Genomic DNA, 288358 nt, shown 5'->3' with positions numbered 1-288358 from the left:
CCGTAGGTTTGCACGAGAAACAAATTACTTGGATAATTTATGCTTTAATTTTTTAATAGATTTTTAATTACATTTGCTTCTTTCGTTGACAATCCTAGCGAGAGACATTGAATTCAAAGCTGATAATTCAAGTGTCCGAAATTAACTGTTGCTCTTGCCCACGCTTCTAAAGTGCGGCGCCGTTTAACTTCCGAGTGCGGCTTCACCAAACTGGCAGAGATCACCACTGAAGCCAAAGCGGCAGATGCAGATGTTGTAGCCTTGGCACATTCCCCAATTCTGACACGGGACGTTACACGCGGTGCCGGAAAGAAGACGCGATGCTCTCGACTCTGCTTCGCAAACCTCCGGCTGCAGAATGACCAGACCCGTCAAGAGGATCCAAAGCACAGCGTGCCTTGCCGAGCCGTGCAATTCCATTATGTGTTGGAGTACAAGACACCGACTGTGCGATTTTAAAGCCCAACAAGTGCCTCGGGCTTCTTTCGTGAGCGCCCTCGCTCCACCCCCCGCCAATTGCCAACACACTCCACTTGGTTGTGGAGCAGTTGGCCAGAAACAAACAAAAACTGTCCAGGAGGCAAGAGCTGGAAGAATACTGTATCAGCACATCAAACAACTGGTGTTCAAACGTTTCCTCAGTTCTTTTTTTTTTTTTTTTTTGAAAAGCATATGTACAAATCGAAATAAAATAAAAAAACACATTTGTTACAAAGTTCTTACATAGCTTCAATTTTTAAATTTTTGAAGAGAGAAAGTAAAAATAAAAATATAAAACTATAAACTTGGGAAGAGAGAGTAAGAGGGTTAAAAAAAAAAAGGATCTAACAATAAAAATTAACGGGAGTAGATCCGGGAGACAAAAACCACAGCTGTACATCCAACCCCCAACTCGAGTTTCAACTTTTTATTTAAATTTTTTATTTTTTTAAATTTTTATTTTAGTCCTGTGCCAAACCCATTTACTTTTCTAAAAATTCAATAAATGGAGACCATATTTTTAAAAACAACTCAGGTTTGTCGATTAAGGCAAACCTTATTTTTTCCAAATGCAGGGTCTCTGTCATTTCCATAGTCCACATTTTAATTGTGGGGGTTATTGGTTTTTTCCAAAATTTAAGTATTAGTTTTTTCGCAGTTATTAGACTGTAATCAATAAAATGTACCTGACTTACTGTAAAATTTGTAGTATGTTCTGATAATCCTAATATAATTAATTTTGGGTCCATATCTAATTTTTTATTAATAACTTTAGAAACTATTTAAAAAATCTCCAACCAGAAGTTTTGCATTTTTATACAAGTTACGAAAATATGAGTTAAATTAGCTTCTTGAAATTGACATTTATCACACATAGGAGAGATACTAGGAAAAATCCTATTTAATTTCGTCTTCGAATAATGTAATCTATGTATTATTTTAAATTGTATTAAGGAATGTCTAGTATTCAATGAACATTGATGTATATGTTGTAAACTTTCATCCCATATATCTTGCATTATAAATTGATTCAATTCGTCCTCCCATGCTCGTCTATAAGATTCTGATGACGGAATGTCAATGTCAAGGAGAATATTGTAAATAAAAGATATTAATTTATTTGAGTTATAATGTCGATTCAGGCATACATCAAGTGTTTCTGGACCTCTAAATTTATATTCTTGCATGTGTGATTTTACATAATCTCTAAGTTGTAAATATCTAAAATAATTATTAACATGTAATCCGTACTTCTGCTGTAACTCCTGAAACGAAAGAAAAGTTCCCTTATGATAAAGATCTCCCACCCTTTTGATTCCATAACTTTTCCATTGAGCAAAGCCTCTATCTAAGACAGACGGTTTAAAAGAAGGATTATTCGCAATAGGAAGGAAAACAGATAATTTACTCAATTTTAACGTAAGCTTTAATTGTTTCCAGGTACGGATAACACTATGTATAATGGGATTACCTCCATATGTTTTTTTATTTAAATTTATTGGAGCTAAGAGGATCGCACCAATATCGAATGGTAAACAATCCTCTTTCTCCATCTTTAACCAATCCGATTGTTGATCAGAATCATCCAACCAGCAGGTTATATTTTTAATATTAACCGCCCAATAATATAATAAAAAGTTAGGTAAAGCAATTCCTCCATTAATTTTAGACTTACATAAGTGTCTTTTATTTATTCTATGAGTCTTGTAGTCCCAAATAAAATTAGTAACAATTGAATCAATTTTTTTTAAAAACTTTTTTGGAAGGTAGATCGGAATTGCTTGAAATAAGTATAATAGCTGTGGAAGAAAGATCATCTTTATAGCATTACTACGACCAACTAATGATATAGGAAGTGTTTTCCAAAATTGGATATTTCTGTGTAATTTAGCAAGTAAAGGAGGAAAATTTGATTTAAATAAAGAAGTATATTTCCTAGTCACGTAAATTCCAAGATATTTAAACTTTTCATAGGCAATTTTAAAAGGAAATTGTTGAAGTATGGCCGGATTATGCTCCATTATTGGCATAATTTCACTTTTATACCAGTTAATTCTATAACCTGAAAATGAACCAAATTGAGTTATGAGATTTAATAAATTCGGAATGCTAATTTCTGGCTTTGTAATATATATTAATACATCATCCGCATATAAAGAAATTTTATTGGTTGTATGTTTAGTGTTGTAGCCATAAATATCTGAATTTGATCTAATACTCTCAGCAAGTGGTTCTATAATAAGGGCAAATAAAAGTGGTGATAGTGGACATCCTTGTCTACAACCCCTAGCTAAATCCATCCCCCACGAGGAAGGCCCTCAGTTTCTTCCTCGACCGCAGCTTGAGAAGCTGTGAGCATGTAGGTTTTCTCTGGGTGCTCTGGTTTCCTCCCACACTCCAAGGACATACAGGGTTGTAAGTTAATTAGTTTTGGTAAAATTATAAATTGCCGCTCGTGTGTAGGATAACGCTCGTTGGCGTGGAGTCGGTGGTCCAAAGGGCCTGTTTCCGCACTGTATCTCTAAAGTCTAATGAAAATCCAGTCTAAATGTGCCATAACTAAAAGAATGTACTAAAGTAAAATTACTTAATAAATATTCAACAAAATTGAATTTTATGAAACAGAAGGAGAAAGTGGAACAAGATCTTTCAGCAAAGAAAACTTGGGACATAAATCTACTTCAAATTATATTGGTTGGAGCCAATAATTCTGACGGGAACAATGGGTTTCATCTGATCTTAGGTAACTATGCACAGGCAAAAGTTGATCTGCTGTAAGTCTAGACCGTGCGTTGTCACATCGAAGGATGAGGGATGATGCTCAATGAAACTTACCGAATAGTGAAAGACCTGGATAGAGTGATTGTGGAGACGATGTTTCCACTAATGGGAGAGTCCAGAACAAGAGGCCGTAGCCTCAGAATAAAAGGATGTACCAATAGGAAGATGAGGTGAGAAGATTTAATAGTTAAAATACTGAAGCAGTCAAAATCCCCATAACATGGATTAATACACAAAAAAACTCTTTACAATGTGGTGTGGCGATCCTTACGTACGTTAAGCAAAACACAAAGTGCTAGTGGAACTCAGCGGATCAGGCAGCATCTGTTAAAAAAATGTGGCCTAGTCAGTGAAGCCCACATCCCCTCAATAAATACAAGTCCATTGTGTAGCTTAAAGTCAAGATCACCGAAAGCAAAGTAGAACTAATCTAAACCCTGGAACAGGACAAATCAAAAGAAAAATATCAAGGCAGACAAAGCTTAACAGCAGAACGGGACGGAATCCCCAGCGTTCACACCCTCCTATGGAAAGCCCAAGCCAGATGGGCAGGCCATGTCGTCAGAATGCCCGAGAGTCGACTGCCAAAACATCTTCTGTATGGAGAACTGTGTCAGGGCAAGCGCTCAGTAGGAGGACAGAGGAAACGGGTTAAGGACTGCCTCAAAGTGTCCCTCAAAGATTTGGAGATCAACCTCAGCACTTGGGAGTCTCTTGTTCTGGACCGTCCAACCTGGCGTAGCAAGCTCACCACAGGAGCCCGTACAGCAGAAAGCAGACGCACTGCAGAGCCTCAGAGGAAACGCACCGCTCGCAAGGCCTGGGCTACCTCCACTTCCATTGCAGCAGCCATCCACTTGTGTCCTACGTGTGGGCGTGCCTTCCGGGCCCGGATTGGCCTCACCAGTCACTTCAAGACCAACAGTCACCAATCCTCCAACTGAAAGTGAAGTCATGGTCATCTTCGAACCGGAAGGACCAACAACAACAACAACTACAACAACAACAACAAACTGGACTGGACTGATAATAGTAATGCACTGCATAAAAAGGCCAGAGCAGACTGTACCTGCTGAGAAGACTCTGGTCCTATGGAGTGCAGGGGGCACTCGTGAGCACCTTCTTCGACACTGTGGTGGCATCAGCTTTTTTCTATGGAGTGATCTGCTGGAGCAGCAGCATCTCAACTGCTGACAGGAAGAGACTTGATAAACTGATGGAGAAGGCCAGATCTATCCTGGGATGCCCCCTCGACTTTGTGCAGGCGGTGGGAGAGAGGAGGATGATGGCAAAGCTATCATCACTGCTGGACGACTCCTCCCACCCCAAACAGGACACTGTCACTGCACTGAGCAGCTCCTTCAGTGACAGACTTCTTCACCCCAAGTGTGAAGGAGAGACATCAAAGGTCCTTCCTTCCAGCTGCCGTCAGACTGCACAATTAGCACTACTCCCAGTAGACCAGTAAATAAAGATAATTATCGCTATTTTAATTTTTTAATGAATGCGTATCCATTTTTGCTATCCACTTTGGTGCTGCAACCCTGCAAATTTCACCGTTGTGGGACTTATTAAGTAATTCTTATTAAGTATGCGATGGGGTGGAAGGTAAGAACTAGGGGGACTGTCTCTGTTGCGACTAGGGGGAGGGGGAGCAAGGTCAGAGCTGCGGGGTACCAAGGATACATGAGTGAGGGCCTCATTTATGATGGGAGAGGGGGACCCCGGTTCCCTAAGGAATGAGGACATCTTGGATGTTCTAGTGTGGAACACCTCATCTTGGATGCAGATGCGGCGTAGACGAAGGAATTGGGAGTAGGGGATAGAATCTTTGACGGAAGCAGGTAGAGCTTGGGGATAGGGCCAGTGTGCATCTGGAACAGGGGTTGATCATCGTAGTCTACAAAGAGGCAGGCATAGCTGGGGCCCACGCGGGTGTCCATAGCTATGCCTTGGACTTGGAGTAAGTGGGAGGATTCAAAGAAGTTGTTGAGGGTGAGGACCAGCTCCGCTAGGCGGAGTAGTGTTAGTAGAGGGAAATTGGATGGTTCTGCGGTCGAGGAAGAAACTGAGGGGTTTAAGTCCTTCCCGGTGGGGGATGGATGTGTAGAGTGACTGAACGTCCATAGTAAAGATGAAGGAGTGGGGGCTCATAAAGCGGAAGTCATTAAAGAGAGGAAGGCATGAGAGGTGACTTGGACATAGGTCGGGAGAGATTGGACCAGGGACGTTAGGATGGAGTGGAGGTACATGGAAATCATTTCCGTGTGGTAGGAGCAGGCAGAAACAATGGGTCTGCCAGGGCAGTTGTGTTTGTGGATTTTGGGGCGAAGGTAAAAACGGGCTGGGTGAAAAAAGTAAAAACGGGCTGTGCGGGGCTGGGAGATCTACATACAAAATGCACGATGTATCGACCAAGTTTCTCGACAATGAAGGTTCAACTCCTTTTGAACCATGAAGGCGTTGTAATGGGGGCGGGATACAAAGCCGTTTGCAGTATCTTTAGATTGGCGCTTTTAGACAACCAATGACTTCTCGTTACAATCTTCACATTTTGTCGTTTTAATAGTCATTTGGACTAAACAACCGACAGTAAAATGTTGATCTGCGCTATGGTACCCTGTCCTGTATTATTAAGTCAAAAGTGCAAGACACAATAAACAATAGCAAGTGAATAATTCTCTTCCCAAAGTTTAAGTGATTAAAGTGGAAAATAAATCACTTGCATCTGGGTGATTGGTAAACATCACGGACACAATCTCTAGCTTTATACGGTCGAGATGGTATCGACTCTGAGAAGGCAGAGTTGATTTTGCTGAAAAATACAACTCCAGACATGAACAGGTGGGACGGTGGCGAGAGATGGTCTTTGCCCAATTTGAACTCCCAACAGCGCGAACACACATTGAAACCCACAAGGGGCGTCGGACCGACCACTGTACCGAATACGATAAGATACGATAGAACTTTATTTATCCCAGGAGGAAAATTGGTCTGCCAACAGCTATAAAACATAACAAGATACATGAAATTAAAGTGACGAGTGGAAAGTCCAGGATTGGGGATGTGCAAAGGTTGGGTCGGGGGAGAGGGGGAAGGGGAGTCAGTCTACCCCACGGTAGAAGGGGGAGGAGTTGTATAGTTTGATACCCACAGGGAAAAAGGGAATGAAAGGGGAAAAAGGCCTCAGTGCAATGTTAAAGCTGTTGCCGCTGCAAACAGGAATATAAACTGTTCAGTTGGGAACAAGGAGGTTCCCCGAGCTCCTCTACATGAACCAGCAGCAGGCAATGGATCAATAATTCACACTTATACCTCCAGGTTTCACCCCAATCAAGTCAATATTTTGCAACTGTTAAAGACATAGAGATGCATATTCCAGTCTAACCACCAACCAGGCCGAGTTGGCCTCCGATGTGATCAAAAATTGTCGCAGGGACATTAAATTGGCCGAGAAGAAATCCTTCAGTTTCAAAGGACATGAATCTTCAGGTCCCAAGTTTAGTGAAGGGTCATCAACCTGAAATGTTAACCGGTTCCCTTTCCACAGATGCTGCCTGACCGTCTGAGGACGCACTTCCTCAGCGCCAATTATTACTGAACATTGACCAGCACAGGAACAGGCCCTTCGGCCCACATTGTCTGTGCAGAAGTTGGACACAAAATGCTGGAGTAACTCAGCGGGTCTGGAGAAAAAGGATGGGTGACGTTTCGGGTCGGGATCTTTCTTCAGACAGAAAGTAGAGGGGCGGGAACTGGGGGTAAGAAGATGCCGGAACAAAGCAGGAGCGGTAACGGATGGCCATGCAAGGGTGGAGCCCATAGTGGCCTTTTGTTGGCTGGGGAGGAGGTGGTAACGAAGGGCTTACAAGGTGCAACCAGTGGAACTAGGAGGAGGAAATGTCTTCCTCCTTCATTCACACAATGAAGAGGAGTCCCGACCCCAATCATCGCCTGTCCATTCCCTCCCCAGCGCTGCCCGACCCGCTGAGTCCCTCCAGCACTTTGTGTTTTGCACTCAATGAAATTGCCCGGCTGGCCACAACATCTCATGCAACCACTCGGTCAAACAACTCGCACCGTTAAATCAGACACATCGATTTTACAATTAACCTCAACCCGTAGGTTTGCACGAGAAACAAATTACTTGGATAATTTATGCTTTAATTTTTTAATAGATTTTTAATTACATGAGTTGCTTCTTGCGTTGACAATCCTAGCGAGAGACATTGAATTCAAAGCTAATAATTCAAGTGTCCGAAATTAACTGGTGCTCTTGCCCACGCTTCTAAAGTGCGGCACCGTTTAACTTCCGAGTGGGGTTTTACCAAACTGGCAGAGATCACCACGGAAGCCAAAGCGGCAGACGCAGATGTTGATGCCGTAGCAAATTCCCCAATTCTGACACGGGACGTCACACGAGGGGCCGAAAAGAACACGCGATGCTCTGGACTCTGCTTCGCAAACCTCCGGCATCAAAATGACCAGACCCGTCAACAGGAGCCAAAGCACAGCGTGCCTTGCCGAGCCGTGCAATTCCATTATGTGTTGGGAGTACAAGACACCGACTGTGCGATTTTATAGCTCAACAAGTGCCTCAGGCTTCTTTCGTGAGCGCCCTCGCTCCACCCCCCGCCAATTGCCCACACACTCCACTTGGTTGTGGAGCAGTTGGCCAGAAACAAACAAAAACTGTCCAGGAAGCAAGACCTGGAAGAATACTGCATCAGCACATCAAACAACTGGTGTTCAAACGTTTCCTCAGTTCTGGGTTGACTTTCAGTAAAGTACCCAGTGTCTCCAAATAGAGCCGCTGAACTAACAGCGGAAAAATTTGCGAAAACTAAAAATGTAACTCAGCGGGTCTCCTTAGAGTTGAATGTTTACGGAACTCCGTAGCGTTGGAAGAAACCCCCACTGCTTGCGGTTTGTCCGCGACACGATGGTAGTAACTTAGTAACTTTTCAAATAAAATGACACACTTGTGTAAGGTTTTGTTCCGCATCTATGTCCAAAGTAGCTTCTTGAATGTTTTTGTTTGCTTGCGCTCAGATCCACAGCCCAGCCTAATCTTCATTAATTCATGAATTCATATGTTCTAGGAGTAGAATTAAGCAAATCGTCCTGTGGAGTCTACCCCGCCATTCAATCATGGCTGATCTATCTTTGCCTCTCAACCCCCATTCTAATGCCTTCGCCCCGTAATCCTTAACACCCGTACTAGTCAATAATCTGTCAATCTCTACCTATATCTCTACCTCTACCAAGTTAGATAGAGTTGCTGGGGCTAGTGGAATCAAGGGATATGGGGAGAAGGCAGGCACGGGTTATTGATTGGGGATGATCAGCCATGATCACAATGAATGGCGGTGCTGGCTCGAAGGGCCGAATGGCCTCCTCCTGCACCTATTTTCTATGTTTCTAAATATCCATTGACTTGGCCTTCACAGCCATCTGTGGCAACGAATTCCAGATTCACCACGTCTGACTAACGAAATTCCTCCTCGTCTCCTTCCTAAAAGTACAACCTTTAATTGTGAGGCTGTGGCCTCTGATCCTGGACTCCCTCACTAGTGGAAACATCCTCTCCACATTCACTCAATCCAGGCCTTTCACTATTGGGTAAGTTTCAATGAGTTATTTTGCTATCTAAACTTGGAACCAGCATATAAAGTGTGTAATAGCATTGTGTGACAGCCAGGGTTGGAAGAGTACAATGTATATCCAAAATGGCCAATTATATCAGACTCATAAAATGGTGGAGGTTGCAGAAGAAACAGTGCAAATCGGAGATATAAAAACGTCAGGTGCTGGAATCTGGCGCAAAATAAACACTTGTATTGGAAGGAACTGCAGATGCTGGGTTCATTCAGCATGATCCAAATCTTAATCACATCTTAAATTGTAATTCTTACATGGAACATTTCCTTCCATTCTCCTATTTTAACTTTGTTCAAAATGAGGTGATCACCATTTTGTGTCTATCTAATGTTTTAGTACATTTCCCTTTCACATTGATGTCGTGTCACTATATGAACGACGTGAAACAATGTAAATAACAAGCAATGAGTGGATTACTTTGAAGGAGTTGCATTTTCTCAGCTGGAAACTGGAACAACCTGTTCCCATATCAGGCACATGCTGTTTCATGGATGGTGATCAGAGTGGGCATCCAGACGAGTAACCCTCCCTAACGCTGGGTTTATTAAAAGTCCCTAGGGCAGTGAAGATTTATTTCTTCTTGTGAATTTAATCTATTCTTTCTACCTTGCTTCCATATTTAGTTGATTGTTCGTGATGACATCTGAGTTGCATTGGAATCACCATTAACAAAACATGTGCCCTTTTCGTCTGTTTGCTCTAAATATAATAAATCCCCAGACACCGCTGAATTACTTGCTGGGGAGCTTGTTGGTGAATTCTTTTGTTAAATCGCACTCATGGTATTTCATCGTAGAACTTCCAACAATGAATCTGGTTGAGAACTCCTCTCATTGCACCAGGCTTGATAACTTCCGGTTATCTGTTAAAACTAACTGTTTTACCAAGTCAAGTCAAGTCAAGTCAAGTCAAGTCAAATTTATTTGTCACATACACATACTCGATGTGCAGTGAAATGAAAGTGGCAATGCCTGCGGGTTGTGCACAAAAAGAATTACAGTTACAGCATATAAATAAAGTTAATAAGTTACTAAACATAGCACAAAAAGTGTCGACAAAAATTTAGTCTCTGGGGTTATAAAAGTTGACAGTCCTGATGGCCTGTGGGAAGAAGCTCCGTCTCATCCTCTCCGTTTTCACAGCGTGACAGCGGAGGCGTTTGCCTGATCGTAGCATCTGGAACAGTCCGTTACTGGGGTGGCAGGGGTCCCTCATGATCTTGCTTGCTCTGGATCTGCACCTCCTGATGTATAGATCCTGCAGGGGGACGAGTGTAGTTCCCATGGTGCGTTCTGCCGAACGCACTACTCTCTGCAGGGCCATCCTGTCCTGGGCAGAGCTGTTCCCAAACCAGACTGTAATGTTGCCGGACAGGATGCTCTCTACAGCCCCAGAGTAGAAGCAATGAAGGATCCTCAGCGACACTCTGAATTTCCTCAGTTGTCTAAGGTGGTAAAGGCGCTGCTTAGCCTTACCCACCAGTGCGGCAATGTGCGTTGCCCACGTCAGATCCTCTGCGATGCGGACTCCCAAGTATTTGAAACTGCTCACCCTATCCACAATAGACCCAAGCTCTTTCTGTCAATGAGATGACACTTCATGGCCAAAACGAAGCAATATTTTACTGCTTCTGCCTAAACTGCACCCATTATGCCTCACGTGCTGCCAATGTGTTGGCATCACTGTGTATAAAAAAAACTGCTGGAGAAACTCAGTAGGTTTCTGTGGAGGTGAATTGGTGAAACATCATCTGTTCATTTTCCTCCACAGAGGTATCAAATCAAGTCAAGTCAAGTTTATTTGTCACATACACATACAAGATGTGCAGTGAAATGAAAGGTCACCCACAGTCCAGCAATAAGAGCAATAAAAATAAGCAATTCACGTACAACACAAACCAAGGACTTGGTGGGCCGAAAAGGCCTGTTTCCGGCTGTATATATATGATATGATATGATGAACACAAAACAAAAAAAAGAAACATCCATCACAGTGAGTCTCCTCCAGTCACCTCCTCACTGTGATGGAAGGCCAGAATGTATTTTCTCTTCCCCTGCCGTCTTCTCCTGCGGTCAGGCTGTTGAAGTTGCCACGTTCCAGGCCGCACCGGACGGTGAAAGGTCCGCAGCGGGCCGACCCAAGCCCTGCGATCCGGGGCGGGCGAAGACGCCGCCGCTGCACGTCGGGGCGGTCGTGGCTCCCGACATTGAAGCCCCCGCCCGGTCCTTTGAGTTACTCCAGCAGTCTGAAGAACGGTCTCGACCCGAAACTTCACCTATTCCTTTTCTCCAGAGATGCTGCCTGACCTACTGTTACTCCAGCATTTTGTCTCTATCTTCGGTGTAAACCAGCATCTGCAGTTCCTTCCTACACAGTTTGTTTTTTTTGCGCCAGATTCCAGCTTCTGACGTTTTTACATCTCCTATTTGCAGTTTCTACTGCAATCTATACCATTTTATTAGTCTGATACAAATGGTGTATGAAAATAACTGCAGATGCTGGTACAAATCGAAGGTATTTATTCACAAAATGCTGGAGTAACTCAGCAGGTCAGGCAGCATCTCAGGAGAGAAGGAATGGGTGACGTTTCGGGTCGAGACCCTTCTTCAGACTGATGTCAGGGGGGGGGGACAAAGGAAGGATATAGGTGGAGACAGGAAAACAGTGGGAGATCTGGGAAGGGGAGGGGAAGAGAGGGACAGAGGAACTATCCAAAGTTGGAGAAGTCAATGTTCATACCACTGGGCTGCAAACTGCCCAGGCGAAATATGAGGTGCTGTTCCTCCAATTTCCGGTGGACCAAACGCAGGCTCGGCGATCGATTCGCTCAACACCTTCGCTCAGTCCGCCTTAATCAATCTGATCTCCCGGTGGCTGAGCACTTCAACTCACCCTCCCATTCCCAGTCTGACCTTTCTATCATGGGAATCCTCCAGTGCCATAGTGAGGCCCACTATGTGGTGTACGAAGGGTTTACACGCTTCCTTGGCCATCGTTACCGCTCCTGCTTTGTTCCACCATCTTCTTACCCCCAGTTCCCTCCCCTCTACTTTCAGTCTGAAGAAAGATCCCGATCATAAACGATACCCATCCTTTTTCTCCAGACCCGCTGAGTTACTCCAGCATTTTGTGTCTAAATTCTGCACAGACAATGTGGGCCGAAGGGCCTGTTCCTGTGCTGGTCAATGTTCTGAAGTGCGTCCTCAGAAGGTCAGGCAGCATCTGTGGAAAGGGAACCGGTTAACATTTCAGGTTGAAGACCCTTCACTAAACTTGGGACCTGAAGATTCATGTCCTCTGAAACTGAAGGATTTCTTCTCGGCCAATTTAATGTCCCTGCGACAATTTTTGATCACATCGGAGGCCAACTCGGCCTGGTTGGTGGTTAGACTGGAATATGCATCTCTATGTCTTTAACAGTTGCAAAGTATTGACTTGATTGGGGTGAAACCTGGAGGTATAAGTGTGAATTATTGATCCATTGCCTGCTGCTGGTTCATGTAGAGGAGCTCGGGGAACCTCCTTGTTCCCAACTGAACAGTTTATATTCCTGTTTGCAGCGGCAACAGCTTTAACATTGCACAGAGGCCTTTTTCCCCTTTCATTCCCTTTTTCCCTGTGGGTATCAAACTGTACAACTCCTCCCCCTTCTACCGTGGGGTAGACTGACTCCCCTTCCCCCTCTCCCCCGACCCAACCTTTGCAAATCCCCAATCCTGGACTTTCCACTCGTCACTTTAATTTCATGTATCTTGTTGTGTTTTATAACTGTTGGCAGACCAATTTTCCTCCTGGGATAAATAAAGTTCTATCGTATCGTATTCAGTACAGTGGTCGGCCCGACGCCCCCTTGTGGGTTTCAATGTGTGATCGCGCTGTCGGGAGTTTAAATTGGGCAAAGACCATCTCTCGCCACCGTCCCACCTGTTCATGTCTGGAGTTGTATTTTTCAGCAAAATCAATTCTGCCTTTTCAGAGTCGATACCATCTCGACCGTATCAAGCTAGAGATTTTGTCCGTGATGTTTACCAATCACCCAGATGCAAGTGATTTATTTTCTTCTTCAATCACTTAAACTTTGGGAAGAGAATTATTCACTTGCTATTGTTTATTGTGTCTTGCACTTTTCACTTAATAATACAGGACAGGGTACCATAGCGCAGATCAACATTTTACTGACGATTGTTTAGTCCAAATGACTATTAAAACGACAAAAAGTGAAGATTATAACGAGGTCATTGGTTGTCTAAAAGCGCCAATCTAAAGAGACTGTAGGCGGCTCTGTATCCCGCCCCCATTACAACCCCCTCGTGGTTTAAAAGGAGTTGCACCTCCATTGTCTAGAAGCTTGGTCGATACATCATGCATTTTGTATGTAGATCTCCCAGCCCCGCACAACCCGTTTTTATCTTCTCCCCAAAATCCACAAACACACCTGCCCTGGCAGACCCATTGTTTCTGCCTGCTCCTATCCCACGTACCTCCACTCCATCCTATCCCCCCTGGTCGAATCTCCCCCGACCTATGTCCAAGTCACCTCTCATGCCTTCATCTCTTTAATGACTTCCGCTTTCTGAGCCCCCACTCCCTCATTTTTACTATGGACGTTCAGTCACTCTACACATCCATCCCCCACGAGGAAGGCCCTCAGTTTCTTCCTCGACCGCATGACCGTCCAATTTCCCTCTTCTAACACTACTCCACCTAGCGGAGCTGGTCCTCACCCTCAACAACGTCTCTGAAGACTCCTCCCACTTCCTCCAAGTCCAAGGCAGAGCTAGGACACCCGCATGGTCCCCAGCTATGCCTACCTCTTTATAGATCAATCCCTGTAGCAGGCTTCCACTGGCTCTGTCCCCGAGCTCTATCTTCGTTACATTGATGACTGCATCGGTGCAACCTGCACCCATGCAGAACTCATGGACTTCATCAAATTCATCACCAATTTTCAACCTGCACTCAAATTTACTTGGACCATCTCAGACACCTCCATCTCCTTTCTTGATCTCACATTTCCATCACAAGAAATAGACTATTGACTGAAGTCTATTACAAACCCAGTGACTCCCACAACTATCTTGACTACACTTCTTCCCACACTGCTTCCTGCAAAGACTCTATCCCCTACTCCCAATTCCTTTGTCTACGCCGCATCTGCACCAAAGATGAGGTGTTCCATACTAGAACATCTGAGATGTCCTCATTCCTTAGGGAATGGGGGTTCCCCTCTCCCATCATAGATGAGGCCCTCACTCATGTCTCCTTGGTACCCTGCAGCTCCGCCCTTGCTCCGCCTCACGAGAGTCGCAACAGAGACAGAGTCCCCCTAGTGCTTACCTTCCACACCATCAGCGGTAGCATACAACACATCATTTCCAAAATTTCCGCCACCTCCAATGGGATCCCACCACTAGCCACCTTTTCGCATCTCCACCACTTTCCGCCTTCTGCAAAGACTGTTCCCTCCGCAACTCCCTGGTTAACTTATCCCTTTGCACCCAAACCATCCCCTCCCTAGGTACCTTCTCCTGCAACCGCAGAAGATGCAATACCTGTTGCTATATTTCCTCCCTCGACTCTGTCCAGGGACCCTGACTGTCTTTTCCGGTTAGGCAGAGGTTCACTTGTACCTCCTCCAACCTCATCTACTGTATCCGTTTTTCAAGATGTGGACTCTTATTCATCGGTGAGACCAAACACAGACTGAGCAATCGTTTTGCGGAACACCTTCGCTCCGCCTGCGTGCACAAACCTGATCTCCCGGTTGCTGGACACTTTAATTCTCCTACCCATTTCCAGACAGTCCTTACTGTCCTCAGTCTCCATTGTCAGTGAGGCAACGCAAATTGGAGGAACAGCATCTCATATTTCGCTTGGGCAGCTTACAGTCCAGTGGTATGAATATTGATTTCTCTCACTTCAGGTAATCCCGGCATCCCCAATCTCTTTCCCTTCCCCACCCAATTCGCACTAGCTTCTCATTTTCACCCTACAAACAGCTTACAATGGCCTGTTTCCTTTAGCATCATTACTTTTATGCATAATTTTCTTTCATTGTTCTTTATCTCTCCACATCACCGTCGATCTCTCTCGTTTCCCTTAACCCTAACCCGTCTGAAGAAGGGTCTCGAACCGAAACGTCACCACTGTACTGAAACTGCGCTCCTCAAAATCACAAACGACATTCTCCTCTCCTCCGACGCTGGCAACCTCAACATCCTCATCCTACTTGACCTCAGCGCCGCCTTTGACACCATAAATCACTCCATTCTCCTCACCCGACTTGAAACCTCCCTTAACATCACCGGCACAGCCCTATCCTGGTTTAAATCTTACCTCTCTGACAGACACCAGTTCATCTCCATTAACAACTGTAAATCCCCCACCGCTCCCCTCCCCCAAGGTGTCCCCCAAGGCTCAGTCCTTGGCCCCCTCCTCTTCATCCTCTACCTGTTCCCCCTTGGTCAATTAATCCGCCGTCATGGTCTCAACTTCCACTGCTTCGCCGATGATATCCAGCTCCTCATCTCCACCAAGTCAATCTCCTCCACCACACACTCTACACTGACAAACTGCATTACTGAAATAAAATCTTGGCTTCAATCAAACTTCCTCAAACTCAATTGCAACAAATCTGAAATCATCATCATTGGTCCAAAAATGCTCACCAAATCCACCCAAAACTTCATCCTCAACATTGATGGTCTCCCAGTATCCACCTCACCTCACATCCGGAATCTTGGAATCATCCTTGATCAAACCCTCTCCTTCGACAAACACATCAAACACATCACAAAGACAGCCTTCTTCCACCTCAAAAACATTGCCCGTCTCCGTCCATCCCTCTCCTCCACAGCTGCAGAAACCCTCATCCACGCCTTCATCACCTCCCGTCTGGACTACTGCAACAGCCTCCTCTATGGCGCACCCTCAAAAATCATCAATAAACTTCAATACATTCAAAACTCCGCTGCCCGTCTACTCACACACACCTCGATCCGTGACCATATCACCCCCGTCCTTTATAAACTCCACTGGCTCCCCATCCCCCAGAGAATCCAGTACAAAATCCTCCTCATAACCTACAAAGCCCTCCATAACCTGGCCCCATCCTACCTGACCGACCTCCTCCACAGGCACACTCCCACCTGCACTCTCCGCTCTGCCGCTGCCAATCTCCTATCCCCCCACATCCGGACTAAACTCAGATCCTGGGGGGACAGGGCTTTCTCCATCGCTGCTCCCACCCTATGGAACTCACTACCCCAAACCGTTAGAGACTCCCCCACACTCACCACATTCAAAACATCGCTGAAGTCTCACCTGTTCAGTACTGCCTTCAACCACTGAAGGTCACCTCACCTACTGTCTCCTTTCTCTGTTCATTTATTTATTTACTTATTTATCTATTTATTAATTTCCCTATGTTCTCAAAATCTCTGTAAAGCGTCTTTGAGTATATGAAAAGCGCTATATAAATAAAATGTATTATTATTATTATTATTAATTCCTTCTCCAGAAGTGTTGCTTGCCTTGCTGAGTCACTCCAGCTTTTTGTGTCTACCACCAGTACTAAATAGTTATTTTCCTAATTTGAACCTGAATGTATGTGCAGTTGCATTGCCCCTTTAAAAAATAATGTCTGACTTTCTGGTGCCACCGGTAATGCCTCGCAACATTGAGAAGCTGTGAGCATGTAGGTTTTCTCTGGGTGCTCTGGTTTCCTCCCACACTCGAAGGACGTACAGGGTTGTAAGTTAATTGGTTTTGGTAAAATTATAAATTGCCGCTCGTGTGTAGGATAATGCTCGTTGGCGTGGAGTCGGTGGTCCAAAGGGCCTGTTTCCGCACTGTATCTCTAAAGTCTAAAGAAAATCCAAAGTCTAAATGTGCCATAACTAAAAGAATGTACTAAAGTAAAATGACTTTAGTAAAATATTCAACAAAATTGATTTTTATGAAACAGAAGGAGAAAGTGGAACAAGATCTTTCACCAAAGAAAACTTGGGACATAAATCTACTTCAAATTATATTAGTTGGAGCCAATAATTCTGACGGGAACAATGGGTTTCATCTGATCTTAGGTAACTATGCACAGGCAAAAGTTGATCTTGTAGTGGCCTGGCGGAGGCCAGAGAAAAGGCAAGACGCCAGGCAGTTTTCAGTAAGGTTCTTTATTAGGCTGTGAGCTCCTGCCCACAGCGTAGTCCACCTAGGGATGAGCCACGCCTCCCCATGGGCTGGCTTTTAACCCCTTACGCCTGTCCGTCACGTAACGAGGCGGCTGACCCAAGGAGTGGCCTGATCCGCCACAATCTGCTGTAAGTCTAGACTGTGCATTGTCACATCGAAGGATGAGGGATGATGCTCAATGAAACTTACCGAATAGTGAAAGACCTGGATAGAGTGATTGTGGAGACGATGTTTCCACTAATGGGAGAGTCCAGAACAAGAGGCCGTAGCCTCAGAATAAAAGGATGTACCAATAGGAAGATGAGGTGAGAAGATTTAACAGTTAAAATACTGAAGCAGTCAAAATCCCCATAACATGGATTAATACACAAAAAAACTCTTTACAATGTGGTGTGGCGATCCTTACGTACGTTAAGCAAAACACAAAGTGCTGGTGGAACTCAGCGGATCAGGCAGCATCTGTTAAAAAAATGTGGCCTAGTCAGTGAAGCCCACATCCCCTCAATAAATACAAGTCCATTGTGTAGCTTAAAGTCAAGATCACTGAAAGCAAAGTAGAACTAATCTAAACCCTGGAACAGGACAAATCAAAAGAAAAATATCAAGGCAGACAAAGCTTAACAGCAGAACGGGCCGGAATCCCCAGCGCCCACCTGAAAGCCCAAGCCAGATGGGCGGGCCATGTCATCAGAATGCCCGAGAGTTGACTGCCAAAACATCTTCTGTATGGAGAACTGTGTCAGGGCAAGCGCTCAGTAGGAGGACAGAAGAAACGGTTTAAGGACTGCCTCAAAGTGTCCCTCAAAGATTTGGAGATCAACCTCAGCACTTGGGAGTCTCTTGCTCTGGACCGTCCAACCTGGCGTAGCAAGCTCACCACAGGAGCCCGTACAGCAGAGAACAGACGCACTGCAGAGCCTCAGAGGAAACGCACCGCTCGCAAGGCCTGGGCTACCTCCACTTCCATTGCAGCAGCCATCCACTTGTGTCCTACGTGTGGGCGTGCCTTCCAGGCCCGGATTGGCCTCACCAGCCCATTCAGGAGCCACAGTCACCAATCCTCCAACTGAAAGTGAAGTCATGGTCATCTTCGAACCGGAAGGACGAACAACAACAACAACAACAAACTGGACTGGACTGATAATAGTAATGCACTGCATAAAAAGGCCAGAGCAGACTGTACCTGCTGAGAAGACTCAGGTCCTATGGAGTGCAGGAGGCACTCGTGAGGACCTTCTTCGACACTGTGGTGGCATCAGCCATTTTCTATGGAGTGGTCTGCTGGAGCAGCAGCATCTCAACTGCTGACAGGAAGAGACTTGATAAACTGATCGAGAAGGCCAGCTCTGTCCTGGGATGCCCCCTCGACTCTGTGCAGGTGGTGGGAGAGAGGAGGATGATGGCAAAGCTAACATCACTGCTGGACGACACCTCCCACCCCATACAGGACAATGTCACTGCACTGAGCAGCTCCTTCAGTGACAGACTTCTTCACCCCAAGTGTGTGAAGGAGAGATATCCCTAAGGAATGAGGACATCTTGGATGTTCTAGTGTGGAACACCTCATCTTGGGTGCAGATGCGGCGTAGACGAAGGAATTGGGAGTAGGGGATAGAGTCTTTGACGGAAGCAGGTAAAGCTTGGGGGAGGGCCAGTGTGCATCTGGAACAGGGATTGATCATCGTAGCCTACAAAGAGGCAGGCATAGCTGGGGCCCACACGGGTGTCCATAGCTATGCCTTGGACTTGGAGGAAGTGGGAGGAATCAAAGGAAAAGTTGTTGAGGGTGAGGACCAGCTCCGCTAGGCGGAGTAGTGTTAGTAGAGGGAAATTGGATGGGTCTGCGGTCGAGGAAGAAACTGAGGGGTTTAAGACCTTCCCGGTGGGGGATGGAAGTATAGTGACTGAACGTCAATAGTAAAGATGAAGGAATGGGGGCTCATAAAGTGGAAGTCATTAAAGAGAGGAAGGCATGAGAGGTGACTTGGAGGTCGGGAAGTTGGAGAGAGGACGCCCATTGGCTGAAAGTAAGTACCTGTTAATAGTGGTAGAAACGGCAGTTTAAAAAGAGCGCCAATAAGGCACTGTTAATCAGTCTGTAAAGGTCGGGAAGTTGGAGAGAGGAAGACCATTGGCTGAAAGTAAGTACGAATTACAGTGTAATAAGTCAGTCAGAAGAGAATACGTGGATTGGTTGATCATTTAAGTGAGAAGTCTGGTAAATTGGACAATCAGGCAATTTAATTGGTGATATAAGCAAGACTTGCAAAAGGGTGCAGCCCTGTGAGAGAAGTGCCCTGTGAGAAAAGTGCCCTGTGAGTAAAGTGCCCTGTGAGAAAAGTGCCCTGTGAGAAAAGTGCCCTGTGAGTAAAGTGCCCTGTGAGAAAAGTGCCCTGTGAGTAAAGTGCCCTGTGAGAAAAGTGCCCTGTGAGAAAAGTGCCCTGTGAGAAAAGTGCCCTGTGAGAAAAGTGCCCTGTGAGAAAAGTGCCCTGTGAGAAAAGTGCCCTGTGAGAAAAGTGCCCTGTGAGAAAAGTGCCCTGTGAGAAAAGTGCCCTGTGAGAAAAGTGCCCTGTGAGAAAAGTGCCCTGTGAGAAAAGTGCCCTGTGAGAAAAGTGCCCTGTGAGAAAAGTGCCCTGTGAGAAAAGTGCCTTGTGAGAAAAGTGCCCTGTGAGAAAAGTGCCCTGTGAGAAAAGTGCCCTGTGAGAAAAGTGCCCTGTGAGAAGTGCCCTGTGAGAAAAGTGCCCTGTGAGAAAAGTGCCCTGTGAGAAAAGTGCCCTGTGAGAAAAGTGCCCTGTGAGAAAAGTGCCCAGTGAGAAAAGTGCCCATTGAGAAAAGTGCCCAGTGAGAAAAGTGCCCAGTGAGAAAAGTGGCCAGTGAAAAAAGTGCCCAGTGAGAAAAGTGCCCAGTAAGAAAAGTGCCCAGTGAGAAAAGTGCCCTGTGAGAAAAGTGCGAGTCTTTGGCTGCGAGTCTTCGGCGAGGAGGCTGAGGTCAGGAGGTTACAATTGTTTTAAGCCAGACACAAGGTAATGGCGGAAAAGTTGGTGCAGTGTGTTTCCTGCAGGATGTGGGAAGACAGGGACGTCGCTGGAGCTTCTGGGAGCTACACCTGCAAGAACTGTGTCCAGTTGCAGCTCCTGAAGGGACGTGTGGTGGAGTTGGAGAGGCAGTTGGATGACCTCAGGGCCATCCGGGAATGCGAGAGTTTCCTCGACAGGACCTATTGTGAGGCTGTCACGCCAAGGGTCCAGGTCGAGCGAAGGTGGGAGACTGTTTCAGGGGGGAGTGGACGAGAACTACAGGAGACCCCAGTGGCTGTGCCTATTGCAAATAGGTATACCCTCTTGGGAACTGTCGGGGCAGAAGACGTTTCCAGTCCGAGTGGCGGACCTGTTGGCAAGGATACTCGACAGGGGAGACCGAAGTCAGGAAGAGCCGTAGTGGTCGGTGACTCCATTGTCCGAGGGACGGACAGAAGATTCTGTGGCAGCAAGAGGGACTTGAGGATGGTCTGTTGCCTCCCTGGTGCCAGGGTTCAACACATCACGGACCGGCTTCAGAAAATCCTAGTGAGGGAAGGCGATCAACCTGAAGTCGTTGTGCATGTGGGCACGAATGACGTCGGGCGGAAGAGGAAGGAGGTGCTACAGCGGGAGTTTAGAGAGTTGGGAAAAACACTGAGAAGTAGGACGTCGAAGGTGGTTATCTCTGGACTGCTACCGGTACCTCGTGCTGGTGAGGCCAGGAACAGAGAGATAGAGGGTATGAATTTATGGCTGAGGGGCTGGTGCAGAGAGCAGGGATTTAGATTTCTGGACCACTGGGATCTCTTCTGGGCTAGGGGTGACTTGTACAAAAGGGACGGGTTACATCTTAACAGCAGGGGGACAAACATTCTGGCAGGCAGGTTTGCTAGTGTGACACCTGTGGCTTTAAACTAAGTAGTGGGGGGGAGGGGTTGACAAATTGTGAATATGAAGATGAGGTAAAAAAAAGGGAATACAGGAGATATTGCAAAAGACTCTCGGAAGAATGGGAACAGAAGTTCTAGAGGGGAAAAGAAATTAAGGGCAGGGCCAATTGTGACCGATGTGAGAGGGGAGGTGAATACAGAAGTTAAAGTGTTGTACTTAAATGCGCGTAGTATAAAAATTAAAGTGGATGAGCTTGAGGCTCAGTTAGTCATGGGCAAGTATGATGTTGTAGGGATCACTGAGACATGGCTACAAGAGGACCAGGGCTGGGAACTGAATATTCAGGGGTACACAACGTATAGAAAAGACAGACAGGTGGGCAGAGGGGGTGGGGTTGCTCTGATGGTAAGGAATGATATTCATTCCCTTGCAAGGGGTGACATAGAATCAGGAGATGTTGAATCAGTATGGATAGAAATGAGAAATTGTAAGGGTAAAAAGACCCTAATGGGAGTTATCTATAGGCCCCCAAACAGTAGCCTCGACATAGGGTGCAAGTTGAATCAGGAGATAAAATTGGCGTGTCAAAAATGTAATGCTACGGTGGTTGTGGGAGATTTCAACATGCAGGTAGACTGGGAAAATCAGGTTGGAAATGGACCCCAGGAAAGAGAGTTTGTAGAGTGCCTTCGAGATGGATTCTTAGAACAGCTTGTACTGGAGCCTACCAGGGAGAAGGCAATTCTGGATTTAGTGTTGTGTAATGATCCTGATCTGATAAGGGGACTAGAGGTAAAAGAGCCATTAGGAGGCAGTGATCACAACATGATAAGTTTTACTCTGCAAATGGAAAGGCAGAAGGGAAAATCGGAAGTGTCGGTATTACAGTATAGCAAAGGGGATTACAGAGGCATGAGGCAGGAGCTGGCCAAAATTGACTGGAAGGAGGCCCTAGCAGGGAAGACGGTAGAACAGCAATAGCAGGTATTCCTGGGAATAATGCAGAGGTTGCAGGATCAATTTATTCCAAAGAGGCGGAAAGACTCTAAGGGGAGTAAGAGACACCTGTGGCTGACAAGGGAAGTCAGGGACAGCATAAAAATTAAGGAGAGGAAGTATAACATAGCAAAGAAGAGTGGGAAGACAGAGGATTGGGACTCTTTTAAAGAGCAACAAAAGTTAAATAAAAAGGCAATACGAGGAGAAAAGATGAGGTACGAGGGTAAACTAGCCGATAATATAAAGGAGGATAGCAAAAGTTTTTTTAGGTACGTGAAGAGGAAAAAAATAGTCAAGGCAAATGTGGGTCCCTTGAAGACAGAAACAGGGGAATTTATTATGGGGAACAAAGAAATGGCAGACGAGTTAAACCGTTACTTTGGATCTGTCTTCACTGAGGAAGATACACACAATCTCCCAAATGTTCTAGGGGCCGGAGAACCTAGGGTGATGGAGGAACTGAAGGAAATCCACATTAGGTAGGAAATGGTTTTGGGTAGACTGATGGGACTGAAGGCTGATAAATCCCCAGGGCCTGATGGTCTGCATCCTAGGGTACTTAAGGAGGTGGCTCTAGAAATAGTGGAAGCATTGGAGATCATTTTTCAATGTTCTATAGATTCAGGATCAGTTCCTGTGGATTGGAGGATAGCAAATGTTATCCCACTTTTTAAGAAAGGAGGGAGAGAGAAAATGGGTAATTATAGACCAGTTAGTCTGACATCAGTGGTGGGGAAGATGCTGGAGTCAATTATAAAAGACGAAATTGCTGAGCATTTGGATAGCAGTAACGGGATCATTCCGAGTCAGCATGGATTTACGAAGGGGAAATCATGCTTGACAAATCTACTGGAATTTTTTGAGGATGTAACTAATAAAATTGTCAGGGGAGAGTCAGTGGATGTGGTGTACCTCGACTTTCAGAAAGCCTTCGACAAGGTCCCACATAGGAGATTAGTGGGCAAAATTAGGGCACATGGTATTGGGGGTAGGGTACTGACATGGATAGAAAATTGGTTGACAGACAGAAAGCACAGAGTGGGGATAAATGGGGCCCTTTCGGAATGGCAGGCAGTGACCAGTGGGGTACCGCAAGGTTCGGTGCTGGGACCCCAGCTATTTACAATATACATTAATGACTTAGACAAAGGGATTAAAAGTACCATTAGCAAATTTGCAGATGATATTAAGCTGGGGGGTAGTGTGAATTGTGAGGAAGATGCAATAAGGCTGCAGGGTGACTTGGACAGGTTGTGTGAGTGGGCGGATACATGGCAGATGCAGTTTAATGTAGATAAGTGTGAGGTTATTCACTTTGGAAGTAAGAATAGAAAGGCAGATTATTATCTGAATGGTGTCAAGTTAGGAGGAGGGGGAGTTCAACGAGATCTGGGTGTCCTAGTGCATCAGTCAATGAAAGGAAGCATGCAGGTACAGCAGGCAGTGAAGAAAGCCAATGGAATGTTGGCCTTCGTAACAAGAGGAGTTGAGTATAGGAGCAAAGAGGTCCTTCTACAGTTGTACCGGGCCCTGGTGAGACCGCACCTGGAGTACTGTGTGCAGTTTTGGTCTCCAAATTTGAGGAAGGATATTCTTGCTATGGAGGGCGTGCAGCGTAGGTTCACTAGGTTAATTCCCGGAATGGCGGGACTGTCGTATGTTGAAAGGCTGGAGCGATTGGGCTTGTATACACTGGAATTTAGAAGGATGAGGGGGGATCTTATTGAAACATATAAGATAATTAGGGGATTGGACACATTAGAGGCAGAAAACATGTTCCCAATGTTGGGGGAGTCCAGAACAAGGGGCCACAGTTTAAGAATAAGGGGTAGGCCATTTAGAACGGAGATGAGGAAGAACTTTTTCAGTCAGAGAGTGGTGAAGGTGTGGAATTCTCTGCCTCAGAAGGCAGTGGACGCCAGTTCGTTGGATGCTTTCAAGAGAGAGCTGGATAGAGCTCTTAAGGATAGCGGAGTGAGGGGGTATGGGGAGAAGGCAGGAATGGGGTACTGATTGAGAGTGATCAGCCATGATCGCATTGAATGGCGGTGCTGGCTCGAAGGGCTGAATGGCCTACTCCTGCACCTATTGTCTATTGTCTATTGTCTATTGTCTATTGACATAGGTCGGGAGAAATTGGACCAGGGGTGTTAGGATGGAGTGGAGGTATATGGAAATCATTTCCGTGGGAGAGGAGGAGGCAGAAACAATGGGTCTGCCAGGGCAGTTGTGTTTGTGGATTTTGGGGAGAAGGTAAAAACGGGCTGGGAGAAGAAAGTAAAAACAGGCTGTGCGGGGCTGGGAGATCTACATACAAAATGCACGATGTATCGACCAAGTTTCTCGACAATGAAGGTTCAACTCCTTTTGAACCATGAAGGCGTTGTAATGGGGGCGGGATACAAAGCCGTTTGCAGTATCTTTAGATTGGCGCTTTTAGACAACCAATGACTTCTCGTTACAATCTTCACATTTTGTCGTTTTAATAGTCATTTGGACTAAACAACCGACAGTAAAATGTTGATCTGCGCTATGGTACCCTGTCCTGTATTATTAAGTCAAAAGTGCAAGACACAATAAACAATAGCAAGTGAATAATTCTCTTCCCAAAGTTTAAGTGATTAAAGAGGAAAATAAATCACTTGCATCTGGGTGATTGGTAAACATCACGGACACAATCTCTAGCTTTATACGGTCGAGATGGTATCGACTCTGAGAAGGCAGAGTTGATTTTGCTGAAAAATACAACTCCAGACATAAACAGGTGGGACGGTGGCGAGAGATGGTCTTTGCCCAATTTAAACTCCCAACAGCCCGAACACACATTGAAACCCACAAGGGGCGTCGGACCGACCACTGTACCGAATACGATAAGATACGATAGAACTTTATTTATCCCAGGAGGAAAATTGGTCTGCCAACAGCTATAAAACATAACAAGATACATGAAATTAAAGTGACGAGTGGAAAGTCCAGGATTGGGGATGTGCAAAGGTTGGGTCGGGGGAGAGGGGGAAGGGGAGTCAGTCTACCCCACGGTAGAAGGGGGAGGAGTTGTATAGTTTGATACCCACAGGGAAAAAGGGAATGAAAGGGGAAAAAGGCCTCAGTGCAATGTTAAAGCTGTTGCCGCTGCAAACAGGAATATAAACTGTTCAGTTGGGAACAAGTAGGTTCCCCGAGCTCCTCTACATGAACCAGCAGCAGGCAATGGATCAATAATTCACACTTATACCTCCAGGTTTCACCCCAATCAAGTCAATATTTTGCAACTGTTAAAGACATAGAGATGCATATTCCAGTCTAACCACCAACCAGGCCGAGTTGGACTCCGATGTGATCAAAAATTGTCGCAGGGACATTAAATTGGCCGAGAAGAAATCCTTCAGTTTCAAAGGACATGAATCTTCAGGTCCCAAGTTTAGTGAAGGGTCTTCAACCTGAAATGTTAACCGGTTCCCTTTCCACAGATGCTGCCTGACCGTCTGAGGACGCACTTCGTCAGCGCCAATTATTACTGAACATTGACCAGCACAGGAACAGGCCCTTCGGCCCACATTGTCTGTGCAGAAGTTAGACACAAAATGTTGGAGTAACTCAGCGGGTCTGGAGAAAAAGGATGGGTGACGTTTCGGGTCGGGATCTTTCATCAGACAGAAAGTAGAGGGGAGGGAACTGGGGGTAAGAAGATGCCGGAACAAAGCAGGAGCGGTAACGATGGCCATGCAAGGGTGGAGCCCATAGTGGCATTTTGTTGGCTGGGGAGGAGGTGGGAACGAAGGGCTTACAAGGTGCAACCAGTGGAACTAGGAGGAGGAAATGTCTTCCTCCTTCATTCACACAATGAAGAGGAGTCCCGACCCCAATCATCGCCTGTCCATTCCCGACCCAGCGCTGCCCGACCCGCTGAGTCCCTCCAGCACTTTGTGTTTTGCACTCAATGAAATTGCCCGACTGGCCACAGCATCTCATGCAACCACTCGGTCAAACAACTCGCACCGTTAAATCAGACACATCGATTTTACAATTAACCTCAACCCGTAGGTTTGCACGAGAAACAAATTACTTGGATAATTTATGCTTTAATTTTATAATAGATTTTTAATTACATGAGTTGCTTCTTGCGTTGACAATCCTAGCGAGAGACATTGAATTCAAAGCTGATAATTCAAGTGTCCGAAATTAACTGGTGCTCTTGCCCACGCTTCTAAAGTGCGGCGCCGTTTAACTTCCGAGTGGGGCTTTACCAAACTGGCAGAGATCACCACTAAAGCCAATGCGGCAGACGCAGATGTTGATGCTGTGGCAAATTCCCCCATTCTGACACGGGGCGTCACACGAGGGGCTGAAAAGACGACGCGATGCTCCGGACTCTGCTTCGCAAACCTCCGGCATCAAAATGACCAGACCCGTCAACAGGAGCCAAAGCACAGCGTGCCTTGCCGAGCCGTGCAATTCCATTATGTGTTGGAGTACAAGACACCGACTGTGCGATTTTATAGCTCAACAAGTGCCTCAGGCTTCTTTCGTGAGCGCCCTCGCTCCACCCCCCGCCAATTGCCCACACACTCCACTTGGTTGTGGAGCAGTTGGCCAGAAACAAACAAAAACTGTCCAGGAAGCAAGACCTGGAAGAATACTGCATCAGCACATCAAACAACTGGTGTTCAAACGTTTCCTCAGTTCTGGGTTGACTTTCAGTAAAGTACCCACAGTCTCCAAATAGAGCCGCTGAACTAACAGCGGAAAAATTTGCGAAAACTAAAAATGTAACTCAGCGGGTCTCCTTAGAGTTGAATGTTTACGGAACTCCGTAGCGTTGGAAGAAACCCCCACTGCTTGCGGTTTGTCCGCGACACGATGGTAGTAACTTAGTAACTTTTCAAATAAAATGACACACTTGTGTAAGGTTTTGTTCCGCATCTATGTCCAAAGTAGCTTCTTGAATGTTTTTTTTTTGCTTGCGCTCAGATCCACAGCCCAGCCTAATCATATCATATCATATCATATACATACAGCCGGAAACAGGCCTTTTCGGCCCACCAAGTCCGTGCCGCCCAGCGATCCCTGTACATTAACACTATCCTACACCCACTAGGGACAATTTTTACATTTACCCAGCCAATTAACCTACATACCTAATCTTCATTAATTCATGAATTCATATGTTCTAGGAGTAGAATTAAGCAAATCGTCCTGTGGAGTCTACCCCGCCATTCAATCATGGCTGATCTATCTTTGCCTCTCAACCCCCATTCTAATGCCTTCGCCCCGTAATCCTTAACACCAGTACTAGTCAATAATCTGTCAATCTCTACCTATATCTCTACCTCTACCAAGTTAGATAGAGTTCCTGGGGCTAGTGGAATCAAGGGATATGGGGAGAAGGCAGGCACGGGTTATTGATTGGGGATGATCATCCATGATCACAATGAATGGCGGTGCTGGCTCGAAGGGCCGAATGGCCTCCTCCTGCACCTATTTTCTATGTTTCTAAATATCCATTGACTTGGCCTTCACAGCCATCTGTGGCAACGAATTCCAGATTCACCACTTCTGACTAACGAAATTCCTCCTCGTCTCCTTCCTAAAAGAACAACCTTTAATTGTGAGGCTGTGGCCTCTGATCCTGGACTCCCTCACTAGTGGAAACATCCTCTCCACATTCACTCAATCCAGGCCTTTCACTATTGGGTAAGTTTCAATGAGTTATTTTGCTATCTAAACTTGGAACCAGCATATAAAGTGTGTAATAGCATTGTGTGACACAGCCAGTGTTGGAAGAGTACAATGTATATCCAAAATGGCCAATTATATCAGACTCATAAAATGGTGGAGGTTGCAGAAGAAACAGTGCAAATCGGAGATGTAAAAACGTCAGGTGCTGGAATCTGGCGCAAAAAACCCACTTGTATTGGAAGGAACTGCAGATGCTGGGTTCATTCAGCATCCCAGCATGATCCAAATGTTAATTACATCTTAAATTTTAATTCTTACATGTAACATTTCCTTCCCTTCTCCTATTTTAACTTTGTTCAAAATGAGGTAATCAGCATTTTGTGTCTATCTAATGTTTTAGTACATGACCCTTTCACATTGATGTCCTGTCACTACATGAACGACGTGAAACAATGTAAATAGCCAGCAATGAGTGGATTACTTTGAAGGAGTTGCATTTTCTCAGCTGGAAACTGGAACAACCTGTTCCCATATCAGGCACATGCTGTTTCATGGATGGTGATCAGAGTGGGCATCCAGACTAATGGTACCCTCCCTAATGCTGGGTTTATTAAAAAGCACCTGGGGCAGTGAAGATTTATTTCTTCTTGTGGATTTAATCTATTCTTTCTACCTTGCTTCCATATTTAGTTGATTGTTAGTGGTAACAATGTGTTGGCATCATTGCCGGAGAAACTCAGTAGGTTTCTGTGGAGGTGAATGGGTGAAACATCATCTATTCATTTCCCTCCACAGAGGTATCAAGTCAAGTCAAGTCAAGTTTATTTGTCACATACACATACAAGATGTGCAGTGAAATTAAAGGTCACCCACAGTCCAGCAATAAGAGCAATAAAAATAAGCAATTCACATACAACACAAACCAACACAAAACAAAAAAAAGAAACATCCATCACAGTGAGTCTCCTCCAGTCACCTCGTCACTGTTATGGAAGGCCAGAATGTATTTTCTCTTCCCCTGCCGTCTTCTCCTGCGGTCAGGCTGTTGAAGTTGCCACGTTCCAGGCCGCACCGGACGGTGAAAGGTCCGCAGCGGGCCGACCCAAGCCCTGCGATCCTGGGCGGGCGAAGACGCCGCCGCTGCACGTCGGGGCGGTGGTGGCTCCCGACATTGAAGCCCCCGCCCGGTCCTTTGAGTTAATCCAGCAGTCTGAAGAACGGTCTCGACCCGAAACCTCACCTTTAGTGCATGCAGTGGGCTTGTAGTAAATATCCGTCACTAGTCTGTCTCCTGTGATGGAGATGGTGAGGTCCAGAAATGGGAGGGAGATGTCAGAGATAGTCCAGGTATATTTTAGGGCAGGATGGAAATTGGAGGTGAAGTGTATGAAGTCAGTGAGTTCTGCATGGGTGCAAGAGGTAGCACCAATGCAGTCGTCGATGTAGCGGAGGTAGAGTTCGGGGATGTGGCCTGTCCAGTCACTCTACACCTCCATCCCCCACAAAGATGGTCTCGAAGCCCTCCGTTTCTTCCTCGACCGTAGAACCAGCCAATCCCCATCAACCAACACTCTCCTCCACCTAGCAGAGCTGGTTCTTACCCTCGACAACTTCTCCTTTGACTCCTCCCACTTCCTCCAAACCAGAGGCGTAGCTATGGGCACTCGCATGGGCCCTAGCTACGCCTGCCTCTTTGTCGGGTACGTCGAACAATCCCTGTTCCAGACGTACACTGGCCCCATCCCCGAACTCTACCTCCGCTACATCGACGACTGCATTGGTGCTACCTCTTGCACCCATGCAGAACTCACTGACTTCATACACTTCACCTCCAATTTCCATCCTGCCTTTATATATACCTGGACTATCTCTGACATCTCCCTCCCGTTTCTGGACCTCACCATCTCATTTACCTCCCCCCTCAACTCCATCAAAGGACCCAAGCAGTCTTTCCAGATGAGACAGAGGTTCACCTGCACCTCCTCGAACCTCATCTATTGCATCCGCTGCTCTAGATGTCAACTTATTTATATCGGCGAAACCAAGCGCAGGCTCGACGATCGCTTCGCTGAACACCTGTGCTCGGTCCGCATTAACGCAACTGATCTCCCGGTGGCCCAGCACTTTAACTCCCCCTCCCATTCCCAGTCTGACCTCTCTGTCATGGGCCTCCTCCAGTGCCATAGTGAGGCCCGCCGGAAATTGGAGGAGCAGCACCTCATATTTCGTCTGGGCAGTTTGCAGCCCAGTGGTATGAACGTCGACTTCTCCAACTTCAGATAGCTCCTCTGTCCCTCTCTTCCCCTCCTCCTTCCCAGATCTCCCTCTATCTTCCTGTCTCCACCTATATCCTTCCTTTGTCCCACCCCCGACATCAGTCTGAAGAAGGGTCTCGACCCGAAAGGTCACCCATTCCTTCTCTGCCGAGATGCTGCCTGACCTGCTGAGTTACTCCAGCATTTTGTGAATAAATCGATTTGTACCAGCATCTGCAGTTATTTTCTTATATCTGTGGAAAGGGAACCGGTTAACATTTCAGGTTGAAGACCCTTCACTAAACTTGGGACCTGAAGATTCGTGTAGCTCTACCCATATCGATTCCACTTCCTCCAAGCTAATGTCCTTCCTTTCCACTGCTTTAATCTCCTCTCTAACCAGTAACGCTACCCCACCTCCTTTTCCTTTCTGTCTATCCCGCCTGAATATAGAATATTCCTCGATGTTGAGCTCCCAGCCTTGGTCACCCTGGAGCCATGTCTCCGTAATCCCAACTATATCATAATCATTAATAACTATCTCCACATTTAATTCATCATGGCTGATCACTCTCAATCAGTACCCCGTTCCTGCCTTCTCCCCATACCCCCTCACTCCGCTATCCTTAAGAGCTCTATCCAGCTCTCTCTTGAAAGCATCCAATGAACTGGCCTCCACTACCTTCTGAGGCAGAGAATTCCACACTTTCACACTTTCCACAATTCCAAAGCCCAGGCCTTGCGAGCGGTGCGTTTTCTCTGGGCCTCTGCAGTGCGTCTGTTCTCTGCTGTACGGGCCCCTGTGGTGAGCTTGCTACGCCAGGTTGGACGGTCCAGAGCAAGACACTCCCAAGTGCTGAGGTTGATCTCCATGTCTTTGAGGGACACTTTGAGGCAGTCGTTAAACCGTTTCTTCTGTCCTCCTACTGAGCGCTTGCCCTGACACAGTTCTCCATACAGAAGCTGTTTTGGCAATCGACTCTCGGGCATTCTGACGACATGGCCTGCCCATCTGGCTTGGGCTTTCCATAGGAGGGTGTGGACGCTGGGGATTCCGTCCCGTTCTGCTGTTAAGCTTTGTCTGCCTTGATATTTTTCTTTTGATTTGTCCTGTTCCAGGGTTTAGATTAGTTCTACTTTGCTTTCGGTGATCTTGACTTTAAGCTACACAACGGACTTGTATTTATTGAGGGGATGTGGGCTTCACTGACTAGGCCACATTTTTTTAACAGATGCTGCCTGATCCGCTGAGTTCCACCAGCACTTTGTGTTTTGCTTAACGTACGTAAGGATCGCCACACCACATTGTAAAGAGTTTTTTTGTGTATTAATCCATGTTATGGGGATTTTGACTGCTTCAGTATTTTAACTATTAAATCTTCTCACCTCATCTTCCTATTGGTACATCCTTTTATTCTGAGGCTACGGCCTCTTGTTCTGGACTCTCCCATTAGTGGAAACATCGTCTCCACAATCACTCTATCCAGGTCTTTCACTATTCGGTAAGTTTCATTGAGCATCACCCCTCATCCTTCGATGTGACAACGCACAGTCTAGACTTACAGCAGGTCAACTTTTGCCTGTGCATAGTTACCTAAGATCAGATGAAACCCAATGTTCCCGTCAGAATTATTGGCTCCAACCAAGAAAATTTGAAGTAGATTTATGTCCCAAGTTTTCTTTGGTGAAAGATCTTGTTCCACTTTCTCCTTCTGTTTCATAAAAATTAACTTTGTTGAATATTTATTAAAGTCATTTTACTTTAGTACATTCTTTTAGTTATGGCACATTTAGACTTTGGATTTTCTTTAGACTTTAGAGATACAGTGCGGAAACAGGCCCTTTGGACCACCGACTCCACGCCAACGAGCGTTATCCTACACACGAGCGGCAATTTATAATTTTACTAAAATCAATTAATTTACAACCCTGTACGTCCTTGGAGTGTGGGAGGAAACCAGAGCACCCAGAGAAAACCTACATGCTCACAGCTTCTCAATGTTGCGAGGCATTACCGATGGCACCAGAAAGTCAGACATTATTTTTAAAAGGTGCAATGCAACTGCACGTAGAATCAGGGTAAAATTAGGAAAATAACTATCTAGTACTGGTGGTAGACACAAAAAGCTGGACCAGTCCGTCTGTCTTTTGTGTTTTTTGTTGTTTTTGTCTCAATTGTAGTGTTAATATGATGTAGTGTTGTATGTTATGTTTTGGGGGGGGGGGGGTGGGAGGGAACGGGAACTGTAACTGTAACATTCTCTCTCCAGAACGGAGACGTGACCTTTGTTTCTGTGCCGTGTCCCCGTTCCCGTTGCGGCCCACCACCGGCCATGCACCTGGGACCGGCGGGCTCCACCTACCACCGGCCATGCACCTGGGACCGGCGGGCTCCACCTACCACCGGCCATGCACCTGGGACCGGCGGGCTCCACCTACCACCGGCCATGCACCTGGGACCGGCGGGCTCCACCTACCACCGGCCATGCACCTGGGACCGGCGGGCTCCACCTACCACCGGCCATGCACCTGGGACCGGCGGGCTCCACCTACCACCGGCCATGCACCTGGGACCACCTGGGTCTCTGGTTCGCAGAGCCCGCGGCGCGGACTCACCACCTGCAACGCTGGCTGCCTGCGGATGCTGCGGGAGCGGCTGCGACTTGTCTCCGGAGGCTCCGGCGCGGGCCGCGTGGACGTCGGAAGCCCGCAGACCCCCGGGTGGGGGCCGACATCGGGAGCTCCGGCAACGGCAGAGGCAGCGTGTTCGCCCGCCCCGAATCGCGGGGCTTGGGTCGGCCCGTCGCGGACCTTTCACCGTCCGGCGCGGCCTGGAATAGGCCGTGGACCTTTCACCGCCCAGCGGGGGCTTCAATGTCGGGAGCCCCGACCGCCCCGACGTGGCAACTCCAACAGCCTGACCGCGGGACAAGACGGCAGGGAAGAGAAAAAGACATTGTGGCCTTCCATCACAGTGAGGAGGGACTGGAGGAGACTCACTGTGATGGATGTTTCTTTTTGTTTGGTGTTAGTTGTGATTGTATGTGTTATTGCATTTTTATTGATTAATCTTATTGGTCTTATTGTTCAACTGCGGGTAATGTTTCATTTTACTACACATTTATGTGTATGTGACAAATAAACGACTATTGACTATTGACTATTGACTCAGGAAGACACACGACTTTTCTGGAGAAGGAATTGGTGACGTTTCGGGTCGAGACCCTTCTTCAGACTGGTTAGGGATAAGGGAAACGAGAGAGATCGACGGTGATGTGGAGAGATAAAGAACAATGAAAGAAAATTATGCAAAAAAGTAACAATGCTAAAGGAAACAGCTGTTTGTAGGGTGAAAATGAGAAGCTAGTGTGAATTGGGTGGGGAAGGGAAAGAGAGTGGGAATGCCGGGATTACCTGAAGTGAGATAAATCAATATTCATACCACTGGATTGTAAACTGCCCAAGCGAAATATGAGATGCTGTTCCTCCAATTTGCGTTTGCCTCACTGACAATGGAGACTGACGACAGTAAGGACTGTCTGGAAATGGGACGGAGAATTAAAGTGTCCAGCAACCGGGAGATCAGGTTTGTGCATGCAGGCGGAGCGAAGGTGTTCCGCAAAACGATTGCTCAGTCTGTGTTTGGTCTCACCGATGAATAAGAGTCCACATCTTGAACAACGGATACAGTAGATGAGGTTGGAGGAGGTGCAAGTGAACCTCTGCCTAACCGGAAAAGACAGTCAGGGTCCCTGGACAGAGTCGAGGGAGGAAATATAGCAACAGGTATTGCATCTTCTGCGGTTGCAGGAGAAGGTACCTAGGGAGGGGGTGGTTTGAGTGCAAAGGGATAAGTTAACCAGGGAGTTGCGGAGGGAACAGTCTTTGCAGAAGGCGGAAAGTGGTGGAGATGTGAAAAGGTGGGTAGTGGTGGGATCCCATTGGAGGTGGCGGAAATTTTGGAAATGATGTGTTGTATGCTACCGCTGATGGTGTGGAAGGTAAGCACTAGGGGGACTCTGTCTCTGTTGCGACTCTCGTGAGGCGGAGCAAGGGCGGAGCTGCAGGGTACCAAGGAGACATGAGTGAGGGCCTCATCTATGATGGGAGAGGGGAACCCCCATTCCCTAAGGAATTAGGACATCTCAGATGTTCTAGTATGGAACACCTTATCTTGGGTGCAGATGCGGCGTAGACAAAGGAATTGGGAGTAGGGGATAGAGTCTGCAGGAAGCAGTGTGGGAAGAAGTGTAGTCAAGATAGTTGTGGGAGTCACTGGGTTTGTAATAGTCATCAGTCAATAGTCTATTTCTTGTGATGGAAATGTGAGATCAAGAAAGGAGATGGAGGTGTCTGAGATGGTCCAAGTAAATTTAAGTGCAGGATGAAATTTGGTGATGAATTTGATGAAGTCCATAAGTTCTGCATGGGTGCAGGTCGCACCGATGCAGTCATCAATGTAACGAAGATAGAGCTCGGGGACAGAGCCAGTGGGAGCCTGCGACAGGGATTGATCTATAAAGAGGTAGGCATAGCTGGGGACCATGCGGGTGTCCTAGCTCTGCCTTGGACTTGGAGGAAGTGGGAGGAGTCTTCAGAGACGTTGTTGAGGTTGAGGACCAGCTCCGCTAGGTGGAGTAGTGTTAATAGAGGGAAATTGGATGGTCATGTGGTGGAGGAAGAAACTGAGGGCCTTCCTGGTGGGGGATGGATGTGTAGAGTGACTGAACATCCATAGTAAAAATGAGGGAGTGGGGGCTCAGAAAGCGGAAGTCATTAAAGAGATGAAGGCATGAGAGGTGACTTGGACATAGGTCGGGGGAGATTCGACCAGGGGGGATAGGATGGAGTGGAGGTACGTGGAAATCATTTCCGTGGGATAGGAGCAGGCAGAAACAATGGGTCTGCCAGGGCAGTTGTGTTTGTGGATTTTGGGGAGAAGATAAAAACGTGTTGTGCGGGGCTGGGAGATCTACATACAAAATGCACGATGTATCGACCAAGCTTCTAGACAATGGAGGTGCAACTCCTTTTAAACCACGAGGGGGTTGTAATGGGTGCGGGATACAGAGCCGCCTACAGTCTCTTTAGATTGGCGCTTTTAGACAACCAATGACCTCGTTATAATCTTCACATTTTGTCTTTTTAATAGTCATTTGGACTAAACAATCGTCAGTAAAATGTTGATCTGCGCTATGGTACCCTGTTCTGTATTATTAAGTCAAAAGTGCAAGACACAATAAACAATAGCAAGTGAATAATTCGATGTAGCGGAGGTAGAGTTCGGGGATAGGGCCTGTCCAGTCACTCTACACCTCCATCCCCCACAAGGATGGTCTCGAAGCCCTCCGTTTCTTCCTCGACCGTAGAACCAGCCAATCCCCATCGACCAACACTCTCCTCCGCCTAGCAGAGCTGGTTCTTACCCTCAACAACTTCTCCTTTGACTCCTCCCACTTCCTCCAAACCAGAGGCGTAGCTATGGGCACTCGCATGTGCCCTAGCTATGCCTGCCTCTTTGTCGGGTACGTCGAACAATCCCTGTTCCAGACGTACACTGGCCCCATCCCCGAACTCTACCTCCGCTACATCGACGACTGCATTGGTGCTACCTCTTGCACCCATGCAGAACTCACTGACTTCATACACTTCCCCTCCAATTTCCATCCTGCCCTTAAATATACCTGGACTATCTCTGACATCTCCCTCCCGTTTCTGGACCTCACCATCTCCATCACAGGAGACAGACTAGTGACGGACATTTACTACAAGCCCACCGACTCGCACAGCTATCTGGACTACACTTCTTCCCACCCGGTACCCTGCAAAAAGTCTATCCCCTACACCCAATTCCTCCGTCTACGCCGCATCTGAGCCCGGGATGAGGTGTTTCAGACTAGGGCTTCCGAGATGTCCTCGTTCTTCAGAAAACGGGGCTTCCCCTCCTCCATTATAGATGAGGCTCTCACTAGGGTCTCTTCTACATCCCGCAGCTCCGCTCTTGCTCCCCCTCCCCCCACTCGCAACAAGGACAGGACCCCCCTCGTTCTCACCTTCCACCCCACCAGCCAGCGGATCCAACATATCATCCACCAACATTTCCGTCACCTACAACGGGACCCCACCACTGGCCATATCTTCCCATCCCCTCCCCTCTCTGCGTTCCGCAGAGACTGTTCCCTCCGTAACTCCCTGGTCCACTCGTCCCTTCCTACCCAAACCACCCCAACCCCGGGCACTTTCCCTTGCAACCGCACGAGATGCAACACCTGTCCCTTTACCTCCCCCCTCAACTTCATCAAAGGACCCAAACAGTCTTTCCAGGTGAGACAGAGGTTCACCTGCACCTCCTCCAACCTCATCTATTGCATCCGCTGCTCTAGATGTCAACTTATTTATATCGGCGAAACCAAGCGCAGGCTCGGCGATCGCTTCGCTGAACACCTGCGCTCGGTCCGCATTAACGCAACTGATCTCCCGGTGGCCCAGCACTTTAACTCCCCCTCCCATTCCCAGTCTGACCTCTCTGTCATGGGCCTCCTCCAGTGCCATAGTGAGGCCCGCCGGAAATTGGAGGACCAGCACCTCATATTTCGCCTGGGCAGTTTGCAGCCCAGTGGTATGAACGTCGACTTCTCCAACTTCAGATAGCTCCTCTGTCCCTCCCTTCCCCTCCTCCTTCCCAGATCTCCCTCTATCTTCCTGTCTCCACCTATATCCTTCCTTTGTCCCACCCCCGACATCAGTCTGAAGAAGGGTCTCGACCCGAAACGTCACCCATTCCTTCTCTCCCGAGATGCTGCCTGACCTGCTGAGTTACTCCAGCATTTTGTGAATAAATCTCTTTCCACAGATGCTGCCTGACCTTCTGAGGACGCACTTCGTCAGCGCCAATTATTACTGAACATTGACCAGCACAGGAACAGGCCCTTCGGCCCACATTGTCTGTGCAGAAGTTGGACACAAAATGCTGGAGTAACTCAGCGGGTCTGGAGAAAAAGGATGGGTGACGTTTCGGGTCGGGATCTTTCTTCAGACTGAAAGTAGAGGGGAGGGAACTGGGGGTAAGAAGATGCCGGAACAAAGCAGGAGCGGTAACGGATGGCCATGCAAGGGTGGAGCCCATAGTGGCCTTTTGTTGGCTGGGGAGGAGTTGGTAACGAAGGGCTTACAAGGTGCAACCAGTGGAACTAGGAGGAGGAAATGTCTTCCTCCTTCATTCACACAATGAAGAGGAGTCCCGACCCCAATCATCGCCTGTCCATTCCCTCCCCAGCGCTGCCCGACCCGCTGAGTCCCTCCAGCACTTTGTGTTTTGCACTCAATGAAATTGCCCGGCTGGCCACAACATCTCATGCAACCACTCGGTCAAACAACTCGCACCGTTAAATCACACATCCAATTTACAATTAATCTCAACCCGTAGGTTTGCACGAGAAACAAATTACTTGGATAATTTATGCTTTAATTTTTTTAATAGATTTTTAATTACATGAGTTGCTGCTTGCGTTGACAATCCTAGCGAGAGACATTGAATTCAAAGATAATAATTCAAGTGTCCGAAATTAACTGGTGCTCTTGCCCACGCTTCTAAAGTGCGGCACCGTTTAACATCGGAGTGAGGCTTAACCAAACTGGCAGAGATCACCACTGAAGCCAGAGCGGCAGACGCATGTGTTGATGGCGTCGCAAAATCCCCCATTCTGACACGGGGTGTCACACGCGGGTTCGGGCGCGAAAATATTAGGACGGTACAGTCGACGCGATGCTCTCGACTCTGCTTCGCAAACCTCCGGCAGCAGAATGACCAGACCCGTCAAGGGGAGCCAAAGCACAGCGTGCCTTGCCGAGCCGTGCAATTCCATTATGTGTTGGAGTACAAGACACCGACTGTGCGATTTTAAAGCTCAACAAGTGCCTCCGGCATCTTCCGTGAGCGCCCTCGCTCCACCCCCCGCCAATTGCCAACACACTCCACTTGGTTGTGGAGCAGTTGGCCAGAAGAGTCAAGAGCTGGAAGAATACTGCATCAGCACATCAAACAACTGGTGTTCAAACAGTTCTGGGTTGACTTTCAGTAAAGTACCCAGTGTCTCCAAACAGCCGCTGAACTAACAGCGGAAATATTTGCGAAAACAAGCAACTGCAGTTGTTGGTTTACACAAAAAAATGTAACTCAGCTGGTCTCCTTAGAGTTGAATGCTTACGGAACTCTGTAGCGTTGGAAGAAACCCCCACTGCTTGCGGTTTGTCCGCCACACGATGTAACTTAGTAACTATTCAAATAAAATGACACACTTGTGTAAGGTTTTGTTCCGCATCTATGTCCAAAATAGCTTCTTGAATGTTTTGTTTTGCTTGGGCATAGATCCACAGCCCAGCCTAATCGTTAATTCATGAATTCATAAGTTCTAGGGGCTGAATTAAGCCATTCGGCCCGTGGAGTCTACCGGCCATTTAATCATGGCTGATCTATCTTTCCCTCTCAACCCCATTCTCCTGCCTTCACCCCATAACCCTTAACACCCGTACTAGTCAAGAATCTGTCAATCTCCACCTCAAAAATATCCATTGATTTGGCCTTCACAGCCATCTGTGGCAACGAATTCCAGATTCAACACTAAAGAAATTATCCTCATCTCCTTCTTAAAAGAACAGCCTTTAATTCTGAGGTTATGGCCTCTGATCCTGGACTCACCCACTAGTGGAAACATCTGCTCCACATTCACTCAATCCAGGCCTTTCACTATTCGGTAAGTTTCAATGAGGTATTTTGCTATCTAAACTTTGAACCAGCAGAGAAAGTGTATAATAGCACTGTGTGACACAGCCAGATTTGGAATAGTACAATGTATATCCAAAATGACCATTTGTATCAGACTATTTATTCACAAAATGCTGGAGTAACTCAGCAGGTCAGGCAGCATCTCAGGAGAGAAGGAATGGGTGACGAGACACTTCTTCAGACTGATGTCAGACAAAGGAAGGATATAGGTGGAGACAGGAAGACAGTGGCAGACAGAAAGGTCAGACTGGGAATGGGAGGGGGAGTTGAAGTGCTCAGCCACCGGGAGATCAGATTGGTTAAGGCGGACTGAGCGAAGGTGTTGAGCGAATCGATCGCCGAGCCTGCGTTTGGTCCACCGGAAATTGGAGGAACAGCACCTCATATTTCGCCTGGGCAGTTTGCAGCCCAGTGGTATGAACATTGACTTCTCCAACTTTGGATAGTTCCTCAGTTCCTCTCTTCCCCTCCCCTTCCCAGATCTCCCACTGTTTTCCTGTCTCCACCTATATCCTTCCTTTGTCCCCCACTGACATCAGTCTGAAGAAGGGTCTCGACCCGAAAAGTCACCCATTCCTTCTCTCCTGAGATGCTGCCTGACCTCCTGAGTTACTCCAGCATTTTGTGAATAAATACCTTCGATTTGTACCAGCATCTGCAGTTATTTCCTTACAACATTTGTATCGGACTAATAAAATGGTATAGATTGCAGAAGAAACTGCAAATAGAAGATGTAGGTTAATTGGCTGGGTAAATGTAAAAATTGTCCCTAGTGGGTGTAGGATAGTGTTAATGTACGGGGATCGCTGGGCGGCACGGACTTGGAGGGCCGAAAAGGCCTGTTTCCGGCTGTGTATTGATGATGATATGATGATGATATGATGATGTAAAAACGTCAGAAGCTGGAATCTGGCGCAAAAAAAACCAAACTGTGTAGGAAGGAACTGCAGGTGCTGGTTTACACCGAAGATAGAGACAAAATGCTGGAGTAACAGTTGGTCAGGCAGCATCTCTGGAGAAAAGGAATAGGTGAGGTTTCGGGTCGAGACCGTTCTTCAGACTGCTGGAGTAACTCAAAGGACCGGGCGGGGGCTTCAATGTCGGGAGCCACGACCGCCCCGACGTGCAGCGGCGGCGTCTTCGCCCGCCCAGGATCGCAGGGCTTGGGTCGGCCCGCTGCGGACCTTTCACCGTCCGGTGCGGCCTGGAACGTGGCAACTTCAACAGCCTGACCGCAGGAGAAAACGGCAGGGGAAGAGAAAAGACATTCTGGCCTTCCATCACAGTGAGGAGGAGACTCACTGTGATGGGTGTTTCTTTTTTTTGTTTTTGTGTTCGATTGTGTTGTATGTGAATTGCTTATTTTTATTGCTCTTATTGCTGGACTGTGGGTGACCATTCATTTCACTGCACATCTTGTATGTGTATGTGACAAATAAACTTGACTTGACTTGACAGCCTCTGGGGAGGGAAATGAACAGATGATGTTTCACCCATTCACCTCCACTGATACTGTCTGACCTACTGAGTTTCTCCAGCAGTTTTTTTAATACACAGTGATGCCAACACATTGGCAGCACGTGAGGCATAATGGGTGCAGCTTAGGCAGAAGCCGTAAAATATTGCTTCGTTTTGGCCATGAAGTGTCATCTCATTGACAGAAAGAGCTTGGGTAAAACAGTTAGTTTTAACAGATAACCGGAAGTTATCAAGCCTGGTGCAATGAGAGGAGTTCTCAACCAGATTCATTGTTGGAAGTTCTACGATGAAATACCATGAGTGCGATTTAACAATAGAATTCACCAACAAGCTCCGCAGCAAGTAATTCAGCGGTGTCTGGGGATTTATTATAATTAGTGCAGACAACAGACGAAAAGGGCACATGTTTTGTTAATGGTGATTCCAATGCAACTCAGATGTCACCACTAACAATCAACTAAATATGGAAGCAAGGTAGAAAGAATAGATTAAATTCACAAGAAGAAATAAATCTTCACTGCCCCAGGTGCTTTTAATAAACCCAGCGTTAGGGAGGGTGCCATTAGTCTGGATGCCCACTCTGATCACCATCCATGAAACAGCATGTGCCTGATATGGGAACAGGTTGTTCCAGTTTCCAGCTGAGAAAATGCAACTCCTTCAAAGTAATCCACTCATTGCTGGCTATTTACATTGTTTCACGTCGTTCATATAGTGACACGACATCAATGTGAAAGGGAAATGTACTAAAACATTAGATAGACACAAAATGCTGATTACCTAATTTTGAACAAAGTTAAAATAGGAGAATGGAAGGAAATGTTCCATGTAAGAATTAAAATTTAAGATGTGATTAACATTTGGATCATGCTGAATGAACCCAGCATCTGCAGTTCCTTCCAATACAAGTTGGGTTTTTTTTGCGCCAGATTCCAGCACCTGGCGTTTTTTATATCTCCGATTTGCACTGTTTCTTCTGCAACCTCCACCATTTTATGAGTCTGATATAATTGGCCATTTTGGATATACATTGTACTCTTCCAACCCTGGCTGTGTCACACAGTGCTATTACACACTTTATATGCTGGTTCCAGGTTTAGATAGCAAAATAACTCATTGAAACTTACCCAATAGTGAAAGGCCTGGATTGAGTGAATGTGGAGAGGATGTTTCCACTAGTGAGGGAGTCCAGGATCAGAGGCCACAGCCTCAGAATTAAAGGTTGTTCTTTTAGGAAGGAGATGAGGAGGAATTTCTTTAGTCAGAGGTGGTGAATCTGGAATTCGTTGCCACAGATGGCTGTGAAGGCCAAGTCAATGGATATTTAGAAACATAGAAAATAGGTGCAGGAGGAGGCCATTCGGCCCTTCGAGCCAGCACCGCCATTCATTGTGATCATGGCTGATCATCCCCAATCAATACCCCGTGCCTGCCTTCTCCCCATATCCCTTGATTCCACTAGCCCCTAGATCTCTATCTAACTCGGTAGAGGTAGAGATGAAGGTAGAGATTGACAGATTCTTGACTAGTACGGGTGTTAAGGATTACGGGGCGAAGGCAGGAAAATGGGGATTGAGAGGGAAAGATAGATCAGCCGTGATTGAATGGCGGGGTAGACTCCACAGGACGAATGGCTTAATTCTGCTCCAAGAACATATGAATTCATGAATTAATGAAGATTAGGCTGGGCTGTGGATCTGAGCGCAAGCAAAAAAATACTTTCAAGAAGCTACTTTGGACATAGATGCGGAACAAAACCTTACACACGTGTGTCATTTTATTTGAAAAGTTACTAAGTTACTACCATCGTGTCGCGGACAAACCGCAAGCAGTGGGGGTTTCTTCCAACGCTACGGAGTTCCGTAAACATTCAACTCTAAGGAGACCCGCTGAGTTAGATTTTTTGTTTTCGCAAATATTTCCGCTGTTAGTTCAGCGGCTCTGTTTGGAGACTGTGGGTACTTTACTGAAAGTCAACCCAGAACTGAGGAAACGTTTGAACACCAGTTGTTTGATGTGCTGATGCAGTATTCTTCCAGGTCTTGCTTCCTGGACAGTTTTTGTTTGTTTCTGGCCAACTGCTCCACAACCAAGTGGAGTGTGTGGGCAATTGGCGGGGGGTGGAGCGAGGGCGCTCACGAAAGAAGCCTGAGGCACTTGTTGGGCTTTAAAATCGCACAGTCGGTGTCTTGTACTCCAACACATAATGGAATTGCACGGCTCGGCAAGGCACGCTGTGCTTTGGCTCCTGTTGACGGGTCTGGTCATTCTGCTGCCGGAGGTTTGCGAAGCAGAGTCGAGAGCATCGCGTCGTCTTGACGGCCCCTCGTGTGACGTCCCGTGTCAGAATGGGGGAATTTGCCACGGCTTCAACACATGCGTCTGCCGCTTTGGCTTCAGTGGTGATCTCTGCCAGTTTGGTTAAGCCGCACTCGGAAGTTAAACGGCGCCGCACTTTAGAAGCGTGGGCAAGAGCACCAGTTAATTTCGGACACTTGAATTATTAGCTTTGAATTCAATGTCTCTCGCTAGGATTGTCAACGCAAGAAGCAACTCATGTAATTAAAAATCTATTAAAAAATTAAAGCATAAATTATCCAAGTAATTTGTTTCTCGTGCAAACCTACGGGTTGAGATTAATTGTAAAATGGATGTGTCTGATTTAACGGTGCGAGTTGTTTGACCGAGTGGTTGCATGAGATGTTGTGGCCATTCGGGCAATTTCATTGAGTGCAAAACACAAAGTGCTGGAGGGACTCAGCGGGTCGGGCAGCGCTGGGGAGGGAATGGACAGGCGATGATTGGGGTCGGGACTCCTCTTCATTGTGTGAATGAAGGAGGAAGACATTTCCTCATCCTAGTTCCACTGGTTGCACCTTGTAAGCCCTTCGTTACCACCTCCTCCCCATCCAACAAAAGGCCACTATGGGCTCCACCCTTGCTTGGCCATCCGTTACCGCTCCTGCTTTGTTCCGGCATCTTCTTACCCCCAGTTCCCTCCCCTCTACTTTCAGTCTGAAGAAAGATCCCGACCCGAAACGTCACCCATCCTTTTTCTCCAGAGATGCCGCCATACCCGCTGAGTTACTCCAGCATTTTGTGTCTAACTTCTGCACAGACAATGTGGGCCGAAGGGTCTGTTCCTGTGCTGGTCAATGTTTTATAATAATTGGCGCTGGTTTGTATTTTAACCAGTGTATCTTTCCAGGTTACACCCACTGCTGCCGGCACACACTCACCGCTCACCGAGGAATTGAAATAAAATCAGAAAATGCAAGAAATGCGTCCTCAGAAGGTCAGGCAGCATCTGTGGAAAGGGAACCGGTTAACATTTCAGGTCGAAGACCCTTCACTAAACTGGGGACCTGGAGGTCCATGTCCTCTGAAACTGAAAGATTTCTTCTCGGACAATTTAATGTTCCCGCGACAATTTTTGATCACATCGGACTGGTTGGTGGTTAGACTGGAATATACATCTCTATTTTTGTTGCAAAATATTGACTTGATTGGGGTGAAACCTCGAGGTATAAATGGGAATTACTGATAAATTGCCTCCTGCTGGTTCATGCAGAGGGAGCTCGGGGAAACGCTTTGTTCCCAACTGACCAATTTGTATTCCTGATGCTGTTTGCAGCGGCAACAGCTTTAATATTGCACTTGGTTCCTACACTGGTCGGCCCGACTCTCCCTTGTGGGTTTCAATGTGTGTTCGCGCTGCAGGTAGTTTAAATTGGGCAAAGACCATCTCTTGCCACCGTCCCACCTGTTCATGTCTGGAGTTGTATTTTTCAGCAAAATCAACTGCCTTCTCAGAGTCGATACCATCTCGACCGTATAAAGCTAAAGATTTTGTCCGTGATGTTTACCAATCACCCAGATGCAAGTGATTTATTTTCCTCTTTAATCACTTAAACTTCGGGAAGAGAATTATTCACTTGCTATTGTTTATTGTGTCTTGCATTTTTGATTTAATAATACAGGACAGGGTACCATAGCGCAGATCAACATTTTCCTGTCGGTTGTTTAGTCCAAATGACTATTAAAACGACAAAATGTGATTATAACGAGAAGTCATTGGTTGTCTAAAAGCGCCAATCTAAAGATACTGCTCTGTATCCCGCCCCCATTACAAGCCCTTCAGGGTTCAAAAGGAGTTTCACCTCCATTGTCCAGAAGCTTGGTCGATACATCGTGCATTTGGTATGTGGAACTCACCAGTACTAAATTGTTATTTTCCTAATTTGAACCTGAATCCACATGCAGTTGCATTGCAACTTTAAAAAAATAATGTCTGGCTTTCTGATGTCACTGATAATGCCCAGCAACATTGAGAAGCTGGTGACGAGCAAACCTCTGGAATCTCTGCACAGGACGCCCTTTGGTTGTGGATTTAAACCAAGCAACCAACCTTGGAGGGGCATTGATGTATTTGCAAGCCAGGATGTTGTTCAGCTTGGAGGGAGCATAGGCCGTGAGTCTGCTGTTAAGTGTTGTCTGCCGTGTTTTTTTCCTTTTGATGTGTCCAGTTCCAGGGCTTTGATTAGTTTATGGGAGATAATACGATATTATTTTATACATTAGACATTGTTGTTTAAGGTTTGTAACTACTTAGGCATTAGGCGCCTCTCTGTAACTAATTAAGGCGCTCTAGACATTCCTTACCCTTGACACGTGTCTGTAACTGCTGTTCAAGAGGAGGAGAAACATTGATGGATGAACCAGGATAGAAGACAAGGGTGGCAGAATGGGAAGAGATACAGACATTAATCAATGAGTGGTGGGGTGATTACTTGAAAGTTTAATGGTGGCAGGGTGAAAGGTGACATGTGAAGAAATACAGACATTCATCAATGAGTGGGGTTTAATGGTGGCAGGGTAAACAGGGTGACTGCAAAGAGATGAATGACTGTAAAGAGGAGTATGAGGGCGAGATAAGGAAAAGAAGATAAGGCTGGAAGAATCCTATAAAAATAGGCTGCCCGGTGTACTAAGTGGGCAGTCAGATGGTTGACATCCTGATTGTTCCAGCCGTTGTTTGCAAATAAAGGCTTTTAACTTCTTGAAGAATTCTCCGTGTCATCTGCTTCATTTTGAACACCGGTAACCACGACAAGTTCTACTTTGCTTTTGCTGATCTTGCCGACACAATGGACTCGTATTTATTGAGTGAGTGTCACTGACCAGTGACTAGCCCACATTTTTTAACCATTCCACGTACCCAAGGAGGCAGGGCTGCCCTTGTGAAGCTTGAGCTAAGGCTTGTGAGCTTGGACCGGAGTGCTGAGCAAAATAATTCAGGACATTAACCCTGAATCAAGTTATAATGGTTTTGTATTTCAGAGATGTCACTGCACTTCTCTTCCCTGTGCAAGCAACGATGAGGCTGTAATGTATTTGGGCCTCCTCCAGTGCCATAGTGAGGCCCGGTGGCCGAGCACTTCAACTCCCCCTCCCATTCCCAGTCTGACCTTTCTGTCATGGGCCTCCTCCAGTGCCATAGTGAGGCCCACTGGAAATTGGAGGAACAGCCCTCATATTTCGCCTGGACAGCTTGCAGCCCAGTGGTATGAACATCGACTTCTCCCACTTTAGATAGTTCCTCTGTCCCTTTCTTCCCCTCCCCCTTTCTTCCCCTCCCCCTTCCCAGATCTCTCACTGTCTTCCTGTCTCCACCTTTATCCTTCCTTTGTCCTGCCCCCCTGACATCAGTCTGAAGAAGGGTCTCGACCCAAAACGTCACCCATTCCTTCTCTCCTGAGATGCTGCCTGACCTGCTGAGTTACTCCAGCATTTTGTGAATAAATACCTTCGATTTGTACCAGCATCTGCAGTTATTTTCTTATACAGGCTACAATGTATTATTAAAGTCAACAATTTCTCATTTGTGTAAGAAGGAACTGCAGATGATGGTTTACACCAAAGATAGACACAAAATGCTGGAGTAACTCAGCGGGACAGGCAACATCTCTGGAGAAAAGGAATGGGTGACGTTTCAGGTCAAGACGCCTAAAGAAGGGTCTTGACCCGATATGTCGCCCATGATCTCACATTTGTCAAGATAATGGCTGATGTAATATGCTAATACTGGAGGGTGTGGAGTGTGAAATGTACACCTCCAGATTCAGGGACAGTTTCTTCCCAACTGAATCATCCTACCACAACCAGAAAGCAGTACTGAACTACCATCTACCTCATTGGTGATCCTCAGACTTTCCTTGACCGGACTTTACCTTGCACTAAATGTTATTCCCTCATCATGTATCTACACACTGTAAATGGCTTGATTATGATCATATATTGTCTTTCCGCTGACTGCATAGCACACAACAAAAAAAATTCACTGTACCTCGGTACATGTGACAATAAACTAAACTGTAACAGGATGCTGTGCTCAGTAGAAAGGCCTGTCAACTAAATTGGTTTATTTTGAATGGTGTTGAGCATCCCGAGGTTTCTAACTATAATTATATGATCATTCTTCAATCAACAGATAGTGAAGATGGTTGTGAAAGATTGCAGCAGGATCTGGATCAATTGGCCAGGCGGGCTGAGGAATGGTTGATGGAATTTAATACCGAGAAGTGTGACGTGTTGGATTTTGGACATCTAACAAGGGCAGGACCTACGCAGTAAATGGTAGGCCTCTGAGGAGTGTTGTAGAGCAGAGGGATTTAGGAGTGCAGGTGCATGGTTCCTTGAAGGTCGAGTCGCAGGTAGATAAGGTGATCAAAAAGGCTTTAGGCACATTGGCCTTCATCAGTCAGAGTATTGAGTAGAGAAGTTTGAAGGTCATGTTACAGTTGTATAAGACGTTGGTGAGACCGCATTTAGAATATTGTGTTCAGTTCTGGGCACCATGTTATAGGAAAGATATTGTCAAACTTGAAAGGGTTCAGAAAAGATTTACGAGGATGTTGCCAGGATTAGAGGGTGTGAGCTATGAGAAGAGTTTGAGTAGGGTCTATTTCTTGGAGCACAGGAGGATGAGGGGTGATCTTATAGAGGTGTATAAAATCATGAGGGGAATAGATCAGGTAGATGCACAATGTCTTGCCCAGAGTAGGGGAATCGAGGACCAGTAGGTTCAAGGCGAAGGGGTAAAGATTTGATAGGAATCTGAGGGGTAATTTTTTTCACACAGAGGGTGGTGGGTAGTTAGTTGAGGCTGGGACTATCCCATCGTTTAAGAAACAGTTAGATAGATACATGGATAGGACAGGATTGGAGGGATATGGACCAAGCAGGTGGGACTAGTGCAGCTGGGACACGTTAGCCGGTGTGGTTGGGCCGAAGGGCCTGTTTCTACACTGTATCACTCTATGACTCTGTTTGAAATATGATGGTACATTGAATTAAATTTTATTGATTTTCTGATTTCTGTGCAATATATATGACTACATTTTGCAAGTCTCAATAACACTGTTTTAGCGCCCCCCCCCCCCCGGTTTGTGGTTTATATCGACAATTTAGATAAGAATGTAGAAGGTATGATTATTATGTTTGCAGATGACATTAAAGTTGGTGATATCGTAGACGGTGAAGATGGTTATCAAAAATTACAGTAGGTTCCTGATGGTGTGGGCAGAGGAATGGCTGATGGAGTTTAATGCATATAAGTACGAGGTGTTGCTAATTGTTAAATCACTTTGGGACAGGGCGCGGTCCAGTCCAGTCGCCGTCGTGGTAGCTCTGCGGGAACTGTGCGTTTTAAACTGGTATGTTTACTTTAAAATTATCCCTAAGTGCTCTAGCGTGTGCTAGCACTTAGCATTAACCAATGTACGACCGGGAAACGCTCGTAAAATTAAACTCGAGCGCTACAGGAGCACTATTAAACAGAAATCTACTCACCGATATACCGATAGAGATCATCAAAGGAGCGCACCGCGGCAGCAGCAGTGGGAGCGCAGGTCAGTGGGAAAGTCGGAAAAAACACCGAGGGAAGCGAGGGGGGGTTCGGAACAGGCTGAGAACCCAAGCCTTACGTCCACCTCTGCCCAGCATACTTCTGGCCAACGTCCAGTCCCTGGAGAACAAGCTGGATGACCTGAGGGCAAGGATCAGATTCCAGAGGGACATAAAGAACTGTAACATCCTTTGTCTGACTGAAACATGGCTGACCCCGCTGGTGCCTGACCAGGTGATCTGCCCATCCGAGTCCTTCACTGTTTTCCGGGCGGACAGAACGAAAGAATCTGGGAAATCCAAGGGCGGAGGAGTCTGCTTCTTGACCAATAATAACTGGTGTAATCCTGGGAATATTAAGACGCTTTCTCGTTCCTGCTCGCCGGACCTGGAACATCTAACTATCCTATGCCGACCATTCTACCTACCCCGGGAGTTCAGCTCGGTGATCATCACAGCCGTCTATATCCCACCGCATGCGGACACCGACGTGGCACTGTCCACCCTACACGATGTGGTGTGTCAGCACCAAAACAAGAACCCTGATGCGGCTGTGCTGGTGGCTGGAGACTTCAATAGGGGAAATCTCAAAAAGGTCATGCCCAACTTCTACCAACACATCACGTGTGTCACCAGGGGGGAAAGAACTTTGGACCACTGCTACACGCCGTTCAGGAAAGGCTACAAGGCCGTTTCTCTCCCTCCTTTTGGGAAATCTGACCACGCTGCCATTTTCCTGCTGCCGGAGTACAAACAACGGATAGTACGGGAAGCGACAGTGACGAGGGACGTAAAGCGGTGGGCTGACCATTCAGAGGCCATGCTGCAAGATGCACTGAGCGAAGTCGACTGGAACATGTTCCAAGCAAGTTCCAGAGACGTAAATGAGTTTGCGGAAGCGGTTACGGACTTCATTGCCACAATAGCCGATACCATCATCCCCACGGTAAGGGTCAGTATCTTCCCGAACCAAAAACCCTGGGTGGACAGGTCTATTCGCGTGGCCTTGAATGCTCGCACCGCTGCTTACAACTCCGGCCTGGCATCCGGCAACATGGACGACTACAAGGGAGAGTCCTACCGACTGAGAAGGGCAGTGAAGGATGCAAAAAAGAGGTACCGGGACAAGATGGAGTCACAGATGGAGCAGCAGGACACCAGGCGCCTTTGGCAGGGGCTACGGACTATAACTAGCTACAGGTCCAGCACCCCCTCAACCGGAAGTGCCGGCTCCTCCTTAGCTGATGACCTGAACTCTTTTTACGCACGGTTTGAGACGGGTAACACCACCAGCTCGCCGTCTAAAAACAGCACCGAAGGGGCGCTGGCTAGCGAGGCTGGAGGGGGATCCACCGCCGGGGATGTGCACACATTCTCGGTGTCCGAGCATGAGGTGAGGTGGGCTCTGACGCGTGTGAACACGAGGAAAGCTGGAGGCCCAGATGGTATATCTGGGCGAGTACTAAAGTCTTGTGCTACTCAGCTTGCTCCAGTGCTCACCACAATATTCAACCTCTCCTTGGCAAAGTCCGTGGTCCCTGCATGCTTCAAAAGATCCATCATTGTACCGGTGCCAAAGAATGCCTCTCCAGCGTGTTTAAATGACTACCGACCGGTGGCCCTCACCTCGGTTGTCATGAAATGCTTGGAGAGGCTAGTCAAGAAGCACATCTGCGCCCTCCTTCCTCGCAACATGGACCCACTACAGTTCGCATACCGTCCGAACAGGTCCACGGATGATGCGGTCTCCCAGGTTCTACACACCGCTCTCTCTCATCTGGACAGCCAGGGGGGCTATGTGAGGATGCTGTTCATTGACTTTAGTTCAGCATTCAACACAATAGTCCCCAGCAGACTGGTTGAGAAGCTGCTGGAACTGGGGCTTAGCACCCCTCTGTGTGCCTGGGTCCTGGACTTTCTCACTGCCAGGCCCCAAGTGGTCAGGATGGGGGAACACACATCTAGCTCCCTCACCCTGAACATAGGATCCCCCCAGGGCTGCGTCCTTAGCCCCCTACTGTACTCCCTGTACACACATGACTGTAGGGCCAGGTTCAGCTCAAACTCCATCATCAAGTTTGCTGATGACACTGTGGTGGTGGGCCGGATCTCCAACAACGAGGAGAAGGCCTACCGGGAGGAGGTGGCTGATCTGGCACTCTGGTGTCAGGACAATAGCCTCCTCTTGAATGTCACTAAAACAAAGGAGCTGATTGTGGACTTCAGAAGGGCTAAACATCCAAGGACGTACACGCCACTGGAGATAAATGGGTCTATTGTGGATAGGGTGAGCAGTTTCAAATACTTGGGAGTCCGCATCGCAGAGGATCTGACGTGGGCAACGCACATTGCCGCACTGGTGGGTAAGGCTAAGCAGCGCCTTTACCACCTTAGACAACTGAGGAAATTCAGAGTGTCGCTGAGGATCCTTCATTGCTTCTACTCTGGGGCTGTAGAGAGCATCCTGTCCGGCAACATTACAGTCTGGTTTGGGAACAGCTCTGCCCAGGACAGGATGGCCCTGCAGAGAGTAGTGCGTTCGGCAGAACGCACCATGGGAACTACACTCGTCCCCCTGCAGGACCTATACATCAGGAGGTGCAGATCCAGAGCAAGCAAGATCATGAGGGACCCCTGCCACCCCAGTAACGGACTGTTCCAGATGCTACGGTCAGGCAAACGCCTCCGCTGTCACGCTGTGAAAACGGAGAGGATGAGACGGAGCTTCTTCCCACAGGCCATCAGGACTGTCAACTTTGATAACCCCAGAGACTAAATTTTTGTCGACACTTTTGGTGCTATGTTTAGTAACTTATTAACTTTATTTATTGTAACTGTAATTATTTTTGTGCACAACCCGCAGGCATTGCCACTTTCATTTCACTGCACATCGAGTATGTGTATGTGACAAATAAATTTGACTTGACTTGACTTGACTTGATAGTGAATGGAAGTGCCCTGGGGAGTGTCATAGAGCAGAGGGATTTAGGAGTACGGGTACATAGATCCTTGAAAGTGGCATCACACCTAGATAGGGTGGTAAAAAAGGCTTTTGGTGCATTGGCCTTCATCAGTCAGCATATTGATATAGAAGTTGGGATATTATGTTACAGTTGTACAAGATATTGGTGTGGCCACATATGGAGTACTATGTTCAGTTTTGGTCATCCTGCTAAAGGAAGGATATCATTAAGGTGGAATGACTGTAGAGAAGATTTGAGGATTTTGCCAGGATTCAAGGGACGTTGGGCAAGTCAGGACCTTATTGCATGGAGAGCAGGAGGCAGAGGGATGATCTTAGAGGTACATAAAATCATGAGGGGGATAGATTGGGTGAATGCAGAAAGTCTTTTACCCAGGATACTGGAATCAAAAACCAGAGAACTTAAGGTTAAGGCGAGAGGGGCAAGATTAATTAGGAACCTGAGGGGCAACTTTTTCACTGGGAACGTGGTGGGTATATGAAACGAGTTGCTGGAGGAGGTAGTTGAGTCGGGTACTGTAACAGCATTTAAGGCACTTTGACAGTGTGGACCCTTATTAATATAAATGGAACAAAAATATAGCAAGTTTTAGTAGATGACCACTCAACCTACAGGCCATGAGAACTTAAGATACAGGACTTTAGACAAACTGTGCAGAAACAGGCCCGATGGGACAGAGTCCACGCCGACCAGCGATTACCCCAAGCACTATAACATTATCCTTCACACTCGTGACAATTTACAATTTTTTACCAAAGCCAATTAACCTATAAACCTGCACACCTTTGGAATGTGGGAGGAAACCAGAGCACCTGGAGAAACCCCATGCAGTCACAAGGAGAACAAACTCCTTAGACAGCACCTGTAGTCAGGATCGATCCCAGATCTCTGGCACTGTAAGACAGTAACTCTACCGCTGCACCACTGTGCCACCCCTCGCAGAGTAAGCTATGCAATCCTTTTGTGCTTGTTTCATCATCCAATAAGCCACAGCTCAATTCTATTCTGTCTTCTCTGTATCGTTCGGTTATCAGTGTTTAAATGGTTTGAGCTTGGAATGTTGCCTTCCAAAAATTCTTGTTCTTGTGCTTCTCTCTTTTTAACATTGTCACATACGAATCAAATTTTAAATCAATACTGCATCTATTCTCTGAAATATGTACTGAGATAACTGAATATAGTTTGAATTTAATGTCACTTTAGAATCTCAGTCAAAAAGTGATCTTTTGTTCTGCTTGTCCCAGAATAGAACATTTGCTTGTTAACTGGCACCAGTCACCAACACTGATCTCATTTGTTTGCAGTGAAGTGTGACTCCTCTTGTCTGCATGGAGGAAAATGCATTCACCCAATGTAGATGTGGATTCGACAGTGGCCCTCAATGCAGAGAAAAATGGAATGAAATTTTTTATTCCTGAAAGGAGACTTCTTTATCATTTTTCATTTGACTAAACAATGTATTAGGTTTTTCAGTAATTACTTTCAAAAGTAAAGTGTGTGAGACAAATTCCATATAATTCTTACCTTTTTTGAGGATCAAAGAAGGCTGAAGCAGGGTGGATTATTTTGGTCACTTTGCATGTTTGATTACCTAATTGGTGTTGGGGGTTTATTACTGCCACGTATATCAAGATTGTGAAACACGTTTTAAGACTAATTATCTCTTGGTGGGAATGTGTCTACATTTAAATATAATGGTTGGTGGTGCTTTTTAGTTTAGTTTGGAGATACAATGTGGAAATTTGGCCAACCAAATCCACATAAACCAGCAATCCCCAGACATGAACACTATCCTACACACTAGGGACAATTTACATTTATACCAAGCTAATTAACCTACAAACCTGTACGGCTTTGGAGTATGGGAGGAAACCGAACCAAAGGTCTCAGAGAAAACCCACATGATCACGGGGAGAATGTACAAACTCCCTACAAACAGCACCTGTAGTCGGGATGGAAGCCGGATCTCTGGCGCTGTAAGGTAGAAACTCTACGGCTGTGCCACCGTGCTGTGGTCATTATAAACAGTGATCATTGGTTAATCATATTTGCTATGCTCAGTTTTACAATTCCAGATCTAATGTCTCTCATTGACAATAAAAGACTGACTACAAAATCTCAATTTTGAAGATGCAGCTGGTTCATTGGCTCATGCGCCAGCGCTGCCCTCGCAGCTGCGGCTTGCCTGCAGTCCGTTTGTCTTTTGTGTTTTTTGTCTTAATTGCAGTGTTTAGATGTGATGTAGTGTTTTTTGTGGTTGTGTACTATGTGGAGGGGGGGGGGGGGAACTGTAAAATTGTCTCTTCCAAACAAAGACACAACCTTTTTTTTGGGTCGTGTCTCCGTTCCCGCTGCGGCCTACCATCGGCCAAACACCTGGAGCTGGCGGCCTCCACCTGGGACTACCTGGGCTCTGGTTCGCAGAGCCCGTGGACTGTACTCATCACCTGCGGAGCTGGCTGCCTTCGGAGGCTGTGGTGGCGTTGTGGGAGCTTTGGAGGCTTCTTCGGCCGTGGGCCGCGTGGATATCGGAAGCCCGCAGGCCCCTGGGTGGGGGCCGACATCGGGAGCTCCGGCAGCGGCAGTGTCTTCGACCGCTCCAAATTGCGGGGCTTGGGTCAGCCCGCCACGGACCTTTCACCTGAAATAGGCAGCGGAATTTTCTTTGCCCGGTGTGGGCTTCAATGTCGGGAGCCCCGACCGCTCCGACGTGCAGCGGCAGCGTCTTCGCCCGCCCCGGATCGTGGGGCTTGGGTCGGCCCGCTGCGGACCTTTCACCGTCCGGCGCGGCCTGGAACGTGGCAACCTCAACAGCCTGAACGCGGGAGAAGATGGCAGGGGAAGAGAAAAGACATTCTGGCCTTCCATCACAGTGAGGAGGTGACTGGAGGAGACTCGCTGTGATGGATGTTTCTTTTTGTTTGGTGTTGGTTTATGATTGTGTGTGTTATTGCTTATTTTTATTGCTCTTATTGTTGGACTGTGGGTAATCTTTCATTTCACTGCACATTTATGTGTATGTGACAAATAAAATTAACCAGGGGTCACAGCTTAAGGATAAGGGGTAAGTCTTTTAGGACCGAGATGAGAAAACATTTCTTCACACAGAGAGTGGTGAGTCTGTGGAATTCTCTGCCACAGAAGGTAGTTGAGGCCAGTTCATTTGCTATATTTAAGAGGGAGTTAGATGGGGCCCTTTTTGCTAAAGGGATCAGGGGGTATGGAGAGAAGGCAGGTACAGGTTACTGAGCTGGATGATCAGCCATGATCATATTGAATGGCGGTGCAGGCTCGAAGGGCCGAATGGCCTACTCCTGCACCTATTTTCTATGTTTCTAACTATTGACTATTGACTTATATTCTACTTGACTTTATACATAATAGGAGATATTTTGTTCTGAACTGTTATCTCCAGATATTATCGTTCTATTTTTTGGATGCTTAGATTGCAAGAACTAATCTTGGCCCAGAAAAGTGTGCATTTAGGAGTGTGCAATTGTTTCCAGAATGTTAAAATGCTTCCCAAAGTGGATTATTTAGCAGTGTTGCAGGGGATGGGGGATGGATGAGGGAGGAGGAGGAATCACATCTTGGTCGTTGTGAACCTATTGTTCTGCATATTATATATGCCAGCTTTGGAGTTCATAGCCTTCCCAACTTTATATAATACACAAGGTTGCAGGTAATGTTCTCAATTTAAAATGTGTAGCATCCATTTTGGCTCTAATAAGTAGATAAGACAAATGTATAAATTTAAATTCTCAACCAAGGGGGGGCAGGTCAGATTCCCATGTCTGGTCGCTGCAACTATAAACTAGTGCTTGGGTAATCTTTTCAATATTTTATGGAATATCCAATATTCTTTCCAATTTCTTTTTCCAACTTATTTCCGATCTCCTGAGTTCATTGCATTCCTTACCTAAAGCTATGCAATCCTCCTTAACTAAGGCATAATTTGGTCTTTTCCTACTTGTCTCTTGCTCATTCCTTTGTTCCCCTCTTTATATTTAATATCATTCCCCAAAAGATTTTCATAAACCTGGGTAACAATTATATATACTGCATGATAATGAGACTTCCTCTTGCATCACTAAAGTAGGACTGTTACGTAATAATCACTGAAACAAAATTGATTACTTAAAAAAAAGCCTTGGATTTTCACATGTTTATTTGGAATGTACAGCATTTACAACTCAGTAATTAAAAAATAAATTTAATACTTTTACATAAACCTTAATGTTCACACATCATTTATATATACAGTGTTAATTAAACAAGAAATAAACTTGAATACATTTTGGTATATACATGTATTATGCAATAATTTTTAGCATCATGTCTGTAGAAATAGTGTAAAACAATAATTTGATCTGGATATTAGTTTGTAGATTTATTTAAACTTTATAAACACTTTTTAACTTGAGATGAATATTGTATGGGGAAAATATTAATAACATGCAACTGCAGCTGAAGGAAAAGTAGCAAAATATTGTGCATGAATTCCATGGATTTGTGAACACAGTTTTTACATCAAAGCTAATCCTATTTAGTGATCAAAGCATGACTTTTAATAATTTCCTACAAATGTACTATAGATAAAATAAAACATAACCACCTAGATAACGTCTGAACGTATGGCATGCCATAGGCAAATGCATTTATTGATTGGGCCAAATTCTGGAAAATATGCACCAGTGCATTGTGCATGTTTTAGAATTCCACTTATAATGTTTTAGGTAAACATTATTTTACATAAGTGGTTACAGTTTAATTAATGTTTTCTGGGTAGTATATGCAGATAAAGTTAAGACAATACTGGATTACAGTGTTAATTTGCACCCAGGATATAAACTGTGATAAATGCCATTTTTAACCGGTTTTGGTTCAATAGTTCAATTTACCCACAATATAATTTTTCTCCCCACAATAATAATCACACCTTAAAGTATGCATAATTTGATTCCATAATGGGTAACGACTATTGTGTTTCAAGAATTTGGTGAATGAACTTCTAGTTTGCTCCAGATGTAAGAGGCATTTATTACGAGTGGGGTACTGCCTCTTAAAATGCTCTAAAGATTTAAATGTTCAACCACTCATGCTAGTGTTGGCAATTCTGAGTCTAAATTTACTGACAACTTTCTGGTCTATTACCCAATGGATAATTTTCCAAAATACAATTTTTTCCATTTAGATGGAATCAGGTTGGATGAGGTTCTCCCTCTTTTGGGTATTGATCCTTCATTTCAGAGTTAAGTTGAAATTCACATGAATGGTTTACATTACAAGACTTTCCAAACTTGGGAGGAAAAACATTAGGAGAACAAATTATTGGGTTAAACATAACTTTTAACATGGGTTGCAGATATCATCATTACTAATTACAGCCTGAGACACAATGCATGAAAATAACTCTTTGAAACAATTTACTGACCTGCTGGAGTTTGGTAAATAAATCAGAATAAATGTACCACAGCAGGTGGAGATTATGTAAATTTAAATGTTTCACAAAAACAGATGATTTTTCCAAGTGTCCTGGAACGAACCCTTGACTTTCCATTGAGGTAGTAAAGCTACAGAAAGTGGTATGAGAGTCATTAAATTTGCTTTACAGTACCTCATTATTTAGCTGTAAACACCACTTTACTCAAACACTCGAGCACCACGATTAATACAGAGTTGCAAGTATTGGTGCATGGTTTGATTTAATTTAATGCATCCTTGTTTGTAATAATAATAATTGAGCAAAGTCATTTCCAGTTTTCGGTCAATGTTCTGTCCAATATTGCTTGAAAGAATGTTAGCTACCGTGGCCAAGTTAACCCAGTCTTATTGGTACCTGGAAAAAAGGAACAATTAATTGTAGAAATGTGATACTGGGAATGATCAGATTTTGCTCAGTAACAATCGTAACAGATTTCTTTGCCCTGGTATGAACTTGAAAGCTTGTTTCAACTTGTGCATTCATCTTTAATCTATATAATCTGAAATATCAAACTTCAGATTGTGAAAAGCTTACAATACCCAAAAAATAATTTCCTATCTTGATTCTGAATGTATACTGAATAAAACATCCGAAATAGAAATTCTAGACATTTAACAATGCTTTCATATACCTCTTATCAGAATGTGGCCTGGTATTATATACCTAGGGGGTATTGGCTACAAGGAGAGGTTGGATAAACTTGGTTTGTTTTCTCTAGAATGCTGAAAGTTGAAGGGCAAACTGGTAGAAGTAAATAACATTATGAGAGGAATAGACAGGGTAAACAGTCAGAACTTTTTCACCAAGTCAGTCGTTTTTTTTAAACATGGATGTTGAGGACCTGTGTTCAAGGGAGAGAGAGGTTGGGCAGGGTAGGACTTTATTCCTCGGGGTGCAGAAGGCAAAGGGATGATCTTATGGAGGTGTATAAAATCATGAGGTGAATTGATAGGACAGAATCTTTTCGCCAGGATAGGCAAATCAAGAACAAGAGGTCATAGGTTTAAAGTGAGAGGTGCAAGATTTAATAAACCTTTGAACATGAAGGGGAACCGTATCTGGATAGAATAGGTTTAGAGAGATATAGCCAAATGCAGGCAAATTGGACTGGTGTGGGTAAGTTGGGCTAAAGAGCCTTTTTCTATGCTGCAATGACTATAATGCATAGCTTTAAGGTGAGAAGTTCAAGTTGAGTGCCTGGAATGTGCTGCCAGAGGTGGTGGTGGTGGATATGATAGTGGCATTTAAAAGGCTTCTAGATAGACATGGATATGCAGGAAATGGAGGAGGATGGATCATGTGTAGCCATGTAAGGTTACTTTATCTTGATAGTATGTTAGGCACAGGTATCGTGAGTATAAAGGCCTGTTTCTGTGCTATACTTTTTCTATGTTCTATATTGGGCATAAAGAGAGGGGAGTTGAATGAACACGGGGCACATAGTGGTTTAAGGGCTAGAATTGGAATTGAGGAATTGAGGCCCTGCGTGGTGTTAGCAAAGTAGGATCAACTTTTTAATCAAATGCTAAAGATCTGTAAACATAGATAATGAAAGAAAATGGAACATGGTGGGAGATAGAATGAAGACAAAAGCATTAGCTGATTTTTACAGCAGAGAGTCAATGGAATTCCAGCTCGGAGTTTAGTTTAAAGATACAGTGCTGAAACAGGCCCACCGAGTCCACACTGACCAGCAATTACCGCATACACTAGCAGGATCCTACACGCATTGCACAATTTACAATTTTTACTGAAGCCAATTAACCTACTAAACTGTACATCTTTGGAAGGTGGGAGGAAACCGGAGCACCCGGAGAAAACCCACACATGTCACGGGGAGAAGGTATACTTCTGTACTGACAGCACCCATAGTCAGGATCGAACCTAGGTCTCTGGCGCTTTAAAGCAGTAACTCTACCGCTGCACCACCATGACGTTGACTAATGGTATGGATCAAATTTTAATGTCAGATGGATTATAGACAGTGGAAATGCTTAATATAATGGTGGAAGTAAGCTGTCTTGAATGGGAGTTTACTTTGTGAAAGATAAGGAAAAGACATTTAACTTGAGAGATTAGCATACAAAGTTCATGACTGGTATATTTTGCCAACAAAAAAGGTGATTTTGCAGTTGGAGATAGAACCAAAGTTGTGATCATTGCAAAATTAATTTACAAAACATGTGTATTTGTCTGAAACGCGCTTGACTGGATAGGTTGTCAACCTCTGGATGAACTATTAATTACTGGAGTTAGCAAAGCACCAAATAAGCAATTTTGTTTCTCAGTGACAAAATTAGCCAGGAAGAGTTAAGCTCACCTTTTTGCCACAGATGATTCCAGTATATCCCGGACGACAGGAACACACATTCGGAAGAATACATTTGCCTCCATACAAGCATTTTTGTTGACACACAGCTTTGAAAAAATAAGAGTTCATATATTTTGCATCATGTAAATATTGATGAAGAGTAAACGTTTTAAACAGTTCCCCATTAAATCAATGGTTTCAGAATGATTGGGTGATAATTAATTTGTCCTTTTTGTGCATTGAACATGTCTGGATAATTTTCTGACCATGTTGTAAGAAATTAAATATTAATAGTAATAAATGTTTTACTACTAACTTTATGATATTGTTGCCTGCCAAAGAGAAAACGGACTTTAACATTGGCGAGTTCGGCAGGATCTCGCTGGAACCATCTCCGACGACTGAGTAAGAGGCTGCGGTCTAACCGGGACCTCGAAGGAGGTAAAGTGCACTATCAGATCCATTGCGTCTGAACTCCTGAGCAAGTTCCCGGGAACACCATGGTCCCTCATCGGAGGTCGATCTGGTTCCCTGCCGAGATTCTTTAGACAAACAATGTAAGGTAAGACGGAAATTTGTGACTTTTGATTGAACAGGTCAGGCTAGGGCAGTCTGGAAATTTGTAACTTTGTGACTTTTGATTGAACAGATCTGTGACTTTGTTACTTTTGATTGGATAGCTCTGGCTAATGTCAGGAAATTAAGATTGAACAGCTCTGACTAAAGTCAGGAAATTTTGTGATTGGACAGCTCAGATAAACAAATATCTGGAAATTAGCAATAATGGGACAGGCTCTAGATAAGAGTGATGGGGGAGCTCCGGTACTACTCGTGTTATTTGGATCCTGAAAAACGTAAAGATCACCGACAATTATCTGCTTCAATAACATAAAGATTGGGAACTGAAGTAGGGGGAACATGGAATGTGGAAACTATTAAAAAAGCCGAACAGTTGATATGGGAACGAGAGGCAGGGAAAAGGTGGAAAAAGAGAATTGAAGAATGGATAAAGACCAGAGAAAGAAAAATTAAGCGCTGAAAAAGGTTGTAAACTATTGGTAGTTAAAAAACAACCGGTTAAGAAAAATACCTTCGGAGACCCCTTGTCTGGCATAGCGACCCTGTTTATAGAAGAGTATGACGAACAAGGGTGGTGTAAACCTCTGCCCTTTGCGCCCCCACTCCAGGGAGCCCAGGGTCTCTACCCTGCCTCACACCAGGCTACAGCCCCTCCCCCAGTTAGACACAGAGAAGTCGAGTCAGAAGACAAAGGGCCGAGAAATGTATGGAGGAAGGAGAAGTAATCAAGACAAGTGTTGCAGAGGGAGTTAAAATACATCCACGAAAGACAGCAAAGAGAGTAATGCCAATGAGAGCTATGGTAAACCCCCGAGCCGGGGAAAACGGACAGCCAGACACCGTAAGGATATACATGGCTTGGAAACCACAAGACATAGTAAAGGTGGACAGTTATCTAGACATAGTTGCGATGTTAAATAAGTAATTACATAGAGCTTTGATTCCCTTTATCCAATATATTACAATTAGCAGCTAATTTAACAACTTTCTTACGATATTAGTAGTAAGCACAGAGTGGTGATTGTGGGTGATTTCAATTTTCTGTATATAGACTGGGAATCACATTCTGTTAAAGGGCTGGATGGTTTGGAGTTTGTAAAATGTGTGCAGGATAGGTTTTTGCAGCAATACGTAGAGGTGCCTACCAGAGAAGGGGCAGTGTTGGACCTCCTGTTAGGAAATGAGATGGGTCAGGTGACGGAGGTATGTGTTGAGGAGCACTTTGGGTCTAGTGATCATAATGCCATTAGTTTCAATATCATTATGGAGAAGGTCAAATCTGGACCAAGGGTTGAGATTTTGGATTGGAGAAAGGCTAATTTTGAGGAGATGAGAAAGGATTTAAAAGGAGTGAAATGGAAATTGTTGTTTTATGAAAAGGATATAATAGAGAAATGGAGGATATTTAAAGGTGAAATTTTGAGAGTACAGAGTCTTTATGTCCCTGTTCGGTGGAAAGGAAAGAATAATAATTTGAAAGAGCTGTGGTTTTCCAGGGAAATTGGACACTTGGTTCGGAAAAAGAGGGAGATATACAATAAATATAAGCGGCAGGGAGTAAATGAGGTTCTTGAGGAATATAAAGAATGTAAAAGGAATCTTAAAAAGGAAATTAGAAAAGCGAAAAAAAGATATGAGGCTGCTTTGGCAAGTAATGTAAAAGTAAACCCCAAGGGGTTCTACAGATATGTCAATAGCAAAAGGATAGTGAGGGGTAAAATTGGTCCATTAGAGAGTCAGAGTGGACAGCTATGTGCTGAGCCGGAAGAAATGGGGGAGATATTAAACAATTTCTTTTCTTCGGTATTTACCGAGGAGAAGGATATTGAATTATGTGAGGTAAGCGAAACAAGTAGAGTAGTTATGGAAATTAGGAGGATTAAAGAAGAGGAGGTACGGACACTTTTGAAGAATATAAAAGTGGATAAGTCTCCAGGTCCTGATAGGATATTCCCTAGGACATTGAGGGAAGTTAGTGCAGAAATAGCAGGGGCTATGACGGAAATATTTCAAACGTCATTAGAAACAGGGATGGTGCCGGAAGATTGGCGCATTGCGCATGTTGTGCCTTTGTTTAAAAAAGGTTCTAAAAGTAAACCTAGCAATTATAGACCTATTAGTTTGACGTCTGTGGTGGGAAAATTAATGGAAAAGATACTTAGGGACAATATATATAATTATTTGGATAATCAAGGCCTGATTAGAAACAGTCAACATGGATTTGTGCCTGGAAGGTCATGTTTGACTAATCTTCTTGAATTTTTTGAAGAGGTTACCAGGGAAATTGATAAGGGCAAGGCTGTGGATGTTGTCTATATGGACTTCAGTAAGGCATTTGACAAGGTTCCACATGGAAGGTTGATTAAGAAGGTTAAATCGTTGGGTATTAATAGTGAGGTTGCAAGATGGATTCAACAATGGCTGAATGGGAGATACCAGAGGGTAACGGTTGACAATTGTATGTCAGGTTGGAGGCCAGTGTCTAGTGGAGTGCCCCAAGGATCTGTGTTGGGTCCACTGTTGTTTGTCATTTACATTAATGATCTGGATGATGGTGTGGCAAATTGGATTAGTAAATATGCAGATGATACTAAGATAGGTGGAGTAGTTGATAGTGAGGTAGATTTTCAAAGTCTACAGAGAGACTTGGGCCTTTTGGAAGGGTGGGCTGAAAGATGGCAGATGGAGTTTAATGCTGATAAGTGTGAGGTGCTGCATTTTGGTAGGACAAATCAAAATAGGACGTACAGGGTAAATGGTAGGGAATTGAGGAATGCAGTGGAACAGAGGGATCTGGGAATAACTGTGCATTGTTCCCTGAAGGTGGAATCTCATGTGGATAGGGTGGTGAAGAAGGCGTTTGGTATGCTTGCCTTTATAAATCAGAGCATCGAGTATAGAAGTTGGGATGTAATGTTGAAATTGTACAGGGCATTGGTGAGGCCGAATCTGGAGTATGGTGTGCAGTTCTGGTCGCCAAATTATAGGAAGGATGTCGACAAAATGGAGAGGGTACAGAGGAGATTTACTAGAATGTTGCCTGGGTTTCAGCACTTAGGCTACAGAGAGAGGTTGAACAGGTTGGGTCTTTATTCTTTGGAGCGTAGAAGGTTGAGGGGGGACTTGATAGAGGTTTTTAAAATTTTGAGAGGGACGGACAGAGTTGACGTGGGTAGGCTTTTCCCTTTGAGAGTGGGGAAGATTCCAACAAGGGGACATAGCTTCAGAATTGAGGGACAAAGGTTTAGGGGTAACATGAGGGGGAACTTCTTTACTCAGAGGGTTGTGGCTGTATGGAATGGGCTTCCGGTGGAAGTGGTGGAGGCCGGCTCGATTTTATTATTTAAGAGTAAATTGGATAGGTATATGGATAGGAGGGGATTGGAGGGTTATGGTCTGAGTGCAGGTAGATGAGACTAGGTCAGGGAGAATGGTCGGCGTGGACTGGTAGGGCCGGACAGGCCTGTTTCCATGCTGTAGTTGTTATATGTTATAAGGAATGAGCAGCATTATCACATTTCCATACCTTCACCTTGAAAGCATTGTCATAATATACAAACCAAGATGAAAGAGGCAATTCTAATGAAAGTGGACTTACGTATTTGACAATGTAGACCTTCCCATTGAGGCAGACAATGACAAGTACCGGGTCCAATGCATTCTCCTCCATTCTTGCACTTCAGTACACAGACAGCTAAATTGTCACAAGAAGATAAAAGATGGATTCTTACATACTTCAAAGAATGTGAATTTAAATATATGGTAAGCAAAGTGATACAAATTTAAAGATAATCTGGTGTTTGCAGTTGAAAACAAGGTTTAAAGTGGCATGCTGAGAGATTCATTTCGGGTGACTTCCACATTGCAGTGGGGGGTTATGTTCGTAGGTTGTGCCCATTATCACAATTGTCTGTGACACAAAGCCCTGTTGTATTTGTATGTGTCTGAGTCATATAGCTCAAAACCAGGCCTTTTGGACCAACCTGGCAATACTAATAAAGATGCCAACCTTGGATGTTTCCATTTGCTTACTCATCCCTCCAAACTTTTCCTGTTAGGGTTAGGGTTCTGCCCAAATGTCTTTTTAAATGCATTTCTTGTACCTGCCTCAATCACTTCTTCTGGCAGGTTATTACATACAAGTACCACCCTCTATGTGAAAACGTTTCTCTTCTGGTTCTTATTACATCTTTCCCCTCTCACCATAAAGTCCAACCCTATGCCGTAAAGTCCAATCCTCAATATCCCTTGACATGCGGGCTTCTCTATAATTGTTACCCCATCTTTTGCCCTTGAGGAATATGTTGGCTTTGAATACTTGTTATTACTCCTTTGAATGCTTCCCACTGCAAATGTAGACTTGCCTGCTAGCAGATGCTCCTAGTCTACTTTTGCCAGATGTTAATAACGTTGCTGTGCCCCCAATTTAAGACCTTTATTATTGTTCCATCCCTATTCTCTCCCACAACCACTTCAAAATATACAGAGAATCAAACAGTGCAGCATAGGAACAAGCTTTTCAGCTCTTCGAGGGTGGCACAGTATGGAGTTTGTATGGAGTTTGTACATTCTCCCTGTGACTGTGGGTTTTCTCTGGGTACTCTGGTTTCCTCCCACATTCCAAAGACGTACAGGTTTGAAGGTTAATTGGCTTCTGTAAAAGTAGTAGATTGTTCCTGATGTGTAGGGTAGTGCTGGTGTATGGAGTGACCAGTGATTGGTGGGCCGAAGGGCTTGTTTTCTTGCTGTAGGGATAAAGCTCACAATGACCATACTGAACATTATGCCGTTAATCTCCTCTACCTTTGCACGTTCCATAGCCCTCCATTCCCTGCACATCCATGTGCTATCAAAAGTGGCCGAATGGCCTATTCCTGCACCTATTGTCTACTATCCTACCTGCTTCCACCACCACACCTGGCTGCACCTTTCAGGCACCCACTGCTCAGTGTGTTTTTTAAAAACTTGCCCACACTTCATCTTTAAACTTTTCCCACTTTGACCTTAAAGCTCTGCTTTTAGACCTCGACATTTCCACTTTGATGAAAAAGATTCTTGCTCCCTTCCCTATCTTTCTTTTTCATATTTTTTTACATCCTTCTATTAAGTCTTGGCCTCACCTCTGGCATTCCAGAGAAAATAATCCGTTTTTACAACCTCACCGAATAGCTAAAACCTTCTAATCGAGGCAGCATTCTGTTAAATTTCTTCTAAGGCCTCTCCAAAACCTCAATCCTTCCTGTAAAGGGGTGATCAGAACTTCTCACAATACTCAATTCATTGACTGATGAAGGTCTTCTTTACCACTCTATCTACTTGTGTTACCACTTTTACCATTCCCGGTTGATGTTCGGGAAAATGAAATCCCCACCCCCTACAATAACCATTTACTTTTGAAGAAGGAACCTGATTTGAAATATCACCCGTTTATTCTTTTCCCAGATGCTGGCGGACCCCACTAAATTTCTCCAACACTCTGTGTTTGCTCAAGTTTCCAGCATTTGCAATCTTCTGTTCCTCCAACCCCTACTTTTATGGCATCTCCTGGCTATTTTCCCTCACACCCATTTCTCTATGTCGTGATGACTACTGAGAGATCTGTAATACACTCCTAACAAAAAGACAACACTCATTTCATATCTGACCTCGACCCATATGGCCAAATTTGGGCAGCCTTCTCTGATATCCTTTCTCTGTTCCGAAGTATTATAATTATTGTCTAACTATGCAAAACCTCCTCCCCTTTTACTCCTCTCATTTCACCCTGAAAATTTCATACCCATGTATATTGAATGCCAAGTCCTGCCCATCCTTCAACCATGTGCCACTGATGTCTACTATAACATAGAACTCTTGTTAATTCAAGCTTTGAGTTCATCTATATTTGTACTTGTAATCCTTGCATTAAAATAGATGCAATTTAGCTTTTAATTCCCTTGATGTTTATATGCTTGCTCTACCTACTAGACTTGGCTATCCCTCCTCACGTTAATTGTACTTGTCTACATGAAAAACCTATGTGAGCCTCCATCTCCTGCCAACTTAGGTGAAATCTTCACCGACAACATTAGCAAACCTCCAAGCAATGTTGTTGGTCCCACTTTGGTTAAGGTGCAACACATCACACTGATTCTACCGTATTTTTGTGTTTAGTGTTACCAAATAGATTATTTTTTAGGTTGCAAAATTTTAACTAAAGCACTTGATCTCTCAGTAATGGAAGCTTGAATGGGCACAGAAATGTAATTAAAATTCTGACTTACGTATATTGCATCCTTTTCCCCTCCAGCCGGACATACAAGAGCAGACATTGGGATGCACACACCTTCCTCCATTCATGCACATTGGCTCACAGACACCTACATGAAAAAGAATGCATCATTTAGAAGAACATTAGACTACCTATTATTATTCGATTAGTAAAGGCAGAGTAATGAGGGAGGGGGACCAGCAGCCACTGCAGAATTGAAATTAACTGCAGCATAGTTTCACCCTTCCTCAGTATAGATTCCAGACTTCCTGATCAATTGAATGGAAAGGGAATGATGAAGCTGCTCAAGATTCTATTCATAGGGTTATTTACTGGGTTAGAATATGATGGATTCTGGAGTTAGCTGCACGATACAAAACAAAAAATTACTGAAGATTTACTAAAGCTGTTCCAAGATTTAAATCTTCAGAGATATCAAGTAACGTTGGTGAGGCGAGAGATGGAGAAGGAAACAGCTGTTTGGACCCTTCTGCTTGGGTTCAGTACTACAAGCGTCTGAGACACATCAGATTGGGAAATGTAAGGACAGTGACATATTCAGCCAAATCCGCAATCTCGCAACTTGAGATGATTCAAAATATGCTTCATCCATCATTCCTAATATCATATCATAAGAGATAGTAGTAGAATTAGGTCATTCGATCCATCTGCCCTTCAATCATGGCTGATCTATCTCTCCCTCCTAACCCCATTCTCCTGCCTTTTCCCCATAACCACTGACACATTTTCCTCTTTTTGAGTACGTGGTGAGCCAGGGAAAGGCCCGGTTATCACACCGCCTTCGTGCTGCTCGCTCTCTCACATCGGGAAGCATGCCACGAGGCACCAGCTCATTGGGTAACCTGGTGGAAATGGGGGGGGGGGGGGGGGGGGTGCAAGGGTGCAACAGGATGCACGTGCTATTACCGGGTGACCAAGGCATGCATTACCACGGCGATACATGTGCAATGACGCTTGCTGCGCCTGCATCCAACACCTGGGAACTCGCTTTGTGGCAGGCACTGATAAACCATGCCCAATGCAACACTCTTCAAGGGTGTTTTTCCGCTCGCTCACTCCCTGCTGGCACTTTTCCTCGTCCCAACCCTGTGCTATGCAATGCCCGCCAACTGCCACCACGAATTGGATGCCTTGGTCCGCCATAACTGAAATCAGTTATATAGAGGTTTGTAATTGTGAGGGTTTACTGTATATCTGAAACGGGTCCCAGCACAGATCCCTGCAGAACTCCACTGGTCACAGACCTCCACCATGGATATTGCCCTTCCACCACAACCCCGTGTCTCCTACTAGTAACCCAGTTCTGAATAGTCACTGTTAATTCCTTGCACAGAACTAAGTGTAATCTAGATTGGAATGTTGCAATAATACAATTATGTTTAATCTACACTGCAAGATGCATTTAGAAATGGCCAGCTTTAAAGTACCAACGGAACTTTTAAAATGTAGTACAGGCTCTTCAATCTGCAGAGATTAAAGCGTAAAGTGCAATAAACATCTTGCAGTGGCGTGTCCAATTTCATACTGGCTTGGATTTTCATCACAAAGGGACCTTATCTCACAGCCATGTGCAAAATTACGTTTATATAAGATTTGCAGATAAAGTAAGAGAGCTAAGCGCCCTAATTTCAAGGCATTGGAGGGTAAAACACATGTCTTATATGATGAATGATATAATTTCAAATAATGAACAAAAATACATAAACTTTCAGCCAGCAGCTTTCTGCATAAGATTAAAATGTATGATGACAATGACATATTCACCTCCTGACTCATTTCTATGGCTATGAAACATAAAATTGAAAGAACAAAGCTCACTTGGCTACAGTTTTCATTGACAAATTAACAATTTCAGGTTCTCTAGTCTACCTCATTTTTCAGCATCTTGTATCTCTACAGGCTGTGACACATTCCACTTTAAAATTTTATCCTATTAAGCTCGAGCTCATTCATCTTTACCCACACGAGGGAGTTGTACAAAAACGCCACATCGGTACAATGTTTCCAATTGCACTGATCATTGTGTTTAATCAAAAATCTTAATATTGAGAAATTAGCCCATTATTATAGCCATTTCAGTGGTACATAACTATCGCAGTAAATGCTGTTACACTGTAGGTGACTGCCTCATTACATGCAAATAAGAACATTGTGCTGGCATGGTAGTCAATGCAAGAAAACACGACTTTAAAAAATCCTTACAAATCTCTGGATGTGGCAATACAGTTTCATTCAGAGCAGTTCGATTAGTCTCGAGTATTAACTGCTGGATTCTGCTTCTCCCAACAGAGGGCAGAACTCTCATGAGTATAATATAGGCATCAGGGGAATTTGATATCCCGTCTTCTATACTATGTATATGTAAATATTGCAATTTAACAAGGGACGGCAAACTAAAAATGAAAAATGAAGAAATAAATACCCGGGCAAAATATATTCTTTTAATCGATCGAAAAAAAGTTGCTGAATTGCTAAAAATAATTCTGACTAATTTGATATGATTATTTAGAAACTATGGCTCTTATTTTTCAAGTCACTTGATCCCTCTCCTCATGCGAGATGTTCTCATTCCCGAATTTGCAAACAGACCCAGCTTTTCGAGTTACCCCAAGCTGGAGTAACGCAGTGGGTCAGACAGCATTTCTGGAGAGAAGGATTACAGGTATTCCAGACCTCCCATATTGGATATAATTAAAGGCCCCAACGTATTTATGCCATTGATTAAATAAATGGGGTCAGATACTATATCATACTATTAGAAAGGGATAATACTTAACGCATCTCTTACTTTTCTGACATCTTTTTCCCGTGTAGCCATCAGGACACGAGCAGACATTATTTCTCATACAATGACCACCATTCTTGCAAGGCGGCGTACAAATTGCTAAAAAAAAAGTTTAAACATGGTTAAATCTTGCATATTGAACAATAAGAAAAGTGGTTTTAATAGTGTTTGTCTAACAAATGTACAGCATTTATAAAGTTTTCCTTGGTTGCAGTGTAAAGAATGACTTCATTATTTCAGACTATGTAAATACAGAGGTTTTATATTTTAGATTTATGAAATTAATATGAACTATTTGAAACACTAGGTTAAAGTTGATTATAATTATTTCTTCTATGTTGGATTAAAATTGTAGAATTTAAATCAACAACATAGTGGGAATATCTTCACGAGAAGGCTCAAGAATTTGGCTTCCCAGCACTCTTGAGAATATGGTGGGATGAGCAATAAATGCTGATGTGCCAACAATGTCCTCATCCTAAAATACACATTTACAGAAATAGCTGGTTTTGCTTACCAATACATAGCCTTTGGTGATATAATCTGGGAGAATTTAGTTCAACATTAGACGATCCGTGGACCCGTTGGATCCAAACCTCTCCTGTGGGCTCGGTAACCCTCCCACAACTGACGACCCTTGGACCCGTTGCCAGTCGGGGAGTCTCTCCCGGGGCTGGGGGCGGCAAGGGGGGAGAGGAAAGGGGAGAGGGAGCCACTCGCCCCGGCCCCGGGCAGCCAGCAGCAGGAGAGCGGCCACAAGGCGCTGCCGCGTGCTCGTCCTGCCGGCGGCCATCTTCTTTGACCCTCTGCCACCGCGCTGCACCACGGGAGGAAGGTCAGGCGCGGGGCACGCCGGGACGGGCGGTCCTCCCCAGCAACCCTCCCACAACTGCGCACGCATGGATCCGGCGGCCGCCTTACCGTTGTGACGCAAGATGAAGATGTAAGTATTAGCTCAACGGACCCCAACTGCGCAGGCGCGGCTGTCAGGCCCATTCACAGTATTAAGTTTATAAAGTGAATAACTTTTAAAATAGCACAACAATTTGAACGAAACTTGCTACTGCCAATGATGAATAAGGTGTCCCTAAAATTGTTGCGCTATCGTGTACCGTTTTGGTTGTATTTCGGGGACAACATGCATACATACAAGATGAGAGTTTTGGTAATTTCTAGATAAATATCGAAATACTGAAACATTGGTAACGAAAGAATGGTCTTGTGATGGCAGTTGCTTATTCAACCTTAGCAATAAAGATTGCAGCAGAGGAAATAATTTCATCCAACCTATTCCTGCAAACAGACTGGGTTTAAAATGAGGTTCTTCACGAGTTAGAGACTTTTAAGATTAGGTAAAACATTTGAATGACAATATACAAAGATTAATGGGACTACAATTTCCAAGTTTTTGTTCTTTAATAAAATAAGTGATTAACACATGACAATTCCTTGCTTCAATTCCAATTTACAAAGACCGTTGAAAATTACAGCAGTCTTTTCTATCTATTTACAGGATCTAGGTGTCACTGACAAGGCCAGCATTTATTCCCTTCCCTTGTCCTTGAGCACGTGGTGAACTACTGTCAAATAAGCAAGGTACTGCTTCATTTCATAAGGAATGCCTTGACTTTCCCCCAGTAACAAAAATTAAATCTAGAAATTTCCAAGTCAGAATGCTGTGCAATTTGGATGGGAAATTAGATGAGGTGCCTTTCCCATAAGCCTGCTGTCTTTGTCTTTGCAGATGATCAAAGTCAGGGATTTGACAGTACCTCAGTTGTCTCCCTTTCCTATTCTGGAATAAATTGCTACCAGCATAATTGCTTTTGATCTTTTTTCATTCAATATTTTGCTCCATTAGTAATGCCTCCACCTGCTCTTTTAGCCTTGTTTTTACCACCCTCAGTTTAAAAACTGGACCAACATATCAATTAAACACCTCTGCTCTTTCCTCATTTTCAAGGAAAATATCGCCAGCATTTGTTTCTTTGTATTACAGTACATGGAACAAATCAAATGAACTAAATAGTAGCTTCTCTTACTGTCAATATCTCAGAAGTAAGCCAAGATGAATCATTCATTAAGCACTTCTGGCTGAAGGGGGCCTCAAATGCCAAGGACTTACCTTTTCCATTTATACATCAGCAAATTATGGTAATCTGCTAAAGTCAGCACAATTACAAAAAACAGTCTTCAAGCCAACTCAATTCACCGGAAGATGTCCAGAAACAGCACTCTGATCACTGTGCCAAGGAATTGTACTCTAGAATGTACAGCAGCCATAGATTTATACAGCCAGGAAACAGGCCCTTCGGCCTTGCGAGGGCCTTGCCCATGCAGACCAAGATGCGCCATCTACACTAGTCCCATCTGCCTGTGTTCGGCCCATATCCCTCTGAACCTTTCGTGTTCATGTACCTCCCTCAACTATCTGATTTGGCAGCTCGTTCTATGTGCTCAGCAATCCCTGTGAAAAAGTTTCCCCTTGAGTTCCTATTAAATCTTTCCTCTCAAATTAAACCCATATCCTTGGATTCCCCAACTCTGAGCCAGAACAAATAGTTTCAGGAACATAGTTACAGCACTGGCATCTACCCCAAAGTGTGGACAACTTTCTAGATGTGGACTGCCACAAAATGCAGAACAATTCTGCCACTACCACTGTATCACACAAGCTCTTAATCATCAACAAAATAATGCAGGTTGCCACCAAGAGTGATATCACCTGCCATGAACTCACCAATAATCACTTCACCTATGTTCTCTGAGTTATGGCAAAGTCTTTAGCTCTGGATTTCATTACAGTCTTGACCCAGAAATGGACAAAAGTGTTACGTTCCATAGATCAGCCAATTGTGGATCGAGAACAAAATAGCAATGACAATTCCCAGTAAAAGTGAAGTTAATGGGCAATAGTGCAAAATCTTTGAGTGCTGGAGTCAATTTTAGGACGAAGGAACATGGTTAGAGACAATTAAGTAAACATAACGGGTCTGTCAGAACCCATACTGAAGATAAGTGAGGTGGTCGTTGTGAATTATTACAGGTAATATCACTCTTGGCAACCACTTCCAATTTTTATGCAAGCATAAAAACATATTTTAGAGTTTTTCAGGTCCAATTACCTCAAGCTGTTAAGGAGTGGCACAGTGGCACAGCGGTAGAGTTGCTGCTTTACAGTGCCAAGGACCTGGGTTCGATCCTGACCGTGGGTGCTGTCTGTACGGAATTTGTACGTTCTCCCCGTGAGCTCTGTGGGTTTTCTCCAGGTTCTCCGGTTTTCTCCCATACTCCAAAGATGTACAGGTTCGTAGGGTTAATCGCCTTGGTTTCATTGTAATTTGTCCCTAGTGTGTGTAGGATAGTGTTAAGTATGTCGGGGTCACTGGTTGTCATGGATTCGGTAGACCAAATGGCCTGTTTTCACACTGTATCTCTAAACTAAAAACTGAACATCAATAGTATCTCCCAGAGGTGGAGATGTTTGCAGATGAATATAGGATTCAGTTCCATAATTCCTCAGCTAATGAAGCTGTACCCACATACAGCAAAACATTCAGGCTAAAGCTGATAAGTGGTAAGCACCAATCAAACAACATAGGTTCTCGGTAAGAAACATCTTCAAATATAAAATCTGGCCATATTGACATTGTATGGCATCATCATCTGGGGAGATGGGGTATGGGGAGAAGGCAGGAACGGGGTACTGATTGTGAATGATCAGCCATGATCACATTGAATGGCGGTGCTGGCTCAAAGGGCCGAATGGCCAACTCCTGCACCTATTGTCTATTGACCACTGTTGACCAGCCATCTCAGTTTCATAGACCTAGGTTTAATTGTGATCTCGGTCTTGCAGAGTGTGTGTACATTCTTCTTGTCACTGTGTGGATTTCTGTCAAGGGTTCTAGTCTCTTCCTACGTCCCAAAGATATATCGGTAGACTAATTGAATGGATCAGTGGCAAAACAACCAACTGGGGCTCATGAGAGCAAATAAGTTGCAGTGATCCAGATTAATGAGGTAGCGGGGATGAGACTGATGGGGCTGCTCTGTTGAATGACCTTCTGTGGTGTAATCAATAAATAATCTATATACAGTAGCTCCGAGCAAACCAGAAGGTGAATATTCTGAGGCATGCCCTCTGCCACTTCCAAAGCACAAGTCAAGCTACTATGGAAAACTTGCCATTCATATGAATTAGTACAGATCCAATGTTGTGCAATAGGTTTGACATTATCCAGGAAAAAGCAGCCAATCCATCCACTCTGAATACCACTGCACATTGGAAAGTCAATTGCTCATGCTGCTTAATAACATCTGCAACATCTTCAGGCTCTACATCTAAAGGCAACTGGCATAGAAGAACACCAGGCTCTCTGTACATCTTCACGTGGAAATATATCACTATTTCTTTGGCACTGCCAGGCCCAAATATGGAACTTCATACCCAACTATACTGTGAAAGAACCTTTGGGAAAACAAATCAGCAAAAATGAACAACAGAAGTTTTGAAAACATCTGTCCTTCATAAGGTGTGTACATCTAAAGCACCATATTGCTTCTTCCTTGGTGTCTGTGGCACTTCCAACCATGCTCCCAAGTATAATCAGGGATGGACAATAAATGCTGGTTTTCCCCCTGGTAGCCACACTTTGTAAACAAATTAGCAAACATAAAGGAGGCTATTCTCAGCATGAAGACGGGGTTATTCTGCACTCGATGGTCACATCCGGGAGGGTTGACTGGCATAGCAAATGTATTTTTGCAAGCTCCTTTATGATAGGAGCATACCATTTAGACAAAATAGTATTGCAACAGTTGTTTACAACGACAGAGGCAATTAATAGTCAACCACAAGAATGCTTAGCCAGAGTCACAAATATGTCCAGACTTTGTGAGCATGAAATGCATACTTCCGTTAAAGGACAATATGAAACCAGGGAAATGCAATTCTGTGGATTTGTGGTCACAGTTATTGATTCTACTACTTTATTCCAGATTCATATGAGAATTTGATTATTTCAGTTTGTATTTAAATAGTTGTTGGTCTATTATTTAAGTTAGCCTGAGGATCTGGTGAGACTTGACACTAATTGCTTTGATTTCCATGTACTGCCATGCTTAGCTTTGGAAATTCATCTCTGATTATTTCAGTTTGTATTTAAATAGTTGTTGGTCTATTATTTAAGTTACCAAGTTTCTATGTAATTGCTTTGTATGTACACTCATTCCATCCTCCCTTTACACCGACCAAAAAAAACATTCAAGTTGTACATTGTGGATTTGTATAGTTTACGTAAATTATGCTTTAATCCTTATAGAGAGAGCGAGTAATGAGTTTCTAAACTGTTACCATTTTGGCACTGCAATCCAAAAAATCCATTCGGACACATGCAGATGTTGGGTTTCATACATGTCCCACCATTTAGGCAAACAGGACTGCAAACAGCTGTTGAAATTCAGAGAGGGAGAGAAAGAGAGAGGGGGAGGATAAGAGAATTGCTGATGACAGTATCAAAATATGTATATTCATCAATGATACAATTAAAGGATTTAATCAGTAAAGAGGACGTTGTACTCCTGGGTTTCATAATAACTTGATGATTGTATGGATTTTCTGAAACTTTGAATGAAGTAATACACGAGATTCTTTCTTATCAACATTTGTACATTTTTATTGTTTACAACTATTTTATGTGTCGTATATTTTACTGTCTGTATGGTAAATTATAGTGACAAATGTAATGTTCGTTTAAAAATGCCAATCAAGAATCTGCTCAATATTTTTCTCAATAAAGGAAAGAATTCGAATAAAAGTACTCCTTATGGAATTTCATGGCCTTTGAAGGCTAAATTTCCAAGCTGGATGATTAGATGAAAATTTAATGCATGCAACAGCAGCAGAAAATCATTCCATGTTACTCTACATTGTAGTGATTATGCTGAAGGTATACCAACAATTATTTTTTAGAGGATGAAGTTGCAAGCTAACCTTGCTGTCAAATATTTTAATGGAGCCCTTTATTAGAATCAAGTTTGTAATTGTACCAGTAGGAAAGAACTGCAGATGCTGGTTTACACTGGAGATAAGACACAAAATGCTGGAGTAACTCAGCGGGAATGTATGGTTAGTTTTATTTATTTTTGTATAAATTAGTGTGAATATAAAATACAACTGTATTTGTTAAATCTCATGTGTAAATCACTGTAAAAATGTGACCATTTGGAAGATTTAAAAAGCTGGACCAGGAAGCAAAATGGAGCAGCAAATTAGGAAATATTACAGGAACAGGTCTTACCTGTGTTACATGTTGGACCATACCAGCCTAATCTGCACTGGCAGACATCTGGAGAGACACACTCACCTCCATTTTCACAATGCCTGTTGCAAATCACTGCAGACATAAGGAATGAATTAGTAAGTGATATCCCAGACACAATTGAGAGCCTTCTTTTAAGGAAATATTTACCTGCATTCCTGGATCCCTTTGGTCTTCAATGCCTCAAGGCCCTGCCATTAGATGTGTAGGTCCTGCACTTGACTTCCAAAATGCAATACCACACATTTATCAGCATTAAACTCCATTAACCATTCCTCACTCACTTCGCCATCTGATCCAACATCTTGCTGTAATTTTTTAATCATAATCTATCTTAAGTAGGCTATCACTTACTTTAATGTCATACGACCAAGACAGGAGTGGAATTAGGCCATTCAGCCCATCGAGTCTACTCTGCCATTCAATCATGGCTGATATATTTTTCCTTCTCAACCCCATTCTCCCCATAACCTGTTACGCCTTTCCAAAGCAAGAACCTATTAATCTGCCTTAAATTACCCAATGTCGGCCTCCACAGCTGTCTGTGGCAATGAATTCCACAGATTCATCACTCTCTGGCTAAATAAGTTCCTCCTCATTTCCATTTTGAAGGTACACCCTTTTATTCTGAGGCTTTTCCCTCTGGTCCTAGACTCTCCCACTACTGGAAACATTCTATCTACGACCACTCTATCAAGGCCTTTTATTATCCGGTAGGTTTTAATGAGATCCCCCTCATCTATCTAAACTCCCGTGAATACAGGCTCAGAGCCTTCAAACGCTCCTCATATGTTAGCCCAGTCATGCCCGGGATCATTCTTGTAAACCTCCTCTGGACCCTCTCCAAAGCCAGTACATCCTTCCTCAGAAATGGGGCCCAAACCTGCTCACAATATTCCAAATATGGCCTTACACCGGCGCCTGATAATACCTTAGCATTATATACTTGCTTTTATATTCTAGTCCTACTGAAATGAATGCTAACATTGCATTTGCCTTCCTTACCACTGACTCAATCTGAACATTAAGTTTTGGGGAATTCTGCACCAGCACTCCCAAGTTTCTTTCCACCTCCGCTTTCTGAATTATCTCCCCATTTCGGAAGTAGTCTATGTCTATTCATTCTACCAAAGTACATGACCATACACTTTGCTACATTGTATCAATTTTCTCATCTTTCTGCAGCTTCTTGCTTCCTCTAGCTACCCTTTTATCTATCTTCATATCATCCGCAAACTTGGCCACAAAAGTATCAATTGCCTCATCCACATCAGTAACATATATTGTGAAAAGTAGTGTCATCTGCAAACTTACTAATCACACCTTCTATATTCTCATCAAAATCATTGATGTAAACCACAAACAGCAATGGGCCCAGCATTGATCCCTGAGGCACACCACTCATCACACGTCTCCGGTCTGAAAACCAACCTTCTACCATCACCAAAGATAGACACAAAATACTGGAGTACCTCAGCGGGACAGGCAGCATCTCTGGAGAGAAGCAATGGGTGACGTTTCGGGTCGAGACCCTTCTTTAGACTGAAGAAACGTCACCCTTTCCTTCTCTTCAGAAATGCTGCCTGTCCCGCTGAGTTACTCCAGCATTTTGTGTCGATCTTCGGTTTAAACCACACATTTCACTTCCGACACATTTCTTCTACCATCACCCTCTGCTTCCTTCCATGAAGCCAATTTTCTATCCAGTCACTAACTCTTCTTGGATCCCATGTGATCTAACTTTCCAGAGCAGCCTACCATTTGGAATGTTATCAATTGCCTTGCGGATGTCCACCTAAATAACATCTATGGCTTTGCACTCTTCAACCACTTGATTACTTTTTCTATGTTGTAGCCCCTGGAGACCACGCTTTCTTCGGGCTGCCACCAACAAAGTGCGCTCAGTCACTGCAGGGCTCTCTCCCCTCTCATCTGCTGCTGCTTTTTGCTGTTGTTGGCGGCTTTTTCCGCTCCCCGCTCTACCGCCGCCACCTGCTTTTCCTGTCACTTTGTCCACTTGGCCTCCTCCATCCGCCACACCACCGACCCCACCCCAGCGCCGCCCCTCCACCCAACACCACCTTCTCCCCCGGAGTCGCTGACATACTCCTCCTTATACTCCTATGGTCCGTTGTGACGAGGGTTACTGTATTTCTATGTAATACATTAACTAAAAATGAACATATACTCTGAAATACATATGGACCAATCCGTTTCAACTCAGTGTCACATTCAGTATTGTATTTTCCATTCAATACACTATGCAGAATTCTAATTGCCGTAACTACTGTCTGTGCAAAACATTTCAATGATCTGTTTGCTGCTGTACCAATATTCTCTCCTCTTACTTTATCCTATAGATCAACATGAGTGTTTTTGTTCCTCTTCTTTGATCACATAATTTGTCATTTGTTGACAATTAATTTCTTATTCCATTTCTCAACCCAGCTTCAGAATCTGAACCCCTCTGGACTCATATATATTTTTAAACCAGTTTTTTAACAAATTTTTACAAATCGATGTGCAAAGCAAAGATACCAGCATTTATTTATTCTCCAAGCATCTACTTATTTTAATGCAAATCCACATGCAACCAACTTCTGTCTCTTTTGTTATAGCCAGTTGGGAGTCTATTTACTTTTTAAAGTTCTGTTCTGTTACATAGAACATAGAAAAGCACAGCGCAGGAACAGGTCCTTCAGCACACTAATGTCTTGCCAAATATGTTAAATGTGTAAAAACTATAAATTATAACAGCAAAAGAAAAACAATTTTCTTAAGTCTCTTACTTGTTTCACATCGTGATCCAACAAAACCATATGGACAGGTGCAGAGGTTTCTAACCAAACATATTCCTCCATGTTGGCATGCTGGTTCACAATAAACTGCAAACAAAGAACATCACATAGTATGTGAACGATGTTCTGCATCTACATTAAGATATTGCTCATCCTTCTCCAATGACAACAAAATCCCCTTGCAGTTTAATCTTATGACAGGTAGGAGTTGCTTTCATAGTTAAGATCCCAGGTGATACGGGTAGACTTCCTCTAGATATACAAGAGATCTGGGATTAGACTGTGAGATGAATTTTCAGCAAAAAGGAAGAAGTCCCCATCACTAGTTTCCAGATGCAAACATCTCTCCTGTACCTTAATTAAAAGCTTCTTCAATTCTGCACTCATACAATGCAAGTTGGCTGATCATTTCTTTCAGGGAGGTCAATACATCAAACTCTGCACCAATATCTTGTGCCACATGGCCGCCAGCACTGATTCCCAGCCTCCCAGTTCGATCCCAATTGGATTTCAAGTAACATTGAATTTTCCAATTTTAGGTAACCAAACCCCATCCCTAACCTCTTCCCCCCACCCCTTTTCTCCCCGGTAGTGCACCTATTTCAACCCTCCCGTTCCACCTACATTCCTTCACAATTTGCAACTCTTCAACCCTTTTGGCTCATACATCCTGTCTTTTCATCTCTGACCTTGGTCTAACCATTTGTCTATCAAAAACACATCTCATGTATATCCACATATTATCTTCCAGGTCTTGTCCTGACCCTTCTCTCTTCCAGCTTCCATTCCTCTCTTCAAACAGTCTGAATAAGGGTCCTGACCCCAAATGTCACCTATCCATGCTCTCCAGAGATGCTACCTGACCCACTGAGTTATTCCAGCACTCTGAATCTCTTTTTTTGTAAACCAGTTTAATGTATTATTTTCACATGCACCGAGATTCATTGATCCAGTCAGCGAAAAGACTATACATGATTACAATCAAGCCATCCACAGTGTATGGATACGGGATAAGGCTATAACATTTAGTGCAAACTAAACCACAATAAAGTCTAATTAAAGATAGTTCAAAAGTCTTCAATGAGGTAGATGGGAGGTCAGGACCACTCTCTCATTGGTGAGAAAACAGTTCAGTTGCCTGATAACAGCTGGAAAGCTTCTGCAGTTCCTTGTTTCTACATTTTGTTCTCATCAAGTTTTGTCCACATTTTACCAACAGCAACTCCCGAGTAACAATCAATAACTCAATGGTTATTTTTTGCCCTCCATATCCCACTAATGGACTACTTCCCAATTGAGATCTGCTCATTAAGGACAAGGAGTCAGACCATGCATCTTGTAGCCATGTCATTTACTGATTTGGGCAACACAAAAGATTATTTGATTTATTTCTCATTACTGGATTGCATTCATGTGTTTTCCAATTAATTCTAGTTACCTTGGTTTTTATTTTATGCAGAAATTATTCACTACATAGTATTGTTCATCAACTCAACTGAAAATGTTTACAATTAAGATGTGTCAGTGCATGCAGCCCCTCAGGATTATTTTTTTTACACATGTTCAGAATAAAAATCATGTTTGATAGATGGCTCTATAATCCCTGCAATACATTATTAATTTATTAAAAAATTTATATTCAATTAAATTAGCGATAAAATAGCAGTTCCCTTTTAACACCAATAAGGAAATGGGAATAATGTTGTAATTTTACAAAACTGGCAGAAAGTTAACATTTACAGAGTGAAATTACTCATTTAAATTAAGACCATATCCATCAAAAGGGATGTAAGAAGTAAAATGGTCAAGGGAGAGCCAGTGGATGTAGTGTACCTGGACTTTCAGAAAGCCTTTGATAAGGTTCCACACAGGAGATTAGTGGGCAAAATTAGAGCACATGGTATTGGGGGTAATGTATTGATATGGATAGAAAATTGGTTGGTAGACAGGAAACAAACAGTAAGGATTACCTTTCAGAATAGCAGGCAGTGACTAGTGGGGTGTCGCAAGGCTCGGTGCTGGGAACGCAGCTATTTACAATATACATTAATGATTTAGATGAAGGAATTAAAAGTAACATTAGCAAATTTGCAGATGACACAAAGCTGGGTTGAAGTGTAAACTGTGAAGAGGATGCTATGAGGATGCAGGGTGATTTGGACAGGTTGGGTGAGTGAGCAGATGCATGGCAAATGCAGTATAATGTGGATAAATGTGAGGTTATCCACTTTGGTGGCAAGAATGGGAAGGCAGATTATTATCTGAATTGTCTCAGGTTAGGAAAAGAGGAAGTACGAGACCTGGGTGTCCTTGCACACCTGGGTATCCTAGTGCATCAGTCACTAATTTAAGAATACATGAATTTTTCACTGATTCGGTAAAACAAATTGTAAACAAAACCCAATTTGGAAAAGTGTTGGCCTGAAGAAGGGTATCGACCCGAAACGTCACCCATTCCTTCTCTCCAGAGATGCTGCCTGCTCCAGCTTTTTGTGTCTATCTTTGGTTTAAATCAGCATCTGCTGTTCCTTCTTACACAGATTCTTTAATTGTCCTCATTTATATTCTACCCTCTGGCACACACTGACGACAGCAGCATTCCTCCACCTTTCCCAAAAGGTCTAGCCTGTCAGAATGCTCGTCTTACTTTTATTCTTGGCAGAAATATAACTTCCTGCAGATAATTGCTGGAAAGACCGAAGGCATTATCCTGAGCCTTTGTGACAAACTGTACCCTCTCTAATGATTCCATCCTTATCTCCAGTAACTGTAGCTGCAAACTGCAATTTGAGCTGAGCACATTTCTTTAAGGTTACATCTGAGGAAGAGAGATCAGGAGAACATAATTGGAGTGCAATGTATTTTAGTCAGGTATATTTCCTTCCTCAGTTCATGCACATTTTATTTAAAAGGACCAAATGGCCAGGAAATGCAATTACTTAAAATTATTGGGAACCTAATTTCCAATTAAGACTGAAGCATCCTCACGTGTAAAATCGAAAAATGTAGTCAACTAATACAAAATTCAAGGCGTGATATATGATTGCCCTTGGAGTACATGCTTCTCTCGGTGTTCCACGTGTACCTCAAATTACCTTCATCACAGGTTGGTCCTCCATATCCAGGCAGACAATCACAGACATTGGGTTTCTGGCATTTCCCATGATTTTTACAGTCAGGTCGGCATATTGCTTTGGAGATATAGAAAAACATGAAAATGGTATATTGGTCAGATTATCAGCAAAGTAATATGTGAAAATAAAATACCAATTACTACAATCTAACAAGATGCTGTGCATTGAACACCAGATAACTTCATCTCTATATTATTTACTTTCAGATGAGATAAGATTGTGGAGAACTTTCCCTTATTTTCTACTATCCTTGAACATAAGGTTTACTACCACAATATGGACATGTAGCTCCAACTATGTACATTCAAGGTTGGCGTAGCGGTAGAGCTGCTGCCTTACAGCGCCAGAGACCAGGGTTCGATCCTGAGTACGGGTGCTTGTCTGTATGGAGTTTGTGCGATCTCCCCATGACCTGTGTGGGTTTACTCCCAAGATCTTCGGTTTCCTTCCACACTCCAAAGACATACAGGTTTGTAGGTTAATTGGCTTGGTGTAAAATGTTAAATTGTTCCTAGTGTGCGTAGGATAGTATTAATGTGCGGGGATCACTGGTCGGCACGGATGTTGGGCCGAAGGGCCTGTTTCCGCACTGCATCTATAAACTAAACTAAATTAAACATTTCAACATTTACTCAATTTTTATATATGTTGTAGGTTTATACTCCTAAACACCAGCAGCTAATTAGTTTATAGTTGCTGTAACTCCAGCAATAGGATTCTGTAGTGAATAGAAACTAGGGGGTTTGATCTAATAGTTAAACTACTCATCAAGTGAGATGTTAAATGAGGCCTCAGCTGCTTTCATAGATCAAGGTTAAAGATCTCATGACCCTAGTTTGAAGAGGAGTGGGATCTTGATCAATAATTATAAATCAACCTTTTCAAAAAGACAGATTATATGATTGTTGGTGTAACTTTTTTCCATTTGCAGAATTTTGAAATCTGATTATTATTTTCAAACAAAGGGTCCCGACCCGATACATCGCCTATCCATATTCTCTAGAGATGCTGCCTGACCTGCTGCATTTTGTGTCTATCTTTGGCATCCTACAGCAATGTTCGGATGAAGGGTCCTCAACGAGAAACACAAAGTGTTTTTCTCTGTAAGACACTGCCTAACCAGTTGAACATTTCCTGCATTTCATGTTTTTATTTCAGATTTCCAGCATCTACAATTTTGAATTTCATCTACTATTTAAAAAGCTTATTAAAAAATGAACTGCCAAATATTTGAAAAACATCACTTCATGTCACCGAGACATTAAGTGATGTAATAAAATCTAAGGGGAAAAATTCTTCCTCATGATTATTCCAGAGTCCATGCTGGAATTCACAACAGCTTTGCATTCACAACTCCATTTTAGATGAGAACAAATACAATCCATACTGACGGGTAGCAAATATGGTTAATTATCTATATATTAGTTTTACATTTACCAGTCTGACAGTTGTATCCAGTATAACCAGGCTTACAGCGGCAGGTATTTGGTGCAGAGCATTCCATATTCCTACCACAAGGATATCTGCATATCGCTATGAAAACGAAAAAGAAACTTAATTCAGTTTGAATTACACAGTGATAATTGTTGAAGAACCAGATTATTGTTCCTTTATTCAAACAAGTTATTGAGATGAGCCAGGGCATCACGGTTGGCACGGAAGATTTGGACGAAGAGCCAATTTCTGTGTTGTATGTGGTAAGGAATGGACATATCCATATTTCAGGCCAATATTTATCCCCAGCCTCTATATTCAATAGGAATGTACGGCGATTTTATTCTAACTTTTCAGCATACTAAAGTAACACTTCCCTCCAGATGCCCTGGTTCATTCTTCCATCTTCACCAATATCCGCTCTGCTCCCATGGAACCTTCCTTTGCATTACAAGAGATGCCACATTTGCCTTTTGGTCCCCATCCTTCTTTCTGTCTGGGCACCCAAAATTATTTGAGATGAATCAATTATAGTACCTTGGGTTAAGTGTACTGCTTTTGCTTGTCACAATGCATTCTATATACTGGAATAAACAAACACAGAGCTGATGACGTCTTTGCAGTGTACCTGTTTTCAGTCCATAAAGATTAATCCTGATCTTCCAGATATATTATTTTGATTCTCCATCTCATCCCTATTCTAAACTCTGTCTTCCAGATCATATCATACCACAAAAGGTAGTGAAAAGAAAAATAAACAAAATGCAGAACATAGTGTTACAGCTACAGAGAAAGTATAGACCAAAAATGGGTCTATACCTTGTAGAGTGCTGCAATAAGGTAGATTTGAAGACCTGTGTACATTTACCTCAATTCCATAGCTTCCACGATCTCTCCACAGTAAAAACGGAGGAGAAATATTAACTAAATATTAACTTAAAAATTTCACCCATCTCCTGAGGCTCCAAACATAGCCTATTCTCATGCTAACCACACTTTTACTTTTAATATAACTAGAATCCCTTGGAATTTTCCTTTATCATGTCTGCCAGATCTATCTCAGGTCTTCTTTTTTCCCCCTTCTGATGTCCCTCATAAACGTGGTTCTTCACTGGTTGAGGAATTTATTTGATCCCGGCTGCCAAAACCTGGTGTATGCCTCATTCATTCTCCTCACCAGAGCCTCATTATCTCTCATCAACCAGGGTTCTCTAAACATGCCAATCACATCCCTGTCCCTAACAGGGCCATGTTGTCCCTGAAGTCATGCCATCACACATTCAGAAGCTTCCACAGGAACCAATGTTTTAAGTTTGCTGGATCTTGTGTTTGTTCTGGCCTGTCTGCATGGTAAAATGCACATAATCTGCACTTCTCCATTTGCCATTGTAAACTCATTATTTCTGAAGAGGGAATAACTCAGAAGTTATTACCACACTATCAAATTCCACTTCCAAAATATATTTTCTTCATTTCTTTTTAGAAACATCTCATTTTCATTGTGTTATTCAGCAATTATAGTGGAATAATGAAAAAATATTCTGCAAAGAAGGCAGATCTCTAACATAATAAAATAATGTTTCTGTACACCATTATGGACTTGCTTTCTTTGGCTGGTTGGGGATTTGTGGCTCTTTAATTTTTCTCTTCAAAACTTAGTAGTTGAGGATTAACTGGAGTGATTACAGATTAACAGGAGTGATTACAGCAATACTAACATGACACCATACCTTTGCAGGTGACTCCATCTCCAAAATAGCCAAAAGGGCACCGTCCACATTTGAAGCTTCCATACTGAGTTGGTTCACAGGGAACCCCTGAAAAACATGGCAAATCTGCACATGTAACCAGCTGTGGCTCAGGCATTAGTTCATCCTCCGTGTAAAGGCTTTCTGAATTTGTAGGCACAAGGGGAGGCTGTGTTTTTATTGATGGCCTTCTCTGAGTCAATGTTGGATCAATGGTTTTTGAAATACTTATCTCTCCTTTCTTGTTATGGGGGACTGCATTATCATTTGTTACTTCTGTTGAGATGCTTTCTCTAAACCCTTCATTATTTTCCAAGAACATGGAAGGCCAATTTTGTTCATCTGGAGGTTTGCCCGCTGTAAATTCCCTAGATGAGATGATGGGATGGTCTGTAAACCCACGATAGACAGTTGTCCAATGATGAAAATGCTGTCTCTTGGCAGTAGACGTTGTCACACTAGGCATAGTAGTTGTAGCCAAGATTCTTGCAGTCGATATGGTACCTCTGGGTTTTTGAAAACCTATAATACAAAATAGTTTCATTTACAATATTTTCAGTAATGTGACTACTATATACAATCTAAAAAAACATGCAAAGCTCTTAACAATCTTGAAGTTTTTCTGAGGTTACATCCTTGGGTGGCCTTTCATCCTGACCCCACTAGTGTCTGTGCGACTGCAAGGCATCTCCTTTCTATGGACTAGAGAATACCAGGAACACATTTCTGGTGCCCTTTCCCCATGAGATGGGAAAAGCAGATGATTCCTTGCTATTGACTGAGGATAGGGATGTCAGAATGTGCGATACACGTGGTCCTCTCCAGCTTAATCCTGATTTAATTCCCTAAGGCTTTGTGTGAGACATCTAACCAAACTTTAATATGCATCGTGCTTTGAATCTGCAAGTTACTCCTCTGGCCTCATCTCATGAAAGTCCATTCTTATTCACAAAAACAGTGGTGGAGGAATTCAATGGGTCAGACAGCGATGACAGAGGAGAATGGACAGAAAGCATTTCAAATCGGGATCCTTCTTCAGACGGGTATTTCAGACTTCAAACATTGTTTGTCCATTTCCCTCCACAAATGTTGGCTGACCTGACGAGTTCCTCCAGCATTTTGTTTTTTTTGCTCAAGATTCCAACATCTGCAGTCTCTTGCATCTCCTTGTGCGGTCTGGTAGAAGACGCTAACCTATCTTTTGAGTAAATTTGGAGGATTTTACTAAAACAGGATTGTCTGTATTTTTCCAGTGGTTTTAAGGTACGGACTGGAGATAGTCCAGGTCGCAGAAACATGCATAAGGTAAGGGTCACTGACATCTAATATGCCATGAATTTTGCACAAGGTCTGAAGTCTTAATCTTCAAATGTCCTTTCCATCAATCAGCTAAAGGCTGTACTGGCACCTTGCAGTTGGTGACAAATTTCTTCATTGTTGTTTGCCTTCACCAGGATGTAGCTCACAAGATTTGGCAAGGTCCACATTTTGCAAGGTCTCTCGGTGAATGCTTCATATTGGAGGGCAGTGTGCAGGGCTAAACACCGACAACATATCAGTCATACAATGAACGGTACGGCATCATATTCTGCTTTCGAGAGAACAAAGTATGTTATGGAGTTTGTTTTCTGTAATTTGGTGCCTGAAATTATCAATACAGCGATTTGACTTTGATTCATTCTTGTGACTTGAGAGGAAATGTTCTTTTTTAAATTTGTTTTTTAACATTTGTATGTGTTAAACTAAATTTGAACTAATTGTTATCATGATAACTCTTGATGCTGGGAGTGTAAAGGTTTTTTTAAAACGGTTTTAGTTTTAAGTAAATGAAAGATTGTAAAAGTTCTCTTTTCTTGTGAATAATCAACCCATATCTAATCAATTCTTATATTCAGTTCAGCCATATGTATTATTTGTTTTACATCCTGAAACGTGTACGTCCTCCCTCGACTCTGTCCAGGGACCCCGACAGTCCTTTCAGGTTAGGCAGAGGTTCACTTGCACCTCCTCCAACTTCATCTACTGCATCTGTTGTTCAAGGTGTGGACTCTTATACATGGGTGAGACCAAATGCCGACTGGGTGATCGTTTCGCTGAGCACCTTTGATCATTCCGCCTGGGCCTACTTGATCTCCCAGTTGCCAAACACTTTAATTCCCCTTCATATTCCCACACTGACCTTTCTATCCTAGGCCTCCTCCATTGTCAGAGTGAGGTCAAATGGAAATTGGAGGAACAGCAGCTGATATTTCGCTTGGGCAGCTTACAACCCCGTGATACGACTATTGATTTCTCTAACTTCAAGTAGCTCTCGCATTCCCTCTCTCTCCATCCCTCCCCACCCTAGTCGTACCAGCTTCAAAATCGTCTTAGTCTCATTGTATTCGTTCTCACCTGGCACACACCTAACAATGACCTGTTCCCTTATCATCGTTACTTTTTTGCATATCTTTCATTCATTTGTTCTGTACCAGTGAATTTCACTGTACCTTAGTTGTACATGTGACAATAAACTGACCATGAAACCTTGAAACCTATATCTCTCTACATCACCGTTTATATCTCTCATTTCCATTTTCTTTGACTCTCAGTCTGAAGAAGGGTCTCGACCCGAAACGTCACCTATTCCTTTTCTCCAGTGATGCTGTCTGATCCACTGATTACTCCAGCTTTTTGTGTCTACCTGTACTTCTTCCGGTGACTTAATTTTCCCTTGGTCAGTTTCTCTGTGCTTTTGAGTAAATATATTGTAACTGCTGTGATTTAGCTCTAAATTTTCCATGGCAAAATCCTAACTCTAGATATATTGCACAACTCAAAATCAATTCCCATCACATTGCCAGTTTCAAAGTGTTACACTGCCTTCACAATGGCAGGTGAATTACTATTTACACACTCGCATAGTCAAAGATCTAAACACTATTGAACCAGGTTGAATTTGACCCCGAGAGTCAAACACAACGTGATCTTGTCAAGGAAAGAACTGCAGATGCAGGTTTAAATCAAAGATAGACACAAAATGCAGGAGTAACTCAGCAGGACAGGCAGCATCTCTGGAGAGAAGGAATGGGTGACGTTTCGAAACCAGAAACGTCACCCATTCCTTCTCTTCCGAGATGCTGCCCATCCCACTGAGTTACTCCAGCATTTTGTCTCTAACAATGTTATCTTGTTTCCCTTACCGCTTGTTTTTAATCTGCATAAGAAGAATTTGAAATAATTTCCAAATCAGGTCACATTGCCTTTATCCAAAGGACAAGTATCTTCTTCATATCTGTATGCAACACTATGTTGACTGTTTCAATTATAACTTCCCAGCCTTCAAGAATATAGCACTTCATATGAGATGTCCATGATTGACATGAGATTTGCTGCATCACACCCCCCCATTACCTCTCTGATAGCAGCATCAGCCAATCATATCTTTCCCCAACTGACTGGATGTGCTTCATTTGTAATATCTTTCCCCAACTGACTGGATGTGCTTCATTTGTATGCAAGATTTTTTCACACAGTTCTGAATAAAGAGTCTTCCTGACTTTAAACAGACAACAGGGATACACTGTTGCTTACATGGCAGGTGTGCTGCAGTATTGCAGACATGATTCAATCATCAGTCAATCAATACAGAAGAACATTTGGCCCATTGGTTTTTCTATTGTTTCTTCGAAAGCACTACCAAAATTTAGGTTAAATAAAATCTTGTGCTAGAACCTGTACACTACAATGGTCAATTGATATAATGTTTAACACTTTTTAAAACTTTATCTGAGGACTTTCTGGATCTCAGCCATCTGAGGATCACGTTTTGTTAGCATCTGAATGATGGGTGAAGACCAGCTTCCATGGACAATTTTTTAATGTGGAGCCAATGCAAAGATCATGTTTAGAACATGAAATGCTGATGTAGTGGCAAGCTTCCATGGGAATCTCCACATACAAATGAATCAGAATGGTTCAGAGAATGAAAAGCAGAGTTCACAGGTCTGCATATTCCACACCAGCGGAAGGGCTTTCTGCATTCCTGTTAGGTGGAGTGTCGGGAAGGAAATCAAAAAAGCTGCCGATACCACAGAGGTGGAATGGGCAGATCAAAAGAGGGTGCAATGCTTTCCTGACTTATCTCAAGTACCACAGAAAATAATAATCGGACTTAAGTGATCAAAGTTAGAATCCTTCCCACCATCATACAAAGCGTAATAAAGCATTACCTGCATTACAATGTCAACATACAATGTCAACCACCTATCTCCACATTGACACAATCTGTCATAATTACTGAATCTCTCACAGCCTCCATCATACCTTATTTAGAAGTTTAGAAGGATGAGGGAGGGCCTCATTGAAACTTACCGAATAGTGAAAAGCCTGGATAGAGTGGATGTGCAGAGGATGTTTCCACTAGTGGGAAAGACTAGGACCAGAGGTCATAACCTCAGAATTAAAGGACATTCCTTTAGGAAGATGAAGAGGAATTTCTTTCGTCAGAGGGTGTTGAATCTGTGGAATTCATTTATGCCACCGGGTGGCGCCGTCAGCGATGACAGCCTCGCCAGCAGTCTGTCTGTCTTTTTGTTATTTTTAGGGTGTCTTAAAAGTTCGTATTAATGTTCTCTGGTTTATTTTATGTGGGGGAAACTTTTTTTCAATCTCTTACTTTGCCAGCGATGCTATTGTTTTCCGGATTATATCTCCGGTCGCTCTGCGGCCTAACATCATGGGGTTGGAGGCCTTGATCAGGACTGACTTTGAGTCCCACCGCGGGGCCGTGGACTTACCATCAGAGCATGCGATTGCTTGCCTGGGATCGACGCTCCAACCGCGGCCTGTGGACTTTAACATCGAGGAGCTCGCAGTCTTGGGTAGAGACTGATGTCGGGAAGCTCCAAAGAACGTGGAAGGTTTAACCAGCCCCAACCCCGGGTCCGATCGGCCAGCGCGGGGGAAGCTGATCGCCCCGATGCGAGGGCCCGACCACCGACTACGGGAGTCAAGGTCGTTCCGCCAATGGAAGGCTCGAGGACAAAGAAGGGAAGAGATTGAGCTTTTTTCCGCCTTCCATCACAGTGAGGAATGTGGAGTCACTGTGGTGGATGTTCGTGTTAAAATGTATTTTGTGTGTTCTGTTGCTTTTTATCGGTATGACTATGGCAAATGAAATTCCTTGTATGTTGCAAAACATACTTGGCTAATAAAGTATGATTATGATTTGATTTGATTTATGAGTAGGCTGTGGAGACTAAGTCAATGAATATTTTTAAGGCAGAGATAGATAGATAAATTCTTGATTAGTATGGGTGTCAGGGGTTATGGGGAGAAGGCAGTTGAATGGGGTTAGGAAGGAGAGATGGATTAGCCATGATTGAATGGCAAAGCAGACTTGGTGCTGAATGGCCTAATTCTGCTCCTATCACTTAAGAACTTATGAACACCCCATATACATTTCAGAGCTATTCAGCCACATGAAGCATCAACTGCACATAAACACATAAACACAACTCACAATTGACTACCCCAAATCAAGACGGGTCCATATTTATAGGCATATCTTGTGCAGCTTAAAACTATCTTTCTATCTCTCCCTGTCAAAGGTTGCACATTGCAGGTTCCACCAAGAAATGCCATGAAGAGAGGCTGGAAATGACCAGGTGCCACATCCTCAGGCAAAGCACTGGACATTGCACCTTGAACTGTGTGGCTAGTCCACCTTCCTTCTTTAGCCCCAGCCAGTCCTGATCCACAATCGCCTCCATTTATTTTCTCATGAGTCCTAGAAGCAAAATGTTGTACTACTATGCACCCACCTCTCAGAAAAACTCACAGTTGAGGAGAGCAAACTAGGACTGGTGCACAAGGTAACAGAACAGGGATGGAAATGGCATGCAAAACAAACAAACAAAAAAAAAACACTGGTGGGAACTCAGGCAGCATCTGTGTGGTGAAATGGACAATTGTTTTGGGTCAAGACCCTTCATCTATACTGAAAGTGGAGGCGATGAAGCCAATATAAATAGGTGGTGGGAAAGAACAGGGGTAAGACATAGCAAGGATAGGTGGATACAGGTGAGGAGGAATTGATTGGCTGAAAAAGTCAAGCGGGGAGGATAGAGTGAAGATAGGAAGATAGCAACAGAAACTAAACGGAGAACAAAAGGCTGCAGATTCTAGAATTTTAGGATGGAACTGAATGAAAGATGATAGCAAATGGGTACAACATACAGAGTGGAGGGGTGTGTGTGAACGAGGTGGAAGAAAAGCGGGGTGTTAGGGGGCTGGAAGGGATAAGGTTTGAAGGAGCGTGTGAGTGTGTGGAGAGAGAAAGTGACACGGAGGTTGTGGGTTACTTGAAATTGGAGAATTCAATGTTCATGTCTTTGGGTTGTGGTCTGTTTAGGCAGAATAAGAGGTGCTGTTCTTCTCATGTGTGTGTGGCCTCTCCCTTGCATAGAGGAGGCCAAGGGCAGGTGGGTTGGTGTGGGGATGGGAAAAGGAATTGTTGGCAAACCGGAAGTTCCAGATGGCCAAAGCAGACAGAACCCAGATGCTTGGCAAAGCGATCCCCTAATCTGCATTTGGTCTCAGCGATGGAGAGGAAGCCCCATTGAGAGCAATTAATGCAGCAGAAATTGAACAAGAAATAGGATGATTTGTGTACTTGGACTAGGAATAAGTGGATAGACCACAGCCAACAGAAAGGATATCACAAATACCATCTATCCAATGGATAAGATAACATGCTGGTTTTATTGCAGTAGAGCTAAATAGGAATCACACAGGATCATTCATCATTAGGTAGCTGGTAGATGCAACTCATCAGAAGCATGGTGTGTGCTTGGAAATTTGGACAAGCTCAATGGCGAAGCTGAGTTCTGGTCTAGCCAAAAAAGTGCTGCAGTAACTCAGCGGATCAGGTAGAATCTCTGGAGATCATGGATAGGTGACATTTCAGGTTGGGGCCCTGCTTCAGGCTGGGTTCACAAAGCCTGAAACCTATCCTTTGTTGATTAAGGGCACCCATAGCACTTTGCAAACAATGCTACACACCACTATGTAATATTCTGTTGTTCGGCAATGGAAGTCCAAACAACATCTTGTGCACTTTCAAGGACCTCAATATTGCTGCTTGACAAGCTATCTCCTTTGTTTTATTCCTATGTTCTTTTAAGTAATTTTCAGGGGGAAAAAAAGTTTCCAAGACATTTTATCGTTGGATGACTGGCAACAAGATTATTGTAAATTATCGGAATAATGTACACCTATGGAATTAGCTATTGAAGTATAGGGTAGTTCAGTGGCTCCATTAGCAGGTTTACTGCCTCATAACACTAGAGACAGGTTCAATACTGATCTCCAATGTTGTCTGTGTGGAGTGTGCAAGTTCTTCCCGAGATTGGGTGGGTCTCCTTTGGGTGCTCTGGTTTGTTTCCACATTCTGAAGACATTTCGCTTCAATAGCAAATGTAAACTACTATTGTGTAGGCATGTGATAGAATCTGAGGCGAATTGACAGCAATGTGGGAACGACAGGCAATATAAGTGGGGAACGAGGTTGCTTTGTAAAATAGTATTGGCTCAATGGCTTCCTTCATATGAAGAGATGTCCTGATGTGTAGTCAAGTCAAGTCAATTTTATTTGTACAACACATTTAAACACAGCCCACGTTGACCAAAGTGCTGTACATCAGTGCAGGTAAGATATATAAAAAAGATAATGTCTGATATTCAAATCAGGTAGTTTTATAAACTGTATTGTTTTTCCCTTTAAAGTATTCCTTAAATGTTTCTCAAAGTGAAAACCTTGCTTAATTTTATTAATAACAGCTATAAACAATAATATTATATTATAAATCATTAAATCTGCAAAAATAAACATTCATTATAAGGCTGTCCATGGCACCATCTTTGAAAATTTATATTTAAAAATCTTTAGGAATGAGATACAAAATTAGCTGGAATGTTTAATTGGTGTGTGCCTGTCAGTTGCTCAGTAAATACTATTGACATATTAAAAAATTCTACCATGTATCCACTAGTGTAAGTACACTGATGAAAATGAAAGTAATTTGAAAGGCATTCCTATTTATATTTAACTGTGTTCGTAGAATAGTATATCTAAGTTGTTATAATTTGATGTCATCTCCAATCAAATTAAAATGAAGATTACGAGCCATTTTGCGCTATTGCTAAAGACCAATTTGACTCTCAAAGTCTTCGATGGGTTATGTAATAATTGTTTAATCAATGAAAGTTTTGGCTTCTATTACATCTGAGATTGCAGTTCTCTATATCAAAAGAAAAATCATTTCTTTCTGCCAATTGATTTGAACCATACAGTGCGAACAAGCCAAACCATATCATTACATCCCCATCCGAGAATGAAACAATTTTCCAAAGAAAGAATAATCCAAAGTTGTGGTTTAATCATAACATCATAAATCATCTGGGATTTTGTTCCCTCCTGATACATTTATATATTTGGAAGAAAATTGTTCTGGTCACAAAGATATGTATAATTCTTTGTGTGTTCATATACCTCTCTTAACAGTTATTTTTTCCAATATGAAAGTATATTAATTATTGAACATCAGCAGTGGTGCTGTTGCTCCACAGCTCCATTGACCTGGTCTCAACCGTGTCCTCAGATGCTGAATATGTTCTTCATGCTAAATTCAATGGATTTCTCCCAGTGCTCTAATTTCCTAACATATCCTAAAGTTGGCTTGTAGATTAATTGCGTGCTGTACCTTATCCCTAATGTAGGAGAGGATAATTTGGAGGAATTGATGGTTGTGGGAGAGAGGGTTGGTTATAGGAAAATAAATGAGGGAATGGTATTGATGGGAATGGTGTAGGAACCAGTAAAGGCAGAATGGGTTGAAGGTAACTTCCTGTGTCAAAATTGGAAAAGGAAATAAAAGAGCAAAGGCCATCTTTGGCACTAGAATTCCTTCAATCTCATCCACAACCTAAATTTCTATAGATTTGCGATATTACAGGAGGTGAATCATGAATATAAACTCTGGTATTTTATTTAATTCTTCACATGTTTAAATTATAATGTTTTATTCTTAATTGCTTACTGTATATCGTGTTGTTACTTGCGAGCAAAGCACCAAGGCCAATTCCTTGTATGTTTACATACGGTATACTTGGCTAATAAAATTTATTCAATTCGATTCAATTCAACTGAACTAAAAGCAACAATTTGAAATAACATTCCCACAATACAACAATAAGCATGGAATGCTCCTGTGACTAAGAGCACAGCAGCTGCAAAATCAATTTAACAATTTAAAATAAAAAATGACTTAGCATGTTCAGGTATTTTGGGTTGCAGAGTAATTGCTGACAATACTGTATTAGCCAGTAATATGGGGGTGGAGTGGTGCAAATGATTTGCAATTACCTATTGAACAATAGAATCAATCTGCTCAAAAAACAAAGCTGACGGAACAGGAGAACTAGAAAGTACAGCATCTTTGAATAAAAGCCAAGGTAATTACCCCAGAGAAATTACAGAGAAAGAACAATAGTAACAGATAATTTATAAAATCAATCTCAGTTATTTGCAGTGTGGTTACCCAGCATGATTACCATGGCAATTATTCAAAAGCATCTCCACTCTGCCTGGCTGCACTGCCTGGCTCAAACACCAATTCATGGACAAAGGATTAAAAAAAAAAATTAGGTTTTATGATATAGGTTTCACTGGAATTAAATGAAAGTCTTTCCAATGTCCATCCACCCAAAATCGACACACCTTGACATTCAAATGTATAAAGAGTTAACTATTGTGGCATGATAAAAAGCTCAGGATAAAGACAGATTATTCAATCACTTGCATTTTAGATGACACACTCCAATGGCATTGTGGTCGCTTTTTCTGCGACAACATATATTAAACAAAATGTTGAGATTAAAAAAATCTCTCAATTCAATTTCACTATCCAGCACAGTGAAATTTAAATTAATTGTTCGGGCCTCTGTGTATTTCAGCAAATAAACATAAGAAGATCACAACGGCTAATAAAATGCAGGGTAGACTAGATAAGCTCAATGGCTTTATTAACTTCCAAAATACTTACATTTGCTACAATTTACTTTAATTTCAATAAGCATGTTATTTATGAGATCAGAGATCCACCATCCAATCGGAATGAATAGTCGGTTCCAGATCCCAGATTAGTCCCGATGACCCACATGTGTAATAGTTCATAAGCTGTAGGAGCAGAATTAAGCTATTCGGCCCATCAAGTCTACTATGCCATTCAATCATAGCTGATCTTTCTTTCCCTCTCAACCCCATTTTCCTGCCTTCCCTCCATAACCCCTGACACCCTAACTAATCAAGAACCTGTCAATTGCAAATATTTGGCCCTTGGATGATATGTGGGTACAATTGCCTGAGTAGCTCAGTAATAACCCTACTTTCACCCACCACTCCAACTCCATAGTGAACCTGACCCATTTAGCAGGGCTGTGGCTTCTGACTTTTTTTTTGCAGCAATTTAGATGAAACTGGAATCTTCCAGTTTATTCTTTAATGCTTCCTTTAAAGATGTAATAACTTTGAACGAAATGTATTGGTCATCTTCATACCTTTGTTATTCATCATAGTCAGCATAATAAAGCTAAAGAATACAATGAAACTGTAAGAAAGAATTATTATTAAACCGTGGCACAGCTAATGTAGTTCGCCTTTAGTCACAACTATTTCATTAGTGTAAAATCTTACCGGAAAAATCAATTCTGGTGCACAAGTGGCCATTGCCACTAAATCCTGGAGGGCAGAGGCCACATGTGTGGCCGACCTCTGGTGGCATGTGGTCATAGCACTGTACCCCAGCAAAGCAAGGCTCACTGGCACATCCTCTACTGAAGTGAGGAATGTGAACTGAAGGAAAAAATATATATATATTACAAATCAGCAACTAAAACACCGAGGGGATAAATATTTAAAATTTAGAAAATGATTGGTGCACTTAGTTAGACTGAATACACATACAGACGGCAAGAAGTGCATACGTTGGTATATTCACATACACTATATTTTATGACCAAATAATTACACTGTCCTGCAGCAAAGTTGTAACTTCTAAAACTCAAAGATTAAGTACTCTAACACAATATGGTCCAAAATATTTGTGCTTACATTCTGCTATTCACCAAATTCCATATTAAATTATGTGGCTCACTTCATCCAAAATCATAATCCAGAAGGAGTTCATCTATTCACATAGTAACAGATGCATGCTCCTCGAGAAGATGTATGTGTTACTATATAGTTACTAATAATGTTTTAAATAGGAAAAGTAGCAAGCAATACCGTGACATTAGCAAACAATGTGGGTATCAATTTGATTAGGGTAAATATGCTCATAATATACCAGACTTGATATTTGATTTTAAATAAAGTGCGACTTATTACTGGCAATGGAAATTTCATATCAACTCACATGCTTTAATGACTACTATCCCACACTGTTATTAAGAACAGAACAGTGCAGCCCAGGAACGGATCGTTTGGCCCACAATGTCCATGCTGAACATGATGCCAAGTTAATCTCATCTGCCTGTAGGTGATCAAAATCCCTCCATTACCTGCATATTGATGTGCCTATCTAAAAGCTCCTCAAATGCCATTATTATATCTGCCTCCACCACCATCCCTGCCAGCACATTCCAGGCACTCACCACCACTCTCTGTGTAAAAGAAACTTGCCACTTACCCTCTTACCTGGGAAAATAAATTCTGACTGTCTACCTTATCGATGCCTTTCATAATTTGAAATAATAGTATCGATTCTCCTCTCAACCTCTGACATTCCAGAGAAAACAATCCAAGTTTGTCCAAACCCTCCTTATAGCCAACACCCTCGAATCCAGTATGTGTACGAAGGAACAGCAGATGCTGGTTTAAACCGCACATCGACACAAAATGCTGGAGTAACTCAGCGGGATAGGCAGTATCTCTGGAGAAAAGGTGACGATTCGGATCGAGACCCTTCTTCAGACTGCTCTAATCCTTAAATCCAGGCAGTATTCTGGTAAACATCTTCTGCTCCCTCTCCAAAACCTCCACATCCTTCCATTAATCGGATGATGGGATGACTTTAACCGCACACATTAATCCAAAGGCAGCTCAACAAAGTCATCCAAAGCCGCCACATGACTTCCTCACTCGTATTCAATGCCCCAATCGATGAAGACAGGCATAATCATACACCTTAAGACACAAAATGCTGGAGTAACTCAGTGGGACAGGCAGCATTTTTGGATAGAAGGAATGGGTGATGTTTCGGGTCAAGACCCTGCATCAGTCTGAGTTACTGCAGCATTTTGTGGCTATCTTCAGTGTAAACCAACATTTGCAGTTCCTTCCTACACATATCATACGCCTTCTTTACCATTCTCTCTACTTGTGTTGACACTTTCAGAGAGATATGGACTTGGGTCTTGCCATTAACTGTATTACTTCCCCTTATATTCGACCTCCCAAAGTACATCACCTCACACTTGCTCAGATAAAATCCATCTGCCATTTTTCACCCCATTTCTGTAGCTGATCTATATCCAGTTTATTTTGACAGCTTTCCTCAGTCTGCAATTCCATCCATTCTGGTGTGATCTCCAAACTTAAACGATACACATTGAATAAAAAATGCTAATTTCATCTGACATGTATGCTCCTCTATTGATTGAGGATGTTGAAAATTACATGAGGATTTGATCTTTGTGTAAATTGAGTGATAATTATATAGATAATTAAAGGGCTGTGTGCATCAAGTCCTGGATGGAGCTTGGTATGACTTAAGCCATTTTACGATTGACAAAACCGCTTGACCATCCTATTGACAGTTCATTGGGGATTTACAGGCCCACACTGACAATTTTACAGGACATAGTAATATTATAAAGGAGGGTGGAATATATTTGAGAATATGACAAAAGATAACTACAAGATGTTCAAATATTGTAAGTCTTGAAGGTTCAAATGCCTATGCTCTGAACGTAAAATGGATGTCGTTTTCTGCCAAATGAAAGCTTTCTCTTCTGATACGATGGGCTGATTCCTGTATGATTCTCTATTTCTCAAATGCTTATTAATTGACTTCTACCATGATTTTTGGTAGGAAAGGATAGCAACTGGGAGAGGTGGCACGGTGGCACAGCAGTAGAGTTGCTGCCTTTCAGCGCTTGTAGCACCAGAGACCCGGGTTCGATCCCAACTACAGGTGCTGTCTGTACGGAGTTTGTACGTTCTCCACGTGACCTCGTGGGTTTTCTCCAAGATCATCAATTTCCTCTCACACTCCAAAGACGTACAGGTTTGTAGGTTAATTGGCTTGGTGTATGTGTAAATTTTCCCTAGTGTATGAAGGATAGTGTTAATGTACGGGGATCGCTGGTCGGCGCAGACTAGGTGGGTCAAAGGGCCTGTTTCCACGCTGTATCTCTAAAACTAAAGCTAGAAGTGGAAAACTATTAAGAGACAAAACATGTGTCACAATTGTGTCAACTAATCTCAATATGTACAAACTCACAAGGCTTTGGCTCTTCTTGGCTGGATCCAAGTCCTTCACATTTATTACAGAAAGAGATTATGTGATAAATTAGCACTTCAATTGCCTGAACTAGCGGCAGATTTGCAACACTGCATGATCTGTAACTTCCATGCACCCATGTGATGGACAAGTGAATGCCAGCAACGACTTGAAAATGGCCCTTCAAGCACGTGGGTTTAGGTATTCTTGGGTTGGAAAGAGAAAGTCCGGGCTCAGAGCCACAGCACGAGATGTCTGAGTAGAGGAAACACAGATCAGGAGCAGGAGAGATGACCTGTACCAGAGGATATGAGGGGACTTCAGGGGCTGATGATACTAAGCTGGGGGGTAGTGTGAATTGTGAGGAAGATGCAATAAGGCTGCAGGGTGACTTGGACAGGTTGTGTGAGTGGGCGGATACATGGCAGATGCAGTTTAATGTAGATAAGTGTGAGGTTATTCACTTTGGAAGTAAGAATAGAAAGGCAGATTATTATCTGAATGGTGTCAAGTTAGGAAGAGGGGATGTTCAACGAGATCTGGGTGTTCTAGTGCATCAGTCACTGAAAGGAAGCATGCAGGTGCAGCAGGCAGTGAAGAAAGCCAATGGAATGTTGGCCTTCATAACAAGAGGAGTTGAGTATAGGAGCAAAGAGGTCCTTCTACAGTTGTACCGGGCCCTGGTGAGACCGCACCTGGAGTACTGTGTGCAGTTTTGGTCTCCAAATTTGAGGAAGGATATTCTTGCTATTGAGGGCGTGCAGCGTAGGTTCACTAGGTTAATTCCCGGAATGGCAGGACTGTCGTATGTTGAAAGGCTGGAGCAATTAGGCTTGTATACACTGGAATTTAGAAGGATGAGGGGGGATCTTATTGAAACATATAAGATAATTAGGGGATTGGACACATTAGAGGCAGGAAACATGTTCCCAATGTTGGGGGAGTCCAGAACAAGGGGCCACAGTTTAAGAATAAGGGGTAGGCCATTTAGAACGGAGATGAGGAAGAACTTTTTCAGTCAGAGAGTGGTGAAGGTGTGGAATTCTCTGCCTCAGAAGGCAGTGGAGGCCAGTTCGTTGGATGCTTTCAAGGGAGAGCTGGATAGAGCTCTTAAGGATAGCGGAGTGAGGGGGTATGGGGAGAAGGCAGGAACGGGGTACTGATTGAGAGTGATCAGCCATGATCGCATTGAATGGCGGTGCTGGCTCGAAGGGCTGAATGGCCTACTCCTGCACCTATTGTCTATTGTCTATTGACTTTACATTATGTTTGCAAAAAGTGACCATTACAGGTATCAGACTGAAGATCCCTCAATCTGGCACCTTTGGTTTAAATGTTTGATATGATTAGTTAAAGTAAGAGCAAAAATACATTATAATAAATATGTCATTTCTAGAATCATACCAGAATGCCTGATTTCTTGAATTACCTTGCTTAATTTCAGCTTTATGATTGCCAATTATCTTTATTATGAAAAAAATTAAGTTGGATTATTACTTGCCAGGGCCAGAGCTGGTGGTGATGGAACTTTGCTCATCCTCATTTGTCCATAATACTGCCTCTGTAATTTCATTCATGTCAGTAACATAATCTTCAACATCCACGTCTTGTAACTCCCTTTCTTTTGCCTCAGCTTCCTCATCTATAAAAGTGTAGTCTTCATCGAAGATCTCAGTTGCTGCTGTAATTGGGGAATCATAAGTATTTCTGCTTTCAGCTGGAACCAAGGATAATAGGAGTAATTGACCCATTGAGCAACATCTGAACATAAAGATTTAGTATTTACTTGTACACAATCAAAAGATTACATACATTTTAATGTGCACACATTTCCATTTCCATCCATTTCTGGTGGACATGAGCCACACCTATAGGAACCAAATGTATTATAGCAAGGCACTGTTGGAAAGCACGAGTTAGCTTCACACTCATCAACATCCACTTGACAATTGGGACCTAGAAGTAGAGGAGGGGAGTGGCAGTGAAACACAAAGCACAAACCTAATTTTTGCAATGATATGGAATTATAATCTTCAAAATACAACAGATTAAATATTTAACTATTCGGATTGATGTTTAATACAAAATTCTATTGTTATTTCTCATCATATTTTGTTCCCTTATCCCCCCCCCTCCCCCTCCTCATAGAACCCAGTAATCTCTCAATAACTCAGTAGTGACCATCACCCAATTGTGGTTAAATGTGATTATTAGCAACTTTTTCAAGGCATCATTTTTTAATTTAATGCAATTCCGACTTAGGGCTCTTTATGATCAGACCTGTCGGACGGGTTGGGATGTGATACTCTGGTCCAATTCAAAAGTCTAATTTCTTGGATGGCACTCTTCAATCAAGGGAAATTCCAAGATAGAAACAATCTTTGGCAGTGTTGCCCATTAAAATGAGAGGATCCTGAGTCATTCTTATTGTAGGTTACAAAAAGATTATGTGATTGTTGAAGTTGAAGTGTACCCTTTGGTTGCAGTGCAAGGCATTATAGTTCACCAAGTTGATTTATGAACATCACAACATGCCGAAAATGCAAATCAGGTTTTATGTCAGAGAACTAAAAAAATATGCAGGAAAAACTCAGCACGTTAGGCAAGAGAAACAATTAACGTTTCAGATCGAAGGCCACCAGAACTGAGAAAGAGAGAAAGCAAGTTGGTATCGATGATAGTGAATGTGGAGAAGGGCAATGAAATGGACAGGAAATGTTTGTCGTGGGTTGACAAGAATGGATAGTTAAGCTCTTTTATCTGTGTAATGCTTTGCTAATGGAGACTGCAGATGCTGGAATTTTGAGCAAAACAACAGTGCAGGAGAAACTCAGCTGGTCAGGCAGCATCTGTGGAGGGAATGAACAGACAATTGAAGTCCAAAGAAGGGTCTTGAACTGAAACATCATCTGTTCATTTCTCCAACAGATGCTGCTTGACCTATGAGTTCCTATATTACTTTGCTTTTTCTAAATGTGAAGTCTAAGTGATGTTGCACAGACTGGCTACCAGGATGTTCTGAGCAGGCCAGAATATACACAAGAACGAGAAAGGGGAGGTGGAGGGAGTTTTGACACTTTCCTTCTGTTTGTATCAGGATTGCCAATTTGTACATGCCATTCCCCTTTCCTTCATTTTTTTTCTTTCTATGAACGATCGATGCATGGATAGTCTATTATTGATTGAAATAGGAACTGGAGCAATGAAAAGTCAGCAAGCTTCATTATTCTCTGTACACTAAACCCCACCATCACCCCGAACCCCATAAAACTGTTTTGAACATTGGAAGTTAAACTGATTTGGGAATATTTGTAAGCTGAGGAAAACAAACACTGAAATATAAACCTTGTATGGTTATAGTAGTGTATATAAACTATTTACCTTGAAAGCCTTCTTGACATTTACATGAATAACCTTCCGCTTCATCTACACAGTTGCCAAACCCACATGGGTTGGATTTGCAGTCATCAATATTCACTTCACAGAAACTTCCTTTAAAACCCATGGAACACATACAGATGTACTCTCCACTTCCAGGAGGAAAGTTTATATTTGTAGCACAGGAACCTCCATTCAAACAGTTGCATGGCTTTATAGTGACCTACTCAGAAATCACAGTATTACATTTCATAAAATAATAATTGAAAGGACATATGTGACATTGTCTGCATCTCAAAGTTCAAATGGTTAGAGTACATGACTGAACTGGGCAATTTTGTCCTATCTTTTAGATTGTATTATAAATTCTTTTGTTCACAGTCACAATGGAAACTTTGTTCAGCTGTTATTATAATTTGTCAAGTTTATAATAATTTCTGTTGTTAAGAAAAGGGCAGGTTCAAAACATAAAATGTTAAACTCTGATTCCAACATGAATGGGCTAACAAGAAGCAAAAGAGGGAAAAGAGGGAGAAATGGAAACCATCATTTACCCTTCATAAAATTAATCCTGGTGATTGAGTCATATAATACGACTGCAGCCTACTTCCCAAATACCATTGACTTTTATTCTTATTTTAACATAACTTTATTATTATTTGAATAACAGTCATTTCAGGAGTCACATAATGAAGAAAATACCAACTGTGCAAATACATACATCGAAAATTAATTTTCCATGAATGATCAGATGTTTTGTTTACTTTATTAATAGTTAAACAAAATGACTGAGCACATGTATATGGAAACAACAAATTGGTACAGAAATTATTCTTCTGAATGTTTTGATCTTATGGTGAGTGGAAAGTGTATCTCCTGACACTTTTAACATGCAATTAGTTTGGAAGAATTGATAGTGACATTAATAGAGGGGAGGGGGTGAAATAGACCAAAAAAATATTTCAAAACCAAATTAAAAATAGCTTCAAACTAGGAATATGTTCAGGAAGATTAATCCTTTTTCCTTTCTGTGACTTAAGTAGAAACTTATTGGTGAGTAATTATAGGTTTTATCCCTGGGGAAACAACAATCTTTTAATTTCCTCAAGGAATTCTTTAATAAATTGTATGGGTAAAAGGGCGGCACGGTAGCGCAGCGGTAGAGTTGCTGCTTTACAGCGAATGCAGCGCCGGAGACTCAGGTTCGATCCTGACTACGGGTGCTGCACTGTAAGGAGTTTGTACGTTCTCCCCGTGACCTGCGTGGGTTTTCTCCGAGATCTTCGGTTTCCTCCCACACTCCAAAGACGTACAGGTATGTAGGTTAATTGGCTGGGTAAAATGTAAAAATTGTCCCTAGTGGGTGTAGGATAGTGTTAATGTACGGGGATCGCTGGGCGGCACGGACTTGGTGGGCCGAAAAGGCCTGTTTCCGGCTGTATATATATGATATGATATGATATAACACGTTTAAAGGAACATAAGATAAGGAAGCAGGAAACTTTATGGCCTCTCCACACTACTCAGCCACCCATTAAGATCATATCCGTGCCTCAAGTCAACTTTCTCACTCAATCTGCAAAATCTCCAGAGCTCTTTCACCTTTGAATACTGTATGTTCAAAGACTAAACAGTCTAGCCCTCCGAGGTAGAGCATTCCAATGATTTACAACTGCCAACAAAAAGTGCTTTGGGCACCTTATTTCCATTTAACCTCTCTGTTCAATGATTGCTTTGCCACTCAAACTGTGACCTATTTCCAAAACATACATTCTATACACACACATTAGCATAAACACTGACTGAATTTACACCATGTGAACAAAGACCTACTAAAATACAGACAGTTTATAAACCATACTGTAAATAATTGACTCGAGGAACATTCAAGAATTTTTGCTGGTGTTTTCCAAAATGTTGATAAAATATTATTACTGACTTACATTTATCACATTAATGATCCGATGGATAAATATTTCTTCAGGATATGATATTAAAACAAATAAACGCAAGTTTAAATGTGTAAACAAACCGTGAATTTGTGGTCACCTTACTTAATCTCAGTGGTATGAACTGGAAAGGAATCAGTCTGCTTCCTAGTCCCCAACCACCTACATTTAGAAGGGTCAGATACATGTGACTGAGATGAGCTGAGCCACCACACTCTGCATGTGCCCGTGAGTTGGAGCAAGACCTATCAGTGAGTGGGCCTTAGATAATGTACCCGTGAGGCCCTGTAACTGAAAAAGCCCAGTAGCATTTGTCAGGATGCCTCACCTATGGTGCAGGGTTTCTAACAGAATGTAGTTATATCTCATCGCTTTTAAAAAAAATGCAAATATGTTACGTAAAAAAATAAAGTTTTAAAAACACATTACGAATAAATAGGTAATGAAGTTAAAAAATTGAATCAACTAAACTTATACTTTTTACCATTTCCAAATATATGTTATTGGAGTTATAGAGGCATATAGCACAGAAACAGGTATTTTGGCCCAACTTGCCCATTGCAACCAAGATGTCCCATCCACATCAGTCCCACCTGACCGGTTTTGGCCCATTTCCCTTCAAACCTTTCCTATCCATTCACCTGTCCAAATATCTTTTAAATAACACCTGCCTCAACTACCTCCTCTGGCAGCTCATTCCATATACTCAGCATCCTCAGTATGAAAAAGTTGCACCTCATGTTTCTATTAACTTTTTCCCCTATCACCTTAAACCTATGTCCTCTGGTTGTTGATTCCCATATTCTGGGTAAAAGACTCTGTGCATTCATCTTTTCTATGCCCCTCAAGACCTTAAAACCCTCTAAAAGATCACCCCTCAGCCTGCTGCGCACCAAGGAATAAAGTCCTAACCTAACTTGGCCAACCTCTCCCTAGAGCTCAGGTTTTCAAGTCCTGGTAACATCCTCATAGTTTTCTCTGCACTCTTTCCAGCTTAGCAACATCCTTCCTATATCTGGATGACCAAAACTCAACACAATAATCCAAATGTGGCTTCATCATTTTCTTATACAACTCTAACATAACATTTTCTTGTACAACTCTAATGTAACATAACAATTAAGGGTCAACATATGGAAAGCCTTCTTGACCACCTTATCTACACGTGACACCACTTTCAATGAACCCTGTACCTTTACTCCTGAATCCTTCTGTTCGACAACACTCCCATGGTCTCTGCCATTCACTGTGAAGGTCCTGCTCTGTTTCGACTTCCCAAAATGCAACACCATTCACTTAGCTGAATTAAAGTCTATTAACCATTCCTCAGCCCACTTGCTCAACTGATCAAGATCTTGCTGTGATTGTGATAACCATCATTGTTACCTACGATACCACCCACTTTTGGGTCATCTGAAAATTTACTAATCACGCCTGTTACATCTCATCCAAATCAATGAAAAAATAACGAACAGCAATGTGCTCAGCACCAATCTCTGAGGCATACCATGAGTCACAGGCCTAAAGTCTGAAAAATAACCTTCTACCATCATCCTCTGCTTCTTAGATTCATAAGACACATATCAGATTCATAAGGCACAATTTCCCATGTGCAAAACCATGCTGACTGTCCCCAATCAGCTCCTCTCTATCCACATGCAGACATATCTTATCCTTCAGATCTGGGAGATTCCATTCAAATGAATGGAGTTTCCACTAAGTTTGCACGAGTCAGAGACTGATATAGGTGCAGTGACTGAACATATAACATATAACATATAACAACTACAGCATGGAAACAGTCCTGTCCGGCCCTACCAGTCCACGCCGACCATTCTCCCTGACCTAGTCTCATCTACCTGCACTCAGACCATAACCCTCCAATCCCCTCCTATCCATATACCTATCCAATTTACTCTTAAATAATAAAATCGAGCCAGCCTCCACCACTTCCACCGGAAGCCCATTCCATACAGCCACAACCCTCTGAGTAAAGAAGTTCCCCCTCATGTTACCCCTAAACCTTTGTCCCTCAATTCTGAAGCTATGTCCCCTTGTTGGAATCTTCCCCACTCTCAAAGGGAAAAGCCTACCCACGTCAACTCTGTCCGTCCCTCTCAAAATTTTAAAAACCTCTATCAAGTCCCCCCTCAACCTTCTACGCTCCAAAGAATAAAGACCCAACCTGTTCAACCTCTCTCTGTAGCCTAAGTGCTGAAACCCAGGCAACATTCTAGTAAATCTCCTCTGTACCCTCTCCATTTTGTCGACATCCTTCCTATAATTTGGCGACCAGAACTGCACACCATACTCCAGATTCGGCCTCACCAATGCCCTGTACAATTTCAACATTCCATCCCAACTTCTATACTCGATGCTCTGATTTATAAAGGCAAGCATACCAAACGCCTTCTTCACCACCCTATCCACATGAGATTCCACCTTCAGGGAACAATGCACAGTTATTCCCAGATCCCTCTGTTCCACTGCATTCCTCAATTCCCTACCATTTACCCTGTACGTCCTATTTTGATTTGTCCTACCAAAATGCAGCACCTCACACTTATCAGCATTAAACTCCATCTGCCATCTTTCAGCCCACCCTTCCAAAAGGCCCAAGTCTCTCTGTAGACTTTGAAAATCTACCTCACTATCAACTACTCCACCTATCTTAGTATCATCTGCATATTTACTAATCCAATTTGCCACACCATCATCCAGATCATTAATGTAAATGACAAACAACAGTGGACCCAACACAGATCCTTGGGGTACTCCACTAGACACTGGCCTCCAACCTGACATACAATTGTCAACCGTTACCCTCTGGTATCTCCCATTCAGCCATTGTTGAATCCATCTTGCAACCTCACTATTAATACCCAACGATTTAACCTTCTTAATCAACCTTCCATGTGGAACCTTGTCAAATGCCTTACTAAAGTCCATATAGACAACATCCACAGCCTTACCCTTATCAATTTCCCTGGTAACCTCTTCAAAAAATTCAAGAAGATTAGTCAAACATGACCTTCCAGGCACAAATCCATGTTGACTGTTTCTAATCAGGCCTTGATTATCCAAATAATTATATATATTGTCCCTAAGTATCTTTTCCATTAATTTTCCCACCACAGACATCAAACTAATAGGTCTATAATTGCTAGGTTTACTTTTAGAACCTTTTTTAAACAAGGGCACAACATGTGCAATGCGCCAATCTTCCGGCACCATCCCCATTTCTAATGACTTTTGAAATATTTCCGTCATAGCCCCTGCTATTTCTGCACTAACTTCCCTCAATGTCCTAGGGAATATCCTATCAGGACCTGGAGACTTATCCACTTTTATATTTTTCAAAAGTGTCCGTACCTCCTCTTCTTTAATCCTGCCTTCAGAAGTACTGACCATGGTTTGTTCTTGCCTCCAAATGAGTAATGTGTCAGAAAAAGGCCCTTCAGATCACAACATCTTTGTCAGCTATCATTTTCCTATCCATACCCATTCAAATACCAGGACCTGGCCCAGCCAATTTTCCTTTTTAATTTATCATCAGGAAATTAACCTTGGAAATGACACAGGGGTCAGATTTTCATGCAAACTCCATTTCTTAACATTGATATTATTCAGGAGTAGGAAGATCTGGCCATCCAATGACGTCCAACCTATCCTTGAGAGAAAGTTGACAATAGATCCATTACAAGACACTATATTAGTGCACAAAACCTTAAGAGGAGCTTCCTTCACCCAGTTGATACTCCTTACCTCCACTGACACTTTAGTTTCGTCATTGCAGTCATCTGTAAGTGAAAACGTGAAGATCTGCAATTCCTGGAAAGAAACTCTCCATACTAGTAGTCCTGCAGGAGACAGGCTAGCATCCTGGGGACCAGAAGCCATGTTGAAAACAACAGCAGAGCCTTCTGGGTCAGAAGCCAAGAATTGATACACAAACTGTTCACCAACAAACGTGTGCAGTTTATCATGTGGAGGTTGAAATTTTGGGGGCTGGTTATCTGCAAAAAAAGTCAGCAATTTACAACAGGCAAAAATAATGCAAAGAACACTCTCTAGCAGTTATAGACAGCTCAGCCAGCAGTTAAGTCTGCACTTGGGAGGGCAGTCCATTCTGAGGTCTGGTCACCTTATTCTCTAACTAGCGGCATCGTCTACATTGGTGCACATAATACAGGGTGGCCTGAAGTATGAATCATTGGCACAAATTTAGATCCTACCGAAGTGTGTGGCGTATGCAATTGGACTGGAGCCGTGACATACATAATATTTTTTTGTGGAAATATTTGGTTTGAGCAATGTTAGTTAGTTTCTCTGTTTTTGCAAGAGAATTTTGCCCCAGATCCTTAACAGTCTTTGCATTATACATAGACATAAATAATTAGGGAGAGATTTCCAGCCACAGCACTTGCTACAGATCATGGATGCATATTTTGAGAAATGATTTACTCGGGCTCATATTCACCTGAAATTTGAGTGATCTGGATTTTGTATTTCATATGTTAGCATTCAGCCAATGAAAAATAAATTCCATGAGTGACATACATGATACAGTAGGCAACGTTCATTTTCTTTACTGAAATGTGTGTGATCTGGATTCTTTTTCTGCATGTATTGGGCTTTGGTCAATGAAAAATTAATTGCATGAATGACATATATGTTACAGTGGTTAACATTAAACTTGATGTTTCCTCATATTCCAATTATAACCAAAGCAAAAATAAAGTCAGATTTCTCCAGAAGCAAATCGAGATCATGGAAAGTAAAGCAGCTTACTTTCAATAATTGTCCACTCGAATTTGGATGTGGCTGGTCTGCACAAAAGGCAGGGGCTACTTGGATTAAGATCCCCTGCACCATAGCAGAGTCCATCAATAATGCATGTGTTCTCCTGGAACAATAAGATTGTAAAAAATTAATTTGATCGGAACCTGTAGTGTAGCTAAATAATATATGCTTTAAATATATGCCCATTGTGCTGCCCATCAACCTCCTTTTATGGTCCCATTCAATTCCCAAGCCTCCATCTTGCAAGTGTAACTAATACTATAAGTACTACTACAAATATATTATACTATTTCCTGAGAGGGTGGAGGAGACACAAATGCTTAAGATTTAAACGACTATTTGAAACACTGGCATAGACGGCTATGGACTGAGTTTTGGAAAATAAAATTTAGCATAAATAGGTACTTGATTAGTCCCGACCCAAAACACCCTCAGCAATACTTCTCCGGCTATGCCCTTTGACTGGATTTTTTTTGGCATTCAGACATTCTCAGAGGGAAGGGCCAGGTTTATGTTGACTCGGTGTTGCTGAAGAACTCATCTTACACCTGGGAAACCAATGTAAAATTAGAGACTTCATTCATTTCAAAGGGGTAAAAAAAAAAACTTGCCCTGCACATCTCCTTTAAACTTTGCCCCTCTCAACTTAAAGCTATGCCCTCTAGTCTTTGACATTTCCAGCCTGGGAAATTGGTTCTGATTGTTTACCCTATCTCTGCCCCTCATAATTTCATATGCTTCTATGAAGTCTCCCCTCAACCTCCGACGTTGGAGAGAAAACAATCCAAGTTTGTCCAACCTCTCCATATAAATAATACCCTCTAATCGAGGCAGCATTCTGGAAGTTAATATTTTAATAATTTACAGATATTTAATGCATAATGAATGAATATTACAAATTTATTTTTATGATAATGTTTTGGTGTCGTTGAATACCAAAGGCATGGTTAAACTATTAAACAACAACACAGCTTTAACAGTAAACAAAGAAGCCTAGTTTTACCTAGTCAAAGCCAGTTGGAGACATTTTTGGACATGGGGTCTAAGGTCTACACTATGCAAGGCATCGTCATTATTTGAATTTTGCTGCTTGACTGCTGGGTGCGGAAAGCCAGCCTCATTAACCCTACGTGTCTGGGACTGGTGCAGTCCTTACAGGCGGGCTGGAAGTGGCAATTTCAGGTGGCAGCCCTGCTCGAGGAAGGTGCAGCTCTATAAATAAAGAATATAACCTTCACTCTTCTGGGTCCCGACCCGAAACGTCACCTGTACGTGTCCTCCAGAGATGCTGCCTGACCCGCTGAGATACTCCAGCACTTTGCGTTCTTCACTTTATTTAAATCCTGAATTACGTCTAAACATTGCCATTCGGGGTGAACACCTACCCAAATATGGTTGATATATTGAAAGATGCATCAATGACGGAAATTACATAAATCAGAAAGGAGGTGGTCTTGTCACAAAACTTTGTCCATCCATGTTTTCCAGAGATGCTGTCTGACTGGCTTACTTCAGCACTTTGTGTCTTTGTTTGTAAACTGGCATTTGCAGTTCTTTGTGCATACATTATGCTTTTATTTCCCACTTTCAGCAACAACTCTGAACTACATCACATAGCTTCAACATGTCCATTTATTTATTTCCTTTTTTTTTCTAATTCCCCTCATAAATCTATTAACCAGACTTCTCTATGAACCTTGGGATCTTCTTGGCAATCTTGACTTCACCTTATCAGAGATATTCCTTTTGCCCTAGTCATTACTTTTCCATTTCTGTACAACTTAAATTTAACCTGCTTTTTTTTTTCTTTCTCCATTCTGAAGAAAGGTCTTTGACCTAAAACGCAATTCCTTCTTCTACAGACACTGTTGTGTGTTTCTGGAATATTCTGTTTTATTTCAGATTTCTAGCAACTGCCATTTGTTGATTTTCAACTACATAACTGAGCTTAAAGGACCAGGCAGCTAATTGGCACAAAGGACTGATCAGTATTCAGTATCAGAGTGCCTGTACTGCAGCAGAGAATGCTGCTGCCTCACAGCTACAGGGACCTGGGTTTGATTCTGACCCTTGATACTGCCTAGGCAGAATTTGGACCTTGTCTCCATGACCGCTGTTTCTTCTCAATGGTCCATTTTTCTCCCATCTTCCAAAGATGTTCTGCTTGGTTTGGCTACTTTAAAATACCCCTGAGTGTGGATTAATAGCAAAAAAAAAGAAACAAAATGGGCGATAATGGGCATGTGTGAGAATAATTTTCTGGGGAATGGGGAAATAAGGAGAGCGAATGGGACTAATGGGATTGCTTCCCTGGGATCTGACATAGATCTAATGGGCCAAATTACCTCCATCTGTGCTTTTACAAGATATTTATTAACCAAAAGTAATTCCTTCAAACTCTTGCTATTGATATACAACCGCATTTTTGATAGTTCAATAATTCAAAGTCTGGTCTTACCTTTAAAGTACAGAGTCCATCCAAGCTTGGCTCACAAATTTGACAAATTCCATCAAATAATGTTAAAAACTGAGAATTGCTGAATGTGTACCCATCATTTGAAACCTGCCAGAGAAAAAAAATAATAATTGAGGCCTTGCACACCACATATTATGTCGTGCTAACCAAACAATGACCAATTTATGCCTATTTTCTCTTTTCTATTAATAAGTCAATCTTCTGTCCAAGACAAAAACGCCATCTACCCCATGAGCATTCATTTATTGCAATGATCTTAAATGCAGCATCTTGTCAAATGTCTTCGGAGATTCTGAATATAGAGTGGGTACAGGTATTCTCTTTCATTTCATCTTACATTTCAAAGAACAATAAGTTGATTAAATGTAATTTCCATTTCACAAAAACAAGTTGACTGTGACTGATTATCTTGAAGCTTTCTAACATCTACTACAATATCCTTATTAACAGCCGTTAAATATTTTCCCATGACAGATGTTGAGCTAAATGTCATTGGCTTCCTTACGTCTCCCTTTTTAAACAAATTACACTTACTAATTTCCAATTTAATGAAACCTTCCCTGAATACAGGGAAGTTTGAAAAAAGTAAATCAAATTCATCAAATGTGTGATCCCACAACCAGTCACATCTTTCCATCTCCATCCCTTTCCACCTTCCACAGAGACCTCTCCCTCTGCAACGTCTTGGTTCATTCATCCCTTCCCAACCAAATCACCCCCTCCCCGGGTATTTTCCCCTGCAAGTGCAGGAGATGTAACACTTATCCCAATGCCTCCTCCCTCACATCCATCCAGGGATCCCAGCAGTCCTTCCAGGCGAGTCAGAGGGTTACGTGCAACTCCTCTAACCTTATCTACTGCATCAGGTGTTCCCGATGTGGCCTCAAGTACACCAAACACTTTCACTCGGTTTCCCAAAACCTACCGGATTTCCCAGCTGCTAACCATTTTAACTTCTCTTCCCAATCCCATACTGATCTTCCTGCCGTGAGCCTCCTCCATTGCCAGAGTATGGCGAAAAGCAAACTGGAGGAACAGCACCTCATATTTTGCTTGGGTAACTTACAAAGGTATGAACATTGAATTCTCTAATTTTAGGGGACCTCCAACAACCTCCCCCCTCCTTTCTCCTCCAAATCATTAGTCATTCTTTGCTGTTTTATTTATATCAATATATTAACATAATGAACTGCACATGCTAAAACTTTGATCAAAGCACAAAGTGCTCGAGTAACTCAGTGGGACAGGCAGCAAATGTGGAGGGAACAGATGTTTGGGGTTAGGCCTTTTCTTCAGACTCATGGGGCCTGAGGTGTAGGGTCTGAAGAAGGGTCATGATCCGAAATGTTGCCTTGTAGGGACATACGGATTAGCGGGGGGGCCTCGAACCCTCGGTTGGGCTAACGAGGCACGAGATGCGGGAACACGGGATATAGTTGTGTCTGGCGACCAGCTGGAAAGATGAGATTAGATTATTATACCTAGTTAAGTAGTGTGTGTCCAAAAGCTGCAGTCTGTTTGCAAATACCTTCGAATAAAGACTTTGAACAAAGACGCTCGTTGTGGACTCACTACAGCCTATCCATTCCCTTTACAGATGCTGCCTGCCTTGCTAAGTTCCTTGCTAAGCGTTTTGTGTTTTGATCATTAAAAAAATGCCAATTTACTTCATATAAGTATTATAAAGTAACTCCCTTTTTGTGGGCAAAAATGTTTTATCTCATTTTCACATCATTGGCTATGTCTATAACAGGAAAACAGATAACGTTAGATTTCATGGGATAAAAACTAAAAGGTAGTAAAAGTAAAGAGGCGGGATATGCAGCATTTACAAATGTTACAAATGATATGGGAGCAGTGCAAATTAGTTAAAAAAGTACAACTGTTGTGAAAATCTATTTAAATGCTGAATATATGAAAGAATGATTGTCACAAATGACATATACAATTATCAGAATTCAGTTCCAACACACTTTTTGAATCCAATTTATTTATACATTTGCCATATCGTACCTTGACTTGCCATCTTGAAATTGGCTTGGCATCGGCGAGGACAATGTTTTCAAATGGTTGACCAACCTCAGAGGGAATCAGGCAGTCCACAGTTTGACTACTCAAGAAAGCTGCCTTTGACAGCTGTGACATATTTGGAATCCACTCATCATCGACAATCTGCACTCAATCAGACAAAAAGAAATTAAAATAAAAAACGTAGTTCTCTTTGAAAAATATTGATAATTCAACTTGGTTCCTTACAGTTCTGATCTATGAAGAGCCCAAGTTTATCTTCGGAGTACAAATGTTATTTATGGTTCTTCCTACTTTGGACTTGGTCTGGATTAACACAGAATGGGGAGCCATCCTAATGCACTTGAGGCAATTGTCTTCCTTTTACATAACAGTTTTATCCAACTGCTGAGGCTTAGACTAAATCATACAACGTGTTCATTGAATATTACCAACCCCCGACAAGCTGGAATATGAGAGTTAAACCATTCCCAATGCATTGAAAAGAAGAATAACAAAGAATCCATTGGAAATGTAAATATGTCAAATCTTCCTCTCTGCTATTTCGAAGACGTATTATCAAATTTAAATGCTTTCAATATCGGAATTGTAATTTTGTCTGCTGCTAAGGCAGATGTCAAAGTTTGACAATAGCCTCTCTTGCAAATTGTTGTAATTAATTTGGCTAAGGTCATTGAATTAAAAGTGAAGTTAATTCAGAGCACTTGAAAATGTCTGAATAATGAAAGACTAACCTGCCTTCATTTGACTAACACAGAATTAATTGTATGTGTTACAGCACCAGAGACCCGGGTTTGATCCTAACTACAGGTGCTGTCTGTATTGAGTTTGTACGCTCACCCTGTGACCATGTGGGTTTTCTCTGGGTGCTCCAGTTTCCTCCTGCATTCCAAAGAGGTGCAGATTTGTAGGTTAATTAGCTTCTGTATAAAATTGTCCCTAGTGTGTTTGATAGAACTAGTGTACGGGTGATTGTGGGTTGGTACAAATTTGTTGGGCCAGAAGTGTGATGTTCCATGCTGTATCTTTACCATTGAACTAAAGTTTAAAAAAACTTAATTGATGTGGTTTGAAAAAGTGCCATTCTGTGCCATCCCTGTTGAGTGCTGCTGTTGTGACCACGCTCAGGGCAAAGAGTTATTAAATTATGTTTGAGTGATTTGGGCAAGGAGCAGAACTCCAAGACTGTTGAATTCCTCCACTCCTCAAAAGCTAATTTATCTGTGTCAGTGCTGATTGCAGCTAGTCTAGAAATATGTACTTTCATAAGTTTTCAGCTTTGAGTTTCAACACTGGGCTCTTAGAGGGATAAAACCTGGGAAAAAAGGCAAGATTTGGATGTTGGGCAGAAATCACCTTGTAGTTAGAAGGGATCTGCTGGTGTCACATTGTTAGCTGGAGTCTGGAAGGACAATGAGACTCTACCTTTGGTCAACTTTATTCTTTACTGTGAGTTTTAAACAGTGCAGAAGAACAACATGCCAAGAAATCCATCGGGGAATTCAGTAGAAACATATGTATTCAAAGAATGTTGATAATGTGTAACTGACTACTTGAGTGAGTGGCTGAATGACTATTCTAGTGTATTTAAAGGGACGAATAAATATGCAAGGGAGACGGGAAAAGAAACCACACAGATAGATTCAGATGAGGAAGGTGGGAGGAAACTGAGTGGACAGAAATGTTGGCATGTATTATTGAACCAATGGCTAACTTCTCTACCTACAGCCTCTGTAAATTAATCAGCTGAAGTCTTCATATTAACATTTTTATTGACTATATGATCTATCATAAACGCAGCTTCAAAGACTTCCAAGATTAAAGTCTGAACAAATCACATATTTCACTTGGATAAAGCTGGGGAATTGTTAATTTTGAACTGTAACAAAATTGTGTTGAACTGAAAATTTACTGCTGTCTTTAGCCAAGTTTCAGTTTTACAGGGGTACCTTAATTTCAACCCAAATATTGTTTGAAATTTTGACAACCCCTCACATTATTTTACAAATGTTTGAAGAACTTACATGTAACTTAATGATTTGACACGTTAAACTTGCAGACTCCATGAACCCACGACCGAAGACTCTCACAGTGGTACAGTCAAACTGTCGAACATCACACAACCCAGAATTCTCCAACTCTGTGATCTCAGGAAGCTGATCTTCGATATTGACATTATAAAACATGGATTAAATTGTACATCTGCAGAATTTTAATCTTGCACAAACCCACATTTGCCTTCTGCCCAGGAGCAAAGAAGACTGCAAAAAGTTGTGAACACTGCCCAGTCCATCACAGGTTCTGACCTCCCCACCATCTAAGGGATTTACAGGATTCGCTGCCTCAAAAAGACAGTCAGCATCATCAGAGACCCACACCACCCTGGCCACACACTAGTGTCAACTCTGCCATCGAGAAGAGGGTACAGGAACCTGAAAACTATAATGTCCAGGTTCAGGAACAGCTTCTTCCCTCCAGCCAGCAGGCTATTAAACACTAAAACCTCCAATAAGCTCTGAAGTACAAAGAATATTATTGTTATTATTGCACTATTATTGTTGTTTGTTTTTATGTGTATGTACATGTGAGTGTGTAGGTATATATATATATATATATATGTATGTATGTGTGAATATATGTATACACACAAACTGAACTTTTTCTTTTTCTCATTTATTATATTGTTTACAGTGTACTATGTTTACATATTCTGTCGTGCTGCTGCAAGTGAGAATTTCATTGTTCTATCTGGGACATATGACAGTATAACACTATTTTACAAACTAACTATTTCCTGCATGATTTTTTCCCGTTAAACACATACATATTTAATTCCTTCATTCCCTACTGAGCTGGGGAATAAGAGCCATGAGAGGACCTAGTGTGTAGAATGAGTGGGACATTACCAGACTCACTCTGGGCATTTGCTGCTAGGCAGCTGAACACCTCTTCGTTCTTTTCAGTTTTATTTCCCAAAGAGCAGAGTGGGGAACAGAACTTGCAAACTCAAATATCCTCACAACCAAATTGCTAATAATTCCAGAGAGTTTCAACAGTTGTGCTAAACACTGCACATACAAATGCAATAAGAATGTTTGCTAAATTTCATTGTTTGATTATTTGTGACGCAATACTTACCAACTAAAACGCTGCAATCATAGGTGCTGAAGCCTGGAAAACAGGCACATCCCCACTCAGCACATTCACCATTGCTACTGCAAAAATTGGGACACCTTAGCGCAGATAAAATGTCTTGAGGTAAATTGGACAAGTCCCCATTGTCACTTTCATAAAAGAACCCAGCTTCCAAAAGTTTCCTTTCACATTCATTTTCTAATAAACTGAGGCCTCTGTTTGCCCAACTGAGATCATCCTTAAGCTGAAGATCCAAGATACAGATATCTATAACATCCGTGTATCGTTGGCCAAGCATCTCTCCACAGGCTCGGCCAATGCTGGAATTGGCAACCATCTGTTGGCATAAATTAAATGCCTTTGATTCTGTCAGCCCAGAAGGTGTGGGCCAGGAAGGTAAGATCTCCTGTTGAAAGTCAGAAGTATGGTCCTCAGGAAAAAAGTAACTAAATCCTTCCAAGTCAGTTTGAGTAAGACTTTGAAAAGGGAAAGTGGGTAAGTTTTCATAGTAATTTTGGCGTTTCCGTCTTCTATGATGGTTGTAGTTACCTTTATGTTTGTTCCTTTTGTGTTCCCTTGATATTCCTCGTTTTCTCAGTATGGTTTCTTTTTTTTGAACATAAGAGACCCTTGCAAAGTGGATCGTTTGATTTTGTTTGCTTCGACTGGTATAATAGATATCTGTTAAAATGGGAGTTGTAATTTTGTTTTCAGCATGGCGCCTGCTAATTCCTCTATTCAACTCGACAGTACTGATATATTCTGCTGTAACATCCAACACTGGTATTAAATTGTAAAATCTGACATTTTCGTTGCCTGGACAGGCCAATGGAATTCCAGATTGAGGAATGGAATCAAGTTTATTAGAAGACTGCTGCAGCATGATTGACTCAGTGCTACAACTACAATAACGGCTTCTTTTGATAGTAATAGGTGAAGCTGCAGTTCTGTCAAATAGACTCTCTCCAGGCATAATTCTGTCAAAGTGTAAAAAAAAAATTACAATGTGTTTACTGATCTGATGCAGACAAGTTTAGGATAAAATGTATATTACACTATATTTTTCAAATGTGCTTTTAAAGAGATTTAAATTTAATTTTATCCCAATATTTATTAATCATCCTTTCCACAAAAATACTAATAATGGACAGACGAGCAGATTATTACAATATATAGGGAGAAAACATATATAATTACATTAGAAAGTTCAGTGAATGGTTAATGTGATACACTTGTGCAAGCCGGTGATAAATTAGCAATTACTTTTTTCCAAAATATAGATTTTGACAAGGATCATATGTGAAATTACTATTATAGAGAGAAGAATGCAGTCAGTTCTTTGTGGATTTATTCCATTAAAATTATTGGAAAGGAAATCATTTAGGCTTGCAGGCAGAGGGTGAATATGCTCTATCAAATTAGCAATCTCTGACGTCAATGAAAACTTATCCCTTATTTTGAGTTACAAATTGAATGTTAAACATACCGCCAACTTTCAATGAAAACATCAAGATTGTCAATCTCTTCTTCAACAAAGGGTCCATTTGAATTTTGAAAATCATTACTCATATCACCATCAAAAGTCCCACAAAGACCTTTGGTACTTTGGAAATCAATGCCGGGTGCTCTGAGTGTTAAACTCATTCCCCATTCACCCACATCAGCCCGGATGAATGTTCCAGTAGAAAATGTGATCTATATGAACAAACAGAATTGTAGAATCAGCCAATGTTTATTCATTTATTTAATATATTTATTAATTATATTTATATTTATTAATTTCCATGCAAATCCAACACAAAAACATATTTTCCAATGATACTGTAAACAAAAGTGATATATTTCGATCCCAATTTCCAAAACATTGTAACATTATAACGTATCAAGGAATTGATCACAACTCGGAGTGCCAATACAGATGTGTTTCTGTTTGGGATTGGTTTGTCACCAAACAATGCTTCATATGGATCATTTATTAAATATGAAAACACTGGGGAAATCATGAGAACAAAACTGATAATAGTGCCTCATTCCAAGATCATGTTAAACCTTAAATTATGTGTGTATATTACATGGAGACGAGATCCACAATTTTACTTTCCCACAAACTAAAATGAACTGAGGCTAATGACCACCATTTGTGATGAGTTGCTTGACCAGGATGGGGACTGGGACACTGAAGTAAAATTTTAGCAGTGAATGCTTGCAACATAGTGCGTACTGGTGCAAGGATCAACCTGGGGAATCCCACAAATATGAAAAAGTACAATTCCATTTATCTTTTGACAACAAGGAAGCAGGGAGGATTTGCCTAATAGATGAATACAGCAAATAGGCTGGTGGTAAATGTAGGCTGCATCACCAAGAAAGGGGCCTTCCTTTTATTGCTATGATGGTTACTGGTAAGACCGCAGCAATCTTTATGGCTGAAATATGGCTTTCAAAAAATTCAGCAATTCAGCATTGTCAATATGGCTTTGTGCGTGGGAGATCATGTCCCACATATTTGATTGAGTTTTTGTTTTAAAGTACCCAAGAAGATTAAAAGGGAAGAGCTCTAGACATAGTCAAAATGGACCAGCAAGGCCTTTGATCCGGTTCCACAATGGAGTTTAATTCAGATATGCATGAAGTGTTACATTTTGAAGTAGTCAGATCAGGGCAGGAACTTCACAGTAAGCAGTAGGGTGCTGGGGATTGTTGTAGAGCAGAATGCAAAAAAATAGTTCCCTGAAAATGGCATCCCACGAAGACCCGGATCTGGTTCAACAACAACAAGCCCTGGTTCACAGCAGAACTCAGACAGCTCCGCCAGTCAAAAGATGAGGCCTACAGGAGCGGGGATACAGACCTCTACATGCAGGCCAAGTACAAGCTTAGAAGAGGAATCAGAGCTGCCAAGGAAAGGTATTCTGAGAAGCTGAGGAGCAAGTTCTCAGCTAATGATGCTTCTTCAGTTTGGAAGGGCTTGCAAGAAATCACCAGGTACAAGAGGAAAATCCCACGCTCCTTGGATAATCGTCAGCTGACCAACGACTTGAACGAGTTTTACTACAGGTTCGAGAAACAGAAACATAACCCTGGGACCCCCTCCCCCACCCCCAATCACCACTTCACACGTACTCAGACTGACTCCAGTTTACAAAGACTGGACCCATCCCCACCCACTCCTCCCCAAGCAGCAATTCCCACCTACACAGAGACTGGCTGGAGTTTGCAAAGACTGGCCCTTCCCCCACCCCACCCCTCTGCAATCACCAATTTGCACATCCTCACAGAATGACTCCAGTTTAACAATAGAAATTGCGGAGGTGGAGAGGCTATTCAGAAAACAGATAAGCCAGAAATCTCCAGGACTGGACAATGTTTCCCCCTCCACCCTCAAGCTCTGTGCCGAACAACTGGCACCGATCTACACAGACATTTTCAACTAGTCCCTGCAAACCTGCACTGTTCCTGCCTGCTTCAAGGTCTCCACTATTGTCCCTGTACGCAAAAAGACAAGGATCACTGGTCTTAATGACTACAGGCCTGTCGCACTTGCCTCTGTAGTCATGAAGACCTTTGAAAGACTTGTGCTGGCCCAGCTGAAAAACATCACAAACCCCCTGCTGGACCCCCTGCAGTTTGTATATAGGGCCAATTGATCGGTGGACAACGCAGTCAATCCAGGCCTGCACTTCATCCTCCAGCACCTAGACCACAAGGGGGACCTATGCCAGGATTCTGTTTCTGCTTTTAACACCATTGTGCCAGAGCTACTACACTGCAAACTCTCCCAGCTGACTGTGCCTGATCCCCTCTGTCAGAGAATCATCAACTTCCTGATGGGCAGGAAGCAGCATGTGAGGCTGGGAAAGCACATCTCGGACCCACAGACCCTCAGTATAGGAGCTCCGCAAGGCTGCACACTCTCCCCTCTCCTTTACTCTCTCTACACCAACGACTGAACCTCCACAGACTCCTCTGTCAAGCTCATCAAGTTTGCGGATGACACTACCCTGATTGGACTGATCCAGGATGGGGAGGAATCTGCCTTCAGATGGGAAGTGACACAGCTGGCATCCTGGTGCCATCGCAACAACCTGGAGCTCAATGCTCTCAAGACAGTGGAACTAATTGTAGACTTTCGAAGAGATCCCCCACCCCTCCCCCCACTCACCATCAACAACACCATAGTCACATCTGAGGAGTCATTTAAGTTCCTTGGAACCATCATCTCCAGGGACCTTAAATGGGGGGCCACCATCGACTCCACAGTCAAAAAGGCCCAACAGAGGATGTACTTCCTGCGGCAACTGAAGAAACACAATCTTGCACAGGCAACGATGGTCCAATTCTATACTGCTATCATTGAGTCCGTCCTCACCTTCTCCATCATGGTCTGGTTTGGCTCAGCCACCAAGCACGACATCCGGAGGCTGCAACGGATCGTTTGCACAGCTGAGAAGGTTGTTGGCTGCAACCTTCCCCCCATTGACGAACTGTACACTGCAAGGGCCAGGAAGCGAGCGGGCAAGATCATCTCTGACCCCTCTCACCCTGGCCACAAACTCTTCGAAGCACTTCCCTCTGGAAGGCAACTCCGGACTGTCAAAGCAGCCACAGCCAGACATAAAAACAGCTTTTTTCCATGAGTGATAGTTCTACTCAATAACCAAAGTCTGTAGTCTCTTTTTTGCACTGGTTTATTTTCACCCACATGTTTAGACCGTAATGTTGTATCCTTATTGTTTTGGTGTGGTTATGCTTTATTCTTAATTGTTAACTGTATGTTTGTGTTGTCATTTGTGAGCGGAGCACTAAGGCACATTCCTTGCATACTTGGCCAATAAACGTATTCATTCATTCATTCATTCATTCATAGGTGAACAGAGTGGTGAAGGCGGCTTTAGGCATGCTGGCCTTCTTCAGTCAGGAACAGAGAATAGAAGAAGGGACGTTGTGTTAAGATATTGGAAAGATCACATTAAGATGGAAAGGTTGCAGAGAAGATTTACAAGGATGTTGCCAGGATAAGATAAGCCTGAGCTATAAGGAGAGGTTGTACAGGCAAAAACCTTATTTCTCGGAGCGAGGATGCTGAGGGTTGATCTTAGGGAGATATGTAAAATCACTAGGGAATAATTAGGGTGAATGCACAGAGTCTTTTTCCCATGGTAAGGCAATCAAGAACTGCAGGGTATAGGTTTGAGGTGAGAGGGGAAAGATTTAGCTTAGCTTAGCTTAGAGACACAGCATGGAAATAGGTTCTTTGGCCCACGCCAACCATCGATCACCCAATCACGCTAGTTCTAAGTTATTTAATTTTTACATCCATCCCGAAACACTCGTGGCAATTTACAAAGGTTTATTGACCTACAAACCTGGGTTTTGGGGGGAAAAAATCGGAGCACCTAGAGGAAACACATCCAAGAAGAACATGCAAGCTCTCCACAGACAACATCCGTGATCTGAACATGGGTCTCTGGCCCTATGAGGCAGCAGCTCTACCAGCTGCACCACTGTGTTGCCCTGAGGAACATGAGGGGCATTTTTTTTGTTTACACACAGAAGCTGGCAGGTATATGGAACAAGCTGCCAGAAATAGTAGTTGAGGCAGGTGCAATAACAACATTTAAAAGGCATTTGGACAGGTACATGGATTAGTAAGGTTTGGATATGGGCCAGGCACTGGCAAGTGAGAGTAGTTTTGATGGATTTGCTTGGTCGGCATGAATGAGTTGGACCGCAGGGCCTGTTTCTGTATAACTATTACTCTAATTCCTGGAACAGACTCAGTCAAAGCTGCCAAGTCAGTACTTTGCTGCACTGCTGACATATGCTGTCTTACAGGATGGCCAATTCATTTGGTTTCTCACAGAGCCCCCTGCACCATCTCATCCTCTATATAAAGTATGATAATTTGGACTCAATTTATTATTAAACACAAATGCCTTCCAAATATCATACAGGGTACAGGTAATAAATTTGGACTCAATTTATTATTAAACACAAATGCCTTCCAAATATCATACAGGGTACAGGTGTATGATTGATGAGAACAACAGAAAGCTCACACTGACAGTATTAATAATTTCCCTGGGATGAGTGGAGGGCAGAGTCCCTTCATGGTTGAGTTCAGGGAGTTTAATTGTAGGTTGATATGATAAGACGTGTGTTTAAACACAAATAATTTCCTCCAAATCTGTGCAATTTGCAACAATTGAGCTGTGGTATACTTCCTGCTGCTTCTTCAGCCAGCAGTAACCTAGACGTTAAGATATTGGTTTAAAAAGTTCTCCAAGGGCCTCAATGAGGTCCAGCAATGCTGTGCCCATCCCCTTACACTATAATCCATGTGATCAGTAAGGGCACATAGTAATGCCCCAGTATGTCAAGGATCAATCTAATTTAGGCGTCAGATAACAACATCCACGATAGGAATGCATCACGTGACTCCAAAGCATTTGCTGAAAATTGATCATGTATAAAGAACTCTCATGTATAATGAAATCTCATCATCTAAGTTATCTCAGTAGACTGGTGTTTGTGAAGGCACAACACAAGTTAACTCAAATAACTTACATGGGATTTGACAACAGCTTCACAATATCATCCACACTCCCTTGCATTATAGTCACATTACAGTCTTCACATCGAAAGCCAAACATTGGTGAGTTTATTTTCTAATAGGTAGATTTGTTTTTTCTTGTAGATTTTTTAAAGCTACTATTCTATTAATGATACACAAGTTTAATGCAAGATCTATATTTGTAACTATCTTCATCATGCAGTTGTTATACTATTAGAATTGATTTAAAAATGAGTATTTTATAATCCTAAGTAAAACTGGCCAAAAACTGTTATATTTTGGCAGCAATTCCAGAAACAGAGGAAACCTGCTATTCTTTCACCAGAACGGAATATTCATAAATGGATAATGTATTTACCAGAAATAAACTTAAATCAGTACTTTGGCAATGTATGTGCAAACAACCAACTCGAAAATCTTTGCATTCGGTCTGTTTAACAACGTTTAACTGACAACATCAGTTAACATTAACAAGAGACTGAAATTCAAGAAGGTTCCACTGGTACTTGCTGGAGTTGCAGTTTCCATTCAATAGAATCACTGCAAAATTTCAGTAAACACATCAGTACTGTGGTTAATATGATAGCAAATGGTCTAAAGTTATCGCACTGAGCTCAATGTGTTGATCACTTTGGCGTGTGTTATGTTTGGGTCAATGTTTTGCATTGAAGGCTTATGCATCGATATATTAATGGACATGATGGAACTGAATGGAAAGTAACCTACTAGACCAAAGCTGGATCAGAACTGTAGCTTTCAACCATCTTAAGATTGCTATTCATAGCCAAACTGAATTGCCTGAGTATTCACAGCAGAATAAAGGTGTAAAATGAAAACAAAGTACCACACATTATATTTATGCAGAGGAGATTCACCAGGATGTTGTCTGGGATGGAATGTTCAAGATTTCAAGATCAATTTATTGTCACATGTACCAACTATGTTTCAGCTATGAGAAGAGCTGGGTTTGTTTCCATGGACAAATGAGACTGAGGGGTGATCTGATATACAAAATTATGAGTAATTGACAGATTAGATGCTAAGCAACGTTTCCTTATGGCAGAGATGTCTAAAAGCAGAGTTCATAGGCTTAAGGTGAGAATTAATGGGATTTGTATAGACTGATACTTGGTGATCAGCATAAACACGGTGGGGCTAAAGGGCTCATTTCTGTGCTGAACGATTTCATATATTTATTGAGAAGTAGATCTGATAACAGATCTGTAAAAGATGAGATTTATTTGTTCTTATTTATCAACTTGTCACCCTTACTTGTTTTGGCAAATCCAATTTATCTTTTGTAAGATTATAATAAGTATAACATTTACATTCCAAATACAGCTTGAATTAATGAATTAGTTATTTCAAATGATGCATATCAATTTGAACAGCCAGACAAATTAAACGATTTAACACCTCCACAAAATATAAAACTGTTAAAAGTTACCAAACAGTTGAACAGAAAACAATGCAACTGTAAATAAAAGTTGAAACCGTGATACTTACTGTTACTTTCTTTCCTTGGTAAGATTCAGTTATTTTAATGTTGTTACCCTTAATTTCTTGACTTTTCACTGATAAGTGTGGTTTCGTTTCATGCAGCTGCCCGTTACACATATCAAAAGCAATAATGTCTCCCCCTTCTTTAGCCACAAATCCACAGTTACAAGAAGCTGGATAATGAGAGCTCCCACAGTCCCATTGACGGACGTGGACTTCAAAGTCTCGAGTGATGCTCTTGTACAGCATGAATGTTCCAGTCTTGTAGTTATCATAACGCCTAGGGAATAAACAAAATACAATTCTGTGACCAGAAATGACAATTGAATCATTTGAGAAGGAGAAAAATCTATGACTTGACAAATTATTGCAGTTATTCAGTTTCTGCAGGGTCTAGTTAAGTGTAAGGAATATTATACAATGTAAACATAAAACATGTTGGTTTGCAGCACATATTGTTAACTCAAATTTCATTCCATAAAAAGATTTTAAGGCTTCTACTAAGTAAAATATTTAATTCAGTGGACTTGATAACAAATTTACATTTAGAAAAAATAATAAATATTCCAGAAAAAAAAAATCAGTGACTTAAATTTAAAATTTTGTTTAGTTTATTGTCACGTGTACCGGTGTACAGTTATCAGCTTTTTTTATTGCATGCTAACCAGTCAGCAGAAAGACTGTACATGATTACAATTGAGCCGTGATAAAGGGAATAATGTTTAATGCAAGGTAAAGCCCAGTAAAGTCCAATGAAAGATAGTCCAAGGGCCTCCAATGAGGTAGATAGTAGCTCAGGACTGCTCTCTAGTTGTTGATAGGATGGTTCAGTTGCCTGATAACAGCTGGGAAGAAATGGTCCCTGAATCTGGAGATAAGCGTTTTCACACTTAATAATAATAATAATAATACATTTAATTTATATAGCGCTTTTCTGTACCTCTTGCCTGATGGGAGTAGGGAGAAGGGGGAGTAACCAGGGGGTGACTTATCCTTGATTATGCTGCAGCCCTTGCTGAGGCAGGTGAAGTCAATGGGAGGGGTTGGTACACTTTCTCAAAAAAACATCCTGCAATCTATTTTTCCCACACAAGATATTAGAACTGCTCCAAAAATGGCACCTCCAAAAGAATTGCAGACAGGAAAGCTAGACAACAAAAAGGTAAACAAAAAATAATCTAACTTGGAGTGACCTCTGTACTTACAGAAATACATCTATATTAAGTACAACCAAAAAATCTTAGCTTAAGGATTGAGGCTTGTATTTGTATAACTTGGATGTCCTATGATATTTCTGCATTCAAAACTGCATCACTAAATCCTAGGATGCAGCTTTCTTCCTGCTGTTTTTCACAGGACGATGCTGTTAGCTCATTTATTGGGAATGTCATGAGGGAGAGAAATGGGTAAATAAAACTAGAGCCCAATGTAATCATGAGGGGATGGAGGTATGATTGGGAATTGTACGTTGGCATTAGAGTCATGAAAATTCAATGGGGAAATGGGCTTCCCGTATGATTGCCATGAAAGGTAGATAATTTCCCATTTAAATGCAGGGAAATTCATAACATGGTAATTGACGAGTCAAGATTGATATTGGTTTCTGATGGGAGAAGTGGGCAGATTACTGTTGTGAAATGGGAATAAAATAAACTTGCTGTAGTAATTGTTCCCACTCCTGTTTTACACAATGTTCCGCTTTCAACTGCTATGACTGTGACTATTAATAAAATCATTTTCACACCATTTCATGTCATCTCCAGTGAATGGATTTGTTACCCGTCCCTCCAACAAATGAAGGAAAGCGGCAAGTTAGATGTGTGGTATATTCCTATTTCATATTTTTTTATCCTAATCTCCCACCTGAAGCAAATCCATCGATTTGGGTCATATTATCCCCTACACTGTACCTAACTAATGAGTACACCAACATCAAGCTGCAGGGATCTACACCCATTCTCAAATAAGATCAACCACATGCCATCTGGCAATTGGTAGACTAGACAAAACAAACTGAAGGGCATCACAATCAAATAATATAATGGAAGTGAATGAAGGGCGGCACGGTAGCGCAGCGGTAGAGTTGCTGCTTTACAGCGAATGCAGCGCCGGAGACTCAGGTTCGATCCTGACTACGGGTGCTGCACTGTAAGGAGTTTGTACGTTCTCCCCGTGACCTGCGTGGGTTTTCTCCGAGATCTTCGGTTTCCTCCCACACTCCAAAGACGTACAGGTATGTAGGTTAATTGGCTGGGTAAATGTAAAAATTGTCCCTAGTGGGTGTAGGATAGTGTTAATGTACGGGGATCGCTGGGCGGCACGGACTTGGAGGGCCAAAAAGGCCTGTTTCCGTCAGTATATATATGATATGATATGATGTGATGATAAGTTACCTGCCATCAAAAGTGATCAGGTGTGGATCGGTAAATGAGTAGCAGTAGGCAGCAGGGACATCTTTCACCATTATCTAAATTTAAAAAAACATAATTAAAAATAACTAAGTGCATTATTGAAGTCCATAAAACCAAGTTTCAGAAGCAATATTCAATACAAATATATTAACTCCTACCCTACAAACGTGTCCATTAAAAGGAAAATAATGGGACCAGAAATTCTTTGGCCACGTTAAAATGATGGTGCTCAATAGCCCAAGACCTGTTCTGAAGTAGTCTTACATGAGTCACTGACTTTCTTTTATATACTGCCATTTTAGAGTGTAGAGACACCAGGCAAGTTAGGTTGGGGAGCTATAATGTTGAGAAGCTTACTGATGGGGATGAGGAATGGTGAGCACATTGAGAGTGAGGGTCAGTAGCAGGGATTTAAGAATGTTAAACATTCAGTGTCTAATGTCCATTCAGTGGATGTGGTGGGATGAAGGCTGCGATCTCTGTGGTGGGTGGTGGGCAGTGGGTTTGGAATATAGGAAAAATATCATAAGATTATGTGCTCGATGGAGAATTGGGTAAATTTGAGTCTAATTTCCAGTGCAGGTATGGAATATGGCCAGGAAAGACCCATTCAACACTCATTTGAAGTGAGCTTCACAGTCTGAAGAAGGGTCTCGACCCGAAACGTCACCCATTCCTTCTCTCCTGAGATGCTGCCTGATCTGCTGAGTTACTCCAGCATTTTGTGAATAAATACCTTCGATTTGTACCAGCATCTGCAGTTATTTTCTTACATTTCACAGTTGACAGTGTTTGCACAGCTATAGTTAAATTGTCCATGAACTCATTTGATTGCCACGAGTTGTGTTTCACAAAGTTAGCTATGTTATCTTTCAGAGGAAGATATTCTGACTGTCCTTTCACATAAAACCACCTTGCATGAAATGGAGGTACAGATGATCCACCACTACGGCACGGATATTCTGCCCAGTCTCAAACATGTTGCTTTTCACCAGCGGGCCCTGGCTCTCAAGTCTATGTCTCTGCAATAAAGCACCACTGAACCATTGATGATCAGCAGGGCAGAGTTGCCAACGCTCTGCATCATTAACCACTGCCAAACACACTAGACCTCCCACTACACACACTGTAGGCCCCAACACGCACTTGCCACTGCTGCAGACCTTCCTTTACCCACTCACCACCACTGCAGACCTTCCTTTACCCACTCACCACCCTGATACACACTTGCAGCTGCCATACAAACCCTCTGTGTAGGTTAGAATGCGCCATCTACTGGTTTCTTTGGTCACAGCTTCTTTGTCACAGCTGCAGATTCCTTATTGCCACAATAGAGGAAGGGATAAAGGAATCTCTTCAAAACAATATCTTTGTTTATTGATCTAGTCTAGATTCTACAAAATCCTGATAATTTTAATCTTTGGTTTAGCCTTTTAAATGCTCAGTGTTTGAATCAGTCAGTAGGTCCAGGCAAACCAGTTGCCTCATATTCTACAACAAAGCCAGGAATAACTTTAAACTGAAGTAACTGTGTTAAAGAGCCATAGGAAAGACTTGCTGAAATATCCACTGTGTGATAATAAGATCCACACCGCACACATCCAAAAATCATGCCCATCAAGCTTTGAATTTAATGGAGACACAAGGAATTGCAGATGTTGATTTACCAAAAAAAGATACAAACTACAGGAGTATTTCAGCAGATGAGGCAGCACCTCTGAAGAACATGGACAGTTGATGTTCGGAAAAGACAGGAAATGTTGCCTGCCATTGTTCTTCAGAGATGCTGCCTGACCTGTTGAGTTATTCCAGCACTGTCTTTTTTTAAGTTGAATGGTCTGGGTTGTGGTCAGCCTACCACTTCCCTCATGTTTACCCTCTTCCACCCCAACAACCCCTCTCTGCAGACCCTCTGACCTCATTCGTCCTACCGGTCGGTTCCTTTGCACAAAAAGGTTCTGTTCTGAAGACTTTCTGTAAGTGATGATCAGGCCACAGGCAGCAGAAACTGTGGTTCTGATCCAGGATGAATGTGACAGGGTTCAATAACTAACTGCGGTCAAAGGCACATTTCATTTTTTTTAAGCAGATTTAAATAATTTTAAAAACATTTAGTTAAAAATAGATTAGACTGCTACATATTTATATTTTAATTAAACTGAAACCTGGAGTTACCTTTTATTAAAGGCCAGTAAACAAACTGAAACGAATAGGGTCAGCCCCTGTATAAAGCCAAGGGATGACCCTATCTGCCCCTATGCTTGTTAGGATCTTATGATCTTGAACAACCAGGGGTTAGGATGGCAAATCCATGACCGTTGCAGTTGTCAGATGTGCCAACATTGTGTAAAAGGAGAACTCAAGGACACATTGAACATGTGAGGTGCTCACTGCAGCTCAAGCTGGCCTGATTTTCATTCAAAGCTTCTTGTCTAACACCAAACCAAAGCCATAACAAAATACAATCCAGTAACCAACCATCTCCAAAAGGTAAATATGAGCCTTTTTTTTCCACAGCATTTCAATCTATATTTAATTGTCTTACTTTAAAGTAAATAATTATTGTTTTAATAACAATTATTTTAAAATGCCTCAGATTATTAGTGTATAATACATAAAGCCATTGTTCACTGTGAAGGAAAGAACTGCAGATGCTGGTTTAAATGAAGATAGACACAAAATGCTGGAGTAACTCAGCAGGTCAGGCAACATCTCTGGAGAAAAGGAATGGGTGACGTTTCAGGACCCGTCACCCATTCCTTCTTTCCAGAGATGTTGCCTGTTCTGCTGCGTTACTCCACCATTTTGTGTCTATTCTAGTGATTCACTCACTCTTTTGGAAGATATTATACTTTTTTCATGTTATTTCTACTTAATCTTTCTAAAAGGCATTGTTAAAATTAATTGGAGAGATGAGACTAATTGGGGAGATGAGACTAATTCTGAACAAATGATGATGAATAGACACTATCATTAGACATGAAACCTCAGTATTTATATTTGTATGGTGACTATACAGCCACTTTTAGTTTTATATTTTCATCTTCCATTGTCCTTGACACACTAAATAATACAACTAGATGAAAATCACAGTGTGTAATAATGTTTTGATTGGTGCAAGTGCTTTAATGTTTCTTTAAAACTGAATATTGCTAAATGTGCACAGTTAGTCTATTTATTTGAATTCTGTTTTAGAAATTTCCACTAAAATTAATGCACAGGGCTAAAATGAAATTGCTATAACCACATATGTACCGAGTTAGCAGTTTTTTAAAAACTTTTTCTCTGGAATGCTCATTACAATAAAGTGCTCTAAAGAGAAACAAATAGACAGTAGGTCCAGCTGATATATGTGTTTCTCAAACTACACACATGTGATAATATCATTCTTGGCTGAATTATTACTATCCTGGGAATGTTTCAAAAACAGGATGAAAATTACAATATTTTAACGCTAAGAACAACTCCTCGAATTACCACTTTGTGTTTGCAAAATTCTTTCTATAAAATATAAATCATGGTATTCTGTGCTCCACGAGTCAGAGTGCCATATAGCAAAGAAACAGGCCCTTCAGCCCAAATGGTCCATGCCGACCAAGATGCCCCATCTAAACTGATGCCATTTGTCCGTGTTTGGGCCATGTCCCTTTAAACCTTTCCTATCCATATACGTGTCAAAATGTCATAGAGTCATAGAGTGATACAGTGTGGAAACAGGCCCTTCAGCCCAACTTGCCCACACCGGCCAACATGTTCCAGCTAAAATGTCTTAAATGTTTCTGTTGATTCTGCCTCAACTACTTCGTCTGGCAAACATACCAGGATATGTATATACAATGAAACAGTCAGTTAAATTTCATCATAACAATATACTTAAAAAACTGCAGATACTAGAAATTTGAAATTCGAAGAGGAAATGGTGGAAACATATTTGGATCAGGTTGAATCTCTGGAAAGAGAAACAGCATCTTCAACCTTAATTGTTAATTGTTTCACTTTCCACAACTGCTGCTTACGATGCTGTAAATTTCCTTTTTTTTGCCTTTATCTGCTATAATCATGTGAAATTGTCAACATAGTCACAGAAAAATAAACAAATTCAGTATTTTTAATGTAAAATCCACCTCCAATTTTGAAATTCATTATTAAATCAATTTATTAAACCGTCTGAAGAAGGGTCTCGACCCGAAACATCACCCATTCCTTCTTTCCTAGATGCTGCCTGACCTGCTGAGTTACTCCAGCATTTTTTGATACCATTAAATCAAGTTTAGGTCAGTTGACAGCACCGGAGGTCAGGATCGAACCCGGGGTTTCTGGCGCTATGGCAGCGGCTCTACAAGCTGTGCCACATCCCCTCTACTGCTTTAGTCCAGATGAAAGGCTTCAACCTGAAACAACAACTGTCTATTTTCCTCCACAGATGCTGCCTGACCGAATGAGTTCTTCTGGCAACCAATGTTTTGCTCTTGATTCCAACTTCTGCAGTCTCCTGTGTTTCCCGCTCCTATCCTGTTCTGTTTGGAATTTTGGATAAATATTTTCTTGATTTTTATTTGTGTCAATGCATTTTGGAAAGACTCTTCTGTTTGTTTTTAGTGCCTTGAACGATTCAAAAATACCCTGTTAACATTTGCAGTGATTCACTTTATTTAAGTGATTATTCACCTTATTAAAGAACTTATGATATCTCTTTTAAAGTTCTTTTACTGATTTGTCTAGTAAGGGATATAAACTCAACTGTTATCATAATCACATAAACGTGAAATAATCTGGCTTCTATTTACTCATAGGATGTGCCATGCTACAGGGGTTCACCAGGTCCGTGGAGGGGAGGGAGATGACTCTTATCCATCCCTCTGACACCGTCACCCCTCACCCCCCTTGTGCATTTTACTCATATCACAAATATCTTGCATGCTGAAAATACAGTATGTAAATAGGTTGTACAACCTGAACTGGATCTGGGATATAGCTATTCCAGAGGAAGTTTTCAGTGGCAATAGGCAATGATAGAACTTCAGTTCCTCTGTCACCATCCTGCGCAAAGTCAGTCACTGCTGTATAGTAAACAGACGATCGGGAGCATATGCCTCGATTGCAAGGTACTTGGTGTAGGTCCACATAACATGATGAGAGGGCAAGATTTGAGCCCGAATATCCTGAACTCGGCGAATCTAGATGGAATTAAATATTGATAAAATATTAGTAATCTTCACATTTAACTCACTGGAACCCCAGGAAATGAAAAATGTGTACATTTCAAGAAGGAAGTAAAAATACAGTTCAGATGCAGTGGGTTGTACTGGTGGCAGTATCTCACTAATTACATGTTAATGAATGAAAAAACTAAATTATAGTGTCAATTTTGACTTAAAATGCCAATAGAACAGATGGGTGGGCATCATGCAATTTGGAAAAATGAGGAATTCAATCCTGGAGAATTCAACACATACAAGTACACAGAAGCACCACCAGGAGTATGGAATGTTTCAGGAACCAGCTTGTCAAAGGTCAGATCTGCACTCTACCTCTGTACTCAGTTAATCATTTCAAATCTACATAATACGTATTGTTGCAATTTTAACTAGCTCTCAGTGAGAAATGCAATATTGGAAAGGCTAAAAGGAACTTGAAGATAGACACAAAATGCCGGAGTAACTCAGCAAGACAGGCAGCATCTCTGGAGAGAAGGAATAGGTGACGTTTCGGGTCGAGGTGCTTCCTCAGACTCGAAACGTCACCTATTTCTTTTCTCCAGAGATTCTGCTTGTCCCGCTGAGTTACTCCAGCATTTTGTGTCTATCTTCAGTGTAAACCAGCATCTGCGGTTTCTTCCTGCACATAAAGGGAACTTGCTCAGGCTTGATGGACATGTATACAACAGTGTCAACCATTCTGGGCCCATCTCTACCTACACTGCAATTAGGTCGTTAGTTGTGCAGCATTCTGAGAATCTCTGTTGGAAATTATGGATACTGTAGTTGGATGTTTGTTTTTAATCCAGAAACTGGAACAGAATTGGGAGATTCATTATGCATATGGACAGACTGCTCTCTGTCACGATACCATTCTGCCTCTGAAGGGCCTTTGTTGATGCCAGACAACCAATTGGATTGCACTACCCTGCCAATGACATCCTATAGTATGTAGCTGTCGCCTTGAAGATGAGATGAAAGTCAAGCACTACAATTTTCAAGTGCCTTTTAAGAATAACCTCCTAGCTATCAAGTCAAGTCAAGTTTATTTGTCACTCCTGCACATGTTCATTTATAGCTCCTAGAGTAGCACTATGCAGGAACACCACAATTTTATACGTGATGGACAGTCAGAGATTAATAATAAAATTGACCCTCTATGACAATAACTAATTACAGTGAAAAGTATTTAAACATGAGGAATAAGCAAGATGCTGAACAGGAACTAAATGACTGAGAAAACATCTACGGTGAGTGATAAATGCAATTTTTGTGAATGGTGTTATAAAAATGAACAGATTCATCAACCAAATTTCAAGGTGAATACACAGATGAAGAATGGTATTCCATGGCTCATTGGAGTGCTGGAAAAATGGGAAACATCTTTGTACTGAACAATTGGCAAGTTGACAGTTTTCCAAGTGCTACACGCTCGAGTTGTTGGGTAAAATTGATTGTGAACCACAATCAATTGTTCATTGCATTCTTTGTGCATAATAAAATAACGTGTTTCTGTGTTTGTCATATACAAACAAGCAAGCACATTGTTAATTATCATGCAGTGAATTTTCAAGTCTGCTTTTGTTTTTCAGATGACCCACTTTAACCAAATGGCTCAGGCACCTGACACATTAATCACAAGTTCTCCAGTCTGTGGTTGGGCGTTTATTTATAAGAGCCGAGGGAGCACCTCTTTTTAAAAAAAGAGCATCTGAGATTCCCTCTGGTGCTAATCCAATTCCCTTCGAATGCTCTGATTGACTTTTCTGCCGCTCAAATTTGCAACCAATTCCAAATCATCCCAAGTGAAGAAGTTCTTTCTCACATGTTGAATTTTGGGAAGTCAAACCAGGGCAGGACCTTCACTGGGAATGGTAGGACTACAAGGAGGGTTGTAGAACAAAGCAATCTAGGAGTACAGCCACACAGTTATCTGAAAGTGGCATCACAGGTAGATAGGGTGGTAAAGAATGCTTTTGGTACATTGATCATCATCAGTTAGGGTACTGGGTATAGAGGTTGGGACTTTGTTACAGTTGTACAAGACATTGGTGAGGCCACATTTGGAGTACTGTGTTCAGTTTTGGTCATCATGCTATTTAATTTAGTTTAGTTTAATTTATTGTCACCTGTACCGAGGTAAAGTGAAAAGCTTTTTGTTGTGTGCTATCCAGTCAATGGAAAGACTATACATGATTACTATCGAGCTGACCACAGTGTATAGATACATGACAAAGGGAATAACGTTTGGAGCATAAAGCCAGCAAAGTCCAATTAGATAGTGCGAGGGTCTCCAATGAGGTAGATAGTAGCGAAGGATTGATGTATAGTTGTTGATAGGATGATTCAGCTGCCTGATAACAGCTGGGACGACTATACCTTTTGCCTAATGAGAGAGGGGAGAAGAAGGAGTAACCAGGATACGACTCATCCTTGATTATGCTGCTGGCCCTGCCGATGCAGCATGAGGTATAAATGGAAGGGAAGTTTGTTTGTGTGATGGTCTGGGGTGTGTCCACAATTTGCTGCAATTTTTTGCGGTCTTGGATGGAGCTGTTCCTAAACCATGCTGTGGTGTATCCCAAAAATATGATTTCTACGGCGCATCTGTAGAAGTTGGTGAAAGATGGTGGGGACATGCCAAACTGCATAGCCTTCTAAGGAATTAAAGGCTTTGGTGTGGATTCTTGGCAGTAGCTTCGATATGGCTAGTTCAGGACAAGTTGTTGGTGATATTTACACCTAGGAACTTGAAGCCTTGAACTATCTCTACTTTGGCACTGTTAAGGTATGTGATCACTTCTTGATCACTATCGCCTTTGTCTTACTGATATTGAGAGAAAGGTTGTTGTCTTGACACCAGGTCACAGGTCTTAATCTCCTTCCTGTACTCCATCTGATCAATAATTGATATTCAGCCCACTACGGAGGTGTCGTCCCCGAATTTGTAAATTGAATTGGATTTGTACTTGGCTGCAGTCGTGGGTATATCAGGAGTAAAGAAGGGGGCTGAGAACGCATCCTTGCGGAGCACCAGTGTTGAGGATTATTGTAGAGGATGATTTGTTTTCTATCCTCACTGATTGGGGTCTGTTGGTCAGGAAGTTGAGGATCCAGTTGCAAAGATGAATGCTAATCCATGTCAAAAAGATGGAAAAAGTGCAAAGACGATTTTCGAGAAACTTGCCAGTCTCGAGGCCCTGAGCTGTCAGGAAAGCTTCGGCAGACTAGAACTGTTTCCTTGGAGGGATGATGTTATAGAGATGTAAGAAATCATGAGGGGAAAAGATAGGGTGAATGCACAGAATCTTTTACTCAGGATAGGGTAATCAATAATTCAGCTCTGCACTGCAGTTAATCTCACAATTGGTGACGTGCTGTTTCGAACTAAACATGAAATAAGACGTCACCCATGTGGTTTAAAGCCACCTCCTCTTCTCCCTGCATGTGTTGGACTCTGTACTGTGACTTTTTATGCCCCACTTCCTCCCTCGAATCCAGTGATAAATTGAGTAACATAAATTGCTGAAGAACGCAATAATTTGTGCGTAAAATTGATTGTGAATTGCAATCAATTGTTCTTTCCATTGCTTGTGAATAATGAAAGTATGCTTTTCAGTGTTCTACACATGTGTATAGAAGCATTTAAAGCACAGAGTAATGTTGTCAATTATCGTAGAATTGAGGAAGCCAGTGTACAAAAAGCTGCACCGTTCCGGCCTAGCACCTCCTATGTTTGAATGCCATACAACAACAAACAGGCCCAAATACCACCAGCACTCTAAAACAAACTCTAAATATGTTGAATCGACCACAGCGGAAGATTATGTTTAATACCACTGATCCAGTCTCCTTCCTGACTGCGTCTGCCAAACATTTATGGGCTAGTTTTTGAATGAATATATGCAGCATTCTCAATTTGGCAGTGGAATCATTAAGCAAGCAACCTAACATTTATATCTTTATTCATTACCCACTCCCTTCAGGCTGCTACGCCTTACTATTAAAGGCAGCCCAAGTCTAAATGTCATCTGGCACAATTCTAGCCTAGTTTGGGAAAGGTATGTCACTGTGTGAAATATAAAGGTCCAACTTGACTTCATAAAATGTTGAATTGGGAAATAAATAATTAAATTTGCTTACCTTGATTCACTGTGTAAAGCAAAATTGTGAGTTTACATTCATCTTCTTCCTGACTGAAAGTGCAAGGGATAGGGACAGTGCTCTCAAACACCAGCCTATGTTGCTTGCCATCCTCTGCTACAGTTAACGCCTCAGGGTGAATCTGGTAAATTAAACCACAGCAATCAAACAGCAACTGTAAGATTGAAAGCAATGCTTTTTTGTAACCATTTCATTGAAGACGGTATCTCTACACATGAGAAGATTGACACAAAATACTGGAGTAATTCAGCTGGTCAGGCAGCATCTCTGCAGAAAAGGAATACTGTAGGTGACTATTTGGTTTGTGACCCTTCTTCAAACGCAATACTCCAGCATTTTGTGTCTATCTTTGGTGTAAACTAGCATCTGCAGTTCCTTCCTACACATACTATGGGCTACAACTATACTGTTCACCAGCTCATATGAATCTAATTAACACAGAACATTAATAACATTTCAATACAAGTTTGATCAACATTTACTCACATTTAAAATGAAATAAGCTACTTTACAAATCCTGCAACAATTATATGAATCTTATTAATACAAACATTCACCAAACGCAATTATTATAGCACAGGAAATTCACTAATGTACTAATTAAATAGACTATTTCGAATAAATTAGGGGTGGGAATGTTGCATTTTAAGTACAGTCTTTCACAGCACCGAAGAATACCACTGCATTAACAATCATTAGTGATGGGGTATATTTCATAAAACAATGGTTAATACAAACCATGTATTAAATACTTTTGCAAAAAGATCAACCAGTGCATAATAATGGACAAATTACATTTAAGCATGGCTATCATACCAGCCAACCTATGGTGGCGCTACGCTGTGGCTGCGACTCGCCTGCAGTCTGTCTGTCTCTCTTCCTTCTTTGTCTTATTGTTAATGTTAGATAATAATAATAATATTACAGATGTATGTAATAGTCTATTTTTAGTTGTGTATTATGGTGGGGGCGAAGGGTGGGGAAACTTTAAAAGAAAATCTCTTTGTTCAATGGAGATGCGGCATTTTTCCGTGTCGTATCTCCGTTTGTGCTGCGGCCTAACATCGAGGAGCTGGGCGACTTCCAGCTGGGATCGACCTTGAGGGCTCCAGTCGCAGAGCCTGTGGACTCGCAGAGCAGGCTGACATTCGGAGGCTCTGGTGGCGCTGCGATTGTGGCTGTGACTTGACTTTCGGAGGCTTCGGCCGCGGGCCCTGTGGTCTGTAACATCAGGAGCTCGTAGATCCCTGGTTGCCGACCGACTTTTCGGGAGCTCCAGCCGCAGCAGCTTCGTCCGCCCTGAAGCGCAGGGCTTGAATCCGCCCGTTCGAAGGACCTTTCATCGCCCGGCCGCGGGATTTTCCATCGCTCGGTGGGGGCTTCAATATCGGGGGCCTCGATTGCCTCGACGCAGCAGTTTGACTGCTTGACCACGGAAGAAGAGGCAAGGAAGAGACAAGTCTTTTTTACCTTCCATTACAGTGAGGAGATGCCTGGAAGAGAGTCACTGTGATGGATGTTTATGTTAAATTTATGTAATTGTGTGTTTTGTTTGCTTTTTATTGTTATGACTGTATGGAAACGACATTTCGTTCAATTATTTTTTTTGAATGACAAAATAAATTCATTTCAATTCAATTATTTTACACACAAAGAGAAACCCTGTAGAAAGGAAATCTAAAACAATCCAGAGGGAAAGAATTTTCTTTAATAAAATGCACTAAATTATAACAGCATTTGTTTTAAATGTCAAACATGCAGCTTCTATCAGCTTTTTCTTCCGCACCTCACAGCTGCTTTTGTGAAAAATGAATAAAACTTAAATCTGTTTTTCCTGAAACTTAGAAGTTTCCTTTCCTTTGTACAAGTAACGTTTAGTACATACTGAACTCAATCTCAATTCTAATGTTAACTCCCATTGACTGATATACAACTCGCAAAACGCCAGTGGAAGAAATCATGGTCTCAGATGTTAAAACAATGAAAACTTTACACAGTTAAGAGTGTGGCTGTGGAAACACACGTTTAAAATATAATTAGTTCAGTTCAGTTTAGTTTATTGTCACATATACGGAAGTACAGTGAAAAGATTCTGTTACGTGCTATCCAGTCAGCGGAAAGATTACAATCGAGCCATGTACAGTGTATAAATATATGATAAGGGAATAACATTTAGTGCAAGGTAAAGCCAATAAGGTCCGAGGGTCACCGATGAGGTAGATAATAGTTCAGGACTGCTCTCTGGTTGTGGTAGGATAACTCAGTTGCCTGATAACAGCTGAGAAGAAACTGTCCCTGAATCTGAAGGTGGGTATTTTCACACCTATACCTTTTGCCTGATGGCAGAGGGGAGAAGAGGGAGTGGCCAGGGTGCGACTCATCCTTGATTATGCTGGACTTGCTGAGGCAGCGTAAGGTATAAAAGGAGTCAATGGAAGTGCTTTCTTGATCATTGCTTCAATATGGGTGGACCAGGAGAAGTTGTTGGTGATATTGCAATTTGAAGTTTTCAACCTTCTCTACTTCAGCCGTCAATGCAATCTGGGGTATGTGTACTGCTTCGCTTTCTGAAGTTGATCACTATCTCCTTTTTCTTACTGACATTGAGAGAAAGGTTGTTGTCTCCACACCAGGACACGAGGTTCTCAATCTCCTTCCTGTATTCCGTCTCATCATTATTTGACATCTATGGTGGTGTCGTCCGCAAATTTGAAAATTGAATTAGATTTGTACATGGCTGCACAGTCACGGATGTACAAGGAGCAAAGAAGGGGGCTAAGAATACATCCTTGTGTAGCCCCTGTGTTGAGGATTATTATGGAGGATGATTTATCCCCTATCCTCACTGCTTGGGGTCTGTTGATCAGGAAGTCGAGGATCCAGTAGCAGAGATGAGTGCTGACACTAAGTCCCGCAAGTTTGATGATAAGCTTGGAAGGTATAATGGTGTTAAAGGCAGAACTGTAGTCTATGAATAGGAGTCTGACGTAGGTGTCTCTCTTATCCAGGTGTTCTGGGTATGAGTGTAGGGCTAGGGCGATGGCATCATCCATGGACCTGTTGTCATAGTAGGTGAACTGCAGTGGGTTAAGGCCACTGGGTAGACAGGATTTAGTGCATTTCATAACTAGCCTCTCAAAACATTTCATGATGGTGGATGTCAAGGCTACTGGACAGTAGTCGTTTAGGAATGAAGTCTTGCTTTTCTTCAGCAATAAGATGATGGTGGTCTTCTTAAAGCAGGTGAGTACCTCAGAACAGAGTAGGGAGAGATTAAAGATGTCCATGAATACTCCCGCTAGCTGGTCTGCATAGCTACTAAGGACACGGACAGGGACTCCATCTGGGCCAGTTGTTTTTCGTGGGTTTACCCTCAAGAAGGCGGATTTAACCTCTGCAACAGTCACCCTGGGAAGAGGCACACTTGAGTTTGAAGGACCAGGTGTCACTGCCCTGTTAGCCGTCTGCTCGAAGCGTGCATAGAGCACATTCAGTTCTCATTGGGTAGAGTCGCACTGTCATCAATGATGTTGGCTGGCCTTGCTTTGCAGCCAGTTATCTTATTCAGACCAATTCTGATTACATGAAGTATTCAAAGATGTAGAAACCTGCTGCAGGGTTCAGGAAGAAAACTTTTTTTAAAAGTATGGAACATTATAGGTATGCACGAAATTCCATACAAATCTTAGCTGTAAATCTAGGTCTATTTAGATGCAACATAAATGCAGACAAGACCTGTAGCGGGAGCTAAATGAAATTTCTTCTGAAGTCCCTGCAGATTGGTGCAAATGCTCAAGGGAATGCCATATGGCTGTTTTGATGTAAAATAAGCACTTGTGTATGAATTTCCTTTCAAAAAAACATTGTCTTGTTTCTGAATATATATATATTTTCCATTTATTTCATTTCTGCAGGTTCCATTGTATTTGCAAAATCTGCCCAGAGATCTCCTATAACATCACAGAATTCTTTTTTGTATTTATGAAGAATTGATAAAATATTTTGGCAAAATTCTACTCGATAAACTAAGGCATAGTTGTGATTAGATTTTAATTGCTTCATACCTTAATACCAGCAAAAAATTCTTTGCTTTCAATAGACGGTCCTTGATTATCTGGACTATCCAAGTAGAAACTTGAGCTTCTACAGTAAAACTGTGAATTCAAGAATAGACAACAGATAATACAAATACAGTTCAGGAAGTGTAAAATTCAAAATGCAAGCACCAGTTTGTGAAACACCGAGTCATGAACAGAATATATTTTTTATGTGTATAGAATTTATTTTTTATGTAGGTTAATTGGCTGGGTAAATGTAAAAAAAAATTGTCCCTAGTGGGTGTAGGATAGTGTTAATGTACGGGGATCACTGGGCAGCACGGACTTGGAGGGCCGAAAAGGCCTGTTTCCGGCTGTATATATATGATATGATATGATATGCATGTTTCTCTTTAGGTAGGGACAACTTGGCACTTGCAACCAAATGCACTGGTTAGATTTCTGCTAAAATTTATTTGCAGAATTATTATTAAAAATATGTTCATATAGTTGCCTTGGGGAACTTACTATTTTTCCTTCTTTCCATTTCAATTTTTCTTTTGTGTATTTAAGAAAAATAAGTGTACCAATGTAGCTGAAAAATGGGTTCATCAGCAAAATTATGTGATTTAATAAAGGTATCCAGTCCACCAGTTTTGTGGGCGAGGTGACAAGGGTGAGTCATATCCTGGATCAGTTCACGAGACTGCCAACAACATGAATGCAAATGACTTTGGACATAACTCATTTAAAAAAAATTTAAAACATGGGCGCTGATTTAACCAATTTCACCCCAATAGTAGAATCAACAGTAAAAAAAATAATAAACTCCACCCTGCATTATGTAATAACTAGAAAGATATTGAAATAGAATTTGCTTTTAAAATAATCTGTAATTTTCTCTATCTGCACAACTGATTTTTATACACAGACCAGCATGTTGTTTGTGCCTGTTTTTACGCCTTGAAATAAACTCAATAAATCGTTCCATATCCAGAACGTGTAGTAAAAACCTATTGGGAACAAAGTTATTATAGTGCAAAACATTCAACCTCTTGATTTTATTTTCTATTGTTTTCAAAGATATGAGAAAACATTGGTTGTAAACTAAATTGCTGATTTGTTATTGCTGAAGAACAATTCACTGACTCTGCTTATATGTAAACAAGTCGCCAGCTCCAGATGGGTTGCTCAGGGAATTTGGTGTGGTTGTAGAAAAACTTGGTATAATCTTCTAATACTTCCTCGATGCAAGGGAGGATTGGGAAATGGCAAATATAGCACCCACGTACAAAAAGGAATGCTTGGATGTACAAGGCTACTACAACCTAGTCAGTTTAATTCCTCTCATTGGGAAATTTATAAAACAATATTTAAGGAAAACATTAACTGACACTTGTACAAGATTGAATTGATGAAGGAGAATACACCATGGATTTATTAAAGGAAAAACCTTTTTATACATCCCAAATGAATAGTTTGACAAGATAAAGGTGATGAAGATTTTCAGGTTCTTGACAAAGTCCCACACAAAGAACGACTGGAATTAAATAGTCAGAGGCATCACAGTGGAAAATTGACTCAAAGGCAGAAAATACTGTGGTGGATGTTTCTCCCCCCAGAGGACTGACTTTATTTAAGAGGTTATTCACGAAAACGCAAGTCAGGTTGAGAGAAAATTTGATAGAGTTATGCGAGATCATGATTGGTTTATGCAGGATAAATTGAGGGATAATGTTCTAGTGAGCAAATGGTTTAATAACTTCGAGGCACAATTTTTCTCGAAGGATAGTTAACAGAAAGCAGTTTCTATTGATACACATGTAAATATTAGTTTCATTTAAAAGTAACCTATCTATCTAATTCCTTCGCTGTCTGCAGAGTCATCAGTGCTAATTTCTCTACATGTGACTCAGGGCTCAATTTTGTTTGGTAACACCCCTTTGAAACTCTTTGGACAATTTTACTGAATTAAAGGACTTATCAAGTACCACTTGGTATTTTAAGTCCGAAGACCATTTCCAGGAATTTTGCCAGCCATATGAAGTAAAGTTTGCTTGAGCGTATTCAAACAAAAAATTGCAAATCTGTAGATAATGGTTTAGATTGGAAGACAACAATTTGGTATATCTGTATATTTTTATCTGTTCTGTTGATTTTTTTCTTTCCAATTTCTGCCTTTCTAATTTTTAACAATAATTTATTTTTGTAAAACTTGATATATGTTGAACGTTTATAGTAATAGGTATCTTTTTTTTTCTACTTTCATAATCTCCACTGAATGTATGCACTTCATATCTTTACAGTTGTGTACCCACAAACTATTTTGGTAGACTCTAGTTTATTTACATGAAAGAGTGCATGCAGTAGGTCTCAGACATGGGAAAACACCCCTCCCCTGTTCTTAAACATATACTTTGCTCTTAAATGTTTGTGTACAAACTCTTCTATGATTCCATCTTTCCAATCCAAAATCAATAGTGTCAAATAATCAAGGGATACCTGAATACCAAAGGTACAAAAGTAAACAACTTCTCGGGCAAAGAAGGTCCAAGTGAAATGCCAGAGTCCACATTTGAATTCCCTTCCAGGCGCTGATCCAAGGCTTTTAGATAGGGACATATGCAGGAAATGGAGGGATAGGGATTATGTGAAGGCAGAGAAGATTCATTTCTCTTGGCATCATGTTCGGCACAGATATTGTGGGTGTAAGAGCCCATTTTTGTGGGCTGTACTTTTCTATGTTCTAAGATGTACTTCCACACATGCAAACTATGAACTTTCAATGAGAATTAATTCAGCGAGCACTGATTACAGCAAAAGACAAAAGTGCTGGAATGACTCAGCGGGTAAGGCAGCATCTCTGGAGAACATGGATAGGTGACATTTCGGGTTGTAATCTTTCTTCAGACTGATTGTGGTGATGGTGGGGGGGGGGGGGGGGCAGAGGAGGTGGTGGATAGAAAACTGGGAGGAACATGACAAACTCTGGCATGTGATAGGTGCCTGGTACATCAAGGCCTTCTGAATCTCATGGATACTAACCATTTCTCTCCATTCCCACACTAATTTTTCCAGCCTGCACCTCCTCCATTGCCAGAGTGAGCCACATGCAATTTGGAGGAAAAGGACCTCATATTCTGCTTGGTTAACTTACAATTCAACGGTATGAACATTGAATTCTCCAATTTTGGATAACTTACGAAACCCCAACTTCCCTCTCTTCCCTGTGCCCCACCTGACACACATTTCTCCTCTCCCCCTCACCTTTCACTTACATTCTTTTCTCATGCTCCACAATTCGCCACTCTTCTATCCTTATCTCAGTCCTTAGTCGTTTCATCTCTGGCCTTTGTCCAACCATCTGCCTATCAAAAAAACCCTCACCTGTATTCACCTATCACTTGCCCGGCTTTGTACTGTGGCTCCTCTCTTTCAGCTTTCTCCCCTTATCTCCCTTCACAATCAGTCTGAAGAAGGGTACTGACTCAAAAAGGTTACCTATCTTTGTTCTCCAGAGATGTAGCCTGATCAACTGAGTTATTCCAGCACTTTGTGCCTTTCTTTGTAAACCACCTACTGCTGTTCCTTGTTTCTACTGATCACAGGACAATGAGTTATGCAATTGTTCATCTTGCAGTAATCCTTGAAAGAGAAACCTTTCAGTTGGAAACAATTATTGGCAAGGTTGGCATTATATTACTCTCTTCATTCCCATTTAAGAATGGTTTTTCCTTTTTCCCCACGAGATGCATATTTTTCCATCTAATACACCATTCAGACCATTTTGTTTGGAACATTACTAACAAAGCAGAATGTCAAGTAGCAAACAAATTCTGAACGTTAAGTAAGATTTTATTTGGTATTTTTTTCTAAATTAAGCCATGAAACAAAAAAAAAAAACCCTAAAGCTTTGGTAAATACCTTGAGGCCGAAGAGGACTTTGGTAATCAGATTGAAGAAAAACCGAGACCTGGCTTGCAGCCTTAGTTGTGAATTTGAACATTACTTTTTGACATAGGCTCCAATTTCTTAAAAATTGCATCCGGGGGACAAAACTAGGGAAGTGGCAAGCCAAAAAACTCAAAACGAAATACCTAATGTAACACAGGAAACTGATGTGTGTGGGTTAAACATGGCAGGGGATGGGTCCGAATGGATGTGATGGAAGTGAATTAACCCTTAAATGTGTAAGAGCTTGAAGAGCTAGGTACAGGCAAGGACCTCTTAATAAAAATCACCAACATTTCAAGCAGCATGGTGCAGCCAAGCACAGAGTTATTCCCATTGACAAGTTAGCACCCTTGACCCTCGCTGTGCAAGGTGCTCTCCTGTGGGTCAGCAATTCCAGCAGGAACAATACCTGTGGATATGATTCAATCATATCAGCCTTTGTAAGATTTTTTAGAAACAAAGCATTCCAATTTCAAACGTTTCATCGACGTCTTTAAAATCTAACCAATCTTTATGAGAATATGTAATAAGGCAACGTACCCTGTCCCCAAGTCTGAGACTTATTCCATCCAGTTCTATGAAGGAAAATGCCTGGACTGTTGTTTCTTTTCGCAGCTCCTGTTTGGTTCCATCGGATGAAAGACGGAACCAAGTGATAATAAATCCAAGAGAACTATTCACTGCTGGACTCTCAAAGGAACACTTCAGGTAAACACTGCTATTATCTATCTCAGCCACAATTCCAAGAGCAGATGGAGCTGGTGGATGTTTAGCTGGCAGGTATAAAACAAAACATCATCAGTATTATACAGCTTACTAGTTGAAATTCAGAAATTAACAAACCAAGCGCAATTAAGGTTCTTTGTGCACCAACTATCATTTGGTACTTTGAGCAAAGAGTCACCCTTCATGGTACTATAGTTTAGTTATGAGATACAGTGTGGAAATAAGCCCTTCGGCCCACAAAGTTCACACTGACCAGCGATCGCTCATACACTAGTTTTATCCTTCACACTAGGAACAATTTACAGATGCCAATTAACCTACTAACCTGCACATCATTGGAGTGTGGGAGGAAACCGGAACACAGGGTGAAAACCCACACGGTATTGGAAAGCATGTACAAAGTCCATACAGACAACATCCATGGTCAGGATCAAACCTATTGTCTCTGGCGCTGTAAGTCAGCAGCTCTACTGCTGCGCCACTGTGCTGCCTATTACATGCATGCTCTGGATGTAATTTAATCAAGGTGGGATTATATTCATACATTAACCTTTCCATACAAATGCTCTTCTGCAGGAGTTACTGTATTCTCAGCAGGCTTGGGATCTTTGGCTGATTTCCCCCTATATAAATCAGAGGTGCTGGAATTTTGTTTGAATGTTAATAATGGGTAGCTAGACCGTACGGATTTACTATGTCTCACCAGGTTTGTTTCCATTTTGTCAACATCAATTAGGAGAAAACAACTGCAAGCAAGTCTCATTACACACCACCAAAGCTAATCTAAATTATTCCCTGATTATTTTCACAATGAATTGTTCCAAGAAAAATGTTCTAAATATGAGCAGTGATTTCACATTCGAGGCCATCTCTGCCAAATTATTTTGTCCAATTTGTAGAAAGGCTAACGGCACCCATGATCATTACAGTATTTTTCACACAATTATTTCTTGATTTATTCTCTATAATTATCATATCATATCATATCTATACAGCCGGAAACAGGCCTTTTCGGCCCTCCAAGTCCGTGCCGCCCAGCGATCCCCGTACATTAACACTATCCTACACCCACTAGGGGCAATTTTTACATTTTACATTTACCCAGCCAATTAACCTACATACCTGTACGTCTTTGGAGTGTACGTCATTGTTATGGGATGACCTATGGAGCATCAGTATTTCCTCTCTTGCTATTTCCTATCTCCATCCAAACTGACACTATATCTTGTTCTTCAAAATTATTCATAACTGAACAGATCTCATCAATTTTTATTCCATTTTTCAGAATGTAGGATGTAGACAGTAAGGATAGCATTTCTAGCCCATCCTTAGTTGCCTTCAGAAGATTGTAGTAAGCTAATTCTCGGAACGGTAAAAGGCACTCCCACATTGTTTTTTTAACTGGGAATTCCAGGGCATAGACTGGGCATCATTGAAGGAATCCCAGTATCGGGATGGTCTGTGACTTGGAGAGGAGCTTGTAGATGGTAATAATGGAAATTGTGGAGACCGTTGCAGAGAGATTTGCATCGTCTTTAGCCACAGGTGAACATTCAGAAGACTGATGGTTGCTAATGATATTCCAATATTTAAGAAGGATAGCACGAACAAGCCAGGACACTACAGGCTGGTGAGCCTGAAGTCAGAGGTGGAAAATTTGTTGGAGAGGATTCTTAGAAACAAATATCCATCAACATTTGGATATGCACAGACTGATTAAGGATGGCTAGCATCGCATTGTGCATCGTAAATCATGTCTCACTTATCTGATAGTGTTCTTTTGAAGAGATCATCAAGAGGATTGATGACAGCAGGACAGTGGATGTTGTCTATGTGGACTTCAACAAGTCCCGCATGGTAGACTAGTCTGGAAGATTCGAGCGCATGTAATCAAGGATGAGTTAGCCAAATGGATTCAAAATTGGTTTGACGGAACCGGTGAAAGGGTAGTTGTGGAGGATTATTTTTATGATTGGAGAGCTGTAATTAGTGAAATGCTGCAGGGGTTGCTGCTGGGCCCACTGTTGTTTGGGAACAACATTAATGATTTCAATGACAATGTAGTTAACATTGTTACTAAACTTGCTGATGACACCAACACTGGTGATATTATGAGCAATAAGGAAGTGTATCCAAGTTCACAACAGTATCTAGATCAGTTGGGAAGGTGGGACAAGGAAAGGCAAATGGAATTTAACTCTGAAAAGTGCGAGGTGTTGCAATTTAGAATGTGAAACCAGAGCAGTAAATGGTAGAGCCCTGGAGAGTGTGCAGAATGTAGAGATCTAGGAGTACAGGTGCATGGTTTCCTTAAAGTAGTAAGTAAGGTGGATAGAGTGGTGAAGAGGGCAGTTAGCACCCTCGCTTACACTGGGAAGGGTATTGAGTCAAAAGTTGAGATCTCATAATGCAGCTGTACAAATGTTGGTGAGACCACACTTGGCGTACTGTATGTAGTTCTGGTTACCCAGCTATAGGAAGGTTGCATTAAGATTGAAAGGGTGCAGAATAAGTTCACTAGGATGTTACTTGAGTTACAGGGAGAAATTGGATTGGCTGGGACTTTTTTTCTTTGAAACATAGGACGCTGAGGAGTTACCTTGTTGAGATGTACAAGATCATCAGGGGCTTGGATAAAGTGTGAGCTTAGTCTTTTACTCAAGGCAGACAATTCTAAAACTAGAGGGGATAGTCTTTAGATGAGAGGGGAGAGATTTTAGAAAGACTTCAGGGGCAGAAAAAAGTTGCCACATGAAGCTATAGAAGCAGATACAAAAACCACTTTTAAGAGACTATGCACAAATGAACGGATAGGAAGGGTTTGGAGGAATATGGGCCAAATTACAGGCAAATAAATTAGCCAAGTATACCAACTTGATTTGCATGTTTGTATTTCTCTATGACTCTATTGGAGGAGTTGTTGACTGTGTGGGCAGTAGTCTTATGTTGTTGTCAATGTGATGATGAAATGGGCTGAAAAATGGCAGGTGGAACATGAAATGTGAGGTAATGCCATCGGGAAGTATTAATGAAGCTCGGTCATTCTACATGAATGGCAAGGTTTGAGTGAGTATTGAGGAACAGAGGGAACTTGGCATGCAAACACAAAGATCCTGTGATTAACGTGGCAATGTAGTTGGATAATACGGTTAAGAGGCATTTAAAAAAAAGGCCGTCATTAGCAAGAGCAAGGGAGGCTATGCTCCAGTTTTTTTTTAAAGCATTGGTCAGGATATACCATTAGAGTACTGTGTGCAGTACTGGTCACCACACTATAGGAAAGACGCAATAGCATTAGAAAGGGTGCAGAATAGATTCACCAAAATTAGGCATTTTAGATATGAGGAGAGATTAGAGAGATTATATCTGTTTACCTGGACTGGAGGAAGTTAAGAGGAGACATGATTAAGGTATATAAATTTACAATATACATAGGGATATAGATACTGCAAACATTTCGCCTTGTTGGAGGTGAAGAAAACTAGAGAACATAGATTTAGCATAAGGGGTAAGAGATTTAGAGAGGATCCGAGGGGGACCTTTTCACCCAGAGAGTGATGATTACCTGGGAATCATTGCCTGAGAGAGTGGTTCAAGAAGAGACACTATGGGCAATTGTGTTGTTTAGGCATAGAGTCATGCAGCATAGAAACAGGCCCTTCGGCCCGAATCATCCATTCCAACCAAGATGCCACATAGAAGTTAGTCCCATTTGCCCGCATTGGCCCAGGGTACAGGCCAAATGCTGGAAAGTTGGATAAATATGGATGGGTGCCCACTGGATGATGTATCAATCTGACTCTGATTCTAGTTACAGTAAATGCAGCATGATTGATGACAGGCAAAAGTGCTCACTTATTGTCTCTAAAGTAATTCATGCTTGACTAAAGTAAGCCCTTTGACAAATTCCAAGTTAATATTATGAATGACAAAAAAAACACTAATGTGATAATATGGATGGTCGACATTTACCTCTACAAGCGTTTCCAATTTCTGTCTCCCCTGGACCACAGTTGCTTTTATCTATTGTTTCAGAGATGACTAGGATGGAATTAAATAAATGTTATACTGATTTCAGTTCTACCAAATAGTTGTCATTATTTTTTATTAACTCTTACAGTTTTTGGTCTTCCTTGTCAGACTGTACCAGCATATTCCAGACCATACTGTCCTAATGACACCTCTTTCATCATGTACAGTATAGTTTGATGAGAAATTCATAGCTTACCCATTAGTTTGAGGGCTAAAAGTGATTAATCTAGCTTCACAGTCCCTAATGCAGGTTTCATTAAAGTAAATAGTGGGCCCAATTTTCCACTTGCAGAGATTGGAAATGAAGCAGAATCAAGTGTTTTTTTCTCTAGATAATGCTGCAATCAGTGCTGTTAGATTCCATTTTACCCATTGAGATTAATACTTTGTTTCCTATTACCGTACATGGGCCTTTCAATGACACATTATCAGGAATGGTAGCATTGTAGTTATCTTGCAAGACCAGCAATCTAGATAATGAATATATTGAATATATTGGACCGATGTGTTTTTATGAAAATCCAATATATTCATGGTCACTTCAAGGGATATTTACCTGTTAGTCCAGGTGTAGTTACTTTTTTGAAGAACTTAATTTAATTTCAGAGTACTATTGAAGAGTCCTTGAGGAGAGTAAACCATTTAGCTTATTTAATCAAAATTTAATTCAGAAATAATGTGGCTGGACCTTAACTCTCAACTGAAAAGACTCAAAAAGTTTTATTAAACTGCAGCAAATAAATATTGTTAGTATAAAACTTCTCAACATCAATTAAAATGTCACTGCAGCATATTACATTTGCTGGTGTAATATGCTGAAGCAACATTTTATTTTAGAATAAGCTTCATCTTCACATGGCCCTCCTCCACTGTGCCTTTGTTACAATTGATTCAAACGATTAAGGACAAACCTACAAGCTGAAAACTTAGCAACTGAATTGGGATTGCCAAAGCAGAGTTATATTCCACCATCACCTATAATCTCAAGAGAGGCATGGATATAGAAGTAGTTTTGGTCAACTATCAAAATGCGGCACGGTAGCGCAGCGGTAGAGTTGCTGCTTTACAGCGAATGCAGCGCCGGAGACTCAGGTTCGATCCTGACTACGGGTGCTGCACTGTAAGGAGTTTGTACGTTCTCCCCGTGACCTGCGTGGGTTTTCTCCGAGATCTTCGGTTTCCTCCCACACTCCAAAGACGTACAGGTATGTAGGTTAATTGGCTGGGTAAATGTAAAAATTGTCCCTAGTGGGTGTAGGATAGTGTTAATGTACGGGGATCGCTGGGCGGCACGGACTTGGTGGGCCGAAAAGGCCTGTTTCCGGCTGTATATATATGATATGATATGATAAAATCAAAATGGAAGCAGAATTAATTGAAGATGATAAAAGTTACAAAAGTAATTCTCAGAGACAACAGAATTTTATTTAAGGTGGACATTCCTAAAGGTGTGAATTGAACAGTAATTGAGAAGCAAAGAACTGGAGACAATGGAAATCTGAAATTAAAACAAAATCTACTGGAAATGCTCAGCAGGTGAGGCATCAACTCAAGCCATCCCCTGCAGTGGAGTTAAAATGAACCATGTTAACCGAGGAGTGCCTTTCGTAGGACACTCCAGGCATAACATTGTGACAAATTTGTAGCACCTATCTGAGAGGCCTGCATGTCAATAAAATAGTCATACCATGCCGCTCTTAAAATATAGTGCTGCAGCTAGTACAGCTACTGCCTCGCAGATCAGGTTCAATCCTCACAAAGGGTACTGGAGAAACTGCTCCAGTTTCTTCCCACGTCCCAAAAACATACGTCGGTATGTTAATTGGCCTTTGTAAGTTGTCCATAATGTGCAGGCTAGTGGTAAAATCTTGATGAAGGGAGGTGATGAGAATGTGGGGAAAATGAAAAGTGGGATTAAAAATGGGATTAATGTAGGATTTGTTTCAATGGGAGGTTGATGGCAATGTGGATTTGATAGGCTGAGAAGTCCATTTCCATGCTGTCTCGCTGTGACTCTAAGACCAATGTAAATCCAATTCATACTTCTAAATCTCGAGTCCACCCCGTGGCTCCACAATGCCCCACACCTTTGCTATTGATCTCCGTATCAGTCTCAGCCTCATGTACATGGCAGTGCTACCTCTGATCAGCCTGTGCTTGATCTCCCATGCTCAGTTAGATAGGGTGGAACATTTTAAAAACTAATTGCCATGGGTCTCGCCCTGAAATGTCACCTATCCGTCCTCCAGAAATGCTGCCTGACCAGCTCAGATACTCTATCACTGTGTTCTATGCAAGATTCCACCATCTGCTATTCCTTGAGTGTCTCTCTGCTCCTGATCTCCCTGCTACAACATGCTCATCTCCCCAATCTCAACCAGTTCTAAAATGCCAGTTCAATATTCCCCCCCCCCCCACAAGACAGCAGATGCTAAGTGTACAGACTTTACCACCTAAAACAATACTATTCCAAGATAGGATGAGAGATATTACCAATTATTGACTGAAGAAGGGTCTTGACCCGAAACGTCACCCATTCCCTCTCTCCTAGATGCTGCCTGACCTGCTGAGTTACCCCAGCATTTTGTGATACCTTCGATTTGTACCAGCATCTGCAGTTATTTTCCTACACCAATTATACAAGTGTTTTTTGGATATTTTGGTTTTGTTTGGTGAAGCAGAGGCTCCAGCAAAAGTTCCCCTGAAAAGCCTGCAAAGCTTTGGAAGGAAGAAATTGGAAGCAATTTCAATTTAACGTGCAATTTCAGATATCAATACAATTTTTAAAAGTTAATTAATTCCCTTTGCCAAAAAAAAGTTATCCCAATTTTTTGGAATCACCATTCATTTGCTGGAGACCAATTGTATCACATCTAGCAACAAAGATCTATCTGTAATAAATTTACAGTGGTACTTCGTGAGGCGTCTCCAATGCTGTATAGGGATTGGCATCCATTGAGCCTTGTTTTTGATTTCAACGCCCTACACATCTGAATTTGAGTTTTTTTGGAGGTTACCTTTTGATTTAAAGAGAATGAAATTGGTCTTCAACAGTAAATCAAAACTGATGCAAAGTGAATTGCCAGCACATTTTTTACTGCACACAATTTTGAAATGTATGGAAATACAACTGTAGTGTGATATAAAATAAGCCACCAATTACTTGCGAGCTCTTTTTATCCAGTGTTACTAGCAAGGAGTAATTTCACTTTCATGTCAATTCACTCAGAAAGTGTATGTCTGCAAAGCAAATTATTTCACGTTCAGAACGGATAGATTATTGTCAGTTACTAAAAATATATCACACATACAAAAGAACACAGTGTAATGTCCATGTTTTCACTTAACTATAAAACATCAAAAGCCATAATTGCCCTTCCAAGCAAAGATGCTTTACCACTTTACTGCCTACATATAGGATCTGACACAAATGGATACCAAACACCTAAATCCTCCATCGCAGATTGACCAAGAAAAGTCGTTCAACAATATAAAGTGTGAACAAACTATATAAAATGTAAAATGTCTATTCGGCATAAACCAACTGTGATAAGTAAATCAGCAACACATCAGAATCCAGGATGTCAAAAGCAATGCAATAGAAATATAAATTCTACTTTCGACTCAATGTCAATAATTATTTGCAAAATTCATGAAATAAATTTAATTGTAAGATTTTCAGTTTAGCTCTTAATAAATGTAGCAATTATTAATGCTAAATATTTATCAAGATAGGATGTATGCCTTTTATATGGCATGAACTTACCTTCTGCACAATATCCCATACACCCTTGTGTTGGTTGGAGTAGGTACAGAAAAAAGTCACCGCAGTTTCGGACACTGACTGGAATTCGGAAAAGACAACAGTCCTTTGTTGTACTGAAGAAAAACTGCCATGTTGCACAGGCAGTCAAATGTTTAATCTCTCCAGGCTCAGGCAAAGAATCCGTCTCCCTCAGAGACAACCAGACAGGGGCTTGAGTACCACAATGATTCATCTGAGGTGAAAGATATGTAAAATTATAGGCAATAAGAGGCATTTTTATCCTACCAAAATTAGTGTGATTATTCTATATATGAAATTTTTTTTTGCATTGAATTCAGTGAAGAATGGTTTTGGTTCTGCTAATAATACAAGCTTTTCATTCTTGGGTCAGAATTCCTTCATGAATATTTGCTGCCACAGTTAATTTTCAACTTGAACAAAAATATTTTGTCGTTAATGCCAAACCCACTGAATATGTTTGTTTAATCTATATTCTATATTATATTACTAAAACTCTCATCTTGTATGTATGTTTGTTCCTGAAATACAGCCAAAACAGTACACGATAGCGCAACAATTTAGGGGCACCTTACTCACTATTCGCCTGCGGTGTGCAGTATCAGGTTTCGTTCAAATTGTTGCGCTATTTTAAAAGTAATTCACTTTATAAACTTTATACCGTGAATGGGCACGGCAGCCGTGCCTGCGCAGTAAGATCTAATACTTACGTGTTCATCTTGCGTCACAATGATAAGATGGCTGCCGGATCCGCGTGTGCACAGTTGGGGGAGGGTTGCCGGGCCCGGCGGCAGCGCGCTCAGATAGAATGAAGAGACGGAATTTGTATCCATGCGTGCGCATTTGGAGGAGGGTTGCTGGGCTTGGCGGCAGCGCAACTGCACAGCAGCGCCGCGAGGACCGGCACCCGTCCCGGTGTGCCCCGCGCCTGACCTTCCTACCGTGGTGCATCACGGTGACAGGACAAACATGGGGCAGCGCCTTGCAGCCGCTCTCCTGCTGCTGGCCGCTGCGATGGCCGCCCGGGGCCGGGGTGAGTGGCTCCCTCTCCTCTTTCCTCTCCCCCCTCGCCCGCTTCCGGCACCAGGGGAGACTCCCCGGCTTCCACAGCCTCGGATATACCCTGGGATCTTGCTGTGCGCTTTTGGAGTGGGGAGTGGAGGGTGCTGGTCCAATGCAGGAGAGGTTTGGAGCTCATTGGGGTTGTGGTTCAAATGCACGGGTTATTTGTGTGTAATCTGAGTGGGATGTTGCTATGCATTGCAGGGGAGGGGAATGTAGGAGGGGTGACTGATTCTGGGGGATGAGAAGGGTGTAAGACCAATGCAGGAGGGGTTTGGAGCCGAATGGGGTCGTGGTTCAAATGCAAGGGTTATTTAAGTATAAACTGTTTGATCTTGCTGTGCATTGCAGGGGAGGGGGATGTGGGGGGCTCTGACTGATTCTGGGGGACAGCGGGGGGGGGGGGGGGGGGTGCTAGACCAATGCAGGAGGGGTTTGGAGCCGATTGGGGTTGTGGTTTAAATGCACAGGTTATTTGAGTATAATCTGAGTGGGATCTTACTGTGCATTGCAGGGGAGGGGAATGTGGGGCTTCTGGAATTCAACAAAGAAACTGACAAGTTTCTAAAGAACCTTTAGTACCAACGGGACCCAACGGGTCCACAGGTCGTCTAGTATTCCTTAAACCCTTCACTAAATGCTGGATACTGTCAGCCCCCAATAGGTCATCAGTCATTTATAAAACTGTACTTTCTGGAAAAAGTTTGGGGAAATGAAGTCATCATTCATGCACAGAGGTATACATCCAATGGACCAATTTTCAAAATGAACACCAAAACTAAAATCCAAGTTTTATAAGATCTTTAAGTTTTATAAGATCAGCTAGGATTGCAACATAAAAATCACAACTCTCTTGTATGTAACATTCTTAAAGATGGTTACAAAAAAAAGATATTGAAATAGGCGATATTAGCAGCCTTGAGATGCATAAAGGTGAATAAATTCCTGCGGGCCGGCCTGATCAAGGGCATTATGGGAAGCAAGGGAAGAAATTGTTGAGGCCCTGGAAGAGATTTTATTTTTTCCTTAGCCACATATAAGGTACCAGAAGATTGGAAGGTGACAAATGGTAGGTCTTTATTTAAGAAGCGGTTCAATGATAAGCTGGGAACAGGTTTAACATCGGTGGTGGGAAAGTTACACGAAAGCATTCTGAGAAACGGGATCTACCTCATGTGGAAAGGTAGGGACTGATCAAAAGTAGTGAGCATCACTTTGTGTTGGGAAATTGTGACACACAAATTTGATTAGTTTTTTGAAGAGGTGACCTAGAGGAATAACAGGAGCAGGGTGGTAGATGTTGTTCATGTGGGCTTTATTAGAAAGGCACTTGACAAGGTCCCGCATGGTAAACTGGCCAGGAAGGTGAAATCACATGGGATCCAGGATGAGCTAGCCACATTGGATACCAAACTGGGTTGGTGTTAGTGGTTATAGGGTGACAGTTGATGGTTTTTATCAAATTGTACGCCCGTGACCAGTGTGACGTTGAGATCCTTGCCCTGGTCCACTTTCGTTATTTGTAGTAATGATGCACTTAGCATGGTTAGTAAGTTCGCGGATTATACCAAAATTGGTGACGTGGTTGACCACAAAGAATTTTGTCGAAGGTTATAGTTGGATCTAGATCAACTAAGAAAAATGGGTAAAGGAATAGATGATGGAGCTTAACCCAGACTAATATGAAGTGATGCATTTTACAAAGTTAAACCAGGGTAGGACTTACACAGTACATTTATAGAGCCCTGGAGCATGTTAAAGAACAGAGATTCAGTGGTGCAAAAAAATAGTGTCCAGAATCAGGCAACGCAGGTAGACAAAAGTGGTGAAGAAGGCATTTGGCATGCTTGCCTTATGGGATGTAGCATTAAGTACAAAGGCAGATTTTTTGTTGTTGAAACTGTAGGACATTGGTGAGACCACAGCTGGGATATTCTGTGCATTCCTGGTCACTGCACTATAGGAAGGATGTGATTAAGCTATAGGAGTGCAGAAAAAGTTTGTAAGGATGTGGTCAGGGCCGTGTGGTTACATTACAAGAGGAAACCTGACAGTCTTGGACTGATTTGCATGGAGTGAAGAAGGCAAAAGTTTAGAAGTTTGTAAAATCATGAGGGGCATAGATAAGGTAGATGGTCACAATCTTTTTCCCAGGTTAGGGGGGGTCTACAATTAGTGTCATCGATTTAAGGTGAGAGGAGAATGATTTAAGGAGGAATTGAATTGCAGTTTGAATGGCCTTCTATCGCCCGCGGGGCCTTCCATTGCCCGGCGCGACTCGGCCGCTGGACTTAACATTGCCGGCGCGGCTCGGCCGCGGGACGTTTCAGTGCCCGGTGCGGCTCGGCCGCGGGGCATTCCATCCCCTTGCGGGGGCTGTGCGTGTCGGTCGCCTCGGTACGGGTCGAGCTGCCTGTCCGTGGGCGGTGGGGGGGGGAAGAGAGTGGAAGTTTTGTTGCCTTCCATCACAGTGAGGGGGTGTTTGGAGTCACTGTGATGGATGTTTGTGTTGGGGTCGTGTGTCCTGTGTTCTTTTCTTTTTTGTTGTGTTCTGTGACTGCTGTAATTTCGTTCGGTACCTCGGTACCGAAATGAGCTGCCAACTTGTAGAGGTGGGTACAGTTACTGTGTTTAAAATACACTTGGGCAGGTTCCTGGATAGCAAAGGTTTAGAGGGATATGGGCCAAATGCAAGCAAATACGAGTAGTTCAGGAAGGCTCCTTGGTCAGCATGGATATGTTGGGCCGAAGTGCCTGTTTCTGTGCTGAACATCTCTATGGACTCTTGACAGTTTTGGACCCTGGCATATGCCGAATTGATACATTTTGTTTTTGTTATAGGGCCAGCAGCCTTCAAGTCCCACACTTTAGTTGGAGAAAATGTAGACTACTGCCAATTCCAAAAACGTCCCTAAAAACTAAAATGATAATTTCACCCAAGGTCAAGAAATGAGGCCATGACTCAGGTAGGGTATGGTTCCAATAGTAACCAGTGCTCTCACTGTGTTGGTGCTAAGAACGACAAATTTTAACAGAGGTGAACAAATAACCATTGGATGTAAGCAACTTCTCCTGCCCACAGTTCCTGATTGCTGAAGCCACAAGGATGGTACTAAAATACTCTAACAGATAACATCACTCAGAAGAGAAAATAATTAAAATTGAGCCCATCTGGTTCATTACAATTAGCAAGAATCATTTGGATTCCATTATATGTCATTAAGTCTCCCTAAACTTGGCTAAAGTGGACACATTCTGTATTGCATCTTTCATGCAATAGGACAATTTAATTAAACAACAATATTGTTTATGGACGGTTCAGCATTCTACATGAAAACAGACTCATCTATATGTGTCACACGGTTTGATAATTCTCGAACACTATATACCTCCACACATTTCGTTGGCATTTCTGCAGGTTTATCAAATATCTGAAAACGATACCATCCGGGTGTTAAAGAGTGGTCGCATATCAGCTCCTGTATCGCTGACTGTTGCAACCGAAGTGAATCGAAGTCCACACTTCTGTAGGGGTTCTGAAGGAGCTGGTGACCACCAGGGTAGCACTCGGGAGCTGTCAGGTAACAGGGAGGGAATTAGTACATTTACTGCAACTGTCCAAGCAATTAATTTCTTCTATTCAACACTCAACTTTATTGTTTAATGGTCAGCCAAATAAACAGCAAACAAACAAGAAATATGGATTTAGAATAGTTAACTGAATAAAGAACCTATTTCTGAACTATCTATATACTAAAACTCTCATTTGTTTGTTTGTTCCTGAACTACAGCCAAAATGATACACGATAGCGCGGCAGTTTTAGGCCCACCTTACTCACCGTCGTCCCTTTGGTGCTAGTGGAAGGTTTCATTGAAATCGGTGTTGTATTTTATTCACATTTTAAAGTTTAAATCTATCTCCTTGGGAGGGAGGGGGGAAGAGGGAGTGGGGTGGAGGGAGGGAGGGAGGGGGAGGATAAGGGGGGTTGAGGGGGATGGAGTGGGGGGGAGGGGAAAGGGGGGGAAGGGGGAGGGGAAGGGGGAGGGGAAGGGGGAGGGGAAGAGAGGAGGGGGGGTGGGGATGGAGAGGGGGAGGTGGGGGAGGGGAGGACGGGAGGAGAGGGTGCTGCACCAATGCAGGAGAGGTTTGGGCCCAATGGATCCACTTGGTCTAGTAGATTTTAAATCTGCTGTTTTCTTAAAATAACTAGTATATTTCTGCAACAATTCTTCTTAAATACGAGGGTGGGTGTGAAGGGGAGAGGGTGCGAGAGAGCACGAGAGAGAGAGCATGAGAGAAAGATTGCAATCATGATTCAGTGTTTGGACTGGGGGATTGAATGCTTGTAATGAGAGGGTGTTGGGAGCAATTGCAGAGTCTGATTGGAGAACTGGGTAGCAGAATAGGGCTTGTTTGGTGAATCCGTTTTTGGAGTTATTGTACATCAGCATGCAGATCAAGTGAATAATTAAGTATGTGAGTGGCAATATGAGCACGTTGGGTTGCCATGAGAAGAGGCAAGAAAAGCAACTTACCCGAGCAGGATTCCCACTCCCGCCCAGGGCAGGAACTAGCTCAGAAAGACAGATTATTAAAATGTTTTTCTGAGAGTACCCAATGGTAGAGACATTTCATCATTACCAAAAACACAATTACACAGCCAAAGAAGTGCATTATGCTTTTAACTGTCCACATTAACCCATTGCGTCTCAATATTACCTTTGATCTACCCATCCCTTCTCAACCTTCTTTGCTATTGAAAACAAATTTGTTTTAGCTTTCCGAGCGAGGAAGGTCTCCGATCTGAAATGTTAACTCTGATTCTCCTTCCATAGATGCCACCTGACTCAATTAATATTTCTGGCATTTTGTACTTTCATTTGTAGATTTGCTGTCTCATGAAATCCACAGAATAACTTTAGAACTTTGTCACATACATTGTATTATTAGGTGTGCCATCCACAGGTAAGCTGGTAAACCTTTATGTTATCTTAAAATATCTGATCACACTATTTTAGAGAGAAAAAATAATCTAAGAGCCATGCAAATATTTATTTCTTAATTCATTTTCTTTTCATCTGTTGTTGTTAGCTTCTCATTACTAACTACTGGTGCTTGCAAGATCCTACTGTGCATGAACTACCTATTGCTTTTTCCACATTACAAGTAGGCATTCTTCAAAAGGTACTTGTTCCACTATAAAGCAATTTGTAACATTTTCACGATGAAAAATAACTATGAACTCTCATATTATTTATTTACTGTGTACACTATAAATTAGACTGTTGAAATCCAGTCAAACAGAATGGGTGAGCCTGAAACAGCTAGCCGACACATTTTGCCTCTTGAGCATGAATGTTGTTAAGTATAATTTTGTTTTTAATGAACCATCACAAATTTCTTGAATTACCCATGACACATGTAGAGGGAAAAGCTTGGCCTATAAAAACAAACACAAGAGTGATAAAATATAAATTATAACATTTCAAGCTGTTAAACTCGAAGTTATGCAACAGAACTCAACCAATTAATTATACTCATAAAATCTCTTGTGTCTCTTGCATGTGTCTACATGTGTCATGGGTAATTCAAGAAATTTGTGATGGTTCATTAAAAACAAAATTATACTTAACAACGTTCACTCCCTTGCAAGGAGTGACATAGAATCAGGAGATGTAGAATCAGTATGGATAGAAATGAGGAATTGTAAGGGTAAAAAGACCCTAATGGGAGTTATCTACAGGCCCCCAAACAGTAGCCTCGACATTGGGTGCAAGTTGAATCAAGAGCTAAAATTGGCATGTCGCAAATGTAATGCTACGGTGGTTATGGGGGATTTCAACATGCAGGTAGACTGGGAAAATCAGGTTGGTAATGGACCCCAGGAAAGAGAGTTTGTGGAGTGTCTCCGAGATATATTCTGAGAACAGCTTGTACTGGAGCCTATCAGTGAGAAGGCAATTCTGGACTTAGTGTTGTGTAATGAACCTGATCTGATAAGGGGACTCGTGGTAAAAGAGCCATTAGGAGGCAGTGATCACAATATGATAAGTTTTACTCTACAAATTGAGAGGGAGAAGGGAAAATCGGAAGTGTCAGTATTACAGTATAGCAAAGGGAATTGCAGAGGCATGAAGCAGGAGCTGGCCAGAATTGAATGGAAGGAGGCCCTAGCAGGGAAGACGGTGGAACAGCAATGGCAGGTATTCCTGGGAATAATGCAGAAGTTGCAGGATCAATTTATTCCAAAGAGGAGGAAAGATTCTAAGGGGAGTAAGAGGTACCCGTGGCTGACAAGGGAAGTCAAGGACAGCATAACAATAAAAGAGAAGAAGTACAACATAGCAAAGAAGAGTGGGAAGCCAGAGGATTGGGACTCTTTTAAAGATCAACAGAAGATAACTAAAAAGGCAATACGGGGAGAAAAGATGAGGTACGAGGGTAAGCTAGCCAATAATATAAAGGAGGATAGTAAAAGCTTTTTTAGGTATGTGAAGAGGAAAAAAATAGTCAAGGCAAATGTGGGTCCCTTGAAGGCAGAAGCAGGGGAATTTATTATGGGGAACAAGGAAATGGCAGACGAGTTGAACCGGTACTTTGGATCTGTCTTCACTAAGGAAGATACAAACAATCTCCCAGATGTTTTAGTGGCCAGAGATCCTAGTGTGACGGAGGAACTGAAGGAAATCCACATTAGACAGGAAATTGTGTTGGGTAGACTGATGGGACTAAAGGCTGATAAATCCCCAGGGCCTGGTGGTCTGCATGCAAGGGTACTTAAGGAGGTAGCTCTAGAAATTGTGGACGCATTGGTGATCATTTTTCAATGTTCTATAGATTCAGGATCAGTTCCTGTGGATTGGAGGGTAGCCGGTGGATGTGGTGTACCTTGACTTTCAGAAAGCCTTCAACAAGGTCCCACATAGGAGATTAGTGGGCGAAATTAGAGCACATGGTATTGGAGGTAGGGTACTGACATGGATAGAAAATTGGTTGACAGACAGAAAGCAAAGAGTGGGGATAAATGGGTCCCTTTCAGAATGGCAGGCAGTGACTAGTGGGGTACCGCAAGACTCGGTGCTGGGACCGCAGCTATTTACAATATACATTAATGACTTGGTTGAAGGGATTAAAAGTACCATTAGCAAATTTGCAGATGATACAAAGCTGGGTGGTAGTGTGAACTGTGAGGAAGATGCTATGAGGTTGCAGGGTGACTTGGACAGGTTGTGTAAATGGACGGATGCATGGCAGATGCAGTTTAATGTGGATAAGTGTGTGGTTATCCACTTTGGTGGTAAGAATAGGAAGGCAGATTATTATCTGAATGGTGTCAAGTTAGGAAAAGGGGACGTACAACGAGATCTGGGTGTCCTAGTGCATCAGTCACTGAAAGGAAGCATGCAGGTACAGCAGGCAGTGAAGAAAGCCAATGGAATGTTGGCCTTCATAACACGAGGAGTTGAGTATAGGAGCAAAGAGGCCCTTCTGCAGTTGTACAGGGCCCTAGTGAGACCGCACCTGGAGTACTGTGTGCAGTTTTGGTCTCCAAATTTGAGGAAGGATATTCTTGCTATTGAGGACGTGCAGCGTAGGTTTACCAGGTTGATTCCCGAGATGGCGGGACTGTCATATGTTGAAAGACTGGAGTGACTAGGCTTGTATACACTGGAATTTAGAAGGATGAGAGGGGATCTTATCGAAACATATAAGATTATTAAGGGGTTGGACACGTTAGAGGCAGGAAACATGTTCCCAATGTTGGGGGAGTCCAGAACCAGGGGCCACAGTTTAAAAATATAAGGGGTAGGCCATTTAGAACGGAGATGAGGAAAAACTTTTTCAGTCAGAGAGTTGTAAATCTGTGGAATTCTCTGCCTTAGAAGGCAGTGGAGGCCAATTCTCTGAATGCATTCGAGAGAGCTAGATAGAGCTCTTAAGGATAGCGGAGTCAGGGGGTATGGGGAGAAGGCAGGAACAGGGTACTGATTGAGAATGATCAGCCATGATCACATTGAATGGCAGAGCTGGCTCGAAGGGCCGAATGGCCTACTCCTGCACCTATTGTCTATTATAACAGAATACTATTTGTCAATGTAATCTAAGATTTCAAATCAGAAGTGTAGAAAGAATATTCTCAAGTATTCATGAGCTGAGATGAAGCTTTGTCAGCAGTCTCAAATGGACATAAATGACGCATTATCTTAAAATGTTATTCCAGGTTTCCTGAGAAAGCTATGCCACAATCAATACCAGAAATAAAAACAAATTATCTGGGCATCATCACCTCGTTGTTCTGGCTGCTTTCAGTGTGCAATTTAGGTGTAGAAGTTCCGACGTTAATATATAAGGAGACTTCAAAAGGTACTTCATAGCCTAGAAAGCATTATAGGAAGCCCTGAAAATCATCTGCAAGAGCTGTATTCTTCCTCTCTTCACAAAGCACAGAACTCCTTTTTGATGGGTTCGTTTAACAAAGGGGAAAATAAGATGTGTTTTTTTAAAATGTTTGGTGATCTGGATTCTGGTTGATAGGCGCTAAAATATTTACACTAACCAGACAAACCTGCTTGTCCACAAGTTAATATAAATTATTTATAAAATCACGTTCATAAAGAGTCTCCCTTTTTCTAACAATTACAGCAACTAACATCCCAACACCTTGTTATAAATGTGTGCGGTAGCCAGTCTGAGAAATGACAAGCAGTACGTAACCTTAACCCTATTTGTACTATCATAAGAACAAACCTAATAAATAATCCATTATAGAAGCAAATGCTTTCCTCTCATACTGGTTTACATTCAAGCAGAGCAGCCCGATATGCAATATATTATTGAATAAATCGGTTGAAGATATGCAGCTGGAATGTTAACATGTTCCTTACAGAACAGAATAGCTTTTATTGTCATTCGTTTTACCGAACGAAATTAATTTCCCTGCTCCCAGCAAACAACCACAATTTCCAGCATTCTGTAGAAGCCAGCACTTTATTGCTCCTACTTCAAACTTACTTCATCGGTTGCAAGTATCTCAACATGCATCACTTTCAAGGAAGAATTAGATTAGTAGTTTGGGTCACCTGGCAAAGCACAGAGTATGAGCAAATAGCAGCATTTGTTGGTGGGAATGGAGGAAATGGGTGCAAATTCAGGTGGGGAAAAGGGACGGGAGAAAAGGGAAGAGAGAAGAAATGGAGGGTTGGTTGTAGTTTAGTTACTTAAAATTGGAGAATTCAATGTTTATACCGTTAAGTTGTAAGCTACCCAAGTTACCCATAAGCTACCCATGCGAGGTGCAGTTCCTCCAGTTTGCGTGAAGCCTCATTCTGGCAAAGTGTATGGTCAGTGTGGCAATGGGAAGGGGAGTTAAAATGGCTAGCAACAGGGAACTCCAGCAGGCCTTGGTAATTGATCAAGCGCAAGGGTTCAGAGAAACAGTTGCCTAGTCTCCCTGATGTAAAGGAGGCCACATTGAGAACACTGAATGCAGTAGACGAGGTTAGCGAATGTGCACATGAATGAAGTGTGTTTTGCATTTGTGCAACTCAAAAAGTGTTCAAATGACAATAGGACTCAACCTGTAAATATATTTTAATAACCATCCATCAGCTACCCAGAGTCATACAGCATAGAACTGGGCTCTTCGGCCCAATTTCCCCATGCTGACCAGGATGTCCCTTCTACGCTGGCCTCACCGACCCATATCCCTCTAAACCTTTCCTATCCATGTACCTGTCCAAATGTCTTTTAAATATTGTTATAGTACGTGCCTCAACTATCTCCTCTAGCAGCTTGTTTCATATACTTACCACCCTCCAAGTGTAAAAGTTGGCCCTCAGGTTCCAATTCAATCTTTCCCCTCTCACCTTAAAGCCATGTCTTCTGGTACTTGGTTCCCCTGCACAGAGTGAAAGACTCTGTGCATCCACCCTATCTATTCCCATCATGATCTTATACACTACTAAGATAATCCCTCATCCTCCAGCACTCCAATGAATAAAGTTCCAGCCTGTCTATCCTCTCCCGATAACTTAGGGCCTCAAGTCCTGACAAAATACTCGTAATTCTCTGCACCTCTTCTAGCTTAATGGCATCCTTCCTATAACAGGATAACCAAAACTGAACACAATACTCCAAGTGCAGCCTCACCACTGTCTTGTAGAACTGTGACATAGCATCCCAATTTCTATACTTAATACCCTAACTGACAAAGGCCAGTGTACTGAAAGCCTTCTTGACCACCCTATCTACTTGTGATGCTACTTTCAAGGAACTATGTAGCTGCACTCCTAGATCCATGACAATCCCCAGGGCACTGCCATTCACTGTTCAGGTCCTGAAGGCAGAATTTCTATATTGTATAGAAATTGGGATGTTATGTCACAGTTCTACAAGACATTGGTGAGGCTGCACTTGGAGTACTGTGTTCAGTTTTGGTTATCCTGCTATAGAAAGGATGCCATTAAGCTGGAAGAAGTGCAGAGAATTACAAGTATTTTGTCCGGACTTGAGGCACTAAGTTATCGGGAGAGGTTGGACAGGCTGGAACTTTATTCATTGGAGTGCTGGAGGATGAGGAATTATCTCAGGAGTGTATAAGATCATGATGGGAATAGATAGGGTGGATGCACAGTCTTTCACTCTGTGCAGGGGAACCAAGTACCAGAAGACATGGATTCAAGGTGATAGGGGAAAGATTGAATTGGAACCTGAGGGCCAACTTTTACACTTGGAGGGTGGTAAGATATCGTTAAAAATAATATCTTAGAAATCCAGTTATGTTCATTTAGCATTAAGTTGCATATCAGCCAGGTCTCCACAGATGAGAGAATTCCAGTTTAAAATGCACATTATTAACATGGACAATATATTAAATGAACTAATGTCTTAAGAGTTCTACTATAGCAAGAAAATCCACCACTGCCTATTTGTTCATCAAGTTGTAAATAACTAGAAAAATATTATTTGCTTGCATCAAGCCATTCATGTTTTAATCAGCTGGACCTTAAAATGGAGATACACGGAACTACAGATGTTGGAATCTCGAGAAAAACACAATTTGGTGGAATAACTCAGCGCGTGGAGCAAATGGAGAGGTGATGTTTCTGGTCAGGACCTTTACACTGTAGAAGTGGAAAAAATCTGAAAAAGCAGAGAGGGTGGAACAAAGCCAGCAAATGATTGGTGGATTAAAATGTGATGGATGAGGATGAATATTAAATTTTGATTTTTTGACATGCAGGTGCTTATGCTTGGCTTACATTTTGCTTGAATTCATTTTCATGATCTGGGCATCGCTGGTAAGACCAATAATTAGTGCCTATTTGCCCTTGAGAATGTGGTGTTAGGGTCAGCTTCTTGATCCACTGCAGTTCCTGTAGAGTAAGTGAAAATACAGGCAATCCTGCAATGCTGTGCTGGAAGGAGTTCCAGGATTTAGACTGATTGATGAAGGTCCAGAGACATACTTCCAAGTCAGGCTGCTGTGCAAGTTGGAAGCGACAGGAGCGACTAGGCTTGTATACACTGGAATTTAGAAGGATGAGAGGGGATCTTATCGAAACGTATAAGATTATTAAGGGGTTGGACACGTTAGAGGCAGGAAACATGTTCCCAATGTTGGGGGAGTCCAGAACTAGGGGCCACAGTTTAAGAATAAGGGGTAGGCCATTTAGAACGGAGATGAGGAAAAACTTTCTCAGTCAGAGAGTTGTGAATCTGTGGAATTCTCTGCCTCAGAAGGCAGTAGGGGCCAATTCTCTGAATGCATTCAAGAGAGAGCTAGATAGAGCTCTTATGGATAGCGGAGTCAGGGGGTATGGGGAGAAGGCAGGAACGGGGTACTGATTGAGAATGATCAGCCATGATCACATTGAATGGCGGTGCTGGCTCGAAGGGCCGAATGGCCTACTGCACCTATAGTCTATTGTCTATTGGAAGGGAGCCTGCAGGTGGTGGTCATCAATCCCACTCTGCCCTTGACCCCCTTGGTGGTTTGGGAGGAACTACTGGAATCGCCTTGGTGAGTAACTATAATGTATTTTATAAATGGTACACCCTGAACCAAAGCGCAGTGTTGGTAAAGAGAAAGAATGTTCAGGTAATAAATGATGTGGCAATCACACAGGTGGCTTTGGCTTGGAAGACTTGAGCATTCCATTCCATTCTTGATATATGCCTTGTAGCTACGTTAAAGGTCTATTAATCTAGCATGCTCAGCACTGCTGGTGCCAGACTTGCAGATTTTGCAAACTGATCGATTGTTAATATATTAATCTCTAATACCTTTTTAATATCTTTTCTTTTATAAAGATCATACACAGTAGAATAGTAATGACTGCTTTGTTACAGGGCTGAGGATGCACTCCTACTAAACAGTCCATAATGCGAAGCCACATCACCAATACCGGCATCAAAAACTGAGAAAAATTGTGCTTATCTGTTTGATTCTCTCCCCCTGCGCCACCCCACCCCACCCCCCCCCCCCCATAGAACTTCCGTAAGGGAGACATTTTATTTTGTGCATCGTTTTTTGGGGGTAATGATTTATGAATTCTGTAAAGGATAAATTTCCTTTACTTGAACCCAACATTTGTGCTCCACACCATTTCCAAAGAAGGCAAACACCACACACCTTCTTCACCACCCTGTCCATGGGAACTGCCACATTCAGGGAACTGTGTCTGCAGAGCTCGATCATTTACCGTGTATGCCCTGCCCTGGTTTGAATACCAAAGTGCAGCACCTCGTGCTTGTCAGAATTGAATTCCATTTGCTATTCTTCATCCCACCTTCCCAAATAGTCTATATTTACTTTCACACTTAGATATCCTTCATTATATCATCAATTTTGATATCATCTTCAAATTTACTATCTATGTTAACTACAAATCGATCTACAAATCGCTGATGTAGATAACAAACAATACTGGACCCAGCATTTGTCCCATGGAATTTATGTAATTAGTCCAGTTGAGTTTCTGATTAATAGCAATCCCAGGATATTGGTGGTGGAGGTCTCAGTAATGGTAAAGACACAACGTACTTATAAAAGGTAGTTAGTTTTTCCCTTAATGGAGATGGTCATTACCCACCGTTTATCAACCCATGCCTGAATACTGTCAAGGTCTCGCTAAATGCAGACATGGATCGTTTTGTTTGCAGAGGAGTTAAAATGGAATCGAATTTCATAGAATCATTATAAAGCATCACCACTCTGACTATGTCTTCTAAGGAAGGTCATTGATGAAGCAACCCATAGATAGTAAGATTAAGGACATTTCTCCAAGGATCTCCCTTCAATGACATCCTGTATTGTGGCTGTGATGATTGACCTCTGACAACTACTGCAATATCCATTGTGAAAGGTATGGCTTCAGTCATTGGATTATTTTCTCTTTGATGCTTTTGATTTCAGTTTCACCTTGGTTCCCTGGATGCCATATTCTGTCAAATATTGCTGTGATATCAAAGGCAGTCACCGCAACCACACTCCTAGTTCAGACCAAGGCTGGAACTGACTGGTCTTGGCAAATCTTGGGCCAAATAAGTTACAAGTGTCATTTGAAACCACTGACAATACGTGTTTCCATCACTTTGCTGATGATTGGGAGTTGACTGATTGGGTGATGAATAAATCATACTGAACTTGTTCTGTTAATTATGAACAGGATAAGTCTCAGCAATGTTCTACATGGTAGGTGGATGCCAGTGTTGCAACTGTGCTAGAACAGCTTGGGCTGCCGCCACAGCTAATCCTAAAGCTCAAGTCTTCAGGTCAATAAATAGTATGTTGCCTGGTTCCATTGTCAGTATTTGCAGCTATCTGTTGATATCATGTGGAGACAATCAAAACTTCTGGGATGGTAGGGACCTGAAGAAGCAGCTAAGACGGATCATTTATCTGATGTTTCTGTTTCAGTATTTTCGTTAGCATTCACAAACTGGGCATCACCCAGATGGGGATATTCCTGGTTGAAGCATCCTCTTCCAATTAGCTGTTTAATTGCCTGCCACTATTCACAACCAGCAGTGGTGTGATTGCCGAGTTTTGACATGACCTTTTGGTTGCATAAGCCCTTCTAATGAAATTGGCATTGCATAATGACCTTAAACTCTAACAACTCCGTTTTGCATGTTGGGGGGTAGTCAACATTCACTGCAGAGATCAGAACGCTTATTTCTAGTTAATTACATTGTTAAGATGTGCTTGTTGTGCAGAACTAGAATATCTATTTAATTTCTTATCTAGCAAACATTGTCTTGCTGTTCACAGAAATGTTTATGCTTCCAAATATTTGTGCATTGAATAATTTGCCTATTAAAATATTTTAACCAGAATCAGTTTCATTTATCATTGCATTCCTTTCTGATTTATACTTGAACTAACTCTTCATACTTACTGCAAATTTATTCATGGAAAAGATCACTTTTTTAAAAAAAGTATACAATTTAATTTAAAATTACTTGAGTAGTGAAGTCTTACTTTTGGATGCATGTTCATTTTGTAAATAAGTATTCCTGCTACCAGTTTGCACTTCAATGTGTTGGTGAAATTGCAACAACCTTTGTTGACCATTTTTCCATTAGTTAACTTTCATTTCATATTAAATATTAAAACTCTGTTGTCAGATCCCATGAATTCACCATAATTCACACAATATCTTTGAACTGGCAACATTATAAGCTATCATATTAAATTTTGTAGTTATTTACAGTTCTATAACACAAAATTATTAAATAAAAAGGGGAGAATTCTATTCAAACTATATATAGAACTGTATATATCTACCAACCTATATATTTTAATCATATTGTCATGTTTTACCTTTGTATAGCAAGTTAATTTCAAACTTCCATTATTTGTTTAAATGAAGTTAAAATTGGATTTTGTGTAAGATTTTACATTGCTTCAGCACAGTTGTAAAATCTCATAAAAATATAACAGATAAATAATTATTTTCGAACAAGATTAGGGTTAGGCCAGTGACTCAGGCCAGTGTTGAAATACAGCTTCAAAAGGTTATACGTAATTAACAAGAAAATAAGGAAGCTTAAGGAACATTGAAAATACAAGATCACCTTTGACACAATTTATGGTCTGAACTATTCTGCACTGGTATTGTTGGATCTACTCTGTTGGTACTGAGGAATGCCTGGGGAGGAGCTTCTTAAAAAATACATGCAGGAGCTGGTCAGTCACAGGACTACACAACACACAACTGAACAAAATTAAGAACACAAAAAGTGGTTCCAAAATTTTTGGCTGGTCTTGTTATGATGGATCTCATTTATTTCAAAAATGTGCTTTTGAGGTAAATTGATGGCTAGCCATTTACGTCCCACAAGCAGTTTAGAATAGGATTTTGCTGCAGTATCTCTTTGTGTCAGGAGAACCATAATTTCTTCTGATGGCTCTCTCGACGTGGAGATAGAGGTTCAAATCAGCCAGTCAGTCATTTGGTTGCCTTTGCTCTCGTGTGATGAACCACAGAAACGTCAAGCTGTCAACCAAGATAAAGGTGTACAAAGCAGTCGTACTAACAAACCTTTTGTAGAGCCGAGAGGTTTGGACACCTTACAAGATACACATCAAACCGCTAGAATGTTCCCACACAAGATCTCTGTGGTCACTTGTCAGCATCAAATGGCAGGAAAGGATGACAAACTTAGAAATTCTAGACAACTTAGCCTGATCAGCATCGAGGCCATGAACCTGAGGGATAGCCATGCTAGACAGATCACGTAATCTGCATGGACAGTTCCTGTAATGCCACACCAGCTCCTTTACGCAATTCTTGCAAGGTGCCAACGGAATCAGGGATATCCAAAAACTGATATTATGGAGATTGAAGTACAGATATATCATTGAAATACAATCTATATTTAATTTCCATAATGTATGGAAAACCTCCTCAAACATGGTGGCATACCAGAGGAGTCATCTGCCCAGGGTAGAACAGGCTGGTGTGCTTTCACCAAAAGGACCCGGACAGAGATTCGAACTTAACATTATCTGTTTGCACATTTCCTTCCACCACTCAGCAGAGTTGAAGATCTTCAGTTTTAAAAAAAACAGAATTACAGCGGGCACTCCACTCCCCATTCAGCTCAAATTTCTATGCAACGTTTTACGTATACTGAAATATTACAAAAGGAAATCAACAAACCCTGAAGGCAAAAAGGGCAAAAAAGTATAAGGAGGAAGAATAAGAGGAGAGAGTGGGACATTTGAAGAGAAGGGATTTGACTCAAAGATTTGTAACTGGTATAAGATGTGACGCAGAACTTTTGTACGGTGAAGCACTTCAGAGATTTGAAGATGTAATAAAGGGTCTCCAATTCAAATTCATATCCATAAATCAGAAGAGAATAAAATTGAAGACATGGCATGCTGCTTGCTTAGTTCACTTTAGTTTAGTTTAGAGCTACCGAATGGGAAAAAACCCTTTCAGTCCACAGAGCCTGCGCCGACCAGCGATCACCCCTTACACCCACACGATCCTACAAACTAGGGACAATTTACAATTTTACAGAAGCCAATTAACCTACAAACCTGTACATCTTTGGAATGTGGGAGGAATACGGAGCACCAGAGAAAGCCCACATGGTCACGGGGAGAACGTAAAAACTCCGTACAGACAGCACCCATAGTCAGGATCGAACCTGGGTTTCTGGCGCTGTAAGGCTGCAACTCTACTGCTGCGCCATTGTGCCGCCCCAACGAAACAAAATCATTTAAAAAACTTCATTTTTATATGAGCAAAGAGTCTTTTATTAAATTCAGCACCACAATGTTTGGTGAAACAAGTAGCTGATGAGATTGAATTGCTCAATATTTTTCATATCCTGGAAATTATCTATTAATATCACAACTAATAGCCTTTAATATTTATGACAATTTTGTTAATTACTGCAACCGAAAGATCTAAATCATTGATTCTAATCAGGTTAATGCTTTCACCAAAAGAGCAGACAGTTATGACTTTCCACCCAGAATAAATTAGATAACTAACTACAGTAACTATCTAGCATATTCTCACAAAACTCCTCCATGTTTTTTCTGTTGTCTCCTCAGACTAAATATACAATGAAACCAGATCAGTTTATTCATCTTCATCACATATGAAATAAAACTTGCTTTACTGTTTATTGAATCATCTTCATAGATTTACTTATGACAGTGTTAGCAACAGCATGGCAGTATTAGGAAGGGGAACATTGTTTCACTACAACAATTACTCACAGGTTATATGTATGGTGACTCAGATACATTGTATAAGTCCATCTGCTCGATTCTAATAATATGCTTTACCTTTTAACATCAGAACGCTTCCTACTGTGCCCACATGACATTTCCTACATCTGCCGTCCTCTTGGCCTCTGAACAGAAGTAGCAAACACAATGATTTTACAGTGATTTTATACTGTAAATTCAGACATTTGAGAGATAATAGGTTAAGACCACAAAATCTCATTTCATTTACAGCTCCCACAGATGTAAAAACAAGAGCATGTTTAAGGTATTAGACAAGAAAGGATTTAGAGCAAGATCTCAAGTAAAAATATTATTAGCCAATTGTTTAGCAAATAAATGAGACAGCTTTCTACTTTAACACAAGGTTTACAATTCAGTTTCCTTTAATGAAAATCAGCAATTTAACAAAATAGATGTCTACCTGATAGATTATATACCTAATATAATCAAGGGTGAAATCTATATATTACTAAAACTCTGTGTTCGTTTGCTTCCCCCTTTGTTTGTTTGTTTGTTCCTCCCAGATGATCATGCCTTATTTTTGTGCCCCCGTTACATTATAGTACAACAATTTTAGGCCCACCTTACTCACCTTTGTCCTGGGGACACCTTCATGCAAGTTTCATTCAAATTGGTCTTATATTTTTAAAGTTATAGACACTTGAAAGTTTAAAAATTACATATTCAACTTACGGTGGCCATCTTCAGCATTCAACGTCACAATGGGACCCGCCAGAGTGATGGGAGTGGCGGCCAATGGGGGGGGGGGGAGGGACCATGAGCTGCCGTTAACTTTAATGGATGCGCTCCTCCCCTCACTGGGAGGACTGGCGCCGTGCCCACGTGCCCACGTGCCTAAACTTCCTCCCGTGGTGCAGCGCGGTGGCAGAGGGTTCAACAAGATGGCCGTCGCCGCCGTTCTCTGCGGGTCCACGGCTCGCTCTGGCTGCAGCGCTGGCGGCATGGGGGCGAGATGAGTGGCTCCTTCTCCCTTTCCCTCTCCCCCCTCGCCTTCCCACGGCCCCGGGGACACTCCCCGCCCAGCAACGGGCTTCGTCAGTTGGGGAGGGTTGCCAGCCCTGCAGGTGTGTGTGTGTGTGTGTGTGTGTGTGTGTGTGTGTGTGTGTGTGTGTGTGTGTGTGTGCTGCACTGCCCGCCGGGAGGTGTAGTCCCCGCTCCCGACCGGCCCCAGCGCCCCGGACCATCACCGATTATAAAAGGGAGGTCGAGGGGAGATGGATTGGGTGAGTGGGGGTAGCGAGGGGAAGGAGGGGGAAAGGGGGAAGGGAGGGGGAGGGGGGGGAGTGCCAGAGAACCCGTAAGTGTGGGGGGGGGGGGTGACGGGAGGAGGGGGGGATAAGGGGGGTTGAGGGGGGATGGAGTGGGTGAATGGGGGGGAGGAGGGGGAGATAAGGGGGGGTTCAGGGGGATGGAGTGGGTGAGTGAGGGGAGGGGAAGGGGGGAGTGGGGGAGGAGATGGGCGCTAAACCAATGCAGGAGAGATTTGGAGGGTTGAGGGGTGATGCAGTGGGTGAGTGTGTGAGGGAGGGGGGTGAGGGGAGGGAGGGATAAGGGTGATTGAGGAGGGATGGAGTGGGTGAGTGGATGAGGGGGACAGGAGGAGGGGGGTTGAAAGGGGATGCAGTGCGTGTGGAGGGTGGAGATAAAGTGTATTATGGGGGGATCGAGTGGGTGAGTGGGGGGGGAGAGAAGAGGGGATAAGGGGGGTTGAGGGGCAGAAACGGTGGTTGGGGGGGGGGGAGGTAGGGAGGGGGGAGTGGAGGAGGAAAGGGTGCTGGACCAATACAGGAGAGGTTTGGGCTAGTTAATTATTATAATTTGATGACAGCTACCTGATCTAATACTTATCTGAATTTATGGCACTACGCCCTGAAGAATATTTGCCTTTCATTAAACATCAGAAAAGGCATATAATTTAATTATTATCACTGCCATTTGACATATGTTGGAAATGTCATGTGGGTACAGTAGGAAGTGTTCTTGTACACTGCTATTTGTGGAAGCTGGCATTGTGTTTGCTGTTAATAAGATTCTGGATCTTTGAAGAAATTCTTCTCTCTCCGACGAGAGTTCTGCGATATCCTCTCCCACTGCTCCCCCTCTGTGATTCCTCCTGCTCTCCAACTCTACGACCAAGTTTTAATCTCTCTACATCATCGTCTATATCTCTCATTTCCCTTTTCCCTAAATAGTCTAAAGAAGGGTCTTGACCCAAAACATCACCCATTCATTCCCTCCAGAGATGCTGCCTGTCCCACTGAGTCACTCCAGCTTTTTTTGTGTATCTTCGGTTTAAACCAGCATCTGCATTTTCATCCTACACATTTTGTCTGCTACACTGCAAAATCTCCTCAAGGTATGTCTACTTTGAAGAGGATCTCCTCCTCTCTCCGACGAGAGTTCTGCAACATCCTCTCTCACTGCTCCCCCTCTGTGATTCCTCCTGATCTCCGACTCTACAACCACATTTTAATCTCTCTACATCATCGTCTATATCTCTCGTTTTCCTTTTCCCGAACTAGTCTGAAGAAGGGTCTCGACCCAAAACGTCCCCCATTACTTCTCTTCAGAGATGCTGCCTGTCCCGCTGAGTTACTCCAGCTTTTTGCATCTATCTTCTGGATTTCACGGTTATTCTCATCAAAATGTCCTGGCGTTTCCCGATGAAGTAAAAAATCTCTTCAGTTGCTAATTATTTCAGTGCAGCCCAAATGCTGTGGAGACTATATCTGGGGTTGTCTGTGATGTGATATATAAGAAGTTTCTATGCATAGTCCATGAGGCCACCAATCACTGATTTTCTGATGGCAATGTTTCTGCTGCCACAGTGGATCTGGGGCCAGGCTGAAGCCAATAATAGAGTCTATGAGTTGCTGGTCATTCTAACAGTCACAGATACCTATCATAACACGGACATGCTTCTCGCTCAGGTGTTGGCAAAATCAAACAGGTGCCAGCGCCTGGATCTGTGAGGTTGCTACGAGGTTTTGGGTTTGTCCCTCTGAAGAAATAGGTATTGGTTATCACAAAGCCATGGTCCAAGCATTTTGTTAGCAGGAAGGTACAGTGGAGCAAGCTTTACCTTCTTGTTCAATTGTCTGTGTCATAGAGTCTTTGGGAACAGCTTTGCCCAGGACTGGATGGCCCTGCAGAGAGTTGTGCGTTCGGCAGAACGCACCATGGGAACTACACTCGCCCCCCTGCAGGACCTATACATCAGGAGATGCAGATCAAGAGCAAGCAAGATTATGGGGGACCCCTACCACCCCAGCAACGGACTGTTCCAGCTGCTACGGTCAGGCAAACGACTCTACTGTCATGCTGTGAAAACGGAGAGGATGAGACGGAGTTTCTTCCCACAGGCCATCAGGACTGTTCACATTGGAAACAATTCAGAAATGTTCTGAAAGCTTTGTTGAAAAAATGCAATTCCTTTCTTACACCACTCTTTTTGGCCAATGATATTATGATATTTCAAAGTGAGGAAGGAGCATATTCAGAATTTCAAGGCCTTACAACAGAGGCACACAGAAACCCAATATAAATGACAGGAGTTTTCCACCTCAAAATCTACCCACACACCTGCCCTATCGTTCACCTCCTGCCGAGTCTGCAGGTTTCATCATAGGTATCATCAGTCACTTCAAAACAGAAGTGAAAGCAAATGATCCTTGATCCCAAAGGAGGTGAAAATGACAATTCATACGTGTTGGTAAAACTCAGAGTTCAGAACTACGAAATTTATTCTTTGTTGCATCCATTTTAAGCCAACAATCTTCCATTCTGCAATTAATGTTGGAGTTATTCTATTCCCAAAGAAGCTGATGAATATTCTTCCTGCTTGATGTTTCCCCACTCTCTTAGCAACTCTATCATTGCATGTGCTGATTTTGCCAGAAAGTGTTCGCTTAAGTGGGACTGCAAATGACGCCAGCACCGATTTTGTTCGAGGATCCCAGCAGCAAAATGTGATCATGCCGCAAGGTATCACGCACAATAGATCGGGACATAAACAGGAGTCGCTGATATCGAAGCAATTAAACTCAGGGATGCACATTGTTCAAGAATGAAAGGAGAACTGAAAGCATGGTAAGGGTTGAGATGATTGGCCACTGCCATGTGCATTTCCTTGTATGCCCTTCTCTTTGGTGAATACCAATGGACACTATTAATTTAGCACCTTGCCTACATCCTCGGACTCCAAGCACAAATTCCCTTCTTTATCCTTCTTGTGATGGTTGATATATCTTTCTCTTTTCCCTTCTATGCTACAAGTTTAAGCTTTGCATGCACTTGATCACTTAGAATCAATATGCCCAAAGTCCAATGAGGCATGGCTTCTGGAGACTGACTGCAGACTCTTGCCCCCTTGTTTCAATGACCCACCTGTTGACATCTTTTAGTGGAGCAGATCAGCCTTCCATGGGAGGCTGCGAGGTCTTAATTTTAATGTTATTGCAATTTTTCCCTTTTTAATGCTATGTTTCAGAATCTTGTAGTTCCAACTAACCCCTCGTTTGTTATCTCTGTCAGTTACAATTTTAAAATGATGAATTCATAAATTTGAATTACAATTCAGGCGGTCAAGCAGCATTTCAGATATTGCAACAGAGCTACACTTGTTAGCGCGTTCTGGTGAGTTGCGATTAAATTACATATTCAGAAAGGGGTTACATTTCAGGTGGTAAAATATGAATTTCAAAATCAGCTTGCAGATTCTCTATCTGCTCTCAAGATGACGCTCTCCACAATAGGACATCTGAGATATTCTCTTTCTTCAGTAAACATGGTTTACCACCTGTGAGATGGAACTGTTGTCGCTCTTCTCTCACCTCCCTCCCCCTGGATAGAACAAGGACAGAGTTGCCCTGGTCTTCATCTTTCACCCAACAGACTTTGCATTCAACGTATTCTGTTACATTTCGACCAGCTTCAGCGCAATCCCACCACTAGTCACATCTTCCCCTCACCACCCCTTTCTGCAGAGGTCACTCTCTCCATGACACCTTGATTTGACCAACCCTCCCAACCAACCCCTTCCCCCCTCCCCTCTCCCCTCCCCCCATCCCCCATCCCCCCCTCCCCCCCTCTCTGATGGTCAGAAACTATTCAATTTCCAAAAGTTCTGAGTCAATCTAGATATATGAGCTTTGCTCATTAAAGCATCATGAACATCATTGTCTTGTAGATTGTCATGGGGGTTGGGTTGGGATGGCTGGTCAGGGGTGACATAAACTTTATCACAGACTCATCAATTTCACTTTCTGCTCTGCTCATACAGTTCATACATTCACAAATTCCACGGATCTCTTTTGGCACAACACAATATTACAATTTTGACTATTGCTGGATGTGTAAGCCACGAACCTGCCTTGACTGTGCAACCATCAGTCCTGTCACTAAAGGTACAGTTAGGCATTCAATTCATGTCTACAATAGATGTAAAGTAATTATTTCCTCTGATGGGAAATGCAAGACAGGGGGAAGTAATCTTCAAATTATAAGCTGCCCTTTCAAGAGTGGAATCAGCAAGCACTTTTTCAAAGCAAAGATAGTGAAAGTCTGAAATTCTCTCACCCTAGAAGACTCATTTGAAATGGGTGAGCGTGTTTATTTAAGAGATCTGAGAGAATACATTACACTAGTTCAACGTGCCACCGTCATGGGCTATTATGAACGACAATAAAAGATGGCCTTGCCGCAACACACACTTACAGTAAACGAATTAAGAAACGGAACACAAAGGGGTGCAATGAATGGAGTTACGACGCATCCAGCAGTGATATAATTGAATGGCAGAGAAGGTTTAAAGAGCTGAATACAGCTATTCTTGTATCTCTATGATTAATTTAACAGTAAAATAGGATTAGACAAATTTTAATTGTAGTTTGGTAATCTGGTGATTTGTAATTTCCACCTTTCATTTTGTGGTTCAGTGGAGAAGTTTAGAGAATGCCTGGGGTGTTTGGGTTTCACAAGCTTTGCATTGCTCCTATTGTGGATTTGTGTTAGCAGCTGACATTTATCGCAGACACCTCCTGATGCTACCAATGTCACCGCTCTACCAAGTTGTCAAAGACCATTGCTCGGATTATTGCCAGTTTGATTAGGAACAAATTAGTTTTTCCCTTCACCTTCTTTCCTTCTTCCTCAGTACCAATAAGGTATACATTTAGAAGAATCACCTGGTCCAATGTCCCAAAAACAATCCAGAGAGCTCTTTACTATCTAAAAACAAAGAACTGCAGATGCTGGTTAATAAACAAAAGCACACAAAATGCCAGGGTAACACAGCAGGCCAAACCACATCTCTGGAGAACATTGATAGGGTCAATTTCTTCCCAAAAAGGTCTCAACCTGAAACATCACCTATCCACATTTTCCAGAGACGCTGCCCGACCTACTGAGTTACTCCAGCACTCTGTGAAACATCACCTATCCACGTTCTCCAGATGTGCCTTTTTGCACAGATAAATCAAATAAAAATGCAAATACTGGAACTGAAAGAAAAAAACAAAGTGCTGGAAATCCATAGTGAGCCAGTTGGACATGTGGGAAAACAAAACAGTGTGGCGGGCCGAGCCACTTTGGTATCGAACCTTCGTTTGTCAGGCTCGAACTCTCATGTGGACCGATGTGTGATCTGGGCCAACCAATCACGCGGTCAGGGGGGGCGGCCGTCGTGTGCCAGGAGAACAAAGGATTCGGCAGTTGGGATTTGAACTCATGCACGCGCGGGTGAGCGACGGAACTATATTCGGTTAATGATTAAACAGAGTGTTTATACGACGTGTGGACCTCCTCAGTGGTGACCCCGACGATCCAAAACGGCTTATTTCCGATATTTACCATATTTGCAGCTGGCAACCTGCACCAGCAGAATGCAGTTTTGGTTAAACGTCCCATTTTCTAGACATCACAGCCCCAAGTGTGGCTCGAACAAGTTGAAGCTCAGTTCCACATTCGACAGATCACCGCCGATGCCACAAAATATTACCACGTAGTCAGTGCGCTGGACCAGGACATCGCCGGGCACATAATCGATTACTTTAACCAGCCACCAGCTGGGGGCAAGTATGAGGGCCTCAAAGCGCTCCTTTTGTGCACTTTTGGTCTCAGGCCACCTCAGCCAAACCGCCTCCATTACTCCAGTTCTGGGGGGGGGAGGTCATGTGGCGGGCAGGTGGGACTAGCGTAGCTGGGACATATTGGCCGGTGTGGGCAAGTTGGACCGAGGGGCCTGTTTACACAATGTATCACTCTACGATTCTATGACTTCCAATTCCAGATACATGAAAAATATACAAGATTGATACAGAGACTATTCAAAGTGTAGATGGACACAACAAGCTGAAGTAATTCAGCCGGTCAGACAGCATCTCTGAAGAAAAGGAATAAGTAAAGTTTCGGGTCGAGACCCTTCTTCAGACTCATTCAGGGGATAGGAAAATGAGGATAAAGGAAACAGGCCATTTTTAGCTGTGTGCTCGGTGGAAACGAGTGTAATGATTCTCAACAAGATGACTTTGAAGCTGGTACGACTTGCATGGGGGAAGGATGGAGAGAGAGGGAATGCAAGGGTTACTTGAAGTTAGAGAAGTCAATATTCATTGTTGTAAGCTGCATAAGCAAAAAATGAGATGCTGCTCCTTGAATTTGCATTTGGCCTCACTCTGACAAAGGAGGAGGCCGAGGACAGAAAGGTCAGTGTGGGAATTGGAAGGGGAATTAGATTGTTTGGCAACTGGGAGATCAGGTAGGTCCAGATGGACTGAGCAAAGGTGTTCAGCGAAACGATCGCCCAGTCTTTGTTTGGTCTCGATTATGTATAAGAGTCCACATCTTGAACAATGGATACAACGGTCAAAGCAGCCACAGCCAGGCATAAAAACAGCTTTTTTTTCCACGAGTGATAGTTCTACTCAATAACCAAAGTCTGTAGTCTCTTTTTTGCTCTGGTTTATTTTCACCCATGTTTAGACTGTAATGGTGTATCCTTATTGTTTTGATGTGTTATGCTTTATTCTTAATTGTTAACTGTATGTTTGTGTTGTCATTTGTGAGTGGAGCACGAAGGCACATTCCTTGTATACGCATACTTGGCCAATAAACTTATTCATATTCATATTCAGTAGATGAGGTTAGAGGAGGTGCAAGTGAACCTTTGCCTAACCTGAAAGGACTGTCGGGGTCCCTGGATAGTTGAGGGAGGAGGTATAACGACAGGTGTTGCATCTCCTGTGGCTGCAGGGGAAGGTACCTGGGGTGGTTTGGGTAGGAAGGGATGAGTTAACCAGGGATTTGTGGAGGGAATGGCCTCTGCTGAAGGTGGAATGGGGTGGAGATGGGAAGATGTGACTAGTGGTAGGATCCCGTTGGAGTTTGCGAAAATGTCAGAGGATTATGTGTTGCATGTGACAGCTAACAATGGCCTGTTTCCTTTATCATCGTTACTTTTCTGCATATTTTTCATTTGTATCTCACGACATCACCATCTATATCATTAGTTTCCCTTTCCCCTGACTGTCAGTCCGAGGAATGGTCTCGATCCGAAACATCACCTATTCCTTTTATCTAGAGATGCTGTCTGACCCACTGAGTCACTCCAGCTTTTTTGTATCTATCTTCAGTTTAACCAGCGTCTGCAGTTCCTTCCTACACTGAGTACTTCTCTTGAGACTCGAGCAGAACCTGAAGTGGTTCTGTATTCCTGAAGCATGATAACTCTTGGATGACGTTATGTGTACATTCTGCTGTGTGTATTGGATGCAGTTTACCTAAATGACTGCAGCGATTGGTCTTCAAAATAGCCTGATTGATAAATTTATTTTAAATCTTTCCATCGTGAATGGAGATACACATTTCATTGTAACTTTCACCATGACCAATACCTTATATACCAACTTTTAAATAAACCGCCCTGTAGTTTAGGGAACAGATAGATTGGTGTGTTATTTATTTGTTTACATTTGTTCAGTGCTCTATTTATAATTTCCTACCAGAGAGACAAATTGAGATCAAAATAATTTAGGGTATCACATCGATATGTGAGCCACATTGTATGTATGCTGGAGTGCCGGTGTTAATATCTCAGGATAATAGTACGTTTCATAATAGACGCCCCAATACAAAGTTGTCATTTTTATAACAGTTCCCAGCAGAATGAATACGCCTTCTTAGGCCCCCTCGGTCATGGCTGACCATGGGTGATGCATCCTAGTTGGTTGTTTGCTCCATATCTCGGCTAGAGCAGCGTCGCTTGTGGCTGAAGAGACCAATGCGGGAGTGACAGTCTCTGTCGCAAAGGTCACATTTGTGTGTGGTCGCTGGTCTGTTGAAGTTGCTGCGCTCCTTTCTGCGTGCCCGCTTTTCTTCCGCTGCATTCATCATTTTCTCTTCCCCCGTTTTGAGATGTTGGTTCAGGGTACCTCTCCACCTCGTACGGTCAGCTGCAAGGCTCTCCCAGGACTCCACATCGATGTAGAGTGCCTTCAAATCTTTCTTGCAGACATCCTTGTAATGTAGCTGGGGGCGGCCGATGGTTCTCCTCCCAGATGTCAGCTCTCCATAGAGGATGTATTTTGGAATACGGCCATCCTCCATGCGGTGGACATGGCCCAGCCACCGCAGCTTGCGCTGCCTGAGTAGAGTGTACATATTCGGAAAACCAGCGCAAGACAGAATCTCGGCGTTGGACACTCTGTCTTGCCAGGATATACCCAGGATACGGCGGATGCTTCTAAGGTGGAAGGTGTTGAGTCTTCTCTCCAGTCTGGCATATGTAGTCCATGTCTCACTGCCGTACAGCAGTGTGCTGTTGACACAGGCATTGTAGACTGCTATCTTTGTCTTCACTGTCAGCTTTGGATTGGTCCACACTTGAGTTGTGAGGCGAGCGAGAGTTGTAGCTGCCTTCCCGATTCTCTTGTCAATCTCTGTGTCCAAGGAGAGGTTGTTGGTGATGGTAGAGCCGAGGTACGTAAACTGATGGACGGCATCGAGTTCGTGGTCGTCGATGGTGATGACAGGCGGTGCCTCTGTATCCTGTCATAGGACGTTTGTCTTCTTCAGGCTGATGGTCAGCCCAAAGTCCTTGCAAGCCCGATAGAAGCGGTCCATCAGTGACTGTAGTTCCTGCTGGGTGTGGGACACAACTGCTGCATCATCGGCGAACAACATGTCTCTGATGAGAGCTTCACGTTGTTTTGGCTCGGAGGCGGGTGAGGTTGAAGAGCCTGCCGTCTGATCTAGTACGCAGGTAGATCCCCTCTGTTGCGGTGCCAAAGGCATGTTTCAGGAGCAGAGCGAAAAAAATCCCAGAGTGTGGGAGCGAGGACGCAGCCTTGTTTGACACCACTGTGGATGTCGAAGGGCTCCGAGAAACTGCCATTGAACTGCACTGTCCCCTTCGTGTTGATGTGGAAGGATTCTATCATGCTCTGCAGTTTTGGTGGGCAGCCGATCTTTGGGAGAGCCTTGAATAGGCCATCTCTGCTGACAAAGACAAACGCCTTGGTGAGGTCAATGAAAGCCATATACAGGGGCATCCGCTGTTCTCTGAACTTCTCCTGGAGCTGGCGAAGGGAGAAGACCATGTCTACTGTTGACCTTCCAGCTCGGAAACTGCACTGTGACTCTGGGTAGACACGTTCTGCCAGCTTCTGCAGGCGGATCAAGATGACCCGAGCAAAGACCTTGCAGATGATGTTGCTATAAACGACTTTGTGCTATAAACATTGAAAATGAAACACTCAGCCGGTCAGACAGCATCCGTGAACAGGAAAACAGTTAATGTTTCAGGTCCGACACCCTTTGTCAGAGCTGCAAAAGAGAAAACAAATTAGTTTTTCAACAACAGAGAAAGTGGGAAAGGGACAGATAAAGCAAGGAATATTTGCGTTAGGGCAAGACCAAGGGACTAATGAAGTCATTTAGTGCCGATTATTCTTCATTGTCTGTGCTGTATTGTTAATATTGAATGTGACTATAATCGAGAAAAAATGAGCAAATATGAGAGGCAGAAATCATGGCTGATTTTGCAGATGACACCAAAATTGTTGGTGTTGTGGACGGTGAGGAAGGCTAACTACAATTATAACAGAATCTTGATCAAGTGTAAAAATGGGGCAAGTAAAGGCAGGTGGAATTTAACTCAAGACAATGTGTATGTCTTGTACTTTGTTTTCAAATACACAGGACGTGATGTTAAAATCCAAAGTGCCACCTCTTAACATGCTCCCGGTGGTGATGGGAGACTTACACATCATTGGGGTTATCAAGTGGGCTCCTACTTTCATCAATGTTTCGTTGACTGGGCGCACGACGTCACCAGTAGGCTCAGCAGTGCGTTCTGGTGTCCCAGAACCACCACCACCACCCCCCCCCCCCCCCCCCTTGCATCTGCCTGGCCGGCTTATTTGGGAGACCAGATGGGGTCTTTCCTCCTCAGCCAGAGCCACTGGCTACTCCGCTCTGCCACCCGTGATGTTTCCTTGATGGCCTGGCGTAGGGCTTGTCCGCTGATCCCCAGGTCCTTCATCAGTCTTACAGTAGATGTTGCCACGAAGCCCCGACATCTAACTTCTACTGGGAAGTTCTTTGCTCTCCAGCCCCGCTGCCAACTCTGTATATCGCAGTTTCTTTCTTTCGAAGGCTTCCTGCACAGCATCCTCCCAAGGGACTGTGAGCTCCACAAGATACACCATGTGCTGAGAGTTGGACCAGAGGACAAGATCAGGCCTCAAGTTAGTGATGGCTATCTCTGATGGAACCGTAAGCCATTGGTCCATGTCCACCAGCATCTGCCAGTCCCGGGCTGACTCCAGCTGTCCAAACGCTGGTTAAACCGAAGATAGTGTTAATGTGCGGGGATCGCTGGTCGGTGCGGATTTGGTGGGCCGAAGGGCCTGTTTCTGCGCTGGATCACTAAACTAAACTAAAAAGGGAGCAATGAGAAAGCTCTGGCTGATAAAATCAGGGAGGATCCAAAGAGAATTTAAGTTGACAAGGGCAGGATCATTGGCATAGCCAACATTTACTTCAGCAGAGCCTTTGATAAGAGATTGTGAAGTATATTAAGGGAACAAGGGTAACTTGGGAAACTTAATGGCAATGTCTTGTGGACAGTCTTTATTGCAATCAAGGAGGTGCTAGATGTTCTAAAACATATGAAGGTAGATTAAGGTCGTAGATAACTTCAAATAGCACTTGCTTTCCCTCTCTCTCCATCCCCCCCCTTCCCAGTTCTCCCACCAGTCTTACTGTCTCCGACTATATTCTATCTCTGTCCCGCCCACTCCTCTGACATCAATCTGAAGAAGGGTCTCGACCCGAAACGTCACCCATTCCTTCTCTCCAGAGATGCTGCCGCACCCGCTGAGTTACTCCAGTATTTTGTATCTACCTGAAGGTAGATTAATCTCTAGGGCCTGATCAGGAGGGCGCTGTCGGATTCAAAGGCACTCTAGCAACAAATTGCAAGAGCCCTGCTGAGATATATGTGTCATGTGTACACACAGGTGAGGTGGCGGAAGATAGGAGGGTGTAATCACAGCACAGGAACAGGTCCTTCAGTCCATAAGATAGACACAAAATGCTGGAGTAACTCAGCGGGTCAGGCAGCATCTCTGGAGAAAAGGAAAAGGGGTCCTTTCGGGTCGAGATCCTTCTTCGGACTCCTTCAGTCCACAATGTCCATACTGACTATGATGTAGATTAAACTAATCTCCTCTGCCTGCACATCTATATCCTTCTATTCCCTGCATATCCATTTGCCTATTCAAAAGCCTCCTAAATTCCACTATCGTATCTACCTGGCAGCACATTCCAGCCAGCCACCACTCACTGTGTAAAATAAAACAAGCTTCATGATAGAAAGCAGTTGGCAGTGGAATTTTTTTCTGATTGGAGGCCTGTGACTATAGGCTTACCACAGGGGGTGCCATTTATTATCTACATCACCAAGAATTTACAAGGCATGATTAATAAATTTGCAGAAGACATTAAAACAGCTGGCATCGTGGACAGTGAAGATGGTTATTAAGAATTACAGCACGATCTTGATCAAAATTTAAAAAAAAATGTTTTCCAATCTTGATCAAATGGGCAAAAGGAGTTTAATTCAGACAGGTATGAGGTGTTGAATTTTGGGAAATAGAACCAGGGCAGAATCTTCACGGTAAACAGCAGAGCCATGGTGAGTGTTGTATAGTAGAGAGACAAACATAATTCTCTGAAATAGGTGGAGCGGGTGGATAAGCTAAGAAATTATCCCTTGCAGTGCAGTTGACTGAGGGGTGATCTTATAGAGGTGCATAAAATCATATGGGGCATGGATAGGGTGAATGCACATAGTCTTATTCCCAATGTAGGGGAATCAAGAACCAGAGACCATAGGTTGAACGTGAGATGAGAAAGATTCAAAAGGAGGGGAAGCTTTTTCACACAGATGGCAAGTATATGGAACGAGCTGCCAGAGGAGGTGGTTGAGGCTGGAACAACATTTCAATCATTTCGTATCATGGATGGAGTATTTTGTATCATGTACAATCACCAAAAATTTGGATTGGAGATCAGAGCCTATCCAGGATATTCTGATACCAGGCAGGGAATTGTACATTCAGGTACTCTAACAGTGATAGAGGCATCTTATATAAGCCTTTGGATATGATAGGGGAGCGGACAGAAGAGGGGAATGAGATGCAGGGAAGGGAAATCTAATGTCAAGGGGAATTAATGCAACACTAAGGGATTTGATTCAACACAGAATTGAAGGCTTTGAATCCTAGTCTTATTGCAATCTGGCTGTGTCAACAATCGGGAGAATTTGAGATATTCTGTTTTCTGTAAACTGGTCAGAGATCAAGCAAAGGAATCACAGAATGGTTATAAGACAAGAGACCGCCATTTGGCCCATTATATTCATGCCTGCGCTCTACCACAGCAACAGAAATGGTTCCACACACCAGTCTTTCTCTGAAACCATAGAAATTCTGTCCACCACACATTTGTCCAATTCTCCCTCAAAGGCCAAAATGGAACCTGCCTCCTCCAGATCTGCAGAAAGTAAACTCCAGATTCCAACCACATTGCTGCAGAAAAATGATCTTCCACATACCATTTCTAATTATCTTTCCTGTTATTCTTCTTTGACTTGAAACCCTTGATCATTCAACCTCTGTATCCAAAGTATCTCTGTATCCATTGTATCCAAAGAGTATTGGAAAATAATGGTTAAAGTCCCTAAGAGTTCCTCCCATATATATCCTCAAAATCCTTGCATGACATATCTGGTCCTGGTGAATTACCCACTTTATGTTGAACTAGCATTGCAAATATCTCTATCCTTTTGTATACATATCATATCAATTATCTCAACCATCTTCGCCTTCACTATTACATTAATCACCAGAGAAATACTCTCGTCTCTGGTGAAAACAGAGTGTAAGTATTCATTTAGTATGTTGCAGGCATCCTATATGTGCAAGTTTCCATTTTGTCCTTAATGCCTACTTACTCCAGTCACTACCTTTTTAACTATGTTTCATGCCCGAAAAGCATTTCCCATTAATTTTTGCAAAAAATCATTTTTTCAAATGTTCTCTTCACTTCCCTTTTCCCTGCCCTTCTATGTTTTTTTGTAGCCACCCTGATTTTTGCTGGTCTTTATAACCCAGTCCTAGTCCTCTGCAGCCTTTCTTTCCCGTCATTGTTCCCCCCATCTTCTTTGTCATCCAGGGCACACCTGGATGTTCTTCCTTTGCCTCTCAGAAGGAGTGTCAACCGCACATGAACAACATCTTGTCTGTAGTCTTGGTAATTAATCCGCAGTTATCTTCTTATTCAAGGAAGAATACTCCTGCAATGGAGGGAGTTCCACAAAGTCTTTTTCGACTAATGCGTAAGATGGTAGAAATGACTGGGTAAATTTGACCAATATTTAAGGGACTATAGAACATTGAGTGGGATCCCACAGAATGAGGGGATTTCATAAAATTGTGCAAAACTCTAATAGGACCAGAGAGAAAAGTTACAAGGAGGATTTTTTTGAAGGCTCTAGTCTAGAACCAGGGTCGCACAGTGGCGCAGCAATAGAGTTGCTGTCTTACTGCGCCAGAGACCAGGGTTCTATCTTGGCTATGGGTGCTGTCTGTATGGAGTTTGTATGTTGTCCCTGTGACCACATTACTCTGGGGTGCTCTGGTTTCCTTCCACAATCCAAAGGCTTATAGGTTTGTATGTTAATTGGCTTCTGTAAATTGTAATTCTGTAAATTGTAGGATAGTGCTAGCGTATGGAATTATTGCGGACTTGGTGGGCCGAGGGACCTGTTTCCACACTGTATCTCTAAAGATTTGTTGATGTTATAAAACACTTTATCCTTTGAATTATCTAAATGTTAACATCCAAAGATTTTTTCCTCCAGAAGTATCTAGTGTGAAAAGATCAATTTTCAACTTTTTCTTATTTGCCCCTCTGCTTCCAATAATGCAAAATATGGAAACTACATTTATGTAAAGTTTCTTTATTCTCCAGAAACCTTCACTAATTTTAATTAGGAAGGTTAAACTTTTAAGGTGATAGCAATTAAATTAAAATAGCCATTAGTGCTTCCTCAGTCCAGCTGTTTTTTTAATAAATAATTATCACACTCTGGCCTAAATTAGCATATGACAAGTACATTAATTCTAAAGCAGCTACTCAAATCCAGGCCAGCACAAGAGCAGACAATGAGGAGCCAAGCAAGCCAACAGATAGTTCTGATACAGAAGGTGTGCTGAAATGATGGAGCGAGGAGAGGCATAGACTGCAGCAGTTCTTCTGGAACTCCTGTGATCCTGCTGTAAGAACCAGAACTACCGCGGTGAAGGTTTGCCCAGCATGCTGCAAAATGCTTTCATGATCTATCTCTGAGCTCAATTATATCATGGGGCTTAGCTGGTTATAAACAGCAGTTGAAACATGGTTACGAAACAAGGCAACATGCCTAATGTTATGACTTCAGGAGTGTTACAAAATGTGTGTTCCTATGATTCAAATTGGTTCATTTTTACAGTCAAGAATGTAACTCAAAGAGATTGAATTTCTCCACGTGTTATCCTAATTACTTTAACTGGAAATCTTATCAGTTTTTTTCTGCGTAGTTTTTGCAGGTTAAACTTTGTTCTAATGAAGGTTATACATCTGAATCACAAACAGTTCTGAATCTTCACTTTTGTACTGCATTTCAATCCTCGGGTGAGGATGATGTGGTGAAAATTTGTATCTTCAATCTTGTGTTGATGAAATAAAGTAAATTTGGACATTTTCAACCTTGCAGTCTGTATGTAGAATTACCAACACACAGTTCAAAGTCACCATTAACAAGCATTGGAAGAATTACTAGCTTCTTAATTAACAATCCCATTTTAATGTCAAAATGCCTTGCAATTGTTTTGTAATTACAACAGTAAACTGCAGTAAATATAAATTTTGGGTGCTGAAGGAAACCATTTGGCCAATCATGTTTATGCAGCTGAACAAGAACTGTCTCTGGAATTTTAAGTAGTTTTATTACAATTGAGCCTATAAACTCTTTGTTTTGCCACATCCCACAACTCAAATATGCTTCATTAACTCATTATACCTCCAACCGCCTCAAAGTGAGGCACTTCAGGTATTTAAACTGTATTAATATTTAACCACTTTACTGGGTGGTTGTAGTGAGGTCTCGGGTGCATTCACAGCAAGGAAGGGCAGCCCCTAAAATAGTTATCCAAAATCTTTTTTAAAGATGAGTTAGATTCCTGTCCCTACATCTTTTGAGGTAGTGAATTCCAGACTCTTAACACCTTCTTAGCACAACAAGTTTACCCTCTGCTCTCCTCTGAGGCTTTTTTGTTCAAATGCTTTAAATCTCTACTTCTGGTTATTGGCATTATAGAGTCTTCTTACCTGCGTTAACCAACTCTCCACCACTAAAATTTCCCTCAACTTGTTCTGTTCCAAACAAAAAGAACTCAAAACTACACAATTTATTCTCAAAGTAATTCGTCTTAATAATATTCTCAGAATTCTCTTATGATCTCGCAGGTAAAAATTACGAGCCTTATGTGATGGGATAACCAAAAATCTATGCTGTACAGTAGCGGTGGCCTAACCAGGATTTTATAATATCTTAGCAACTGTTCACACTGGCACAGAAGGCATAGGTTTAAGGCAAGAGGGGAATGATTTAATAGGAACCTAGAGGGGCAACCATTTCATATGGAGGGTGGTGGGTATATCGAAAGAGCTGCCAGAGGGTGTAATTGAAACAAATACAATAATAACATTCAAAATACATTTGGACAGGTACATGGATTTTAAAAAAGTGGGTCAAATGTGGATAAATGGGATTAGTTTAGATGGGGCATCTTGGTCAGCATGGTCGAGTTGGGCCAAAGCACCTATTTTCTTGCTCTCGGACTCTAAGTCGCAGGTGGACTGATGCATCACTAACATAATGAATCTGGTACTTGGCACTGCTGAACCTACTGTATTCAACCTTTCAGTCACAAAAACATCTGTTGACCATTAGCCCTTGCTTCCTGCACTGAACCAATTTGTGGTCCTACTTGCCACTTTTCCTTAAATTCCATGGGTTTTCTGATTACCCGGCCATGTGGAACCATATCAGAAAAGAACGTTGCTAAAATACATAAGGCTATATCAAATGCACTAACCTCTTTGTCATCATTAACAATAGTTAGCCAAGCAAGACCTTCCCTGACAAGTTCACACAAACAACCCTAGATTAATTTATATGTAAGAAGGAACTGCAGATGCTGGTTTACACCAAAGATAGACACAAAATGCTGGAGTAACACTGCGGGTCAGGCAACATCTCTGGCGAAAAGGAATAGGTGACGTTCGGGTCGAGACCCTTCATCAGACTAAAGGGACTCGACCCAAAGTGTCATCTATTCCTATTCGCCAGAGATACTGCCTGACCAGCAGAGTTACTCCAGCATTTTGTGTCTGACTAGATTAATTTATATCTTGTTTAATGATGGTCAACATATTTGCTCTTTTTTTCAATATTATTTTCTCCACAATCATCTTACACTGATACACTTAACAATCTACAGTCTACAAATTTACAATCCTTCAGCAACTGACCTTTAACCAGAGAGTCCTGCCTTAAGCTGGTCAGAGGCTCTACTGTTTTCTATCTTGTTTCCATTTAACAGCCCAACATACCTTTATTTATTCTGCCTCTGGCAAATTACACTCAGGGACATATACCTGATTTACAATCAAGCTTACGGAGTAAAAGTTCGCAATATTTGAGACATAATTTCTCCCAAATGCATCTGTCAATGACAACGATCTTGTCTCCAAGTTGTAAAGCATTGTGTGTCTATCATATTACTGAGCTTGTTCTTACTTTTGTAGCCAGTTTTTAAAGCGATTAGTCTTTTATCTCCTGTGCTTAATCTTTTTTAAATGCTTCTGGTCTTGGCAACACACATTAAATCTTGATCAGTATCTATGTTATTAAATTAATACTTACACAATTCACATTAAAAATTGAAAAGCATCGCCCCCCAAAAAAACGTAATTTATTCAATTTGATAATCTTAAACTGTGAAATACAGGTTGAACACCAATTTTTCAGCACCCTCGATTCCAGAGCCGTTCTGGATTATCCGTTTATCTGGACCAACAGAAGTCATGTGATAATGTTCGATTCCCGGTCAGGGAAGCCCATTCCTTCTCTCCTGAGATGGTGCCTGATAGGCTGAGTTACTCCAGCATTTTGTGAATAAATGCCTTCGATTTGTACCAGCATCTGCAGTTATTTTCTTACATATACCCCAGGCCCGTTATTGACACCCTTCCCAGGTCTCTAAAGCACCATGGAGTACCAGAAACTTAAATAAAACAAAAATAAAATGTAAACTGAATGTGAATGGAATGACCTGCCGACCCATGCCCGGATCCCACCATATCCCCGGCCGCTTGTAACCTTGTAAGAGTGCACCGCAAGGATCAGTGTTGGGACTATTGCTCTTGCTTTAATACATTAATGTTTTTGATATGAATATAGAAAGTATGAGTAATAAGCTCACGCATTACAAGAAAATTGGTGGCGGTATTGATAATGAGGAAGGTTGTCTTAAGCTAGAAAACAATATTCATGCATGCTCACCCAGGGCTTCTTTGTGCTCCTAATACCAGTAAACGAATTTGAGGTCAAGGGTCTCAATTCCACATCAAATGGCATTTTAATCAGCCATTCCTAGAGGTCAGTGGTGATGTTACATTCTCCCCCCCCCCCCCCCCCTACCCACCCACCCGAATGCAAAGGAGAGGGTGTGTAGGAAATTTGAGGATGCTACCATGTCTAAAAATTGTGACTGTGAGGAATGGTTTCATTAGCTCGTGGTTCTCTCCGGCTAGAGGTAGATTAAATGAAGCATTAAAGTTGAGGATCCTAGAGGAACCTATTTTCCTTAGCCGAGGGAGACAAAACCTCAGGCAAATCTAATGTAATTGGTAGAAAGGCTGAAAGGAAGACTAATAAATAAAGTCATCCAAGAGTTTTGAAACTCACTATCCAAAAAAAAGGGTGTTTGAAGCAGAAATCTGCAAAACATGAAAAAAATGCCGAGATGTGTACTTGACGAATGGTGGCACACAGGTCTGCAGAGAGATGCTGAAGGTGGGATTAGGATATGCAGCTCTTTTGTAACTAGCAAAGGTGGTGTTGGTCTCTGTTTTGTAAAGTTCCATATTTTGCATCAAAAAACTGATCCAATATTGGTCGAAATAAAAGGTTGACAGGACTCAAACAGATCAGTCTGAAGAAAGGTCCAGGCTTGATATGTTGTTTATCCATTTCCTCCACAGATGCTGTATGACCTATTCTCCAGCCTTTTGGTCAAAATTCCCCAACCGCCGCGGTTTGAATGTGTTGGCGGGGCTGCGCGGACCAATGGGCAGCCGGCGCGTCACCGCCCAACCAGCAACCCCGGGACACAGACCCTCACCCCCCCCTACACGTACCCAGAGGGACAGAGACCGGCAGCAAGACAGGGACAGGCAGCGGCAGCGGCACAGGGGTGAGAGACCGGGGTAGACTCTGTGGTGAGAGAGCACTTAGGGTTGCCAACTATCCTGTATTAGCCGGGACATCCTGTATTTTGGGCAAAATTTGTTTGTCCCATATGGGACCGCCACTGTCCCGTATTAGGCGCGTGGCCACTGTAGGCCCGGACAGTGTAGACTAACGGAGCTCGGGGTGAGTGTGTTCTGGGAGCGGGGCCGAGTGTGTTCGGGGAGTAGGGCCGAGTGTGTTCGGGGAGGGGGGTAGGGTTGCCAACTGTCCCGTATTAGCCAGGACATCCTATATTTTGGGCAAAATTTGTTTGTCCCGTACGTGACTGCCCTTGTCCCGTATTAGGCCCGTGGGCTGCTGTAGGCCCCGACACTGTAGGCCCGGACAGTGTAAGCTAATGGAGCTCGTTAACATTAACAGTTCAGGGAGCGTGGCCGAGTGTGTTCGTGGAGCATGGCCGAGTGTGTTCGGGGAGCGGGGCCGAGTGTGTTCGGGGAGCGGGGCCGAGTGTGTTCGGGGAGCGGGGCCGAGTGTGTTCGGGGAGCGGGGCCGAGTGTGTTCGGGGAGCGGGGCCGAGTGTGTTCGGGGAGCGGGGCCGAGTGTGTTCGGGGAGCGGGGCCGAGTGTGTTCGGGGAGCGGGGCCGAGTGTGTTCGGGGAGCGGGGCCGAGTGTGTTCGGGGAGCGGGGCCGAGTGTGTTCGTGGAGAATGGCCGAGTGTGTTCGGGGAGCGCGGCCTAGTGTGTTCGGGGAGCGGGGCCGAGTGTGTTCGGGGAGCGGGGCCGAGTGTGTTCGGGGAGCGGGGCCGAGTGTGTTCGGGGAGCGGGGCCGAGTGTGTTCGGGGAGCGGGGCCGAGTGTGTTCGGGGAGCGGGGCCGAGTGTGTTCGGGGAGCGGGGCCGAGTGTGTTCGGGGAGCGCGGCCGAGTGTGTTCGGGGAGCGGGACCGAGTGTGTTCGGTGAGCGGGGCCAAGTGTGTTCAGGGAGCGTGGCCGAGTGTGTTCGGGGAGCGGGGCCGATTGTGTTCGGGGAGCATGGCCGAGTATGTTCGCCGAACGGAGGTTGCAACCCGCCTCCCGGCCCGGACTGCCGTCATTGGTGGAGCGGGAGCACGTGACCGCTGGCTGGGTGGGTCACGTGGGGCGCGGGCGGTGATGTCACCTTGTCCCGTATTTAAGGCCCCTTTATTATAACATATGCTATGGGCCCCACACTAGCTTAATCCGGCCCTGTGTATGTTATATTGCACATGTGTCAATAGAAATGATTGCTTGCCTACAGCCGAGAACGTAGCAGTTGTGTTTCTTAGGAGACAATGGTATCTGATTACTGTGTGGAGGGTACATTAACTTTTTTTCCCCCCAAGACATCTTTCTTTCCACTTGCCAATTTCCAAGGTATCTTTTAAGTAATTCTCAAGTGTCCCATTGAAAACACATTATAACTAATTTGGCCCGCATAATACAAATAGTGTTCTCCAATTCATCAATCGCGTTATATCCAATTCATATTATGGAAAATAGTGTTATTATCATAATAATCTGTATAGCATTTACATGTTTTCCTTGTGACTTGAAGACATTGAGAGGAATAGATCGGGTAGATGCGCAGAATCTCTTGCCCAGAGTAGGGGAATCAAGGGCCAGAGGACATAGGTTCAAGGTGAAGGAGAAAAGGTTTACTAGAAATCTGAGGGGTAGCTTTTTCACACAAAGGGTGGTGGGTGTATGGAACAAGCTGCCAGAGGAGGTAGTTGAGGCTGGGACTATCCCAATGTTTAAGAAAGTTAGAAAGGTACATGGATATGACAGGTTTGGAGGGATATGGACCAAGCGCAGGCAGATGGGACTAGTGTAGCTGGAACATGTTGGCTGGTGTGGGCAAGTTGGGCTGAAGGGCCTGTTTCCACACTTTATGACTCCATGGTTTCCTCCCATATTGCAAAGGCATGCCGATTGGTTGGTTAACTGCCCACTGTAAATTGCTCCTAGTGTGTAAGCGAGTGGTAAAATCCAGGAGAAGTGCAAATGTAGGGGAGAATAAAATAGAATTGGTGCAGGATTAATGCGCACGCTTTGGGATCAGCTATTTATGTACTGTATGATGATGAAAAGCTATGAAACTATATTAAAATATCATATTTACCTTTGAGTTTGTCAAAATTCAAATATTGTCTGAAAAATTCATGACGTTGAGATATTTTCCAACTACAGATGATCAGATTGGCTATCTTCTAATGTACAATGAAAGCATTGGGGACATTACTCATGAAAAGCATTGAAATTCACAGTAAAAAAGGTTAATGATTCAATTTGATACACTCGCTAGTTCATTTTATATTTTGAAATGCAATAGATGAATTTTCAAGTAACAAGGAATGTATTATGGATAATGCAGAGGGTAGGTCCACACTAGGGAGCTTGAGAAATTCAGTGTGCCGTGTCAGACATAAAATAAAATTAGGACATTTTAGTCTGCATCTTCAGCCAGGGACTTCTGTAAACCAAGATAGATTATCTTACAATATTGCCCATCATAAAACCTCTCTAACGTTTTGCACTTTTAGAAGACATGGTTTCTTAGTTTATCTTTTCTACATCCTTGCTTTAAAAGACCTTTCATCCTTCAGTCCCTGCCTGCCTACTATTAGTTAATGTTGTCTTTTTGCACATCTTCTAACATTTTCTGAGGAAGGTCCAATTGAAGTACAGTTCTACAAAACCAACACATCGGCAATATGTTTCATGTGTGGTCAGAATTCCTGTACAACTTTATGCATCAATTCCAAAATAAACATTTTTGCACAAAGCATAACCTTGTTTCTTCTAGCCAGGCTCATTCCTGCTTCCAAACATTCCTGCTTCCACTGTACCTCAGCATACCTCCATTCATCCTTCTGATGTCTCTATTGAAGGCGATACAAATAGACTTGAAGCAGTCTGGGGGAGGCGATGAGGCACATGTTAAAGACAAATCTTTTTTTAAGAAAAGAACAACTTTGAGAAGATGGTGAAGATCAAGTCAAATAACAATAGTTCAATGATCATGAGCTAGGTTCAGCAGAGTTAGGGATATAGCAGAAGATACGAACCTGATAAAAAAAAGGCAGCTTTAAAAAAATGGACGATATTATTTCCTTAAGCTTCACGAAAAAGTAAATAAAGACATAACCTAAAAAAATTGGAAATCCAATATCAACTTATTCACTAAAATTGAGTGTATAAATAGTATTTTTTGACTGGCATAACTAAAATAAAAGCTTCTACTGTCTCAATCCTACTAAAATTAAAAACCCTTTCTTCCAGAAAAGGGTTGTAACAGGTTGTGAGCATATTCGCATTACTGATAAAGGTCTACTTTTAAAAAAGTTTCCCATGGTTTAAGTGTTACAATTCTCATTCACTTTGGACTGAGACACCAATATCTCTCCTCCCTGCAGAAAATCTCCTCTATCACAGGAATTGTTAAACTGCTGTGAAGTCTGTAAATGGTGGCTTGTCAACATGAGAGACTGAATGCCTTGAAAAGCAACCGATGAATTCTAAGAAAATAATTGTTTAATTTTCTTTGGACCATTTTGACCGTTCTTCGACCATTTGGGCAGTAAGCAGACAATATTTTAATATTGCTAGAACACACCACCTGTCACTTATTCCCCTCCCCCTCTCCATAAATAAATTAATATTTAAATGATTTGCACTTGCGTCCTGGGTTTTATCATACTGTCTGAATTGAATAATTTATCTTTAACAGATTGAGATAATTTACAATAATCTTGGGCATTGTTCTTATTGATAAGATGGAAAAAGTTCACTTTAAATGAATATATAGAAATGGCATCTGAAAAATAAAAGGATTACAGCTTTCATTATATTCAGTGACGACCATCCTAATTCACCTCTATTTTTAAAAAGGAGAAAGAATAAAGCCTTGTTCTTTCAATTTACGGACATATTTAAGAATTCTAACATTATTGCATGTCTTCAGTTTCAATTTTTCAGATTGATAACCTTTTTCAAAAAAACGACATACTATCAACTGAGATTTATAGTAACCAGGCCACAGTGACATTATTTCACAAAGAAGCAAAAATAAATATCTTTGAAATGCCTGAGTCTTTTCAAATAGTTACAAAATATAATGTTCTGCTAATCATTCAAGGAGATGAACAGATATTCATTCTACCATACAAAATAGAAGCTAATTGCAAAAGCATATATAAAGCACATATAACCTTTTCCAAATTAATACAGTAAATAAAAGTTCCTGTAAATATTTAGAGCAATTATTTTTTATTAGACTGACTAAATTACCCGCGTAAATATGTAACACAATTTACTGGAATTAAGAAGAAAACTAACCTTAGTCAGTCAATCCTTTAAAATCAAATGCTTTTCCATAATTTTATGGAGAAGTTGTCCTTTATTCAAACACTTTGTGTCTCTTTGACATTGTTTAATGATTCAACAATAAAAAATTCTCAAAACTATTGCAGGTTTATTATTTTCAGTAGCACATTATTGATACGATGCGCGAGGTTGGTAAAGCTGAGTATAGTTTGCAGATTGACAAAACGCTGTTTTAATATCTGGCTGGATTTGTTTTACTGCCTCAGCATTAATGAAAAGCAAAAGTACAATTCAAATTTATTAAAATGCTTGTCATGATGCAAAGAGTATGTTTGAAGAAGCAAAAATAGTATGCACACACAAACACACATAACTATCCTCACTGGGGAGCTCAGGAAACACTTCACATTGGTCAAAGTATGTTGGCATAAACAATGCCTTCAGGCAAGCAAAGACGGCTCAATGTGTTGATATCTGAAATTGCAGTTGTATGTGATAACATAATTGAAGTACAGTAAAAGGTTTTTTAGTTTTCATTACTGCTTTCATTTTTTCAGTTATTACACTGATCTATACCATAAACATTTTCTTCTATGGAGTATTTAGCAGGTTTAAAAATAGATTATATGTTTACAGTATTCTTTTACCATTTCCATCGATTAAAATCAATGCTGCAAATACGAGCCAGCTTTATATGTTACACAACTGAAAACAGCCCAGGAAAGTCGTTGTAAGCGAAAGCTAAGGAATCCAGTTTAGTTCTGGAATGCTCACATGTAAACTAGATGGGTTGATAATAAATGGCCAATAGTCTCAAAATCTTCAATCTCAAAACTATTATTTGACTGCTCAAGGCTTATTGGTTTTACATACCAGAAGTCAGCATGATTATTATTGTTATTAGTTCATTATTGTCAAGTGCACTTGGCACTTAGACCTTTGAACCGCTTTAAAGATTTTGGTAAAGATTTAACATCCAGGAAGAAAATTGTTCATGTAGAAAATGTAGCGAATCCTTGTAGCAATAAATCTCTACACTGTACATCACTGCTGCAAATACTTAAACACAAAGAGCTGTGGTGTGCAACATGTCAAGAAAAATATTGCAGTCAATAAAACATATTATTAGGGAACCAGTTAATCACATCGTTTGTGTTGCGACTTCACTTTCCACGTATTATCAATTTCTTCTTCGTCCGTGGGGATAAATAAAAATGTGCATAAAATGTCAATGTTATTTTTACAAATCTACACATTAAAAATCCCTTGCAAAAGCATCACACGTAATACGAATGTTAAATATACTTTAAATTCTGGAGACAAGACCACATAGCAACTTAAAATAGACATTGCATGTTTGGTTATTTATGGCATTTTTTCAAATAAGTTATCATTTGAAAGAAAATATCCGACACAGTGAAACCATAAAGATCGAGTTGCATAGAATAAATAAGAGGGGGGAAACTTTGCTTCAATGAGACACTACCACCTAAAAAAATATAAAGGTTTCTTTAAAAACTGCACTATTTCTAAAAATTCTCTTTTGACGTTGCGTTCACATGCACTGAATTCGGTTGAGTATCTTAGACCTGGTGTGATACGCTGCAAATTAATATCAAACTTGTTATCAGATAACATCTTTGTGACCAGCAAGTGATAAATCGGTCCGAAATACAATAAGAAAACAATGCATGCAATTGTTTCATTTAGATTTTTTTTAAATTACGATTTACATTGATTCGTTTGTACTGGATACAACGTGACTTGACTGCCTGGTGATATCTCAATCTTAATGACATTAACCAGACTTTCTCGAAATACAATTTCCTAGTTAGCAAAGACATGCGATAATCGTAGACTAATTAATTTAGAAAACACAGAAGGCTACACCTTTTATAGTCATCTGAAAATCAAACGTGGACAACTTGCAGCCAGTTTAAATAGTGCCAATGTTAGTTATTAAGCCTTACTGTTTTATACTTTAAATCTGTTACATGCCACTTACCCAATTGACAGCAAACCTCGTGAATGAATTGGAGCAAAGTCCAGCAAATGCAACAAGCCTGGAGCATTTTTATTGCCATTGTCATTCGTCAATTGTATTTTATTTTTTGTCTTCTTCGCGGCAATTGGCATTTAAGGTGATTTCTGGAGAGTGGGTGAAAAGGCGCCAAGCTTATAGCCGCTGCTGGGGGCTGAGTTTTTTTTGTTTCCCCGGGTGGCAGCACCGACAGCCTGCTCCAGCACTCCGGCTCTCTGCTTGTGTTGCAGCTTGTGTTGCAGGATTCCCCGGGCGCTGGCGGTCCGAGGAGTGGGAGCGGGGGAGGAGTCAATGGGCAGGGGGACAGCGGCCGCGCGCCGCCCAGCACCCGGGGCTCAGAGGTGCGCGTGAACCAGGGAGCGCGCACTCGCGAGGTGGCGTCTCAGGCGTGATCCCGGGAAGCTCAGGACCCCCTGCGTGCACCTTTTATTTCTAGTGTTACCCATTTTTTTTTTTCTGAGCACCTGGTTCATAAATGCCTTTAAAAATATATATGCACAGAGACTTCATTCCTTCAGCCTTGGGATTCAGTTGATCACCGTCCAAATTGGTTGCCTTAGTCAGGACTTTTTGCGGCGGATTATCATCAGGTACAACATCGCTCCCTTCTGAAGATTGCAAAGCGATGTCTTCTAACGAAGAGAGCACAGCGCCACAGCTTGGACATCCTGAACAGCAATGCACGGAATAAATATCGGGCAGACTTTTGGCTCCGATTAAAGAGATAGTAACTCGCTTGCCTGGGGCAACAATTGCTCAGTTCCCAGTCCCCACAAGCAAATACATTGAAAAGGAAAGTGTTTATAACCCTGCTATAAAGCCACCCTGAGACCTCCAAAACATGCCTCATTTTTCATGCTTTCCCAGTTCGATGCTTTCTGTTCACGATGAAATAGTCCACTGCAAGTTTTTGTAATCTTGTTTTGAACTTCAACGTTATATATTCCAAATATTAAGATTTCATGGAATCCTTTCTCTACAAAGCAAAGCTATCAGCTGCTGTGCTCTCTTCACCTTGCCTTCCCTGCCCCCACTCCTTTTAATCCTCCTTGCAAACTCCACCGGCACACTTCTGCAGCATTCCTCTGTCTATCTCAATCCTCATTTGATTTATTCACTCCCTGAAGCACACCATTGGATCTTTAGACTTCCAACTGAAGATTCTGATCACCCAATTATAATTATCAGCCCCTTGATCCTGGAATCATTCGTATCATAAATAATTTACAACCTTAGCCTCACAAACAGTCTCAAACCTCATTTTTATTTGTGAAAGTTTTTGAAAATTCTTGTCACCTGATAAACACTCTTTTGCTGATCTGGGTTCCTATACTCCACCCCTGCCATTCCTTCCACTATGACTAGACATAAAGTTCTTGTAGGAATACAATGATTACTGCCTAATCAATCCAATGGCTTCTAGGCGTACATCATTGACATCTCCAATTTATTATCTCCATGCTACCTTTAATAGTTATCCACAAACATTTGCACACAATAACTCCTGGGGTTGAATCTATTTTGTTGCAATGGCATGTATCTGGTTATTAAAACTTCAAGCCCAAGGGGAATACATTTATACCATGCAATTTTTTTTTCACAAAGATTAGATCACAAATGTCAAGAACTAGTCAAAAAATAGATATTACCAAGTGTAATTAAAAGTTTTAAAACAGGCAAATTTTTAAAGTGAATATTAAAGGAAGGTGAATCGGTAAGGGGTTTAAGAAAGGGAAATCCAAATACAAAGATTTGCGAACCTAAAGATACAAATCCCAAATCAGGGAATTAAGGATTTTCCAGATGCCCAAAAAGCCAAGGTTGGATTAAGTACACAGTTGTTTGTCACCGAAGTAGAAAAACTATGAACGATTTGAATACAAGTTGTTAATGTTGATCTACTACTATGGGTTAGGTGAATTTTAGTCATAGAGTGATATAGTGTGGAAACAGGCCCTTTGGCCCATCTTGCCCACACGGGCCAACATGTCCCAGCTATACTTGTCCCACCTGTCCACATTTGGCCCATATCCCTCCAAACCTGTCCTATCCATGTACTTGTCTAACTGTTTCTTAAACATTGGGATAGTTCCTGCCTCAACTACCTCCTCTGGCAGCTTGTTCCATACACCCACCACCCTTCAGACAATAATATATTCTAGTCTTGTCTTGTTGATTTGGAATGTTTTTTTCCCCCTTTCTTTAGACTTTATAGATCAGTGCGGAAAACAGGCCCTTCGGCCCGTTGAGTCCATGACGACCAGCGATCACCCCGTACACCAACGCTATCCAACACACCAGGGACAATTTTTTACAACTTATTGAAGCCAATTAACTGACAAACCTGTACTTCTTTGGTGTGTGGAGGGAAACTGGAGCATCTGGAGAAAACCCACGTGGTCACAGGGAGAACTCCTTAAAGACAGCACCAGAAATCAGGATCAAAACTGGGGGTTCTGACTTTTTTTCCCCGATTTATTAAAAGTTCAGTGACCAGATACTTTAACACTTTTCCTGCTGCCCACATATGCTGCTTGATGTACAGAGTATTTGTACCATTTTCTGTTTTTAGTTTAAGAAATGTCAGGGAAAATGAAAGAATGGAACTGCTGTGGCAGCTTACAAAGGGGGTTAAGGAAAGAGCATTCATGTCGCAGCGCTGTTTCCACCAATCTTTCCACCACCACGCGCAAGAAGCACAAGAAGCACAAAGCGCCATTGTATGCAGATGCCAAGAAGTGTGTTCAGCTCTGGCTGAACAATTTCTAATCTTGTGATGTGGACTTGATAAGAAGAAGCTTAAAGGAAGGAATGGGTAAATATATATACACAAAACAAATTGTATCAGAATGGCCTGAGACAATATGGCTTTCTACCATGAAAAATTGCGTAAAGGATTGATCAATATCGCAGATGTTTGAAAGTGCAAATTAATATTTAGGTCAGGTACATCACAGCAGTGATTATTCCTTTTATATTTTTACAACCAAATGCTCATGCTAATGCAATATGTTGCTGGTTAGATGTTAAAGTGACCCAGCTCAATGGCATGGAAGCAGTGTTGCTGTTGCACAGCATCAGACACCTGGGTTTGATCTTGACAACGGGTGCTGTCGGTATGGAGTTTGTATGTTCTCCCTGTGACCATGTGGGCTTCTCTGGGTGCTCTGGTTTCCTCCCACATTCCAAAGGCGTGCAGGTTTGTAAGTTATTTGGCTTCTGTACATTTTCCCTAATGTGTAGGATAGAACTAGTGTATGGGTGATCACTGGTCGATACGGGCTTGTTGGACTGAAGGGCCTGTTTACACGCTGCATCACTAAACTAAAGAGATAATCAACCTTTTCTTTCAATTGCGAGAGTTCGGCATGTTATGTAGTTTGAAAAAATGACTAGCACTTACTGATGGTATGTGATGACTCTCATAAAGCTTATAACACACTGCTTTATCCTTAATATTAGAGTACTGATTTCTTACCAAGAGTTGGCTGGAAATGAAGCGGGGAAATTGGCTGGCCATATTAAACTACTTTTTAAACAAAATTCCACCAAGATTCATCATCTGATGAGCATAAACTCAATATTCTCAACGTGGCACTTTTGTATTTTGCATCCATTATACTGAAGTATACAAGTTGCACCATTCAGAAATGTTACACTTAGTCTTAAAGTTTGCAATCTACTTTTCTCCAGGAATTTACAAAATGATAACAAAATACTGTGGGGCATCTCAGGATACTGTAGTTCCACACAATGCCCCTTGTGGAGGTGCTGTCATGTTAAATAGAACAGATTAAGGTCAGATGCAATGGTTTCAAACTGGGAAATAATTACATGTTTTAAACAGTGCATGAAAAACAGTTACACATTTAAAAAAATCAAAGGCATTTGTGATTACTTGGATAAATTCATGACATAAATTTAGACAAATGGGTTTTACAGAGATGAAGTAGCCAGATGACCAAGTGTGGGAACAAAATAGTGCATTGTATTTGGCATCTTGTAAAAACAGATATAATGGATAAGGTACTAACATAAGGTAGGGTGCAGCCACAGGAGCTTGCAGTAGTGTTTTACACACATAATAATTGATTCAAGCATGTGCAGTTTCGCGTGTCTAATAATGGTTGACATTAGGTTGTAGTGAGTAAGGTAATTGGCTCAGATGATCAGGCTGTAGAATCATTTGGGTGGAAATAAGGACAAACAAGGGCCAAGAAACACTGGTGCATATAATCTATGCCCCCAACTGTATTTTGGGGTAGACTATCAATGAAGAAATGGCTGGAAAGGAGAATGTGTAGGGCACATGTACTGAAGATTATCCAATATTCTTGAGGATGAAATTATGATATGCATACGAGATTAGTTCCTCAGGCAATATCCTGTTGACTCAACCAGATCTGATTTTATGTAATGAAGCAAGGTTAATTGGTAATTTCATAATTAATGATTCTCTGCAAAAAAACTGATCAGAATAATGATAGAGTTCTCACTGTCATGCTGAATGTGAAGTTCCAAGTTTAAAATTAGGAGTCTATGCGTTAGAAGCATCTTGATCAGAAAGCCAGATTAGTTCGTAGATTGGGTAGTTAGAGTTAAATGTATAATAGTAAATAGGTAGTAGTTATAAATGAGATCATTCCACTGAGTTTTTGAGGAAAGGGATACATCTGTGGCCAAAAAATAGGGAAGGCTACAAGTTGAATGAAAAAGTTCATTAAATTAAACCAATTTATGAAGTCAGAAAGTCATGGAGTTATTCAGCAGTGAAAAAGCCTCTTCAATCTTAAACTTGCCAGAGCTGATCAAGATGTTTATCTAAACTAATCCCATTTGCCTTTGTTTTACCCATATCCCTCTCAAGTTTTTCTTTCCACGTACCTGTCCAAATGCTTTTTTATTGTTGTATTGATATACCCACCTCTAGCACAATCCATATGCCCAACACTCTCTGTGTAGAAAAATTACCCCTCAGGTCAGTTTAAATCTCACTCCTCTTTCCTTAAACCTATGGCCTTTAGGTTTGGACTCCCCCACCCAGGGAAAAGGACTGCATCCATTCACCTTGGACCTGTGCCATCTATGTCCCTCATGTTTTGCATACCTCTATAAAGTCACCCCTCATTCTCAAATGCTCCAGGGAAAAAAAAGTCCCAGCCTTATAACTCAAACACTCCAGTCCACCTAACCTCCTTGTGGATCTTTTCTGCGCACTTGAGCTTTTTAGTTTTTAATATAATTTAGAGATACAGCGCGAGAACAGGCCCTTCAGCACACCGACTCTGCGCCAACCAACAATCCCGGCACACTAACATTATCCTACACATCATGGACAATTTACAATTTTACCAAAGCCAATTAACCTACAAACCTGTATGTCTTTGGAGTGTGCGAAGAAATTGGCGCACCCGGAGAAAACACGCACAGGTCATGGGAGAACGTACACACTCTGTACAGACATACCTGCAGTCAGGGTCGAACCTGGGTGTCTGTCGCTGTTAGGCAGCAACTCTGCTGTTGTGCCACCATGCCGCTGCTTATTTGATATGATCTGATTCAGTGAGTGGGAGACAGTCAAGGACTTGAACGATAATTACCTTTTGTGGTTGGCTGCTACCTGGCAGCTTCCCTGTGGATCCAGGCCATTCATGTTCACAGCAAGGAAGACATGGGGGACTTTTCATTAATTGTCACCTAGTCACAAGATTAATGGATGTAATCACCAATGGTCTCTCTCACATCTTGTTCATTGTGTCGAGCATCCATAGTTCGCAATTCCACGATTGGGATTGGAAAACCTTATTAAGGTTGCTGTGAACATCATGTGATTTGTACTGTACGATAAGAAATGAGCCATTTCTGGATAATATGTTCTGTGGTTTTATTTTGAATGTACTGTTGGTCAACCCTACCCAAAAATGGGGTTAAAATTTGGGTCAAAGACATCTCAACTCTGAATGTCTTTTCATAATAGAGTTATAATGATGGAACATATCTTGTCTCTGCTTGGTTGCTTGTTCACAAGGAAAATAATATTTTTGTTCAGTTAATGATCCCACAAATTTGCTACAGCCTTTGAAACCAAGTACAAATAACCCTTTGCTGCAGGTCCTATAGTATCAACCATTGGTCTCTCCAAGCTAAGGAAACAGACTAATCATAATTCCAAATTGTATGGTTCAGTTGCTGAATCTCACAATCTTACACTAGTCATTTCTCCCTTAAGGCATAAAAGCAATCCTTTAAACTTGCTTGTCCATCCCCACGTCTACAGTACATTCCCTGCAAGCAATTGATACAGGAGGAATATGGATAGTATTTAAATATGCAAATCCATCACAATGATAGAAGATTTAGCTTTCTTATGAAAGTGCTTTGTTCCAAGTGTCCATTAAATTTATCTGCAATTTAATTATTTTTTTTAAACCTAACTTGTCTCATCAGTTAATGACTTATTAAAGTGTTTGGTTTTATCTTCAACGTGTATGAAAAATTGCATTTGGATGACAATGAAGCACGTTGTACAAAATTACAGTACCTGACAGGGGACTGAATTGCACGATAAGTGTGGGAATTTTCAGTGTCTGGCAACAGCAATTTAATTGCCCTAGTCAGAATCAATCAAAAATAGTTCTAGTCCACATTAGCAACAATGGCATTAATGAGGGAAGACCATATTTGAAATCTTCTACAAATCAACCCATCAGATTGAAACAATTGACATTATGAAGGAAGCATCTGTCAAGAGATTTAGTGCAGTAGTTATGTTAACATTAGCACAAAATACATTATGATGATTACTTAAAGCACCAAACCCGTACTTCAATTATCAGTTTCTTTAACTGACCTTTGCTGCGTGCTTTAGGCATCTCTAATTAAAACCATACAGTAATAAAAAAGGTTTGAAATTTTCCTTCTCCAGTGACTGCTTTAAACAAACAAGTTGATAAGGAGCTCAACAACAATCACAACACCTACGGTTGTCTAAATTGGATTAATCTGCTTTGACAATATTCATTAGCTAAACTACTGGAGTGTAGTTTCTCTCCAGATTATCAGAATGTACTAGACTGATTTTTTTTGCTTGAATTAGAAGTTAGAGAAATTAAAAGACTTACTGTTTGCTTATGAAGGTTAACATAAAGAGCACAGAACAGTACAGCACAGAAATACGTTCTTCGGTCCAGCTTGTCCATACCAACTAAGATGGCCTTCCGGTGAGCCACTCGCCTGCATTTGGCCCGTATACCTCTAAACTACACCTATCCAGTTATCTGTCCAGATACCTTTTCAAAGGCGTAATTGTATCCGCTTTTATAATTTCCTCTAGCAGCTCATTCCAGATACAGACAACCATCTGAGTGAAAAGGTGGCCCCCGAAGTGCCTCTTAAATCTTTCCCCTTAAGCCGATGCCCTCTGGTTTTAGAATCCTCTACTCTGAGATGTGTCTTGTATACTTCAATAAGGTCACCCCACAACATCCTCTGCCCATATGGAAAATGTTCCGGTCAATCTACCCTCTCCCTATAACTCGTCGGTAGTCCACCTAACATCCTGCTGAATCTCAGCTGCATCTTTCTAACTTAATGACAACTTTCCTGTAGCTGGGTGACAGAACTGCACACAGTACTCCAAGTATCATCTCACCGACGACAGGTTCAACTGCAACATGATGTTTCAACTTTAATACTCAATACTCTTCCCAATGAAGGCAAGCATGCCAAATGCCTTCTTCACCATCCTGCCCACCTGACCTGCCACTTTCAGCAGACTTTGCATTCTGTAACACTCTCCAGGACTCTACCATTTAGTGTGCAAGTCTTTTCCTGGTTTGACTTACCAAAGTGCAGTGCCTCACACTTGTCAGAGTTACATTCCATTTGTCATTACTTGGCCCACCTTCCCAACTGATCTTGATGTTGTTGTAAACTTGTAAAAATATGAATCCTGGGTCCAACACATTGATGCAATCACAAAAAAATCCTCATCAACGTCTCTACTTTTTCAGAAGATTGAGGAGATGCAGCTTGTCAACAAATACACAATTGAAATTCGGCAGTTGTACTGTGGAGAGCACACTGACTGACTGCATCATGGCCAGCTTTGAGCAACTTAAATGCCCAGTCTGAAGGAGATTACAGAGAGTGGTTGTCACTGCCTGGTCCATTGTCACTGCCTGGTCCTGGACCTCCTCAACAAAGAGATCTAGATGAGGCATTACCCCAAGGAAGCAGCCAGTTTCATCAAAGATCCACATCATCCTGGCCATACTCTCACATCACTCTACCATCGAGAAGAAGGCAAAGGAGTTTGAAAATCATGATCACTAAGTTCAAGAACAGCTCCTTCCCAGCAACTGAGACTTTTTAACATTACACAACAATAACCTTAGGAACTATGAACTTCTACGATCTGTCTGTAGTTACTCTACACGCTTTAGCTTTTTGCACTATTATGGCTATCTAGTATTATGGCTATTAATTTTTTATTATTATTATAATTTTTATCTGTGCATAGTGTGTTTATGGATCTGTTAAGCCACTAAAAGTTAGAATGTAATTATTCTATTGTCAGTCCACATGACAATTAAAGACATTTGAATGAATGAACACAACAACTGGAAAATATATTAACAATGAAATATAATAATTGATAGATTTCCTTTCTACATCCCACTTCAGGCATTATCGGATATAAAAAGTCTTTATAATGTTTACAGCTGATTTTTTGAAATGTTATATTCAAATACAAAAGAGCAAAGTGAACCAAATCAACAGAAGATCACCTGCAAACATGAATTTCAAATGTTTTGTGGTAAACACAAAATACCACAAGCCACAACTGAAACAATGCTTTAATGTGCAGCAATAGCTACCAATAGCTTACAAGCGGAAGTGGCGGCGCCTAACGGCTGCGGCTCGCTAGCAGTCTGTTCGTCTTTTTTCCTTTTTTTTTTGTTGTGTGTCGGTGTTGGGATGGTTTTTGTATTTTTTTGGTTGTGTATGTGTGGGGGGTGGTGGTGTGGGTGGTGTGGGTGGGGGGGTGGTGGGGGGGGTGGGGGAAACTTTTCTCTTTTAGGTCTCTTCCTCATGGCGCGGGGTGCGGCTCGGCCGCGGGGCCTAACATCGCCCGGTGCGGCTCGGCCGCTGGACTTTACATCACCCGGTGCGGCTTGGCCGCTGGACTTAACAGTGCCCGGTGCGGCTCGGCCGCGGGACCTTTCATCGCCCGGTGCGGCTTGGCCGCGGGACTTTACATTGCTGGTGCGGCTCGGCCGCTGGACTTAACAGTGCCCGGTGCAGCTCGGTCGCGGGGCCTAACATCGCCCGGTGCGGCTTGGCCGCGGGACTTTACATCGCCCGGTGCAGCTCGGCCGCGGGACTTTTCATCGCTGGTGCGGCTCGGCCGCGGGCCTTAACATCGCCCGGTGCGGCTCGGCCGCGGGGCTTTACATCGTTGGTGCGGCTCAGCCGCGGGGCTTTACATCGCTGGTGCGGCTCGGCCGCGGGACTTTTCATCGCTGGTGCGGCTCGGCCACGGGACTTAGCTGCGCAAGGCTTGGTCGCGGGGCCTTCCATCACCCGGCTCGGCCGCGAGACGTTTCAGCGGCCGGTGCGACTCGGCCACGGGGACTTCCATCCCCTTGCGGGGACTGTGCGGGTCGGTTGGGGACGAGCTGTCTGTCCGTGGGCGTGGGGAAGAGAGTGGAAGTTTTGTTGCCTCCATCACAGTGAGGGGGCGTTTGGAGTCACTGTGATGGACGTTTGTGTTGGGGTTATGTGTCTTGTGTTCTTTTTTGTATGACTGCTATGTAGTTTCGTTCGGTACCTTGGTACCGAATGACAAATAAAGCTCTGTTATACTGTTATGTTGATCCTCTTCCAAGAGAGAGCTGAATGCTAAAGGGTGACACAACGGACTTTAAAATTAACATGAAGTTTTGATAGATTAGATGTAGAGGGAACATTATAATTGTGGACAAAACCATAACTAGACACCAACATAATCAGATGGTAACCAAGAAAACTAACTGGGAATTTGAGGAAGCCTCTTTACTCAAAAGAGTGGTGAAAATGTGGAACTTAGTACTGTAGGAGTGACTGGAGTGAATTGTATGCAGATTTATAATGTGATTGGACAAGAACACAAGAGAGAAGATAATATAGGGTTATGCTTGTGGAGTTAAGGGGAGAAAGAAGAGTGGAAGCTCAAATGGAGAAAAATGGACTGCTTGGGCCCTCAAATCCTATTTGATAAAGTATTCTGTTGGCTCTTTTAGGTTCTCGCTAAGTAATTTCAAGTGGACAAATAGTTTTATTAACAATAATGACACAAGAATTTAATATGTTATAACAAAATTATTAAACTTACCTATTCAAAAAAGCATTGTGTTGGGACCATTTTGTATTTGATTATGCAAGAAGCTTAAACTTTGAGTTCACGTTAGTTTAGTTTCGAGATACTGTACTGTAACAGGCCCTTCGGCCCACCAAGTCCATGCCGACCAACGATCCCCGCACATTAACACTATCCTACACACTAGAGACAATTTTTACACTATACCAAGCCAATTAACTTACAAACCTGTACATCTTTGGAGTGTGGAAAGAATCCGAAGATCTCGGAGAAAACATACGTGGTCATGGGGGAGAACGTACAAATTCTGTACAGACAGCACCCTTAGTCAGGATCGTACCCAGGTCTCAGGCTCTGTAAGGCACAACTCTACCGCTGTGCCACCATGCTGCCCCTCATCATCATAGCTTTATCACACACAGATTTTGATGAATTAAGCTAGCAGGCAGTATCTTGCAGCTTGCAAATTAGAGCCAGCTGTTACAACTTCTAGCAATTGTTATTGATAGATCAGACAATTTACAGAGTGTGCAAGGACTTGCTGTTTTAAAGCTTGTACCGCTAATGGGAATCTCTGAGCACAGAACGACCAGGTAGTTTATTTTTAGGGCAGAAAGCAAAAAAAAAATCTTATATAAAACATCAAGTGCAGATTCTTCAAAATTACCTTGGAAGAGAAACAACTTTAGTAGTGTATTCAAATGGCTGTTCAGATACAATGTGTTACAATACAATACAATACTATACAATACTATACAATATATCTTTATAGTGTGTTAGTGACAAACAAAGGTTTTTGAAATAGAAACTTTGGTCCTAAAATTATTATTATGCCCTGGTTGGAAGTGTGTAGGAAGGAACTGCAGATGCTGGTTTATACCAAAGATAGACACAAAAAGCTGGAGTAACTCAACGGATCAGACAGCATCTCTGGAGATAAGGAATAAGTGACGTTTTGGGTCGAGATCCTTCTTCAGACAACAGACAATAATGAACAATTGTGGGCTCCACCTTTTCTTGATCACCATTGCTGGCTTTGATTTGTTCTTTTGCATATCTCTCATTCATTTGTTCTATGTACCTTTTCATATCTCTCACTTCCCTCACCCCTAACCTTCAGTCTGAAGAAGGGTCTCAGTCTGAAACGTCACCTATTCCTTTTTTCCAGAGATGCAGTCTGAATCTGCTGAGTTACTGCAGCTTTTTGCGTCTATCTCTGGTTGGAAATGTACTACTTGGTCAGATTGAATTGTAGATGAGGTGGAATCCACTTTCACTACTTAAGATATGACTTAGAAGTAGAAACAAGGAACTGCAGGTGCAAATACAAAAGAATACAAAGTGCTGAAGTAACTTTGTGGGTCAGGCAGCATCTCTTGGAGAACATGGATTGGTGATGTTTTGAGTTGGGACCCTTCTTCAGATATGGCTTGCATTTTGGTGGGGCAAGGGGGAAAATGCCTGGACTAATTCAGTAGATATATTTCAGAAACCCCCTGGGCTGCACCAGATATTTTATCTGGTGGCAATGCATTGGCATGGATAATCAGATAAAATGAGACCAACTCTGTCCTCATCAAATGCTGCAAACCTACAACTGCCAAATATGATCAATACTTGAACAGATCATATACTTAAACTGAAGGTAGTTTAGTGGTTGGAGAAAAGTAAAACCACACAATATTTTTATTTTGCCTTTTTTACGGCTGTTTTCCTCTCTTGGACTAATATGCCCTTGCTTTGTTTGTTGTAGTCCATTGTGGTGTGGATAATGCTATCAACTGCAGTTGACTCCCAGTTTAAGGAAACAAAAGATATATCAGGTGTTTTGCTTCTTATTCCATCACATCATCTTTTGCCTGCACTGTCAATCTTTTCTTTACTTAGCCCCGCCTGCATTTCACCCTATTGCAGATCATCCCTTTGGTACTTTCCCCCCTCCTTTTTCGTGCCTCATTCACTTACAATTTTAACTTTACTCAAATGTATGGTTGCCATTCTGAAACACTCATTCTGTTTCATTCTCAACAGGTTCTGCTTGAGCAGCATTTTCCCTTTTTGTATTCCAGAGAAGGATCTTTCATGGTCTAAATGAACTAACCTAGAAATTTGATTTCAGTTAAGTGTCCTTCGGCACCTGCCTGTTGCAAGAAACAGTGAGCATTGGTGTCAGCAAGGTCATGATACCAAGACTGTACGTTTACACAGTGCTACTGATTGTTTATCGGTTGCATCCGTTCCACATGTAGGGTGGTATGGATCACAAGAATAAGATTCTAATGTAAATGTTTTAATTATGCTTCAAAATGCCTTTCGTGTACACTCTGCATTTGATCTGATAAGACTGGCAGTTTATCAAATGCAGCCTGGCCATGTGTATAATGCCAGGGGAAACCCTTGGGCACTTATTTTCAGCCTGAAATGTAAATGTTCAGTAATCAGATTTCTTTGTCACAGAAACCTGTGTGGTTTGACTTGAGAATGGAAGAGCTTTATCATGTTGAACTCTTTTTCACATCAAGGTGAATATTGCAAAATTCACTTTGAATTATGCTGGAATCACAACATGAAAATTGGGAATTTCACAACAGCATCACATAAATCCTCCTACACTAATAGCACCAGGCGATTAGCAACAATGTGAACAGCTGCCTTTAGAAACATCAGAAACCGGTTTATTTTGGCCTTTCAAGATCAAACATTCCAAGGACTGTCATTCATCAAGGGTGGACATTTCCTTGCCTGTCGTCTCCAGCAGGAAGTTCAACGATGTATTATCAGTCTGTTTGTCGAGTTCAGTTCTAGCCGATGGCATCCAGAACACAAAACCACCACTTTGTCAAAGTGACGTTGTGGATCAGTATTTCATCTCCTGAATTGTTAGTCAAGATCTACCTGACCAAATTAATTTCAAATGAATGGCAAACATCAGTTATGTTTAACAACCTCTAACATTCTCACATGTTGGACACAGCATGATTTAAATTAGTTTAGTTTAGTGATACGGCACAGAAACAGGCCCTGCGGCCCACCAAGTCTGTGCCAATCAGCAATCCTCGTACATTAACACTATCTTACACACACACACTGGGAACGATTTACAATGTTATCAAAGTTAATTAACCTACAAATCTGTACATTTTTGGAGTGTGGGAAGAAACTGGAGCACCCGGAGAAAACCCTCACGGTCACATGAAAAACGTTCAAGCCTGTAGTCAGGATCGAACTCGAGTCCCTGGCGCTGTAAGGCAGCATCTCTACTGCTGCGCCACCGTGCCGCCCTAAATGAGTAGACAATATATAATGAATAGACAAGAGGATGCCAACAATATTTAAATGTATAATTGATAGGCTTTCAATGTATTTTCTACACTGAAGATGACTGGTACAGATTTGATATAACAAAGTATAGTTGAGAAATTACAGTTTGTTTTTGATCATTACAAATACACAATGAACAATTTCAAGTCACTATCTTGTTGTCTAGAAAAAGTTCAGTTCAAGAGTTTTTGAGCTATAATTTCACAACTATACAATTTCACAACTATGTAAGACAAAATATGTGGGATGTTTGTGGAGTTTTTAAATTGCTGTTGATTGTAGTGACACATTCCTCCAAAATGCCAATATCCAGGTTAATCTGCCATTCTCCACTGTGCCCCTTCTCTGAAACTTAAAACACAGCTGATTTTATTTAACATTTAAAGGCATTTGGACATGTACTTGGGGAGGAAAGACTTGGAGACAAATGGGATTAGTGTAGATAGGGGTTAGGGTCAGCATGGATGAGGTGGGCAAAAGGGCCCATTTCTGTGCACAGTGATTCTATGAATCCCAATTCTGATGAAAGGGCGTGAACCTGATATGTTAATTCTGTTTACACCGAAGATAGACACAAAAATCTGGAGTAACTCAGCGGGTCAGGCAGCATCTCTGAGTCCCTCCACCACCCTAGTCGTTGTACTAGTTTTACTGTCATCCTGCTGAGTTTCACTGTTTGTAGCACTCATTATCATCTTACCCACAGCCAACAATGGCCCATTGTGGACTCCACCTTTTCTTGATCATCATTGCTGGCTTTGATTTGTTCATTTGCATGTCTCTCATTCATTTGTTTTATGTACATTTTCATATCTCTCATTTCCCTCTCCCCTGAAGCTCAGATTGAAGAAGGGTCTCGACCCAAAACGTCACCTATTCCTTTTCCCCAGAGATGCTGGCTGGCCTGAAAAGTAGTTCTAGTGCTTTCAATTTCTGTTTACTCCACAGAACCTTTCAGGAAAATGTATATTATCCAAATTGAATTGATTGAAGAGATGAGAACAAAAGCAATGCACTCAAAGGATGTAACTTATTATCTGAACTTCATTATCAGAATGTCAGGCAAAAGACAAGACCAAACTGAAGCAACTGGGTTGGCCACAGTGTTTTGAAGAGATTCCCTCAGATTCTACAGATTCATAAACCAGTGATTCAGAAGGTAGCTTAATTTGCCTCAACATTGAGTGGATGATGTTTTAGTGCAGTGGATTGAGTTTACTTTGTTTCATTTCAGCGGGCCACATATAAGGCATTAGATGCAGTCTATAACATATCAATTTTTGTGGACTCCCCCTAGTCCCCCTAGTCCATAAGATTACATAAGTTTACAAGGGTGTCTCATATAGACAATGATCATCTGCAGAGTGTGAGAAGAGATTACTTAATAAATAAATCATTACTTTGTACAATATTGAACAGCTGATTGACTTATGTTGCTAATATCTAAAATGACAACTACTGTGAGCTTGGAGCATAAATAAAAGAGAGCATTTCATTCCCATTTTACCAGGCGCCATTGGAGCTGAATTTCTAGGAGAATTGTTTATAGTTTACAGTTTAGTTTCGAGAGACAGTGAAAAGCTTTTGATATGTGCTATCCAGTCAGCTGAAGGATAATACATGATTACAATCGAGCTACTTACAGTGTACAGATATATGATAAAGGAATAATATTTAGTGCAAGGTAAAGCCTAGCAAAGTCCGATCAAGTGCCTAATGGGAGAGGGGAGAAGAGGGAGTGGCCAGGGTGCGACTCATCCTTGATTATGCTACTGACCTTACTGAAACAGCGTGAGGTATAAATGGAGTGATCTACAGATCTTCATGACACACACACTACAATTTTGTCATTGACTGCATCTCATTATTTGAATTTCATTATCAGAACTTCAGGAAGCATCGCTATTCTGTGGTGCATGTGCAGTTTGAAATGTCTAGTATTTTTCAATTAATTTCCATCACAAGAAGCAGGATAGTTATTATGGATAATGCCAATGTGTTGATGTGAAAATCTTATTAGAAAGCGGCAGCACAACAACATTTATTCTAAAAATCATAACTACGAGTGAACCAGAAACCAAACAAAAAAGGAATATTATTCAGAAATAGCATCTTAAAGCCCCTACCAGTCTTTAAGTGGAAACAAGGAACAGTAACAATGTTGATTTACAAATAAAAGGATGCAAAGTGCTGGAGTAACTCAGGGGGTCAGCATCTCAGGAGAACATGGATAGATGATGTTTCAGGTTGGGACCCTTCCTTAGACTGATTTTGATGTGGTGGGGGGTGGGCAGAAGAGGAGGAGCAGGACAAATCCTAGAAGTAATAGTGGCGTATAGTGAGGAGAGATTTAATAGGTAGATGGTTGAACTAAGGGCAGAGATGAAAAGACAGAAGGCATGAGACAAAAGGACAGAAGAGTTGCGAATTGTAAAGCTGAAGGAAGGAATGTAGGTGGAAGAGGAGGGCGAGGGGAGAAATAGTTACGAGTCCAGGTTAGGCACAGGGGAGGAAAATAAATCAATGGACAAAAACAAACACATTCAAAGAAAGTTATGAAAAAGACAAGACCAAACTGAAGCAACTAAGTTGGCCACAGTGTTTTGAATAGATTTTCTCAGATTATACAGATTCACAGACCAGTGATTCAGAAGGTAGCTTAATGTACCTAAACATCATTTGGTGGGTGATATTTTAGTGCAGTGGATCACATTAAGGTGAAATAAATGCTAATATGCATTATCCACCACAATTGCTTTCAACCAAATTAAAGGCTGAAGTGTGCAATTTCTACTTATTTACTTTGTTTCATTTCATCAGGCTACTGTAAAGTATTTGTTGCAGTTTATAACATATCATTTTTTGTGGCTTCCCCCGTTCCATAGGATTACTAGCATTTCTCGTATTAACACTGATCATCCACAGAGCGCGAGAAGAGATTACTTATTCTAGCAAATAAATCATTACGTTATATAATATTGAACAGCTGATTGACTTATGTTGCTAATATCTAAAATAAAAGAGAACATTTCATTTCCATTTTCGAATTGGAGCTGAATTTGTAGGAGAAATGATCTATAAATCGTCATGAAGCACACACTACAATTTTGTCACTGACTGTATCTCATTATTTGAACTTCATTATCAGAACTTTAGGAAGCATCGCTGTTGTGTGGTTGCATGTGTAGTTTAAAATGTCTAGGAGGAGTATAATGGGGGAGGGAAGAGTGGGGGGGGGGGGATGTGGTTGGTAGTTACTTAAAATTAGAGAATGCAATGTTCATACTGTTGGGTTGTAAGCTATCCACGCAGAATATGAGGTGCTGTTCTTCCAGTTTGCGAGTGGTCTCATTCCGGCAATGGAGGAGGCCAGGATAGAAAGATCAGTATGGGAATGGGAAGAAGAGTTAATATGTTTAGCAACCGGGAGACCAACCTTGGTGTACCAAGTGCAATTGTTTGGCGAAACAGATGTCGAGACTATGCCTAATCTCACCAATGTGCAGGAGGCCGCATCGGAAACACCGGGTGCAGTAGATGAGGTTAGAGAAGGTGCACATGAACCTCTGACTCACCAGGAAGGACTGCTGGAGTACCTGGATAGAGGTGAGGTAGCAGGGGAAAGTACTTGGAGTGGGTGTGGTTTTAGTGGGAATGGATGAGTGAACTAAGGAGTTGTGGAAGAAGTGGTCTCTGCGCAAGGTGTAAAGTGGGGGGTGGGGTGGCGGGGATGGGTCGATATGGCTGGTGGTGGGATCATGTTGGAGGTGTCGGAAATGTCGTAGAATGATGTGTTGGAAGCGGAGGCTGGTAGGATGAAAGGTGAGGGTGAGAGGACTCCAGAGATGCTGCCTGACCCATGGAGTTCCTCCTGTACTTTGTGTCTTTTGTACAAGTCTTCAAGTATAGTTCTTTAAATTGTAAATTTTTTAAACATTAATTTATATTGTTTGAATTTAGAAATAGATTTAATATTTGTCAGAATCTGTGTGACATGGTGGATAACTTCCAAATGGTAGCACTCCCATTTCAGTCTGATAGGATTCCTACACATACTAGCAAAGTAGTCCCTCATCCTGTTCTGAGGTTGCAATTATAGCAGCCACAAGTGACAGAACCCATGGAGGTCATCCTTCCTGAAACACAGATGCCTCATGCACTGTTTCTAGTTGAAATTCAGGAATGTGGATTACTCTCTGAGAACACTAGATCAATAAATCAGCTGCCAAGTGCTGTTCTCCCCCTTGTTCAACTGAGGTTGAATTTCTCAGCAAGTTTCAGTAGTGCCAAGCATTTGGGAGCTTATCTTCACTAGACAACCACTTTTATCCCAGGACAAACAAAGCCAGCACTTTGGCTGAGGATACTAATACAAGGACACCAATTCCCATTAAATTGGACTAACTATTGTCTTGTCTGATTTCAATGAATGTAGACTGGGAATTTAATCCTCTCTGTATGGACACAAAATGTTGGAGTAACTCAGCGGGACAGGCAGCATCTCTGGATTGAAAGAACAGGTGAAGTTTCAGGTCGAGATCCATCTTCAGACTGAGACACTGTTAAATCACTCGCTATCATCTTCCCCATAGCCAACAATGGGCCATTGTGAGCTCCATCTTTCCTTAATCATTGTTGTTGGCTTTGATTTGTACTTTTGAATATCTCTCATTCATTTGTTCTACGTACTTTTTCATATCTCTCACTTCCCTCTCCCCTGATTCTCAGTCTGAAGAAGGTTTTCTAACCGAAACGTCACCCATTCCTTCTATCCAGAGAGGCTGCCTGTCCCGCTGAGTTACTCCAGCATTTTGTGTCTACCTTCGGAGTAAACCAGCATCTGAAGTTCTTTCCTACACCTCTCTGTACGGCAGTTTCTTTTCAACTATCAACTTTTACAAATTATAACACAATATGGAAATATTGAAATTGAAATATTGGAATTGAAATTATCACAAATTATGGTTGTTTTTTACAGACCTACGGGTAGCTTGGCTTACAACAAGTCCTGAATACAGAATGTTGGGCCTCACAACTTCAACAACCATCTTTACAACCGCACTTCACCCATGGGAGTGCAAAATCATGTAATTTCCCCTGCAAAGTTTAATAGAATAATTAAATGCCACTGTCCAGAGAAATGAATCAAAATAGAAGATTTTACAAGAAGAAAAATGTTGAAAAATAGAAATCTCAGACTCGTCCTTTGTAATATTTAACAGACGTAAAAGGCATCTTCTTCACAAGCACAACTGATACCTTCAGCAGTTTCAATCTACCAGCTTCAAAAAAATATTGAATTTTGTTATTAGTACATGGGTTTTGCTGGGAGCTGTGATGCACTGCCTAATGTGGTGCCAAAATAGAAAAGACAAATGATTTCTGTGAAACCTCAAAATCCATTCCTGTCTGAAGCTAACTGCTAAAAGCTCTGTAATATTGTAAGAGTGCAACATGGTTGTGAACAATGACTATTACTTTAAGACGGACCATTCCTTCTCTCCCGTGATGCTGTCTGACCCGCTGAGTTACTCCAGCATTTTGTGTCTACCTTCGATTTAAACCAGCATCTGCAGATTTTTTTCCTACATTACTTTAAGACTGCCATTCCTTTCACGATTATGTCATGTGACTTGTTGCCCTATTTTTAGTTGCGATGATATTTAATGGAAAGTTCAAAAGTCAACCACAAGGTGACCATGAAAACTCCTTACACATTTTGTTTGAGCTTTTTGTATCTAACGTATATGCCTCCACATTCTTCAATGGTCATTGTTGGAGAATAAGAATCCATTGGGCACACATACATTGCAAAGAAAAGCTGTTCATGGGAAGAATTTCTGACCAGCAAGGTTGCTTGCTGCAGAAAAGATTGAAACCATTATCTCTTTTGTAATAAATAACGCCTTTCACATACTGAGGACATCTCCAAGAGCATTTAATACGTAGCTGCAATGCGAATAATCAGATAATTAGCTATTTATCTGTTTTATCATCTAACCTTGAAGGGAGTAAAATGAAAGATGGCAAGAGAAAATGTATTCCTGGAGGAGTAAGTCAAAGTGAGAGATAATACCTGGGGGAAATCAATGGATGCATCCTGTGAAACAAAGCACTCGTGAAATGTACACAAGTAAAGGTATGATGGAAAAGGGGATTACACATGATGAAAATAAGTGGATGTTCGCTTTTGATTAGTGGATGTTGTAGCCTTTTCATTTATTTGCCGAGCAGACAAATCAATAATTGTTCTTTGAAAGTTGATCATCTGGCATTTAACAACTGTCTGCACGCCCCCATCATGTTTCCTGTCACCCTGTTAACTTGTCAGACATTATGGTATGTAAGATTCATGGATTTAACTTTGTTACTGACAAATGCCACCATTTGTACACAATCAAAAAAGTCTGATCATGCCACACTATTCAGACTGGGCTGATATCATTCAATTTAGAATGTTTAGATCTTCACACAATGCTTTAGCAGTGATAAAGTTTCAATTGCTGAACAGGGAAAAAATTTGAAAAAGATACAAGGACACAATTATTGAGGAATTCATCTCAGTTGGTACCATTAAATACAGTACACAGTAATGGCTGTACATGGTATTCTTTCCATAAAAGCCATTACATTGATTTCACTAGCTCACAATTTCAGATGGACAGCTGAACACTCAGTTGTTCATAACAAAACTCTTTCCTGTGCATGGGTCTAAGGTAAATGTAAGGCTATTAGTATCAGATTCACCTTTTAGGGAACCTGCCTGACTTTCTTTCTATTTAAGTGGTTGCTGGAAAACTGGCTAGGGGCCCTCATGGGTGTGCATTCATTTCTTTTCAGCTTTTGTGGATTCTCTACAAAATAGCACTTGGCACCGGAAACATATCTGATCCATACAATATAATTATGCAACCTTTAGTCTTAGTTAGCCAACATTTCATTGTGTCCGAGAGATACAAAGGTAAGTTTCCTTTGGTTCAAATATGTTTTTTTTAAACATTTTGTTATATTTTAGTTTTGTTTAGAGAAATAGCATGGAAACACGCCCTTCAACCCACTGGTCCATGTGTTCATATTAGTTTAGTTTAATTTAGTTTAGTGATACAGCGCGGAAACAGGCCCTTCGGCCCACTGAGTCCGCACCAACCAGCGATCCCCGCACATTATTACAAGCCTACATACACTAGGGACAATTTACACTTATACCAAGTATACAAACCCAAGCCAATTAACCTACAAACCTGTACGTCTTTGGAGTGTGGGAGAAAACCGAAGATCTCAGAGAAAACACATGTGCTCACGGGAAGAACGCATAACACTCTGTTTCGACAGCACCCATAGTCTGGATCAAACCCAGGAACTGCCAGCGCTGTAAGGCAGCAACTATATCGCTGTGCCACCCCAAGAATGTTAGTTCTATGTTATTCCACTTTTGCATCCAATCCCTAAACATTAGGGTCAATTTTACAGAGGCCAATTAACCTACAAACGTGCACATCTTTGGGATGTGGGGGCACCTGGAGGAAACCTACCTGAAATCTTAATAAATCCCTTTGTTATGTTATATTTATTCTCATCATTTCAACGCACCCTTTCTGTACACAAGACATGAACATGCTGTCCAGATCCTAATATTCCCAAACCCTATTCAGCATTTGCCACAGTGCTCACTCACCTACATTGATGCCTAATTAAGCAATGATAGCAATTTACATTCTCTGTAATCCCTCCAAATGCTGTAATCCCACAGGATCTCTGCATTCATTGAACTCACAACTCTAGAGTTTAACTAATTGTAATTACTCAATCACAGGCACCATATTTTTAGCCGCCAAGGCCTTCACTGCAATTTCCACCGTAAATATTTTTCCCTCTTTCTCTCACCTTCCTCATTTAACACCTCCCACCACCAGCTCATCTACTCTCATAGGTGGCTCATTTTCAAATATGCTTAATAATGGTTTTCTCTGAAGTGCCTTGGCAGGTTTTGCTATGTTAAAGAAGCTATTTAAATTCAGCTTGTCGTCACCTCGCTACAGATTCTTAAACTTTATCTAGCAGCCTGTTTGCAATCACAGTTGAGAGCTAAACAGGATATAAAAACTGAAGGTAATGTGCAAATACACTGCAAATCAGATGTAATAACTCTACATATGAATAAAGCTCAGCCAGTCCCTGATATGCTATATCTATAAAGACGGCATGGACTGAAAAATCAGAGCTACATTTCATAATATATTCATGGGGATATTTTTAAGGGAAATAAACATGTATATTTATTATCATTCACAGCCTATGAACAGGCATCACTTATTTAGATAGCTTTGAGTATAATACAGCAGCACAGGTTATGAACAGTACATAATTCTCTACAGAGATTTTAAAGTTTAATCTTTTGACTATCCATGTCATCAAAATAATTTTGGCTGTGCATCTCCGTCAGAGATGTACCAATTTTAGTGAAACAGGCTTACATTAACAGATAGAGTCATAGAGAGTCATAGAGTGATACAGTCTGGAAACAGGCCCTTCGGCCCAACTTGCCCACACTGGCCACAATGTCCCAGCTACACTAGTCCCACCTGCATGTGCTTGGTCCATATCGCTCCAAACCTGTCCTATCCATGTACCTGTCTAACTTCAACTACTTCCTCTGGCAGCTTGTTCCATACACCCACCACCCTTTGTGTGAAAAAGTTACCCCTCGGATTCCTATTAAATCTTTTCCCCTTCACCTTGAACCTATGTCCTCTGGTCCTTGATTCACCTACTCTGGCAAGAGATTCTGTGCATTTACCCGATCTATTCCTCTGATGATTTTGTAAGATCTAAAACAAATATTATTATCTGCAATGATTACATACAAGTTTAATGTAAAGTGATATCTTAGTCAATCACTGAAGCCAGAATTAAACAGGTGCTTGACTAAAATTGGAAATGTCAAGTAGAGTAATGAAAATATTGGACAATGAATACCAGGAGAGTATGAAAAGTATCTAATTGCCTTTTTGAAACATATTACTAAATCTGCTTCCATCACTCTTTTAGCCAGTGCATACAGGTCATAACAACTAGCTGCTTAATAAAAATCTTACATATCTCACCTCTGATTCTTCAACCAATTAGAAAGCTATTATTAGGAATAGTTTTTTTTTTAAAGCATCAGACTGTATTAACCTCTGGTGAAGTGAAGTCCAGCACATCTTGTGTGGATATATTGCACAGCTTTGAAATTATGACAAATAAATAAACTTTGGCCTGGCAGTACATTTATTGTGAAATGAAAGAAAAAAAACAGTTGTTATCAGGATCCAAACCAATATGGAGACATTGTAATGCAATTCTATGCCAATTATTTATGCATGCAGTTATGATTTCTTTCTCTGTTTTCTCAGCAGTTTTTCCTCATGCCAATGAAAATGATCTTCCGTCTTTCAGAAGAAAGGTTAATTTGGAAATAAGCCAAGCTGCAAAATACCTCTTGTAAACACCCGGTGAAAGGTTATCAACTTATAGATAACCCAGTTTCTCCTCCTGTTGAGGCTGCACAATACCTTGATTATTTGCTGTTTCATGATCAGTGTTGTACGGTCCCATGGTTTGAGCAGCAGCTTCACTAATGTATTCTTGAAGCTATCAGCAGTGCAAAAATACTGAAAATCCATGCTAGACAAATGAATGCTGACTGAGGATTCTTCCCTAAAGCATGTAATGCAACAGTTGATTGAGGAGGAATTGGTGACGGTGATTATGCCTTTTCTGAGCCTTCTCTCTTCTTCTTTCCCTTTTCAATGGCAATTTATATTGTAATTGCAATAATTCAGGTGACAAGCATTGTATTCCAAGGAGATTCACTGCCTTAAATTATAAAAAGAACGAATTGCTAACACAACTAAAAGCTATTTTACATGATATGAAAGGTATTTCACATTGTTCAAATCTAAATAATTATTTAAAACATAGAATCTGCATGTATATGCTCCCAAGATTTGGTCTTGCCGATGTAAAGGAAGCCATATCGGGAGCAGAGAATGCAGTGGACGAGGTCTGGAAGGATTACAAAGGTTCCTGGATGGAAGTGAGAGAGGTGGTGTAGTGAGAGGTATTGCATCCCCTGTTGTTACAGGGGGAAGTATCTGGGGAGAGGGTGGTTCGGGTGGGGAGTGATGAGTGAACCAAAGAGGTGCAGCGGGAGTGCTCTCCACAGAAAGCAGAAAGGGGTGGGGATGGGAAGACCTGACCAGTGGTGGAAATCTCGGAGAATGATGTGTTGGATGCGGAGGCTGGGAGGGGTGGGGGGGGGGGGGGTGGGGGGGAGAGGGTCGGAGGCTGAAAACTGAATCCCTTGGGAACTATCCTAGCTCTGTCTGGAGGGAAGGGAAATGAGAGCAATGCTGCGCGACACAGAGGAGATATGGGTGACTTCATGTACAATGACAGGGTGGGGAGCAGATTGAGAGTAAATTATGGCATCCTTGCAAGAAGAGGGGTGGGAGGAAGTAAATTTGGGTTTGTAGTAGATGTCAGTAAGTAGTCTGCACGTGAACCTCTGTCCATTGCCTCACTCAAAAGGGCTGCGGGAGTCCCTGGATGGAAACTGAAAATAAAGCTCATTAACCTTTTTTTACATTGCTTCTCTTTACATAAGTTCACTTTGAAGCCACCTTAGATTAACGCGCGCACTCTCTTAGTCTGGGATTTCTGCATTTTCTATTGCACTTTTTTAAAGATGTGAAATGCACACACTTGCTTCATCCAAACAGATGGTGATGGAGAAGGTGATGAGTGATCACAGAATAACTACATTTGGTGCCTTATGGTACTCCTGCACCTATTTTCTATGTTTCTATGTTTCTATGTATGACACCTGCCAACATTTATATGGCAGTTTATTGCATCAGGATAAGTGGGTCCAATCATTACATCAGGTTGATGCATTTCAAAGCTCTGAGCAACTGATGTCCCAAAACTGAAAACTCCTTTACCCCTGAAAGACATTACCTGTCCCTCAAAGTCCCGATTCCCTTCCTCGTAAATTCCTACCAAGCCTCATAGACAGCTTTTGTCACTCGACTATTCAGAGGCAGAATAACCTGTAGCCTTTGGTATTCAGAATCGCAGCCTAGAAAGGAGTCTGTTTAGTCCATTTAGTTTCAGGTCTGTTGCAGTTCTGAATAAAAGCAATCCAACAATACCCTCTCCCCACAATCCTACAAATTATATCCTTTCAGATACTTACCCAGCTCTCTTTTCAATGCTACGGTTAGATTTGTCCCCACTTTTACCCATGACAGAACCTAACAACATGCTTGAATAAAATGTCTTCTTGTTTAGTTCTTTCAACAATCACCTTCATTTTATGTTTTCTGGTTCTTGATTGTTCTGGCAATTGAAACAGTTTCTCTCATTTACTCCTTCTACACTCATGCTTTGAAATATCTCTTTCAGATCCACTTGCATCCTCCTCTGTTCTATGTGGAACAACCTCAGATTCTCCAACGCATCAATTTCACTGAAGTTCTTCATTCCTGGTATCGGTTTCCTGAAGTGTGACACCCAGTATTGAACACAATATCCTTGTCTCCTTTTCATCTTCGGCCTTTGTCACCTATTCCATGGATCTGCCAACCCCCCCCCCCCCCCCCGGTATCCACCTATCACTCACCAGGCTTTGCAGGTCTATGGCCCTGTAAGGCACCAACTCTACCGCTGCACCCACAACCTTCAAAACCCATTTACTCTGTTATAATACCATTTTCCTGTGCATAATTCCCAGGTCATTAACCTGAACCTACTGCAGAGCAGGAGCAGAAATTCGTGTGAGTATATTGATCCCAGCTCTATTGAGGTGCAATCCCTTCAGCCTGATTAGGTCGCACCATTTCTGAATTGGTCTGTATGGCACAGGATTAGGAAGCCCTCCCTCTCACATTTGGAGTATTGCATGCAGTTTAGAGATACAGCATGGAAACAGGCCCTTTCAGCCCACCAAGTCCGCGCCGGCCAGCGATCCCCGCACATTAACACTATCCTAAACCCACTAGGGACATTTTTTACATTTATCAAGCCAATTAACCTACATATCTGCACGTCTTTGGAGTGTGGGAGGAAACCGAAGATCACGGAGAAAACCCACGCAGGTCACGGGGAAAACATACAAAGCTCCGTACAGACAGCACCCATAGTCGGGATCGAACCCAGGTCTCCAGTGCTGGATTCACTGTAAGGCAGCAACTCTACCGCTGTGCCACCATGCCACCCATGTTTGCCCCATTACAGAAAGGATGTAGGGGCTTTGTAGAGGGTACAGAGGAAGTCTACCAGGATGCTGCTTGCATTAGAGGGTATGCGTTATATGGAGATGTTCAACATACTTGGATTGTTTTCTCCGCAGTGTCAGAGGTTGAAGGGGGACCTGACAGATGCATATAAAATGATGAGAGGCATAGACAGATGAGTCCGAATCATTTTATAAGGGTGGGAATGTCAAAGACTAGAGGATAGAGCTTTAAGGTTGAAATAGGAAGGCTTAAAGGAGATATGAGCCAAAGATCTCTGGTAGGTAACTGGAGAGGATTCTGAGGAACAAGCTATATATGCATTGGATACACAATGGCTCATGAGGGATAGTCAGCATGGTTTTGTACACGGGAGATTGTCCTTCACGAATTTGATTGAGTTTTTTGAAGAAGTAACCAAGAAGGTTGATGAAGGCAAGGCCTTAGACATTGTCTATATCAACTTCAGTAAGTCCTTTGATGCATTTCTGCGTGGAAGGTTAGAAGGCATGGCATCCAGGGAGAGGTAGCCGACTGAGTAGAGAATTGGCTTCATGGAAGGAGCTGAGGGTGGTAGAGGAAGGTTGTTTTTCAGACCGGAGAACAGTGACTTGCAGTATTCTTCAGAGTTGGTGCTGGGCTCATTGCTTTTTGTGGTTCATATCCACAATTTAGATGGGAACGTACAAGGCATGATTAGTATGACAGCAAAGATGGTTGTCAAAAATAACAGCAGATCTTGATCAGCTGGGCAAGTGTGCTGAAGAATGGCTAATGAAGTTCAATGCAAATAAGTGTAGGTGATACATTTTGGAAGGTCAAACCGGGGCTGGACCATCACAGTAAGTGGTTGTGCCATTATAGGGAATGGAGGGATGGAGATCGTGTGCAGGTAGACAGGATTATTTTAACTTGCCATTATGTTTGGCACAGATATTGTGGGCTGAAGGGCTGTGCTGTACTGTTCTAGTTTTTATGGTCCCCCACTATTACTCATAGAAACATAAAAAATAGGTGCAGGAGTTATTGAGCCAGCACTGCCATTCAATATGATCTTGGCTGATCATCCAGAATCAGTACCCCATTCCTGCTTACTCCCCATATCCCTTGTTAACCGTTTCTAACCACAAATCTGTGGTTTCTTCCTATTTTAAAAATCACTGACATCTGGTAAGGGGGGTAATTTTCCCCTATATGCTCATTTCTTAGATACATTACACTCAATGCTCTCATCCAAGTCACTGGTGGAGGTGATAAATGGCTGAGACAACAGGAATGGTCTAGATGGAATGCCATCACTTCTCATATCCCCTCCATATCATATACTGCCTGACATAACAATGTATCACTGTTCCCTCATCTCCAAGTCAAAATCTTGAAACCCTCTACCTAATAACCCTTCGAGAGTACCTTGGCACAAGGAATGCAGAGATTCCAGCAAGCAGAACACCACATCTTCTCAGGGGATGGGCATTACATTTTTTTTTTCTTATCAGGAAATCCCATATCCAGTGAATAAATAAAAAAAGATACAAGCTTACCCAGTTGAAAATGACCCAGTTATTCCTATTCACTGCTTTCTGTTACTTAATCAATCATCCATCCAGACCACTATTATTCCCAGGACTGTGTGCTCACATCTCATAAAATAATATTTCATGTGAGACCATGTTGAATATCTTTTGAAAGCTCAAGTATAGTGTGCTAGTTTCCCTTTATCTACCCTGCTGGTTACAGCCTCAAAATTTGCTATTCCTCTCCCTGCTGTCGTGGGGTAGACTGACCCCCTCCCCCCCCCCCCCCCCAATCTTTGCACATCCCCAATCCTTTCCACTCATCACTTTAATTTCATATTTCATGCATCTTGTTTTTTATGCCTGTTGGCACACCAATTTCCCTCCTGGAATAAATAAAGTTGTATCATATTATATTGTATCGTATCGTTAAACATAATTTAACTTCTATAAAACCGTGCTAACTGCTGATCAAATGGTGATTTTGCTTCCATGTAATCAATAAAAGAGTCTTGCTTTTGCCCGATAACTTGCATCAAGCTAACAAATGCTTTGTTGTACTTGGAGCAAGGAAAACATTAGAAATGTAACGTTCGTAAAGATGGTTCACCAAAGGAACACTTTTAACACTGGAAAAAGGAATCACTCTTATTTAAAATATTGTGAACTAATTATTAATTATTATTAACTATTATTAACTAATTGGCAGTGATCTTCACATCTCTACTTTGATTATCTGCAGAGTTCAGTTTTTGCTCAATATGACCGTGGTGCAGACATGAGTATGACTAAATACCCCCCCGCCCTCCCCCCCCTCCCCCCCCCCCCCCCCCCCCCCCCCCCCCTCCCATTGAGAACTGTAGCTTTTACTATCATCTTTAGAGTCATGAAAATGAATGTAACCAGTGGTCATTGTGAGTAAATGAATTTGGAACTGCTAATGAGGCTGTTTGGGAGAAATCCTTGACTTTTTTACAGCACAATCCAGACAGTAGGAGCTAGCATCAGTGGCTGATGCTAAAACTGTGTTTCCAAGACTACCAACAGATACTTTTTATATCTGTCAGTATTATTTCCTTTATCCCTCTTTGTAGGTGTCCTTAACCTCTCAGTAGTTTGCCGGCTAATTTCATGCTTTATTAGAGAAGCCTTGCATTGAGCAAAGGAGCAGCCATTTGACCAGTCTGAGCAAGGCGCCATGACCCGCAAGCAGTCATTTCAACTGACCTTTGTAAAACCCCAGCATGACCTCAGGGAAAGGGAAGGCACTTTGCATTCCTCTTGTGGTCTCTTGTCATTCACAATAAATACTTAATGGACAGTATGATTCATTAAACAATGCTCACCTACAAGAAGCAATAAACAATGACACATCGTTATTAATGGAGCATTTGAATGTGCAAACTGACCATTTAATTTGGTTAATTATTACACAGCTACTCACAAATATGTCTGCTTTCATCTCTTTTTAAAAAATGTTACAAAGAAATGTATTTAATTTAATTAACATGGTGGTGGTAATCAGATTTATCCTTAGTTTAATTACATTAATCATTAGTTTAATTAAACCTTATCTTAAACCTAATTAAACCTTATCTTAAATTGTGCTTAATTACTGCTATGTTCAGTAAATAACAACATTAAACAAAACACTAGCATCTTTGCCTCTCCAAATTTTGTTTCACTTGAAGATGGGCGGTACGGTAGCGCAGCGGTAGAGTTGCTGCTTTACAGCGAATGCAGCGCCGGAGACTCAGGTTCGATCCTGACTACGGATGCTGCACTGTAAGGAGTTTGTACGTTCTCCCCGTGACCTGCGTGGGTTTTCTCCGAGATCTTCGGTTTCCTCCCACACTCCAAAGACGTACAGGTATGTAGGTTAATTGGCTGGGCAAATGTAAAAATTGTCCCTAGTGGGTGTAGGATAGTGTTAATGTACGGGGATCACTGGGCGGCACGGACTTGGAGGGCCGAAAAGGCCTGTTTCCGGCTGTATATATATGATATGATATGATATGATAAGATGTTAAGATTGGTAGAGATCAGTAGGTGCCTTCTGACTCACATGACTACAAGTACTGTGATAATCTAGAAGTGTGTGATAATCTCCATCGTGAACATTGCTTGTTTACCCAATATCCTGTATTTAATGTTTCAAGGCATAAAAAATTGCAATGGTGCCTGTCCCAACTATCTGCTCTGGTACAGGATCTCAAAGTCTAGCAAAAGTCCCCATAAATACATTTTTTCCCAGAGTTTTCTCATTTTGGGAACTGCCTTTTCTCTGATTCCAATCCAAGGGAAAATGTTCTCTCATTTCATTCCATGGTAATCGTTCATTATTTCAAAACCTGCATCAAATGTCATTTTTGGCAGTGAAAAATACTCCTGAATTTCCTCTCGTTACAGCTACAGTTTCTCACACTAGCACTCTCATTCAGTTGATGGATTTATATTAGATATTCCAAATTATTAGGTGCGATCACAAAGTTCCTGGATTGACACCATTTTTCTCACCACAGCTGCATCAACCGAACAAAATGGCACAGATGGATGTGTTTAATTTATTCAGTTCAGTTGATTGAAGTAAAATACAGTACTTATTTTTCTTGTTTCTTTTAATTTAAATCTAAAATGCATTCAAACACTTTTACTCATTGCATGTCGATTTATTGTATATAATTGCCTCAAATTCATCTCCAGTAAAATTGCAAAACATGTTTGTGCATTTGAGATCTATTGACTTGAATAGAATGAATTGGAGACGGAGTACTGTGTGCTGATACCACCATTATGATCCATTTAGTGATGCAGTGAATTCCCAGCCAAGAAACTTGCATGGCACAGGAGACTGAAATATCTGCACTCAAAACTAACAGAAGAAAGAATGGGAAAGATCTTTATATAGATTCATTTGCAGTCCTGAAAAAATGTAGAGGGTCATCTCAATGCCAATAAAATAAATAGAATGAAGGAGTGAAAACAATTTCTTGCACCAGACAAATGTTGCAGATCCCATCACTTCTCCCTTTGGTAAATCTTCAACTGTAATCATAGGCCAGCCTCTGATAACATAATTGGATTTCTGTTTGCATATTAAATGATCTCACCACCTTCAGCAACAGCCCCCCCCCCCCCCACCCACCGCACCCCACCCCACCCCACCCCATCCCAGTGACCTATTCCTACACGCGCACACACACACACACACACACACACACACACACACACACACACACACACACACACACACACACACACACACACACACACACACACACACACACACACACACACACACACACACACATTTTTATATTTATACCAAGCCAATTAACCTACAAACCTGTACACCTTTGGAGTGTGGGAGAAAACCGAAGATCTCAGAGAAAAACCACAGGGTCATGGGGAGAATGTACAAACTCTGTACACACAGCACGCTTAGTCAGGATGGAACCCTGGTCTCTGGCTGTAAGGCAGCAACTCTACCGCAGCGGTACTGTGCCGCCCTATTGTTTTGTTTTGTTATTGTTTGAAAATTTGTTTTGTGTGTTTGTCTGAGTCTATATGCTCGAGATGCTGCTGCAAGCAAGATTTTTCATTATACCCACAACTCATTTTACTCGTGCATTTGACAATAAACTCAATAAACTTAACCTGGGGTGTAGTGGAAAAATGTACTAATGTCCAATAGTGTAACATGGCAAATAACAAAACAGGAGCCTGTGTTGCGTCTCATCAAATTGACATTTCGCTGACTTAATTGGAAATAAAAATCAGGAATGGTGTAAAATGGGCTATCAATTCTCCCTCATCTCATTGGCACAGAATCACAGAAGCACATAAAAGCAGCAGTCTAGTGAGAGGGCATTCAGCGTATGAAAGAGCAATCAGTTAGTCCCATTACTCAACTTTCCCTCATAGCCTTGTATTTATCCTCTGTCAAGAATTCTGGGACTCTATTCCCTCGAGCGCAGGAAGATGAGGGGTGATCTTATAGAGGTGTATAAAATCATGTGGAATAGATCCGGTAGATGCACAGAGTCTCTTGGTCAAAGTAGGTGAATCAAGGACCAGGGTCTTTCCCAATGTTTAAGAAACAGTTAGATAGGTACTGTACACGGATAGGATAGGTTTGGAGGGATATGGATGCAACACAGGCAGGTGGGTCTGGTGCAGCTGGGACATGTTAGCCAGTGTGGGAAAGTTGGGCCGAAGGGCCTGTTTCCACACTGTATCACTCTATGACTCTTTGACTCTAATTCATCCAGTTGCAAACTTGCAAAAAAATCACAGCTCATGTTATTTCACCGCTAGTCCACTGATCAGCGTTAGAGCAATGGAAAATACTGGAAAAGCTCAGTGCATCAGGCATCTTTTGCCAAAAAATAAACATTCATTAAGAATCCCAGACATGAAACGTTAACTGTTTCCCTTGTCACAGATGCTACCTGGACTGCTGAGTGTTTCTTGTATTTCCTATTTTTATTTCAGTTCTCCAGCAATGATAGTTCTCTGATTTTTAATTGACCGATCACGGTTGCCTTTTATAAATTTGCAACCAACACATATTTCCCTGAAATATTGAGCACAGTAAAATAGCTGTGAGGACATCACCATTATAAAGCCCTTACCTTAAAATATTTATACTTTGAATGCTGTTCCATGCAGCGGAACCAAATTGCTTTCAGCTTCTGTCACTTTGCAATTGGTCAGTAGAAATATAAGAATGAGTTTTTGTGAGAAGGTCACAGATATCTTTTTCCTTCCTTTTTAGAGAAATTCCTGTAAGATGACTGAAATTCTATTGAACTGGCTAAATGAAGCTGCGAAATCATTCTGTTGGGAATCACAGAAAAAAAAATATTGTGTTCCTGAAAGCAATTGATTATCACCAAATCTTTCCTTGCCTCTAGACTGAAATACTGATGCAATTTAACTTGGACACCACTTGCAATCTCTGTGAGCTGTAGCACTGCTATGGCTTGGGTTTATTTGACAAAGAATTCTGCAGAAAAGATTTGGAGGCACTGAGTTTTAAATGTTTCTGAGCAACATTTGCCTGGAAGGCGTTTGTTATAAAATGCAGGAACATTCTGGTTTGAGATTCTGGAGGTTGCCAAAAGACAACCAATATGTCAGAGGCAATCAGATAGGAGGTGGTTTCTTTCAAAGACCAAACAAAAGATAAGTCATTAGCAATAACTTGTCATTCAGGAAGACATTAACACCATGGGTTTGAAACTCTTTTGATCTGTGGTTCAGAGCTACACAAAAACCGATGGCAGGTGCTAAAAAGGTAGAGCAGAAGGCTGTCAGAGGAGAACCCACAATCTTGTCACATTGGCATAAAGTAAGCTCCTTTTTTTTTGCTTACTGAAGTAGTGACAAATCTATTTTATTTAGTAGTGCATTAAAGAAAGTTACATTGATTGTAATAATTGTATCTCAGCATATTCTGTTTTTTACATGCAGTACTTTCCCTGCAGCGTGGCAACACATCTTATAAATCACAATGCAGTCTGTCTCAATAAGCCTTCATCCAGTTCACGTTCAGAGAAATTGAAACAGTATCCATTGAGAATCAATCTGGAACATTAGGATATTTCCTTGTTGCAATTCCTGCTCCTACCTCCACAGCAATGGAAACGCAGCAGTCAATTTTCAAAGGAATACCAATCAAACGACTTAAGGGGGAAGGTAACAGCGCTGAAATCAAGATAGTACCTATTGCAGTCCAGAATTTATAGCATTACATCGCAACAGAGAACTGAAATATATTTTTATCTCGGAGCTGAGTCCAGCTACCATAATTATTGCAAGTTATTTGAATAGATTTCGTCATCGATGGGACACAATAATAGAAACAATGAAAGAATGAAAAATATAACATAAACAATTATATCCAGATTTATTATGGCCTTGAATGTCGTACCTCATAGGAAGGACTGAACATATTTATAATAAACCTGATCTTTCAAATCACATTACGTTTGTTCCATGAATCGTGGGAAATTTGAATTGAGGACAGAACAGTAAAACCTGCATTGCAAATGAGCCCCCATCAACATCAGTTTCAATGCTCCATCTATTCTAACATAAGAACTTCAAAAATATTTCAGCCATTTTTGATCATAATTTACAATTTGACAATCACCCCCTTTTTAACCTCACGTGTTCTTTTTACTGGTGACGTGATTTTTAATTTATTTTGCTGTAAATGTTCCCTGTCCTGCTTTCCTTTCCCTATTATGTTCTATTGCATTCTACTTTCCTGTTTGTTATTTTCTCATTCAACTTTTCCTTAGCTATTCAATCTCCACTTGGCTCATCTTCACTGAATTCTATATTTTATTCTACTTATATTTATTAAATTATTTACTTTATGAGAATAGCATAATTTATTTCCTCCCAAGCCATTAACCCACCTTAGATGTAATTCACAAAGTTTAAATTAGCATGTCTGAATAACTCCTTGCAGCTGGCAGAGTCGCTGCCTAACAGCACCAGAAAACTGGGTTCTAAATCTCTCATAATTTTATACGCTTTTTAGTCTCCCTAGCCATCCCTGGAAACAGTGAAAAATCTATGCTGCACTTTCTCAATACAAAGTACATCAGAAAGTAGATTGATGGTATCTGTAATTCTGCACGTGCCATCTCACCATGGCTCCATGCATTTACCATGAGATTTACTTATTCCTAAATTGAAATCCTCTCAAACTGGAGGCTAACATCCTGTTTGCTCTGTTAATCACTTTTCACGTGTGTTTGATAAACACTTTCTTTTTCTGATGAGCCTTTTGTGATAATTTCTTATGGATATGATAGAGATTTTTAAAATTTTAAGAGGGACGGACAGAGTTGACGTGGGTAGGCTTTTCCCTTTGAGAGTGGGGAAGATTCCAACAAGGGGACATAGCTTCAGAATTGAGGGACAAAAGTTTAGGGGTAACATGAGGGGTAACTTCTTTACTCAGAGGGTGGTGGCTGTATGGAATGGGCTTCCGGTGGAAGTGGTGGAGGCAGGTTCGATTTTATTATTTAAGAGTAAATTGGATAGGTATATGGATAAGAGGGGATTAGAAGGTTATGGTCTGAGAGCAGGTAGATGAGACTAGGTCAGAGAGAGTGGTCGGCGTGGACTGGTAGGGCCGAACGGGCCTGTTTCCGTGCTGTAGTTGTTATATGGTTATATGATATCCCTAAGCTTTGGTTCCCGTCTTTCTTTAAAAAACAGATGCCTTTAATCTCCCTTTGCCATGCCTCTCTTTCTATTAGAGATCATTGTGATGTATACATGCAACAATACGGTAAAGCTGCCATACGCACTGCGAAAATACACAGAGAGTTAAAATGGCGATCTTGTGTCTAGACGTGTCCTGTTTTGGTTTCCAACTTAATGCGTGCTTTTGAGAATGATACTGAGTAGAACGTATCATTAATTGGCGACGAGGATAAACCTGTTTTGAGGTTTCGCCTGGTGACTTGCTGTTGTGGCTACCATGGCTATTTTTGGCTCAATAGGGGAATTTGATGTTGCACAGGGCGACTGGGTGCAGTACGCCGAGCGCATTGAACATTACTTCCTAGGCAACGACATTACAGATGCGGGGAAGAAGAGGGCCATCTTGCTTTCCGTGTGTGGAGGACCAACGTACAGACTCATCTCGAGTTTACTTGCTCCACAGAAACCTGGGCAAGTTGAATATTCTGAGATTGTGTCAACATTCACGAATCACAAGGTCCCGAAACCGCCGGTCATGAGGAGGGTCTAGCCATAGTCTTCAGCGTCACGAAGTTCCACACATACTTGTACGGACGACGATTCTTAATCAACACTGACCATAAGCCGCTTCTTGGGTTGTTCAGTAACGACAAGGCCATTCCGCTAATGGCTTCGCCGCGAGTGATTCGCTGGTCGTTAACACTGGCACCATAGGATTACGACATCGTGTACAAACCGGGCTCAGCCAATGCCAACGCAGACGCGCTTAGCCGACTCCCACGACGAGCGGCGGTTTCGAAAGCACCAATACTGGGAGAAATCGTCCTTCTGATGAGCGAGTTGGAGAAATCGCCCATCACTCCGTCGCGTGTTCGCACTATGATGCAGAGGGATCTGATTCTGTCTCGTGTTCGCGAATACATCATGAGCGGGTGGCCAGACAAACCACCAAATTATCATTTCAAGCCCTCTTCAGTCACAAAGTGGAGTTGAGCGTTCATGAGGATTGTCTTCTCTGGGGTAGTCGTGTTGTACTACCACCCCAATGTCGCTCGCAAATGATCGAGGAAGTCCATGATGCCCATCCGGGTATTGTGAAGATGAAAGCGATCGCTAGAAGTTGTGTGTGGTGGCCTGGAATCGATAAGGACTTAGAGCACAAAGTCCGAGCGTGTTCAGAATGCCAAATGCATCAGCGGGATCCGCCCAAAGCACCATTGCAATCATGGGAGCATCCTAGTCAACCGTGGTCGCGAGTTCATGTCGATTATGCCGGCAAAGATGTTGCTTGTTCTCATCGACACATATTCAAAGTGGATTGAAGTGCATATCACACGTGAATCAACCAGTGACGTCACTATGGACAAGCTTCGCTTCGTGTTCGCGACACATGGCCTTCCGCATACACTGGTTTCTGACAACGGCCCATGTTTTGCTAGCGAAAAGTTCAAAAAGTTCATGAAAGCGAATGGCATTCGTCATGTCAAAAGTGCGCCATACCATCCAGCAACCAATGGTCTCGCAGAGCGCGCCGTGCAGATGGTGAAGGCAGCGTTCCACAAGATGTCGGGACCGCTGCAAACGCGTGTTGCTCGATTCCTCATATCGTATTGTTCAACGCTGCAAACTTCTACAACGCAAATGCCGGCTGAAATGCTGATGAAAAGGAAAATTCGCATGCGTTTCAACATCGCGGTACTAGATGAAAGAGCGACCATTGGTGACAAACAATTCTCGCAAAAGTTGCACCACGATTCGCGCCCAGCTCGAGAATTTGAAGAGGAAAAGAGCGTGCTAGTGCGCAATTACGCAAGAGGAGAGAAATGGGTACCAGGACGCATCGCAAAGAAGCTAGGTCCTGTCTCGTACCAGGTCGAGATTCACGTCAACGGTGTAGAAATCTGGAAACGTCACGCAGACCAGATTCTGAAACGTGAAATCGACTCTCCCACAACCAACGAAACGGGAGATTTGATAGATTTCGACATGGGTACGCCCACAGTGCGCGATGAAGACGTCAACGAAAGAAGCATTGCACATGAAAACTTAGACGAAAGCAACCACGATGACACTGTCGAGGACGCGACATCAGAGCGTAAACAGTACCCAAAGCGAAATAGAAAGCGACCGGATTACTACGGATTCTGAAAACGAACGATTTTGACAACGGACTTGACTATACAGACTCGGTTATATGGACAATGTAAACGCAACGAAAATTTGGTTATCATTAATGGAAAGGATTGTAGCATCAATATTCTTATTCGGCATTTTGGGTTGGTTAGGTTATTTGATTGATAGAATTACATTGAAGATGATACTCACATTCCAAATAAGAATTGGGGATGTAAACTTTGATTTGGATTTAATTGGATACAAAATGATGCATATGTTTGGACTTACTTTTAAATTGGGTTTTGTTATAGAAAAATACTTTGGAAACATAATGGATATAAAGATCATGGATATAAAGATCATTATGATATTGGATTGTTTTATACGTATTAGTATGCTTTAGATGGAAGAAAAGTATCATAATTCTAAGGGGGGAGATATGTGATGCATATATACAACAATATGCTAAAGCTGCTATGTGATGTATACATGCAACAATATGGTAAAGCTGCCTTGCGCATTGTGATAATACACAGTTAAAATGGCGATCTTCTGTCCCGACGTGTCCTTTTTTGGTCTCCAACTTAATGTGTGCTTTTGAGAATGGGCGGCACGGTAGCGCAGCGGTAGAGTTGCTGCTTTACAGCGAATGCAGCGCCGGAGACTCAGGTTCGATCCTGACTACGTGTGCTGTACTGTAAGGAGTTTGTACGTTCTCCCCGTGACCTGCGTGGGTTTTCTCCGAGATCTTCGGTTTCCTCCCACACTCCAAAGACGTACAGGTATGTAGGTTAATTGGCGGGGTAAATGTAAAAATTGTCCCTAGTGGGTGTAGGATAGTGTTAATGTACGGGGATCGCTGGGCGGCACGGACTTGGTGGGCCGAAAAGGCCTGTTTCCGGCTGTATATATATGATATGATATGATATGATACTGAGTAGAACGTATCAATCATTAGATCAGAAGTTCTCATTTTTTTCAAAAAAAATCAACTCCTTTCCAAATATGTGAAATCTCTCCACCTCCACGGTTTCTGAAATTCACAACTCAACCAAAGTGAGTTGGTAATGCTTCTCATTGACGTGACTGCCCAAGGCAATGAAGTGGTTGAAACTCCAATACAATTGTCCCTGCCTGTGCTGTCATTTTTATGTGTTGGAATGAACTGCAGATGCTGGTTTACACCGAAGGCAGACACAAAAAGCTGGAGTAATTCAGCGGGTCAGACAGCATCTCTGGAGAAAAGGAATCGGTGACATTTCAGGCCTTGACCTGAAACGTCACCTATTCCTTTTCTCCTGAGATGCTGTTTGACCCACTGAGTTATTCCAGCTTTTTGTGTCTATCTGTCATTTTTATATTTGCTTTGTGCTTTGTTTTAAAGTTTAAAGCAGATATTCATTTCTATCAATTGGTTCATTTATTCATTTATTAATTCCTCCCCTGAGGCATTAATTACCAATTTGACCATGTTATTATTTTAGAAGTCCTTATTTTTACATTGTTACTACATCATTATTCCTGGAATAAACTCTTCGCGAGAACTATCATTTTGCTTCCCCTCCCCCAGACAAAATAACAAAATCTTTCTGACACAAGGAAAGCTCCATATGGCACTGCAATGCTACAATTACAATTTTTGAAAAACTCACATCCTGTTCCATAAACTACGCCGCTAGTTGGAATATTTAAATGGAACAACAAGGTTTACTTCGTGATCATGCATTTGTGTTGAAGAGTTACAATTGTTGGCCCCATCTGTTTACAGTGAATTTATGAGTTTAAAACATTCCACTGGGCATCTGGACCACATTCTATTTTCATAATTTTCATCATCAGGCAGGTTTCATGATTAAATTCCCCCCCAAGCCTGCGTACGTGAGGCGCAAATGCAACTCGCTGACCAGGTAATGAGAGTAGAGAGTGACTTCTTAGACTCCATAGCCTTGTTTTGGGAGATTTTAACAAGGCTAACCTCAGCCGAGAGCTTCCAAAATACAGACATCACGTTACCTGCCCCACCAGAGGGGAGAGAACACTCGATCATTGTTGTACTGCAATCAAGTACGCATATCGCTCTGTTCTCCATGCAGCTCTGGGACTCTCTGATCATTGTTTAAATCAACTTATTCCAACCGACAGGCAGAAACTAAAATCTGCTAAGCTTGTGGTCAGAACAATGAAAAAGTGGACAAGCAAGGGCATTGAAAACCTACAGACCTGCTTTGACTGCACTGATTGGAATATGTTCAGGGAAGCAACTACAAACCTTGATGAATATACAGACACTGTGACATCATATGTCAGGTTTTGTGAGGACAGTTGCATTCCCACTAGGACCCGGATCTGGTTCAACAACGACAAGCCCTGGTTCACAGCAGAACTCAGACAGCTCTGCCAGTCCAATGATGAGGCCTACAGGAACAGGGATGCAGACCTCTACAGGCAGGCCAAGTACAAGCTGAGAAGAGGAATCAAAGCTGCCAAGGAAAGGTACTCTGAGAAGTTGAGGAGCAAGTTCTCAGCTAATGACATCTTCAATGTGGAAGGACTTGCAAGAAATCACCAGCTACAAGAGGAAAACCTTGCTCCTTGAACAATTGTCAGCTGACCAATGACCTGAACGAGTTCTACTGCAGGTTCGATAGACAGAAACATAACCCCCTCCCCCACCCACTCCTCCCCAATCACCACTTCACACCTCCTTACAGCCTGATTCCAGTCTGCAAAGACTGGGCCCGCGTCCACTACCCACCCCCTCCTTGCTGCCCAACATCAGTCTGAAGAAGGGTCCTTACCCAAAACGTCACCCATTCCTTCTCTTCCATGATGCTGCCTGACCCGCTGAGTTACTCCAGCATTTTGTGTCTACATCAGTCTGGCCACTTCTCCATCGCTAACAATAGAAATTGAGGAGGTGGAGAAGCTATTCAGGAGACAGAAATGCCGGAAATCTCCAGGATCGGACAATGTTTCCCCCTCTACCCTCAAGCTTTGTGCCGAACAACTGGCACCAGTCCACACAGACATTTTCAACCAGTCCATGCAAACCTGCACTGTCCCTGCCTGCTTCAGTCTCTACTATCGTTCCTGTACCCAAAAAAGTGAAGGATTATTGGTCTTAATGACTACAGGCCTGTCGGACTGACTTCTGGAATCATGAAGTCCCTTGAAAGATTTGTGCTGGCCCACCTGAAAAATATCATAAACCCCCTGCTGGACCCCCTGCAGTTTGCATACCGGGCCAATAGATCAGTGAATGACACATTCAACCTAGGCCTGCACTTCATCCTCCAGCATCAAGACCGTCAGGGGATCTATGCAAGGATATTGTTTGTGGATTTTAGCTCTGCAATCAACACCATTGTGCCAGAGCTACTACACTCCAAACTCTCCCAGTTGACTGTGCCTGAACTCTTCTGTCAGTGGATCACCAACGTTCTGACAGACAGGAAGCAGCATGTGAGGCTGGGAAAGCACATCTCGGACCCGCAGACCCTCAGCATAGCAGCACCGCAAGGCTGCGTACTCTCCCCTCTCCTTTATTCTCTCTACACCAACGACTGTACCTCCACAGACTCCTCTGTCAAGCTTGTCAAATTTGCGGACGACACAACCCTAATTGGACTGATCCAGGATGGGGAGGAATCTGCCTTCAGACGGGAAGTGACACAGCTGGTGTCCTGGTGTCAGCACAACAACCTGGAGCTCAATGTTCTTAAGACAGTGGAATTGATTGTAGACTTTAGGAGAGCTCTCCCCCCCCTCCCCACTCACCATCAACAACACCACAGTCACATCTGTTGAGTCATTTAAGTTCCTTGGAACCATCATCTCCAGGAACCTTAAATGGGGGGGCCACCATCGACTCCACAGTCAAAAAGGCCCAACAGAGGATGGGTCCTGCGGCAGCTGAGAAAACACAATCTGCCACAGGCAATAATGGTTCAGTTTTATACTGCCATCATAGAGTCTGTCCCCACCTTCTCCATCAAGCACGACATCCAGAGGCTGCAGCGCATTGTTTGATCAGCCGAGAAGGTTGTTGGCTGCAATCTTCCCCCCCCCCGACAAACTGTACACTGCAAGGGCCAGGAAGCGAGTGTGTAAGATCATCTCCGACCCCTCTCACCCTGGCCACAATCTCTGAAGCATTTCCCTCTGGAAAGCGACTCCGGACTGTCAAAGCAGCCACAGCCAGACATAAAAACAGTTTTTTTTCCAGGAGCAGTAGCTCAACAACGAAAAGTCTGTAGCCTCCTTTTGCTCTGAAATTTTATTTCGTTCTTCAGATGTTTAAAGGATAATGTTTTATTCTTAATTGTTTACTGTATGTCGTGTTGTTATTTGCGAGCAAAGCACTAAGGCAAATTCCTTGTATATATACATACTTGGCTAATAATATTTATTCAATTCAATTCATATTATGATTTTTTAAAAACAAACAAAGGCAAATTACTTGAGCATGATGGATTGCAGGCATTGTATGGAATTTTTGATCATGGAATTTCTAATGAAATTTCACTCATGGAAATTATTTTATTCATACCATATTTTATTGCCTCACCTTCTCCAAGTGATTCTGTAGGTACGTGATTTATACTGTAAGATGATTAGAGAAAAACGTATAATACCACAGTAATTCAATGTGATAAAATCTAAGTGATATAATGTCTATAGTTAATTAGACATTGTCAATAAAATTATAATGCATGATATCCTGTGACTTAAATTATAAAAGTTGCACACTGGCTGTGCAAGTGGTCCAGCCACCAGCCTGTGTAATTGGCTGCTTGAAAGGATATAATTTGAAATAAATCTAATGTTTCTGTCTCAAGTTAAAATCATTGAAGGAACAGTAAAAGGTGTGTCAAAAGGTTTTTGTTAAATACAGTTTTTAAACAAAGGAATGTAACAGCTGGCATCTGCTTTGTGTAAAAATGATGCATTTAGGAAAAGCCTGAACATTTCTGATGCGGAAACCTGCCAATAGCAGTTTTCATTTTCCAATAGATGAGATACAGGACATTACATTGGAACATTTAGTTTAAAAGGAAATGAAATCAGAATTAAAACACAATGTGATTACCATCAAGTTTTACAATTAAGCAAGATTATCAATTGCAACGCCCTAACAATGGAACAGTAATTATCAGCTCACGGTTCAATACAAATACAAATTGTTCTCTTCTGGGGAAATAATTCAGAAACTATTTGATACAAAGTAAATAGTTGAGAGATTTCCCAATAATCTTACACTAATAGGTATTTTTATTCTTTTGGTTTTCTTGGCTTTATTTAATTACAGAGCTGTTGAAAATAAACCGCTGAGTACTCTAGGCATTTTTAATCAATTTCAATAATATGTATGTTTGCATCCATCTAGTAGTTCTAATATATTATTTCCATCAATATTTTTGACCAGGGACTTGTTTAACTCAATAGCTGTCGGGTTTTTAAACAGGTTTTCTGTAAACCATGCAAGCAAATGTGCTTAGCTTCAAACAGCACCCTCAGAGTTATACGAACAAATCATAACTACAGTATGTGTATAATGATAATTATATTCCAATATTTTCTGAACAGCGAATAAAAATTGAAGGCAAATTCAATTGCCTTAGAGGATCTATTAGAGACTGGTCAAATATGCATCGATTGTTTAAAGATTAGGAATATGTGCCAGACCGATGGTACAATGGTTCAATGGTCCTTTATTGTCACGTGTACCGAGGTACAGTGAAATTTGATTTACCATACAGTCATATAAAAAAACCCCAACAAGATACAAAACTACATAAAACTTCAACATAAACAGCCACCACAGCGGTGTGTAAGAATCCCTAGCGCACACAGCATAAGCAGAGACCAACAGCCATTAGTTCAATGTCTAGGCCACACACACGCTCCTTCACCGTGATGTGACCAGAGTTGTACCGACCGCTGTCACTCTCTCTGCAGTCCCTGTTTGCCCAAACAGTCAGAAAGCCATCCACACTCACATCAGACTCCGGGATGTCCTCATGGAGCCACGTCCCCGCAAACACTGAGATCACTGTACTCACGGCAATCCCTCCGAGTCCCCACCAGCTTGTTTATCGGTGACCTCACTTGCCCCACTGTGATGGAAGGCGAATAACTTTTACTTTCTTCCTCCTTTTCTCCCGTGGTCGGGACGATGGAAACATCCGCAATTTAGGGCGATCAAAGCTCCCACAGTCGACAATCAAAGCCCCTACAACGGGGCAATCAAGGCTCCTGTGATCGGGGTGGTCGAAGCTCCTTTGGTTGGAGCTCACGAAGTTGATCCCTAGCAAAGGGACTGCCAGCTCCACAATGTTAGGCCACAGTGTGGATGGAGATACGATACTGAAAAAGTTGCATCCCTGTCGAGGAAAGAGATTCAAAAAAAAGTTTCCCCAACCACCCTCCCCACCCCCACTCCAACCTCCCACCTAAAACTAAAGATACACTAAAACATACAAAACATACGAGGCTGCTGCTTATGGTGCCACTCAAGTAATCGGAATGGCTTCAGGCATTATTCTGGAAACCATTTATAAATAGTCCAAATGTGTCGGAAGGAACTGCTAATGCTGGTTTAAACCAAAGATAGACATATAAAGCCGGAGTAGCTCAGTGGGTCAGACAGCATCTCTGGAAAAAAGGAATCGGTGATGTCTCCACCCACTGAGTTACAATGGCTTTTTGTGTCTATAAACAATCTAGATTCGTTAAAACTACTTTATGTAAATTATGAGTACAGAAAAGATTTAAAAAAACACCCAGCATGTCTTTGTGAGTCAATTTAGAGGAATTTTCAATCAGGAACTGATCATTTTGTGATGTGTCCGAATAAGATAACCTTGGTCTATTATTTGAGAGCTGCCCATTTTGGCTGCATTGTCAGTGTGTCGTACAATGTCCTGAAGTCACAGCCAATTGGGTGCAAACAGCAAGTGAAGAAATGCAGGTGTGAGCACAAAACCAAGATTAACATCCGAGTTTAGTCCTGACAATTGCTGCATTGTCTGATACAATGACTTTGAGATGGGTCATTAAACTGTGTTCAAAGATAAACTCAAAAAGCTGGAGTAACTCAGCGACAGGCAGCATCTCTGGAGAGTGCCAGCGCTGCCATCGCAGCTGCGGCTTGCCTGCAGTCCGTCTGTCTTTTGTGTTTTTTGTTGTTTTTGTCTGAATTGTAGTTTTAATATGGTGTATGGTTTGTATGTTATGTTTGGGGGGGGGGGGTGGGAGGGAACGGGAACTGTAAAATTCTCTCTCCCGAACGGAGACGCGACCTTTGTTTCTGTGTCGTGTCCCTGTTCCCGTTGCGGCCTACCACCGGCCCTGCACCTGGGACCACCTGGGGCTCTGGTTCGCAGAGCCCGCGGCCCGGACTCGCCACCTGCGGCGCTGGCTGCCTTCGGATGCTGCGGGTGCGGCTGCGACTCGTCTCCGGAGGCTCCGGCGCGGGCCGCGTGGACGTCGGAAGCCCGCAGGCCCCTGGATGGGGGCCGACATCGGGACATCCGGCAGCGGCAGAGGCAGCGTCTTCGCCCACCCCGAATCGCGGGGCTTGGGTTGGCCTGCCGCGGACCTTTCACCGTCCGGCGCTGCCTGGAATGGGCCGCGGGATTTTCACCGCCCAGCGGGGGCTTCAATGTCGGGAGTCCCGACCGCCCCGACGTGGCAACGACAACAGCCTGACCGCGGGTCAAGACGGCAGGGGAAGAGAAAAGACATTGTGGCCTTCCATCACAGTGAGGAGGGACTGGAGGAGACTCACTGTGATGGATATTTCTTTTTGTTTGGTGTTAGTTTGTGATTGTATGTGTTATTGCATTTTTATTGATTATTCTTATTGGTCTTATTGTTCAACTGCGGGTAATGTTTCATTTCACTACACATTTATGTGTATGTGACAAATAAATGACTATTGACTATTGATTGACTATTGAGAAGGAATGGGTGATGTTTTGGGTCGAAATGCTTCTTTGGACTGGTTCGGGATAAGGTAAACGAGAGATATAGACGATGATGTGGAGAGATAAAGAACAATGAATAAAAGATATGCAAAAATGTAACGATAATAAAGGAAACAGGCCACTGTTAGCTGTTTGTAGGGTGAAAACGAGAAGTTAGTGTGACTTGGGTGGGGGAGGGATAGAGAGAGGGAATGTTGGGGCTACCTGAAGTGAGAAAAATCAATATTCATACCACTGGTTTGCAAGCTGCCCAAGCGAACTATAAGTTGCTCTTCCTCCAATTTGCATTTAGCCTCACTCGGACAATGGAGGTGACTTAGGACAGAAAGGTCTGTGTAGGAATGGGAAGGAAAATCTGTGTCCTTCCTGATCTCTCATGTAAAATATCTCATGGCAGTGTCTTAATGCGTAAATGTCCCCTGTGTGGGACAAATAAAGGAATATATTATTAATATTATTATTATTATTATTATTATTATTATTATCGAATAAAAGAGAAGTTATGAAAATCTAAATAAAACTAAAGGTATGGGAAATCTGAAATAAATACAAAGAATGCACAGTCCACAGGATATCAGCACCCCAGGCGAAGCTCAACCAAGTACGTCCTGCCAACGGACATGAGTCCAGAGCCCAACCAGCCACAGTCAGCAGTAGAGAGGAAGATGGAAGGAAAAAAGCCTCAAATCTTGTGGCCTAAATCCTGCCAGAGGAAAGAGTGGGAGACCATTAACACTGACCTCGTTCATCTTCTGGAAGGATTGAAGTGTAGAAAGAAAACTGGAGAAGATGGGAGGCACCATATACAACTATGGGGCGGAGAGATTTGGGGTGAAGGCTAAAACAGAGGACACAGAAGGAGCTGTTGGGACCATGGGAACTACACTTGCCCCCCTGCAGGACCTATACATCAGGAGGTGCAGATCCAGAGCAAGCAAGATCATGAGGGACCCCTGCTACCCCAGCAACGGACTGTTCCAGATGCTACGGTCAGGCAAACGCCTCTGCTGTCACGCTGTGAAAACGGAGAGGATGAGACGGAGTTTCTTCCCACAGGCCATCAGGACTGTCAACTTTTATAACTCCAGAGACTAAATTTTTGTCTACACTATAGTAACTTACTAACTTTATTTATATGCTGTAACTGTAATTCTTTTTTGTGCACAATCCGCAGGCATTGCCACTTTCATTTCACTGCATATCGTGTATGTGTATGTGACAAATAAACTTGACTTGACTTGAGCTAACACTCCAGTACAAGTCCAGGAGGCAGCAGGAGATCAAAAGACTGGCGAAGGAAAGGAGGCAGCTGAGAAAACAGTGGAGGAAGGCCACAGAGGCAGACAGGAAAGGACTCGAGGCACTGCAGGCAGAAGTAAAGCAGCGGCTGGCTATCCTGCGAAGAGCAGAATGCCTGGGAAAGCAACGCAAGAAGAAAGAACAGGCGAGGACAGGCTTTTGCAGAGATCCATATAAGTTTGTCAAAAGCCTCTTTGTCAAGAAGAGCGGGATCCTGAGAGTACCTGTAAGGGAACTGGAGGAGCACCTGAGGAAGACGTACTTCGACAACCTGAGGCATGAGCCAGTCACCATTCCAGATGACATGCCACCTATTCATCCACCTGAGCACCAAATGGACACAAGGCCTCCTACATGGAAGGAGGTGGAAAACACAGTTAAGTGGGCAAGAACAGCATCAGCCGCAGGGCCCAATGGCATTCCATACAGGATTTATAACAACACCCCTGGTGTCCTGAAATACCTCTGGAAGTTAATGAAAGTGACAGGGGAAAGGAATCATACCTAAGGCATGGCGAAGGGCAGGAGGGATCTTAATTCCCAAAGAAAAGAACTCCTCAACTATTAGCCAATTCCACCAGATCAGCCTTCTGAATGTGGAAGGAAAGATTATCTTTGGTGTTGTGGCCCATAGATTCTCAGCGTTTTTGCAGAGCAACAACTTCATTGACACGTCAGTGCAGAAAGCAGGGGTATGTGGTTTCTCAGGCTGTCTGGAACATGCAAATGTCATCTGGCACCAGATACAAACTGCCAAGAAAGAAAAGAGAGATCTGCACGTGGTTTTCTTAGATCTTGCCAATGCCTTTGGTTCGGTGCCCCATGAGACTCTTTGGGCAACTTTTAACTTCTTCCAGGTCCCAGAGGTCACCACAAAGCTGGTAAAAGCTTACTTCCAGGACTTCCAGTTCTGCATCACAACAGAGGACAACACCACCACTTGGCAGCGCCTTGAGGTAGGCATAATGGTGGGCTGTACCATTTCTCCCCTGGTTTTCACCATGGCAATGGAGCTCATTATTCGAGCATCACGATGGGTGGGCGGAGGGGAACACTTGAAGAGTGGGCTGCGTCTTCCTCCAATCAGGGCATACATGGATGACATGACCACAATAACAACAACAAAAGCATGCACCAAACGCCTGCTGGATAAACTCCAGAAAAATATCAAATGGGCACGAATGGAGATTAAACCCAGCAAATCCTGCTGTATTTCCATCGTCAAAGGCCGACTCACTGACAAAAGGTTCCACATCAATGACGAGACAATACAAACAAAAGCCTCGGACGATGGTACACCGCATACCTCAAGGACGCAGAGCAGGTGGAACAACTCAGGCAGGATACAATCAGTGGCCTCAAGCAAATCAACAACACTGCTTTCCCAGGGAAGCTGAAGCTTTGGTGCCTTCAATTCGGTCTGCTGCCCCGACTCATGTGGCCAATTACCATCTATGAGGTCACTTTATCCCATATCAACCAGCTGGAGAGACTAGTGAACTCACAAGTGAGGAAGTGGCTTGGGCTACCGAGATGCCTCAGCAGCATAGGGCTCTATGGGAATGGAGCCCTCTCACTGCCAGTCTCAAGCCTGGTGGAGGAATACAAATGCGCCAAAGCAAGGCTGGACATGACACTAACAGAATCCCGGGACCCAATAGCAAGAGGCATCGCTCCAACCCTAGCAACAGGGAAGAAATGGACTTCAGCAGTAGTGGTACAGAACGCAAAATCCGCCCTCCGACACCGGGACATAGTGGGCCATGTCCAACAAGGCCGAGGGGGCTTTGGCCTGGGAGCAATGAAACCTACCTGGCAAAAGGGTACTCCAGCTGAATGTAGGCACCTAGTGGTGGAGAAGGTGCGCCGCCAAGAACAAGCAGCCAGGTGTGCCAAAGCCATATCCCAAGCCAAGCAAGGCCGCTGGATGAGGTGGGATGGCGTTGAGAGGAGGAAGATCACATGGAGTGAGCTGTGGAGCATGGAGTCAAGTATGTTGAGCTTTATTATCAGAGCCACATATGACGAACTTCCCTCCCACAAACCTAAATCTTTGGCTGGGAGAGGATTTAGCCTGCCCCCTGCGTGCAGTTCCAGCAAACCTCAAGCACTTCCTGGTCGGTTGTAAGACCAGCCTAACACAAGGCAGATACACCTGGCGACACAACCAGGTGCTGAGGTGTTTGGCAGCTGCACTCGAGTGCAAGAGAGTTATCACCAACGCTATGCCTATCAATGGCCAGTAAGGCCTGTTTCCGGCTGTATATATATGATATGATATGATGATGATAACATTCCCGCAAATACCATCCTTCATCCGGGAAGGAGAGAAACGGAAGATTAACCCCTCGCCTCTCAACTTATGCCCACTGAGCGCAGCCAGTGACTGGGAAATGCGTGTTGACCTAGGCCAGGGACTTTCCTTCCCAGTTGACATCGTAGCTACCAACCTGCGACCAGACCTCGTCCTCTGGTCTAACTGTCGGCGCGTTTTCATCATTGAGCTGACGGTGCCCTTGGAGGAGGCTGTGGACGAAGCATATGAAAGGAAAAGGCTGAGATATTCCAACCTTGCAGTAGAGGCAGAGGAGCAAGGTTGGAGTGTAAGAGTGCGTCCAGTGGAGGTGGGGTGCAGGGGCTTTGTAGCCAGTTCCACCGCAAGGCTTCTGAGGGAAGTAGGAAGCAGGCCCAAAGGAGGGCAATCAAAGAACTTGCCAATGCCGCCGAACGGAGCAGTCACTGGCTGTGGCTGAAAAGAAGAGATGCTGTCTGGGCTGCCACGTGACCATCTAGAGGCTAACCATAAGGCACACACCCAGGTCTGATCACCCTGCGGTGGGCCTGCCTCGACTGAGGGTGTCGTGAGAAAAGGCCGAAACACCCAGTGATGTTGAGGTACACAACTGAAGATGTGTCTGAACTAGTGGTCATCCCCAAGAACAACACCAGTCAATTGTAGTGCTAACCCCAGGGATTGTAACATCCAGTCCTACTAATCAATGCGTGTCCTTCCTGATCCCTCATGGCAGCGTCTTAACGAATAAAAGAGAAGTTATGAAAATCTAAATAAAACTAAAGGTATGGGAAATCTGAAATAAATACAAAGAATGCTAGAAATTCTTTGCAAGTCAAGGTGCATTTGTGGAATGAGGAACAGTCAATGGTTCAGGTCGAGGATATTTTGTAAGTACTTTCTCTCGTGTTCTGGGCAATATTTGTCAACATATCACAAATAAGTAATCAGATCATTTGCAGGTTGGTCATCAAGTTATAAAGTCATTCCGCACAGAAAGAAGTCTTTCAGTCCACCATTTGTACGTGGACAATCCAATCTCAATTACTAGCAATTACCCCCAGAGACTTTTGTGCCTTTGTGATTCAACTGATCATCTGAATACATCTTAGGGGCGGTACAGTGACACAGTGATGGAGTTGCTGCCTTACAGTGCTTGCAGTGCCAGAGACCCGGGTTCCATCCCGACTACGGGTGCTGACTGTACAGAGTTTGCACATTCTACCCGTCACCTGCATGGGTTTTCTCCGAGATCTTCAGTTTCCTCACACACTCCAAAGACATACAGGTGTGTAGGTTAATTGGCTTGGTGTATGTGTAAATTGCTGGTCCCTGCGGACTCAGTGGGCCTTCTTCTTCTTGCGTATGGCGTGCACAGCCTAAAGTTGTAGGTCAAGGGTAGACATCCAGGCCAAGGCAGCATCAGTTGTTGGGTGGATGGCCTTGATGCCACCAGGGAAAAGCCTCAGTGAGCAGTCATTCACGATGTGTGGGATGGTCTGGTCTGGATATCCGCAGTCGCAAGCAGGGCTGTCTGTCATCCCCCACTTGTGCAGGTGACGGGCTGTTCTTGCATGGACAGTGCGGATCCTGTTCAGAGTTAGTCATTGGTCGTGTTGGAGGTTAAATCCCGGTGGTTTCACTGTGGGGTCTGCGATGACCTCTCCGTTGTTGGCGTTGGCATCTTTCCAGGCTCTGCGCCACTCAGTCTTGGCGTCAAAGTCTTCTAGGTATTTGGCTCAAGACCAGAAGGGTTTGCGGGACTTCAGGCACATGTTGGGCAGATTGTTCAAGTCAGCATGGATGGGAAGGTCAGGGTTAGCCTCGATGGTGCACCAATCTTTCAACATCCTCTCCCTTCTGCGTATGCTGGGAGGGGCGATGTGAGAGAGGACAGGGAGCCACTGCAAAGGTGGACCGAAGGGCCGAAGGGCCTGTTTCCATGCTGTATCTCTGAACCAAATGCTGTAAGAGTATCTGTCTCCAGTATCTACTCAGGCAATGCATTCCAGGATCCACCCACCCTCCAGGTGAAAAGGTTATTTCTCATAACTTATTTTAACCTTTTACCCCTTGCCCTCTGGCTTTACATACCTCTGCACGAAGAATGTTTTCGTACTACTCATCCTTAGTCTGCCCCTCATAATTTTATTTACCTCTTTCAGGTCACCCTTAGCCTTTTCTGCTCCGAGGAAAGCAAAACCAGTTTTTCCTCATTGGCATCATGGAATCCAGCTGGCTTTTCAGCATTTTAAAGTGGCTGCACTACAAAGAAACAACTCAATCACTTTGGCATAAAAACACTAAATGCTGGAGGAAGTCGGTGGCTCAGCGGGTCAGACTGCATCTGTGGTGGAAATGGATAGACAATGTTTTGGGTCATCCTGAGGCTATAAAAGGGGTTATACAATTGCCTTCATCCTCATTACATTACCCATGCTTTTGTCAGTGACCCTTTTGATCAGAGTGTAAGAAAATAACTGCAGATGCTGGTACAAATCGAAGGTATTTATTCACAAAATGCTGGAGTAACTCAGCAGGTCAGGCAGCATCTCAGGAGAGAAGGAATGGGCGACGTTTCGGGTCGAGACCCTTCTTCAGACTGATGTCAGGGGGGCGGGACAAAGGAAGGATATAGGTGGAGACAGGAAGACAGTGGGAGATCTGGGAAAGGGGAGGGGAAGAGAGGGACAGAGAACTATCTAAAGTTGGAGAAGTCAATGTTCATACCACTGGGCTGCAAGCTGCCCATGCGAAATATGAGGTGCTGTTCCTCCAATTTCCGGTGGGCCTCACTATGGCACTGGAGGAGGCCCATGACAGAAAGGTCAGACTGAGAATGGGAGGGGGAGTTGAAGTGCTCAGCCACCGGGAGATCAGATTGGTTAATGCGGACTGAGCGCAGGTGTTGAGCGAAGCGATCGCCGAGCCTGTGTTTGGTTTCGCCGATTTTGATCAGAGTAACTAGCACATAGTTCCTTTGGAGACAATGCACCCTCTTCCATTGAAGATACTCTCCACTATGTTTAATTTTAGTTTAATTTAGATACAGCATGGAAATAGACCCTTCGGCTCAGTGGGTCCATGCCGACCATTGATCACCCATACGCTAGTTCTATGTCCTACACACTGGGGGAACTTTACAGTTAATTACAATTAATACAGAGGCCAATTAATCTACAAACCCGCATGTCTTTGGGATGTGGGAGGAAAATGGAGCATCTGAAGGAAACCCACGAGCTCACAGAGAAAACGTGCAGACTCCTCACAGACAGCATCCTAGGTCATGATCGAATCTGGGTCTCTGGTGCTCCAAGGCAGCAGCTCCTCCACTGTGCCACTGTGTTGGGCGATACAAATATCATGACCAGCGATCCCCGCACACTAATACTATCCTACACACTCGGGACAATTTACAATTATATCAAGCCAAATAGTCTACAAACCTCTACGTCTTTGGAGTGTGGGAGGAAACTGGTGATCCCGGAGAAAACCCACGTAGGTCACGGGGAGAACATACAAACTCCGTACAAACAGCCCCCTTAGTCAGGATCGAACCCGGGTCTCTGGCGCTGTAAGTTCGGAACTCGAACGCTGCGCCACTGTGGGGTTGGACAATGAAACAATTGATGTGGAAAAGTGACAACAAGAACACCAAAATCCGCAACAAGGCAGGGCCCAGCATGTGAGGGATTTTTTTTGTGTCTGAACGTGCCGTTGGGAGTCCAGTCTTCCTCTTCTTTACAGCTCAGATCAGGACAGCACACAAAGTAAATCTCATACAGCAGTGGGGAGTTTCATCAGTCTGAAGAAGAGTCTTGACCCGAAACATCAGCCATTCCTTCTCCCCGGAGATGCTGCCTGTCCCACTGAGTTACTCCAATATTTTGTGTCTACCTGGGAGTTTCTCAAATGATGGATTATTGCTTCACTGACTCAAAACACATGCACCAATTTGTAGTTTTTGCATTACAATGGTTGCATGCAGTTTTTACATTTTTACTATAATTTGCCAGTAACTTTTCTTCGTATTCTTTGATTTGTGTTTTTCTCTGCTGGAGTTGCCAGATGGGACTGACAGATGAAACTCTATTTCCTTTGCCTAAAAGCCATTTGCTCTGTTAATAGATGTCATAATGTGACTTTTCTTCTCATACAATCAATTTTATTGCACTCACCCTGGTTTACAAACATATGTATCTTTATCTTTGCTTCAGCAAAATATGCCTTGTAATTTCAGCACTTCCCTAAACTGGTCACTGCTGCTTCTCACCTGACCTTTAAGTCACCTTCACAATGTTGGCCTAATTAACCATCATCCTTTTCCACTGTGTATAGCTCTTGGGTTATCCATATTGCAAACTTGCTAAATTTTCTTACAATTTCCAGAAATTCCTACATCAGGGGCTAAAGACAAAGTTGAATCATTCTCATCTGGACTTAGCCAGAAATACTGAAAGGATAATTCATCTTGGCTTTCTCTTGAGATTTCTGCATCAGGCAAGCTAATCCTCAGCCAAGTTATTTCCCTCTAAGTGATGCCAAGAGGTAGCTGAGAGCACTTGGTACAGCAAATGCTATGGGAACAGCTGTAGTACAGACAACCTCCAGAGCCAGCCACACCTTGAGCCAAGTTGTTTCAATGTTACCTGACAAAGTGAAAACTTGTCCATGTATAGTCTACCTACATAAAACAGGATAAATAAAAATCAAGCTACAGTAAAACACCAGTAATCCAGCCTCCTCAGGAATCTGGTGATGCCCTATTGGCAGATATTCTCAACTGTTGGATGATAAAGTCATAGAGTTATAGAGTGATACGCTGGAAACAGGCCCTGTGGCCCAACTTACCCACACCGGCCAACATGTCCCATCTAAACTAGCTCCACCTGCTTGCATTTGGACCATCTATATACTAAAACTCGTTTGTTTGTTTGTATGTGACAGAACTTCAGCCAAAACTGTACAAGATAGCGTGACATTTTTAGGCCGCCTTATTCACCATCATCGGTTTAATGGTAAAAATGGTTGTTTTATTGAAATTGGTGTTATATTTTAAAAGTTATTCACATTTTAATGCGCAGTTGTGGCCGGTCCTCACGAAAGATGACCGCCAGACCAGCGCCTACACTTACGTAAGATGGCCGCCGGGTAACTGCGCGTGCGCAGTTGGGGGGGACCTAGGCCTCCAGTTAATGGAAATGGATCAGAAATAGTGGGTGCTAGTGAGGGGGAATAGTGTACGGGAGCTAGTGTCCGATGAGTGGATCTGTAGTATAGAACCTGGGACTGGATGATTGCAAATAGAGTGCAGATATTGGGGACTCGTGAGTGTGAAGAGATTCCGGAAGCTGGCGACTGGTAAGTGGAGATGAAACATGGGAATGTTGGGCCTGTGAGGAGAAACCAACAAGGCAACAGGGGCCCTATTGACTGGGTAGGGAGAGCAGAAGAACAACATCTCAAGGTTTAAGGAGAAGGGGAAAAGATTTAATAGGAACCTGAGGAGTAACTTTTTCATACAAAGGGTGGTGGGTGTATGGAACAAGCTGCCAGAGGACGTAGTTGAGGCAGGGTCTATCGTAACATTTAAGAAACAGTTAGACAGGTACATGGATAGGACAGGTTTGGAGGGATATGGACCAAATGCAGGCAGGTGGGACTAGAGTAGCTGGGACATGTTGGCCTGTGTGGGCAAGTTGGGCCAAAGGGCCTGCTCCACGCTATATAACTCTATGACTCTACCTGGTGAATCAACCACCAAACCATTAGGATTTCCAAATCACCCATCAGCAGATTGTTGGAGTTTTACTACAGTGGCAGACCAACCACTATCACTCAATCATCTGTGGTGTTGACAAGGTCATTATGTGCTACTTATCCCATGCCCAGTTTGGTCTTTGCCAGGACAACTCAACTCTAGATCTCCTTGCAACTTTGGACCAAATGTGGATCAAAGCATTTTGGTTGCAGATTTGAGGTGAGAGCAACAGGTATTGACTTCAAGGCAGCATTTAATTTAATGTGATAATGAGGATTCCAGGTAAATCCAAAGTAAATAGGCATCATGGGGAAAAATGTTTTAATAGTTGGAATCATTCCTTGCAGAACAGGAGATGCTTATTGTTGCTGTAAGTTAACGTCCGCTGAATATCACTTGGTTAGTGTCAAATACCAGAGGATATAGCTTTAAGGAGAGAAGGGGGAAGTTTAACGGGGATGTGCATGGCAACATCTTTATGCCAAGGGTGGTGAGTGCCTGGAGTGTGCTCCTGAGGTGAGGATGGAGGCAGATACGTTAGTGGCATTTAAGAGATATTTGGACAGGCACATGCATATACAGGGAATGGAGGGATATGGATTAAAGGTTCAAAGGCCCGGCGAGCGGCGAGGTGAGTCGAGGCCCGGCCAGCTTCGAGGTCCAGCCCAGCGAGCGTAGCGGCGAGGAGAGGCCCGGCTAACGGCGAGGCCCGGCCTGGACTGGCGACTGGACTGGCGAGGCCCGGCCTGGCCTGGCGAGCAGCAAGGCGAGGCAAGAGGTGGGGCGAGGCGGGGTGGGGCGAATGTTCGGGCAAGTGACAAGGCATGTGTTTTCCGGAAAAATGTGTGGCAAAATCGGAATGGTGGAAATGAAATAAGAAGGCGGAAGCTTTCTGCCAAATTCGGAAGGGTTCGGAGGTCTGCATGACCTCGGAGGTCTTCCTCCCTCTTGGCATAATGTTAAAAAGATACAGGTATTGATCAGGTGAAGGGAGGGGGGGATAAAGGGGGTGGAGGGGGGATGGAGTGCATGAGTGGGGAGGAGGGAGAGGGGATAAAGTTGGTAGAGGGGGGATGGAGTGGGTGAGTGGGGTTCTTTAAAACAACCAACATCACCCTACCTTGAGCTGGAATATGGTGTTTGCCCAGGGTGAGGGAGAGGAGAGGGAAAGACGTCCCTGCTCACGCCACGCACTTAAACGAGAATCTCCCACTTTCCCCACCCACCCACAGCAAGGTCTCTACTCACCGACCTGCCATCTTGGTAAAGGAGGTCCGGTGGGGGGAAGGAAAGCAAGAGAGAGAGAGATTGAGAAACGAAGAGGAGGAAGAAAAAAGGCATCAGAGGAGTTACAAATGCGTGATTGAAACTTCGCTTTATTTTCTGTACGAGATTTTGGGGGGAGGGAATGTTTTTTAAAAAAGTTAATGCGGACCAGTTGCACGGCCTACAGATGCACTGCCTTGTACAACAAGAAGGCCAACAGCAGCTTGCACAGGTAGGGGAGGGGATGGAGGGAGGGGCGGGTCGGCCTCAGGGGATGGGAAGGGGAGATGAGAGGAGAACTCCTCGGGTGAGTCAGTGTTAACCCGGAGCCTGCGGCCTACTGCGCCGTTGCCATGGCTGCCGCTGCTGCCTCCGGTTTGCTGCCTCCCTTTCCCTCCCCTCGCCCCTTTAAAAACACGCTCATGATCTTTAATCGCTGGAGAAAAAGTGGCAGTGTAAGAATAGTACGTGAGGGAGTGTGGTAGTCTTATTCTGTGCATTGAATGACCGAGCCCGCCCTCCCCCTTTCCCCTCGCCGTGGGTGGTGGAGAGACGCCTACCTGCGGGCGAGCTGCGCTGGCGGGCGGGGCGGCTCCCCGGACACGGCTTTTAATGCATAAAGGCAAAAACTTGTGTCTGTCTGCCTCAATACAGAGGCTGGGCAGAAGTAGTTGGGAGGAGGCGTCCTCCCTGCCCCCCTCGTTTTTAGGGCAGTGACGGACTGGGGACTGGGGACTGGGGATGCAGCAGCAGCAGCAGCAGCAGCAGCAGCAGCAGCAGCAGCAGCAGCAGCAGCAGCAGCAGCAGCAGCAGCAGCAGCAGCAGCAGCAGCCGCCCAACAACCCGCTGCTGCGCCAAATTGCCAAAAAGTCGTCTTCTCAGTACATTACCTCCTCAGTTGTTGCCTGGTCCGCTGCGATCCTCCAGTACTTAGCGTTTTGTTTGAGGAAAAAAAGCTGTCCTGACTTCATGTAATGACTTCTGTCCCACCCACTTCCGACATCAGTCCCGACCCAAAACGTCACCCATTCCTTCTCTCCAGAGATGCTGCCTGTCCCGCTGAATTATTCCAGTATTTTGTGTCTACTTTCATGTAATATCTCGTCACCGGCAGGTGACCATTATAATTGATAATCTTTCCTATTGACAAAAACAAAGACACAAAGTGCTGGAGTAACTCAGCAGATCAGGCAGCATTCTGGAGAACATGGATAGGTGATGTTTTGGGTCGGGATCCTTCTTTAGAATGTCTGTCTTTGTTTCTATTGACACTTGTGCAACGATACCCTATTAAACAATGTAATGCGCAGCAAATTGCTGCAGTGATGGACATAAGGAACTGAACATTAGATTATTCTTAGATTAGAGATACAGCGTAAAAACAGGACCTTCAGCTCACCGAGTCACGCCGACCAACGATCACCCATACACTAGTTCTATCCTACGCACGAGGGACAATTTATAGAAGCCAAATAACCTACAAACCCGTGGTCTTTGAAGTGTGGGTGGAAATCCGAGTACCTGGTGACCCACACGGTCACAGGGAGAATACAAACTCCATAGAAACTGCACCCCAAGTCGGGATTGAACCCGTGTCTCTGGCGCTGTGAGGCAGCAACTCTAATGCTGTCCCCCTATGCCACCCTGATGTTGGAATCTGCAGCAAAATGATGGATGAACTTAGTGGGTTCGGGTAGCATCTGTGGAAGGAAAGCCGAGGCCTGTCCACAGGCTCTGTGGTCCTGAGAGAGATTCCAGTGGGCAATAGGTAGGACAGCAAGCATGGTTTAAAGGTTCTTTTTTGTCACGTACTGTGAAGGAATTGTAAGAAACTTGAGCAGTGCTGGAGGAATTCAGCGGGATCAGGCAGCATTTGAGAGTCATAGAGTCTGAAATGGGCCACGGGATTTTCTATGCCCGGCGGGGGCTTCAGTGTCGGGAGCCACGACCGCGCCGACTTGCAGCGGCGGCGTCTTCGCCCACCCCAGATCGCGGGGCTTGGGTCGGCCCGCTGCGGACCTTTCACCGTCCGGCGCGGCCTATAGCGTGGCAACTTCAACAGCCTGACCGCAGGAGAAGACGGTAGGGGAAGACATTCTGGCCTTCCATCACAGTGAGGAGGTGACTGGAGGAGGCGAAACTGTGATGGATGTTTCTTCTTTTTTGTGTTGGTTTGTGATTGTGTGTGAAATTGCTTATTTGTATTGCTCTTATTGCTGGACTGTGGGTGAACTTTCATTTCACTGCACATCTTGTATGTGTATGTGACAAATAAACTTGACTTGACAGAAACCCCAGGAGGCGAATGGAGTGGATCCAACTTGTTCGACCGGAAAACTTCCATCCGACCAGACACACTTTCCTTTGTTCCAAGCATTTTGAGCAAACCTGTTTTGACCGGACAGGACAGACCAGAGGCCTACGAGAAAATGCCATCCCAACGATATTTGACTTCCCTCCGCACGTTTAAAAAGTAAGGGTGCAAGTGTTACTGGTATCAATAACAATGATCCCGAGCAGTATTGGGATAGAACCCTAGTGTGCGTGTGTGTGCATGTGCGTGTGTGTAAATATACAAGTATGAGTCTGAAATATACAAGTATGAGTCTTCAGTCTGAAGAAGGGTCTCGACCCGAAACGTCACCCATTCCTTCTCTCCTGAGATGTTGCCTGACCTGCTGAGTTACTCCAGCATTTTGTGAATAAATACCTTCGATTTGTACCAGCATCTGCAGTCATTTTCTTAATATACAAGTAATGTTCCGTGCTCACCTTTTTTGGAACAAACTGGATGGGAAAGTCATTTCACGTAATAAGTAAATAACCAGAGAAATTAAATGTAAGTCAATTTCCACATACCTTTCTCTGGCTTTACATTTCACTTATAGAATCACACAACACGGAAGCAGGCCCTTCAGCCCAACACGGAAGCAGGCCACTTGTCCCTAGTGTGTAGGGTAGTGCTAGTGTACGGGGATTGCTGGTTGGCGTGGACTTAATGTGTTGAAGGGCCTGTTACCATGCTGTATCTTTGAACTAAACTAAACCTGCCTGCATTTGGCCCATATCACTCTAAACCTTTCCTATCCATGTACCTGTAAAAATGTCTTTTAAATGTTATCATACCTGCTTCAACTATCTGCACTGGCAGCTTGTTCCGTATACCCACCCTCCGAAACATCGCCTGTCCATTCACTCTGGAGATATTGCCTGACTCACTGAGTTCCTCCAACACTACACTACCATGCTATTGAGGTCGTGCAGCGTAGGTTTACTAGGTTAATTCCCGGAATGGCGGGACTTTCATATGTTGAAAGACTGGAGCGACTAGGCTTGTATACACTGGAATTTAGAAGGATGAGAGGAAATCTTATCGAAACATATAAGATTATTAAGGAGTTGGACACGTTAGAGGCAGGAAACATGTTCCCAATGTTGGGGGAGTCCAGAACAAGGGGCCACAGTTTAAGAATAAGGGGTAGGCCATTTAGAACTGAGATGAGGAAAAAAAAAATTCAGTCAGAGAGTTGTGAATCTGTGGAATTCTCTGCCTCAGAAGGCAGTGGAGGCCAATTCTCTGAATGCATTCAAGAGAGAGCTGGATAGAGCTCTTAAGGATAGCGGAGTCAGGGGGTATGGGGAGAAGGCAGGAACGGGGTACTGATTGAGAATGATCAGCCATGATCACATTGAATGGCGGTGCTGGCTCGAAGGGCCGAATGGCCTCCTCCTGCACCTATTGTCTATTGTCTATTGTCTATTTGTTCCTCTAGCTTCACAAGTCGCAATTGTTCAATTCTTTTGTCTCACACCTTCTGATTTAATCCCTGGCCTTTGTCCAACCATCTGCCTATCTCCCCATCCCCCCTCCCTCATCTGTTCAGTTATTACCTGCTGTGCTTTGTCCTGCCCCATCTCTCTTCCAGCTTTCTTCCCCACCCCCTCTCCCCCACAATCAGTCTGAAGAAGAACCCGACCCAAAATGTTATTTATTCATGTTCTCCAGGAGTTGCTGAGTTATTCCACCATTTTGCGCCCTTTTTAGCTGGAGTGACCTTGTTGGCTTCTTTTAGCAAATGTGGCATTTTATTCCATATATTTCCATAATCCACTCCATTACTCCATTCGCAAGGATAGCACTTCAGATTTAGGACACAAGAAATAGAAGAAAGAACAGGATTATTAGTCCATCTGCCGCTCATTAAATCGTGGCTGACCTTTTACCTCAGTGCTGTTTCTTGCACTAATCCCATAGTTGACATCAAGATCAATCAATCGCTATCCCGAAAATATTCAGCAATTGTGTCTCAGCAACCTCCTTACATAGAAAAATCCAAGGATTTACACCTTCTGGTGAAGACATTTCTTCCCATTTGATTGACTTACTGGTTCTAGACATTCAGGGGAATTACCTAGAAATCAATGACAAATTTCTTCCCAGTTTTTTTTAAATTAAAATTATTCTTTTTTTATCATCGGAGATTATTGCGTAGATCTCTAAGTAGTTTCATTTTACATAAATAATATATTCTTTAAATATTAGAAATGTTTTCCTTAAGTATTGGAAAAATAATCCAACCATGTCCAGGATGTAGACGATACAATGAACTTGCCAAGAGAAAGGAAGCAAGCGGTTGTAGAAGCTACACGGGCAGGAATCATGAAAATGCGAAAAGAAATGTTAACTTAGCTATGTTTTCTTACGGATGCTTGGTTTCCTCCCAAATACATGCCAGATTGTGGGATTAATTTGACTCTGTAAAATTTCCCTAGTGTGCAGGGAGTGGATGCGAAAGTGGGATAACATCGAGCTAATGTGAATGGGTGATCGGTGGCCAATGTGGGCTGAAGGACCTCTTTCCTTGCTGTATCGTTCAATCAATTGATCAGTTGGATAGCTTGAACAATTTCTTTCAATGTCAACTTGATTATCATTGCAGAGATTCACCAGGATGCTGCCAGGGATGAAGGGCCTCGGCTATGAGGAGAGACTGAGCAGACTGGGGTTGTTTTCCCTGTAGCAGAGAAGGCTGAGAGGGGACATGATCGAGGTGTACAAGATCATGAGGGGCATAGATAAGGTAGATGGCGGGGAACTTCTTCCACTGGTGGAAGGTTCAACAACGAGGGGACATAGATACAGGGTAAGGGGAGGGAGGTTTCGGGGGGATGTGAGAAATAACTTTTTCACCCAGAGGGTGGTTGGAGTCTGGAACTCACTGCCTGGGGTGGTGGTGGAGGCGGGAACACTCACAACGTTTAAGAGGCATTTGGATGGGCACTTGAAATGCTACAACATTCAGGGCTACGGTCCAAATGCGGGAAAATGGGATTAAAATTAGACTGTGTTTGGTAATGGGCGGCACGGACACGATGGGCCGAAGGGCCTCTTTCTGTGCTCTATGACTCTATGACTCTATGATATGATAATTGGTGTTTTCTCTTCTCTCCTCCTGCACTTCTACCACACAGTAAGATATCATCATATCATATCATATATATACAGCCGGAAACAGGCCTTTTTGGCCCTCCAAGTCCGTGCCGCCCAGTGATCCCCGTACATTAACACTATCCTACACCCACTAGGGACAATTTTTACATTTACCCAGCCAATTAACCTACATACCTGTACGTCTTTGGAGTGTGGGAGGAAACCGAAGATCTCGGAGAAAACCCACGCAGGTCACGGGGAGAACGTACAAACTCCTTACAGTGCAGCACCCGTAGTCAGGATCGAACCTGAGTCTCCGGCGCTGCATTCGCTGTAAAGCAGCAACTCTACCGCTGCGCCACCGTGCCGCCCATCATATCTCATCATATTCTCCATCCTGCACTGCTACCTCCTCTCTTTCTTTCACTTCTTAATGCTCCTTTCTCCTTCTCTTATCAAGTTTCCTTTCCTCCTTCCCTCCGTCACTCCGCCCTTCCCCCTCAAGAACCAGAGGGCAGAGGTTTAAGCTGAGATTTAACGGAAACCTGTGGGGCAACCTTTTTATACAATTGGTTGTATGGAACGAGCTGCCAGAGGAGGTAGTCGAGGCAGGCACTATCACAACATTTAAGAAACATTTAGACAGGTACATGGATTGGATAGGTTTAGAGAGATACTAGACCAAGTGGACCCGTTGGGCTCATTCCTCGTAGAGGGGGGACAGGGAAGGGGAGAGGGTGTGAGTGAGTGAGCCCTGGACCCAAAGCCTCTCCTGTATTGTAGCACCCTCAACCCCCCACTCAATCCCCTTATCCCCCCCTCCTCCCCCCACTGACCCACTCCATCCCCCTACCCATCCCCGCTTGCCCCTCCCCTGCCCCCACCTGCCCCTCCCCCACTTGCCCCTCCCCTACCCCCACTTCCCCCAGCCCTGCCTCCACCCCCATTTCCCCCTTCCCACCCCTATTCCCCCTCCCCATCACCCCACTCGCCCACACCCACTGTCCCCCTTCTCCCCACTCCTCCCCTCCACCCCACTCTCCCCACACCCCTCCCCCCACCCCCACTCTCCCTTCCCACCCCCACTTTCTCCCCTCCTCCTCCCCCACTCTCTCCTTCCCCTCACCCCCACTCCCCTCCTACCCCCACCCTCCCCTCCATCCACTCGACCCCCCCTCCTGCGAGTCCGGCAACGCCGCTTAAAGCTCCTCCGTGCGAGGGGGGGGAGAGGAAAGGGGAGAGGAAGCCACTGAGCACGGCACTGCCGTCAGTCGGGCGGATGCCCCCCTCTCGGAGCGGGAGAGGCGACTACACCTCCCGGCGGTCAGCGTGGTCTGGTCTGAGAAATGTCAGGCGCGAGGCATGCCGGGACGGGTGGCGGTGCACGGGGGGGAGCGCATTAATTAAAGGTCCCGGGGGGGGGAGCGCATTAGTTAAAGGTCCCGGTGGCGGGGGGGGGGGAGCGCGGGATCATCTCACAGGCGCACGGGTGCCATTGTGACGTCACATGCTGAAGACCTTCAAGAAATGGGTTAGAAAGGGAATTTTTAAACTTTAAAATCTCTCTAGCTTTAAAAATGTAGATTCAATTTGAATGCGAGTTGTTACATAATATGCCCAGGATAATGGTCAGTAACGTGGGCCAAACATTGTGGCACTATGGTGTACCGTTTTGGCTGTGCGAACCGCAAACGTAAAGCTGCACACATACACACGGACAGAGAGATAGACAGAGAGATAGTCAGACAGAGAGACGGACAGACAGACGGACAGACAGACAGACAGACAGACAGACAGACAGACAGACAGACAGACAGACAGACAGACAGACAGACAGACAGACAGACACAGACACAGACAGACAGACACAGACAGACAGACACAGACACAGACAGACACAGACAGACAGACAGACAGACAGACACAGACAGACACAGACAGGCAGACAGACAGACAGGCAGATAGACAGATAGACAGATAGACAGATAGACAGATAGACAGATAGATAGATAGATAGATAGATAGATAGATAGATAGATAGATAGATAGATAGATAGATAGATAGATAGATAGATAGATAGATAGATAGATAGATAGATAGATAGATAGATAGATATTTGTGTAGGATTTATTTACACTTAATATCAAGTTTATATGTGACAGATGAATTCAATTAATTTGTACAGAGTTATCATTAGAGACAAAAATATTTCAGGAAATTTATTTACATTTATTCAGTTGGAAGTAAGACAGAATATTTAAATTAAATTATATGCCATCCTCAAAATGGTATCAGTTAATGTTGTAATATGCAGTGAGTAATTTGCCACAAAGCTGAATTCCCATGTTCATGAACAATCGGCAGTCTAACTTTATCAATTTATATTGATTGAGCTGTAACTAAAATAGAAAATATTTCCCAGTTTTGCCAGCTTGGTGAAGGATCATGGCCAGTACAAATATAATTTATTCATTGGTTCAAATAAATATTTAAAGTGTTATCAGGGATCACAGAGATGCTGAGTTAAATTTGTTCCATGGTTAGCTGATAAATATGGGGAATTGAGATGATGGCAATGCGAGTCTTCTGAAAACCCATTTAAAATACACAATATATAAAACATATAGCAAAGATATAGCAAAAATGAAAATATTACATTTTGTTTTTATGTTTCATGATGCAAGTAGAATTGTTAGTGCTCAAGGTGCCGAATGTCGAATTTGTTGCTTTGAGGAATAGGACTTCCATTTATCATCTGATTTCCTCCTGACAGGGACATACTTAAACACTGACTCAAATTTTTTTATTTTTTTTCGCCTTATAGCGCAAACTATAGAGAAAAAACATTTCAGGACAAAATAGATAAATGGCTGTGTGATGTTGTGTATGATCAGGACAGTCTCTCTAGAGAAATTATTTACAGAAACTAAAACCAGGAGAGAAAACAACATCAGATCATTGAAAAAGATACACAGCAGGTAAAATTGCAAATAGTGCTCCATGCACCAAGAGCTATGTGATTGACAAAGTAGCCAGGTATACCCGATAATTACAAAGCTTATGATATGAATCAGACCTGGAAAATAATTTACAAATCTTGGTACTGCAAAAGCAAGGAAAAATGTAAATGTTGCAATTTTAAACTTGAACAGTTTTGAATTACATTTCAAATGGATTCAAATTGATCCAATTTCGGAATAACCTTAAATTCATCTCCTTTGCAGGTTTCGGAGGTATATACACTGGAGAGACCTTGCCAGTTTCTTGATATTGAATGCATTTCAACTATAAATTACCTTGCACTGTTCACATTTATGATACCATTGGTGCTTGTACAAAAAACATGCTAGAATTTGGCTTCTCGATCCATCTCGGAGGCTTTTATAATTGAGGATTTTTTTAAGCACAAAGACCGTAATCAATGTCAACGTATTTAGTTAATATTTTCATATCATTTTATTATAAAGTTATCCTCGTTTACTTAAAATAAGATTACTCATTGGTGGTGTATGATGCTAATTAGAGATGATTATCATAAATGTTTCTTATGGCAGCCATATTATTCAAGCTAGTAAATCAGCACTTTTAAATATATCCTGAAATATATTTTAAAATAGATTTTAAATTTATAATGTTGCTTGGTTGCATTGGTTCATTGAGGATTTTATATTTGGCACATATATATGATTGGAAACTTGACTTTGAAAACAGCATTATGGCAATTTTTAATTTTATTTGCATCTGGATAGCAGATTGGACACAATAGGGAAACTTCAAGCTAAATTCTGATTCCATATGACAATAAGACCAGAATACACAGGAGCAGAATTAGGCCATTCAGCCTATCAAGTCCGCTCTGTCGTTCAACCATGGCTGATCGATTTCCCCTCTAAACCCCATTCTCCTGCCATCTCGCCATAAACTTTGACACCCTTACTAATCAAGCACCTATCAATCACCATTTAAAAAATCCCCAAAGACTCGGCCTCTGTCTGTGGCAATGAATTCCACAGATTCACCACCCTCTGGCTAAAGAAATTCCTCTTCATCTCTATTTTGGATATATATTGGATATATATATTCATACATTGATATTGTATGACCCTTCTATTAAGGAAGTAGGGTTCCAATTAAACTACATAAAGGTTCCCAAGATTATTGAATAAACACGAATTTGAAAATCTCTCTAATTTTCTGTAACTCTTCCTAAACAGTTTGTTCCTAGCTTTGGGGAACCTATATTTTCTGCTGTTCAAGTGGCACCAATCTCTTCTGTAAATGGAACCCTCATCTCAAATAGACTTGCATGCCCAATGCTTATCATTTAATAATGAAACAACGGAACTCAATAAGGTTAAATTGGGATTTCTGCCAATTTAAGTTACTACATGCATACAGATTGGTTTGAATTCCATGTAATTGCGAGAATGCACTGAGGTAAAATAACACCTATTCATCAGTCACTTGCTGTCATTCCGAAACAAAGAATTTGTGACTTTTACCATGAATAAGTGCAGTACAAGCATGTTGTGGAACGAATGTTGGGTAAAGAATTGTTGACAGATTGGGCAACTGAACAACTGATTAAACTGCATTCAAATGTTACAAGAGAGGTAACTGAGAGGTCACATGTAGTGGATTATGTGCAGAATATTAAATTAATTAACCTGGAAGTTGAAAGATAAAACAATTTTATTGAGGAGTTTGGATAATTTCTTAAACTGCAACTAAAATGTGGCTTTTTGTGGCAAATGTTTGCTGTCGAGCAAATTATTTATTTATTGGAAATTACATTAAAAACACAGGTGCTGGAAATTATTACTTATTTCAATAGTTCTCTATCATTTCTTACACAGTTAAAATGGAAGGTAAGTTTTCTTTCTTTGGAATTTTTCCACCACCTTGATACCTTCTAATACCTGAAATATCTTTTTTTTTTCTGATTCCGGCTTTTGAGCACTTGGAAAGTTAATTAGTCAAGCCAGGACAGTCTGGCCATCTCATGCCAAGACTCTAAACTCCCAAAGAGCTTCACCATCTCTCTATTTTTCTCTTCTTCATTATACTGCTGATTTACATTTACCCTGTCGATGAAACTTTTAATCATCTGCTCTCGGAGTTCCATATGTTGTGACACGTTTGTCTGCTGACTTCCCTGTGAGATCCGTTGATATTACTTTGTTCTGATAAATGTGCTGTGCTGTAGTGCATAGAAGATGAAAGGTGGTTGTTGCTGAGTCTGGAGTGTGTGGAGGAAGTGATGGGAGAGGGAATGCTCGACATGATGCCGAGATAAACTAATCTCATCTGCCTACGAATGATCCATATACTTCCCATCCCTGCAGATCCATGTGCATATCTAAAAGCCTCTTAAACATCACTATCACACCTGCTCCAACCCCATCCTGGCTGGGTGTTCCAAGCACCCACCACTCCCTGCACAAAAAACTTTCCTTGCATACCTGCAATAAACTTTGCCTCTCTCACTTTAAAGCTATGCCCTCTAATCTTTGACATTTCCACCCCGAGAAAAAAGTTTTGACTGTCTAATCTATCTATGACTCTCATAGTTTCATATACTTCTATCATGTCTACCTTCAACCTCCAGTGTCCCAGAGAATACAATTTGTTTACACATACTTGTAGCTAATACCAATGAATCCATGCCACATTCTGATAAACCTCTACTCCGCCCTTTCCAAAGCCTCCTTATTTTTCCTATAATGGTATGACTGGATCTGCCACAATGCTCAAAAAGCGACCTAACCAAAGTGTTAGAACCAAACAATAGAGCAGCATTACAATGTCCTGACAGTTATGCTCAATACCCCAACCAATTAATTGCTTATAACTTTAGACATGGTGATGAGCAGAGCATGTCTCTTGAGCTGCTACTGTTCTTATGTGGAAGGAAATTCCAGAGGGTTAACAGGGCAGTTCTAGAATTGAAGTTCTAGTGTTATTGCCCTCCAAGTGAAGATAGCACATTATTTGGAAGTTCGTTTTCAAGTATTGTGCATCCATGCACCTGTTGCATTTGTCTGTGGCAGAGGTCAAAGTCTTGCAAGTCCTGTTGAAGGCACTTTGGCAAGTTGTTGGTGCATGTTGTAGTTTTTCCTTCTCTTCCTAACCTCATCAATAAAATAAATGCAGCAGGGCATCATTGAATCGTTGCCTATGATTCATTTCAAATTAAATTTGTGGAATGTCCCTCAACTCAAAATGAGTTGGTTCAATTGCATTGAGATTACAAAATTCAATCAGCATAGTTGATTTAAGATGTCCCTCATGCAATTATACTTAGAGTCCTGGTATGGAATCCACAATCACTTAATATCAACTTATGTTATAAACTGATATCAGCCAACTTTGGCCAAAATTATATTTTGTTCCGAGTATGATATCAAACGTTGTGCACAGAACATCAGCACTTCCATGGGGAGGTTAATGACAGTAAAAATATAAATCCCACGGGTGGAGTGGTGAGGACATGGAACATTGGTTTTGTATTGAAGATAGGCACAAAACGCTGGAGAACTCAGCGGAACAGGCAGCATCTCTAGAGAGAAGGAATGTGTGACGTTTCAGGCCGAGACCCTTCTTCAGACTCTGGAGGGAAGGAGGAATCACAGAGGGGGAGCAGTGAGAGAGGATGTTGCCGAACTCTCGTCAGAGAGAGGAGGAGAACTTCTTCATAGACGTACCTTGAGGAGATTTCAAAGTCGAGCGGACAAAATGTGCAGGAAAGAATGTGCAGGGAGTCTCCCCCATGGCCGGGGGTGGGTGTCGGGGGGGAGAGGTAAAGGAAGAGGGAGCCACTCATCCTGGTCCCAGATGGCCGGTAGCAGGAGAGCGGCCGCAAGGCGCTGCCTCACGTTCGTCCTGCCGGTGGCCATCTTATATCATATCATATCATATATATACAGCCGGAAACAGGCCTTTTCGGCCCTCCAAGTCCGTGCCGCCCAGCGATCCCCGTACATTAACACTATCCTACACCCACTAGGGACAATTTTTACATTTACCTACAGCCAATTAACCTACATACCTGTACGTCTTTGGAGTGTGGGAGGAAACCGAAGATCTCGGAGAAAACCCACGCAGGTCACGGGGAGAACGTACAAACTCCTTACAGTGCAGCACCCGTAGTCAGGATCGAACCTGAGTCTCCGGCGCTGCATTCGCTGTAAAGCAGCAACTCTACCGCTGCCGTGCCGCCCTGCTTTGATCATCAGCCGCCACGGTGCACTGCGGGAGGAAGGTCAGGCGCGGGGCACTCCGGGACAGGCGCCGGTCCTCCTGCCACTGTTGCACAGGCGCGCTGCCGCCAGGCTCGGCAACCCTTCCCCAACTGCACGAGCGGATACCGGGCCCGGCAACCCTCCTCCAACTGCGCAGACGCGGCTGCTGGGCCCAGCAAGTGGGCCCCCGTTGTGACAGCGGTTGGTGAAAAAAAGGACACACAATTTTAATATTATTAATGAGAGTCTTAGTAATATTTAGATAGATATTTCAAATGTAATTATTTCCAAACTCCCCCTCCCACAGAATCAGTCAGACCCCCACATCCCCCTCCCCAGCAATGCACAGCAAGATCCAACTCAGATTCTACTTAAATAACCCTTGCATTTGAACCACAACCCCAATCAGCTGCATTGGTCTAGCACCCTTTTTATCCCCCAGAATCATTCAACCCCCCACATCCCCCTCCGCTGCAAGAGATCAATATATATTAATGGATAATAGCGGGAGGAGGAGGAGAAAAAGGAGAGCAGCCGCCATTGTTGTTGGAGTTGTCGGTTAAAGTGGGCGCTGGAGGAGTTGGGGGAGGGGGAGGAGAAAAAGGAGAGCAGCCGCCATTGTTGTTGGAGTCGTCAACGACGCCATCGGTTGAAGCGGGCGCTGGAGGAGATGGAGGGGAACTCCTGCTCAGAGTCTCCCCCGGGACCGGGGAGAGGAAAGGGGAGAGGGAGCCACTCACCCCGGCCCCAGGCAGCCATCGCTGCGGGCAGTAGCAGGAGAGCAGCCGCAAGGTGCTGCCGCATGTTCGTCCTGCCAGCGGCCATCTTCTTTCATCTTCTCTCTGAATAGGACCCGTTGGGCTTCCATTGTGATGTCGAACATGGAGGTATCACTGCACAGGCGCGGCTGACGGGCATGGCAAGTGGGAGCGATCTTTTAACGTTTAAAAAGTGAATCTTTTAACATATGTCAACAATTTGAACTGAACTTGATACTGCACAACGCAGGCCAGTGGTGAGTAAGGTGGGCCTAAAATTGTTGCGCAATTGTGTACCGTTTTGACAACATACATACAAGATGCGACTTATATTAATATAGAGATAGTATCCAGAATTATGGTTAGACACAGTTTCATATTATTGCCCTCTATAATAGTTTTCTCTGTTTCAACATGTAGTTTAGGATTCGCAGAATTAGAAAAAACAGTTATGATCAGACTTAATTCAGTCCCGTTTCCATTCTGTATGGCTCCATGTGTCCAAAACTTGGTGAAATAAAACACAATAAAGAACTTGCACCACTTCCCTTTATCAGTAAATGATCTCACTGTGTTTAAACAAAGAATTACAAATAACTGTTGGGAATTATCTTGGACCATTTCCAGGAACTAAAAAGTGATCTCAAGGGTATTACTGTGAAATGTGAAAAATTCTTCTCTTAACTTTTGCTTGTTTACCTGATCATCAGCTCACTTAAAAGCCTTCTCAGTAATTGTTTTCCAATGCAAGTGAAACTACAGAACCGAACGCCGATTGACTTAGCGAGGCTCTGGGCAAACCAATCACAAGTCAATCTGAGTGCTGAAAGCCGATAGTGAATTGAAGTCAGTTGGCTGCAAGTAGCTTGTTTCAATAATTCTCCATCAGGCTCAACAGAGGTGTAAGTAACAACTTAATTGTGACAAATAGCTCTTAAAGTCTTTAATCCAGAGATGTTGTAAGCATTTAAAAATTATCCCATCCTTTCTCTTTAACAACGGCTGTTTATGTCTTTAAAACATGAAAATCAAACACCTGCAGATGCTGATATCTATCTATCTATCTATCTATCTATCTATCTATCTATCTATCTATCTATCTATCTATCTATCTATCTATCTATCTATCTATCTATCTATCTATCTATCTATCTATCTATCTATCTATCTATCTATCTATCTATCTATCTATCTATCTATCTATCTATCTATCTATCTATCTATCTATCTATCTATCTATCTATCTATCTATCTATCTATCTATCTATCTATCTATCTATCTATCTATCTATCTATCTGTCTATCTGTCTATCTGTCTATCTGTCTATCTGTCTATCTGTCTATCTGTCTATCTGTCTATCTGTCTATCGGTCTATCTGTCTATCGGTCTGTCTTTCTGTCTGTCTGTCTGTCTGTCTGTCTGTCTGTCTGTCTGTCTGTCTGTCTGTCTGTCTGTCTGTCTGTCTGTCTGTCTGTCTGTCTGTCTCTGGATCAACAGGTCCCAACTGCGCACACGGGTGTTTTCCTCAAGAGGCCCACGCCTTCTCTTTGTCCCACTGATGAGCGGTGGTATGGTGACCTCCATAAAGGAGGAGTCCACCTCCACACTACCAGCTTCCTCTCTTTCATCCCTTTGTTCGGTCACCGCAGTTCCCAACTGGAACTCCCCCGCCCCCTTCCGAACCTCCTCAGCTCCTTGCTGAGCCCCGCCAGGTGCCCCCTGGACCTCTCCGGGCCCAACAGGCACCCTTTGGGTGGGCTCAGGTGTGGGCGTGGGCCCATCCGCTTGCGGGTGACTTGCTTTAAGATGTTTCTTCTTCCTCTTGGCCTTCCTCCCCCTCTGCCTCTGCCATCCTTCCCCCTCCCCCTCGCCCTCCCCCTGCACCTCGCCGTCAAGCTCCGCCGCAGGTACAGGACGTGGGGGGATTCAGGATCAGTTCCTGTGGATTGGGGGATAGCTAATGTTATCCCACTTTTCAAGAAAGGAGCGAGAGAGGAAACGGGGAATTACAGACCAGTTAGCCTGACTGGTGGGGAAGATGCTGGAGTCAATTATTAAAGAGGTAATAACGGTGCATTTGGATAGCAATAAAAGGATAAGTCCAAGTCAGCATGGATTTATGAAAGGGAAATCATGCTTGACTAATCTTCTGGAACTTTTTGAGGATGTGACAAGTAAAATAGATGAAGGGGAGCCAGTGGATGTAGTGTATCTAGACTTTCAGAAAGCCTTTGATAAGGTCCCACAAGGGAGATTGGTGAGCAAAATTAGAGCACATGGTATTGGGGGTAGGGTGTTGACATGGATAGAGAATTGGTTGGCAGACAGGAAGCAAAGAGTAGGAGTAAACGGGTCCTTTGCAGACTGGCAGGCAGTGGCGAGTGGAGTGCCGCAAGACTCGGTGTTGGGGCCGCAACTGTTTACCATATATATTAATGATTTGGATGAAGGAATTAGAAGTAGCACTAGCAAGTTTGCGGATGACCCAAAGCTAGGTGGCAGTGTGAACTGCGAAGAGGATGTTAGGAGGTTGCAGGGTGACCTGGACAGGTTGAGTGAGTGGGCAGATGCGTGGCACATGCAGTATAATATAGATAAATGTGAGGCTATCCACTTTGGTGGCAAAAACAAGGAGGCAGATTATTATCTCAATGGAGTCAGGTTAGGTAAGGGGGAGGTACAGCGAGACCTGGGTGTCCTTGTGCACCAGTCACTGAAAGTTGGCGTGCAGGTACAGCAGGCAGTGAAGAAAGCTAATGGCATGTTGGCCTTCATAACGAGAGGATTTCAGTATAGGAGTAAAAAGGTTTTTCTGCAGTTGTATAGAGACATACAAAATTATAAAAGGACTGGACAAGCTAGATGCAGGAAAAGTCTTCCCAATGTTGGGCGAGTCCAGAAACATGGGCCACAGAATAAAGGGGAGGCCATTTAAAACTGAGGTGAGAAGGAACTTTTTCACCCAGAGAGTTATGAATTTGTGGAATTCTCTGCCACAGAGGGCAGTGGAGGCCAAACCACTGGATGGATTTAAGAGAGAGTTCGATAGAGCTCTAGGGGCTAGTGGAATCAAGGGATATGGGGAGAAGGCAGGCACGGGTTATTGATTATGGATGATCAGCTGGCTGGTGGGGTGGAAGGTGAGAACGAGGGGAATTCTGTCCTTGTTGCGAGTGGGGGGAGGGGGAGCAAGAGCGGAGCTGCGGGATGTTGAAGAGACCATAGTGAGAGCCTCATCTATAATGGAGGAGGGGAAGCACCGTTTCCTGAAAAAAGAGGACATCTCTGAAGCCCTAGTGTGAAACACCTCATCCCGGGCGCAGATGTGGCGTAGACGGAGGAATTGGGAGTAGGGGATAGACTTTTCGCAGGGAACCGGGTGGGAAGAAGTGTAGTCCAGATAGTTGTGCGAGTCAGTGGGTTTATAGTAGATGTCAGTCACTAGTCTGTCTCCTGTGATGGAAATGGTGAGGTCCAGAAATGGGAGGGAGATGTCGGAGATAGTCCAGGTATATTTAATAGACAATAGACAATAGACAATAGGTGCAGGAGTAGGCCATTCAGCCCTTCGAGCCAGCACCGCCATTCAATGTGATCATGGCTGATCACTCTCAATCAGTACCCCGTTCCTGCCTTCTCCCCATACCCCCTCACTCCGCTATCCTTAAGAGCTCTATCCAGCTCTCTCTTGAAAGCATCCAACGAACTGGCCTCCACTGCCTTTTGAGGCAGAGAATTCCACACCTTCACCACTCTCTGACTGAAAAAGTTCTTCCTCATCTCCGTTCTAAATGGCCTACCCCTTATTCTTAAACTGTGGCCCCTTGTTCTGGACTCCCCCAACATTGGGAACATGTTTCCTGCCTCTAATTTAAGGGCAGGATGGAAATTGGAAGTGAAGTATATGAAGTCAGTGAGTTCTGCATGGGTACAAGAGGTAGCACCAATGCAGTCATCGATGTAGCGGAGGTAGAGTTCGGGGATGGGGCCGGTGTACGCCCGGAACAGGGATTGTTCGACGTACCCGACAAAGAGGCAGGCGTAGCTAGGGCCCATGCGAGTGCCCATAGCTACGCCTCTGGTTTGGAGGAAGTGGGAGGAGTCAAAGGAGAAGTTGTTGAGGGTAAGAACCAGCTCTGCTAGGCGCAGGAGAGTGTTGGTAGATGGGGATTGGCTGGTTCTATGGTCGAGGAAGAAACGGAGGGCTTCGAGACCATCCTTGTGGGGGATGGAAGTGTAGAGTGATTGGATTATATTGTGGTTACAGTAGAGTTCTATTGTTTACAAATGCCTAATCTCTGCTTCCATGACTTTTAAAAATAAAACAAAAAGAGATACAGCTCGTGGAGGTGAAATTAAAATTAAGAGAGAAAGCAAAGAAGAACAGTTCATTAAATACGATCAATTGGCCTGATACAGAGTGGATCTCTACTGCAAATATTCAATTAGTAACATCCAAAGTTTAAAGATCACGAAACAACATCTCTTAAAGAAATAGTTATAAATGTCAACTGTCAACTTATCCACGAAGTTGAACAAAAATAATTGTTTGCAAACATTTTATATACGAAGAAATCGCAGAGAGTTGTGAACACTGCCCAGTCTAGCACACACAATCTGCCTACTAAAATCGCGCTGAAATTTACCCATGACCTACTATGGTTTTTCGGGTCAAGTGGTCTATTTTGCTCCTCTATTATCTTTGCCCGCACCTGACCCTCCTCCCGTGGTGCAGCGCGGCGGCAGAGGGTCCGACAAGATGGCTGTCGCCGCCGTTCGCTGACGATCGCTGCCGTGCTGCAGGAGAGGCTTTGGGTCAACGGCTCGCTCTGGCTGCAGCGCCTGCGGCACCAGGCCGAGATGAGTGGCTCCCTCTCCTCTTCCCTGTCCCCCCTCGGTTCCCTTCCCTGTCCCCCCTCGGTCCCCTTCCCTGTCCCCCTTCCCTGTCCCCCCAACGGCCCCGGGGGACACTCCCCACCTGGCAATGGGCTTCGTCAGTTGGAGAGGGATGCTGAGCCCGCAGGATCGTCAATTGGGGAAGGGTTGCCCCAGGAGAGACCCGCAGGAGAGATTTGGACCCAGTGGGTCCACCTCAGTCTAGTAAAAGTATAAAATGCTGTGAAATGCAGCAGGAGAAGCTCTTTATATCTAGTTAATCAGGATGTCTTCATAAATGACCAGATTATTTTGCTCCTTGAAGACCACATGAGATTATTATTTTATGCTCATTATCCTTCAATTATCAATTTCAATGGAATAAATGGTTTAAGAATGGAATTGCTTGGAGCGTGGAAAGACACATGATTTAACATCCAATCAGGGTTGGGTTCCCAATCTCCAGTACAGTGTGACCCCCAAATCCTCATGGAACGTAGAACAGAACAGTACACTGCAAGAACAGGCCCTTCAGCCCACAATGTCTGTGCCAAACATGATGCCAGGTTAAACTAATCTCCCCTGCCTGCATGTGGTCCATATCCTTCCATTCCCTGCACATCTCGGCCCCTGTCTGATAGTCTCTTAAATGCCACAATTGTATCTGCCTCCACCACCACCCACGCAGCATATTTCAGACACTCACCACCCTCTGTGTAAAATACTTGACCTGTACAATCTCCTTTATTTATTTTTTCCCTCTCAGCTTAAAGTTATACCTTCCAGACTTTGATATGTCCACCCTGGGAAAAAGGATTCTGACTGTCTACACTGTCTCTGACCTTATCTGTCCTATGATGGGTCCCCCACCTATATCCTCCTCCAGAATTTGACTTCTAAAAGCAGCCTACCTGGGCATTTTCCTTCAAACGCCTCACTGACTGTCTGAATCTTTGTTGTGTCGCTCTTACTGCCGAGGGCTAGAAAGATATAAAGGAACTACGCAATGGCAGATTTCTTTTGATCCCCTGAGAATTTTCTGATTATTTGCAGCCTACCATGAAGTGATAATTATTAGCCAGGAATACTCTTACCTGATGTTATTTTGGTTTTTCAGACCTCAGGGAACCAAGCAAGCAAAATGAGTTAGTCAGTGTACGTGCTGTGAGTGATACACTGTACGCACAAGAATCATTTCAAAAAGGAGCAAGCTATTGTTATGAGATATAGTACTGGCAAAGCCTTTCAAGGAAAAATGCCCCTAACCCTCTTCCTGCAGCACTTTAACCCTCTCTTCTTCCTCATCCACAGTAGACCTTGTACAGCGGTGATCATCATCATATCATATCATATATATACAGCCGGAAACAGGCCTTTTCGGCCCACCAAGTCCGTGCCGCCCAGTGATCCCCGTACATTAACACTATCCTACACCCACTAGGGACAATTTTTACATTTTACCCAGCCAATTAACCTACATACCTGTACGTCTTTGGAGTGTGGGAGGAAACCGAAGATCTCAGAGAAAACCCACGCAGGTCACGGGGAGAACGTACAAACTCCTTACAGTGCAGCACCCGTAGTCAGGATCGAACCTGAGTCTCCGGCGCTGCATTCGCTGTAAAGCAGCAACTCTACCGCTGCGCTACCGTGCCGCCCTCCGATCAAAGCGTAAACTTTCATCAAAGCCAGCAACTCTGGGGTACAGTTCATTAAATTCTTGCAATTTATCAGTCTTGAAGTCCACCAACTTCTCTCGTCCCATTGAAGACACAAAAGACAGCAGATTCTTGGAGCTGATGGACCAAGCAATCTGCTGGAAGAACTCAAAGGGTCGAGCAGCATCTGTGGGTGGGAAAGGAATTGTCGACATATCGGGTCAAAACTGTGCATCAGGATTAAGTGTGGGGAGGGAAGATAGCTTGTATAAAGAGGGGAGGAGGGGTAGTGCAACCATGGAGATGTGAAAGGATAGACTTTAGACTTTTAGACTTTAGAGAAAAAGCATAGAAACAGGCCCTTCGGCCCACCGAGTCCCCGATGACCAGCGATCTCCTCGTACACTAACACTAACTTTCACACCAGGGGCAATTTACCAAAACTTTACCGAAGCCAATTAACCTAGAAACCTGTACATCTTTGGAGTGTGGGAGGAAATCAGAGCTCCCGGGGATAACCCACGTGGTCATGGGGAGAATGTACAAACTCCATACAGACAGCACCTGTAGTCAGGATCGAATCTGGGTCTCTGGCGCTGTAAGGCAGCAACTCTACTGCTGCGGCACTGTGCCGATGAAGGGTAGATAGAGCCAGGTAAGAGGAGGGTGGGATGAAGGTGGAGACAGCTAGCTGGTTGATAAGCAGGAACACAAAGGGTACCAGCTCTGGAATCTGAAAATCAAAGGTGGAAATAATGGGTCCCACTAGGGGAGAGGGGGCGGGCTGATGAAAGCAGAAGATGATGGGGGAGGGAGAGTAGGTGAAATAAATAGTTAGTAAATAAACAGAACTAGTAGAGGGAGGGGGGTGTAAAGGGATGGTGGTGGCTGGAGACCAGTTAAGGCAAATGGGTGCACAGCAGGAAGAAAAAAGAGAGAGAGAAAAAAAAGAATGGGGGAGGGGGGAGATCACTAGAGGTCATGTTTACTTAAAATTGGAAAATTCAATGTTCATACCATTGGCTTAGTAGATTACCCAGGCAGAGTATGGGGCTCTGTGTAGGAAGGAACTGGAGATACTGGTTTAAACTAAAGATAGACAGCAAAAAGCCAGAGTAAGTCAACAGGTCAGGCAGCATCTCGAGAGAGAAGGAATGGGTGACGTTTCGGGTCGAGACCCTGCTTCCTGAGTATGAGATATTGTTCCACTCGTTTGTTTTGGGCCTCTCCCTGCCAGAGTAGAAGGCCCGGGTTGGCCAGGTCGTTGAGGGAATGGGTAATGGAATAGAAATGACTAGCAAGTGGGAGCTCGGGATTCCCAGTGTGGAGAGAGCACAGATGCTCTGAAAATCGTTCACCTTGTTTGCGCTTGGTCTCATCAATGTGGAGGAGACCAAATTGGGAGCACCGAACGTAGTAGACAAGGTGGGAGGATATGTGTGTGAATCTGTGCCTCACCTGGAAGGGCTGTTTGGGGCCCCCAAGTTGGTGGTGAGGTGTAGGAACATGAGCTCCTGACATTGTAGGGGAGAATGCCAGCAGTCAGGGAGGGGTGGGTGCGGAGGTGATGAGCAGACCAGGAAATCACACAAGGAATGGTCTCTGCAGAAGTGGGAAACGGATGGGGAGAAGCAATAGGTCATGGTGGGATTGTGTTGTGGTTATCAGTAGCGGCAAAGGACAAAGTATTGGATGCAGAAGCTGGTAGGGTGAAAGGTGCTTTATCAATAACTACAATTTGGGTACATTTTTGTTTTATGCATTTGGAGTTGCTCCTTAAAGCAAACATAAACGTTTCCCATTAATTACTCCTTTAGTATGAACTTAGAAATGGATAAAATATAACCTTCAACACCAGGCTTCTGCTAATGTAGGTGATAACTGATTAACTCATTGGGATAATCATGTAAAGCACCCAATAATATGTTATGGTTCACTGTAAAATCACCTTAAGCAATTTGCAGCCATATCAACTCAAACATCCATAATAAAACAATGAATTCAAGTTGAGGAAAACAGATTGTCTTAAAAGACATTGCACCACACGTTTGTGCTGTGGGATGCTTGATTGATGTCAAACTTCTTCCCCCACCAGGGTAAAATCTTGTCTTTGTGCTACTGTAAAGAGAGTAAAAGCCAATTGCCGTTCTGTTTTACAACAATTCAAAGTAAAGATGAATTAGGAGAGATGTAACATGAGCTACAAGTTCACAACAGCCTGCTGAACACCATCATACAATGTCAAAAGCTACCTCAGTGAATATCCCTTTTCTGGAAGACAAGGAGTGGAGCATTCTTCTCCAAACCATTGAGGAATAGTTTGTGAAAAGATCATTGTGGTGATATATCCTGACTCCTTCTGGTCAAACCAAGCACAATTAGGACAAAACTTGGGTTTCGTCTTTTGACTTCAGTGATAAAAATTGCAACTGCCAAAAGGGAACGTAAAGAGAAGTGGAGAAAAAAGTTAATTCATCAGCAATTGGTGCAGTTAATCATGTGAACAATTGGGGACATGTGGTTACCATCAGTAATTCCCCTTGGTTTCATTCTGCTCAATCATAATAAAATGATTCTGAGGCATCCCAGATCACTGTAAAAAGCACAGAATTATTTTGTAATGTAACTATTTCTGCATGATTTCCACGATTCAAATAATTGGCTGTTTATACAGACTTCACACAAAGACTAATCTTGCAGTTTTGCTTTTTGGCACAGATCTGTATTGATCTGCTTTTCAGCCTTTTCAATATTCTATTGAGGTAAGATTAAGTTTCCTCTGCTCACTTCCTTACCATTGAATGAAGGGTAGCCTGATTTTATACAGAAAGCTGAGTTGCAGAAGAACTATATTAAATAAGTTATTTATTTTCTTCCTGGATCACGAATAAGACATCTTGACTGGGAAAATGCACTCCAAGCACATTTGAGGGAACAAGCAAAAACAGATCGTGCCAGGAAAACTATGTAAATCTGGAAATATAATTCTGATTGATCTGGAAAGATCTTTAACTCAATCACGAGCTGACCCTGCACTAAATTATAATCTAAATAACCAATGATCGAAGACAAACTCTTGTAACTAACATAAACTAAACATGCTTAATTATATTGGCTTTGGTGGAATGTATACATTTTAAAAGGTGGACAACTGGTCTACAAACCTAGAAACAAGGAATTGCAGGTGCAGTTTTTATAAAGGAAGACACAGACTGCTGGATTAACTCAACGGATCAAGCAGCATCTCAGGAGAACATAGATAGACGAAGTTTCAGGTCGGGACCTTTCTTCAGACTGATTGTAGGGGAGTTTAGTTTAGATTTTCTTTAGTTCAGATTTAGTTTAGTAGTAGTTTAGAGCTTAAGGAGGGGGGGATGAGAGATGGAAGAGAGGAGGAGCAGGACAAAGGCCAACAGTTAATAGGCCAACACGGATGAGAAGGGTCATTTGATAGGCAGGTGGTTAGACAAAGGCCAGAGTTGAAAAGGCAGAAGACACGGAAGGTGTGAGGATTGAAGAGTTGCGAATTGCAAAGCTAGAGCAAGGAATGTAGGAGGAAGGAGGAGAGAAATAGGTGCATCCAAGTGGGGCAGAGGGGAGTGGGAGCGATAAGTAAGGGGGAGGGGAGGTGATATGGGGGAAGAAGGGAGAGGGGGAGTTATAATGTTACCTAACATTGAAGAATTTGATTATCATACCATTGGGTTGTAAGCTATGCAAGCGGAATATGAGGAGTTGTTCTTAACCAGAGAGAAGCTGAATGTTTATTTGTATGTAAAACACAAAGTTCTGGAGTCACAGTGGGTCATGCTGCATCTCTAGAGGGAATGGACAAGCAACTTTTTGGGTCAGGAACCTTCTTCAGACAGAACGGTATGTACGCTTGACGAAGAGTTATATCTCTTGTGGTTGCAGGAGAATGTACCTGGGGGAGGAGATGGTTTGGGTGGGAAGGGATTCCAGGTGAGACAGAGGTTCACAAGATCTCCCTGTTGACATTGGGTGGAATTCGCCACCACAGAAGGCAGTGGAGGCCAATTCACTGGATGTATTCAAGAGAGGGTTCGATAGAGCTCTTAGGGCTAATGGAATCAAGGGATAGGGGGAAAAAGCCGGAACACTACAGATTCTGGATGATCTGCAATGATCATATTCAATGGTGGTGCTGGCTCGAAGAGCTGAATGGCCTACTCCTGCACCTACTTTCTATGTTTCTATGTTTCTATCCTTTTCTCTCATACCTTCTGTCGTTTCATCTCTGGCCTTTGTCCAACCGTCTGCTAATTAAATAACAGTCCTTAACTGTGTCAGTCTATTACCTATTAGGCTTTGGCCTGCTCCTCCTCTCTTCGAACACTCCCCCCCCTCCCCTCCCACCAATCTGTCTGAAGAAGGGTCCCAATCCAAAACATCGCCTATCCATGTTCTCTTGAGATGTTGCCTGACTCGCTGAACTACTCCAGCACTCTGGGTCTCCAAATTGGATTCTGCATTATTTGCACTTTAGCTTTGCACAAGAGCTACGCAAAAAAAACCATTTGCTTGTAATATTAAACTTCTAAAACTTGGAAATTATGAAAGTTCTAAATTAATTTAGAATCATGACATTGGGTGTAACAACAATCTCAGAGTCCCAGATGGAATTGACCGATAATGGGCTTTATTAACATATCTGCTCAGAAGGTGTATTTACCCAAGTGAATGGATGCTACTAATTCCAGGGCCTGAGAAATAGAAACTGCAGGCAGCTTGGAAGATCCCAGACGGATGTTATTACAAATAAGCTACAATATCACTTCTGTTCTCATGTTCTATCCCTATTGTAATACCATGTGGCAAGCATCCCGACGCAAAACGTCACCTTTCAATTCTCTCCCCTGATGCTGTCGGCCCCACTGAGTTCCTTCAACACGTCGTTTTACTCGAGATCTGCACAGATGCAGGTACTCCAGCATCTGCAGTCTCTTGTGACAAAAATAATTTATCATTTTATATGCAATATCGCACTGTCCTCATTCAATACATCAGACCTAAAACTGATTTTGGGTGAACTTAACTCCCACTATATGGTAGAAGTCATTTAAAAAAATGACTGTTCCTCCATGACTCATCAGAAGATCTTTCATTTTCTCATCCCTGATCGAGGTTTTCTTCTTGTAGGTATCACAAAATGCTGGAGTAACTCAGCAGGTCAGGCAGCATCTCTGGAGAGAAGGAATGTGTGACGTTTCGGGTCAAGACCCTTCTTCAGACTGATGTCAGGGGGGCGGACAAAGAAAGGATATAGGTGGAGACAGGAAGACAGTGGGAGAACTGGGAAGGGGGAGGGGAATGGAGGGACAGAGGAGCTATCTAAAGTTAGAGAAGTCAATGTTCATACCACTGGGCTGTAAGCTGCCCAAGCAAAATATGAGGTGCTGTTCCTCCAATTTGCGGTGGACCTCACAATGACACTGGAGGAGGCCCACGACAGAAAGGTCAGACTGGGAGTGGGAGGGGGAGTTGAAGTGCTCAGCCACCGGAAGATCAGGTTGGTTAAGGTGGACTGAGCGGAGGTGTTGAGCGGAACGATTACCGAGCATGCGTTTGGTCTTGCCGATGTAGAGAGTTGAAATCTGGAGCAGCGGATACAATAGATGAGGTTGGAGGAGGTGCAGGTGAACCTCTTTCTCACCTGGAAGGACTGTTTGGGTCCTTGGATGGAGTCGAGGGGGGAGGTAAAGGGACAGGTGTTGCATCTCCTGCGGTTGCAGGGGAAAGTGCCTGGGCAGGGGGTGGTTTGGGTAGGAAGGGACGAGTGGACCAGGAAGTTACGGAGGGAACGATCTCTGCGGAAAGCAGAAAGGGGAGGAGATGGGAAGATGTGGCCAGTAGTGGGGTCCCGTTGTAGGTGACGGAAATGTTGGAGGATAATTTGTTGGATGCGCTGGCTGATAGGGTGGAAGGTGAGAACGAGGGGGACTCTGTCCTTGTTAGGAATGGGGGGAGGGGGAGCATGGGTGGAGCTGCGTGATATAGAGGAGGTCCTAGTGAGAGCCTCATCTATAATGGAAGAGGGGAAGCCCTGTTACCTAAAGAATGAGGACATCTCTGATGCCCGAGTGTGAAACACCTCATCCCGGGCGCAGATGCGGCGTAGACAGAGGAATTGGGAGTAGGGGATAGACTTTTTGCAGGAGACAGAGTGGGAAGAAGTGTAGTCCAGATAGCTGTGCGAGTCAGTGAGTTTGTAGTAGATGTCAGTCACTAGTCTGTCTCCTGTGATGGAGATGGTGAGGTCCAGAAACGGGAGGGAGATGTCGGAGATGGTCTAAGTATATTTAAGAGCAGGATGGAAATTAATGGTGAAATGTATGAAGTCTGTGAGTTCTGCATGGGTACAAGAGGTAGCACCAATGCAGTCGTCAATGTAGCGGAGGTAGAGTTCAACGTACCGGACAAAGAGGCAGGCATAGCTAGGGCCCATGCGAGTGCCCATAGCTACGCCTCGGGTTTGGAGGAAGTGGGAGGAGTCAAAGGAGAAGTTGTTGAGGTTAAGAACCAGCTCTGCTAGGTGGAGGAGAGTGTTAGTAGATGGAGATTGGCTGGTTCTACGGTCGCAGAAGAAGCGGAGGGCTTCAAGACCCTCCTTGTGGGGGATAGAGGTGTAGAGTGACTGGACATACATGGTAAAGATGAGGGAGCGGGGGGCTGGAAACCGGACGTTATTGAGGAGACGGAGAGCATGTGAGGTGTCTTGGATATAGGTGGGAGGGATTTGACCAGGGGGGATAGGATAGAGTCGAGGTAGTTGGAAATTAATTCGGTGGGACATGAACAGGCAGAGACAATGGATATGCCAGGACAGTTCTCTTTGTGGATATTAAGGAGAAGGTAAAATTGGGCCATGTAGGGCTGGGGAATGATAAGGTTGGAGGCATTAGAGGGCAGAGCGCCGGAATTGGTGAGATCAGTGATGGTGTTAGTGATTAGGGTCTGGTGCTCGTCGGTGGGGTCCATGGTCCAAGGAAAAGTAGGAGGAGGTGTCTGAGAGTTGTCATCTGGCCTCGGTCCGGTAGAGGTCAGCACGCCAGACTACCATGGCACCTCCCTTGTCAGCGGGTTTGATGATTAAGTCGGGGTTGTTGCAGGGTGAGTGGAAGGCTGTACGTTCAGGAAGGGAGGTTCGAGTGAGTCAGGGGAGTGGAGAATTTGAGGCAGTTAATGTCCCGCCGGCAGATGGAAATGAAATGTTCTAGTGAGGGTAGTTGGCCAACCGGGGCAGTCCAAGAGGAGGGGGTCCACTGGAGACGGGAGAAGGGGTCATCACTGGGCAGTGAGGACTGGACTACTTGGTTGTAGCCGAATAGTCTTGTGTGTTTGTGCCTAGCGGATAACGTTTAACCTCAACCTACATGTTTGAATATTAGCATTTTGCTTCTGATTCCCTCCACTCATGGTGGTTCTGACTTGTCGAACAATCTTAATTTCTGTGATCTTTTAACCAGAAACTCTGCATTTCAATGGAGTTCACTTGCTAGAATTGACAAACCTTCCTGCTTGTGGACCAACTGGGCTGATAGTTTAATTGACATTGCTCCTACCTGAGGTTAAAATGGTGCTTGGTCGATTCCAGTTTGATACAACTGTCAAAGCAAAGTTTGGATGTAGGTTACTAAATCTCAACTCTATTGACTCACCAGTACTTCACAGGGAGTTGTAAATTTGTGAAATTCTCTGCCACAGAAGGCAGAGGAGGCCAATTCACTGGATGAATTTAAAAGAGAGTTAGATAGAGCTCTAGGGGCTAGTGGAATCAAGGGATATGGGGAGAAGGCAGGCACAGGTTACTGATTGTGGATGATTGGCCATGATCACAATGAATGGTGGTGCTGGCTCAAAGGGCCAAATGGCCTCCTCCTGCACCTATTTTCTATGTTTTTATGTTTTGTCATAAAGAAGCATGGAGGAAACAGATCTTTAAAGGTTCCGTCAAATCAAGTCCAGGAGGAGGGGAATAGTTTCCAAATAAAACTGCTGACACCACTGATGAACAGGATGTTCTATTTCTGTCAGTTTCATGTGACAACTACAGAAAATTACCAGTCGTATTGTCCCATTCTGCTCACATTTCTCATACGTTGAACTGCAGATGAACAGGAATAAAGAATGAAAATATTCCTCACAATTGACAGCTGGTATTAGCTTGGATTTGGTAATGGAAAGCAAATGGAGTCTGGCAAATTCTAGCTATCTGTCATTGGGTTTAAGGTCAGCTTTGACAAAGACAAATAGATCGTGTCTGGCAAAGATAGTTGGAGAGTGGCTCACCGTTCCACATCCTTCTATCTCTGCGTTTGAAACTGCTGCAGTCATTTCTGCATATCTTGAACCGATCGTACTTCACTGGGGATTTCTTCTTTGTCCTTCAGAGTTTTTCCATCTCTCTCTGGATGTGAAAACTTAAATTAACATAGCAAAACAAATTAATATACTATTTTAAGGTTATTTATATCACATGCAGCATTTGATTCGATGATACTTTATTGTCACATGTACCTAGGTTCAGTGAAATGCTTTGTTTTGCTTACAACTTGGTAAAATCATATAGCAGACCTCCCCTTGGCAGTGTACAAACATCGCCCCTATTCTGGCGCTGGCAAAGGTACATAATGTTCATCAAACAGACTTTGCTGTTCGCAGTAGTGAAGCAGTCCTGCTGCCACATATGGCAGCAGTAGGCACCCCGCCACCCCGCCACATCCCCCTTCGCTTTCGCTGGCAGGGGTCCCCCTACGCTCTCGATAGTCCACCTTGCTCACGTCGGTCCCCCTACGCATTGGCCTTTACTCGCAGGTCCTTCCTTGCTTTCGGCAACGCGGGTCCCCCTGCCCTCTCGACGGTCCGTCTCGCTCTCTGCAGTTGCTCATGGGTCGCTCCTCGCTCTCGACTGTCTCCCTATGCTCTTGGCAGCGCGGGTCCCTCCGCCCTTCTCTCTGTGGCGTGGGCTTACCGGGTGGTCCTCTGTCCTTGGTGAGCGAGTCCTCGCTCCGCAGTGGGCGAGTCGGGCCTGCTGGTGGGCCTGGCCGTGGCTTGCTGGATACCAGAGATAAGCTGAATGTTTATTTGTATGTAAAACACAAAGCTGGAGAGTAGCTCAGTGGGTCATGCAGCATGGACAAGCCACTTTTCATGTCGGGAACCTTCTTCAGAGAGAACAGTCCCAACCCATAATGTAAGTCTGAAGAAGTGCTCCCAACCTGAAATGTCACCTGACCATTTCCTCCAGAGATGTTGCCTGACGTGGTAAGTTACACCAACACTTTGTATTTTGGTCAAGATTCCGGCATCAACAGTTCCTTGTGTCTCCATTTATTTGTATGTATCCTTTATATTGTTTACACTTTAGAGTTGGGTGGAGGTTATTTTAAGTTCTTGCAATGTTGGAAAAGCATTTTATATAGGAATACAAGAAACTGCAGATGCTGGATTCTTGCTTAGAACACAAAATGTTGGAGTAATTCAGTGAGCCAGGCAGCATCTCTGGAGGAGATGGTTTCAGGTCAGGACCCTACTTTTATGTAGCCTAATTCTGGTCTAAGTGGTCTGAAGAAGGGTCCCCTGGAGGACTTTGCTGGCTTTACCTTGCACTAAACGTTATCCCCTTATCATGTATCTATACACTGTAAATGGATCAATTGTAATCATGTCTTTCTACTGACTGGTTAACACACAACAAAAGCTTTTTACTATACCTCGGTACACGCGACAATAAACTAAAGTGAACTGAACAATTTCAGTGCTTTTAATCTGAGTTCAAGTTAAGGGCCTGTCTCACTTAGGCGATTTTTTAGGCGACTGTCAAAGTCGGAGCAGATCGCCAAAATTTTATTTTACCCGATGACAATGACCACGACAAGGCAGAGTCAGGTTGAGATTACAGCATCTTCGGAAACATCGCGAAATTCCCACGCTGTCAATGCTTCTCCGGCGTCCTAATTTTTGCTGAAATCATGACAAGTCGATAAGTACTTGAGAGTTTTGAAATATAACAGCTTGCCCGGGTTACTTGAAAACCAAGCTTCACGGTAACAAGGCATAAACTGGATTTACTTCCAGTTTACTAATAGCAGTATTAAGAAAATTAATTTTAAAAGTGGTTAAATGGATTTTTGTGCAGAATGTGGGCATTCTTTGAAAATGTACGGGAGATGCATATCTGGTTTCTGGGTTGCATATCTGGGTTGGGAGCCTACTTTAAATGTAATCGCTGATGGCCATAAACATCGCGAAAATTCCCACGCTTACCTGACCGTCAAACTGTCGCCTCCAATCTACCTATCAAATGTCCTGATGGTAAATAATTTGGTTAAACACAAGTATTTTATGGTATCTTCAAATGACTTTACTTATTTTAATATTATGTGCTTCTAAATGCATCTAAGATAACCTAGCAAACCTGGGGACAGCTAACGACAACGCCCGCAATAAGCAACGATACCTGGCGACAAGCCAGCTGTCGCCGAGAAATTTCACTCCGGTTGATTTCTCAGCGACGCGCTGAGATCCATTACGATTCTTGGAAGACTCCTCACGATCATGCTCGCGACACCCCGGCGAACTGTTGGCGACAGCCTAGTCGCCGGCAGTCGGCTTAAAATCGCCTAAGTGGGACAGGCTCTTTAGAAGGTGTGGGATCAGCTTGGATAGAAATGACCCACGTTTAAAACAGGGAGAAGGGTCTCGACCCGAAATGTCACCCATTCCTTCTCTCCAGAGATGCTGCCTGTCCCGCTGAATTTCTCCAGCACTTTGTGTCTACCGACGTTTAAAACAATGCAGGTTCACTTCTCTACTTGATTCTTATCTTATTTATTTAGATGATACCGATCCCAAACATAGAAAGTAAGTCAAGTTTGAGAATTAAAATTCATTTGGTTTTATCTTGAGGACTACGAAATATTGAATATCAATTTTCTGATAATCCTAATCTGCAAAAGTGAATCTGGACAAACAGCAGGGATGCAGCAAATATAATAGATATATTTATTTAATCAATTTTGGGGTAAGTAGATATATTCATAGAAAGGTAGCTAGATCTTTAAATATTTGGTCAAGAAATCACGTAACATTGACATTTTGAATACGCTTCAGGTTTTTATATAATTGCTCTGATTTCTACATGATTGATTCTGCAAGATTACTGAAACAAATGCTCTGTATGCATTACAAAGTGTATTGCAGAGGAATACAAATGGAATTGAAGGCTGATAAATTTAAGGCATGGTGGTGGATAAAGCATCTTATTATTCATTAATTTTCGTTCAGAAAATTGCAGAGGCCATGAATGAAGATTTGGTAAAAAAAACTCAACAGCTGAACCAATAGGATAATGTGCAGGACCTTCAGATGCTTGTAACAACAATGCAGAGACAACAATTATTCTGAAAGCAAACCATAACTCAATCCCAGAAATGCATACACATTTAACAAAAGTTCTGGGGACAGAAATGTTGCCTTTACCTTGGGATCATTGATCATCACACTGCATGAGGTTTGTTTGCAATCTATATACTAAAACTCTCATTTGTTTGTTTGTTTGTTCCTGAACTACAGCCAAAAGGTACACGATGGCGCGACAATTTTAGGCCCACCTTACTGGAAGAAGTTTCATTCAAATCGGTGTTATATTTTTAACGTTTTCTCACATTTTAAAGTTTAAATCTATCTCCGAAGGAGGAAGGGGGGAGGGAGGGAAGGAGGGGGAGGGAGGGAGGGGGAGGAGAGAAGATAAAGGGGGTTGAGGGGGATGGAGTAGGGGGAGGGGGGTTGGGGGGGGGGTTGGGGGGGAGGGGGGGGAGGGATTGGAGGGGGGGAGGGGGGAGTGGGGAGGGGGAGGGGAGGGAGGGGGAGGTGACAAGGGGGGAGGGGGAGTGGGGAGTGGGGGTGGGGAGGGGGTAGGGGGGAGGGGGAGGGACGGAGGGGGGGAGGGGAGGGGGAGTGGGGGAGGAGAGGGTGCTGCACCAATGCAGGAGAGGTTTGGGCCCAACGGGTCCACCTGGTCTACTATCACATAAAACACGGTTTCAGTCTGTAACTTTACTGTTTGGCTAGGCTCGAAAGGGATCAACAAATGTGCTAAAACTATAAATAATAAAGCAAAATGCTAATTATTTCTAAAATAAAATGAATGAGAAGATGCCAATTATTCTTTAATGCTTGGCACTTCAGGTGTATTTGCTTTTTCTGAGACTGTTCCCATTCTATTTTCTACTATCGTCGCACTGCATGAGGTTTGTTTGCAATCTATATACTAAAACTCTCATTTGTTTGTTTGTTTGTTCCTGAACTACAGCCAAAAGGTGCACGATAGCGCAACAATTTTAGGCCCACCTTACTGGAAGAAGTTTCATTCAAATCGGTGTTATATTTTTAAAGTTATTCACATTTTAAAGTTTAAATCTATCTCCGAGGGTGGAAGGGGGGAGGGAGGGGGTGGAGGGAGGGGGAGGAGGGAAGATAAAGGTGGTTGAGGGGGATGGAATAGGGAGAGGGGGGAGGGATTGGAGGGGGAGGGAGGGGAGGGGGAGTGGGGGGAGGGGTGGGGGAGAGGAGGTGATGAGGGGGGGGGAAAGGGGAGTGGGGTGGGGAGGGCGGGGGTGGGGAGGGGGTAGGGGGTAGTGGGGAGGGGGAGGGAGGGGAGGGGGAGTGGGGGAGGAGAGGGTGCTGCACCAATGCAGGAGAGGTTGGTCTTCTATCACATAAAACACGGTTTCAGTCTGTAACTTTACTGTTTGACTAGGCTTGAAAGGGATCGACAAATGTGCTAAAACAATAATAATAAAGCAAAATGCTAATTATTTCTAAAATAAAATTAATGAGAAGATGCCAATTTTTCTTTAAATATTAATATTCAATAAAAGCAAACTGTTCTTATAATTGTACTCACTTTCTAACCTTTATACCACTGTCCCTCTGTTCCTCAGGGAGACCTTTGATGGGATAGGGTGTTGCCTACCCACCAGTTTGTAAACTTTGGAGCCACATCCAACAGAATGGGTGGAACAGTGGTGCGGAGATAGAGTTGCTGTAGCACCAGTTGATTATGTATGCGACATAGAATCCCTAAAACCAGATGCTTAATTTTGAACTCTGCTTCGGGAAGAGATTCCCCTCAGGATAGAGAAAAAGATTCAAGGATGTGTTCAGAGCATCCTTGAAAAAAAATTTCAGCATCCTCACACTGATTCTTGGAAATCCCTGGGCCATTAGAGCTCAAAGTAGAGAGAAGCTTTCAAGCTGTTATTGGGAATTTGAGGCCATGCATCAAGATCACATGGAAGCCCTGCAGTAGGGATAAAACGAATGCACCACATCACTAGCTGTTTACTCATCTGTCCCTTCCATTTGTGGAATAAACCGGAGTTCCCACATTAAGCTCTTAGGCCCCATGGGACAAACAATGAAGCATTTCATCCTCCATTCTGAGGAACCGATTAAGAAGAAAAGACACAAAGAACTGCAGATGCTTGAATCTTGAGCAAAACACAAGTGCTGGAGTAACTCAACTGATCAGGCAGCATCTGTGGAGTAAAAGGAATAGGCAACGTTTCCCATCAGGATCCATCTCAGAATCTGAAGAAGGGTCTCGACCCGAAATGTTGCAATAGACAATAGACAATAGACAATAGGTGCAGGAGGAGGCCATTCGGCCCTTCGAGCCAGCACCGCCATTCAATGTGATCATGGCTGATCATTCTCAATCAGTACCCCATTCCTGCCTTCTCCCCATACCCCCTGACTCCGCTATCCTTAAGAGCTCTATCTAGCTCTCTCTTGAATGTATTCAGAGAATTGGCCTCCACTGCCCTCTGAGGCAGAATTCCACAGATTCACAACTCTCTGACTAAAATTGTTTCCTCATCTCTGTTCTAAATGGCCTACCCCTTATTCTTAAACTGTGGCCCCTGGTTCTGGACTCCCCCAACATTGGGAACATGTTTCCTGCCTCTAACATGTCCAACCCCTTAATAATCTTATACGTTTCGATAAGATCCCCTCTCATCCTTCTAAATTCCAGTGTATACAAACCTAGTCGCTCCAGTCTTTCAACATATGACAGTCCCGCCATTCCGGGAATTAACCTAGTAAACCTACGCAGCATGCCCATAATAGCAAGAATATCCTTCCTCAAATTTGGAGACCAAAACTGCATAAAGTTGCCTATCCATTTTCTCCATAGACGCTGCCTGATTCGCTGAGTTACTCCAACACTTTGTGCCATGCTCAAGAAGAAAAAGAAGATGCATATCCTTGTTCAAGTGAGGAGGGGCCATTTCAGAGCCTGAACAATAGCATGATTCCAACTGTGAATTATACTCTAATGTTACTGATACAAAAGCTTGCATTACTTTGTAATTCCAGTCTCAAAACTCTTCTCCCTTCATTTCACTTTTTCAAAGATAAATTTAGTGACTTACTTTTTATTGTGAAACTTAAGCAGCCTCGTAGTGATCCATCTTAAATGTTTCCGTTTAAAGAATACTTTTGACATGTTAATAGTATTTTTAAGAAAAGACATCTGGCTGTGTGGAAAGTTTAATAGCTAAGCAGATATCAAATAACAGTATTATTCTGGCTTATCTGTGTTTCTCTCTAATGTATTCTCATGAGACTATGAATCAGATCAGTGTTGCTTTAAACAGACTGCCATTTAATTCTTTCAACATTTGGGCAAATCATTCGAAAGGATTATATATGCTTAAGTTAAGCAGTAAAATTTGTAACAAGAAGTATTCACTAATATTTATTTCTTTCTTTTGACATGAAAGTATTTATCTTATGGCCACAAAAATCTCCTGTAAGAATACAAAAATATGTTAGTGCTTGATTGCAAAAACGAGTTCAAGTAAATGGTTCACTTTTCTAATTTTGGAATGGATGAGCCCAGGAGCAGTTCACTCACCTAACAACCTCCCCCAGACAGCAGACAGTAATAAGGTTTCCTTATCCAATTATGCCTCATGACTCGAGCTAGTCCAACAGTGGCCCGCTGAGCCCATGAAAGTTTTATTATAAAATCTCTATTCCTTCTGTCAAGTAATGGCGGTGTTCTGGATTATGGCTGGATTTCTCAAATCAACAACGATGACTGCTCTCTGTATTAAGGCAAGTTATTAAAAAAACTGTCACCTGTTTGTGAGGCAGTCTGGAGCAAACACTTTGAAGGCTATCAGTTAGGCCGCCGTTGAAATCAAAATTACTTAGATAAACACAATTAGACATTAATGTTGCATTAAAGTGTGCAAGGTGCCTAACACCTCCTTAAGGTGACCTGTAAGGAAACCCAAATATGATTTGTTCATATTTCAGAGACCTCTGAGGCATAGATTGTGATCCAATAAATTAGCTCTTTTTGGCACTGTTTTACACTCAAGGTACAGGCAAAACCAAGTCCAATTTGGGTGTGGGGTTGTTGAATCTGATTTTTGTAGCTTAAGTTACTAATACCATCATCTAATCTGTAAGGAGATATTTCTAAAAACTGAAAGCACTGGCCACATCTGCTCATGGTTCAATTTGCTGAAAGTGTTATAATTGAAAATGGTGAAAGGATTTGAAATTCAGAATTCAATGAGTCAAATCTTGCCAATTATGTTCTGCTCAGTCAGTTTATTGATAATCCATTTGACCTGCTTCTTCCAAAGTCGGTGAATAAATATTAAAGTTCAGCTGTGGCAGATTCAATATATTTTTAAAGGAAATCTTGGTGGAAGGTTGAGAACTGAAATGGTGGCATAGACTATCTTCTTACATGCTTCCTGATATTTCCAGGCCATTAAACCTGATGATATTTTTAAATACTACTAGCCAATCAGTCCTGATGAGGTGCCACGGAAGCTGAATTCCTACAATAGTCTGTTTTTTTCTCTCTAACTTACATCACCCACAGTCTCTTCTGACTTCAACTGGCCACTACATTTTAAGTTCGTGAACAGAATTCAGCACTTGCAAAATTTAACTTGGAGCAAATGAAACGATATAGGGTTAGTGAGGGCGAGTTGTAAAGAGATAATATCATGGCTGATCTATCATTGAATTGTAGAGATGGCAGGAGATGCCAAATTATTATTTTTTAATTGTTCTGTACATACAAGTGTTCGGGCCTCCAATGAGAACAAGATGCAATTTATCTTACATCCCCCGCACCCTCCTGCCTAAGTACAGCCAAAGTTCAAAGAAAAACAAAGAGAGAGACAAACACAGGGAACTGCAGATGTTGGAAATTTTGAGTTGAGCTTAAAAGTGCTGGACGAACTATGTGGTTTAGGCAGCATCTTTGGAGGGAATTCCTTCCTAACTTCCCACTGAGTTGCCCCAGCACATTTGTGTTGTATTCAAGGTAACACAAACGTCACCCTACCTTGAGCTGGAATATGGCGTTTGCCCATGGAGAGGAGAGGGGAAAGATGTCCCTGCTCACGCCACGCACTTAAACGTGAATGTCCCACTTT

At 42.8% G+C, this 288358-nt stretch overlaps 1 protein-coding gene across 1 annotated transcript; it reads right to left on the bottom strand.

Annotated features, from left to right (window-relative positions):
- Positions 1-55454: 55454 nt before the first annotated feature.
- vwde (von Willebrand factor D and EGF domains) lies at positions 55455-196855 on the bottom strand. The gene is made up of 32 exons (XM_078422030.1): positions 196443-196855; positions 156125-156309; positions 151656-151887; positions 147830-147898; positions 143672-143904; positions 139205-139294; positions 135120-135261; positions 130732-130955; positions 125761-125834; positions 123374-123647; positions 116780-116988; positions 115297-116270; positions 114183-114319; positions 112144-112302; positions 110113-110217; positions 107643-107757; positions 106617-106867; positions 100906-101125; positions 99337-99480; positions 99026-99241; positions 94716-94874; positions 83963-84502; positions 82236-82331; positions 80760-80855; positions 77656-77751; positions 74846-74941; positions 73900-73995; positions 68547-68642; positions 65751-65846; positions 63086-63181; positions 58918-59015; positions 55455-56951 (listed from the first exon to the last, which is right to left on the bottom strand). The coding sequence occupies exons 1-32, from the start codon at positions 196525-196527 to the stop codon at positions 56931-56933; spliced, it is 5724 nt and encodes a 1907-aa protein (XP_078278156.1). The 5' UTR covers positions 196528-196855; the 3' UTR covers positions 55455-56930.
- Between the last annotated feature and the right edge of the window lie 91503 nt (positions 196856-288358).

Source organism: Rhinoraja longicauda, chromosome 2 (assembly GCF_053455715.1).
Source record: "Rhinoraja longicauda isolate Sanriku21f chromosome 2, sRhiLon1.1, whole genome shotgun sequence".
In the NCBI taxonomy this organism is placed as follows: domain Eukaryota; kingdom Metazoa; phylum Chordata; class Chondrichthyes; order Rajiformes; family Arhynchobatidae; genus Rhinoraja; species Rhinoraja longicauda.
Note: the sequence above shows the minus strand (reverse complement) of the source record. Positions and strands in the feature narration are given on the sequence as shown.

Bases quoted from the DNA above. Each gene is read 5' to 3' on its own strand.
- vwde (XM_078422030.1), bottom strand. From the start codon at position 196,527: ATGACAATGGCAATAAAAATGCTCCAGGCTTGTTGCATTTGCTGGACT. The intron at 139,295-143,671 runs GTACGTTGCCTT...TTGAATTCACAG, and splicing joins GTCTCAGACTTGGGGACAGG to TTTTACTGTAGAAGCTCAAG. The intron at 123,648-125,760 runs GTAACTTATCAT...TTTATTCCCTAG, and splicing joins CTGATCACTTTTGATGGCAG to GCGTTATGATAACTACAAGA.